At 43.5% G+C, this 230667-nt stretch overlaps 13 protein-coding genes and 1 long non-coding RNA gene across 23 annotated transcripts; 6 read left to right on the top strand and 8 right to left on the bottom strand.

The window, feature by feature from the left end:
* The first annotated feature begins 8182 nt into the window (after positions 1-8182).
* LOC139387180 (cytochrome P450 2J2-like) lies at positions 8183-24842 on the top strand. Of its 5 annotated transcripts, none has more exons than XM_071133240.1 (10): positions 8183-8637; positions 13951-14113; positions 14214-14363; positions 14568-14728; positions 15162-15263; positions 17333-17474; positions 18709-18893; positions 19134-19275; positions 19481-20783; positions 22961-24842. In XM_071133240.1, the coding sequence occupies exons 1-9, from the start codon at positions 8461-8463 to the stop codon at positions 19657-19659; spliced, it is 1401 nt and encodes a 466-aa protein (XP_070989341.1). In that variant the 5' UTR covers positions 8183-8460; the 3' UTR covers positions 19660-20783; positions 22961-24842. The 5 variants fall into 5 exon arrangements, with proteins under 5 accessions (XP_070989341.1, XP_070989340.1, XP_070989339.1 ...); XM_071133239.1 differs by having other exon boundaries at positions 8187-8637; positions 15075-15263; positions 17336-17474; XM_071133238.1 differs by having other exon boundaries at positions 8199-8637; positions 15075-15263.
* A 10600-nt stretch (positions 24843-35442) lies between these two features.
* On the top strand, positions 35443-42661 carry LOC139387181 (fizzy/cell division cycle 20 related 1b). Its single transcript, XM_071133244.1, has 13 exons — positions 35443-35719; positions 36089-36263; positions 36502-36603; positions 36773-36964; positions 37077-37159; positions 37817-38000; positions 38268-38333; positions 39635-39737; positions 40372-40553; positions 40849-41082; positions 41371-41475; positions 41800-41892; positions 42005-42661. Exons 2-13 carry the CDS (start codon positions 36189-36191, stop codon positions 42044-42046), a joined length of 1461 nt encoding a protein of 486 aa, XP_070989345.1. The 5' UTR covers positions 35443-35719; positions 36089-36188; the 3' UTR covers positions 42047-42661.
* Positions 42660-60641, bottom strand: LOC139387179 (importin-13-like). Of its 2 annotated transcripts, XM_071133236.1 has the most exons (22): positions 60328-60641; positions 59556-59681; positions 58719-59392; positions 58430-58570; positions 58092-58233; positions 57712-57878; positions 57343-57463; positions 50071-50218; positions 49727-49908; positions 49552-49578; positions 49276-49410; positions 48907-49038; positions 48660-48740; positions 48287-48424; positions 47977-48073; positions 46215-46267; positions 45826-45892; positions 45673-45731; positions 44362-44466; positions 44128-44217; positions 43595-43776; positions 42660-43385 (listed from the first exon to the last, which is right to left on the bottom strand). In XM_071133236.1, exons 1-22 carry the CDS (start codon positions 60400-60402, stop codon positions 43286-43288), a joined length of 3042 nt encoding a protein of 1013 aa, XP_070989337.1. In that variant the 5' UTR covers positions 60403-60641; the 3' UTR covers positions 42660-43285. The 2 variants fall into 2 exon arrangements, with proteins under 2 accessions (XP_070989337.1, XP_070989338.1); XM_071133237.1 differs by lacking the exon at positions 44362-44466.
* Positions 60642-61148: 507 nt separating this feature from the next.
* On the top strand, positions 61149-66962 carry LOC139387606 (mucin-1-like). The gene is made up of 5 exons (XM_071133972.1): positions 61149-61363; positions 62735-63061; positions 63776-64159; positions 64273-64430; positions 64574-66962. The coding sequence occupies exons 1-5, from the start codon at positions 61297-61299 to the stop codon at positions 64622-64624; spliced, it is 987 nt and encodes a 328-aa protein (XP_070990073.1). The 5' UTR covers positions 61149-61296; the 3' UTR covers positions 64625-66962.
* Positions 66963-68321: 1359 nt separating this feature from the next.
* LOC139387607 (glutathione S-transferase 3, mitochondrial-like) lies at positions 68322-70830 on the bottom strand. 3 transcript variants are annotated; one of them, XM_071133973.1, is made up of 6 exons: positions 70704-70830; positions 69720-69854; positions 69532-69605; positions 69363-69420; positions 69121-69193; positions 68322-69025 (listed from the first exon to the last, which is right to left on the bottom strand). In XM_071133973.1, exons 2-6 carry the CDS (start codon positions 69834-69836, stop codon positions 68895-68897), a joined length of 453 nt encoding a protein of 150 aa, XP_070990074.1. In that variant the 5' UTR covers positions 69837-69854; positions 70704-70830; the 3' UTR covers positions 68322-68894. The 3 variants fall into 3 exon arrangements, with proteins under 3 accessions (XP_070990074.1, XP_070990076.1, XP_070990077.1); XM_071133975.1 differs by having other exon boundaries at positions 69720-69876; positions 70704-70815; XM_071133976.1 differs by lacking the exon at positions 70704-70830 and adding an exon at positions 70366-70505.
* Positions 70560-89345, top strand: LOC139387605 (leucine-rich repeat-containing protein 52-like). The gene is made up of 3 exons (XM_071133971.1): positions 70560-72816; positions 72980-73610; positions 85721-89345. Exons 1-3 carry the CDS (start codon positions 72763-72765, stop codon positions 86065-86067), a joined length of 1032 nt encoding a protein of 343 aa, XP_070990072.1. The 5' UTR covers positions 70560-72762; the 3' UTR covers positions 86068-89345.
* A 3707-nt stretch (positions 89346-93052) lies between these two features.
* Positions 93053-130137, bottom strand: LOC139387171 (zyg-11 family member, cell cycle regulator, like). Of its 2 annotated transcripts, XM_071133225.1 has the most exons (15): positions 129842-130132; positions 129115-129283; positions 128063-128874; positions 127711-127854; positions 127374-127550; positions 117317-117381; positions 117083-117182; positions 116794-116844; positions 115687-115848; positions 115555-115602; positions 114777-114977; positions 114516-114568; positions 108015-108112; positions 107575-107797; positions 93053-93760 (listed from the first exon to the last, which is right to left on the bottom strand). In XM_071133225.1, exons 1-14 carry the CDS (start codon positions 129842-129844, stop codon positions 107607-107609), a joined length of 2274 nt encoding a protein of 757 aa, XP_070989326.1. In that variant the 5' UTR covers positions 129845-130132; the 3' UTR covers positions 93053-93760; positions 107575-107606. The 2 variants fall into 2 exon arrangements, with proteins under 2 accessions (XP_070989326.1, XP_070989325.1); XM_071133224.1 differs by lacking the exon at positions 93053-93760 and having other exon boundaries at positions 107223-107797; positions 129842-130137.
* On the top strand, positions 129142-165400 carry LOC139387173 (transcriptional adaptor 1). Of its 2 annotated transcripts, none has more exons than XM_071133228.1 (8): positions 129142-129346; positions 155714-155805; positions 156122-156187; positions 156475-156572; positions 157590-157802; positions 160996-161147; positions 162533-162689; positions 164505-165400. In XM_071133228.1, exons 1-8 carry the CDS (start codon positions 129336-129338, stop codon positions 164655-164657), a joined length of 942 nt encoding a protein of 313 aa, XP_070989329.1. In that variant the 5' UTR covers positions 129142-129335; the 3' UTR covers positions 164658-165400. The 2 variants fall into 2 exon arrangements, with proteins under 2 accessions (XP_070989329.1, XP_070989328.1); XM_071133227.1 differs by lacking the exon at positions 129142-129346 and adding an exon at positions 155169-155513.
* On the bottom strand, positions 139214-149131 carry LOC139387172 (angiopoietin-related protein 1-like). The gene is made up of 5 exons (XM_071133226.1): positions 148838-149131; positions 145607-146476; positions 144321-144514; positions 140533-140803; positions 139214-140404 (listed from the first exon to the last, which is right to left on the bottom strand). Exons 2-5 carry the CDS (start codon positions 146406-146408, stop codon positions 140217-140219), a joined length of 1455 nt encoding a protein of 484 aa, XP_070989327.1. The 5' UTR covers positions 146409-146476; positions 148838-149131; the 3' UTR covers positions 139214-140216.
* A 1126-nt stretch (positions 165401-166526) lies between the features above and the next one.
* Positions 166527-168408, bottom strand: LOC139387174 (transcription factor Jun-like). Its single transcript, XM_071133229.1, has one exon. It carries the CDS (start codon positions 167987-167989, stop codon positions 167036-167038), a length of 954 nt encoding a protein of 317 aa, XP_070989330.1. The 5' UTR covers positions 167990-168408; the 3' UTR covers positions 166527-167035.
* A 1791-nt stretch (positions 168409-170199) lies between these two features.
* Positions 170200-180003, top strand: LOC139387169 (FGGY carbohydrate kinase domain containing). The gene is made up of 16 exons (XM_071133222.1): positions 170200-170471; positions 172810-173016; positions 173231-173342; positions 173453-173604; positions 173729-173817; positions 173927-174042; positions 174208-174336; positions 175284-175387; positions 175776-175883; positions 176261-176322; positions 176798-176951; positions 177761-177835; positions 178090-178210; positions 178471-178565; positions 179203-179264; positions 179493-180003. Exons 2-16 carry the CDS (start codon positions 172819-172821, stop codon positions 179569-179571), a joined length of 1656 nt encoding a protein of 551 aa, XP_070989323.1. The 5' UTR covers positions 170200-170471; positions 172810-172818; the 3' UTR covers positions 179572-180003.
* A 3703-nt stretch (positions 180004-183706) lies between these two features.
* LOC139387170 (peroxiredoxin-6-like) lies at positions 183707-196250 on the bottom strand. Its single transcript, XM_071133223.1, has 5 exons — positions 196038-196250; positions 185876-186032; positions 185581-185727; positions 184411-184557; positions 183707-184165 (listed from the first exon to the last, which is right to left on the bottom strand). The coding sequence occupies exons 1-5, from the start codon at positions 196127-196129 to the stop codon at positions 184037-184039; spliced, it is 672 nt and encodes a 223-aa protein (XP_070989324.1). The 5' UTR covers positions 196130-196250; the 3' UTR covers positions 183707-184036.
* A 1107-nt stretch (positions 196251-197357) lies between these two features.
* Positions 197358-199491, bottom strand: LOC139387118 (uncharacterized). The gene is made up of 2 exons (XR_011629128.1): positions 199257-199491; positions 197358-198453 (listed from the first exon to the last, which is right to left on the bottom strand). It is a non-coding gene; the product is annotated as an uncharacterized lncRNA (long non-coding RNA).
* Positions 199492-205806: 6315 nt separating this feature from the next.
* Positions 205807-209742, bottom strand: LOC139386628 (myocilin-like). The gene is made up of 3 exons (XM_071132366.1): positions 208989-209742; positions 208241-208324; positions 205807-207037 (listed from the first exon to the last, which is right to left on the bottom strand). Exons 1-3 carry the CDS (start codon positions 209470-209472, stop codon positions 206235-206237), a joined length of 1371 nt encoding a protein of 456 aa, XP_070988467.1. The 5' UTR covers positions 209473-209742; the 3' UTR covers positions 205807-206234.
* Positions 209743-230667: the final 20925 nt, after the last annotated feature.

Raw genomic sequence — 230667 nt, 5'->3', positions numbered from 1 at the left:
CTTTATACTGTATCTGCAGACACTGATGGTGAGGGATAGAGCCAAAGGGGTGGGGGAGGGAGCGAATTGGGACTGGGTACTATAGTACAGTGGACCTCCTTCTCCCGCATTCTCTAGGATTCTTAACAAATGGTGGTCCCATGATACTGTTGGTAGTAGTATGTTTGACAACAGCCAACCAGATGGTTTTCCAAGCCCTGTGTATTTGGAGAGATCCTATGGAATAACTCTGCAAAGATGGATTGACATTTTGCTGACAAAATAGGGCATGTGCACACACGCACACGCATACACACACACACAAATATATTAATTACATCCTATACCTTAGGATAGGATTTCCCAATCAGCTGTGTAGCGCTAGGGCAAAAAACAAAACATGCACTCAGGGGGGGCCCCAGGACCGAGTTCGGGAAACCCTGCCTTAGGAAGTTGTTTAAACATGTCTTAGGGAGTTAGGGGGCTGATGCTGCAGCCTTAACAACAAGAGGATAGACAGTACAGGAGATTACATGGGTCTCCAGTACAAACAATCCAGACGCAACACTAGTAATGACTAGTCTAAGTAAATCAGTAATGACTTAACTCACTTAAGAGTAATGACTTAACTCACTTTCTGCGTCATTTACTGGGATTGACCTGTAGGAAGGCCGTTGGGTGGAAAATGCGTCATGGAAGACTCCATGATGTCGTTAGCGTTCAATTGATGTTGACTTTTGTGTGACCCTTTGGACTGGTGATGTCATGACAGTACATACATATGACCATGTGGAATATGCATACTGTACAATATTCAAACTGTGCAAGAAGAGGAGTGTAATTCAGGATACTACTCAAACCTTTCAAGTTTGACCCTATGAAATATGACTGTGTCCGGCAGTGTGAGGAGGCAGGTAGCCTAACGGTTAAGCGCGTTGGCCCAGTAACCGAAAGGTCGCTTGTTCAAATCCCGGGGACGAGTAGGTGAAAAATTTGTTGATGTGCTCTTGAGCAAGGCACTTAATCATAAATGCTCTGGATAAGAGTGTCTGCTAAATGACTACACTTTATTAAAGTGTAGGGCTAATCTGATGTAGGGTTTTCTTCCAATAGCCTAAATAAATATTTTAGGCCATTTCAGAAAAATTGAACACTAAAACAAAGTGTTACAGAACATTCTGTTAACAGAACAGAATATACTTGATTAAAGTCAACTGACATAACCACCAGTCACTACATAGAGTTAGAGTGAAGGTGGTATGACCATGAGTTATGTGATTTATGGAACATAAGCTGCTTGATTCCCAGACAGATCTAAAGTCAATGACATTATGGATGCAGCTGGTACAACACAGCATGTTCCATTAATAGTTATTACATTTGCTTATAAAACCCCACAGGAGAAGTACACTTCCTGTTCTTCGTTTCTCACCTGCACCAAGTTACCTCAACTTGAGAGTGTCACTGCGACCTGGAAGAGCCTATTCTATTCTATACTATAGGTCACATAGTAAGTGGCTCCTCTGCTGTAATGTTCCTGCCTCTTAGTCACATGCGCCGAATACAACAGTGAAATGCTTACTTATGCAAATTGGGGTGGGTCTAGGGTTTCTGGGATAATGGTGTTGATGTGATCCATGACCAGCCTTTCAAAGTATTTCATGGCTACAGACGTGAGTGCTACGGGTCGGTAGTCATTTAGTCAGGTTACCTTAGTGTTCTTGGGCACAGGGATTATGGTGGTCTGCTAAAACATGTTGGTATTACAGACTCGGCCGGGGAGAGGTTGAAAATGTCAGTGAAGACACTTGCCAGTTGGTCAGTGTTTGCTCGGAGTACACATACTGGTAATCCATCTGGGCCAGCGGCCTTGTGAATGTTGACCTGTTTAAAGGTCTTACTCACATCGGCTGCGGAGAGCGTGATCACACAGTCGCCCGGAACAGCTGATGCTCTCATGCATGTTTCAGTGTTACTTGCCTCAAAGCGATTATAGAAGTTATTTAGCTCGTCTGGTAGGCTCGTGTCTCTGGGCAGCTCTCGGCTGTGCTTCCCTTTGTAGTGTGTAATAGTTTGCAACACCTGCCACATCTGACGATCGGATCCGGTGTAGTACGATTTGATCTTAGTCCTGTATTGACACTTTGCCTGTTTAATGGTTCGTCGGAGGGCATAGCAAGATTTCTTATAAGCTTCCGGGTTAGAGTCCAGCTTCCTTGAATGTGGCAGCTCTACCCTTTAGCTCAGTGCGAATGTTGCCTGTAATCCTTGGCTTCTGGTTGGTATGTACGTACAGTCACTATGGGGACGACTTCCTCGATGCACTTATTAATAAAGCCAGTGACTGATGCGGTGTACTCCTCAATGCCATCGGAAGAATCCCGGAACATATTCCAGTCTGTGCTCGCAAAACAGTCCTGTAGTTTAGCATCTGCTTCATCTGACCACTTTTTTTTATAGACCAAGTCACTGGTGCTTCCTGCTTTAATTTTTGCTTGTAAGCAGGAAACAGGAGGATAGAGTTATGGTCAGATTTGCCAAATGGAGGGCGAGGAAGAGCTTTGTCCCGTCTGTGTGTCGAGTAAAGGTGGTCTAGAATTGTTTTCCCTTTGGTTGCACATTTAACATGTTGATAGAAATTGGGTAAACCTGATTTAATTTTCTCTGCATTAAAGTCCCCGGCCACTAGGAACGCCGCCTCTGGATGAGCGTTTTCCTGTTTGCTCATGGCGGAATACAGCTCCTTGAGTGCAGTTTTTTGTGCCAGCCTTGGGTCTGTGGTGGTATGTAGACAGCTACGAAAAATACAGATGACAACTCTCTAGGTAGATAGTGTGGTCTATAGCTTATCATGAGATACTCTACCTCAGGCGAGAAAAACCTTGAGACTCCCTTAGATTTCGTGCACCAGCTATTGTTTACAAATATGCATAGGTCCCCGCCCCGTGTCTTACCAGAGGCTGCTGTTCTGTCCTGCCGATAGAATGTATAACCCGCCAGCTGTATGTTCTTAATGTCGTCATTCAGCCACGACGTGGTGAAACATAAGATATTACAGTTTTTCATGTCCCGTTGGTAGGATATACGTGCTTTCAGTTCGTCCCATTTATTATCCAGCGATTGAACGTTAGCTTGCAGAATGGAAGGAAAGGGCAGATTAGCCACTCATCTCCTGATCCTCACAAGGCATCCTGATCTCTTTCCGCAAAACCTGTTTCCTTTTCCAGCAAATCATAGGGATCTGGGCCTGGTCGGGTGTCTGTAGTATATCCCTCGCGTCCGACTCAGTGAAGAAGAACTCCTCGTCCAATTTGAGGTGAGTAATCCCAGTTCTGATGTCCAGAAGCTATTTTCGGTCATAAGAGACAGTAGCAGCAACATTATGTACAAAACGTGTTACGAATAACTAAAAAAAACAGACAAAATAGCATGGTTGGTTAAGAACCAATAAGACGGCAGCCCTCCCTTCCGGCACCATCTTGTTCATTAACAGTTTCGGCCGCCAATGTTCTGAGCTCCCTCATGTGACAGTGTGAGTGTCTCATTTATTCTTTCCCTCACATTACCCTACTTCTCCTCATCTTGTTTTCCCTCTCTCGCTCTCTCCCTCCGCATCCATGACTACTGTATGTGACCCCTGGCGTAAAGATGTTAAGTGAATTGATTCAAACCCGGCTGAATCAGCCAATGTCAATGGAGTTCTTCAGGTGCGTGGCTGTGAGATCAGAGGCTTGTTAACGTCGGCGATACATTACTATATTAATGTGATGTGAGGGATAGCCTATGCCTCTGCTGCCTACACTGGACAATGTGGACATGTCAAAAGGCAAAATGGTAATGGACATCCAGAGTCACAGCTCAGGCGTGAGGATGTACTGAGAGAGAGCGAGAGACACACTCAAACATAAAGACAGACAGACACAAAGAAAGACAGCATTAACAACAGTTTATTTGACATGCCCAATCTCCTCCAGTGTCATTACACCCATCATCATACTTACATTCATGTTACCCAGAAGCAAATGCTTGACTGGGCTATTTTGGTCAAGTCTGTTGCTCGGGCTTGTTAGGGACTTGATCCAGCTCTCCTGCAACTCTCTCTCACTAGCGCCACATCTCCACACTCCCTTTCCAAACTCTTCCTCTCTCTCTGTAAGTAAATGAACGACATGATCCGGAAATAGGATTCCAGCAGGAGACGGTGGGAAAGAAAATCCCTCCATTACACAAAGTGGAGGGTGGGAATGAATGTCGCAACCCGCAGTTCTCCTCATGTGTCTGGTCAAATACAACCATATATCAGCTAGAAGCTCAGACATTCATCTAAACCTCAATTTTAAATCAAACCACACATTACCTAATTATTATAAGTCAAAGTCATGTTTATAAGAATTATGTTTTTGTTGTATGTAGGACATGTATGTGTCTTATGTCTGTAACTCAATCACACTGCTTACACAGCTCCTTGTGGGATAAAGTATTTTCTCTCTCTCGCTCTCTATATACACTACATGACCAAAAGAATGTGGACACTCGTCAAACATGGGCATTAATATGGAGTTGGTCCCCCCCTTTGCTGCTATACCTGCCTACCCTCTTCTGGGAAGACTTTCCACTAGATGTTTGAACATTGCTGCATGGACTTGCTTCCATTCAGCCACAAGAGCATTAGTGAGGTCAGGCACTGATGTTGGGTGATTAGGCCTGGCTCGCAGTCTGCGTTCCAATTCATCCCAATGGTGTTCGATGGGGTTGAGGTCAGGGCTCTGTGCAGGCCAGTCTAGTTCTTCCACACTGATCTTGACAAATCATTTCTGCATGGACCTCCCTTTGTGCACGGGGGCATTGTCATGAAACAGGAAAGGGCCTTCCACAAAATTGGAAGCACATAATCATCTAGAATGTTGCAACCGAGGGCAGATGATTTTTTCTCGCTACGCAGTTCAGCACTCGGCAGTAGTGTTCTGTGAGCTTGTGTGGCCTACCACATCGCGGCTGAGTCGTTGTTGCTCCTAGACGTTTCCAATTCACAATAACAGCACTTACAGTTGACCGGGGCAGCTTTAGCAGGGCAGAAATTTGACGAACTGACTTGTTGGAAAGGTGGCATCCTATGAATGTGCCACGTTGAAAGTCACTGAGCTCTTCAGTAAGGCCATTCTAATGCCAATGTTTGTCTATGGAGATTGCTCGATTCTATACACCTGCCAGCAATGGGTGTGGCTGAAATAGCCGAATCCACTAATTTGAAAGGGTGTCCACATACTTTTGTATATATAGTATATGTAATTTGGATATTAGTGATGGCCGGTGGGTCACTCACCACCACACCCTCATTTTTATCACGTAGCCTATATGTATTACATATATGCCACAATGCTGCGCTGACAAGGAGTGAATGTCTGTTTAATGACATTTCACTGAGGTTATCTATAGCCTCTGAGGGGTCAAGGGTCATCTCCACAGGGTGCACAACTGTCTACTAATAGGTGGGCTAGGGGGAGAGGCGGTTTCCTCAGGGCGCTGAGTAAATGTGTTTGGATTGGGTGTTCGGTCTGACGGAGAGAGGGGGTGGGGTGACGACAGGACTTGGGCTAAAAGGTTAAATCTGGGGTCAACTTTATAACCAGGGTGTTATCTGGCTGTCCTGTCAGCTGTCAATCATTCTCGCGCCGTGCCATGACAGGAGCATTGACCTATAGCTTTATATTTGGATAAAGTGAGTGGAGAGGGTAAAGGGGCGAGAGTAGAGATAGCATATAAATGTACAGTGTATCTCTACATGGTGTGATTCTATACTGCTGATGTCCTCTCCAATATCTCAAGAACTTGAGCTCATCATCAGGTTCTGTTTTGGAATGGCCCCAGCAACCATTCATTTCACTAGATGTTTATTCAATGGCCAACAAATAGCCTGTTAAATTTAACAGGGGTTGAAAAGACTGTGTGAGTACATCTGACATATTAACAATCAATCAATCAATCAATCAATCAAATGTATTTATAAAGCCCTTTTTACATCAACAGATGTCACAAAGTGCTATACAGAAACCCAGCCTACAACCCCAAACAGCAGGCAATGCAGATGTAGAACCATGCTGGCTAGGTAAAGGCAGGAACATAAGAAGAAAGGAACGAAAGTCCTCTTCTGGCTGTGCCGGGTGGATATTATAAGAGTACATGGCCATTTAAGCCCAGATTGTTCTTCAAGATGTTCAAACGTTCATAGATTACTAGCAAGGTCAAATAATCATCCGTGGTTGTAGAGGGTGCAACAGGAGTAAATGCCAGTTGGCTTTTCATAGCCAAGCATTCAGAGGTCGAAACAGCAGGTGCGGTAGAGAGAGAGAGAGTCAAAAACATCAGGTCCGGGACAAGTTAACACGTCCTGTGAACAGGTCAGGGTTCCCTAGCCACCGGCAGAACAGTTGAAACTGGAGCAGCAGCACGACTCGGACTGTGGACAGCCAAGAGTCATCGGGTCAGGTAGTCCTGAGGCAAGATACTAGGGCTCAGGTCCTCCGGGAGGGAGAGAGGGAGAACGAGAGAATTAGAGGGAGTATACTTAAATGCACAGAGGACACCAGATAAGACAGGAGAATTACACCAGATATAACAGACTGACCCCCAGGGACATAGACTATTGCAGCATAGATACTAGAGGGGGGACACTGTGGCCCTGTCTGACGATACCTCCGGACAGGGCCAACCAGGCAGGATATAACCCCAGCCACTTTGCCAAAGCACAGCTTTTGATGATCCTTGGTTGGGGTCGAAGCAGATTATTTGTTGTGATTGCAAAAGTAATAAGATGGTGGTCCGTTAGTCTAGGATTATAAGGAAAAACATTTACATCCACAATATTTATTCCATGGGACAAAACTAGATCCAGGGTATGACTGTGGCAGTGAATAGGTCTGGAGACATGTTGGACAAAACCCACTGACTCGATGATGGCTCCAAAAGCCTTTTGGAGTAGGTCTGAGGACTTTTCCATGTGACTATTAAAGTCACCAAAAATGTGAATATTATCTGCCATGACTACAAGGTCCGATAGGAATTCCAGGAACTCAATGAGGAAAGCTGTATACGGACCAGGAGGCATGTAAACAGTAGCTATAAAAAGTGATTGAGTAGGCTGCATAGATTTCATGACTAGAAGCTCAAAAGACAAAAACACAGTGATTTTTAAAAGTCTTATTTCAATTTGCTGTCAGAAATGTTAAGCGAAAACAAAACAGAGAGACTTAAGAGGGGGAACTACACAACCACTAAATCTGGCGAAAGGGAACCCAAAGTCACTGTAATTTGGGAGAGTGTGGTTAACCGCTTTAAATAATGGATGGTTTTTCTGTTTAGCCTTAGGCCGTATGCAAACCTTAGGTCATATGCAAACAAGGCAAGCCTAGGTCACAGTTTTTATATGCTGAAATATAACTAAGGCACAGATTCCTTCCTTCCTTCCTCTCTCTCTATATCTCTCTCTCTCTCTCTCTCTCTCTCTCTCTCTCTCTCATACACATTCACCTAGTGCACACACTCGTTTGTACACATGCCACCTAAAATATTTTCTTAACTCTTCTTGAACTGCACTGTTGAGTTAAGGGCTTGTAAGTAAGCATTTCACTCTAAAGTCCACACTTGTTGTATTCGGCATGTGACAAATAAAGTTTGATTTGACCTCCTTGTTCAGAGCTCTAAATTCAACAGAGGTAGTCGCCATCATTCTAGAGATAGAGTGCCACCAAGTGGTAGGATTTGAATATGCATAGGTAGGTGCCTCTTCAACAGAACTTTGTGAAATTGCCCATAAAACTCCATGGGCCCAAAACTTGAAAATCTTCCAACGTATAGAGGAACCAGACAAGTACAGAATGTATACTATTGTATGTTTTTCTGTAGTGCACCCATTGAAAGAAATCAAAAATAATCTTTGCTAATTGAACTTTCCCCCCTTCCTCTTTTCCTCCTTACTTTCCCTCCTTTTTCTGCCATTCCTGTTTCAATGTTGCTGGCTGTTCCCGTTTCAGTGTTGCTGGCTGTTCCCGTTTCAGTGTTGCTGGCTGTTTGTTCTGCAGCTCTTACATAAGGGTTTGAACTCCTGAATAGTTGGCAACAAACTACTGAGGGAAAGGACAGAGACAGAATAAATAAAATAGAGGGATAACTAGAGAAAAAATAAGGAGGGGGAGGGGAGTAGCACAAGCAAATATTTAATTACGGAGAGAGAGAGAGAGAGAGGGAGAGAGAGAGAGAGAGAGAGAGAGAGAGAGAGAAAGAGAGAGAGAGAGAGAGAGAGAGAGAGAGAGAAACATCAAATATCATAAATCTGTAACTTAATTTCGGATTTGATATGAATAACAAAAAAAAAACTCTGGCTTGAGAGAATTTAAACGGGAGGTGAACTTTGGAAGGAGCATGCTGCCAGTGTCCAGCAGCCTCCTAGTGTCTGTCACAGTCCTGCTGTAACTGCCTCCTACCATGCTACTATCTCTGGATTGTCTGGACCTGAAGATCTGCCTGCTTGTGATCTTTCTGTTCCTACTGCTGGTGGACTTCCTGAAGCACAGAAACCCACCTGAGTTCCCTCCTGGACCATGGCCTCTACCTTTCCTGGGAAATATCTTCATTGGGTTTGGCTACCAGGACATGGACAAGGTAACACTTAGCTACTATATTACAAAGACTTATACCTTAGGCTATACAGTAATGACATATATAGTACCAGTCAAAAGTTTGGACACATCTACTCATTCCAGGGTGTTTCTTTCTTTTTACTATTTTCTACATTGTAGAATAGTCCAGTCCTCTTCTGGCTGTGCCAGGTGGAGATTATAACAGAACATGGCCAAGATGTTCAAATGTTCATAGGTGACCAGCAGGGTCAAATAATAATAGTCACAGTGGTTGTAGAGGGTGCAACAGGTCAGCACCTCAGGAGTAAATGTCAGTTAGCTTTTCATAGCCGATCATTCAGAGTATCTCTACCGCTCCTGCTGTCTCTAGAGAGTTGAAAACAACAGGTCTGGGACAGGTAGCACATCCGGTGAACAGGTCAGGGTTCCATAGCCGCAGGCAGAACAGTTGAAACTGGAGCAGCAGCACGGCCAAGTGGACTGGGGACAGCAAGGAGTCATCAGGCCAGGTAGTCCTGAGGCATGGTCCTAGAGCTCAGGTCCTCCGAGAGAGAGAAAGAAAGAGAGAAAAAAAGAGAGAGAGAATTAGAGAGCATACTTAAATTCCCACAGGGCACCGGATAAGACAGGATAAATACTCCAGATATAACAGACTGACCCTAGCCCCCCGACACAAACTACTGCAGCATAAATACTGGAGGCTGAGACAGGAGGGGTCAGGAGACTCTGTGGCCCGTCCGACTATACCCCCAGACAGGGCCAAACAGGCAGGATATAACCCCAGCCACTTTGCCAAAGCACAGCCCCCACATCACTAGAGGGATATCTTCAACTATCAATTTACCATCCTGAGACAAGGCCAAATATAGCCCACGAAGATCTCCCCCACGGCACAACCCAAGGGGGGCGCCAACTCGGACAAGAAGATCACGTCAGTGACTCAACCCACTCAAGTGACACACCCCTCCTAGGGACGGCATGGAAGAGCACCAGTAAGCCAGTGACTCAGCCCCTGTAATAGGGTTAGAGGCAGAGAATCCCAGTGGAGAGAGGGGAACAGGCCATGCAGGGACAGCAAGGGCAGTTCGTTGCTCCAGCGCCTTTCCATTCACCTTCACACTCCTGGGCCAGACTACACTCAATCATAGGACCTAATAGTGAAGACATCAACACTATGAAATAACACATGTAATCATGTAGTAACCAAAAAAGTGTTAAACAAGTCAAAATATATTTTATACAGTTGAAGTCAGAAGTTTACAAACACCTTAGCCAAATAAACTCAGCAAAAAAAGAAATGTCCTCTCACTGTCAACTGTGTTTATTTTCAGCTAACTTAACATGTGTAAATATTTGTATAAACATAACAAGATTCAACAACTGAGACATAAACTGAACAAGTTCCACAGACATGTGCCAAACAGAAATGGAATAATGTGTCCCTGAACAAAGGGGGGATCAAAATCAAAAGTAACAGTCAGCATCTGGTGTGGCCACCAGCTGCATTAAGTACTGCAGTGAATCTCCTCCTTATGGACTGCACCAGATTTTCCAGTGTTTGCTGTGAGATGTTACCCCACTCTTCCACCTAGGCACCTGCAAGTTTCAGAACATTTCTGGAGGGAATGGCCCTAGCCCTCATCCTCCGATCCAACAGGTCCCAGACGTGCTCAATGGGATTGAGATCCGGGCTCTTCGCCGGCTATGGCAGAACACTGACATTCCTGTCTTGCAGGAAATCACGCACAGAACGAGCAGTATGGCAGGTGGCATTGTCATGCTGGAGGGTCATGTCAGGATGAGCCTGCAGGAAGGGTACCACATGAGGGAGGGGGATGTCTTCCCTGTAACGCACAGCGTTGAGATTGCCTGAAATGACAACATTTCAGTTCGATGATGCTGTGACACACCGCCCCAGACCATGACGGACCCTCCACCTCCAAATCGATCCCGCTACAGAGTACAGACCTCGGTGTAACGGTCATTCCTTCAACTATAAACGTGAATCCGACCATCACCCGGATGTATGAATGTACCGATCCTCTGCAGGTGTTGTTACAAGTGGTCTGCCACTGTGAGGACGACCAGCTGTCTCCCTGTAGCGCTGTCTTAGTACGGACATTGCAATTTATTGCCCTGGCCACATCTGCAGTCCTCATTGCCTCGTTGCAGCATGCCTAAGGCACGTTCACGCAGATGAGTAGGAACCCTGGGCATCTTTCTTTTGGTGTTTTTCTGAGTCAGTAGAAAGGCCTCTTTAGTGTCCAAAGTGTTCATAACTGTGACCTTAATTGCCTACCATCTGTAAGCGGTTAGTGTCTTAACGATCGTTCCACAGGTGCATGTTCATTAATTGTTTATGGTTCATTGAACAAGCATGGGAAACAGTGTTTAAACCCGTTACAATGAAGATCTGTGAAGTTATTTGGATTTTTAAGAATTATCTTTGAAAGACAGGGTCCTGAAAAAGGGATGTTTCTTTTTTTGCTGAGTTTACATTTAAACATGATTTTTTTTAAACATTTAAACAGTTTACATTTTTCACAATTCCTGACATTTAATCCTAGTAAATATTAATTCCCTGTCTTAGGTCAGTTAGGATCACCACTTTATTTTAAGAATGTGAAATGTCAGAATAATAGTAGAGAGAATTATTTATTTCAGCTTTTATTTCTTTCATCACATTCCTAGTGGGTCAGAAGTTTACATACACTCAATTAGTATTTAGTAACATTGCCTTTAAATTGTTTAACATTTCAGGTAGCCTTCCACAAGCTTCCCACAATAAGTTGGGTGAATTTTGGCCCATTCCTCCAGACAGAGCTGGTGTAACTGAGCCAGGTTTGTAGGCCTCCTTGCTCTCACAAGCTTTTTCAGTTCTGCCCACAACTTTTCTATAGGATTGAAGTCAGGGCTTTGTGATGGCCACTCCAATACCGTGACTTTGTTGTCCTTAAGTCATTTTGCCACAACTTTGGAAGTATGCTTGGGGTAACTGTCCGTTTGGAAGACCCATTTGCAACCAAGCTTTAACTTCCTGACTGATGTCTTGAGATGTTGTTTCAATATATCCACATAATTTTCCACCTCATGATGCCATCTATTTTGTGAAGTGCACCAGTCCCTCCTGCAGCAAAGCACCCCACAACATGTTGCTGCCACCCCTGTGCTTCACGGTTAGGATGGTGTTCTTCGGCTTGCAAGCCTCCCCCTTTTTCCTCTAAACATAACGATGGTCATTATGGCCAAACAGTTCTAGTTTTGTTTCATCAGACCAGAGGACATTTCTCCAAAAAGTATGATCTTTGTCCACATGTGCAGTTGCAAACAGTAGTCTGGATTTTTATGGAGCAGTGGCTTCTTCCTTGCTGAGCGGCCTTTCAGGTAATGTCTATATAGTTTTACTGTGGATATAGATACTTTTGTATTGGTTTCCTCCAGCATCTTCACAAGGTCCTTTGCTGTTGTTCTTGGATTGATTTGCGCTTTTGGCACCAAAGTACATTTATCTCTAGGAAACAGAACGCATCTCCTTCCTGAGCAGTATGACGGCTTCGTGGTCCCATGGTGTTTATACTTGCGTACTATTGTTTGTACAGATGAACATGGTGCCTTCAGGCATTTGGAAATTGCTCCCAAAGATGAACCAGACTTGTGGAGGTCTACAATTGCCTTTCTGATGTCTTGGCTGATTTCTTTTGATTTTCCCATGATGTCAAGCAAAGAGGCATTGTGTTTGAAGGTAGGCCTTGAAATACATCCACAGGTACGCCTCCAATTGACACAAATGATGTCAATTAGCCTATCAGAAGCTTCTAAAGCCATGACATCATTTTCTGGAATTTCCCAAGCTGTTTAAAGGCACAGTCAACTTAGTGTATGTAAACTTCTGACCCACTGGAATTGTGATATAGTGAATTATAAGTATAATAATCTGTCTGTAAACAATTGTTGGAAAAATGACTTGTGTCATGCACAAAGTAGATGTCCTAACCAACTTGCCAAAACTATAGTTTGTTAACAAGAAATTTGTGTAGTGGTTGAAAAACAAGTTTTAATGACTCCAACCTAAGTGTATGTAAATGTCACGACTTCCGCCGAGGTCGGTCCCTCTCCTTGTACGGGCGTCGTTCGGTGGTCGACGTCACCGGTCACCTAGCCATCGCTGATCCAGCTTTCATTTTCCATTTGTTTTGTCTTTATTTTCTACACACCTTGTTTTCATTATCCCATTACATGTTCATGTATTCAACCCTCTGTCTCCCCCATGTTTGTTGTGCGTGATTATTTCTATGTTCAGTTTGGTTATGATGGCTGGTTTTTTGACAGGTGCTGTGTTCACCCGTGCGTAATATTTACCGTTGGTTATTGGTCAAGTGTATTTCTTTACCTTGTGCCTTTATTTTTAAGTAAAGTACGTTGCTCACTCATTTTGCTCTCTTGCACCTGACTTCATGCACCAGCTACACACACCTTCTGACAGTAAACTTCCCACTTCAACTGTATTTGAGATTCTTCAAAGTAGCCATCCTTTGCCTTGATGACAGCTTTGCACACTCTTGGCATTCTCTCAACCAGCTTCATGAGGTAGTCACCTGGAAAGCATTTAAATTAACAGGTGTGCCTTGTTAAAAGTTAATTTGTGGAATTTATTTTGTTCTTAATGCGTTTGAGCCAATCAGTTGTGTTGTGACAAGGTAGGGGTGGTGTACAGAAAAAAGCCCTATTGGGTAAAAGAACAGGTCCATATTATGGCAAGAACAGCTCAAATAAGCAAAGAGAAACGACAGTCCATCATTACTTTAAGACATGAAGGTCAGTCAGTCAGTCATTTCCAGAACTTTGGAAGTTTCTTTAAGTGCAGTCGCAAAAACCATCAAGCGATATGATGAAACTGGCTCTCATGAGGACTGCCACGAGAAAGGAAGACCCAGAGTTACCTCTGCTGCAGAAGATAAGTTCATTAGAGTTACCAGCCTCAGAAATTGCAGCCCAAATAAATGCTTCACAGAGTTTAAGTATAGACACATCTCAACATCAACTGTTCAGAGGAGACTGCAGGAATCAGGCCTTCATGGTTGAATTGCTGCAAAGAAACCACTATTAAAGGACCCCAATAAAAACAAGAGACTTGCTTGGGCCAAGAAACACGAGCAATGGACATTAGACCGGTGGAAATCTGTCCTTTGGTCTAATTTGATATTTTTGTGTCCAAATTTTTGACGGGTACTCTACATACAGCATCAAATAATTCAAGGCCGATCAATTTATGCAAATAATGTTTTGTTGCTTGTTACAAAGATCTTTCTTTAAGTTTTTCTACGATTGTTTTTAGGTTGCTGAACAGTTCGGCAATATTTTCAGCCTTCGGTGGGGTGCGGAGAAGGTGGTGTTTGTATCTGGTTACAAGATGGTGAAGGATGTTTTGATGACTCAGGGAGATAACTTTTTAGACCGACCTGCATCTCCTCTCTTTAGTGATGTTTTCAAAGACTGTGGTAAAATCTGCTATTTACATTTTCGTATATAATTTCACTCACCATTGTTACTGTTTAATTACAATTATTTTCAAGTAACCATGAAACTCTATTTCAAAAGGAATCTCTGTAAGTAATGGATACAGATGGAGGAGGCAACGGCAGTTCTCGGTGGCCCACCTAAAACACGTTGGTGAGGGGAAGAGAACCCTGGAGCTTCATGTGCAGCAGGAGTGTAACTTCCTGTGTCAGGCCTTCCAACAGGAAATGGGTGAGCTGCTGTAAATAAACCAATCACAATTTACAGTGAAAAACATTAAAATAAGATTTCTGGTTTTGACTTTAGAATACAAATTAAGAGTCTTCAGTGCATTTTCCTTATTCTAGTAACTGTACATTGTGCATTTCAAGTTCTATGTAATACAAAGGTAACATTGTGTCTACTTAAGAACAGTACTTAAATGTAACCCAACAGGAGGGCCCTTCAACCCCCAACTCATAATTAACAGTGCTGCTGCAAACTGCATTGGATTTTTGGTGTTAGGAAAGCGATTTGACTACAACGCTACAGACTTCCAGAACCGTCTGCGACTGAGCCAGGAGTCCATGCTATTGATAGGCAACCCTCTGGTTCAGGTGGGTTCCCCTGTGCTGATGAGATGACGCAACAAGGCTATAGGAGGAGGATGGGCTCATTGTAATGCCTGGAATGGAATAAATGGAATGGTACCAAACACATCAAACACATGGAAACAACTTGTTTGACTCCGTTCCATTGATTCCATTCCAACCATTACAATGAGCCAGTCCTCCTATTGTTTCTCCCACCAGCCTCCTCTGCTATGTGCAGCACAGTAAAGTGATACACGTATTAGTTGTGTTCACCATACACCATACCTTCTCATTAGCCCCTAGTATACATCTCACATTTTCTTTGAAGCACAACTTCAGGATATATAATTATGTCCCCTTTTTCTCTTAGCTGTATGATTTATTTCCATGGCTGTTCAAGCGTTTGCCTGGGCTGCGTTCTGGTCCCCATGTGACAATTCTTTCCAACTATGCAAAGATTGTGTCATTCCTGAGAAAAGAAATAGAGAAACATAAGAAGGACTGGGATCCCTTTGATCACCGGGACTACATTGACTCCTACATCGGAGAAATAGACAAGGTGATGCTTGTATATCAGTTTGTTTGTCTGTGTATGTACAGTATATTGTACAGTGCCTTGCGAAAGTATTCGGCCCCCTTGAACTTTGCAACCTTTTGCCACATTTCAGGCTTCAAACATAAATATATAAAATTGTATTTTTTGTGAAGAATCAACAACAAGTGGGACACAATCATGAAGTGGAACGACATTTATTGGATATTTCAAACTTTTTTAACAAATCAAAAACTGAAAAATTGGGCGTGCAAAATTCAGCCCCCTTAAGTTAATACTTTGTAGCGCCACCTTTTGCTGCGATTACAGCTGTAAGTCGCTTGGGGTATGTCTCTATCAGTTTTGCACATTGAGAGACTGAAATTTTTTCCCATTCCTCCTTGCAAAACAGCTCGAGCTCAGTGAGGTTGGATGGAGAGCATTTGTGAACAGCAGTTTTCAGTTCTTTCCACAGATTCTCGATTGGATTCAGGTCTGGACTTTGACTTGGCCATTCTAACACCTGGATATGTTTATTTTTGAACCATTCCATTGTAGATTTTGCTTTATGTTTTGGATCATTGTCTTGTTGGAAGACAAATCTCCGTCCCAGTCTCAGGTCTTTTGCAGACTCCATCAGGTTTTCTTCCAGAATGGTCCTGTATTTGGCTCCATCCATCTTCCCATCAATTTTAACCATTTTCCCTGTCCCTGCTGAAGAAAAGCAGGCCCAAACCATGATGCTGCCACCACCATGTTTGACAGTGGGGATGGTGTGTTCAGCTGTGTTGCTTTTACGCCAAACATAACGTTTTGCATTGTTGCCAAAAAGTTCAATTTTGGTTTCATCTGACCAGAGCACCTTCTTCCACATGTTTGGTGTGTCTCCCAGGTGGCTTGTGGCAAACTTTAAACGACACTTTTTATGGATATCTTTAAGAAATGGCTTTCTTCTTGCCACTCTTCCATAAAGGCCAGATTTGTGCAAAATAGATTGTTGTCCTATGGACAGAGTCTCCCACCTCAGCTGTAGATCTCTGCAGTTCATCCAGAGTGATCATGGGCCTCTTGGCTGCATCTCTGATCAGTCTTCTCCTTGTATGAGCTGAAAGTTTAGAGGGACGGCCAGGTCTTGGTAGATTTGCAGTGGTCTGATACTCCTTCCATTTCAATATTATCGCTTGCACAGTGCTCCTTGGGATGTTTAAAGCTTGGGAAATCTTTTTGTATCCAAATCCGGCTTTAAACTTCTTCACAACAGTATCTCGGACCTGCCTGGTGTGTTCCTTGTTCTTCATGATGCTCTCTGCGCTTTTAACGGACCTCTGAGACTATCACAGTGCAGGTGCATTTATACGGAGACTTGATTACACACAGGTGGATTGTATTTATCATCATTAGTAATTTAGGTCAACATTGGATCATTCAGAGATCCTCACTGAACTTCTGGAGAGAGTTTGCTGCACTGAAAGTAAAGGGGCTGAATAATTTTGCACGCCCAATTTTTCAGTTTTTGATTTGTTAATAAAGTTTGAAATATCCAATAAATGTCGTTCCACTTCATGATTGTGTCCCACTTGTTGTTGATTCTTCACAAAAAATACAGTTTTATATCTTTATGTTTGAAGCCTGAAATGTGGCAAAAGGTCGCAAAGTTCAAGGGGGCCGAATACTTTCGCAAGGCACTGTATATCAGTTTGTTTGTCTGTGTATGTACAGTATATTGTATATCAGTTTGTTTGTCTGTGTATGTACAGTATATTGTATATCAGTTTGTTTGTCTGTGTATGTACAGTATATTGTATATCAGTTTGTTTGTCTGTGTATGTACAGTATATTGTATATCAGTTTGTTTGTCTGTGTATGTACAGTATATTGTATATCAGTTTGTTTGTCTGTGTATGTACAGTATATTATCACTTTTATTGCCTGTGCAACATGTTCAGTCATGAAATTAATTTAAATATTGACTTGCCATCTTTAATGGTCTCAACAGTCATAAAAGCTTTTGACTACTGCCAGGGGCCTTTTAGGTACAACATCTGAGACAAGTGCTAGTGATGTTTCATCCTGTCCTTGTATAATACCTCCTTCAGAAGAAGAGGGACATCGAGGCTGGGTTCCACTCAGAGAACTTGGTGTACTGCAGTCTGGACTTGTTTGAGGCTGGAACAGAGACCATGACCAACACTTTACGTTGGGCTCTGCTCTACATGGTGAAGTACCCTGATGTTCAAGGTAGGTATAGTGCTCTATAGACTAGAGTCATACAGTGTGCTCCAAAAGTTGAGATAATGACAATTTTTTGTTGTTGTTTTGGCTCTGAACTCCAGCACTTTGTATTTGAAACGATACAATGCTATGAGGTTAAAGTGCAGACTGTCAGCTTTCATTTTATGGTATTTTCATCCATATCGGGTTAACGGTTTAGAAAAGACAACACTCTTCATACATAGTCCCCCCATTTTAGAGGACCAAAAGTATTGGGAGAAATTCACTTATGTGTATTAAAATAGTAAAAAGAAAAGTATTTGGTCCCATATTCATAGCACGCAATAACTACATCAAGCTTGTGACTCTACAAATGTGTTTGATGCATTTGCTGTTTGTTTTGGTTGTGTTCCAGATTATTTTTTGCCCAATAGAAATGATTGGTCAATTAATTTATATTTCTAATAATGATGAGAAAGTTAGACTCACAAATATCATACCCCCAAGACATGCTAACCTCTCACCATTGCAATAACAGGGGAGGCTAGCATGTGTGTGTGTGTGGGGGGGATATGATATTTGTGGGTCTGTAACTTTCTCACTCATCATTTTTCACGATTCATTGAGGATTATCTGTAATCATGGTAACATCCACATTAATTTAGAAGTGTTTAGAAACATTCTATTCTTATTTACAATAAAAGTGACTCCAAAATGACATGTTATTTACCATTTATTTCTATTGGGCACAAAATAATCTGAAACACATCCAAAATAAACAGCAAATGCATCCAATCTTGATCACAAACTTGATGTAGTCATTGCGTGCTATGAATATGAGACTAAATACTTTACTTCTTACTACTTTAATACACACGTGAATTTATTCTAATACTTTTGGTCCCCTAAACTGGGGGGACTATGTGCAAAAAGTGTTGTAATTTTCAAACTGTTCACCCGATATGGATAAAAATAACCTCAAATTAAAGCTGACAGTCTGAACTATAACCTCATTGTATCAAATCCAATACAGAGCCAAAAAAAAGATCTCTGTCCCAATACTTTTAGAGTTCACTGTATACAGTATATCCAATTCTTAAATCTATGCTATACACCAACCAACCTACAAACAGCCTCTGAATAACTAAGCAGCTACAGCCAACCAACAAACAACCAGTTTCTGACCAAACAGCACATCAACAAAACTAGGTTGAGTCATAACTGAGTTCTAAGCCATTTGAATCCCTCTTCATCTTCCCAGAGAATGTCCAGGAGGAGATCAAAAGTGTGATTGGCCAGTCTCGCCAGCCCTGCCTTGCTGATAGGGTGAGCATGCCCTACACAGACGCTGTGATTCACGAGACACAGAGAATGGCCAACATACTGCCTCTCAATATCAGGATGTCAAGCAAAGATGCTACCTTGGGGGGATATTTCATACCCAAGGTGAGACAGACTGTACAGTTTCACCTCAATTCATTTCTCTGGGGGGAAGTTAGAAGATATGCTCATTTGTCCTGAACTTCCACACTTTCTTTAGTGCTGTCTTAATGCGAGAGCTCTGGTGAATGTTCAGTTATATTATGGAAAATACCATCCCATGGAATTGATGTTTACATTTTTGTTTGAAGTTCTATGGTTTTAAAAGCTTATTTCAAGCATGCTTTCTCATCATCCCCTCCATAGGGCACTAAAGTGATAGTCAACCTCTCCTCAGTGTTACGTGACCAGACAGAATGGGAGACAGCAGACCACTTCAACCCACAACATTTCCTAGATGTGCATGGTCACTTCCGGAAAAGGGAGGCTTTTTTCCCATTTTCTGCAGGTCGGTCCCTAGATTCAATTTCATCCGCTCTTGCCCTAAATTCCACCCACATACAATGTAGCTCAACTAACTCTATTCTAGCTTTCACAAAATGGAAAAAAACAGCCTGCCTACAAAGCCTGTGTTATGTGACACAGGAACAGTAATAATAACTCTGTCCCTGTACCCTGCGTATACCCATTTCTCTCCCTCACTCTGCGCCTAGGAAAGAGGGCTTGTCTGGGGCAGTCGCTGGCCCGCATGGAGCTCTTCCTCTTTTTCACCTCCCTCCTCCAGAGGTTCACCATCTCTACATCCCCTGGAGAGGAACCACCAAGCCTGGAGCCCCAGGGAGTGGCCATCCAGTCCCCTAAACCCTTCACTATCTGTGCCTCCACATGGTGATGGTTCACCACCATTATAGTTCCGTTTTGGAGAAGAGGAATACATTTTATTGTCCAATTTCCTACAGTCCATATGGAAATCTGTATTTTTGCTTTTAACCCTACCCCCTCCCAAGTCAAACACACCCTCGAAGGGTTGGAAGCACAGGGTCAGCCATGGTGCAGCGCCACTGGAGAAGATTCAGGTCAAGGGCACAACGGCAGATTGTATGATATACTGAATTACTGAGCACTGTCTGCATGCTTAACATTATGCATACACAGTATGATATTTACAGTGTCCCTCCTTTCGTAAAGGTCGAATGCAGCCATTTTTATCTCAATATCAAATAATTTCTGGGTAACAATTAAGTACCTTACTGTGATTGTTTTCAATTAAAATGGTCAAAAATAAACAAAAATAACTCCTTAGCAAATAGCAATTTCTCAAGCAAGAATTTAGCTGTTATTGTCTATTAACTAATTTACTGAATGGTGATGTCACCATGGAAAGCCAAAACTCTCTCCCACCAAAACAGGCTGAAATTTCAGGCTGTCTTTTCAAACAGCTCTCACACTAAAAGGGCATTATCATAATTTTCACAATATCAACCCAACCTATATATACACTGCTCAAAAAAATAAAGGGAACACTTAAACAACACAATGTAACTCCAAGTCAATCACACTTCTGTGAAATCAAACTGTCCACTTAGGAAGCAACACTGATTGACAATCAATTTCACTGTTAGGGTTTTCTTCCGTCGAAGGAGAGGCGGACCAAAATGCAGCGTGGTTTCTATTCATGTTTAATAAAGATGAAACATGAACATTACAAAACCAATAAACGTAACGAGAAAACCTAACAGCCTATACTGGTGCACAAACATAGCGACAGGAACAATCACCTACCCCACTCAAAGAATATGGCTGCCTAAATATGGTTCCCAATCAGAGACAACGATAAACACCTGCCTCTGATTGAGAACCACTTCAGGCAACCATAGACTTTTCTAAACAACCCCACTATACCACAATCCCAATACCTACCAAAACCCCAAGACAAAACACACCACATAAATAACCCATGTCACACCCTGGCCTGACCAAATAAATAAAGAAAACCCAAAATACTAAGACCAGGGCGTGACAGAACCCCCCCCCCCCCCCCTAAGGTGCGGACTCCCGGCCGCACAACTAAACCCATAGGGGAGGGTCCGGGTGGGCGTCTGTCCACGGTGGCGGCTCCGGCGCGGGACGTGGACCCCACTCTAACAAAGTCTTAGTCCATTTGCCTTGCGTCCTTAGATAGGCGACCCTCGCCGCCGACCTTGGCCTAGAAGCCCTCACCAAGGGCCCCACTGGACTGAGGGGCAACTCGGGACTGAGGGACAGCTCGGGACTGAGGTAGCTCGGGACTGAGGGGTAGCTCGGGACTAAGGGGTAGCTCGGGACTGAGGGGTAGCTCAGCACTGAGGTGTAACTCAGCACTGAGGGGTAGCTCAGCACTGAGAGGTAGCTCAGCACTGAGGGGTAGCTCAGCACTGAGAGGAAGCTCAGCACTGAGAGGAAGCTCAGGCAGGTAGTTGGCTCTGGCAGATCCTGGCTGGCTGGCGGTTCCGGCAGATCCTGGCTGACTGGCCGATCTGGAAGAGTCTGGCTGACTAGCGGATCTGGAAGATCCTGGCTGACTGGCGGATCCTGGTTGACTGGCGGCCCTGGCGGATCCTGGCTGACTGGTGGCTCTGGAGGATCCTGACTGACTGGCGGATCCTGGCAGACTGGCGGCTCTGGCTGCCCCATGCTGACTGGCGGCTCTGGCTGCTCCATGCTGACTGGCGGCTCTGGCTGCTCCATGCAGACTGGCGGCTCTGGCTGCTCCATGCAGACTGGCGGCTCTGGCTGCTCCATGCAGACTGGCGGCTCTGGCTGCTCCATGCAGACTGGCGGCTCTGGCTGCTCCATGCAGACTGGCGGCTCTGGCTGCTCCATGCAGACTGCCGGCTCTGGCGGCTTCTTGCAGACTGGCAGCTCTGGCGGCTCCTTGCAGACTGGCAGCTCTGGCAGCTCCTTGCAGACTGGCAGCTCTGGCTGCTCCTTGTAGACTGGCAGCGCTGAACAGGCGGGAGACTCCGGCAGCGCTGTAGAGGCGGAAGGCTCTGGCAGCGCTAAACAGGCGGGAGACTCCGGCAGCGCTGGAGAGGAGGAAGGCTCTGACTGCGCTGAACAGGCGGGAGACTCCGGCAGCGCTGTAGAGGAGGAAGGCTCTGGCAGAGCTGGACAGGCGAGGCGCACTGTAGGCCTGATGCGTGGTGCTGGCACTGGTGGTACTGGGCCGAGAACACGCACAGGAAGCCTGGTGCGGGGAGCTGCCACCGGAGGGCTGATGCGTGGAGGTGGTACTGGATAGACCGGACCGTGCAGGCGCACTGGAGCTCTTGAGCACCGAGCCTGCCCAACCTTACCTGGCTCGATGCCCACTCTAGCCCGGCCGATACGAGGAGCTGGTATGTACCGCACCGGGCTATGCACCCGCACTGGAGACACCGTGCGCACCACAGCATAACACGGTGCCTGCCCGGTCTCTCTAGCCCCCCGGTAAGCACAGGAAGTTGGCGTAGGTCTCCTACCTGGCATCGCCATACTCCCTGTGAGCCCCCCCAATAAATATTTGGGGCTGACTCCCGGGCTTCCTTGCCAACCGTGTTCCCTCGTATCGCCGGCTCCTCTCTCCGGCTGCCTCTGCTCTCCTAAGTGCCTCCACCTGTTCCCATGGGAGACGATCTCTTCCAGCCAGTATTTCCTCCCAAGTGTAACAACCCTTGCCGTCCAAAACATCTTCCCATGTCCATTCCTCCTTTCGCTGCTCCTGCTGCCGCTGCCTGTCACCACGCCGCTTGGTCCTGTTGTGTTGGGTGATTCTGTTAGGGTTTTCTTCCGTCGAAGGAGAGGTGGACCAAAATGCAGCGTGGTTTCTATTCATGTTTAATAAAGATGAAACACGAACAGTACAAAAACAATAAACGTAACGAGAAAACCTAACAGCCTATACTAGTGCACAAACAAACACAGCGACAGGAACAATCACCCACCCCACTCAAAGAATATGGCTGCCTAAATATGGTTCCCAATCAGAGACAACGATAAACACCTGCCTCTGATTGAGAACCCCTTCAGGCAACCATAGACTTTTCTAAACAACCCCACTATACCACAATCCCAATACCTACCAAAGCCCCAAGACAAAACACACCACATAAATAACCCATGTCACACCCTGGCCTGACCAAATAAATAAAGAAAACACAAAATACTAAGACCAGGGCGTGACATTCACATGCTGTTGTGCAAATGGGATAGACAACAGGTGGAAATTATAGGCAATTAGCAAGACATCCCCCAATAAAGGAGTGGTTCTGCAGGTGAAAACCACAGACCACTTCTCAGTTCCTATGCTTCCTGGCTGATGTTTTGGTCACTTTTGAATGCTGGCGGTGCTTTCACTCTAGTGGTAGCATGAGACGGAGTCTACAACCCACACAAGTGGCTCAGTGCAGCTCATCCAGGATGGCACATCAATGCGAGCTGTGGCAAGAAGGTTTGCGGTGTCTGTCAGCGTAGTGTCCAGAGCATGGAGGCGCTACCAGGAGACAGGCCAGTACATCAGGAGACGTGGAGACCGTAGGAGGGGAAACAACCCAGCAGCAGGACTGCTACCTCCGCATTTGTGCAAGGAGGAGCAGGAGGAGCACTGCCAGAGCCCTGCAAAATGACCTCCAGCAGACCACAAATGTGCATGTGTCTGCTCAAACGGTCAGAAACAGACTCCATGAGGGTGGTATGAGGGCCAGACGTCCACAGGTGGGGGTTGTGCTTACAGCCCAACACCGTGCAGGACGTTTGGCATTTGCCAGAGAACACCAAGATTGGCAAATTCACCACTGGCGCCCTGTGCTCTTCACAGATGAAAGCAGGTTCACACTGAGCACGTGACAGACGTGACAGTCTGGAGACGCCGTGGAGAACATTCTACTGCCTGCAACATCCTCCAGCATGACCGGTTTGGCGGTGGGTCAGTCATGGTGTGGGGTGGCATTTCTTTGGGGGGCCGCACAGCCCTCCATGTGCTCGCCAGAGGTAGCCTGACTGCCATTAGGTACCGATAATAGATCCTCAGACCCCTTGTGAGACCATATGCTGGTGCGGTTGGCCCTGGGTTCCTCCTAATGAAAGACAATGCTAGACCTCATGTGGCTGGAGTGTGTCAGCAGTTCCTGCAAGAGGAAGGCATTGATGCTATGGACTGGCCCGCCCATTCCCCAGACCTGAATCCAATTGAGCACATCTGGGACATCGTGTCTCGCTCCATCCACCAACATCCACCACATTGCACCACAGACTGTCCAAGAGTTGGCGGATGCTTTAGTCCAGGTCTGGGAGGAGATCCCTCAGGAGACCATCCGCCACCTCATCAGGAGCATGCCCAGGCATTGTAGGGAGGTCATTCAGGCACATGGAGGCCACACACACTACTGAGCCTCATTTTGACTTGTTTTAAGGACATTACATCAAAGTTGGATCAGCCTGTAGTGTGGTTTTCCACTTTAATTTTGAGTGTGAATCCAAATCCAGACCTCCATGGGTTGATAAATTTGATTTCCATTGATAATTTTTGTGTGATTTTGTTGTCAGCACATTCAACTATGTAAAGAAAAAAGTATTTAATAAGAATATTTCATTCATTCAGATCTAGGATGTGTTATTTTAGTGTTCCCTTTATTTTTTTGAGCAGTGTATATAAACACATGGAAATCACATTATTGACTGCACTGGGCCTTTAATAGTTTAATTCAGGAGCGCACATTTCACTGGGAACAGCTTCAATGTGCCCATATTCTGAAATTACATTTTTGTCCCCCCAGTTTTATCATTGGACTATGATACAAAACGAGGCATCGGTGTGTTTTAGGACCATGCGGATGCCTCCGAGCGGTCGGGTAGACTTTTTGGAATGTTTATCTGACTGGATAGAAAATAATAATAATAATAATTTAAAAAAAGTTATGTCCCCCCCACTTCTAAAACCAAAGTTGCGCCCCTGGTTTAAGTAATTTGTACTTTGAACGTAACCCTTCTAGCATTTTGAAAAGATCTAATCTTACAGCATTGTTTGATTAAAGTCACAATTCTGTACAACAGAACAAATGTATGTTTTATTTACATTTCTTGCTAGTTCATCTCATGTGATCACTTCAGCTATTCAGACAGCACCAGAATAGGGCTCCACAAATACAGGTGCTCTGGACTTTGGCCATCACTGATCAATCCCATGTGATTCTTTTGTATGGCTCTTTATCGGTTTCTCTCCCTCCAATCAGTTTGATAGTGGAGTTTTGAATCCACCGACCCCAGCAGTCATTGAGGAATCTGTAAGTGGGAAAGAGGCTCACTCGACGGACGGTTTATTCTTTTTAAAAAGCATAACCTCGCGGTTTACATTTTTTCCCCAAGGATTTTACTTTAACCTTGATCTTCCTTCTGTTTTTAAGCCACCCTCACCATGTTACTCCAGTCTGTGTTGGAGGGACTGGGCATTAAGGGTATACTGGTGTTCCTCTGCATCTTCTTTCTGGTCACTGACTACCTAAAGAACAGGAAGCCCACCAACTTTCCTCCAGGACCATGAGCTATGCCTCTTGTGGGCAATTTATTTGATATGAATGCTAAACTCCCTCACATGTATCTACACAAGGTGAGAAGGTGTTTACCCTTTCAAGAGCTTTTTATTAGTTGAAAAAATAAAATGAGAGATACTGTGAACACAATGACTAGGTGAGGAAAGTGTATTTCAATCGAGGACAGGCTAACTGAATGAACAACAGAGACAAAAGGCAAGTATAAAAAAAAATTAAAATAGTTTGGGGAAGGGCCTCATCTCTGGGGGATTATCCTGAGAGCCAGATGCTTTGATGGCAGGTCGCCCTATGCGGGGAAGCTGGCATCGAAACTCAGAATACCTTACTGATAGAACCAACATAAAGTGTCTTAATTGGAGGGATGCGACACTATTCTTCCACGAGAAATTCCATCATTTGTTGTTGTTGAGGGTGGTGGAAAACGCTGTCTCAGGCACCGCTCCAGAATCTCCCTTAAGTGTTCAATGGGGTTGAGATCTGGTGACTGAGACACACACACACACACACACACACACACACACACACACACACACACACACACACACACACTTTAAACCCACTATGCTCCTTTGAGACCCCTCTTTCAAAGTCACTGAGATCTCTTCTTCTAGTCATGAGGGCCAAAATAATGGTTAACTGGGCTTTTTTTTATACTTAAAAAAAATAATTATACAGGTTTTTCTCATTGAGATACAATCTCTTTTCCAAGATAGACCTGGTCCAATAGCAGCAGGGGGAACAATGTTTCAGACAAAACAACTTACATACACTAACACAACATTAAACAAAACTATAAACACACATACAGTACAACAAAACATTTAACATTAAAAACATGAAAAGTCTTGACTAAAAACAGCTGGCCTAAAAACAATTGCACTCTTCTATGATATATACATTGCCTTGCGAAAGTATTCGGCCCCCTTGAACTTTGCGACCTTTTGCCTCATTTCAGGCTTCAAACATGAAGATATAAAACTGTATTTTTCTGTGAAGAATCAACAACAAGTGGGACACAATCATGAAGTGGAACGACATTTATTGGATATTTCAGACTTTTTTAACAAATCAAAAACTGAAAAATTGGGCGTGCAAAATTATTCAGCCCCCTTAAGTTAATACTTTGTAGCGCCACCTTTTGCTGCGATTACAGCTGTAAGTCGCTTGGGGTATGTCTATCAGTTTTGCACATCGAGAGACTGACATTTTTTCCCATTCCTCCTTGCAAAACAGCTCGAGCTCAGTGAGGTTGGATGGAGAGCATTTGTGAACAGCAGTTTTCAGTTCTTTCCACAGATTCTCGATTGGATTCAGGTCTGGACTTTGACTTGGCCATTCTAACACCTGGATATGTTTATTTTTGAACCATTCCATTGTAGATTTTGCTTTATGTTTTGGATCATTGTCTTGTTGGAAGACAAATCTCCGTCCCAGTCTCAGGTCTTTTGCAGACTCCATCAGGTTTTCTTCCAGAATGGTCCTGTATTTGGCTCCATCCATCTTCCCATCAATTTTAACCATCTTCCCTGTCCCTGCTGAAGAAAAGCAGGCCCAAACCATGATACTGCCACCACCATGTTTGACAGTGGGGATGCTGTGTTCAGCTGTGTTGCTTTTACGCCAAACATAACGTTTTGCATTGTTGCCAAAAAGTTCCATTTTGGTTTCATCTGACCAGAGCACCTTCTTCCACATGTTTGGTGTGTCTCCCAGGTGGCTTGTGGCAAACTTTAAACAACACTTTTTATGGATATCTTTAAGAAATGGCTTTCTTCTTGCCACTCTTCCATAAAGGCCAGATTTGTGCAATATACGACTGATTGTTGTCCTATGGACAGAGTCTCCCACCTCAGCTGTAGATCTCTGCAGTTCATCCAGAGTGATCATGGGCCTCTTGGCTGCATCTCTGATCAGTCTTCTCCTTGTATGAGCTGAAAGTTTAGAGGGACGGCCAGGTCTTGGTAGATTTGCAGTGGTCTGATACTCCTTCCATTTCAATATTATCGCTTGCACAGTGCTCCTTGGGATGTTTAAAGCTTGGGAAATCTTTTTGTATCCAAATCCGGCTTTAAACTTCTTCACAACAGTATCTCGGACCTGCCTGGTGTGTTCCTTGTTCTTCATGATGCTCTCTGCGCTTTTAACGGACCTCTGAGACTATCACAGTGCAGGTGCATTTATACGGAGACTTGATTACACACAGGTGGATTGTATTTATCATCATTAGTCATTTAGGTCAACATTGGATCATTCAGAGATCCTCACTGAACTTCTGGAGAGAGTTTGCTGCACTGAAAGTAAAGGGGCTGAATAATTTTGCACGCCCAATTTTTCAGTTTTTGATTTGTTAAAAAAGTTTGAAATATCCAATAAATGTCGTTCCACTTCATGATTGTGTCCCACTTGTTGTTGATTCTTCACAAAAAATACAGTTTTATATCTTTATGTTTGAAGCCTGAAATGTGGCAAAAGGTCGCAAAGTTCAAGGGGGCCGAATACTTTCGCAAGGCACTGTACATCGATCAAGTGTTTAAACTCCACCAACGAAACTAGATCATCAAATTGGAAAATGTTCAGGAGAGAATTCCAGGACCACGGAGCTAAGTTACTAAAACTATTTCTACCATGACCTGTTCTAAGTTTTGGTACTGTTAGAAGCAAATAAGAGTGGGACCGTAATTGATATTTATTTACCACCTGAAAAAGAACAGAGATAAAATGGCATTTTTACCCATTATGGCCTTAAAAATCAGTGTATACCAGTGTTTAAGCCTACGCAAGGTCAATGACGACCAGCCAACAGCGCTGTAGAGATCACAATGATGCGTTAGACACTTTTGATTTGTAATGAACCTGGGGCTGCATGATACACTGAATCAAGTGCTCTCAGGGTAGTGGTTGAGGCCTGCATATATATAACATCACTAAAATCTAAAACCGCCAGTAATGTCCAGCGTACCAGCTCCTTCCTGGCCTCAAAAGAAAAACAAGCCTTATGCCGGTAATAAAAACCTATTTTCAGCTTGAGCTTCCTTATCAAGTTCTCTACATGCACAGTGAAGCTCAGCATATCATCAACCCACACACCCAAATATTTGTACACTTTAACTCGCTCTATAGTATGTCCAGCCAATGTAGCAATGACATGATTAGTAACATGCCCGGCATTTGAAAATGTTTTACCTGAATTTAGAACCAGCTTTAAAATCATACAGATTCTGTTGTATGATGTTAAATGCTCTTTGGGCATTTTCTAAAGCTAAAGATAAAAACTACTACCACTTGAATAACGAACAGTATCATCTGCATAAAAATGAACATCCGCTGTTTCAATAAGATACCCAATGTTGTTGATATACAAAATGAACAACAGTGGGCCCAAAATGTAACCTTGCGGAACACCTGAGCACACCTCTATGGACTCAGATTTACAACCATCCGCTATTACACATTGTGTACAATTTGATAGGTCATTTATAAACCAATTTAGAGCATGACCAGTAATTCCACAACATTTTAACCTTTGCACTAACACAGCATGGTTGACGGTGTCAAAAGCCTTCGACAAATCAATAAAGATAGACACACAATGTAACTTCTTATCAAGAGCACAGTGGATGTCATTTAAAACCTTCAATGTTCCTGAAACAGTGCTGTGGCCAGACCTAAAACCTGATTGCATTCCATTTAAGATGTTGTTTTCTTGGAAGTAGGCCTTTAGCTGCCTACTAACTAAGAACTCTAGTACCTTTGACAGTACAGACAATTTTGATATGGGTCGATAGTTGTCAAGTAGCGAAGGATCTCCACCTTTCAGGAGAGGCAGTACAAAAGCAGATTTCCATAACTTGTGGATTTCCTTAACATCAAGCGTGAGGTTAAAAATACATGTTAAGGGGGTCTAATTCATCAGGGCCAGGGGATTTCTTTCCATAAATTTATTTTAGGGCTTTACACACTTCTGAAACAGAGGAAGATGAAAAGGAGAACCTGGGGAAGGAGTGCACAGGGGTGTCAGGTAAATTCATAGGGGGCTCAATTATACCTTTGACCTTTTCAAATAAACTGCCTGTATCTAAAAAAATACTGATTCAAGGCTTTCAGAATGGAGGTTCTCTCAGTTACAATCTGTGTGTCTACCAACAATTGTTTAGGAAGCTGTGTATCTTTTGTGCACTTCAAACCCTTCACTACTTGCCAAAATTGGATGGATTAGTTTAATTATGTGAAGTAGATTTCAGGTAGTGGTCTGCTTTCAATTTACGGATCATAGCCACACCCATATTTCAAAGACGTTTAAAAGCCATCCAATTATCTGCCAAATCAGTCCCTCTTGCTTTAGCCCACATAGTATTTCGTTCCCTTATGAATTTTGTAAGTTCCTTAGTAAACCAAGGGTTCTCTCTGCCCTTAATCCTGCATTTTTTAAAAGGGGCATGCCTATTGCATACATCCTGGAATGCATTGTGGAAGTAAGAAAAGGCTAGTTCAACATCAGGGATTAATTCCATTCTATTCCATTCCATTCAATGCTAGATACATAATGTAATTTAAAAAAAAAAATCAAACCGCTTCCAGTTTCTTTTCGTAATAACATGTGGAGATTTCTTAGGAATTTTACCATCTCTCACACAGGCAATAGCACAGTGATCACTTGTCATTTGCAAAAATACCAGAAGCATTAAAATGATGAGGAGTATTGGTGAAGATCAAACCAAAGAGTATATTTTATATTCAACCTAGTTACACTTGACAATCTGAGTGAGATTTTTGAGTTGATCAGAGCTAGATGTTAACCAGTCCTGATTCCGATCACCCATCAGGACAAACTCAGAATTTACATTCTGTGAAAACAATTTGAAAATACAATCCAGAGAGCTAACAGGAGCAGATGAAGGTCTATAACAACAAGATACAACAATATTTAAAGATGAGCCGAGGTTTAGGTTCAAAGACAGATATTCAAATTGCTGAGGTTTATTAACAGAAGTCAGAATGACCCCCGAGAACTTGTCTCAGCAACACCACCACCCTTAGATTTACAATCTGTACCAAAAACATTGTAACCATTTATGCCAATATTTTTGTCTGTAATAGATTTTTTAAGCCAGGTTTCAGAAAGCATAAATACATCAGGGTCGGCTGTTTTTATCCATATATTCACAAAATCAAGCTTCGGCAGAAGACTGCTTACATTCATATGAAAAAACTTCAGACCACTCTGAATACTTAATTCGGCAGGGGTAAGAATGTCAGGACCTGGGTTAGACTGCACATTTCCAGACAACAGAAGCAGCAAGATAATGGAAAGTCTCGATCGAGGGTTACAACATTTGGATTGACAGACAGCACTTGAACAAGAATCCATAGTCACCAGAATCTTTAACGCCACATATTTCAGGAGATGTATGAAGTCCAGAGACAAGGTTAAGTACCAAGAGAACAGCCCTGACATGTAAGAGCAAGAGTCCGATTTCTTCCATATTGTTTGGGAGAAATGTGCATAGTTCTCACCTGCATTTCCGGAGTAAGCGTGGGGTTTCTCTCAATACTCGAAGGAGAAACAATCATATATTTCCTCATTCACAGTGCAACGGTCTCTAAAAGTATCACCAACATTGTAAAAGCCAAGGGTAGCATTTTTGTTTATTGCCCTAAAAGTCATAAATCAAACAGTCCAACTGCTGATCAATAAAAAGTCAGCGATATATGCGAGCAAAGCGCCGGGTGGGGAAAGAGAGACAGAGAGAGAGAGACTAGGGCACCTGTACAAGAATGGGAGAGACAGACCAGGGTAGACGGGGAGCAGGCAGGCAGAGAGATCAGTTCTCTGGCCAACAGCGCACATGGATCACACTGTATCGATGTGAACTGGAACCGGTCCAGCATTTAGCAGTACAGTGATTCTGCCTCAGTATGGGACGCACAGAAACAGCACGCTCGTTCCACGTCTCAACTTCTGAGTGATCTATCCACTGGTTTGTCAACCGGGCTGGCAAACAAACTCAACACAACTTGATAAACCGACTTGTGCTCATGCTGGCCAATTGATCAAACAGTGAGTTTTCTCATTAATGGAAGGAAAACAAATGTCTCTGTAATGATTTTCTTTGTGCATCATGTTGTTCAAATCAAAATCAAATCAAATGTATTTATATAGCCCTTCGTACATCAGCTGATATCTCAAAGTGATGTACAGAAACCCAACCTAAAACCCCAAACAGCAAGCAATGCAGGTGTAGAAGCACGGTGGCTAGGAAAAACTCCCTCGAAAGGCCAAAACCTAGGAAGAAACCTAGAGAGAAACCAGGCTTTCTGGCTGTGCCGGGTGGAGATTATAACAGAACATGGCCAAGATGTTCAAATGTTCATAAATGACCAGCATGGTCCAATAATAATAAGGCAGAACAGTTGAAACTGGAGCAGCAGCACGGCCAGGTGGACTGGGGACAGCAAGGAGTCATCATGTCATGTAGTCCTGAGGCATGGTCCTAGGGCTCAGGTCCTCCGAGAGAGAGAAAGAAAGAGAGAATTAGAGAGAGCATACTTAAATTCACACAGGACACCGAATAGGACATGAGAAGTACTCCAGATATAACAAACTGACCCTAGCCCCCGACACATAAACTACTGCAGCATAAATACTGGAGGCGGGGTCAGGAGACACTGTGGCCCCATCCGAGGACACCCCCGGTGTTGTTGTTGGCCCTAAGCATGATGGGATGTTAAAAGCTTAATTAACTCAGGAACCACACCTGTGTGAAAGCACCTGCTTTCAATATACAGTACTTTGTATCCTTCGTCTAATCAAGTGTTTATTTTATTTTGGCAGTTACTTGTACTTTATCAACTACATTATAAATAATCTATAAATCCACACTGAAGGTACCACATTTCACCTGGTCGTGATACAGTAAACAGCAATTAGACATGAAGGAACTATTTTTTCTGTGTGTCATAGATCCATGGAAATGTCTACCATATCAGCTTTGGATCAGATAAGATGGTGTGTGTTTCTGGCCTCAACACAGAGAAAGCGGATCTAGTGGGAGACTCTGGGCGCCGTGCTCGACAGGCTATACGGAACCAATGGAAAGTCTATTTTCACTACCGTAACTTTGATAGGTCATACAGTTTGAGCAAACCATTCCAACCTACAATCATGAGCTGTGTTCGAATACCCATACTAACATACTGCATACCGCATAGTTAATGAGTATATACTATAAAATATTAGTTCATTTTAGTATACTGTAATCGAACTGTATCCTTTCAGTTGAGCGTACTAGGGCTTAGCCTGTCTACCGGAAGTTGATGCTGTTGCTATGTAACCTCTTGCTAGCTTGTTAGCATAAAACATTGCTAGCTAGACATCTTACGACTTCAGGTGTGTTCGTAAATTCAATCTGGAGTGCCAGAGTGTGCTCTGGGTGTTCGTAAATTCAGAGGTTGTAAGATTGTCCATTAGTAATTTCAGAGCACACACTGGACGCTTTGACCGAGGAGTAGGGTTGATCCAAGCGTTTTGACAACTGCAGTAAAGCATCCAAGCTAACTGGCTAAAGTTTGCTAGCTTGCTAGCTACTTCCAGACACAAATGAGAGAACACCTCACTCGCTGCTAATATAGCTGGTTAGAGTGTTTTCATGTTATCCAGAGCTTTGGTGACTAACTGTGCTGCTGGCAACAATTTAATAGCGCTTTTTGCCGACGTTTACTGATACCGGCCATATTCAAAGGGTGTTGAGTGTTCGTAAATTCAACAGTTATTCTGCACTCTGGCACACTCAGACGAGAGTACTCTGAAATCAGAGTAGATAGCCAGAGCGAATTTACGAACGCACTCGAATTAACAATGTCCATTGAGAACGCACAACAATTATACATGAGTGTTGATTAAGGCAGCCCCGCCCCCGTACCTCTCTGATTCAGAAGGTTTAAATGCTGACGACACATTTCAGTTGAAGGCATTCAGTTGTACAACTGACTCGGTATCCCTTCCCTTTTTTCACATTTTGTTACTTTACTGCCTTATTCTAAAATTGATACAATTATTTTTTTCCTCATCCATCTACACACAATACCGCATAATGGCAAAGTGAAAACAGGTTTTTAGACATTTTTGTAAATGTATTAAAAATAAAAAACAAATACCTTATTTACTTAAGTATTCAGACCCTTTGCTATGAGACTCGCAATTGAGCTCAGGTACATCCTGTTTCCATTGATCATCCTTGATCAATGGAAACATCCTTCAAGTTGTTTCTACAACTTGATTGAAGTCCAGCTGTGGTAAATTCAACTGATTGGACACAATTTGGAAAGGCATAGACCTATCTATGTAAGATCCCAGAGTTGACAGTGCATGTCAGAGCAAACACAGTGGCCTCCATCATTCTTAAATGGAGTAAGTTTGGAACCACCAAGCCTCTTCCTAGAGTTGGCTGCCTGGCCAAAAAGAGCAATCGGGGGAGAAGGGTCTTGGTCAGGGAGGTGACCAAGAACCCAATGGTCACTCTGATAAAGGACCCCTAAAGGACTGTCAGACCATGAGAAACAACATTGTCTGGTCTGATGGAATCAAGATTGAACTCTTTGGCCTGAATGCCAAGCATCCCGTCTGGAGGAAACCTGGCACCATCCCTACGGGGAAGCATGGTGGTGGCAGCATCATGCTGTGGGGATGTTTTTCAGCGGCAGGGACTGGGAGACTACTTAGGATTGAGGGAAAGGTGAATGGAGCAAAGTACAGAGAGATCCTTGATGAAAACCTGCTCCAGAGTGCTCAGAACCTCAGACTGGGGTGAAGGTTCACCTTCCAACAGGACAACGACCCTAAGCACACAGCCAAGACAACGCATGAGTGGCTTCAGGACAAGTCTCTGAATGTTCTTGAGTGGCTAAGCTAGAGCCAGGACTTGAACCTGATCGAACATCTCTGGAGAGACCTGAAAATAGCTGTGCAGCGACGCTACCCATCCATCCTGACAGACCATGAGTAGATCTGCAGAGAAGAATGGGAGAAACTTCCCATATACTAATGATCATGATGAGGATGATTATGATACGGTCCTGCTGTATTTGGTGTGAAGGGTACTGTGGTGGTGTTCCTCCTCTGTATTGGCTGATCAGAATGAATGGAAGATGCCAGACAGCTTCGAACCTGAAAACGTCCTGGTGGCTGATGGTAAGTTTGTGCGGAAGGAGGCTTTCATGCCCTTTGCTGCAGGTACTTATACATTAACCCTTCTTCTGGACTAAAAACCACACTCAATGGAGAGTCTCTATTGAAAGTGTGTTTTAGTTCAGCAATATGTCTTAATAATATGCGTCCAGGAAAGAGTCAGGCACTGAAAGATACATGCATGTTGCTGATACAATTGCACACATAGACCTGGGCCTCATAGACACAATCCATTGGATACAGCAGCACGTTTTGTATGCAGATTGGAGTTTTCCTTATTCCATCTCATTCCAACCAATCATATTAATTCCAACCAATCACCCTAAGCAGAGCTGCCCTCAGAACAAGATGGAATAAGAAAAACTGAACTTGTTTTTGTGTGTTACTCTAGGGAAGAGGGTGTGTCGAGGGAACAACTGGCCCGGATGGAGCTCTTCCTCTTCTTCACCACCCTGCTCCAGAAGTTCAACATCTCCTCCCCAGAGGGAGTGGAGTCCAGTCTGAACACAGAGGGTGGGGGCACTAATGCACCGCTTCCTTTCTAAATCTGTGCATGCACTTGTTGAGCCTCCTCTTGCTTATGCAATAAAGCTGCCTAAAACCCTGAGGGAATGTGCCCCCAACCTATGGGAATTTGAAAAACTACAAATACATTTACACCAAACTGAAATCCTTGACTATGATGAAGGTTAAATAAAATAAATCAGGAGAAAGAAGGGGGTGTCAGGATGAGGATATGTTGGTTTAGTGAAATCATTATGATGGTTTACTTTTTGCAATAGACTACCACACTTTAAATATTTTGTGTGCATTCCCATGTTTTTCTTTTCATGAACAATTTTTCATAACCTACCTCAATGCTCATAACATACGCCACGTGTCGCTGTTGAGCTCTGCGTCTATTGCAGTCCAGCTGATCGTCGCCATCTTGATTCAGACATAAACAACACCCAAGAGTTGCGATCTTTATAGCTCAGTCACAGATAGACCAATGCAAGGTTTAGTTATAAAAATCGATGACTCAGTGGTTGCGATGGCGATTTAATGGTGTTGGTATCTTCAGGACAAAAATCAGCAATTTTCCTTGTCATTGGGAAAACGTCAACAAACTCGTGGGCGATTGAGGCATTTTAAAGGCTATGGGTGGTCTGTCCAGAAATAAACATGGCGATACGTCTGCTTTTTACTTGCGCTAACCAGTAGTAAGAAAGACCTTTCTTTTATTGTGTCGTCAGCTGATTATTGCTGCTAGCAGCCAGAGTTTGTTTGTAGGGGGGTGATACCATGACAACGGTGTGATTGACATCAGCACACATTTTTTGCAGAGTTCTTGCACAGCGACGATATTTATTTTACCCTGAAACGTCACCATAGTTATTCTCTAATTTACCAGTCGAAATGTGGCTAGTAATCTGGCTTTCTTGCAGGAGCTAACTAGTCAATCAGTGCAGCTTCCTGGTGTGCAGTCAGGGCAGCTTTCCTTGCTACTTTTCATTTGTGTCAGTAGTGTGGTTGACCACTAACCAGGATAACTGTCTTACACCTCTACTCTGACATTTTATTTCCTTCAGGGATGGGAGGCCAGTGACGTGTAGGGGGGAGGGGGAGGGGAGGGGAGGGGGGGGGGGGGGGACTGGACAGAGTTGCTGGTAGTGGTGGTGCTCTTGTAAAATGGACCAGGAATATGAGAGAAGGCTGCTGAAGCAAATCAACCATCAGAACCTACCAGAGGGCCAGCTGGCTAAGGTGAGTAAGGCGATCAGCTGTATCTCTGGTATTAAAAACAGAACTGCCGGCAAGAGGATTGGGGAGAGAACAGAAACAGATGTGTTTGAATAGATACTAACAAGTAATCCATTTTGAACCAATCTGGACGGTTGTCATGTCATGTATGGAGAGTGAAAAGCTTTGTGTAGTAGTGCATTCAACCAAATGTTTTGCCTATTGCACATGTTGACACGGTTTGTTTGTCTAACCATTTCAGTCTGGAGGTGCGACCTGCAGTCCTCTCAGTGTCAAATCTGGGGACCGATTCATTCCTACCCGTGTTGGAAGCAACTGGTGTATCAACTTCCACTATGCCAACGTAAGCAACACACCTTTCCTCCAATCGTGTACCACAAATGATATACTGTCTCAGCCACCGTCTCTCTCACGTACTCATTGATATGTCTGTTTTGCACACATGTGCATTGGTTTTCACAACTTTGGCAATATCATTTTCAACCCCTTATTTACTTGCTCATTCTCCATAGGAGAACTGTCAATCTCCCAACCAGAACCACAGGTCGAAGGATGCTGGGTCAGACACGGGGAAAGACACTGTGGCATATGCTGCCCTGCTGAGGAACGAGTTGCTGGGGGCGGGGATAGAGAGCGTTCCAGACCTCCACACTGAGGACCGCCGCCACACCGTCTTCTCCCAGGACACACACAGCCTCTTCAGGGTGAGAGACGGACAGAGAGAGAAACCCCCGAGCCCCAGCACAAAACCGCCGATATACAGCGAGGCAAACTATCCTCACAATTAACATTCTGATTTGAATTATTCCTCCATAGTACACAGTCCACACTAAGAGAGTGCCTTTTGACAGTGGCAATGAAGTCTCGCCATACTCGCTCTCCCCACTCAGCAACAAGAGGTACTGATGAGTCCACTCTATGGACTAGTGACAACCACTGGCCTTAAAGGGACAGTGGTTGTCACTAGTCCATAGAGTGGACTCAGCATTTTCACATATGGTGGTGCTGAAGATGATGAATATGAAGTTGATATTTTTTTAAATGTCCCTTTAAAGCAAGAATCTGCATTTGGTGAAACAGCACAACTGTTGGCCCCAGACCCTTTGTTATTGTTTTGTTGATGAAACCGAGGAGAGGAGTGTCCGGCAGCGTGGACGTTGTAAAAAATAACTCTGTATATATTTTCTGCTGTTCTATCCCACGTGCAACAATCTACGAGTTGGGGGGTAACTTCTTTGTTCTTTGTTGTTGCAATATCCCAAACGGACATGGAAGTTTCACCAAATACAGATTCTAGCCTTAACTGGCTTTAAGTGTGATGTTGGGTTTTCTATCCATTCACTATACAGGCACAGTTACTGTATGTTACATCCATCCACTATACAGTTACTGTATGTTACATCCATCCACTACACAGTTACTGTATGTTACATCCATCCACTATACATGTCTGCTAAAGCAAAAATACAATACACACCAATATTTTTATAAACTTCCATAGCATATGGACCTCTATCGCTGGAACTTACCCCTCCCTCACTCCCATGTTTGTGTAGTCACAAGCTCCTTCGTTCCCCTCGGAAGCCAGCCCGTAAGATCTCCAAGATCCCCTTCAAAGTGCTCGACGCCCCTGAGCTGCAGGATGACTTCTACCTCAACCTGGTAGACTGGTCCGCTGGCAACCTGCTGTCTGTGGGCCTGGGGGCCTGTGTGTACCTGTGGAGTGCCTGCACCAGCCAGGTGAGAGTGGGGGAGGGGCCAGGTGAGAGTGAGGGAGGGGCCAGGTGAGAGTGAGGGAGGGGCCAGGTGAGAGTGAGGGAGGGGCCACGGGAGAGTGAGGAAGGGGCCAGGGGAGAGTGCGGGAGGGGCCAGGGGAGAGTGAGGAAGGGGCCAGGGGAGAGTGAGGAAGGGGCCAGGGGAGAGTGCGGGAGGGGCCAGGGGAGACTGGAGAAGAGGACACAAACCTCTATTATTGCTTATTTTCTATCCATGTATTTAACCCTGAAGGTGACAAGACTGTGTGACCTGTCAATGGATGGGGACTCTGTGACATCAGTGTGTTGGAATGAAAGGGTGAGTTTACAGCCCTGCTCAATATCTGTGATCATTCTGTTGATAAATACTTTTATGAGGAAAACAACTGGGACATTTAGTGTTCATAAAGGAAGACTGACACCCTTAACAAGACATGTTAGGAGGTGAGGGCCCTCGGAGTGTGGTGTCAGGAAAATAACCTCACACTCAACGTCAACAAAACTAAGGAGATGATTGTGGACTTCAGGAAACAGCAGAGGGAACACCCCCCTATCCACATCGATGGAACAGTAGTGGAGAGGGTAGCAAGTTTTAAGTTCCTCGGCATACACATCACAGACAAACTGAATTGGTCCACTCACACAGACAGCATTGTGAAGAAGGCGCAGCAGCGCCTCTTCAACCTCAGGAGGCTGAAGAAATTCGGCTTGTCACCAAAAGCACTCACAAACTTCTACAGATGCACAATCGAGAGCATCCTGGCGGGCTGTATCACCGCCTGGTACGGCAACTGCTCCGCCCTCAACCGTAAGGCTCTCCAGAGGGTAGTGAGGTCTGCACAACGCATCACCGGGGGCAAACTACCTGCCCTCCAGGACACCTACACCACCCGATGTCACAGGAAGGCCATAAAGATCATCAATGACATCAACCACCCGAGCCACTGCCTGTTCACCCCGCTATCATCCAGAAGGCGAGGTCAGTACAGGTGCATCAAAGCTGGGACCGAGAGACTGAAAAACAGCTTCTATCTCAAGGCTATCAGACTGTTAAACAGCCACCACTAACATTGAGTGGCTGCTGCCAACACACTGACACTGACTCAACTCCAGCCACTTTAATAATGGGAATTGATGGGAAATGATGTAAATATATCACTAGCCACTTTAAACAATGCTACCTTATATAATGTTACTTACCCTACATTATTCATCTCATATGCATACGTATATACTGTACTCTATATCATCGACTGTATCCTTATGTAATACATGTATCACTAGCCACTTTAACTATGCCACTTTGTTTACATACTCATCTCATATGTACATACTGTACTCGATACAATCTACTGTATCTGCCTATGCTGCTCTGTACCATCACTCATTCATATATCCTTATGTACATATTCTTTATCCCCTCACACTGTGTACAAGACAGTAGTTTTGGAATTGTTAGTTAGATTACTTGTTGGTTATTACTGCATTGTCGGAACTAGAAGCACAAGCATTTCGCTACACTCGCATTAACATCTGCTAACCATGTGTATGTGACAAATAAAATTTGATTTGATTTATCATCTAGTCACTCACTGCCCTGGGTTGTGTCCATCCTCTCAGGGGAGCCTCGTTGCTGTGGGAACCCATAAGGGCTATGTTCAGATCTGGGACGCAGCTGGAGGGAGAAAGCTGACCAGTCTGGAAGGCCACTCGGCTCGTGTCGGTCAGTGATGCATGTCGTTTTAGGTGTCGGTTTGATATGTTTTTGTATCCGTGTGTATATGTGTGTGACAAGATCTATTCTTTGAGAGGACTTCGTTTTTACAGTCTGATATCCGTACTTGCGTAAATAGAAGGATGATTAGGTATGTTTTATAGAATGTTTTATAGTACTACAAAAATGAAGTACGCTTTAAATGCCAGGATGTCATACTCCTTTAGATTTTCATTGAGTACCGTATGAATTTGTTGCATGTTATGGAGGAAGAGAATAGTATTTTCAATACCCATGTGTGTTTGACAACAGTTGATTAACAGCTGATAGTCATATAGGGGACACTGTACCAAAATTAACGAATGACGCAGAATTGCACGTTAGATGACATTCTCTGTATTGGTAAGCCTGGTATGTTAATTGTTTTTCTTACTGCATACATTCTTACTAAACCGTACGTTCTAATTAGTATGTAGTACAATTAGTACACAGTATGTAGTTTTAGTAAGTAGTAGGCAAGACAGATTCTGGACACGGCCTGTCTATTGGATAAAAAATAAATAAAACATATAATTGCTTAGGGAATACCAGATGGAATGGGTCTGTAACATGGAGAATGTACTCTCTCTGTCCCACTCTCCAGGAGCACTGGCGTGGAATGGAGAACAGCTGTCTTCAGGCAGCAGGGACCGTGTGATCCTCCAGAGGGATGTCCGCACCCCTCCGTCCGCTGAGAGGAGGCTCCAGGGCCACAGGCAGGAGGTGTGTGGCCTCAAGTGGTCCCCCGACCACCAGCACCTGGCCTCTGGGGGCAACGACAACAAGGTGAGCAGGACCACTTCAGGGTCATATTCACATCACTGGCTCCTGTTCAGTAGGGAGAAACTTAGTGAGACAGCGGGGAGGTACTACATGATTTTCTCCAATAATACAACACAGATGTTGGTTTTCAAACAGTTTCAGACAATCTCTCAACACTGTGAATCTACCCCCCCCACTCCCCTTTGCGTTCAGTTCATCTAGACTTGTCGCAACATTTACAATACTGAACGGGATCCGTAACTCTACTTCAAAACATTTTAACATTTGTGATTCTGAACACACCCTCCCTTATCCTCAGCTGCTGGTGTGGAACAGCTCCAGCCTGCTCCCGATGCAGCAGTACAGTGACCACCTGGCTGCAGTGAAGGCCATCGCCTGGTCACCCCACCAGCATGGGCTGCTGGTGTCTGGAGGAGGAACGGCCGACCGCTGTCTACGCTTCTGGAACACCTTGACAGGCCAGCCCCTGCAGAGCACTGACACAGGCTCCCAGGTCTGCAACCTGGCCTGGTCGAAGCACGCCAATGAGCTGGTGAGGCACTACTTACTTAATACCTGCTCCCGAAGCATCAGCTTTACTGCGTATCCGGTCCTAAGTTATTTTCTTTCATCACAGAGTAGAATTATGTAGTCATATGTCGCACATCACTTTTCATGGAACACTAGGCTGAAATAAATATTTTAATAGTGAAGTAAGGATTGCACACTCAATTGCTCCAACAAATACTTGTATTAGTGACAGTGTTTTGATCGTAAAGGATATTAGTCAGGTCGGTGTTCATAAGTAGAGAATGGGTGTACACTCTATCATGTGTTTCAGGTGAGCACCCATGGCTACTCTCAGAACCAGATCCTGGTGTGGAAGTACCCGTCTCTGAACCAGGTGGCCAAGCTGACGGGACACTCCTACAGAGTTCTCTACCTGGTGAGACTGGTGGAGGGGAGTAGTTGGGTGTCTGTAATGTTGAATAACACAGCAAATCATCACCACCACCACCAATTTGCCGCCTTCCTCAGTATGACATATGTAGAAAGTAGGGTTGCAAAATTCCTGGGACTTTCATTAAATTCCCTGGTTTTCCTGAAATCCTGGTTGGATGATTCTCAGAATAAGCAGGAAATCTGGAACCCTCCAACCAGGATATCTGTAAAACCAGGGAATTTTTGACAGTTCCTAGAATTTTGCAACCCTAGTAGAAAGTACAACCTCAAACTCGATATTCAACTATTTCTGTTCCCTCTCCTCAAGGCTGTGTCACCAGACGGAGAGGCCATTGTGACGGGGGCGGGAGACGAGACTCTGCGTTTCTGGAATGTTTTCAGTAAGACACGCTGCACCAAGGTTAGTGAACAAAACCCATCTTGTCATTGTTCTTTTTCATTTGGCCAGTCACAGGTTTGCTGCTTGATTATGTCAAATAAAGAACTTCCTTGTTGTTGTGTTCTTCCTTCAGGAGTCCAAGTCAGTGTTGAATCTCTTTACCAGGATACGATAGTGAAATGGGAGGAGGACTAAAGTAGAGGGGATCGGGGAGACATCACCTTGAACCCCTCATAAACCCCCCTTTACCACTCCACTGTAACTCAGTGCACCACAGCACCAAGCATCACTACGAACAAACTCCTCACTTATCAATTCCACCTTTTTTACAGAGGACAGCTCCAACCACCACCAGCCTGCGAGCAGCTGTCCCACTAAAGTGATGTCATTGATTAAAAACGAACACAGCCTTCGAGTGAGGGGCTGGTTGTCTCTGTACAATGTCTGTCTTATATTTCTGTCGTGGATGTCCTGAGATGTTTTAGAATTATCATTAGGGCCAGCAGTTATTATTTTTTTATCTGACCATGTGACCTGACCAGGGCCTGGAGTTTCTACTGGTCAGGTCACATGTTCAGGAAAAAAGTCATGTCTTTAGACATATACCTCCACTAATATAATATCTAAAATAGTTGAATATATCAAGTCCTCTCATCACGGTGTATCGTTTCTCAGCCTTTCCTACATAACAGAGAGAGAGGCCTGGGGGACTTTCTATATTTTAATAATATGTATCTGAACTACCATTGAATCCAACAGAATGTCATGATAATAAATGAGTACACCAATAGAGTCAGCCTGCCCGAGCAGCTGCAGACTCAGATCTGTTTATTATTCTTTCTAAACATCCCTACAACTTTCTTAAAACATCCTTATAACACAATCTTAACATGATCATGACATGCTTATAACATGATCATAACTCAGATCCCACTAAATACCTGGGTGAAAATTGGCTTTAAAAAATATATATTGGATAGTATCACCCTTCAAAACAGTTGTTGGTTTGTATCACGCACATCACCCACCATGACCCAATGTTGTCACTGCTCTCTTTGGGCCGGATTAGAGTTTTCTTCCCTCTGTTCTGCCTACGCCATAGAGTCCAGAGCAGGATATAACTTGATCAGACAAACAACTGTTAATAACTTTTCTGAAGAAACCATGATGCCTTTCTTCACATGGCCATAACAACAGTAACATCCCATGACATTAACACAGGGACAGTTTTACCTTGGAACTTCAACCCCCCACAGAATACACACTACTGCAGCCATGTGAGTGCACCGCCTGCATAAAGTTGATACAATTCACACAAAGTCCTTGTCGGGGGACTCCAATCCTCTGGGTTTCCCTGAACAGGTCTTGGGTCTCAGGAGGTCTTGGTTCAGACAAGGCGAGTACTGCAGCCACACTAGTAATCTGCTGAGTAGCCAGTAGTGCCCTGCATACCTCGACACAACAGCGAGAACTCCTTCACGATCTCCTTAACACGCCGCTTGTTTGTCTGTTCCCTGGGAAAAATAGGGTGAATGAGATAGATTTGTCTGAATAGATCAGAAAAGGGTTCAAACAGGTACATAGCTGTTTGCGCATCTTGAAGGACTGCTACATAATGATATTGTTCCAGAGATAAATTCATCTGTCACGGTGAGATCGGAAGGTGTGTGACTATAAAGAACCTGAAACGCCAAATGAGTGTATGAATGGATGTGTAGGCTACCTGAGGAGTTGCTGGCTGAAGGTGTCCTTCTGCTCCATGGAGACCTGGGCAGAGGGGAACCCTGGGACATGTAGTCCTTCCTTCAACCACTGGGCCAGCAGCACAGGGCAATGTCTGTTCAGACAGAAAAGCACCTCAGAGAAGTGCTCTGTCAGACAGCAGAGAGACTGACTTCCAACAATCTGGTGATGACACAGAGGGAGAGAAAGTTGTAACAAGAAGCCCAAGGGTGAGCACTGACTGAAACATAATTATACCCATTCATTGGCCACTATTGTGCTTAGAGCAGTGGTTCCCAACCTATTTCAGTTACTGTACTACCAACTGAATTTGACTGCCCGGTGTACCACCCTCATTTTACCGTTAAGCCTATGGTCTCATGAGTCTTCTCAAGTACCCCTTGTGGATAGTCCAAGTACAGGAATCCCTGGTTGGGAACCACTGGTCTGGAGGACTGAGTCACTGACTGCAGTCTTGTCCTACTCGTGAGGGTATTTCTTTCCCACACACTAACAGAGATACCAGTTGGTTACCTCCAGGACGGTGTGGACGAGAAGCTTCCCATCCCTCTGTAGCACAAGACCAATAGGAGGGATGTCTCCACAATGACAGACCAACTCCATCTGATGGGGAGGTACGGAGGAAGGATGTATGGAACAGCCACATTATGACAGGAGGGGTGCAGAATAAACAGGAGTTATGCAGGGATGCAAAATAGTCACCTTTTGGGGATATTCGCCTTTTTTAATAAAAAATAGGTGACCTACGTGCTTTGTATAAATCTGAGAACAGTTTGGGAGGGGGCTTTGGATCACTACTGGTTGTAGGACGAGGCTCAACCAATCGTTCACATAACAGAATGCAGCACGCGACTGAAGAGAGAAAAGACAACCAATGTGCTAGTTACATCATCAGCCTGCGCTCTGGAAAGACAGCGGGCGAGTGGAAATTATGGAGGTACATTTACCTCCATATGAATGGCAGTTTGCTCGTCCCCTGAATGATAACGAAGAGGTAGGTGAGAAGCCTGATCACGGAAACGGGGTGAGAAGGTGATGAAGCTATTTCATGAGCTATAACCGAAAAACTACTGGCATTTGGAAAGTGTGGTGGAACAAGTATTGTTAGCATTAAGTATCTTGCTAGCTGGATGGAATTCTCCGTTAGCTAGCCAGATACATTTTGAGCAACATTAGCCAACTTAACTGATAAAAGAATTGAGTTTATGGTGTGAAATTAGCTGGCTAATAGTCAGACAGCTAACGTTACAACATCAGATGAGCTAACATTAATAACCTAACCAATTCGCTGTAGTATTAAATGGTATACGACTCCTTGGTGTTCTTCAAGTTATAACGCGTTAGTTGCTTACTGGACCCAGGCAATCTGTGTGAAATGTTAACTAGCTAATGAACTATCTGTGAACTGATGTTTTCCCTCTAAAGTATGTGGTTCATTTTTCAAATGAGATAATTAGGTGAATAATTTAAAAATATATATTTAACATTTGTTTAACTAGGCAAGTCAGTTAAGAACAAATTCTTATTTACAATGATGTAGCCTTGTGCACTTGATCGATGTTTATAGTGGCCACTATAATAGAGCAAAAATAGAATGCCTGTTTGTCTCATTCTATTTCTACTATGAGGTGTTTTTTTCCCAAGTGCAATATTTATGTGTGTGGTCACAAGCATTCTATTATAAAGGCTTTCATGGCTAACTGCAATATTAGTGTATTGTTTTTTTTCTCAAGACTTGAGTGTCATTTGCAGTAAAGTCTAGGCAACAAATAACATTGGATTTCTTTCTTTACATTTTTTAGAGTTAGGTTCACATTAACCACTTTTTATTTTACACACAGAGACTGGTCATGTAGATCATATTATTTGTTGTTTAATTAGTTAAAACCTGCATTTCTCCCTAGCAGGGATTTTTTTCATGTTTCAGTGAAAAAAAAAGTGTAACCTTTTTGGGCCCTCAGCAGTGTGCACCCCTGGTTATGACTTCCAGTCATGAGTTAGTACAAGAGGTAAAGTTACTTGTGAAGTGATTGGTAATGTGTCATCATCTTAACTTACAAAGAACATACAGGCTGACTTCGCTGTAGGCGTCTCCGGGAACTTGAGTGACAGGACCCCTGAAAAAGAGTTGGTGCAGAACCAGTTGTATACACCTGCCACATTACAGTGCACTTGGAAATACAGTGTGGGTTACATGGCAAAGTCTCTCACCGCAGTAGAATAGAGCCTTTACATCTTGATGGTCAGACAGGTAGAGGTCAGGCTTCCTTTTGAGGGCCTATGGAGTCAACAACACACACATAAGCCCCCTTTTTACCTGGTTGTAACATGCGTCCTTTGTCCTGATCTTGTCCACATTCTGATTGTGTCCACATTATTTGACAGGTGTAGATGATTGAAATATGCATTGTGATCTGATTGTGATCATATACACCTGTCAAAAACGTGGGTTCAATCGGAATGTGGACTAGATCAGGACAAAGGACACATGTTAGAGCCAGGTATAAATGATGCTAAAGATACACACACATAGATACACAAATATTTATCCAGAATGTAATCTCTGAGACAGAGAAGCGGACTATAAAAATAAGACAGACCTGGGCATGGAGTTGCATGAATGACTCAACAATATCAGGATGTTCCCTTGGGCCTGAAAAATTGATGGAATAGAGAACACACAAAAAGATGTCAAATAGGAAATACATTTGAAGTCAGAATATTACATACACCTTAGCAAAATACATACATTTTTAATATATTTTTTTACAATTACTGACATTTAAACTTAGTAAGAATTCCCTGTCTTAGGTCAATTAGGATCACCACTTTATTTTAAGAATGTGAAATGTCAGAATAATAGTAGAGATAATTATTTAATTCAGCTTTTATTTCTTTCATCACATTCCCATTCGGTCAGAAGTTTACATACACTCAATTAGTATTTGGTAGCATTGCCTTTAAATTGCTTAACTTTGGTCAAACGTTTCGAGTAGCCTTCCACAGGTTTCCCACAATAAGTTGAGTGAATTTTGACCCATTCCTCCTGACAGAGCTGGTGTAACTGAGTTAGATTTGTAGGCCTCCTTGCTCGCACACGCTGGGATTGAGGTCAGGGTTTTGTGATGGCCACTCCAATGCCTTGACTTTGTTGTCCTTAAGCCATTTTGCCACAACTTTGGAAGTATGCTTGGGGTCATTGTCCATTTGGAAGACCCATTTGCAACCAAGCTTTAACTTCCTGACTGATGTCTTGAGATGTTGCTTCAATATATCCACATAATTTTCCACCTCATGATGCCATCTATTTTGTGAAGTGCACCAGTCCATCCTACAGCAAAGCACCCCCACAACATGATGCTGCCACGGCCGTGCTTCACGGTTGGGATGGTTTTCTTCGGCTTGCAAGCCTCCCCCTTTTTCCTCCAAACATAACGAGGGTCTTTATGGCCAAACAGTTATATTTTTGTTTCATCAGACCAGAGGACATTTCTCCAAAAAGTACAATCTTTGTCCCCATGTGCAGTTGAAAACCGTAGTCTGGCTTTTTTATGGCGGTTTTGGAGCAGTTGCTTCTTCTTTGCTGAGTGGCCTTTCAGGTTATGTTGATATAGGACTCGTTTTACTGTGGATATAGATATTTTTGTACCGGTTTCCTCCAGCATCTTCACAAGGTCCTTTGCTGTTGTTCTGGGATTGATTTGCACTTTTCACACCAAAGTACATTCATCTCTAGGAGACAGAATGCGTCTCCTTCCTAAGCGGTATGTTGGCTGCGTGGTCCCACGGTGTTTATACGTGCGTACTATTGTTTGTACAGATGAACGTGGTACCTTCAGGCGTTTGGAAATTGCTCCCAAGGATGAACCAGACTTGTGGAGGTCTACAATTTTTTTTCTGAGGTCTTGGCTGATTTCTTTTGATTTTCCCATGATGTCAAGCAAAGAGGCACTGAGTTTGAAGGTCGGCCTTGAAATACATCCACAGGTACACCTCTAATTGACTCAAATTATGTCAGTTAACCTATCAGAAGCTTCTAAAGCCATGACATAATTTTCTGCAATTTTCCAAGCTTTTTAAAGGCAACTTAGTGTATGTAAACTTCTGACCCACTGGAATTGTGATACAGTGAATTATAAGTAAAATAATCTGTCTGTAAACAATTGTTGGAAAAATGACTTGTGTCATGCACAAAGTAGATGTCCTAACCAACTTGCCAAAACTATAGTTTGTTAACAAGAAATTTGTGGAGTGGTTGAAAAACTAGTTTTAATGAATCCAACCTAAGTGTATGTAAACTTTCGACTTCAACTGTACTTGGAAGATGATGTGAGAATCAAATCTCAATTTACTTTCTCTTACCTTGCTGGAAGATAGAGAGGGTGGTGGATGTGACCAGCTCAATAAGGGCCTGGATGGGGCTGAAATGATCTTTCTCACCTGCAAATATGTGGACCATCTAGAATGAAAGAGATCCAGTAATTCATAGAAATCATTGTGGGCACATTTAAAAAGTGTAAGGCAAGCTATCAGTGACTATATCCATTCAGCTATTGTTTTATATGGGGTCTTTTCAATGAAATGTAGTAAATTATTCTGAGTTGAAATGGGATTCACCCCGACCCTGTGGAGCATTGAATCTGATTTGGATGGTTGGTCTGTTTCGGCCCACCTGGCGTGTGAGGTCGAGAGCAGAGGCTTGTGGGAAGGCGCTGTAGATCTGTCCCAGCATCTCACTGAGCTGTTGTACCATGGGAGCAAAGTCATTGAGGAGGGTCTTTACGGACCTCTCAAACACCCCACACACTGCCTACGGAAGAAGACATGCTGTGAGAGACTGGGAATCTAGCCTGTAATCCAATCTGAATATCACTTCGTTTCACTAGTGCTTCAGAAGTTAAACAATCGTGAAATGGAGCAATATTCACTTCGGATTCCAGGCTAATGAAGAACAGTATGACTATGTACAGTACATATTCAGATAGACATACAGACCCATTTAAATGTTTCAACATTCTCATGTACATATAGAATATATTACTTACCTCCACCACTTCTGAGTCACTGAGCCACTTGCTGAGGATGGTCTGGATCAATGTGAAGACCTGCTGTAAGACCACCACCACCTAACAGACAAAGTAAACAGGATGACAGTAGTTATGGGTGGTGAGAGAGGTTCTGAGACAGAGAGGGCGAAAGAGAGAGGCAGGGAATGAGAGAAGGTGGGAGAGTGTAGAAAGATAGAGAGAAGGCAAAATAAATTGAGGAAGACAGAGTTGGGAGGAGACTCACTGGGTTGGGCCTGGCCTGAGCTGGGGTGGTGCCCTCTGACCCCTCGTCCTGCCTGCTGATGTCCAGCGTAGTGAACAGACTGGACAGCATACCCAGGATGTGGATGATAGACAGCTTGGCAGTGGGGCTGGGCTACACAAAGGGAGAGGGATATGGTTAGATCCAGAAAAACTGAATACAGAGATACATTGGGAGCAAAGGTTATAGTAAGAGTGGGTGGGAGGATAAAACAGGCAGGAAAGAGACACACAGTATGGAACCTATTTACATGGTATTTTACTGTATTGTAAGTCTGTGCTCAACACATCTATCTTTTAGGTGGTTGCATAGACCAAGTGCACTGTATAAGCATCATTTCCTTGTTCTTACCTCCTGGTGTGCCAGGGTGTCTAGCCTCTGGATGTGGGGGGTGAGGAGGGTGGTCAGGCTGCCCAGGATCTCCTCCATTGGCAAGGCAGAGAGTAGGAAGCCCAGGCCCTGCATCAGCCACATGCACTGGCTGCTCTGCGCACACACATGGATTCACAAATATAGTTTTAAATTCCATCCCTATATTTACAGAAAATAAACAGCAACAGCAACAATATCTGCAGCAACAGTCTAAAACGTGATCATTTTTTTCAAAGACCAAGAATTTATACTGACCTTGTGGATATCTTTGACCAGTACGTCCTGTGAAAGGAAGAGAATGCTTTACGTGAGTGTAAAAAAAGAACCAAAGCAACATTGAATGACAGCACAGTTACCACGCACCATATTTTGAGCTACAGTACACTGCATCTATCACCACATGCTTTGTGAATCTTATTGTCACAGAGACCTGTGACACGGTCATGATGTCATGGATGTAAGGGGTGAGGTCGTGACGACACTCTCTGCAAATTCTCTTCAGAGTGGACACGCTGGACACGGACAGCTCAGCCTTCACCAAGCCCTGGAGCACCATTGGTAATACATTGCCTAACATCATCGGATGGTCCGCCAGCCACTCCGCTAGAGAACCTAGACAGCGAGAGAAAGGGGGTGGGATATAAAGGAAAGAGACAGATAGAGAAAGGGAGAAAGACAGGAAAGAAGATTGTAGGGAAAAGAGGGAGGGCCAGAACAAACAGAAAGGTAGCAAAGAAAACTATAATACAATTGGATTAAGATGTTGGCTAGCACCTATAGTGTACATGACGGTGTCAGCTAGCTGAATGTTGCTTATACTGATCCGTGGGATCAGACCGATGAGGCCTGGGATGACATCAGAGTAGTTGACGTCTATGGTCTCTGCTATAGCCTGGAAGCCAAAGAGAAGGGCCTCAGTGTCCTGGAAAAATACAAAAGAAAAATAGAAAACATGTCCCAGAAAGAGGAAGCTAGAGAGTGAGATTTGTATTTATTATGGATCCTCATTAGCTGCTGCCAAAGCAGAAGCTACTCTTCCTGGGGTCCAGCAAAATTAAGGCAATACATACATTACAATACATTCACAACACACTGTGTGCCCTCAGGCCCCTACTACACCACTACCACATATCTACAGTACTAAATCCATGGGTATGTATAGTGCACGTATGTTATTGTGTGTGTGTATGCATGTGTCTGTGCCAATATTTGTATTGCTTCACAGTCCCAGATGTTCCATAAGGTGTTTTTTTATCTGTATTTTAAATCTAATTTTACTTTTACTGCTTGCGTCAGTTACTTGATGTGGAATAGAGTTCCATGTAGTCATGGCTCTATGTAAACTCAGCAAAAATAGAAACGTCTCTGTCTTTCAAAGATAATTCGTAAAAATCCAAATAACTTCACAGATCTTCATTGTAAAGGCTTTAAACACTGTTTCCCATGCTTGTTCAATGGACCATAACCAATTAATGAACATGCACCTGTGGAACGGTCGTTAACTTCTTGGTGATTGGGGGCAGTATTGAGTAGCTTGGATGAATAAGGTGCCCAGAGTAAACTGCCTGCTACTCAGCCATAAAAAGCTAGAATATGGGGCCTCCCGGGTGGCGCAGTGGTTAAGGGCGCTGTACTGCAGCGCCAGCTGTGCCACCAGAGACCCTGGGTTCGAGCCCAGGCTCTGTCGTAACCGGCCACGACTGGGAGGTCCGTGGGGCGACGCACAATTGGCCTAGCGTTGTCCGGGTTAGGGAGGGCTTGGCCGGTAGGGATATGCTTGTCTCATCGCACACCATCGACTCCTGTGGTGGGCCGGGTGCAGTGCGCGCTAACCAAGGTTGCCAGGTGCTCCGACACATTGGTGCTGCTAGTTGACGGGTTGGATGCACGCTGTGTTAAGAAGCAGTGCGGCTTGGTTGGGTTGTTTATCGGAGGATGCATGACTTTCAACCTTCGTCTCTCCCGAGTTTGAGGCTTCTACTGTGAAGTGGGGCTGAATGAGTCAGGTGTCTGGCAGAGAGGCACGAGCTCGTGACGTGCGGTCATGTGACGTGCGCTCACGTTGCTTTTCTACAGAAAGAAATTCTCCGGTTGGAACATTATTGAAACTTGTTAAAAACAAGTTGCGGTTTTGTCTCACCAGGGTTGATGGCGTTTATCGTTGAAGGAATGAGCGTTACACCGAGGCCTGTACTCTGGAGCAGGATTGATTTGGAGGTGGAGGGCTCATCATGGTCTGGGGCAGTCAAATCAAAATCAAAAATCAAATCAAATTTATTTATATAGCCTATAGCTGATATCTCAAAGTGCTGTACAGAAACCCAGCCTAAAACCCCAAACAGCAAGCAATGCAGGTGTAGAAGCACGGTGGCTAGGAAAAACTCCCTAGAAAGGCCAAAACCTAGGAAGAAACCTAGAGAGGCTATGTGGGGTGGCCAGTCCTCTTCTGGCTGTGCCGGGTGGAGATTATAACAGAACATGGCCAAGATGTTCAAATGTTCATAAATGACCAGCATGGTCGAATAATAATAAGGCAGAACAGTTGAAACTGGAGCAGCAGCACGGTCAGGTGGACTGGGGACAGCAAGGAGGCAGTGTGTCACAGCATCATCGAACTGAGCTTGTTGTCATTGCCGGCAATCTCAACGCTGTGCATTACAGGGAAGACATCCCCCTCCCTCATGTGGTACCCTTCCTGCAGGCTCATCCTTACATGAACCTCCAGCATGACAATGCCACCAGCCATACTGCTCGTTCTGTACATGATTTCCTGCAAGACAGGAATGTCAGTGTTCTGCCATGGCCAGCGAAGAGCCCGGATCTCAATCCCATTGAGCACGTCTGGGACCTGTTGGATCGGTGAGGGCTAGGGCCATTCCCCCCAGAAATGTCAGGGAACTTGCAGGTGCCTTGGTGGAAGAGTGGGGTAACATCTCACATCAAGAACTGGCAAATCTGGTGCAGTCCATGAGGAGGAGATGCACTGCAGTACTTAATGCAGCTGGTGGCCACACCGGATACTGACTGTTATTTTTTATTTTGACCCCCTTTTGTTCAGGGACACATTATTCCATGTATGTTAGTCACATGTCTGTGGAACTTGTTCAGTTTATGTCTCAGTTGTTGAGTCTTGTTATGGTCATACAAATATTTACGTTAAACCTGTTGAGTGTAGAGGGCAGTATTTTGATGTTTGGATGAAATACGTACCCAAATTAAACTGCCTATTTCTCAGGCCCAGAATCTAGAATATGCATATAATTGTTAGATTAGGATAGAAAACACTCTAAAGTTTCCAAAACTGTCAGAATATTGTCTGTGAGTATAACAGAACTGATATTGCAGGCGAAAACCTGAGGAAAATCCAACCCGGAAGTGCTGTTTTTCCTGAAAGCTCTCTGTTCCATTGCCTGCCTTCGCTCCATTTAAAGGGTTATCAACCAGATTAATTTTCCTATGGCTACCCCATGGTGTGAACAGTCTTTAGACATAGTTTCAGGCTTTTATTTGGAAAAATGAGCGAGAAAAATCACATTGTGTCAGTTGATGGCTGGGTGCCAGCAGCGTTTTGCATGTGCAACAGCTTGGAGCAGACATTTCTCTCTCTCTCCTATTGAAGAAGCTACAGTCCCGGTTGATATATAATCGATTATATATTGTAAAAACAACCTGAGGATTGATTATAGAAAACGTTTTACGTGTTTTACGAACTTTACGGATACTATTTGGAATTTTCGTCTGCGATGTCGTACCCGCTCGAGCCTGTGGATTTCTGAACATAACGCGCCAACCAAATGGAGGTCTTTTTTAAATTTTTTTATTTTTTAAATCTTTTTAAACATTTTTACCCCTTTTTCTCCCCAATTTCGTGGTATCCAATTGTTGTAGTAGCTACTATCTTGCCTCATCGCTACAACTCCCGTACGGGCTCGGGAGAGATGAAGGTTGAAAGTCATGCGTCCTCCGATACACAACCCAACCAAGCCGCACTGCTTCTTAACACAGCACGCATCCAACCCGGAAGCCAGCCGCACCAATGCGCCGGAGGAAACACCGTGCACCTGGCCACCTTGGTTAGCGCACACTGCGCCCAGCCCGCCACAGGAGTCGCTGGTGCGCGATGAGACAAGGACACCCCTACCGACCAAGCCCTCCCTAACCCGGGCGACGCTAAGCCAATTGTGCGTCGCCCCACGGACCTCCCGGTCGCGGCCGGTTACGACAGAGCCTGGGCGCGAACCCAGGGACTCTGATGGCACAGCTGGCGCTGCAAATGGAGGTATTTTGGATATAAAATCATCTTTATGGAACAAAAGGAACATTTATTGTGTAACTGGGAGTCTCCTGAGTGCAAACATCTGAAGATCATTAAAGGTAAGCGATTTAATTTATTGTTTTTCTGACTTTCGTGACCAATCTACTTGGCTGCTAGCTGTTTGTAATATTTTGTCTACTGAGAGAGATGGCCTTACATAAACGCCTGGTATGCTTTCGCCAAAAAGCTTTATTGACATCTGACATGCCAGGTGGATTAACAACAAGCTAAGCTGTGTTTTGCTATATTGCACTTGTGATTTCATGAACATTTAATATTTTTAGTAATTTAATTTGAATTTGGCGCTCTGCAATTCAGCGGATGTTGACGAAAATGATCCCGCTAACGGGATGGGTGCATCAAGAAGTTAAGTTTGCTGTTTGCTCTAAATAAACGCAGTTGACAGTGAGAGGACGTTTCTATTTTTGCTGGGTTTATTACTATGTGCCTCCCATTGTCTGTTCTGGACTTGGGGACTGTGAAGAGACCTCTTGTGGAATGTTTTGTGGGGTATGTATGGGTGTCGAGCTGTGTGCCAGTAGTTTAGACAGACAGCTCGGTGTATTGAACATGCATCTCATAAATAAAAGTAGTGATAAAGTAAATCTCTCCTCCACTTTCAGACAGAAGAGATTGACATGCTTATTATTAATAGTAGCTCTCATCCAGCTCTCATCCATAGTGTACATCCACGGGGCAGCACTGAGCCAATTGCAATTTTCCGAAGTACTTTTTTGTGGCACCTGACCACACGACTGAACAGTAGTCAAGGTGCGACAAAACTAGGGCATGTAGGACCTGCCTTGTTGTTAGTGTTGTTAAGAAGGCAGAGCAACACTTTATTATAGACAGACTTCTCCTCATCTTAGCTTGTACTGTATGAATATGGTTTGACCATTTACAATCTAGGGTTACTCCAAGCAGTTTAGTCATCTCAACTTGCTCAATTTCCACATTATCTATTACAAGATTTAGTTGAGGTTTAGGGTTTTGTGAGTGTTTTGTTCCAAATACAATGCTTTTAGTTTAAAAAATATTTAGGGCGAACTTATTCCTTGCCACCCATTCTGAAACTAACTGCAGCTCTTTGTTGAGTGTTGCAGTAATTTTAGTCGCTGTAGTAGCTGACGTGCATAGTGTTGAGTCATCCGCATACATAGACACTCTGGCTTTACTCAAAGTCAGTGGCATGTTGTTAGTAAAAATTGAAAAAGCAAGAGGCCTAAACCGCTACCCTGGGGAATTCCTGATTCTAACTGGATTATATTCGAGAGGCTTCCATTAAAGAACACCTTCTGTGTTATGTTAGACAAGTAACTCTTTATCCACATTATAGCAGAGGGTGTAAAGCCATAACACATACATTTTTCCAGCAGCAGACCATGATCGATAATGTCAAAAGCTGCACTGAAGTCTAACAAGACAGCCCCCACAATAATTTTATCATCAATTTCTCTCAGCCAATCAGCCGTCATTTGTGTAAGTGCTGTGCTCGTTGAGTGTCATTCCCTATATGCATGCTGAAATTCTGTTATCCATTTGTTTACTGTGAAATAGCATTTTATCTGGTCAAACACAATTCTTTCCAGAAGTATACTAAGGGTTGGTAACAGGCTGATTGGTCGGCTATTTGAGCCAGTAAAGGGGGCTTTACTATTCTTGGGTAGCGGAATGACTTTAGCTTCCCTCCAGGCCTGAGGGTACACGCTCTCTAGTAGTCTTAAATTGAAGATGTGTCAAATAGGAGTGGCAATATCTTCTGCTATTATCCTCAGTCATTTTCCATCCAGCTTTGTGATGAATGAGCCATCTGATTCAATGAGTGAAGGAGCCGAGTTGGAATTAGGAGCCGAGTTGGCCCCAAAGCTATTTACTATCATTCTTTATATAATTTATATTTGTTTCATAGTGTAGTTTCTTTTTATTTAGTTTAGTCACATGATTTCTTAATTTGCAGTACGTTTGCCAATCAGTTGGGCATTGCCATCAATTCCTCCAAGGGGATTTTTTACAGTCTTTTACAGTAATTTTCTTAGTGGGTGCGTGCTTATTAGTAACTGGAATAAGTCGTTTCATAAATGTGTCAAGTGCAGCGTCTGGTTGCTCCTCATTACACACCACAGACCAGCAAATATTCTTTACATCATCAACATATGAATCACTACAAAACTTTGTGTATGACCTCTTATATATTAGGCCCAGCCTTTGGAACTTTGGTTTTCCTAGATATGGCTGCTATATTGTGATCACTGCATACTATGGATCTGGATACTGCTTTAAAGCAAATATCTGTAGCATTAGTAAATATGTGATCAATACATGATGATTTGATGATTTAATTCCTGTGCTGTTTGTAACTACCCTGCTAGGTTGACTGACAACCTGATCCAGGTTGCAGGCACTGGTTACAGTTTGAAGTTTTTTCCTGAGAGGGTAGCTTGATGAGATAGAGTCACACAGGAAGAAACATGACAAAATAGCTTTGGGATGTATACATACACTATCGTTCAAATGTTTGGGGTCACTTAGAAATGTCCTTGTTTTTGTCCATTAAAATAACATCAAATTGATCAGAAATACAGTGTAGACATTGTTAATGTTCTAAATGACTATTGTAGCTGGAAACTGCAGATTTTTTATGGAATATCTACATAGGTGTACAGAGGCCCATTATCAGCAAACATCACTCCTGTGTTCCAATGGCACGTTGTGTTAGCTAATCCAAGTTTATCATTTTAAAAGACTAATTGATCATTAGAAAACCCTCAGTCTCAACGTCAACAGTGAAGAGGCGACTCCGGGATGCTGGCCTTCTAGGTAGAGTTCCTGTCCAGTGTCCAGTGTTCTTTCGCCCATCTTAATCTTTTCTTTTATTGGCCAATCTGAGATATGGCGTTTTCTTTGCAACTCTGCCTAGAAGGCCAGCATTCCGCAGTCACCTCTTCACTGTTGACGTTGAGACTGGTGTTTTGCGGGTACTATTTAATGAAGCTGCCAGTTGAGGACTTGTGAGGCATCTGTTTCTCAAACTAGACACTCTAATGTACTTGTCCTCTTGCTCAGTTGTGCACCGGGGCCTCCCACTCCTCTTTCTATTCTGGTTAGAGACAGTTTGCTCTGATCTGTGAAGGGAGTAGTGCACAGCGTTGTACGAGATCTTCAGTTTCTTGGCAATTCCTCGCATGGAATAGCCTTCATTTTTCAGAACAAGAATAGACTGACGAGTTACAGAAGAAAGTTATTTGTTTCTGGCCATTTTGAGCCTGTAATCAAACCCACAAATGCTCCAGATACACAACTAGTCTAAAGAAGGCCAGTTTGATTGCTTCTTTAATCAGAACAACAGTTTTCAGCTGTCCTAACATAATTGCAAAAGGGTTTTCTAATAATCAATTAGCCTTTTAAAATGATAAACTTGGATTAGCTAACACAACATGCCATTGGAACACAGGAGTGATAGTTGCTGATAATGGGCCTCTGTACGTCTATGTATATATTCCATTCAAAATCAGCTGTTTCCAGCTACAATAGTCATTTACAACATTACCAATGTCTACACTGTATTTCTGATCAATTTGATGTTATTTTAATGGATATTTTTGTTGTTGCTTTTCTTTCAAAAACAAGGACATTTCTAAGTGACCCCAAACCTTTGAACGGTAGTGTATGTCTTTGTATGTGTGACCCGTTGTGTGATCACTGTATTTATGTAAATTGGTGGTTGAACTGACCTGCCATGCTGTCGGTCTCTCCGTGTCCATCAGCAGTCGGCCCAGTCTATCATAGAGGTTACTGAGAAGCTCCGCCCCCAGGATCTCGTACACATACATCAGAGTGTCTGATATGTCGACTCTACCACACAAAACACACATGCAGTATAATCACAATGTTCCCTGGGCACTCTGCTCTATTCAAAATGAAATACTTTGGTAAAAACATTCAACAGATCTGTCGACTAGAAACTAGTGTTAGATAAAGCATAACATACATCGTACAACAAAATCTTGGGTCAAATAATGTAAAATCTCAAGTAAAAATCAAAGAGCTTCTCCAAGGACTACAACTCCCATCCCTTCTGTAGAAGTAGACTTCCTGTTTACCTGTAGATCCTGAACTGCTCCTTGTCATCTGAGGACCAGGAAGTATAGTCCTGCTCTGAGGGGAAGTGGGCCTTGTGGAGCAGAACGTCCACCAGCTGGAAGTAGACTGGTCTGTAGACCTGCAGGTAAACTACCTGCTTGTCCTCCTCAAATGACAGGATGTCATCCTGGAACCACAGGAAGTATACATCAGAAAGTGACCATGCTACAATGTACAGATGAGGTACTTCCTCTCCAGCACTGTAGGTTTTACCACTAACCCTAACCCAAACCATTCACCAATACCTGCAGAGTGTACCAAAAGGTGAAGGAGCTGGTGGTCTTGTTTACTGGATAGTGTCCAGGATTAGGGTGTAGGGGTTAGGGTGTAGGGTACATACCTGCAGAGTGTACCAGAAGGTGAGTGTGAGGGAGCTGGTGGTCTCGTTGACTGGGTAGTGCCCGGGGATGCCAGTACAGAACAGGATCATGTTGACTAGGGCCAGGTATCCCTGCCAGTGTTCCACCTGTTCCAGAAGAGTCCTGTTCCACAAAGTCACACCCAAGGAGATGAGATGAAACAGGTCCATAATGAGCCAAGAAAACTGGTTATCACTTAATACTAACACCACAGATGGTTCATAGATGTTCAACTAAGTATCAGCAAACTTTAGTTAGATAGTTAGCAAACTAACTATCTAGTAACATAGCCCAAGCCCTAACCTAAAGGTATGTGTACCTGGAGTGTGTTTCCCCCAGAGCGACAGCGATGCGACAGATGCCATGGGAGGTCTCCATGTCTCCGTCCCTCGCTGCGGCTTTCAGCTGGTCATGGAGACCCAGCACCAGGGGCATCAAGTTCACCAGAGCATCAGTGTATCTGAACACACGCACACACACACACAGACACACACAAATGTATGCTGAGTCAATACAATGCGTCTCAACACAACTCATTATCAAAGTGCTCTATGTGTGTGTGTGTGTGTTTGTCTGCCTGTCTGTCAATGTGTGTGTGTCTATCTCACCTCTGGCAGTCAGGTTGGGATATAGAGCTGACAATGGTCTCCACGGCAGTGTCAAACAGCTCTGGGTCTGACAGAGCAGCAAAACAGTCCTGCAGCAGCCCCTCGCTCTCCCCATGCAGAGGAACATCCAGTCCCACCCAGCTAGACAAGCACCGTAGGGCCCGCTCCTTCACCTGGCTGTTGCCCTCCTGTCTCTGGAGCAGCTGGCGCAGCAGGGGACATACCGCCGTCCACTCCCCAGCCAGGACCTCTCTCAGCTGGGCACGACGAACCTGGGGCAGCCGGCAACTCTGGAATTCTTCTGGCAGCACGGTGAGGAGCTCCAGCAGGGCCAGGCAGTGTGCGTGGGCGTTCACTTCCTCCTCTGCCCCACCTCCTCCACCAACCCCAGCCCCACCCTGACTTCCGCCCTGATCCCCAGCCTTCTCTGGCTGGTAGACCCTGACCATGTCAGCCACAGCCTGGGGCCAACCCTGGGGCATGGTGTGGAGGGCCAGGGAGGCCAGGGCCACACACAGCCTGGTCAGCACCATCTTTGGCCCAGAGGAGAAGTGGGAGATGTGGGAAAGGAGCTGCATCCTCAGTGTCTGGTGTTGGTCTGTGGGGAGGTCAGCCCAGTGACAGGAGATCTTGGTGTGAAGGGTGCTGGCGCCAAAGAACTGGATCTCAGGAAGCTGTTTTGACAATGGTGTAATAGTAAAACAAGAATACAGCGTTCTACAGGGTTATTATGAGTGTCGTCATGGAGTGAAATACAAGCAGGAAAGGAATGATTACTACACAACAGAGTCTGTAGAAAGTACAGGGGAGTTTGTAGGATGGGGCTGTGGAGCGGACCTTGTCTGGGCTGAGCAGAGGCCAGCAGAACTGCCAGGCCTGACGGGAGGTCTGGGCCTGAGTCAGCCACTTCTGGGCCACATTCTTATGCTCCATGTCCGGGTCATAGTACAGTTGCTGGAGGGCCTAGAGGAGGGAGGAGAGGACATTTCCAATTCAATTCATTTAATTTACAATAGGGAGAGAAATTAAAAAGTGACCGGAGTCCTTATCATACAATGTGTCCTTGAAGGCATGACTGCCACTGATAAGAAATGTAAGAGGGGAGCCTCCAAAGCACACAGGATGGCCAACTCTGCATGAGTGAGTGCTGTTGCTAATGGCAACTAATCCCAAGCACATGGTGGTGGTTATAATTAGCACAGTATGTTTGTAATTGATATCATATTACAACAGCCCCCTTCCCTCTATGTCCCATTGAACTAGTTTACTCCATATGAACTGCCCATTGTGAAATATTAATTCAAAAGCTATTCTGTAGCCTATTTGTTAAAGGTCAAAATTCCATTGTAATTAGTCTGCATTTTTTCAACTGTCAACCAATAGGCCTACATCTGTGTAGCCTATTTGGGCTATTTAGTAAATAATATGGAGGCCTAATAAATATCATTGTCACAACGCATAAAACCACAATGCTGATGAGATATTTAGAAAGACTTGACTGAGATGAACAAATTGCTTTCAGACTTAATGAGAGTTGTCATTGTTGGTAGCCTACTGCATAAAAAGAAACCACTTCTCTGTCGCGCACTGTATGAGTTTGACAACTTACTTTTTCGACGTTTTCCACCGTTAATTCTAAGGACACGAATTCGGGGCTCTGCACGGAGCTGTCAGGGGGCTCCATCCCGTAGATGACAAGCTTTATAATGGGAACACTTCTTTTAATGTCCGCTCTTAGATTTTTGCGCTTGCTGCCTGCGATCCTGGGCTTTAATAAGTCTCCCACTATCAGACAGTGCTGTTGATGAACAGAGGCGGCCCCTGGCAGAAGGCCAGCCTGCTACTTGTTAAAAGTTAGTTGTCGTTAACGGATTCAGCATTCATTGTCCTTTTGTGACTGACACCTGTGCTGACCGTAGTGCTGACCACAAACCAGAGGTCTAGCAACGTATGACAGGAGCCTATTGAAACACTGACCTCTGTTGGCAGATTAGGCTAATTCGGGAAATGTTTAAGAGGGAAATGTTGGTCTTTATAGTTTTCTCATAAGCATAAGAACATAGCGAATCTTTAAAACAGATCCATAACTCTACCTGTGTAGGGCCTATCAGTATTTCTGATAAAGGAATGCCTAGAAATGCTTGTTTTAATCAGGGAGCAATGAGGAGCGCACGAAGCATGCAGTGACAGCTGGTTGAGGTGCAGCGTACCCCCCTTTAATGGGAAGGGCGGTCGCGGGCTAGCAATGGAAGTGAGCCCGTGACAGTGACACATTCATAACACTCTGTGGGCCTTTAACATCGACTGACATCGTCCTGACGGAGCTGGGAAGAGACTCACTTTGTGTGTTGCGCTGTGCGTTAGTCCAACATTGCGCACCGCGCGTCATACAGGCATTTCAACCACACCCCTTCTTTCATATCCTCTAATGCCAGACCCTTCTGTATTTTTAGCAATGCTGTTCTCTGTCAGATAACCAACCGAAAGAGCAGCAAATAATGCGCTCTAGCAAATAAGAGAACGGACGTTAAAAGCCGTTGAACGTTTTATCATCGTATCCACGAAAGCGGCACATGAAATGAACATTGAAATGCATCTAGTGGTTTGTGCTTTGGTGATCCTTACCAGATCATCGCAGACAAAGGGTAGGTGTCGGTGTGTGTGCTGTGTTTAGAATAGACAGCCTGCTGAGAATATATATTTTGTGCTTGTCATTCAGTTTACTTTATCATCACAAAATATTCTGAAGATAGTTATTCTGATATTCTGATGACAATTTGTATAATGTAGACTAAACGTAAATGTAATGTTACCAATTTAATTTGGCAGTGTTTATCGACTGGTCATACACTAGGGCTACCTGTCAGTGCGGGTTATTATGAGGTTATTATAGGTAAGGATATTTTTATTGACATAAGAGGCCAATAGGAACATTCTTTGAATTTCTCAACATATTTTGCCTGATCTTTTGCTTGATATCAGGGTTGGGGTTCAATTCTATTCTAATTTTATTACTTCTCCCTGTAAATTTAATTAAATTCAAATTCCAGGCCAGTCTTTGAATTCAGAGATAATTAAATTCCAATATTAGGTCAATTCCATTAATTCCATTCCTAATTCAATATTATGAACAAAACAATTCCACAAATTTGAATTCAATTCCCTCAGGGTTTGAGGCTGATCATTTCACTGTTCAGACAGCCTCGCTATAATGGAAATATAGAAATACAAGTTAAAATTATTTAAAACAAATCCTGTAGTCAAATTTTTTATAATAAGTGGATTAATTCCATTAACTGGGAAATGTACAAATATTGAATTCCAATTCAATTCCAAAGATTAAATGTGTTTACAATTAAAATTCAATTTAAATTCATTAGTGAATTCAATAATATAATTGGAATTTCAAATTAAATTGGAATTTAACCTAACCCTGCTTGATATACTTAATCAGTTATTCTTGTGAGTATTGCATTCTTATTTAAATACATACTCGTTCAGTACTATAGTCTCATATTCCAGTAAGCCTATGAAAACATGTTTTTGTATAGCCTATTGCATTTGGATTGTTGCCAACTGCTCTTATTATGAATATTTCATAACATAAGTATATCATATGACATGATCAACAGCAGATCAATTAGTATTGCTGATAAGAATGGAAGGAGAAATGATGTACTCCCTCTCAGCAATAGCCACGGATGCCTAATTATATAACACCACAGTGCTACAGGCCACTGACACATTAACTATTCAACACTCAATACTCTTAAACAATGAACAATTCAATGGCATTTGAACATACACTAGACATATATGAAAATGCCAACAATCATGACCAGAGCCCTGGGTTCTTCCTGCTCAGGTTAAGTGGAAAGGAAAAATAATCAATAAATATGTATTTCCCAGTCATGCTTTTGTAATGTCTACCAGTATCAGTAATTAATCTATTCACAACAACATGGAGAACCAGGACATTATATTTATACAGTGACATCATCATTATTTTCTTGTAGGCCAGAGTACTGCTTTGCCCCCTGTCTTCATCCCAGTTAGCCTCCAGCGTGAGGACGTGTCTACTGCATCCCAAGCCCTCCTAATTATCAATGAAGATGGGGATCCGGGGCCAGAGCCAGGTCCTGCCAATCAGACCTCACCAGACCAAGCGGATAGAGCCCTAACCAAACCAGCTGTTACCAACAGCGACAAGCTGCACCAATCAGATTCTGTTACAGACGCTGGTGACAGCGATGACATGGCTGTGACCAATCAGATGACCAAGTCTCCAGCTGCACACACAGTCAACACTGTTACCACCACCCAAGACAATGCCACTCTCGCAGGTACTGTAACCCAAAGGATATTTCACTTCTATCAGCGTCATTAAGCCTGTCTATATTCCCCATGGTTACCCTGAGGTAGTCCTGTCTATGTAATACTATAGTAATTATATTACTCTGTGACTTTCTCTCAGCCACCACTCAGCTGGTAGCTTGTTTATATAGTGTTCAGTCTGAAAATAGACAGCCGCATTCTGCAAAAGCTGCTTGTTTGCAAACACAGAAGCTTGCCTCAGGCTCCACCCACCATCAAACAGCTTACCAGGGGAATAGAAAGGCTCCATCTTTCCCTTCTATCATGGTATGCCCTGGGCCTGGCTACCTGTGTGCCTTGGCAACAGGGAGTAGAGGCGTGTTGAGCGGTATAGAGGGGGATGTGGCAACCTGATGTAGGAGGTATCGTTTTAACAAATATAACTATCTCTGTCAATGCTGAGCGAGTCTGCTGTGTCTGATGCCTCTTCTGCCTGACAAACACACAATATGACATAATACCATCCAGATTTCAATACATCTGTCTCTCTAATTCTCCTCCTTTTGCTTTCAAATAACAATGAGTATAACCTCATTTAGGAGAAGCAGTAATGATGGTAAATGAAAAAAGACTCATTGCAGAACCCTTATCTGTTACTTCCATTGAGATACTGTATGTACAGTGTGTAATACTGTCTGTATGTAATACTGTTGCAATTATATTTCTATGTGATTATCACTCAGCCGTTCCAGATGGCTCCTCCTCCTCATCCCCTGTGAAGAGCACCTCCCCTGCAGGACTGCCCTCCATCCTAGGGGACACTACTAGCCACCCCTCCAACCTAGGGGACACTACTAGCCACCCCTCCACCCTAGGGGGCACTACCCACCCTGGTTTCGCTGGAGGCCACCTCACCACCTCTACTCCTCCTGCCTTAGATACCAACCTACTTCCATCCCATGTTTTAATACCGATCCAGTCCTCTGTCCAACCCAGCACCCTTGCCCTGATCCCTTCCCCAACCCAACCCCTCACCATGGAGCACCCCCAGACCTCTGCCCCAGTCCACATCCCTGTCAGCCCACCTCAACAGGAGGTTCCATCGGAGCTCAATGTTGGAGATGAGGGTAAGGCGATAATATACCAATTAATCAATCAAATTGTTCACTCATTACCCAGTTAACAAATTACACAACTAATTAGACAATCAATCAATAAATCAGTTAACGTGTTGTTCCAGACAAAGGGCCACATCTCCACTCTCCTCTGGACCCTGTGCTGGCTGGCCTGGTCTCTGTCTTCATTGTCACCACAGCCGTAGTCTCTGTCATCCTCTTCCTCAAGTTCCGCCAACGAACCGACCACCCGGACTTCCACCGGCTGCAAGATCTACCTATGGTGACCATACTATACTTGACATGTTAGATTCAAGTCTTCTGTGGCATGACATTTTGTTCATGTGAGATATATGATTTCAATTAATTTGAAGTGATATAGTGTTTGGCAACATTATGACTCTCTTGTTTTGTCTTCCTGTCCAGGATGACTTGATGGAAGACACGCCACTTTCCAGATACACTTACACTTACTGATGATGGAAACTTTTCATCAACAACAGTCAACTTTTCTTCTAGCACAGCTACAAAGCAGACACCCAATGGGCTGCCATTTTGGATCCTGGCAAAGCTTTTGACTGGACTCGAGGCCCTCTGCCAGTGCCCATGTTGACTCCCTATGATTCCCCCTTCTGAGCAGTTTCCAATTAGATTGTGTTCTGTTAACAATGAGAGGCTTTCAATACCCAATGAGGAGTTTCAAGACTAGGCCAACATCAGAGGTTTCAACATTAAGCCAACATCAGAGGTTCCGTTTAAACATTAGACCAACACCCTCAATATTCCCTTTGAAACTCTCGGACGTCTCATCTGCACAGGGGTCTGTTTTGTTCTTCAGAGACGAGTTCCCTTTGTAATGCACCCCCTCCTCCTGATACAGGTCATGCACAGCACAGGCTGCACTTTAATGTGTTGTATAAACAGTCACAGTGCTCCCACAGTCTCCAAAGCCCCTAAATGAGTTGGTACTGTATGAAGAAGACACAATGTCACGTTGGATGTTGTTGCCTGAGTCCAGGATCGAGGGAAAATGGAAAGGGAGTGAAAGATGGTTACTGTAGAGGTACTTGATTTCAATGTTTATCAGTCTCCCATAAACCATGTTATAGAACTATTCTAATCCTTGAACTGACCAAATATGAGTGAAGTGCTCTTTCAAACCAGAATGTCTAGTGGGTTGAAAAACATCCATCCTTGGTCTTACTTGATAGCCAGTAAACATTCTGTAAATGTAACCCAAAACAGTCAGAGAAACAGTCAGCTTCTCTGCATTCGTTGGTTAATTAGATTGGGGGTGTAGAAAGGCAGGGGCGGCTGATCCATTTTTAGCCCAGTGGGCCTGTCTAACTTGTTTGGGGTTTTTTTGCGCAAAATGATGATGATCTGGCTAATAATGGGGGCCTCAAGGTAAAAAAAATGGACTGGTGTGTTAGAAATACCAGTGGCCATTTCTGGTCCCAGTCCGCTCCTGCAGAAAGGGGGTCACCTCCAATAAGCGTGACATGATTCAAAGCCATATAGATACAGATCCATTTCATAGACTACTTTGAGGAGAAAGGTTAAGGGATAAAAGTTCACCAATGGTGATGAGACGGCAGTGCTTCATGTGGAAGTGATCAGCTAATAAACATTGTTAAACACAAATGATGCAAAGTATAGTATTATCAAAATGTAAATGCAAAATGTACGCTTAGTATTTCTTTACAAGCCATAGGAAATTATGTAATTAGATATTTATTAACTATTTACTTGATATTTAAGAGTGTCTCAGAAAATGATCCTTTAAGTTAATTGGAAATAATAAAATGCAGAAACAGCAGAGTATATATTAGAACTATGAGATTTTAAGTTACATTTAGATTGAAAATGACCTGAAGAAAATTACTTTTTGTCGTGCACTGCAACAAATCATATTTACAGTGTTTAAGGGTTTTACCTGTAAGTGCCAAAAGTGATGTAAGAGGTTGACATACAGATTCAGGGTTAACTGTAAAAAATGAACATTTAAGGACTTTTTTAATAAATAAACCTAAACCCTTTTTGCTGTGTGCCTATGACTCTACAGCATAATCAGGAAGTGATTCACAAGTTCAGAGAGCTATTGTATTGTTAATTATACTGGACAAAATATAAATGCAACAATGGGAGAACAGATGCTGCTGGAAGTGGTTTTGGAGGGCCAGTAGGAGGCACTCTTTCCTCTGGTCTAAAAAAATATCCCAATGCCCCAGGGCAGTGATTGGGGACACTGCCCTGTGTAGGGCGCCGTCTTTCAGATGGGACGTTAAACGGGTGTCCTGACTCTCTGAGGTCATTAAAGATCCCATGGCACTTATCGTAAGAGTAGGGGTGTTAACCCCGGTGTCCTGGCTAAATTCCCAATCTGGCCCTCAAACCATCACGGTCACCTAATAATCCCCAGTTTACAATTGGCTCATTCATCCCCCTCCTCTCCCCTGTAACTATTCCCCAGGTCGTTGCTGCAAATGAGAAAGTGTTCTCAGTCAACTTACCTGGTAAAATAACGGATAAATAAATAAAAGATTTGACTGATTTACAGTTCATAAGGAAATCAGTCAATTAAAATAAATAAATTAGGCCCTAATCTATGGATTTCACATGACTGGTAATACAGATTGGCATCTGTTAGTCACAGTAAAAAACAGGGATCATCAGCTAGATTCAGCCGAGGGCTGATTTTTTTTCTTGAGTGGATGGTCGGGGGGCCTAATTACAAATCATTTGTAGACTGCTAATTGACCACAAGAAACCTAAACACATATGTTTGACTAAAATATACTCATTTGAAACCTTCCTTACATTTGAATAAGATCACATATGTCTCTCTATTATGTGTGAGAATACTTGGGAACAAATGTCCCACCCCTCTTCAATGGCTGTGCGAAGTTGCTGGATATTGGCGAGAACTGGAACATGCTGTCTTACACGTCGATCCAGAGCATTCCAAATATACTCAATGGTTGACATATCTGGTGAGTATGCAGGCTGTGGAAGAACTGGGACATTTTCAGTTTCCAGGAATTGTATATAGATCCTTGCGACATGAGCCTGTGCATTATCATGCTGAAACATGAGGTGATGGCGGCGGCTAAATGGCACGCGAATGAGCCTCAGGATCTCATCACGGTATCCCTGTGCATTCAAATGGATATCACTAAAATGCAATAGTGTTCATTGTCTGTAGCTTGTGCCTGCCCATACCATAACCCCACCGCCACCATGGGGCACTCTGTTTAAAACGTTGACATCAGTAAACCGCTCGCCAACACGACACCATACACGTGGTCTGTGGTTATGAAGTTGGTTGGACATACTGCCAAATTCTCTAAAACGACATTGGAGGCAGCTTATGGACATTCAATTCTTTAGCAACAACTCTGGTGGACATTCCTGCAGTAAGCATACCAATTGCACACTCCCTCAAAACTTGAGACATCTGTGGCATTGTGTTGTGTGACAAAACTGCACATTTTAGAGTGGCTTTTTATTGTCCCCAGCACAAGGTGCACCTGTGAAATTATTATGCTGTTTAATCAGCTTCTTGATATGCCACACCTGTCAGGTGATGGATTATCTTGGCAAAGGAGAAAATTCTCACTAACAGAGAAATTAGCTTTTTGTGTGTATGGAACATTTCTGGGATCTATTATTTCAGATCAAGAAACATGGGACCAACACTTTACGTGTTGTGTTTATATTTTTGTTGTGTAGTACAGTCCCCAGCCCTAACCCAACCATGAACAGAACATTACCTAATGGTTAAGATAATAGTAAGGCATTTATTGTTCCTGCATGTAGGCTTAGAGGTGATGGGGCAGCAGGTAGCTTAGCGGTAACAAAAGTTGGGCCAATAACCAAAAGGTTGCTGGTTTGAATCCCCGAGCCAACTTGTTGAAAAATCTGTCAATATGCCCTTGAGCAAGGCACTTAACCCGAATTTCTCCTGTAAGTCGTTCTGGATAAGAGCGTCTGCTAAATGACTAAAAGGTGTAAATTTAGGACAACTATGCAGATCAATGAGGACAACCACACACATTAACCTCTTGGTTCACTCTGGTTCTTCTGAGGCAATAACATCTCCTTATTCTCCATACACACACACACACACACCTCACGCCCATGGATACAAACATTAAAACACAAGTCCATGATAGAACCTAGAAATGTTATTGAAGCCCATTTTCCATGGTCATTTTCTACATTAGAATTGCATTTAGAATACAGCACAGGAGGATGCTAAGGGTAGGACGGATCCTAATTATGGCAGGTATGGAGATAATGGAATGGCATAAAACACCTGGAAACTGTGTTTGATGCCATTCCAAATAATTCTGCTCCAGCCATTAACACGAGCCTGTCCTCTCCAATGAAGGTGCCACCAACCTTCTGTGGAATACAGTTTTGGCAACATTATGCATAAAAAAGTCCACACTCTAACAAAGAGTAGCTGGTGAAGCACCATGAACAGCTTATCTGGGCCTATCAGTGTTGAGGAGGGGGTCTGGGAGGAGTTGGCGTGGTGTGGTAGTTATGGAATGATAAACTAACAGTCGTGGTCATCTCTTTCCAAATGTTTACTGAACTCTGTCTGTACATATCACACACAAGTACGGATGCCCACAAAGGACATCCTACAACTACTAATAGACTGGGGTCAGGTGGGGTTGCAGTGCTTCTCACTGAGGAATGGTAGCAGGAATGGCAGCTGGAAAGGGAGCTGAGAACCTCATCCTGGTCTCATCCCAGGCCTCACCCAGTCACCACAGCCTAACAGGGTTCTGCCAAAGTTGGCTACGGTCAGAATCATGCCCAGCAGAGCAATGTTCCCGGATAACCCCGGCATCCTTTTTTTAGGATCTGAAAGGAATACATAGAACAAAACCCTTGAGTAAAGGATGCCATAATGTTTTAATAAATGATTGTATTATAAGCATATTTATCAATTGTCTTACCTCCAGTGGAGTATCCGTATGCATAGATCTCCCTGCTTATAACCCATGTCATTCCAAGTCCACTGACTAGGCGCTGTAACACAAATGGCTCCCTGTTAAACAAAAGACTCTTAAAGAGTCTTAATAAAGGGGAATCCAGATGAGTGTCTTTATGGAGTACTCTGACTAACTAACTGTAAAGTCTGGGATGCATGGTACGCAAATCTAACATATATAGTAAATTAATAAATGGTGGAACTCACAGGACTATGCAGACCACCAATGGCCAGACTGAAGAGGAAAACAGGGTAGCTCTCCAGGCTATAAAAAAAATATGTTTAACCTAATATTACAAGAAATGTTTGGTTTTTATAACAAACATCTGGTTGTTTCCTCTGCTGCTTCTGTGAAGTACATACTAAATGTTCATACGTGTTCTGATGGGCTCGCTGGATGCAGTTGAAGATATTTCCAGAGTCTGGATCATTGCTGTACATCTGAGGGTACTGTCCAACAGAGAAGAGAAAATCAGGGGAACCATCTTGAGTTTTTATAGCCTAGTTTAAGCTTTAGATGATTCATTGGCTGACAGACAGTGGGCCAGGTCCCGGGCAACTCACATTGATCTTGTACTTCTTGCGAGCTTTGCCAACTTTCACAGCAAGGTGGGCAACCATGACCATGCTGGCAACACCAGTGAGAACCACATACCCATATTCTTTAGACAGCACAACCATTCTGGCACTGATCTCCTGCTGCAATAGAAAAGCACATAGCCTACAGGTGAGTTGGTCAATCCCATTTTCACATTCACTGTAGATAAGATACTGGTTGAAAGTCCAATAAGTAAAACGGATTAGTTAGTAGGCCCTAAATTAATAAATTACATTAGATCAATGCCAAGTCGTTGAAACCAGAATATACTCCATGTTCTTGGAAAATAGGCTTCTATGCTAATATGGAATGTGCGTATTATGTCTATTGTAGCCTATTGTTAGGATACTAAACTGCAAAAACCCTTCCCCTCAGCAAAGTTCTCAAAATGTGACACAAAATAACCATCTATGCATGTAGTACAGTGCACATAAAAGTTACAAATAAACAATAGCAATAGGTGCATATCTTCGCATTTTCAAGCGAGTAATTCAGTTGAACTTGATGCGCTAAAACACATGCCTAACTCCACCAAGTGTCTGCGGGCTTTCACTCGTCCCTTGTAACTGATTTACGAATTAAGGTAACTGAATTGTAAGGAACTCTCCTCACCTGGTTATCTAGGTCTTAATCGAAAAGAAGAAAAAAAACGGCAGACAAGAATAGGTCCTCCATGGAATGAGTTTGACACCCCTACACTAAAAGCTCCCAAAACAAAAGCCGTGTTTGAGAGCATCAAAACGATTGCAGGCGACTGCCGACTGACTGATCTACAAATCACCTTGCATCATGAATAACTACTCATTAGAATTTGTAGATCAGTCAATCAATACAGTGCGAGTATGATCCTCTCGAACACGGCCAACGTGAGAACTAGAAGTGCAACATTATAAGCTATCCAGCAACAATACGTAACGTTGAAAACCGTTTGTAAAATAAGTGTTATTTACCTGTTAATGACGATCTGAATAATGTTCGCAATTGAAAGTGGTCCGTCGGTTGTCAGTCAGTAATCCTGTATCCTGTGTCGTCAACTCGTAAGGGAGTCAGTCCTATTTAAACACACAGAAGAGGCGTGGTGCCTCCCCCTAGTGGGGTAGAGTTCATTTGGGTTGTATCAGATCGTAGGACTACTACCAATAATTCTGAATTTTAGTATGACATTGAGTAATATAATAAAATAGTGAAATTAATAGAATAACTTTATTTACAGTTAGTGTTTCACAAGCCTATTTAAAGTATGTTTATTTGAGTGCAACCTCTTCATTTTCCTATGTGAGTTCAAACGGGGCCATATCTGACTCACAAACCCCTTGAGCTCTGGTTCTCTGTTCAGCCTAGTCATTGTGACAATGTCATGCGTGAGGGAAGTTCCCTTATGTTCACTACAGTTTGTTGATAGAAAGTAATCAATCAGTTTTACTTCCCTTGTATAGAGTGATTATGCTGACTCTTATCTACCGAAGGTAATTTCACCAAAGTGTGGCCTTGGATTAGACAGACGGGTTTAGTCATAGGACCTTTTCAGTATTAACTTCTGTTAGTTAATTTGTGTTAAGATAAGTGTTAATTTCACTGGTGTGATTTTTTTCCAGTTACATTTGTTTTCATCCGTTTGGTTTTTGTTTCAGTCTGGCACATTATGTCATACTAATTCTTCTCAATATCAAATGTAAACAATTGATAGGCCCAACATTCAATTTACATTCCAAGTGTCGGTCATAGGGAAGAGAATCCTGTTTTGCAATATTTTAACAATACTACATCACTAGATGGCACTATATCTTTAGTAAACAGCCGCCGTAAGTACACTTTCTGAATGGCAGAAGCTTTGAGACTTTGGTCTCAGAGAAAGGATCATGACAATATCCCATTATGAAAAGTGTGAATAAATGCTCTCAGATTGGTTATGCTTCTTTGTTCTTTTTTGAAGCAGGGACATAATTGTGGATGAAGGCTTGATTTCATGCACTGTCCCTGACTTTATTATCTCTTGCTGACTGGCACTCTCCCTTTCGGTTGTTGACAGGCATTTCTCTGTCAAATGCTTTGAGATTATTTTTGTAATGAAAAGCGCTATAGATGTTGAATGAATTATTAATTATTATTATAATCCCTCTCCAGCATCACATCTGTCCTCCCACCATGCTGCTGAATCTGAATCAGCACTTCAACACCTACACATCTCTCTGAGAGATGCAATGGGAAATCCATGTGTATGTGGCTTGTGGGAGAAAAGTTGTGTGAACTGGCTCTTGCCATGTCAATGTTGTAGGTTATATAACAATAATATTGAAATAGTGGCATGTGGCTCCATGCCCAAGCAGCCTGGCACTCTAAGTTTATGACCCTGCATCTGGCTGGAATATGACACTAGACACACACACAACCACACACACACACACACTAAAATAACACACATATGACAGTTCATGACAGTGTAATAACCATCTTACCATTTTTAAATAGGCACTATGTAATTTAATTTAATTTATACATAAATACATTGAGATAGAGTGTTCTGTTGGGCCATTATAGTGTCACAATTGGCTATACCCTGGGCATTCTATTTTCAGAACGATTTGGGTGCATTTGTAGAATTAGGTAACCTCTCCTAGCTTGTGTGACTGCTTGACTCCAGTTGTTTAGGCTTTCTTTAGCTCCGTCCTCTCTCTCCTCACACACTCGATCCAACGCGTGAGCAGTGAGAGATCACCGCCCACATTCTCATTCGCGGCTCAGTTTCAGAGAGGGCAGTCAGACCACCACACTTGCAGGAGACCAAATACTATATTATAACACTAGGCTACGACGCGCGAACGAACTCTCCTGCATATTAAGTTCAAATGGCGGCAGTTACACAAAAATTATTGATACTAGAAGAAACACTCTAATCGACCAAATCCAATTACAGAGAATTGGAACTGAGAGGGCGCTTGGGCGTCTGGAGTCCATCAGTTCCACTATAATGGATACGCACGGGAACCAAAACGTGAGGTGACTCTCGGAATGAACTACACAAACTTGCAAGGGCAAGTGGCAAACGTCAAACCTCATTATCAGGTAACTATAATTTAATAATTTGAAATAGTTAATAGCATTTAGTTTGGCTAACTGACAGGCCCTAACTGGCAGAGGACATAGGCTATTAATGAATAATGTGGCGTGGTTTGTCCAAACGTAATTCATGAAGTCCTCACCAAGTGTCATGCGTCTTGCTCCGCAGCCCAGCGCGCAATCCTTGCGGCTCATCATTCTGCTGATCCTAGTCATGGGGGTGGCCCCATCCCCAGCTCTAACAGCGGGATGCCCGTCACGATGCATATGCGATGACCAGCTCGTGGTCCAGTGCGCCGGGCAGCACCTCACCGCCTTCCCCACTGACCTACCGCTGGCCACTCGGCAGCTCATCATCTCCAACAATCGCATCGTGGAGCTGCCGCCGTTGCAGCTCAACTACCTGTCGGACTTGGTGTACTTGGACTGTAGCAACAATTCCCTGACGGAGATTTCTATGTCCACATTCGGGAACCTGGGGAAGCTTGCTTACCTGGACTTGTCCTTCAACACCTTAACGCGGATAGAGGACAGGACGTTCGGGCCGCTCTCCAGCCTCGTGATGCTGAGAATGACGGACAACCCCGGCCTGTCGGATATTCACCCGGACGCTTTCGCAAAGAACTCGGCGCTGCAGGTGCTGGACGTGAGCCGGAACAACCTGACGGTGCTCAACATCAGTTCTCTCATCGCGCTGCCCACCCTGCGCTCGGTCGGCCTCAGCGGGAATTCCTGGAGCTGCGACTGCGATAACGAGGACCTCTGTCTCTGGGTTCACATCGAGGCATTCAAGTTTCAAGGTAAAACTAGCTGCACCTTCAGATATAAATATAAATCCAGATAATTCCCTCTTTCTATATGGTTTGTGTAAGTTTGGTTGTTTTGTCTTACCTCCTTTCTCATTTGTGTGAGGGTTGTGTTAGATGTGCTGGCCCATAAGACATAGCTACTACTGTACTGTGATTATATTATGTGAAATGCTGTACTAATCATACCAACATCATACACATTGATATACAATATAGATTTACAAAGTCAGTATGGGGGGGGGGGGGGCTGGACCAATAGCAGTAGAGGACCGCCATTCTCCCCAGCTCTGCACTTCCCAGGCCTCTATCAATGAATGTTTCCATGTTCACACGCTCCTGAAATGAACACTGAAAGCATTTCACTTTCCCAACCACATGCACTTCATATAACATAGGTCAACTACATGTTTCATTTATGAGTTCATGAATGAGATCTACTACACTAACACAATTAAGACGTTTAGGAATGTCATTTCAAATAGAATATGTGGAAAGACTGATATGAATATTGTTTATGCAATAGTGGTGCGTGGGTAAAATCACAGGGGAAGTCAATCCAGGAAAAAAAGCCATATTACAACCTGTGTTGTGATAATTGCGTTGTTTGCTCTATAAACTATTAGTTCATATGTCTTGACACCGTGATATATATGCTTAAAGCTGAGACGATAAGAAGACACAGTGGCAGAATAAATTCAACCACACCTTTACATTTGTTTCATTACAAAACCAGAGAACAAGTCCACAAAACATATTGCATGCAACAAACAGTATATGACCTACAGCACGGTCAAGCAAAGTAATGTTTCCGACATTTTCAGACTATTAAACAACTATTGATTTAGAACCATGGTGAGGTACCGCAAGTCGCAAAGAAAACAGGGGCTGCTTCGACTATTCCAGCACCATCCCAACTTCAACATCATCTAATCACCTCTGCTTAGTCTAATACAGTGACAACTAAAAGATACCAAAAACGATTTAGTTCAATCAACGTTAGCTAAATATGATGTGGCTGTCCATAGTACTGATGTGTGTGTGTGTGCGTGCAAGTAGAACACACATGTTGACTCACCCTACTTGTAAAGAAACGCCAATGCCATTCCTCTTTCATGTTGCCTAAATGGTCTATGACTGTCATACATTACATGCTTTTAGTTTTTGTTGTCATATTCCTAGGCTACCTGGCTGAAATACTTACTTGCTAGCCTAACTTCCTTTCATGGGCAACGATAAGCCAGGCCAGATAGTTAACATTAGCATACTACATCTAGCAAAATGTTGATCTTCTATGCTCTCAGGCCAGGGACACAATGTATTATTTTATGGTTGGATCAGAATCGTCTTTATAATCATTGGCCAGTACGGAGAATTAAGTAAAACCACAAGTCCAAATCCCCATCTACATCCATGATTAATTTAGGAAAGGGACTATTTTATATATCTATCTAGCTAGCTAGCTAGCTAGCCCCCTGAGGACCACCGAACTAGATGCAACAATGAACGTTTTTCAATAATGACATTTGGCCTGTGATGTGATTGGTCTGAAGTCAAATCCAAACGGGCTTCCCTTGACACTTTTTTTGGTGCGCCAGAGCTCACTCAGTTTAGCTCAACACTGATTGGCTATTATTTTATTCATTTTTTATCAAGGGAAGCCAAATCCTCGCTGGCTTCCATTGCATTCAATGCTACGTGCGGAAACAATGTCATACTCTTTCTGACCAGACAGCATCAGATAGATACGCTACACATACTGAGACAGAGCGGCGCTGTCTCCTTCGCTCTGATGCTTTTTCCAGTGTGATACATCCAGCCTCTTGCGAAATGAAGGAAATTTGTGACACACAGAGAGAGGAATGATAAATTATTTGGTATTTTTGTAGTTTTTTTCTTGGCATCCAGGAATACATGCCACCATGTTTATGACAGCAGCAGTAGAACAAACTTAATGAAAACTTAAACGTGTTAATGTATATATTCCTACATTTCATGTGCAGTTGCCTGCATCACAGGGCCTAGGGTGTCTTAAAATCAAAATAAAATAAAATGTTTATTTGTCACATGCACCGAATACACCTTACAGTCAAATGCTTATTTACAAGCCCTTAACCAACAATGCAGTTAAAAAAAGAAAGAGAAAACCTACAAAAAAATAATAAAAAATACAAGTAACAAATAATTAAAGAGCAGCAGTAAAATAACAATAGTGAGGCTATATGCAGGGGTACCGGTACAGAGTCAATGTGCAGGGGCACTGGTTCGTCGAGCTAATTGAGTTAACAGGTGGCAGTGGAGGCTAATAACCATAACAGCAATTGAATATGATCTGTTAACTCAGGACTGAAATGAGACACATACTGAGGAGCCTTTCACTTATTCCTTTACTCACTCATGCAATTAAGGCTTAATCCAAAAAACCCCAGTGTCTAGATGTCAAATCACCAGTGAATCGCATCTCCACCAACCGCTTCCACTTTAATCAACAAACTATGTGCCTATGTAATGAAGGTGGCTCGGGGAACCACACTCAGGTGATCAGTAACCTTGCCTGAGACCTAAACATTTTGGTTAGCTTCCTAGGCCTTTAGATAGGCTTTATCTCAGTGGACTAACAGTCTTGTGGTGTGCAATAAACCTTGGTTCAAATCCAGCCGGTTACATAATGCAACACAATTCTGTTTGGAATAAGGGTTGATTTTTTGTTACATTCTCATATCTTGACAGACCCCTCAACATTTTCCACATTTTGTTACATTACAGCCTTATTCTAAAATAGCATATTTTTATTCTCATCAATCTACACACAATACCCATAATGACAAAGCAAAAACAGGTTTGTAGACATTTTTGCCCCAAAAAATGTAAAAAACGGAAATATCACATTTACATAAGTATTCAGACCCTTTACTCAGGACTTAGTTGAAGCACCTGTGGCAGCGATTACAGCCTCGAGTCTTCTTGGGTATGACGCTACAAGCTTGGCACACCTGTATTTGGGGAGTTTCTCCAATTCTTCTCTCAAGCTCTGTTAGGTTGGATGGGGAGCGTCGCTGCACAGCTACTTTCAGGTCTCTCCAGAGATGTTTGATCTGGTTCAAGTCCAGGCTCTGGCTGGGCCACGCAAGGACATTCAGAGACTTGTCCCGATTCCACTCCTGCGTTGTCTTGGCTGTGTGCTTAGGGTCATTGTCCTGTTGGAAGGTGAACCTTCACCCCAGTCTGTCCTGGGCGCTCTGGAGCAGGTTTTCATCAAGGATCCCTCTGTACGTTTCTCTGTTCATCTTTCCATTAATCCTGACTAGTCTCCCTGTCCCTGCCACTGAAAACATCCCCACAGCATGATGCTGCCACCACCATGCTTCACCGTAGGGATGGTGCCAGATTTCCTCCAGACATGACGCTTGGCATTATGGCTAAAGATTTCAATCTTGGTTTCATCAGACCAGAGAATCTTATTTCTCATTGTCTGAGTCCTTTAAGTGCCTTTTGGCAAATGCCAAGCGGGATGTCATGCCTTTTACTGAGGAGTAGTTTCTGTCTGGCCACTCTGCCATAAATCCTGATGGGTGGAGTGCTGCAGAGATGGTTGTCCTTCTGGAAGCTTCTCCCATCTCCACAGAGGAACTCTGGAGCTCTGTCAGAGTGACCATCGGGTTCTTGGTCACCTCCCTGACCAAGGCCCTTCTCCCCTTATTGCTCAGTTTGGCCAAGGAGCTAGCTCTAGGAAGAGTCTTGGTGGTTACAAACTTCTTCCATTTAAGAATGATGGAGGCCACTGTGTTCTTGGGGAACTTCAATGCTTCAGAACAGGTGGACTCCAATAAAATTGTAGAAACAATGGAAACAGGATGGAAACAGGATGCACCTGAGCTTAATTTCAAGTCTCATAGCAAAGGGTCTGAATACTTACGTAAATAACGTATTTTTGTTTTTTATTTTTTTATAAACGTTCAGAAATGTAAAAGACAACGAATATTTGATTTTGGATTTGTTCAGTTTGGAGTCTTCTGCTGCATTTTTGGGATGTGTCTATAGACAAAAGAGCAGCTATTTATAGTGCACCTCACTGAGCAAGAGCCAGTCTTACTAAAACCATGATACACCTACTAATGGGCATCCCCCGCACACACATGCACACACATACACACGCACACCAGCTCATCATCCTCTCCCCTGCAGCTCAGGCAGAATCCTAAACTAGTCCTGTAAGAGCTGTCCTATTTCCATGCTGCTCATTGCCTTTGTCTGCTTTAATTTGGAGTGTCCCTTCAAGCGAAAGCTTGCAGCAAGGGAGAACACACACACACACATTCCAGACCGCAGTGTTTTACGCAAAGAGCTCCTCTGGAGCTTACCTGTTCTGAGAGGCACTGTCTGTCTGTCGTCTCAGCGGTTTAGAAATAATGCATTGATAGAAGGAAGGGAAGAAAAACCCACAGAAAGAACTAACAGATTCTCCACTGCTGTCTCACCTCCTAAAGACTAGCATACTGCCTGTAGTTAGCAGTTACATAAGGAAAGGGTATTTTAGGGTGGCCGGTAACCTAGAGCGTTGGGCCAGTAACCAAAAGGTTGCTGGTTCAAATCCCTGAGCTGATTAGGTGAAATACATCTGCCCATGTGCCCTTGAGCAATGCACTTAACCCTAATTTCTCCTGAAATTCGCTCTGGATAAGAGTGTCTGCAAAAAAAATCCTAGAAACAGTGTGGTGTGGGGATTGGACGGGGAGAAGAGCCCTGAGGGGGAGGCGCCGGCGGCTTCCATGCCTTGGGGAGAGGCATCAGAGAACTATTGAAGTGTATTGTGGTGTCTATCTCCTTCATGAAAACTCCCCACATCTGTGCTGCTAAATTAGTTTCCAAACTCTCAGGGCATCTGAAGACAGATGTCTTTGGAGACAACAGAAGATCTAGGCCCATCTCTGTCATTATCCTATATCCATCATTCCTAAAAGTCCATTTGTGCTTGATCTGAAAATGTGGTCGGAGGCACCGTATGACGCAATGGCGGATCCTCCGGAGGCATGCAGAGGACAAATTGAGCTCAGTACTGCATTGCTGTGCGCCTCCCAAATTTTGTAACAATGAGGAGGGCTCCGTAAATCTCCGCATTGACATAATTGGTTGACGGTAGGTGGGGGCGAGAGGTCCTATATAAACCCAAACTCACTTCCTTGACAACTTCCTTCATAATAGCTCTGCGCTGCTCCGTGGAGAGCAAGAGTATTAATGCCCTGACTTCTGCAGAGGCTGTATCACCGTAAATGCTGCCGATGCAGACGTAGGATTGACCATGTAGCACCTTTACTCTATCGTTAGTGATGCTTATTTACTGGGTTCAGTTCTGCCTCTCCCCTGCTCCCCTGATTTACGGAGCCCTCCGCATTGTTACAAAATTTGGGAGGCGCAGAGCAATGCAGTACGGAGCTCAATTTGGCCTCTGCATGCCTCCGGAGGTTCCGAAATTGCGCCACACCCTCCGACCACATTTTCAGATCAAGCACAAATGGACTTTTATTCACATCACCAGACAGAGATCACAGGGTCAGTTGTGTCTGTGATGTAGGCTAAGACAAATCAAGAGAATACTGTGTGTGAATTTCTACAATGGAACACTAATTAAGAATTCATTTGATGTTAATCAAAAATATCTCTTCCTACTATTAAACATTGCCTTACTGTTATTTGATCTGTATCTTCCAGTACACCATATAATCCTCTGCAGCTCCAGTCAGATTTGTACTCAAATCTCAATAGATTAGACTAGTACAACATACTTTTAGTGTATGTGGACACCTGTTCGTCAAACACCTCATTCCAAAATCATGGGCCTTAATATGTAGTTGGTCCCCCAGTTTGCTGCTATAAAAGCCTCCACTCTTCTGGGAAGGCTTTCCACTAGATGTTGGAAAATTGCTGCGGGGACTTGCTTCCATTCAGCAACAAGAGCATTAGTGAGGTCGGCCACTGATGTTGGGCGATTAGGCCTGGCTCGCAGTCGGCATTCCAATTCATCTCAAAGGTCAGGGCTCTGTGCAGGCCAGTCAAGCTCTTCCACACCAATCTCAAGAACAAACATTTCTGTATGTACCTCACTTTGTGCACAGGGGGCATTGCCATACTGAAACAGGAAAGGGACTTCCCCAAACTGTTGCCACAAAGTTGGAAGCATAGAATCATCTAGAATATCATTGTATACCTTAATGTTAAGATTTCCCTTCATTGGAACTAAGGGGCATAGCCCGAACCATAAAAAACAGCCCCAGACCACTATTCCTCCTTCACCAAACTTTACAGTTGGCACTCTGCATTGGGGCAGGTAGCGTTCTCCTGGCATCCGCCAAACCCAGATTCATCCGTCAGACTGTCAGATGGTGAAGCGTGATTCATCACTCCAGAGAACGCGATTCCACTACTCTAGAGTCCAATGGCGGTGAGCTTTACACAACTCCAGCCAATGCTTGTCATTGCGCATGGTGATCTTAGGCTTGTGTGCGGCTGCTCGGCCATGGTAAACCATTTCAATAAGCTTCCGCCGAACAGTTCTTGTGCGGATGTTGCTTCCAGAGGCAGTTTGGAACTCAGTAGGGAGTGATGCATCCGAGGACAGACGATTTTTACGCACTGCACACTTCAGTACTCGGCGGACCCGTTCGGTAAGCTTGTGTGGCCTACCACTTCGCAGCTGAGACGTTGTTGCTCCTAGATGTTTCCACTTCACAATACCAGAGCTTACAGTTGACCGGGGCAGCTCTAACAGGGCCGAAATTTAACAAACTGACTTGTTGGAAAGGTGGCATCCTATAATGATGCCACGTTGAAAGTCACTGAGCTCTTCAGTAAGGCCATACTATTGCCAATGTTTGTCTATGGTGATTGTGTGGCTGTGTGCTCGATTTTATACACATTTCAGCAACAGGTGTGGCAGAAATAGCCAAATCCACTCATATCAAGGGGTGTTCACATACACAATATATAGTTAAAGTCGGAAGTTTACATACACTTAGGTTGTGTAACGGCTTTCTTCCTGGGAGGGAGAGGACCAAAGCGCAGTGTGGTAAGTGTCCATGGTTATTTAATGGCAGAAACTCAACATGAACACAATACAAAACAATAAACGTGGCAAAAACCCAAACCAGTCCTATCTGGTGCAGAGAACACAAAGACAGGAAACAATCACCCACAAATCCCAACACAAAACAGGCTACCTAAATATGGTTCCCAATCAGAGACAATGACCAACACCTGCCTCTGATTGAGAACCATATCAGGCCAAACATAGAAATAGACAAACTAGACACACAACATAGAATGCCCACCCAGCTCACGCCCTGACCAACACTAAAACAAGGAAAACACACAAGAACTATGGTCAGAACGTGACAGGTTGGAGTCATTGAAACTCGTTTTTCAACCACTCCACAAATTTCTTGTTAACAAACTATAGTTTTGTCAAGTCGGTTAGGACATCTACTTTGTGCATGACACAAGTCATTTTTCCAACAATTGTTTACAGACAGATTATTTCACTTATAATTCACCTTATCACAATTCCAGTGGGTCAGAAGTTTACACTAAGTTGACCATAACTTTAAGCAGCTTGGAAAATTCCAGAAAATTATGTCATGGCTTTAGAAGCTTCTGATAGGCTAATTGACATAATTTGAGTCAATTTGTTGAGTAGCTGTGGATGTATTTTAAGGCCGACCCTCAAACTCAGTGCCTTTTTGCTTGACATCATGGGAAAATCATAAGAAATCTGCGAAGACCTCAGAAAATAAATTGTAGACCTCCACAAGTCTGGTTCATCCTTGGGAGCAATTGCCAAATGCCTGAAGGTACCACGTTCATCTGTACAAACAATAGTACGCATGTATAAACACCATGGGACCACGAAGCCGTCATACCGCTCAGGAAGGAGACGCGTTCTGTCTCTTAGAGATGAACCTACTTTGGTGCGAAAAGCGCAAATAAATCTCAGAACAACAACAAAGGACCTTGTGAAGATGCTGGAGGAAACAGGTACAAAAGTATCTATATCCACAGTAAAACGAGTCCTATATTGACATTACCTGAAAGGCCGCTCAGCAAGGAAGAAGCCACTGCTCCAAAACCGCCATAAAAAAGCCAGACTATGGTTTGCAACTGCTCATGGTGACAAAGATTCTACTTTTTGGAGAAATGTCCTCTGGTCTGAAGAAACAAAAATAGAACTGTTTGGCCATAATGACCATCGTTATGTTTGGAGGTAAAAGGGGGAGGCTTGCAAGCGGAAGAACACCATCCCAACCGTGAGGCAAGGGGGTGGCAGCAACATGTTGTGGGGGTGCTTTGCTGCAGGAGGGACTGGTGCACTTCACAAAATAGTTGGCATTATGAGGATGGAAAAGTATGTGGATTTATTGAAACAACATCTCAAGAAATTAGTCAGGAAGTTAAAGCTTGGCCGCAAATGGTTCTTCCAAATGGACAATGACCCCAAGCATACTTCCAACATTGTGGCAAATGGCTTAAGGACAACAAAATCAAGGTATTGGAGTGGCCATCACAAAGCCCTGACTTCAATCCTGTAGGAAATTAGTGGGCAGAACTGAAAAGGCGTGTACGAGCAAGGGTGCCTACAAACCTGACTCAGTTACACCAGCTCTGTCAGGAGGAATGGGCCAAAATTCACCCAACTTATTGTGGGAAGCTTGTGGAAGGCTACCCGGAACGTTTGACCCAAGTTAAACAATAGTTATGCAATTTAAAGGCAATGCTACCAAATAGTAATTGAGTGTATGTGAACTTCTGACCCACTGGCAATGTGATGAAAGAAATAAAAGCTGAAATAAATAATTCTCTCTACTATTATTCTGACATTTCACATTCTTAAAATAAAGTGGTGATCCTAACTGACCTAAAACAGGGAATTGTTACTAGGATTAAATGTCAGGAATTGTGAAAAACTGAGTTTAAATGTATTTGGCTAAGGTGTATGTAAACTTCTGACTTCAAATGTATACTAAAGTATGTCCTCAATAAGTCCATCCATGCACAATATATGAACAAAACCAGCCAATTCTGTGGTGAAAAATATGCCAGTGTAAATAGTGCGTGAACAAAGTCTGCTGGCATGAAACACAGAATACAGAGCAGAGCACAGCCAGTCAGCCAGGCAGCCAGGCAGCCAGGCAGAAACAGTAAAAGCCTTTTGAGCTGATCCCCAAACACAAAAAGCTGCGAAAACAAAAACAAATTAATATCCGTTGACATTCTCCAACACTCTGGTTATTGCAATCACATTTAAGGCATTTTTCTTCTTCAAAATATGACCCCTAACAAACCAAGGCTTCTGGATGATATCCAGGCAGCCATACACACAGTATGATCATCTTTGAGTCTTTAGTATCTTTGATTAGACCATAATACTGTATAATACTGTCTCCCCAAAATCCATTTATAGTAGTCTATTCCTCTTCTGCAGCAGAGTAGGAGTAAGCTGTCTGGTCTTTGATGCTACAGCACAGGAGTTCCTGGTTCTGACAATCAAAACAAAAATCCCCTTGTCTATTGACATTCATGATTTCTGAGTGAGTGAGGGTCTTAGTCATGATGCAGGAGCCTGCTGGAGGTATGCAGCCTAGCAGAAGAAAATCCCTTCTATCTGATTACTGTACGAGTCAGGCACAAAAGGCAGAATTACCCAGTGAAATCCAGTAGGGTTTGAAATGTGCTTGAATTATTCAAAAGCTTTGGATTTGGTGTAATGTAATATCAACAACACACCAGTAACAGACAGCAGCTCCTATTCTGTTACTTTCTGAAAAGGGAAACAGAAGTATTTAGCATGTGTTGTTTTCTTACATGGTATTTTATTTTGATTTTTTGCTCGAAATTGAAAGATATTTCAGGAGGTAGTGTGTGTTATCTAGCTCTCATGGAGGTTATGTAAAACGATATCATGTAATGTGTTTGAATTATTCAACAGGCCACAACTCCCTATTTGATGAAATATAATATTGATATCACCTTCCCTGGGTTGCTTACCTACGCACTTCAACACTTCAAATAACATTTCCATCATTATTATGTGTATGTAGATTACCGACTAACGCAAATGCATCCGATTAAGAATATAAGAAAAAGTAATGCTCAATAGTAATGTTGAAGTTTTTGGTTGGGGAATTGATAATAATAGTAGCAGTAAGTTGTTCTTATGTTGGTAATACAGTATGGGCTCAGTACTAATTGTAATGTCTACTAGGATGGTAACACTTTTTTAATTGTCCCAAGTAGATGTTCAATAACTGTGAGCAACATTTAAACTATCTACCAACCACAGGAGGCTGCTGAGGGGAGGACGGCTCATAATAATGGCTGGAACAGAGCAAATGGAATGGCATCACACATATGAAAACCATGTGTTTGATGTATTCGATACTATTGAACTAATTCCGCTCCAGCCATTACCACGAGCCCGTGCTCCTGTGCCCTAAACTTAACCCTAACCGTAGCAAGCAGTTGTTTATTGATAGTATGACCATCTGTTGATAAGCTATCTATATATCATCAATATTGGACTATCCAAATAAAGTGTGACCAAAACGGTCTTCACTAATATAACTAGGACATCGAGTTTTTACTTGTCAGGTGACATGGTCAAGAAAAACTCTGGAGCTCTAATCATTACAACTAGTGATAGGCTCCTACTGTATCACCAACTAGTGATAGGCTCCTAATGTATCACCAACTAGTGATAGGCTCCTACTGTATCCCCAACTAGTGATAGTCTCCTACTGTATCACCAACTAGTGATAGGCTCCTACTGTATCACCAACTAGTGATAGGCTCCTAATGTATCACCAACTAGTGATAGGCTCCTAATGTATCACCAACTAGTGATAGGCTCCTACTGTATCACCAACTAGTGATAGGCTCCTACTGTATCACCAACTAGTGATAGTCTCCTACTGTATCACCAACTAGTGATAGGCTCCTAATGTATCACCAACTAGTGATAGGCTCCTACTGTATCACCAACTAGTGATAGTCTCCTATTGTATCACCAACTAGTGATAGTCTCCTACTGTATCCCCAACTAGTGATAGGCTCCTACTGTATCCCCAACTAGTGATAGGCTCCTACTGTATCACCAACTAGTGATAGTCTCCTACTGTATCACCAACTAGTGATAGGATCCTACTGTATCACCAACTAGTGATAGGCTCCTACTGTATCACCAACTAGTGATAGGCTCCTACTGTATCACCAACTAGTGATAGGATCCTACTGTATCACCAACTAGTGATAGGATCCTACTGTATCACCAACTAGTGATAGTCTCCTACTGTATCCCCAACTAGTGATAGGCTCCTACTGTATCACCAACTAGTGATAGGCTCCTACTGTATCACCAACTAGTGATAGGATCCTACTGTATCACCAACTAGTGATAGGCTCCTACTGTATCACCAACTAGTGATAGGCTCCTACTGTATCACCAACTAGTGATAGGATCCTACTGTATCACCAACTAGTGATAGGATCCTACTGTATCACCAACTAGTGATAGTCTCCTACTGTATCCCCAACTAGTGATAGGCTCCTACTGTATCACCAACTAGTGATAGGCTCCTACTGTATCACCAACTAGTGATAGGCTCCTACTGTATCACCAACTAGTGATAGGCTCCTACTGTATCACCAACTAGTGATAGGCTCCTACTGTATCACCAACTAGTGATAGGCTCCTACTGTATCACCAACTAGTGATAGTCTCCTACTGTATCCCCAACTAGTGATAGTCTCCTACTGTATCACCAACTAGTGATAGGCTCCTACTGTATCCCCAATACAAATACTAGTGTGACATTTTATTTATTTTTATTTAACCTTTATTTTATCAGGGAGTCATACTGAGACCAAGTTCTCTTCTACAGATGAGCCCTGAATTACAGAAATGACAGAAAATAGACACATCGAAATATAAATACAAAATGCAAGCAGAAAGAAAAACATGGAAAGAAAAAAACCAAACACACTCATTAGTAATACGGTCAGGACTTATGAGAGTACTGTAGCCCTGTAACCCCCACTTGTGTTGTGTTCTCTTCCAGATGAGGGCCAGACGGTGTGCCGTGGTCCTCCTGACCTGCAGGGGCAGCGTCTGGGTGAGCTGGGGCTGCAGCTGCGGTCGCGGTGCCACCAGGGCCTGGGTTCCTGGGACTACCTGTTCTTCCTCGCCATCGGCTTCGTTATCTTTGCGGCAGGAACGGTGTCGGCGTGGGCAATCGGCGTGGTCATGGTACTGTACGAACGCTATGTCAAGAAGAAGAGCGAGCAGATGGACCCCGATGACGAGATTGAGCAGGACGCAGGACCTGGCACGGGGGGCGGAGGGGGTCACCATGCCAACCCACGAGGTAATGGGGATTTGAAAAACACTGGTCACATGGTGGTATGACTCCACCCTGTCCCACAGCCTCCCTACCGACTGTGCCTCGGAACCTACAGAACTACAAAACCTTTGATGTCATAAAATGGCAGAGGTTAAGAAGAAACTACAAAGCAGAGAACACTGGGATTAATAAAATACAGAAGAGAGACAACGCAGAAATGTGCCTGATTTTCATGGTGATTGAGAGTTAAATGGTTATAGTTCCTTAAAGTCCCAGTGCACAGTTTTGTATCATATTGTACAACAGCTGATGAACCTAACTTTGTAAAAGTGTGACAAAATGTGATCAGTGTTATTTACTGATGGTTGAAAATACAATCGAAACAGGACCTTCAAAATCAGAAGGTTTTGCATGGATGGAGTTTTGGCTTGCTTGGTGACATCACCAGGTGGTTAAGTTATAGACCAATAACAAAGTGACTTCCAAACCTCTCTGACAATAGCAGCTAGTTCAGGTTACATGTCTCTCCCATTAGGTTCCGCCAATTAGGCCCCTCAATCAGACCACTCCCAGACAGTTATGGCAAAATTCTTGCTTGAGAAATAGTATTTTGACCATTTTAATGGAATACTATTACAGTAAGGTACTTAACTGTTACCCAGAAATGATTTAATATTGAGATAAAAACAGCTGCATTGGGCCTTTAATATACTATAATAATAGGATTCAATTCTCTGGTCCTGTGTGTGTGTGCTCACTTTGGTAGCCTGTGTGTGTGTGTGTATTGGGCGTTTGACTCCCCTCTACTATTAGCCAAGAGATCCTCTCTAAGTAGAGCCCTGTCTGCTGAGGGACTTGGCTTCTACCCAGCTGGCTGTTGGAGCTATTCTGGCCGGCCTCTCAGTGGGGCCAGGTAAACACAGGACATGATAATTGATTTCCAGCCTTCCTGCTGTCCGTGTGTAGTAGGATGCAGAGTCCCGTCCACCCCACCTGTCTCTTCATGCACTGACTGCACCAAAAACCTTACAGTACCTACTGAATTATAGAACAATTCTACAGCAATAACACAAAACACTTCTACTGTGAAGCGTAATGATTATTATGAAGCACAGTACTAGTCCTACTCTGGGACAGTTGCTTTCATCTGACCCAACCCCTTTAGAATACTACTGACCATCCATCATTCTATATCCCACGACGTTAGCACTGGCTTCTTTTAAAGCTAAATGCTACTCAGATCAGGTGGATCAACACTCACTGTCCTGTTGGTCCTCCGGCTGCACTATGACGTTAATCCTGACTCGAATGTTATAAACTTAGTAGAGGTGAGTCTCTCCATTCATCCCAACAACAGCAGCTGCTCTAAGGAGAGGCTTGTGGTGGGATTACAGTGGCTCTGAGGGGCTGTAAGAGTACATATCCATTACACACAATGGATTGATCAGCTGGAGAGATTGTGTGAGAAGGAAGGAGGGAAGGAAAAAGAGAGTAAACACACACACACACACACACTAGGATGTGGCGCACACGTGTGTTAGAGAGATAAGCTGGGGTCCAAGGTGCCCCCCAAGATGAATGTACTTCATTGATGTATAGACAGAATTCAGAACTTCTGTTCTGATACATCTAAGCGACAGGGAGCATGTTCTCTAGGAATACTAGAGGTAGTGTTGGCTGTTGGGCTGGTTTCCTGATCAAAGCAGAGATGTTACTACAGTTATCTGACCTTTATAGTGACACTGTTTCTTTCTAGTCAACACCAGGTGATTCTGAACAAGGAGATATGTTGGTGGTATGAACATAGTACTGTAACCCTCAAATAGGAGACTCAGGAATGTGTGTTTATTTTGAGGGGGAGGGGGGTGGGGGGGTGACGGCGACGGCCTACCGGGGAATTGCCTTGCTCATGGGCAGATTTTTTTAACTTGTCAGCTCGGGGATTGGATCCAGTAACCAACGCTCTAACCACTAGGCTACCTGCTGCCCCAACATGTAGGCTTGCTTGGATGCCTCAATGCACATTTTCAAACACAGGTTTCTGGTTGCTGTCATACTTGCATGTCATAAAACAGCCATAGTATGTGTCTACAGTACCATACCTGCATGATCCCTACAGTACACTATATGATCATGCATTCACTATGCATGTTCAGTCCAAGGTTTGTTTATTCACTTTTTAACCACATATCAGGCGGTATAACCCATGATATGCTGCAGTATGAGGACATCACGTTCTGGTAAACTCTCTGATTAGGCAATAGTAGGGGCAGGCACGAGGTGCACTGGAGAGGAGAAGGGTAAGGCCGGGGTGTTGCAAGAATACCTGCTATAACCCTAATTTACATCGCCGCGACAACCCTGCAGGAATTTCAAGGAATGACCACGTCGGTCCCTGTCTTAATAAACCACAAAATGACCCGGTCCCTTTTCAACCAGTTTCCCTTCAACACACACACACACGCACACACCCACAAACGCACACACTCTATGACCCCAATCCAGCTACACACCATCTTCGTCATTCACTGGACAGGGTACTGTGACTCTTCCAAGATAGCTTAGAGGTCCATTTATGTTGATCACTGAATATTGCGCTCACATAAAACACAGGTCTTGTTTGTGGCTTCATTGATTGGGTGGGTGAGAGGTTGAGCAGCATGTGATCCAGGAAGGAGCAGGTTTTTAGAGTTAGACACAGTCACAGCTGTCTCTCTGAGCTAGCTAGTCACGTGGGTTACGGCGGTATGGCAGGCGGAATGACATCATGCACCCATGTGTTTGTGTTCTTATATGGAGCCAGCAAGGGCCAAGAGTTAGATTCACTGCCTTGCCTATACATATGTCCCCCCCCCCCCCCCATCACCGCCAATACACACGCACACAAACACACCCACACCAACTAAGAACTGGGTGCCGACTTTTTCATTATTTCTTCATAACAAGTCCTTGGATAGAATCAAAAGTAACACTATAGATTTACTGTGAGCTGGGGTCGGGACAGAAGACAACTACTGTAACTTATATTAAGTGAACATCTCTTACGCTTACAATTGTAAACATATACAACGGTATATAATGAGTGTTCTGTACCTGTTTTGTACCTTTCTGATGTGGTTGTGTCTGTCACGAACTTGCCCATTTATTCTGACAGCACAAAACCATGAGAATTTGAAAAAGCACAGGTTGATTAATCAAATTAACGGCTGATGTACAGTATGATTGATTGATGTAGTAGGGCAGGCCAGATGCAGTTGGTCCCTCTGTGGTATAACTGCTCAACAGGCTCAGGGGGCCTGCCAACTCTGTACCCTTCCACAGCAATAAAAGTAATTGGATCGGACATGTGGTGTTCTTTTAAGCATCACAGAACAGCCTGTGGAGGCTTCCTGCTTTGTCTTGTGAACAACTGCCCACTCTCATTGAAGCAACGGAAGTTCAAGGCCGACCACGGTACTGCAGGCATTGTTAGCAGAAAACAGGATCCCCATGATAATGAATGGAAAAATGGCAATCTATGTGTAAATAAATACAAATTTGAAGACAATAGTACTAATAATTGCTTCTAATACACCAGATGTATGTCCTTGAACCGATTATTATAAAATCATACACAGAAGGAGTCAAGAGGATAATTACTTGCTAATGGCAGCATGCGGTACCCCGTTTGGCCTTCAACTTGAGTTACTCAATGAGAGCGGGCAGCACTGAGCTAGCCTGCAACATCATCCTGGAGTAGCTTAAACTGTGCATGTTATGTCTCCATGAGACGCCATCTTAGCCGACTTCATGGCTTCAATATGTTATTGAATCTTCACAGAAATGAATGGTGTCCTGTGATCAATGGCTTTGTCCATCCATATATACAGTCATTGTAACTCCCACAGTATCCATGTCTGACTGTCCTCTGTCCTCTGTTTAACTCCCACTGTATCTGTCTCTCTGACTGTACTCTTTATCTCCCACTGGATTGGTCTCTCTGACAGACAGTCCTCTGTAGAGGGACACTGGCTGTTTCATTAACTCTAAAATAAGTCACACGTGTTGTTGACCTAATGGTGTAAACACACACATACACACACATACAAACATACAGATACAGTGCCTTGCGAAAGTATTCGGCCCCCTTGAACTTTGCGACCTTTTGCCGCATTTCAGGCTTCAAACATAAAGATATAAAACTGTATTTTTTTGTGAAGAATCAACAACAAGTGGGACACAATCATGAAGTGGAACGACATTTATTGGATATTTCAAACTTTTTTAACAAATCAAAAACTGAAAAATTGGGCGTGCAAAATTATTCAGCCCGTTTACTTTCAGTGCAGCAAACTCTCTCCAGAAGTTCAGTGAGGATCTCTGAATGATCCAATGTTGACCTAAATGACTAATGATGATAAACACAATCCACCTGTGTGTAATCAAGTCTCCGTATAAATGCACCTGCACTGTGATAGTCTCAGAGGTCCGTCAAAAGCGCAGAGAGCATCATGAAGAACAAGGAACACACCAGGCAGGTCCGAGATACTGTTGTGAAGAAGTTTAAAGCCGGATTTGGATACAAAAATATTTCCCAAGCTTTAATCATCCCAAGGAGCACTGTGCAAGCGATAATATTGAAATGGAAGGAGTATCAGACCACTGCAAATCTACCAAGACCTGGCCGTCCCTCTAAACTTTCAGCTCATACAAGGAGAAGACTGATCAGAGATGCAGCCAAGAGGCCCATGATCACTCTGGATGAACTGCAGAGATCTACAGCTGAGGTGGGAGACTCTGTCCATAGGACAACAATCAGTCGTATATTGCACAAATCTGGCCTTTATGGAAGAGTGGCAAGAAGAAAGCCATTTCTTAAAGATATCCATAAAAAGTGTTGTTTAAAGTTTGCCACAAGCCACCTGGGAGACACACCAAACATGTGGAAGAAGGTGCTCTGGTCAGATGAAACCAAAATTGAACTTTTTGGCAACAATGCAAAACGTTATGTTTGGCGTAAAAGCAACACAGCTGAACACACCATCCCCACTGTCAAACATGGTGGTGGCAGCATCATGGTTTGGGCCTGCTTTTCTTCAGCAGGGACAGGGAAGATGGTTAAAATTGATGGGAAGATGGATGGAGCCAAATACAGGACCATTCTGGAAGAAAACCTGATGGAGTCTGCAAAAGACCTGAGACTGGGACGAAGATTTGTCTTCCAACAAGACAATGATCCAAAACATAAAGCAAAATCTACAATGGAATGGTTCAAAAATAAACATATCCAGGTGTTAGAATGGCCAAGTCAAAGTCCAGACCTGAATCCAATCGAGAATCTGTGGAAAGAACTGAAAACTGCTGTTCATAAATGCTCTCCATCCAACCTCACTGAGCTCGAGCTGTTTTGCAAGGAGGAATGGGAAAAAATGTCAGTCTCTCGATGTGCAAAACTGATAGAGACATACCCCAAGCGACTTACAGCTGTAATCGCAGCAAAAGGTGGCGCTACAAAGTATTAACTTAAGGGGGCTGAATAATTTTGAACGCCCAATTTATCAGTTTTTGATTTGTTTAAAAAGTTTGAAATATCCAATAAATGTCGTTCCACTTCATGATTGTGTCCCACTTGTTGTTGATTCTTCACAAAAAAATACAGTTTTATATCTTTATGTTTGAAGCCTGAAATGTGGCAAAAGGTCGCAAAGTTCAAGGGGGCCGAATACTTTCGCAAGGCACTGTATATCCCTCTCTGCCTTCATAGAGTACTATGAAATATTGGATAGAGTATTCTGGGTGTCCAGACTGGTCCAAAATGATGTTAATCCAATGGAGTTGGCTGGGAGAGTGAGATAACGAGATGCTTACTCACGCTAAGCTCCCACAGAGGAATGAGAAGTACAATTATATTTCAGTCTGGATCAGACAGATAGGCAATCTGCAATTTCCTCTGTGGTATTTGTGTGTGCGGGCGAGGGCCTAAAACATATTTGCGGAGTCTATCATTTATTTTTCCTCACTTTGTCTGTTCCACTTCCTTATCTCCAATCAGTCCCTCTCCTTTATCACTCTCACTCTCTTTACCCCTCGTTTTTTGTGACATTTCTGACTGGTGGCCATGGACCCTGCTTTTTCAACTGTTGTTTTCCCTCTGGCTTTCTTTTTATGTCTCTCTCTCCATCTGTCTCAGTCTCAGGTATCACTTTAATATTGATCACAACAGGCTATCAGCTATCAGTAGGCATAATGTACAGGCTATCAGCTATCAGTGGGAATAATGTACAGGCTATCAGCTATCAGTGGGAATAATGTACAGGCTATCAGCTATCAGTGGGCATAATGTACAGGCTATCAGTGGGCATAATGTACAGGCTATCAGTGGGCATAATGTACAGGCTATCAGTGGAAATAATGTACAGGCTATCAGCTATCAGTGGGCATAATGTACAGGCTATCAGTGGGCATAATGTACAGGCTATCAGCTATCAGTAGGCATAATGTACAGGCTATCAGCTATCAGTGGGCATAATGTACAGGCTATCAGTGGGCATAATGTACAGGCTATCAGTGGGCATACTGTACAGGCTATCAGTGGGCATACTGTACAGGCTATCAGTGGGCATACTGTACAGGCTATCAGTGGGCATACTGTACAGGCTATCAGTGGGCATACTGTACAGGCTATCAGTGGGCATACTGTACAGGCTATCAGTGGGCATACTGTACAGGCTATCAGTGGGCATACTGTACAGGCTATCAGTGGGCATAATGTACAGGCTATCAGTGGGCATACTGTACAGGCTATCAGTGGGCATAATGTACAGGCTATCAGTGGGCATACTGTACAGGCTATCAGTGGGCATAATGTACAGGCTATCAGTGGGCATAATGTACAGGCTATCAGTGGGCATACTGTACAGGCTATCAGTGGGCATACTGTACAGGCTATCAGTGGGCATACTGTACAGGCTATCAGTGGGCATACTGTACTAGTTACATATCTAAACTTCTCATGCATCTGTACAACAAATAACAGTCCAACAGGACTTTCTCACTCAGAACAATTAATAATATACTCAAATAAAATGTTATTTGTTACATACACATGGTTAACTAATGTTAATGTGAGTGTAGCGAAATGCTTGTGCTTCTAGTTCCGACCATGCAGTAAAATCTAACAAGTAATCTAACAATTTCACAACAACTACCTAATACACACAAGTGTAAAGGAATGAATAACAATATGTACATAAAAATATATAAGGATGAGCGATGGCCGAACGGCATAGGCAAGATGCAGTAGATGGTATAGAGTACGGTAAGAACATATGAGATGAGTAGTGTAGGGTATGTAAACCATTATTTAAAGTGGCATTGTTTAAAGTGACTAGTGATACATTTATTACATCCAATTTTTAATTATTAAAGTGGCTAGAGATGAGTCAGTATGTTGGCAACAGCCACTCAATGTTAGTGATGGCCTCGAGATAGAAGCTGTTTTTCAGTCTCTCGGTCCCAGCTTTGATGCACCTGTACTGACCTCCCCTTCTGGATGATAGCGGGGTGAACAGGCAGTGGCTCGGGTGGTTGTTGTCCTTGATGATCTTTTTGGCCTTCCTGTGACATCGGGTGGTGTAGGTGTCCTGGAGAGCAGGTAGTTTGCCCCCGGTGATGCGTTGTGCAGACCTCACTACCCTCTGGACAGCCTTACGGTTGTGGGCGAAGCAGTTGCTGTACCAGGCGTTGATACAGCAGGACAGGATGCTCTCGATTGTGCATCTGTAAAAGTTTGAGAGTGTTTTTGGTGACAAGCCAAATTTCTTCAGCCTCTTGAGGTTGAAGAGGCGCTGTTGCGCCTTCTTCACCACGCTGTCTGTGTGGGTGGACCATTTCAGTTTGTCCGTGATGTGTATGCCGAGGAACTTAAAACTTTCCACCTTCTCCACTGTTACGTTCCCCAGTTTCTGTGTTGTAGTTTGTGTATTTGAGTGTGTGTTTCAGGTAATGGCTTCCTGAAATCCCCCAAGCAGCTGATTGGTCGACTCCATGGCTAATTGTAGCTGACCCCGCCCACTCGTCAGGATACAGCTGTATCCCATTAGACTCATTCTCCAGCTATAAAAGCCAGTGTTCTGTTGTTCAGAAAGAAAAAAAAAGATCATTGCTGAGAGGTCATTGCTGAGAGGTCATTGCTGAGAGGTCATTGCTGAGAGGTCATTGCTGAGAGGTCATTGCTGAGAGGTCATTGCTGAGAGAGGAGGTTGATGGCTGAGGGTTATATCATGTTGGTTGTTGCTAAGAGATTTGGTATGTACTGTGTTGTTGCTGGGAGCAGCTTTGGATGTTCTGTGTTAGTTTGTTGCTCAGTCAGAGAGCTTATTTGATGTCCTGTGTTTGTTTGTGAAATTGTTTAATTTTCTGTTTCCTTCGTTCCCAGGGGGGAAGGGGAAGGCACCTAGGGAGTGCTTAGGCAAGAGGACCGTGGGCATACATATACCTGTAGTATATTCACTGTCTAGGCACACTAGGTAAGACCTGGGTGGACCACCCCCTTGTATTTTGGTTAGGGCACCAGGTGGTGTTAAATTAGGTAAGTAGTGGGTGGGTAGGTTAGATAGGAGAGGTGGCTTTGACATTTACTTTATTTGCTTTGGTTCCTTTCCCCCATATTACCGTGTGACGGAATAAATTCCTTGCAAACGGTACCACTCTCTCTGCCTTTGTCATCCTTACTCACACCTACAGTCCCATACCTCTTTCACTTCACGGGGAGTGGAATTGTAGCAGGGTGTTGCGTTCCCTCTTCGCAGAGGCGTGCGTAACATCCACTACTGTCCAGTCCAGTCGATGTGGATAGGGGGGTGCTCCCTCCGCTGTTTCCTGAAGTCCACGATCATCTCCTTTGTTTTGCTGACGTTGAGTGTGAGGTTATTTTCCTGACACCACACTCTGAGGGCCCTCACCTCCTCCCTGTAGGCCGTCTCGTCGTTGTTGGTAATCAAGCCTACCACTGTAGTGTTGTCTGCAAACTTGATGATTGAGTTGGAGGCGTGCATGGCCACGCAGTCATGGGTGAACAGGGAGCGCAGGAGAGGGCTGAGAACGCACCCTTGTTGAGGATCAGTGGGGTGAAGATGTTGTTTCCTACCCTCACCACCTGGGGGGCGGCCTGTCAGGAAGTCCAGGACCCAGTTGCCTAGGGCGGGGTCGAGACCCAGGGTCTTGAGCTTAATGACGAGTTTGGAGGGTTCTTACATAGGTATTCCTCTTGTCTGGGCCGGCAGCCCTGCGAGGGTTAACACGTTTAAATGCTTTACTCACGTTGGCTGCGGTGAAGGAGAGCCCGTAGGTTTTGGTAGCGGGCCGTGTCGTTGGCACTGTATTGTCCTCAAAGCGAGCAAAGAAGTTGAGTTTGTCTGGGAGCAAGACATCGTGGTCTGAGACGGGGCTGGTTTTCTTCCTGTAGTCCGTGATCGACTGTAGACCCTGCCACATACCTCATGTCTGAGCCGTTGAATTGGGACTCTACTTTGTCTCTATACTGACTCTTAGCTTGTTGATTCCCTGGGAGGGAATAGCTACACTGTTTGTATTCGGTCATGTTTACGGTTGCCTTGCCCTGATTAAAAGCAGTGGTTCGCACTTTCAGTTTTTGCACGAATGCTGCCATCAATCCACGGTTTCTGGTTGGGGAAGGTTAATAGTTGCTGTGGGTACAACATCACCGATGCACTTGCTAATAAACTCGCTCACCGAATCAGCGTATTCATCAATATTATTGTCCAATGCTGATCGAAGCAATCCTGAAGCTTGGAATCAGATTGGTCGGACCAGCGTTGAACAGACCTGAGCACAGGCGTTTCCTGTTTTAGTTTCTGTCTATAGGCTGGGAGCAACAAAATGGAGTCAGTCAGATTTTCCGAAAGGAGGGCGGGGCAGGGCTTTGTATGCGTCACGGAAGTTAGAGTAACAATGGTCCAGGATTTTTTCCGCCCGGGTAGTGCATTCGATATGCTGATAAAATTTAGGGAGTGTTTTCAGTTTAGCCTTGTGGCAAGATAGTATTATTAGGGGAAAAGGGATCAAATCGCAAACAAATAAACAAGTTCTGTGTTACTCTAAGTCTGTATTAACTTTTTTTTCACAACCTTCTCGCGACTTGAACTTCTCCAATGTCACACTCCAGGGGGACGTGACCTTTGACCCCCCCAAGACTGTCCCCAGAGTTCCAATGACCTCTGGAAAGTTGACTATAGTACACCACTCCAGAGGGTCATATTTCAAGTTACACTATTTATACAAATGTTTGTGGACACGCCTTCAAATTTGTGGATTTCGCTATTTCAGCCACACATTGCTGACAGGTGTATAACATCGAGCACACAGCCACACAATCTCCCTAGACAAACAATGGCAGTAGAATGGCCTTACTGAAGAGCTCAGTGACTTTAAACATGGCATCGTCATAGGGTGCCATCTTTCCAACAAGTCAGTTTGTCAAATGTCTGACCTGCTAGAGCTGCCCCGGTCAACTGTAAGTGCTGTTATTGTGAAGTGGAAATGTCTAGGAGCAGCAGCGGCTCAGCTGCTAAGTAGTAGGCCACACAAGCTCACAGAACGGGACTGCGGAGTGCTGAAGTGAGTAAAAATGGGTCTGTCCTAGGTTGTAACACTCACTACCGAGTTCCAAACTGCCTCTGGAATTAACGTCAGCACAAAAACTGTTCGCCGGGAGCTTCTTGAAATGGGATTCCATGGCTGAGCAGCCACACACAAGCCTAAGCCCCCCATGAGCAGTGGAAACGTGTTCTCTGGAGTGATGATTCAAGCTTCTGGCAGTCCGAAGGACGAATCTGGGTTTGGCGGATGCCAGGAGAACGCTACCTATCCCAATGCATACTGCCAACTGTAAAGTTTGGTGGAGGAGGAATAACGGCCCGGGGCTGTTTTTCATGGTTCGGACTAGGCCCCTTAGTTTCAGTGAAGGGAAATATTAAGGCTACAGCATACAATTACATTCTAGACGATTCTTTGCTCCCAACTTTGTTTGGGGAAGGCCCTTTCCTGTTTCAGCATGACAAGGTCCTTACAGAAATGGCTTGTCGAGATCGGTGTAGAAGAACTTGATTGGCCTGCACAGATCCCTGACAACCCTATTGAACACCTTTGGGATGAATTGGAACACCGACTGTGAATAGGGGGCAGAGGCAGTAACATCTGACAGGAGTGGAGACCGGTATAGACCAATGATATATATATATATATATATATATATACACACACACACATACTAGATGACTGATAGGGGCACTGTGTTAACTTCTTGATGCACCCATCCCGTTACCGGGATCATTTTCGTCAACATCCGCTGAATTGCAGAGCGCCAAATTAAATTACTAAAAATATTTAATTTTCATGAAATCACAAGTGCAATATAGCAAAACACAGCTTAGCGTGTTGTGAATCCACCTGGCGTGTAAGATTTCAAAAAAGCTTTCCGGCGAAAGCATATCAAGTGTTTATGTAAGGACATCTCTCTCAGTAGACAAAACATTACAAACAGCTAGCAGCCAAGCAGCTAGCAGCCATCTTCGGATGTTTGCACTCACGAGACTCCCAGTTACACAATAAATGTTCCTTTTGTTCCAAAAATATTATTTTTATTTCCAAAATAGCTCCATTTGGTTGGCGGGTTATGTTCAGAAATCAACAGACTCGAGCAGTCAAAACCGGGCAGACAAATTCCAAATAGTAACCGAAAAGTTTGTAGAAACATGTCAAACGTTTTTATAATCAATCCTCAGGTTGTTTTTACAATATATAATCGATATGTCCACCGGGACTGTAGCTTCTTCAATAGAAGAGCGAGAGAAAATGTCTGCTCTAAGCTGTTGCGCATGCAAAACGCTGCTGGCACCCAGCCATACAATGACGCGATGTGATCTTTCTCGCTCATTTTTCCAAATAAAAGCCTGAAACTATGTCCAAAGACTGTTCACACAATGGGGAAGCCATAGGAAAAGGAATCTGATTGATATCCCTTTAAATGGAGCGAAGGCAGGCTATGGAATAGAGAGCTTTCAGGAAAAACAGCACTTGGATTTTCCTCAGGTTTTCGCCTGCAATATCAGTTCTGTTACACTCACAGACAATATTTTCACAGTTTTGGAAACTTTAGAGTTTTCTATCCTAATCTGACAATGATATGCATATTCTGGGCCTGAGAAATAGGCAGTTTCATTTGGGTACGATTGATTCTAAACAACGTTTGCCATGTTTCTGTCGATATTATGGAGCTAATTTGGAAAAAAGTTTGGCGTTGTAAGTGACTGCATTTTTGTTTTTTTTTCTTAGCCAAACGTGATGAACAAAACGGAGCTATTTCTTACACAAATAATCTTTTTGGAAAAAAAATGAACATTTGCTATCTAACTGAGAGTCTCGTCATTGAAAACATCCGAAGTTCTTCAAAAGGTAAATTATTTTATTTGAATGCTTTTCTTGTTTTTGAGAAAATGTTGTCTGCTGAATGCTAGGCTTAATGCTATGCTAGGCTATCAATACTCTTACACAAATGCTTGTGTAGCTTTGGTTAAAGCATATTTTGACAGTGTTGTTAACAAAAGGCTAAGCTTGTGTTTTGTTACGGATACAGGTATCCTGTGTCTGTGTGTATCCTGTGCGTGTTTCTTTTCTCTCCTGCTCCCCTCACAGGTGAAAATCATCACTCCCCAATCAGTCAACAATCAACCCATCAATCAGAAGACACACCTCCTCCTGTTTCCTACCCTATCACAGTTCCTTCCCCATGGTTTAAAAACCCCATCATTTGTTTGTTCAAGAGCTCAATCTTTGTAATGCCAAGTTGGTAGAACTCTGCTCTTGATAGATTTCAGAAGCTCAATCTTTGTAATGCTATGTTGGTAGATCGCTGTTCTTGTAGATTTCAGGAGAGCTCAATCTCTTTGTAATGCCATGTTTGTAGATCTCTGTTCTTCGCTCGCTCTTTGTGTATTAATTAACCTCCTCTTTTGTTTGAGCACCTCCATAGCACTTTGTCATCACCTGTGAGTATTGTTTTGGTTATGGTGTTTGTTTGTTGCTGGTGGGAAAAAGGGGAAACCAAGACAAGTCGCCCATGGGCATACACTACCCGTAGGTAAACTTTGTTAACACACACTAGTTAGAACTGGGCGGACCACCCACTGTATTTTGGTTAGTTAGCTGTTGTTGAAATAGGCTAGTCTAGCTTAGGGGTGTTTTGAATACTTATTGTTTCTTTCCTTGGGTCCAGCTCAGCCCCTTTTCCTGCTCCCCCCCCATTACCGTGTGTTTATAATAAACCCTGAGTTTGACGGTATTATTTCGGTTGTCGTGGTTATTTCGTTCACTTTTACTTTGTCACTATTATAATTTACATGAGTTATGTTACGGGTCTCACTACCATCCCCCCCTAGACTGTCGGGCCAAAAGGGATTCGTAACATAAGTGGGGGCTCATCCGGGATCTGTCTTTACTGACACCCATGCCGCTCATGTAGATTGTTGAAGTGGTATAGTTCAGTGTTGAGCGTCATAGCTGAAGTAGCATTAGTGTTTGCTATTTTCGTTGGCTCTTGTGAAGTAGTGTAAGATGGCTACTTTTGATTTGAAGTCCTTTTTGGATAACCCTTCGTGGGAGGTTTTTGATAAATGTCGTAGAGTTGATTTGATGACCTTGGCTGACCATTACTCAATATCGATTCCGCAGAGTGTAGTTAAGGCGGAGGTTAAACAGCTAGTATTAAATGTATTGTTGGAAGAGCAGGTGCTTGTGTTACCGCTGCCTGAGCATACTACCACTGTAGGGGATGTTGCTGCTCCTGTAAGCCCATTGGTATCTGATAATGAGGGCGAGGCTAAAACACCAGCCACATTGTCCCATTTTGTTCCACTCTCCCCACTGTCAAACGGTGATGCCAGAAGGGATGTCCGTTTAGCACAGTTCCAACTAGAGGTGGAAGAGAGAGCCCAAATTAGGCGAGAGACTCTCCAGTTGGAGATGTGTAAAATTGAGGCAGAAAAAGAACGAGAACAACGGCAGATGATGTGTAAAATTGAGGCAGAAAGAGAACAGCGGCAGATGACGTTTAAAATGCGCCAGATGGAACTGGAGGCAGAGACAGCGAGGCTAGCCTTCGTTCCTACTGTGCCTGTTTGTGAGCCGTCCTCACCTGCTGTGTCCTCAAACACGTTTGACATTAGTAGGCAGATAGCCTTAGTACCTTTGTTCAGAGAGTCGGAGGTTGACTCCTATTTTTGTGTATTTGAGCGTATAGCCGTAGCATTGAAGTGGCCTGAAGAGGTATGGTGCCTATTACTTCAGTGTAAATTAACTGGTAAAGCCCAAGAGGTTTTGTCAGCGCTACCTCTGGAGGACAGTTTGAATTATGAAGTGGTCAAAGCTACTGTTCTTTGTGCCTATGAGCTTGTGCCTGAGGCATACCGACAGAGATTTAGGTCTCATAGAAAGTCTTCTAGTAAGACTTATGTGGAATTTGCTAGAGACAAGGGAAATCTGTGATAAATGGCATGCTGCTAGTAAGGTAACTGATTTCAACTCTCTCCGGGAGTTAATCTTGTTGGAAGAGTTTAAAAATTGCTTACCCGAACGCATTGTAGTTTACCTAAACGAACAGAAAGTATCCTCCCTGGCAGAAGCGTCTGTGTTGGCAGACGAGTTTGTGTTGACGCACAAGAGTGTGTTTTCGGCTCAAACTGAGAGTAGAACCACTGGGTTTCCTACCTTTAGCCCTAGTCGGCCAGCAGTAGTATATAAAGCACGCCAGAAGAATGAGCGTTCCTGTTTCTATTGTCATAAAGTGGGACATATGATTAATGATTGCTTCCTGCTTAAACGCAAACGAGGGATGCCTCTTCGTGCCAAGCCACCAACAGGTGTTGCTCTAATTCGTACGGTTGTGAAGTCTGCAACAAAACAGCTGCCTAAGGGTAACTGCAGTTTGAAAGACCCAGTCCCCGACCGTAGTTATGAACCATTCATTTCCGAGGGGTTTGTGTCCCTAACGAATGACGAAGCGTCTCAGCGTCCGGTTAAAATCCTTAGAGATACTGGTGCGGCGCAGTCGTTTATATTGTCTGATGTGTTGCCCTTATCTGACGATACATACTGTGGTTCCAGTGTGTTAGTGCAGGGTATTGAAATGGGTTTTGTCCCAGTGCCGTTGCACTTTGTGAAAGTACACTCTGAGTTAATCAGTGGAATATTCAGAGTGGGGGTACGTCCTAAGTTGCCAGTGAAAGGTGTGACCTTTATAATGGGTAACGATATTGCCGGAGGAAAGGTAGTACCCGTATTGGAAGTATTGGATAAAAGTGACCACTCTCTCTCGAATGAGCTGGCACAGAGTTATCCACATGTGTTCCCCGCTTGTGCTGTCACTCGTGCTCAGACACTACAAGAGGGTGACGTGATAGATTTGTCGAACACTGTTCTGTTCAAAGAGGATGATCAAGAGGATGGATTGTGTGATACCTCTGAGAAGCTGATCACCTCTGACAAACAGCCCAGGAAAGAATCAAAGAACGTTGAACTTATTGCTGATGCAATACAGTTACCAGTCACTCGTGAGCAGCTGATTGCTAACCAAAAGGTTGACAACAAGCTTACTAAATGTTTTTCTAGTGTTGTCTCGTTAGAAGAGGTGAAGAAGAAGAATGTGGCTTACTTCATTGATGGTAATCTCCTCATGCGTAAATGGAAATCCCATGTTGATGCAGGTGGAGATTGGAATGCTGTTTACCAAATAGTGATTCCTACAGCCTTTCGACAGAATGTGTTATCCCTTGCTCATGATCACCAGTGGTCTGGTCATTTAGGAATTACAAAGACGTATGATCGGATCCTTCGTCATTTTTTTTTGGCCGGGTTTAAAACAAGATGTGGCTCAGTTCTGTCGGACATGCCACACATGTCAGATAACAGGAAAACCAAATCAGGTTATTCCTCCCGCTCCTCTTTGTCCCATACCTGTAATAGGTGAACCATTTGAGCATGTGGTGGTTGATTGTGTCGGACCGTTACCGAAGACAAAATCGGGTAACCAGTTTTTGTTAACGATAATGTGTATGGCTACAAGATACCCCGAGGCTATTCCTCTGAGAAGGATTACAGCTCCGATAGTGAGTAAAGCCTAAATAAAATTCTTCACGACATTCGGGTTACCGAAGGTGGTACAAAGCGATCAAGGTACCAATTTCCTATCCAAGCTCTTCAAGCAGGTGTTGAAATCCTTATCAATTACGCACCGTGTATCAAGCGCCTATCACCCAGAGTCTCAGGGTGCGCTTGAAAGATGGCATCAGACACTGAAGTTTATGCTACGTAAATATTGTTTGGAATCTGAGAAAGATTGGGATGAGGGAGTTCCTCTAGTTTTGTTTGCTGCTCGTGAAACTGTGCAGGAGTCCCTAGGTTTCAGCCCGGCTGAACTAGTGTTTGGTCACACAGTAAGAGGACCAATGAAAGTCCTTAAAGAACAGTTCTTGTCCCAAGAGTTGTGTACCAGAGATGAGAATGTGTTGGACTATGTTAGTCGCTTTCGTGAGCGCCTACACCAAGCTTGTGCTCTTGCAAAGGAAGCTCTGTCTTCCTCACAGAGGAGCATGAAAAGACACTATGATAAAGAGGCTGTTTCTCGTCCACTACAGCCAGGTGACCAAGTACTGGTGTTATTACCTGTTCCAGGATCTTCACTGTCAGCTCGTTTCTCTGGTCCTTATTTAATTGAAAAGAAAATAAGTGAAACTGACTATGTGCTTCAAACTCCTGATAGAAAACGCCAATCTCGTGTGTGTCACATTAACATGTTGAAAGCATACCACACCCGACCCATCACACAGTTAGATTGTTTTTGAACTGAGGAAGGTACTGCTGTCTCCTCTGCTACTACTGCGATGATAGTGGACTGTCATATTGATGATGTTGATGGCTTGGAGTGGCGCAATACTCAGCAGCAGTGTGTTAGATTGCCCAACTCAGAAATGCTGCTGTCTATCCAGTCAGGTCTGGTTCATTTAACGGATGGACAGGCTAATGATATTGTGAGGCTACTACACAGTTTTCCATGTCTCTTTAATGACGTTCCTACTCGCACAAATGTGTTGGAACATGACATTAATGTTGGAAATGCTACACCTATCAAGCAACACCCATATCGTATCAACGCTTCCAAGAGGAAGATAATGAGGGATGAGGTGAGATATTTGTTGGAGAATGACCTGGCTAAGCCAAGTTCAAGCCCTTGGAGTTCTCCTTGCATTCTGGTTCCTAAACCTGATGGTACGTCCAGGTTATGTACGGATTATCGAAAGGTAAATTCTGTCACAATGCCAGATTCGTTCCCGTTACCCAGACTGGACGACTGTATCGACACTATTGGTGCTGCTAAGTATGTGACCAAGTTGGACCTCTTAAAAGGTTACTGGCAGGTTCCGTTAACTTCACGTGCTTCTGAGATTTCTGCCTTTGTGACCCCAGACAACTTCCTTCAGTACTCAGTCATGGCTTTTGGGATGCGAAATGCACCAGCCACTTTCCAACGACTGGTTAACTCCGTATTAGCTGGCGTTCCTAATTGTAGTGCATACCTTGATGACCTAGTGATTTATTCGTCTACGTGGTCAGATCATGTTGACTTGCTAAGGGTAGTATGTGAACGGTTGGCAGCTGCTTCTCTAACCCTGAACTTGGCAAAGTGCGAGTTTGGGAAGGCTACTGTTACCTATCTCGGTAAAGAGGTTGGCCATGGACAGGTGCGCCCTGTTGATGCCAAGGTCTTGGCTATAACTGCATTCCCTGCACCTACCACTAGACGAGAGCTACGCCGCTTTTTAGGGATGGTTGGCTATTACCGTAGCTTCTGTAAAAATTTCTCTGCGGTAGTTGCTCCATTGACTGATTTGCTCAGTCCGGCAAGACCATTTGTGTTGTCCCCTGATTGTAAGAGAGCTTTTGAATCAGCGAAAGCACTCTTATGTAGTACCCCTGTACTTGCTGCTCCGGATTTTGAACAACCGTTCAAGCTTGAGGTAGATGCTAGTGCCAGAGGTGCTGGTGCTGTTCTACTGCAGCAGGACAAGAGTGGAGTAGATCATCCTGTTTGTTATTTTTCCCGTAAATTTAATAAATGTCAAACAAACTATGCGACAATAGAACAAGAAGCTCTTGCTTTGTTGTTGGCTCTGCAATACTTTGAAGTATACATTGGTTCCAGTGCACTACCAGTGATTGTGTATACTGACCATAACCCCTTAGTTTTTCTCCACCGAATGTACAACCAGAACCAGCGCCTTATGCGTTGGGCGCTGATTGTACAAAATTATAATTTGGAGATCCGCCACAAAAAGGGTTCAGATAATGTGTTGGCAGATGCTTTGTCTCGTGTGTAAAAATGATTTTTGTATGTTTTGGCAAGGTTGACGTTGTTGTAAGTATTAATTTTGTTGTGAGTATTAATTGTAATACTGTGGTCGCAATCCCTAGGGTTGCTCTTTTAAGGGTGGGACGGATACAGGTATCCTGTGTCTGTGTGTATCCTGTGCGTGTTTCTTTTCTCTCCTGCTCCCCTCACAGGTGAAAATCATCACTCCCCAATCAGTCAACAATCAACCCATCAATCAGAAGACACACCTCCTCCTGTTTCCTACCCTATCACAGTTCCTTCCCCATGGTTTAAAAACCCCATCATTTGTTTGTTCAAGAGCTCAATCTTTGTAATGCCAAGTTGGTAGAACTCTGCTCTTGATAGATTTCAGAAGCTCAATCTTTGTAATGCTATGTTGGTAGATCGCTGTTCTTGTAGATTTCAGGAGAGCTCAATCTCTTTGTAATGCCATGTTTGTAGATCTCTGTTCTTCGCTCGCTCTTTGTGTATTAATTAACCTCCTCTTTTGTTTGAGCACCTCCATAGCACTTTGTCATCACCTGTGAGTATTGTTTTGGTTATGGTGTTTGTTTGTTGCTGGTGGGAAAAAGGGGAAACCAAGACAAGTCGCCCATGGGCATACACTACCCGTAGGTAAACTTTGTTAACACACACTAGTTAGAACTGGGCGGACCACCCACTGTATTTTGGTTAGTTAGTTAGCTGTTGTTGAAATAGGCTAGTCTAGCTTAGGGGTGTTTTGAATACTTATTGTTTCTTTCCTTGGGTCCAGCTCAGCCCCTTTTCCTGCTCCCCCCCCCATTACCGTGTGTTTATAATAAACCCTGAGTTTGACGGTATTATTTCGGTTGTCGTGGTTATTTCGTTCACTTTTACTTTGTCACTATTATAATTTACATGAGTTATGTTACGGGTCTCACTACCATCCCCCCCCTAGACTGTCGGGCCAAAAGGGATTCGTAACAGTTTCAATATATTTATTTCATTTCATTTGCGATTTTCATGAATAGGAAACGTTGCGTTATGGTAATGAGCTTGAGGCTATGATTACGCTCCCGAATACGGGATTGCTCGACGCTAGAGGTTAAAGCCACCATGCTTCCATTTTGGCACTCTCCACAACAAAAATATTTTCGATGCTATAGAAATCATTTAATGTCTACATTTACTTTTTGCCACATTTACTACAGACACCTTAATGCATACTAGTAAATTATATTATGTGAGAAATATATATATATATATATATATATATATATACATTTTCCTAAAAGTAAAAATTTGAGATTACTAATGTTGTCTTCACTACAACCAAAAAAATACTTAAACATTTTATTTTGTCCCTGAAACATTCCTATGGAGGACCTATCCTACTGGGGAGTGCCAATATGGCCGACCGGTGGCGCCAAAGCCTCAGTGGCCAATACATACAGCGCCTTCAGAAAGTATTCACGCCCCTTGACTTCTTCCACATTTTGTTGTGTTACAAAGTGGGATACAAATAGATGTAATAGTAATGTGTCAACGATCTACACAAAATACTCTTTCAAAGAGGAAGAAACATTATGTAGAAATTTTCAAATTTATGAAAAATAAAACAAATATTTCTTGATTCAATAAGTATTCAACCATTGGCGGCAATTACAGCTGTGATGCTTTTTTTCTAACAGCTTTGCACACCTGGACACCATATTTGCACATTATTCATTTTTACATTCTTCAAGCTCTCTCAAGTTGGTTGTTCATTGCTAGAGAGACATTTTCAAGTCTTGCCATAGATTTTAAGTCAAAACTGTAACTAGGCCACACAAGAACATTCAATGTTGTCTTGGTAAGAAACTCCTTTGTATTTCGCCTTGTTTTCGGTTATTTTGTCATGCTGAAAGGTGAATTTGTCTGTTGGAGAGCAAACTGAACCAGGTTTTCCTCTCGGATTTTGAATGTGCTTAGCTCTATTCCATTTATTTTCATCCTTGCCAATGACAATCATACCCATAACATGATGCAGCCACCACCATGCTTGAATATATGAATAATGATACTCAGTGTTGTATTGGATTTGCCCCGAACATAATGCTTTTAATTCAGGACATAAAGTTAATTTCCATGCAACATTTTTTTCAGTTTTACTTTACTGCCTTATTGCAAATAGGATGCATGTTTTGGAATATATTTATTCTGTACAAGCTTCCTTCTTTTCACTCTGTCATTTAGGTTGATATTGTGGAGTAACTACAATGTTGTTGTTCCATCCTCAGTTTCCTCCTATCACAGCCATTAAACTCTAACTGTTTTAAAGTCACCATTGGCCTCATGGTGAAATCCCTGAGCGGTTTCCTTCCTCTCCAGTAACTGAGTTAGGAAGGACGCCTGTATCTTTGTGGTGACTGGGTGTATTGTTACATCATCCAAAGTGTAATTAATAACTTCACCATGCTCAAAGGTAGATTCAATGTCTGCTTTTTTTTTTTTTACCAATAGGTGCCCTTCTTTGAGAGGCATTGGAAAACCTCCCTGGTCTTTGTGGTTGAATCTGTGTGAAATTCACTCCTTGACTGAGGGGCCGTACAGATATTTGTATGTGTGGGGCACAGAGATGATGTAGTCATTCAAAAATAATGTTAAACACTATTATTGCACACAGAATGAGTCCATGCACCTCATTATGTGACTTGTTACGCAAATGTTGTATCAGCAATCCAGGGTTTATATACATCATCGGTATATACGCAGCACCTCAGAGCCCTCTGGTGACAGAGATTGGATTTTAAACTCCAAACACACACAGTACACCAGTTTGTTGATACATTCCTGTTTAATTAGGAGAGCTGATTATTCTAGTCTCTTTGAAAGTTGTTTTAATTATCGACTAAAAATAGCTCTGCTATTCTTTTTAAAAGCAGCAACTATGCAGTTATCCAGGTCACTTACTTCTAGAACAACTCCAATGATATTTTAGAATGTTGTTGTTGAAAAAATATTTCTACAGCTAGGTATTGAGGAGTGATGTCAAAAAGTGTCTTTCTGAGCATTTAACAAATATATTCATATTTATTTTCCTAATTCCCACCAATGCAACTACTAAAAAAGACATAGTAGACTGTACACAGAAAGAGATGTCAGATATCCCATTCATATTTTAACACACCTGTGACTAAGGGGTCAAGGGTCACAGATCCATCATGACCTCCCATGATGTCCCTTTTCTGTCTGTGTTCTCAGGGGATTGCTGGTGGTCTGCTGGCGCTCCACCATACCCAGGATGCTCTCTGCCATCCCTCTGACATTGCTGTGGGTGTCAAGGTCAGAGGACAATGTCTTTAGGAGTTCCACTGCCCCCTCCACCTGGAGCATTTGGCAGTACTGCACACCTGGAATAAAATAGAATCACACATTATATACAATGCATTTAAAGCACCTCAGTAATATAGACAAACTAGTGAGGGAACACCTCAGGCCACACACATTCTATGTGATCAAAGGACTATGCATGTGCCTATAGCCCAGTATCTTACAGCTATCTTCAGGTTATTGAAATAGTTCCCCAAATGATACCATGTACTGTAAATGACACACACACACACTCACCGTTCTGAGTGCAGACGAGATGCATAGCCCAGACAGCCCATAGCTGCACTCCAGCAGGCTGAGAGGTCTGAAGCAAGGAGAAGAACGGCCGAAACGACCTGAGGGAGGAAGGGAAATAAGTAAGGAGAAAGAGAGATGAACAGTGAGAGGAAGAGAGAGAGAGAGAAGTCATGCAGAAGAACGGCTCCTGACTTGTTATAACTTTTTGGTTGTTAAGAGCGAGATTGACATGATTAAATGAGCAAAAAATGTATAGGTAATCAAATTGTACAACTGAAGATCAACACAGGAGGAAAAGATTGACAGAGAGTGAGTTAAAAGACCAATCTTAATCGTGGTAGCTAGCCAAATTCAAATCTGTCAACTGGTAAACTAGCTCTAACTGTTTACTGCTGGTAACCATAGCAACATGGCCACGGAGGCAGTGCCAGCAGCACCAGAGACTGAGAGACTTTCCCCCCCTTTTTTGAATATCCAGCAGAAATCAAATCAGAGAAGGGAAGATTCCATTTTAAACACAGAATTGTGAGGGAGAACCCAGAAACTTTGTTTGCCGACTGCTCACAAAACAGGACTGTTACAAACCTGTTACTCTACACAGACAACGCTACTGCCTGGCATACAGCTGTAACCAGGGATTTCAGCTACACCACAAAAAAGGCATCTGCAAGGGAAGGCAAATCCACATTTTTGAGGACAGCGATAAGGACCAGGAAAACAGGTTTCTGACGGTAAACATGTACCAGAACGGCACTGTCATGGTCCAGGGCAGTGAGGCTGCACTCAGCTCTGTTGTGCAGGACTTCCCCACCCTAACGAAGATAGCGGAAAGCAAAAAAGACAAGGGCAGCACCCCGACCTCTCCCCTCACCTCAGGCACCCCAACAGCAGGACCATCCTCCCCCTGCCTGCCTACAACCACCAGAGCCAAGACCACACTAACATCAGCATGTTGAGAGACAGGCTGGCTCTGTTAGAGGTATGGGTTACTGAGCTGAAGGAGCAGCCCCCCAGCTACACTACCATCAGCCTACTGAGAGACAGGCTGGCTCTGTTAGAGGTATGGGTTACTGAGCTGAAGGAGCAGCACCCCAGCTACACTACCATCAGCCTGCTGAGAGAGACCCTGGCTCTGTTAGAGGTATGGGTTACTGAGCTGAAGGAGCAGCCCCCCAGCTACACTACCATCAGCCTGCTGAGAGACAGGCTGGCTCTGTTAGAGGTATGGGTTACTGAGCTGAAGGAGCAGCCCCCCAGCTACACTACCATCAGCCTGCTGAGAGACAGGCTGGCTCTGTTAGAGGTATGGGTTACTGAGCTGAAGGAGCAGCCCCCCAGCTACACCAGCATCAGCCTGCTGAGAGACAGGCTGGCTCTGTTAGAGGTATTAATCGGAATGGCCGATTAATTAGGGACGATTTCAAGTTTTCATAACAATCGGAAATCGGTATTTTTGGCCGATTAAATTATTATTATTTTTTTTTAAACATTTTGTCATATTTTTTGATACCTTTATTTAACTAGGCAATTCAGTTAAGAACACATTCTTATTTTCAAGGACGGCCTAGGAACGGTGGGTTAACTGCCTCGTTCAGGGGCAGAATGACAGATTTTCACCTTGTCAGCTCGGGGGATCCAATCTTGCAACCGTACAGTTAACTTGTCCAACGCTATAACGACCTGCCTCTCTCTTGTTGCACTCCACAAGGAGACTGCCTGTTACGCGAATGCAGTAAGCCAAGGTAAGTTGCTAGCTAGCATTAAACTTATCTTATAAAAAACAATCAATCATAATCACTAGTTAACTACACATGGTTGATGATATTACTAGATATTATCTAGCGTGTCCTGCGTTGCATATAATCTGACTGAGCATACAAGCATACAAGTATCTAAGTATCTGACTGAGCGATGGTAGGCAGAAGTAGGCGCGTAAACATTAATTCAAACAGCACTTTTGTGCGTTTTGCCAGCAGCTCTTCGTTGTGCGTCAAGCATTGCGCTGTTTATGACTTCAAGCCTATCAACTCCTGAGATGAGGCTGGTGTAGCCGAAGTGAAATGGCTAGCTAGTTAGCGCGCGCTAATAGCGTTTCAAATGTCACTCGCTCTGAGCCTTGGGGTGGTTGTTTCCCTTGCTCTACATGGGTAATGCTGCTTCGATGGTGGCTGTTGTCGTTGTGTTGCTGGTTCGAGCCCAGGGAGGAGCAAGGAGAGGGACGGAAGCTATACTGTTACACTGGCAATACTAAAGTGCCTATAAGAACATCCAATAGTCAAAGGTTAATGAAATACAAATGGTATAGAGGGAAATAGTCCTATAATTCCTATAATAACTACAACCTAAAACTTCTTACCTGGGAATATTGAAGACTCATGTTAAAAGGAACCACCAGCTTTCATATGTTCTCATGTTCTGAGCAAGGAACTTAAACGTTAGCTTTCTTACATGGCACATATTGCACTTTTACTTTCTTCTCCAACACTTTGTTTTTGCATTATTTAAACCAAATTGAACATGTTTCATTATTTACTTGAGGCTAAATTGATTTTCTTGATGTTTTATATTAAGTTAAAATAAGTGTTCATTCAGTATTGTTGTAATTGTCATTATTACAAATAAAAATAAAAATATTGTCCGATTAATCGGTATCGGCTTTTTTGGTCCTCCAATAATCGGTATCAGTATCGGCGTTAAAATCATATTCGGTCGACCTCTACCCACAACCCACCCCCAAACCGACAACATTTTACCCACATCCCCAGTCAACAAGGAGACTCACATGTGGACACCTACTACAGAGAGAAGCTCTCTGGCCCCCCCGACACACCCCTCCATGTACACAGGCCCTGTGTACTCCAGCCCCAGACCGTAAACGCACTAATCTGGTAAAACCCACTGAGGTGGCCATCCTCATTGACTCAAATGGGAAAATCATCCAAGAAGATAAACTCCCCCAACACAAGGTGTGCAAAATGTGGTGCCCAAAAACACAGAATGCACTCCACATCCTGTCCCAGCCTGACTTTGGCACACCAGGCCACATTATTATTCACACCGGCACCAACAACCTGCGAGAGGAGCAGGAGAGAGTATGCAGCCTGGTCAACAGAGTAGCAGAGAGGGCCTCTGAGCGGTTCCCCAACTCCCACATCACCATCTCCACTCTGCTTCCCCGCAAATACTTTCATCCCCGTACCATTCAGAATGTCAATGCTGACATCACCAGAGGGTGTGGCCTACTCCCGAACTTACACGTTGCTCACCACCCAACAATCACCCCAGAGCATCTGCACGACCACTCCCACCTGAGGAAGCAGACAGTAGGGATGTTTGCCAAGTCTCTAAAGGACGTGGCACTTGGTAGACAAACACTCCATGATGTACTGGGCAGAGGACCACCCAGAGACCCCTACCAGACCCAGCGCACCCCAAAGGCCCCAACCACCACCAGACCATCCCCACTTCCATCGGCTTAGTCAGACCGGACCGGGCCCAGCCTACTACCCACCCCTACCAGACCAGAGAGGAAGCCCCACGGCCCAGAACTGGCCCTCCTCCACTCCACTGGGCCCAACAGCAGGACCAACACAGCTGTGCAGAGGTCGTCAGAGAACAGGAGAACCCTCTAGGATTAAGTGAGACTAAACAGCTCCTCCAATACATCTACACACACACACACACAGTACTAGAATTTACTTGTTCCATGAATAGGAATATTTATCGTTGTCTCTGATTGGGGATCCTATTTAGGTTGCCATTTTCCATTTTGGTTTTGTGGGTTATTATTCTGTTTAGTTGCCTGTTCGCACTAGTCATATTGCTTCACGGTTTGTTTTGTTATTTTGTATAGTTTTGTTCAGTGTTGCATTTGTTTAATAAAATAGAATGTACGCTTATCCCACTGTGCCAAGCATTTGATTCTATTTGGCATACAGGACTGTTCTACAAAGTTATTGAAAGTGGTGTAGGGGGTAAAACATGACATAATTAAATCAATGTATACTGGCAATACGTGCAGCATTAAAATTGTCAAGAAAAGAACATAATTCTTTAACCAGGGGCAGGACCTTCGTCAGGGTTGTAATCTGAGCCCTGCACTCTTCAATATTTACATCAACAAATTGGCCACTATTCTAGAAAAATCCTCAGTCCCTGGTGTTAGTCTCCACAATTCAGAGGTTAAATGCCTACTCTTCGCAGATGACCTATGCCTGCTGTCACCCACAGCACATGGCCTACAGCAGAGCCTGGACCTGCTAGAGCAGTACTGCCAGACCTGGGCCCTGGCAGTAAACCCCAAAAAGACTAAAATAATGATTTTCCAGAGAAGATCCAGATCTCAGGGAATTAGACCAAAGTTCTCAATTGGTACACAATATATAGAGTACTGCACACACTACAATTACTAAGGTTTAAAAATAAGCTCAACTGGACACCTTAATGAGGCAGTGAATGAACTGAGAGAGAAAGCATGTAGAGGATTCTACGCCATTTAAAAACAAATTCAAATTGAAATACCTATTCAAATTTGGCTAAAACTAATTGATTGTGTCATTGAAACAATTGCACTTTATGGCAGCGAGGTGTGGGGTCCACTTGCAAAACAAGATTTCACCAAATGGGACAAACACCCAATTGAAACCCTGCATGCAGAGTTCTGTAAGATTATCCTACATGTCCAGAGGAAAACTACAAACAATGCATGCAACTCAAAAAACAGCAAATAGGTTTTTGGAAACATCTAAAATACAGTGACCCCCTCTCATATCACTACCAAGCCCTGCAATGCCAAGAGCTGAGCAAAGAAAAGAGTCCCCTCATCCAGCTGGTCCTGGGGCTGAGTTCACAAACCTGTTCTACTAACACACTGAAGCCTCAGGACCAGAACATCCAATCAATCAGGATAAACCAAATTACAACACACTCAAAACAATACTACATTGCTTATTGGGAAAGACAAGCACAGACCAAAATGCAGTGCTATCTGGCCCTATATCGACAGTACACCGTGGCTAACTCTTTGACCATGGTTACTGATCAAAAACCTTGACAAAGTACAGGCTCAGTGAGCACAGCCTTGCCATTGAGAAGGGTAGACACAGGAAAACCTGGCTCTCTGTAGAGGAAAGGCTGTACAACCACTGCACAACAGCAGAACCTGAGACAGAGCTGCATTTCGTGACAAAATGTCAAAAATATAAAACAATTAGAGAGTGTCATTTCCACACATTTGAAACCCTTATTCAAGGGTTCAAAGACCTCTCTGATGAGAATAGGCTACCTGTCCTGTTGGGGGAGGACAGAGAGCTGTGGGTTGGCAACGCACTACATTGCTGCCTGCAATAAGATGAGGGACAGTGTCTGACAGACCAACCAACCTGCACATGTCCTCTACTGTATGCTTATTGTTATTGTTCAATGTATGGTTATTTTGACCCTTGGTTATTGTTGTTACTGTTGTCCCATTGACAATTTTGATTCTTATTATCTTAATATTGTAAATATCCAAGGTAAGCTTTGGCAATATGTACATTGTTACGTCATGCCAATAAAGCAAATTGAATTGAATTGAGAGAGAGAGAGAGAAACAGAGAGAGAGAGAGAGAGAGACACAGAGAGAGAGAGAGAGAGAGACAGAGAGAGAGAGAGAGAAACAGAGAGAGAGAGAGAGAGAGAGAAACAGAGAGAGAGAGAGAGAGAGAAACAGAGAGAGAGAGAGAGAGAGAGAAACAGAGAGAAACAGAGAGAGAGAGAGAGAGAAACAGAGAGAGAGAGAAACAGAGAGAGGAACAGAGAGAGAGAGACACACACACACACAGAGAGAGAGAGAGACACAGAGAGAGAGAGAGAGAGAGAGGAACACACACAGCGAGAGAGAGAGAGAGCGAGAGAGAGAGAGAGAGAGAGAGAGAGAGAGAGAGAGAGGAACACACACTGTGAGAGAGAGAGAGAGAGAGAGAGAGAGAGAGAGAGGGGAACATGAGAGAGAGAGAGAGAGAGAGGAACAGAGAGAAAGAGAGCTAGAGAGAGAGGAACATAGAGAGAGAGAGAGAGAGAGAGAGAGAGAGAGATAGGAACAGAGAGAAAGGAGAGAGAGGTTGTGGACAGGTGTCTTTTATACTGATAACACGTTCAAACAGGTGCCATTAATACAGGTAACGAGTGGAGGACAGAGGAGCCTCTTAAAGAAGAAGTTACAGGTCTGTGAGAGCCAGAAATCTTGCTTGTTTTTAGGTGACCAAATACTTATTTTCCACCATAATTTGCTAATAAATTCATTAAAAATCCTACAATGTGATTTTCTGGATTTTTTTTCTCATTTTGGCTATCATAGTTGAAGTGTATCTATGATGAAAATTACAGGCCTCTCTCGCCTTCTTAAGTGGGAGAACTTGCACAATTGGTGACTGACTAAATACTTTTTTGCCCCACTGTATATGATATATATGGCTTCTCTGAGTAGCTCAGACAGATAGACAGACAGGCAGTCAGTCTTACCTGTAGGACACCATCTCACGCTCAGGGAGGGCCCAGGCCAGTATGGCAGCATGCTGTAGAAAGTAAAGACAGGTAATTGGAGTAAAGAAAACACTTAAGAAAACACTGATACACACACACACACACACACACACACACACACACACACACACACACACACACACACACACACACACACACACACACACACACACACACACACACACACACACACACACACACACACACACACACACACACACACACACACACACACACTACCAGCTGTTCCAGTATGGTTTGTCGGAGCCCCTGGTCTAGGGTCCATGCATCCTGTCTGGAGGTGAGGTGGGCCAGGATGCCCCCAGCAAAGTAGCTGACCCCCACCTCCACCTGGGGCCCCTGGAGCAGGGTCACTACATGCTCCAACAGGTCCTCCTGCATCATGTCTGCCTGCAGCTCTTCCACCTCTGCTATGTTGTTCTGGACCACAGAGAGACCAGGAACCATATTCATCAATCGACTCAGAGTAGTAGATCTGAACTAGGAGCAGGTCCCCCTGTCCATATAATCGTATTCATATTGATCTAAAACACAAAACTGATCCTACATCAGCACTTTCACTCTGAAATGGTTTATAAATACTGGCCCTGAGTAGTGTTCAGTAGGAATGAAACAGACAAAAACGCTCCCAAACAGAGTAAAATAGGGATGTACTATCTGATCCTATTACACATGCTTTCAAATGTTTGGCTGTGGTGTGCCCTAATGAACCCAGGCGCAGGGTGGAGGGAGACAGAACACCATGGACCATCAACAGATAAATGCTTCCAGTTTTTATGATGTGATTGTGTCTGTCCCTTGTTTATCTTTACTGGCTCAAACAAAATAGAAGTGGTTTTGATTACAGAAACATGCATTTTCTCTGTGCAATTATGACTTGAGCATACAACCCAAAGTGTAACACATGTAAATAATATGCACAATGATAATGTAGAAAAATCAGAGCACTGACATACTCAAACAAACAACTGCAACATGTTGAAACAGAAAGACCTACCAGAAGACCTAGAACTTTCTGCTGTATAGAAGATTCAGAAGAGTAGGTCTGCAAGGCAAGAGGAAGAGAACAATTCATTGAATGGTTCCACCATTTCAACTATGAATGTGTGTGTGTGTGTGCTTCTCCTACCTCCAGCACCTCCTCGTACAGCTCCAGGCCCTGACACTGGATGAAGTGTCGCGAGGCAGTGGGTGTCTCATCAGTCAGGTTCCACAGAGCACTCAGGGCAAACTTCAGAGTGGAGTCCACTACTCCTGCCATGGCTTTCTGTTGCACTATACCCAGCAGCTGCTGTTAGAGGGGAGAGAGAGAGACAAAGAGAGAGAGGAGGGTGAGAGAGAGGAGGGTGAGAGAGAGGAGGAGAGATTGAGGTGAGGGGGAAGAGAGGAATAGAGAGAGAGGAGTCCGGGGGAGAGAGAGAGGTGAGAAGGAGAGAGGAGGAGAGATAGAGGTGAGGGGGAAGAGAGAGAGGAGTCAGGGGGAGAGAGAGAGAGAGAGGTGAGAAGAAGAGAGGAGGAGAGATAGAGGTGAGGGAGAGAGGAAGAGGGGTCAGGTGAAGGGGAGTGAGAGAGGAGATAGAGGTGAGGGGGGAGGCAGAGAAAGGGTGAGATGAGGTTAGGGGGGAAGAGGGTGAGGTGATGTGGGGGGAAAGGGTGAGATCAGGTGAGGGTGAGATGAGGAAGAGGGTAAGATGAGGTGGGGGGAAGAGGGTGAAATTAGGTGGGGGGGAAGAGGGTGAGATGAGGGGGGGGTGAGGTGAGGAGGGAAGAGGGTGAGATCAGGTGAGGGGGAGTGTGAGATGAGGAAGAGGGTAAGATGAGGTGGGGGGAGGGTGATATGAGGTGAGGGAGGGGAATGAGATGAGGTGAGGTGGGGTGGGGGGGTGAGATGAGGTGAGGGGGGTGGGTGAGATGAGGTGAGGGAGGGGGTGAGAGGAGGTGAGGGGGATGGTGAGGTGAGATGAGGTGAGGTGAGGGGGGAGGGTGAGGTGAGGGGGAGGTGAGGTGAGGTGGAGATGAGGTGAGGGAGGGTGAGGTGAGGGGGGAAGGAAAAGAGAAGGTAAGGGGGAGCGAGATAAAGGTGAGAGGGAGAGGGAGAGAGATAGGGAGAGAGATAAAGGACAGGTGAGGGGGAGAGATAAAGGAGAGGTGAGGGGGAGAGAGATAAAGGAGAGGTGAGGGGGAGTTAGATAAAGATGAAGCGAGGGGGAGAGAAATAGAGGGACAGATTTCTTACCTTCATAATAAATATATCAGCCCCCAGCTGTGTGGTCTGCTCTGTAGACAGCTGCAGAGAGACAAACTGTTTCAACAAATGATCTTAGCAACATAAGCCACGGCCAACCCCCCATGGAGTCCAGTACATCAACCCTATTCCCAGTCAAAAATTCAGGTCCATGGGGGGTATGGGATCCCTCATGGGGGGTATGGGGTCCATGGGGGGTATGGGGTGAACTACTTTGCCAACTTGTATGGAGATGATAAGGTTGAGGAAATAATGCATTTAAAGAAGGGTGAGGACCTACTTTGGCCACTAGTATGGAGATGACGGCCACAGCCATCCTCTGCAGGGTCCGGTCCACGTGACCGCTGAGCCAGTTCATCACCAGCTTGGCTGCTTCGAACCTGACAGGGACACAGCAGTGAGATCCTATAAAACCTAGGACTTAACCCTAACTTAAGATCTGTACACATAACTCAAGGTTTTGATTTAATTGATTTAGATTGATTTCAATTCACCAGGCTATGGACAGACTGACCTGTCAAAAGGGACGTCCTGAAGGATGGTGTCACTGCAGAGCACCAGCAGGCAGTTCTTCTGTAACTGGAAAAGGGGAAGCACAGGCTTTGGTTATAATAATAATTTGTTGTGTCCCTTTCAGGAAACTCATCAGCAAAACATCACCACATAATGCATAAATAAATAAATATACGGAAACAAAATATAAACGCAACATGAATCAGAGTTACAGTTCATATAAGAAAATCAGTCAATTGAAATAAATAAATTAGGCCCTAATCTATGGATGTCACATGACTGGGCAGGGGTGCACCCACTTGGCAGCCAGGTCCACCCACTGGGGAGCCAGGCCCAGCCAATCAGAATGAGTTTTTCCTCACAAAAGGGTTTTATTACAGACAGAATACTAAAACTCACAAGTTGAGAAATGGGTAAAAATCTGGGGCTCCACGCAAGATCTCACCCCGTGGGGTCAAAATGATCACAAGAACGGTGGACAAAAATCCCAGAACCACACAGGGGGACCTAGTGAATGACCTGCAGAGAGCTGGGACCAAAGTAACAAAGCCTACCATCAGTAACACACTACGCCGCCAGGGACTCAAATCCTGCAGTGCCAGACGTGTCCCCCTGCTTAAGCCAGTACATGTCTAGGCCCGTCTGAAGTTTGCTAGAGAGCATTTGGATGATCCAGAAGAAGATTGGGAGAATGTCATATGGTCAGATGAAGCCAAAATATAACTTTTTGGTAAAAACTCAACTCGTCGTGTTTGGAGGACAAAGAATGCTGAGTTGCATCCAAAGAACACCATACCTACTGTGAAGCATGGGGGTGGAAACATCATGCTTTGGGAATGTTTTTCTGCAAAGGGACCAGGACGACTGATCCGTGTAAAGGAAAGAATGAATGGGGCCATGTATCGTGAGATTTTGAGTGAAAACCTCCTTCCATCAGCAAGGGCATTGAAGATGAAACGTGACTGGGTCTTTCAGCATGACAATGATCCCAAACACACTGCCCGGGCAACGAAGGAGTGGCTTCGTAAGAAGCATTTCAAGGTCCTGGAGTGGCCTAGCCAGTCTCCAGATCTCAACCCCATAGAAATTTTTGGAGGGAGTTGAAAGTCCGTGTTGCCCAGCAACAGCCCCAAGACATCACTGCTCTAGAGGAGATCTGCATGGAGGATTGGGCCAAAATACCAGCAACAGTGTGTGAAAACCTTGCGAAGACTTACAGAAAACGTTTGACCTCTGTCATTGCCAACAAAGGGTATATAACAAAGTTTTGTTATTGACCAAATACTTATTTTCCACCATAATTTGCAAATAAATTCATTAAAAATCCTACAATGTGATTTTCTGGATTTTTTTCTCATTTTGTCTGTCATAGTTGAAGTGTACCTATGATGAAAATTACAGGACTCTCTCATCTTTTTAAGTTGGAGAACTTGCACAATTGGTGGCTGACTAAATACTTTTTTGCCCCACTGTATATCTCTCATCCCCTTTGAATTAGCGCAACCAAACAAAGCTAATCTCCAAAATATCAAAATGTGCAGTCAAAATAAATTGTGAGCCAGGGCTACACACTGGCTAAATGCAAAACACAAAACTTGTCGACAGCCCACCCTTGAAAGACAATCAGCAACCAAGTTGTCCTTACCACGTACATATCCGATCTCAAGTGGAAACTCCTGCAATATCCGTAGTAATTTTCCTCTCGTGATTTTCCTGAGTGGAATAGCCTCAGGGAAACGAGTGACAGGGCACATAATGGTTAACAGAAACTCTTTGTTTTGGGCAAAGGACCAACACAATCCATCAGAACCCTGCTGAAAGGTTTGTCAAAAGCAGGAATAGGCTGCAAAGTGGTAACTGGTACAGCTTGGTTTGGTTCACCCATGTAATGGCAAACATAACAAGATTTATAGTAAGACACAACATCTTGTTATACAGAACTGGCTAGAAGAAGTTACGCAAGATACAGTCAAAGCGTAATTGGAACTACAATTTCAGATACACTGGGCCAATCGTCTTGCCCAGAAAGGGTGCGAGAATGCCATGTCCTCATTAGAACACCATCTCTGTCAAAGTAACCCACACAAACTTCATAAAACTCCACCTCTGGACGTATCTCAGCAAAAAGAGGGGAGAGTTAAACAGCTTTAATCTGTTCCGCAATCAACTGCTTCCTAAACATTCTATCAACTGTAGGGACCCTCTCTTCCTTCAGTGGTCCTACAAACTCGCTCACCTTTGGGGTTTTCAAAGGAGAGGTTTACCGAAATCAGGATCACTTATAAACGTCTCAGATAGATTGACCATGGTGGGATCGCTGACATCCTCCTCAATACTAGACTTGCTCCTGGTGACTTTCTTAGACATAGTATGTGTAACCGCACACGCTGGGAACACTCTAGGGTACTTCTCTGATAACATCAGGTTCCTCTACTCTGGGTTCTTTACAATTGACAGGACTTGGCACGACCTTCCCTCCATAAAAATAGTTTCCCAAATGAATGACACCTCCATCACCGGTAGGCTAGTCCTCACCCCAATGACGACGGAACCAGAAATTAGACCAGACTCAACTTCCACATTATACAACAGATCCTCCATACAATCCATCTCCGCGTGGCACCAACAAAGGCAAAACACCCTCCAAAATGAAGGACTGGGCTGCCCCAGTGTCTCACAGTATCTTCACCGGCTGCATAACAGCATCGCCACTCTGCAGAGACACGAACTCATCTGAAACAAAGGGTTCATACACATCTGATCTAAAATCTTGTTTAGGAGATACACCAGTCCCAAGCAGAGACTTAATGGGCTGGAATGCTCCCACAAGAAGAAATGGCTTTTTCTCCCGCTTATTTTTCTATTTCAACTTAGGACACAGAGACGATGTCTCCTTTCTCACGGCAATGTGTCCTTTCTCAATGACAAACTGGCGGATACGAAAAAAACAGTTGTCTGCCAATCTTTATCTTTGGGCACTGTAGAAAAAGACTGGAATCTTGCAGTAAGAGGTGACTTCTTTGAATTGCTTTTTGCGCATGGATAACTACTGGGTGCTTTGTTAGTGAAGGTATTTTTATGTGTCAATACAAACTCATCTGCAAGAACTGCAGCTTTTGCAAGAGTGAGATCCATGTGCTCATAAATGTAGGTAGCAATCCTTTCATGAAGGTCATTCTTGAACGGCTCAAGAAGTACAGTGGTTGCTCCTTTCAAAGTTGCGTCATACTGCAGCACACCTTGCGGGCTGCTGCAGCATTCTGTGGCTCGTTATCTAATTATCATCCATTTTTTCTGTTAACTTCTTAAGGTATAGGGGGCAGCATTTTCACTTTTGGATAAATAGCGTGCCCAATTTCAACTTCCTGCTACTCATGTCAGGAATATAAGATATGCATATTATTAGTAGATTTGGATAGAAATCACTCTGAAGTTTCTAAAACTGTTTGAATCATGTCTGTGAGTATAACAGAACTTGTGTAGCAGGCAAAACACGAGGACTAACCGTTCAGATTTTTGGGGGGTCTGTTCACTGAGTTCTCATTGGCAAATGAAACCTGTTTTCAGTTCCTACCGCTTCCACTGGATGTCACCAGTCTTTGGAATTTGGTTGAGGTTATTCATTTGTGCAATGAAGAAGTAGGCCATCTAGGAACTGGGTAACACTGTTGAGAGTGCGCAAGACGTGAAAAGTAGCGTTGGTTTTGTTGTCTTCCTGTATTGAACAGATAGACCCGTCTACAATTTGATCGATTATTAACGTTTAAAAATACCTAAAGTTGTATTACAAAAGTAGTTTGAAATATTTTGGCAAAGTTTATAGGCAACTTTTGAAATATTTTGTAGTGACGTTGCGTATTTTGGAAGCTGTTTTTTTCTGGATCAAACGCGTCAAATAAATGGACATTTGGATATACAGTAGGTAGCCTTTTTCCCCACCTGTATTTGTGGGTAGCTGTCAATGTATTTGCCTGTGAGCACGACGTTGGCATCACGTTTTAGTTTGGATGTTTATTGTTTTGTTGGCGACATCTTATAATAAAGAAGTATGTACGCTCACCATGCTGCGCTTTGGTCCGCTGTTTCCACCTTAGACGATCGTGACATAATTAACTATATTTTAGCAATTACATTTACTTTTGATACTTAAGTAGATTTAAAACCTAATACTTAAACTTTTACTCAAGTAGTATTTCACTGGGTGACTTTTACTTGAGTAAATTGGGTACTTTTTCCACCACTGTCGATAGACTATGACTTTTCAGATGGCCAAGAAGTGCTATCTGCAGGGTTAGCTCCAGGTAAATATTGCAATTCTTCAGCCATTCCTGGACCTGTGACCAAAAACAAGCTACATATGGACAGTACCAAAACAAATTATGTAATGATTCAGCCTCTTTGCTGCAAAATCTGCAGAGTTGGGAAGGTTGTATCCCCCATATAAATAACATTCTGTTGGTTGCAAGAATTCTGTATAATGATTCAAATAAAAAATTCAAAGTTTTGAATCCGGCGTCGTTTTAGGTAGTTCATAAACCATGTGGCATGGAATGGTTACGTTAAAAATCTCTTCCCAACTATTTTGCACGGCTGTCAATTCTTTGGTCCTTAAATGAAACTGGTATACTTTTTTGTTTATCACAATTTTATTGAACCAATTATGGTCTTTAATGCATGGGCGACAGACAGGTTCCTTACTTTTTCCCCCTTTCACTTTCCTCTTCCATTTTTGCGATAATGCTGCAATTAGTTGGTTGTAATTTTAGGTAGAGCAGACATTTCCATATGTTTTAGTTAGCTGCATGTATGACAACTCCACCAGTGGTATTTATGATATCATTTACGAAGATTATACTTGGTTTTTTTTATTATTAAAAAATAAATGTTTTTTTTTTATCAATTAGTATATTTGAGTTTAACCACAATATTTGTTGTATTACTTGTTCTGTCTTTTCTGGTGGATTAAATTGAAATTGCAAACAACTTTCTATGGCTTGTTTTAAAAATAGCGATATTTGGGAGATTATTTCCTTTTCAAATAACTGAAAGTGAAAGGTTGCAATCTGACTAAAGGGAAAAAGGCCTTTCTTGAACATAGGGTGAGACATTTTTATTCATCTACTAGAGAACCAGTTTGGATTTAAGTATAACTTTTGTATAACTGAAACCTATAGTGAGAGGTCTAATGCTTTAATATTTAATAATTTCTGCCCTCCAAATTCATATTCATTATATAAATAGGCCCGTAAAATTTTGTCTCGCTTGCAATTCAAAATAAAATGTTATATTTTTTCTCATATAATAAAAAAAAATGTTCGCTAGGTGTAAGCAGGACCTTAAGCAAATAGGTAAACTGGGATATGACTAAAGAGTTCATCAGGGTTATTTTTACACATATAGAAAGGTATTTACCTTTCCATGGTAGCAAGATCTATTTTTGCTAACTTTCTATAAAAATGTATTGGAGTGAGATCATTTCTTTCTTTCAGGATATGTATACCGAGTATATCCACATACGCAATATAGTACACATAATTTGGTTGTAATCCAGAGAGGTTAGAAAAATCATCTGGCTGTGGAGGGATCCAAGTTGTGGTTTTAAAAGAAAACATGAATCATCAGTGTACAATGACACCTTAGTTTTTACGCCCTGTACTTCTAATCCCTTGATATTATTGTTGGATCTGATTTTAATAGCTAACATATCAATTGCCATAATAAATAGATATGCCGATAGTGGATAACCTTGCTTTACTCCTCTTGATAGTTTAAAACTTTCTGAGAAGTAGCCATTAATTACAATTTTACACCTAGGGTTACTATACATTATTTTAACCCATTTTATAAGAGACTCTCCAAAATTGAAATGTTCCAGGCATTTATACATAAACTCCCGTTGTACTTTATCAGAAGCCTTTTCAAAGTCCGCTATGAATAGCAGGCCTGCTTTCCCAGATTTTTCATAGTGTTATATTGTTTCCAGTACTTGCCTTATATTATCTCCAATGTATCGTCCATGTAAAAAACCTGTCCGATTAGAATGAATAATGTCAGACAATACCTTTTTATTTCTATGCGCTATACATTTTGCTAGAATTTTTGCATCACACCATTGAAGTTTAAGGGGCCTCCAATTATTTATATTTCCCACTTGTAATAATGGAATCAGACCTTCTTGTTGAGTGTCTGATAATCTACCATTTACATAGGAGTGGTTAAAACATGCTAATAACGGTCCTCTGAGTATATAAAAAAATTGGTATGCCATCCAGTGCTGGAGTTTTCCTGGACTTAAAGGCTTTAATTACATCAAGAAGTTCCTCCTCTGTATTTTCACCTTCACATGTGTCTTTCTGTATGGCTGTTAATTTTACATTATTTATAGAAACAAATCTATACAATTAGCTTCGGTTAGAGGAGATGGAGGAGACTGAAACGAAAACATATGCTTAAAGTATTTTGCTTCCTCTTTCAAAATATAATTTGGTTAATCATAGGTGACTGTCATTGTTAACAAGTTTCAGTAAACTCTTTTTGGTAGCAATTCTATGTTGAAGATTTTACTCGCTGTTTATTATCTATGCATAGTCACTTTACCCCTACCTATATGTACAAATTACCTCGAGTAACCTGTACCCCCTCACATTGACTCATTACCGATACCCCCTGTATTTAGCCTAATTATTGTTATTTTATTGTGTAACTTTCTATATTTTTTACTTTAGTTTGTTTAGTAAATATTTCCTTAACTCTATTTCTTAAAACTGCATTGTTGGTTAAGGGCTTGTAAGTAAGCATTTCACGGCAAGGTCTACACCTGCTGTATTCGGGGCATGTGACAAATACAATTTGATGTGATAATCAAAAAGACATGCTTCTTCCCTTGCAAACTCAACATGGCTTTATGATTCTGTCTTTAGTCATTTACAGAACTGTAGTCTGTATGCCTCTGTTACCAACTCGTAAGCCCAAAGGAAAGCAGCTTTAACAGTGTCATAATCTGAACTCTGGTCAAGAAATAAAGCGGCATACACTTGCGGAGCTTTTCCCAAAATAACACATTGGAGGAGCAGTGACCAAATATTTTACAGCCATTTTAGGGATGTGGCAATCCGCTCAAACAGAGTAAAATACACATCCACCTCCTTCTCGTTGAAAGGCGGTACAAGTCGGCTGTTTCAACCAAGATCAAACTCTGTTGAGGGGGCAGGATGGTCTGACTGGATTTGGAGTGCTTCCAGATCCATCTCCCTTTGTCGCACTGCCAGCATGCGCATGTTGTTCTTGTTCTAGTCTGGTTGTACATTCTCGTTGTTTGGCTGCACGCTCATTTTGTCTTTCCCTGTGCCCCAACTCTAATTTCTGTTGTTCAAGCTCAAATTTTTTGCCATTAGTTCTAACTGCCTTAGTTGCACCTCTATGCGATGTACTCTACTACCCGTAGCACCCTTTTCATCAGCCTCTCTCTCAGAGAGGATTTCCTCCACCAAAGTAGTACCAATAAACTCTGACTACTGCTTTTGGACTGTCAGATTCGGCTTTGTACATTTATCTAGCATCTCCCATGTAGGGTTTTCCACAAATGCTTCCAGATTCAAGTCCATGGCTTTATGTTTATTTTACAAGCCTGTGTGATTATGCAACTATCAAAATGATTCCACCAATCTTATAACTCCTCTGGCTAGAAACTCTACCACAAAAGTGTATTTTGAACACTCAAATATCTGGGCACAGCACATACTCATGGGAAACAAGGTCCTGGATGAGCCCCCATTTTGTTATGTTCCCCAGCTAGAAAACCAAATAATGTTGCTCAAACTGAAGGGGGAACTAACAAAGAGTCACTGACAAACAACCAAAACAAAACAGGTGGGGTTTTTAGGAGGGGTTCTAAAAGACACTCATGGGGGTGTCCAATGAAAGTTGACTACTGTAGCAACAACAACTGGAACCTAAAAGACCCCCCCCCCCCCCCCCCGTGATAGCATCTGGGCCAAATAGCATCTGGACCAGCACAGGTGAAACACCTTCCCACTATTGAGTTGGAAACCAGCCCAGGAATAACACATACTGACTAATGAAGTGATACCAATTGTTGCGCCCTACGTGCTAACGAGCTATACGTGCTAAAAGTCCAACCTCAAAACATAAATGGAAAAACCCAAACCTGTAACAACACAACAATGTAAATCACAAGCAATACAACAAGAAACAATTAGTGGGGACGAGTGCATTCAGAAAGTATTTAGACCCCTTGACTTTTCCCACATTTTGTGACGTTATAGCCTTATTCTAAAATGGATTTAATTAAATTGTTTCCTCAATCGACACACAATACACCATAAATGTGATATTTAAGTTTTTCATTTTGAATAAATTCGCTAAAATCTCTAAAAACCTGTTTTTGCTTTGTCATTGTGGGGTATGGTGTGTAGATTGATGAGGGAAAAAAACAATTTAAACAATTTTAGAATAAGGCTGTAACGTAACAACATTTGGAAAATATCAAGGGCTCTGTATACTTTTTGAATGTACTATACAGTCCATTGGATAAGGAAAATTTCACAGTTCAGATAAATGAGAGTGGGGAGGTGGGGTCATTGAGCAGAGTTATTTGTTTAGCTGTCTGATACTGGTGGGGACAAATTATTTCTGGGCTTTTGCAGGTTTTCTGTACATAAAATCTGTATCGTGGCCTGATGGCCAGCAGCAGATCACCCTGCATCCCACTGCTGGCTTGCTTCTGAAGCTAAGCAGGGTTGGTCCTGGATGGGAGACCAGATGCTGCTGGAAGTGGTGTTGGAGGGCCAGTAGGCCGCACCCTTTCATCTGGTCTAAAAAATATTGCCCTGTGTAGGGTGCTGTCTTTTGGATGGGACGTTAAACGGGTGTCCTGACTCTTTGTGGTCACTAAAAGATCCCATGGCACTTATTGTAAGAGTAGGGGTGTTAACCTCCGTGTCCTGGCTAAATTCCCAATCTGGCTCTCATACCATCACAGACACCTAATCATCCCAAATGTACAATTGGCTCATTCATCTCCCCTCCTATAACTGTAACTGTGTCATTGCTGTAAATGAGAATGTGTTCTCAAGTCAATTTACCTGGTAAAAAAAAGTCAGAGCTGGTAGGGTACTCCTGGTTGAGTGGGTGTGTGAGCTCGGTGGCAATCCTTACTGCCGTCCGGTACACAGTAGAGTATTACTTTATATTGTATTTGGCTTAGATTTTTTTTATGGGTACAGGAGAGAGAGTAGCCAACTCTGTGTGATAATTTGTGTTTTATGCTTTAAAATTAGCCCAGTATTTGTTATTTATTAGTTATTCTTTTTGAAAGTAATTTTCTAACGGTTGGAGATTTCAGCGTCATGAGTAAGCCTAAAGGATTTCAGTGGTGGTTTAGAATATTTTTAAATGTCCCTTAAAGAGACCTGTCCCTTACATTACTTTTGTATACTTTTTAGCCAGTAGTTCTGAAAGTAGCATTCACGAGCCAAAAGTGGTCCCTGAAAATGGTGTACTACATCACATATGTGCAGATATGTGCACCACGTCATTGCTCTCTCCCTCTGCTGTGTGTGCATCATGCTAGCTGTTTCTCAAATGGAGAGAGGCTGAAGCTCATTGACTGGAACTCAAATTGCTAGGGGGCTGGCCTTGAGGTAATACAGTTCTTCTGCTCATAGAACATGACAAAACTCCATGCACAAAGAAAAGTCCATATATAAATGACTGGCCTGCATATAGCCCTGACATCAACCCCATCTAACACCTTTGGAATGAATTAGAACACTGACTGCTAGCCAGGCCTAATCGTCCAACATCAGTACCCAACCTCACTAATGCCCTTTTGGCTGAATGGAAGCAAGTCCCCACAGCAATGTTCCAACATCTAGTAGAAAGTCTTCCCAGAAGAGTGAAGGCTGTTAAAGCAGCAAAGGGGGGACCAACTCCATATTAATGCCCATGATTTTGGAATGAGACGTTCGATGAGCAGGTCTCCACATACTTTTGGTCATGTAGTGCATGTTAAAGTGTGTGTGTGTATGGGCCCGAACCTGTTGGTGGCTGGGGAAGCTTCTCATGGCTTCCAGCACCTGATGCACAACTGCGCTGAGCAGGGGGTGGGGCATGCCCACAGCCATGTCTTGATTGGTCAGGTTGAAGACGCAGGCTGAGGCCACCAGCTGGACATGGAGAGACTCTGAGTAGTTCTGCATCCCTCCCAACACCAGCTACAGGGAGGAGAGAAGGGTACCTACATTAGGACTTCCTAACACATTCATGACCCATACATAGCACATGTATAAGCAGTACATAAGCTTTTTGTATAAATGCTTATGTCAACAACCACAATTTCAGCCATTTCATATGCAGACATATTCCGACCGTTACCTTCAGGATGTCTGGTCTGGTCTGGTCGTACATGTCGTTAGTCAGCTGGTAGAGATGGACCAGGGCCTCGCGTGTGAAACACTCTCTCTCTCTGTACCTCCTCAGAGATTCACAGATCTGCTTCTCATTGGCCTCGCCGGTCACCTGGAAGACAAACATAAGAAGATTATTCGTCAGTCACTTATTCCTCATTCTTCTGCACATATCTGATAGGCCTGGATAGGTCATAGCTGAAACTACTGCTTACACCTTCACAGCTGTCTCAGATCCACCAAAGCAAGTAAATGACAGCAGGAAGTAGGAGGCATTTTTTGTAATGAACAATAAAATCCCCCCCAGGTGGTCACCTCACCTTTAAGTTATTCTTCCCAGACAGAACGTCACAGGAGCCAGCCCCAGTAGCCAGAAGCCCCAGGAACAAAAGCCCTCTCCTCCCCTCAACGAAGGCAGTGACCGCCCCTTCAGTCACCTTCTTCCTTCCAGACACATCCAGAGACACAAGTGCTGGGAGAATCCCAGAACCCCCCTCCAGAAGCAGCCTCACCGCTTCATCCCCCTCCCCCCCTTCGTCATTCTCTGCGGATGGTGGTGCAGAGACGAAGCGGTCGTCAGAGAGGTCCAGGTGCCTGAGGGCGTGGAGCTGGCTAAGGATGGAGATCACTCTGGCGGGTGACATGTCCAGCTGCCTCAGCCCGTGGGCAGTCAGGGATCTCAGGGTAAGCCGGCAACCCAGCAGGGCGCTCAGCTCCGTGACGGGGGTGCTGGAGATGTCCAGGACCTCTAGCTGTGGGAGAGTACAGATGTCCTCCAGGAAGGGGTCTGTGAGGTCTGTGTTGGCCAGGTTAAGTGTCCTCAGGCCCTGCAGAGAGCTGAAGCCTACCTGCTCTTCCTTCACCTCCAGGGACGTCCAGCCCAACTGGAGCCTGCTCAGTGTGAGCCTCTGCAGGCTGGCTCTGCACTCCGGGTTGGAGGCCAGGCCTGAGAGGATGTGGGCACCAGTGAGGCCCCCAGGGACACCAGAAGCATCCAGCTCCTGCAGCCGGTGAGGGCAGAGGGCCAGACGGAAGGCCTCTGCAGAGAGGGGGGAGGAGCGGACACAAGCTCTGCGCAGACGGAGTTGTTCACAGCTGCGGAAGATACCGACTGTTCTGTCGTTTAGCGTGCCTAGGGGATGAAAAAATAAGAAGTGAAAACTTGAGGTAAGGCTAAAATGTGGACGAGAACAGTGATGACCGGGAGGTTGACACAACAATATCTTGTTTTAAAAAATTACGTAAAATCAACACATTGAATAGAAATTCCCTTTTTTAAACCCATAGCAGGTTTGTTAACCATTACATTTATTTAATTCCATTTGTGTGTTTTGTTGTTGAACATTCTCTGGCGCCCTCCCTCCCTACTCACCCTGGGCAGCCATCTTGTGCAGTAGCTGATCCGCCATTTCCTGTGGGAGCAGTGGGGCCCAGCTGAGCCTCAGGGAGCCATCTGGTTGCGTACTGCAGAGGGAGTCCAGGCTAAGACACACCTGGGCCAGACACAGCTCAGACAGGGCCACGGGACAGGACTCCTCAGCCTGCAGTCAAACACAGCTGGCTTAGGTTCTGATGCAACCACATTTGACATGAATGGATACTTGGTATGTTTCATTTCCATTCAGCAATGATAAATGATTAGGCTTTTAGGTACCTTAATCTGTCACTCTATTTTAAGTGTTTTGTAAGCTAAATAGTTTTCAGGATAAACATTTTACTCAATCAATATTTGATAACTCAAAACTTGTAAAATGTGTATATATATATATATATATATATATATATATATATATATATTTTTTTTTTCAACAAGTACTTAGTTATGGCTTTTCTCATGTCGAACAACGAGAGTACGTTCAGAGCCACTGACACTGTGAGTGACAGTGGTATATGCGATTGCGACATGGCTTGTTTCTAAATTTAACCAGAATAGAGTAGTGGCGCATTAGTTAGTCCCTTTAAATCACCCTCTAATCCTACAGATCTCTTGACCAACCAAGTTGAACAAAAGCAAGGCTCTTTCTATTTTACTATTTGACAGAGACAGCAAGGCAATACGAAAAGGAACTGGGAAGGGGGAAGCCTAATAACTCACTCACCATTTTTCTTTTTAAATAGAAATATTTCCCATCACTTTGCAATATCAAATGACTTTGAGAACAAGCATTGTGGTTCAAATTGCAAGACTATCTTCTGTCGTGGATATGTACATGCATATTCCGTTCTTTTGACATTGGTAAAAACCAAGCTATAAAGTACAGTGTCTACTGCTAGTCAAATTACTGTTGAATGTTGATACAGCGACAGCAGTTGATCGATAGTTAACGGTGTGTAACTCCAGAGCTCCACGACGTAGAACCCATAGAAATAGTTGATCCACGAGCCGTCGTACTGTAATACCACGTTGTAATTGGTCGGCAGAAGTCAAACGTCATCCAATGGCAACTTCTCTTTCAAGCAGGTGCTATTCCCCTCTAATGTTCTGTGATACATCATGATCGATTAAATGAAATTTAATTTGCATTCGATAATGAATGCACAATAATTTAGTCTTTAACATTTTACTACATTTAACTTAGTTTGTATCAATCTTTGACATTTATGAAGAAGGGATTAGTAACTAGTTTTGCCACAAGGAGGGGCCACTGGCCTCGGGGAAAATACTACCGGTAAACTACTGTTGATTCCCCTTCATGACTTTGCTGAAAGATGCTCCGTTGCTCCCAATACATAACTTCAAGAACTGTCTCTTTGTTGAAGATTTTAAATGAACAGTATTACATCTAGAAATACTCTCCCGCGTCCTTTAAATGTTTTGGGTTTAGAATATTATATCAAATAATTTAGATTTAAGTGTTCCAAGGTGGTTGGATGAATATATACACTGGGTGGAGATGTCAGTTTACTATAATATCACTTCTCATAAAATAATGATGTAATTATATTTTTCTATGGCTCCCCTTAAACCCTTTGGTACTGTTCCCTTTACTTTCAGCTCCAGCAGCAGCAGGAGCCTAACCCCTAATTCAGCACATTAGCTCATGAGTTTTCCTCTCCAGGCCAGGGCTGGCCCATAAGGCCCACACTGTTGTTTTCCAGACTTAACTAGGCCATCAAATCAGCTGAGCTCTGAGCAGGAGGGCAGTATTAGGTCTATTACCAGGGGCCAAACAGACATATTGCCCCAAATTTGAGTCCTTCCTATTATGTCACACATTAAGTAGTCAAATTTGGAGCAGGCAGACACATAAGCCAAGTGACAAAGCTGGCTCCATAAAAGTAATGGTTTGGTGGGTGGGGGGGATTGGCAAAAAGAGAGAAAAATTATTTATCTATCTAGAATCTAGAATCATCTACAAATGCATGCCACACTTTGGTTGATGAGGGAGCAAACACAATACCTATGTTTAAGGACATGGGGACTGTGGAAAGCTCTTGCTGACAACTGATATCCTCTGAAGGACAGCTAATAGACGTCTAATAGACTAAATACCTGCTAAACTGCAGACGAAACTGGTTTGAAGATTTAATACAGCTCTTTTCATGGCTCAAGTCTCGCTTTTATTTGTTATCCCTGGATTCGTTTTCTGTGCTCAGATTTGCTCTTGTGTGCTATTAAAATACATTTCATTAAGCCTTGGCAAAGGCTTCTGTGTTTCACGTCTCACTGAAATATCATACCACGTTTTAGAGTTATCTGAATGAGGGAGGCAAATTCCTCCAGCTGCCTTTGATCCAGTGAGACTTTACAGCTCTCACTGGTTGACTATCAATCTAAAAACGTTATGTCTTAGTGGAGGAGTTACTTATCTCAACTGGCTCAGTTCAGACTCCAGACAGACATGAGCTCTATTAGCTAAATGGTTCTATTTTTATTCAGGGTTATTTATTTTCTTCCCATCTGTATGGGTTTGCATCCCTGGTTAATATCATTAGCTGGTTGTGGGTGTGTTGTGACACGTTTGAGGACTGCGTTGGTAGGGATAGATAAATGGACCTCTATGGAGATTCCCAAGAGTGTATGTCTCTCTGAGCAATTGTCGTCACCAGGAACCTGGTGGTTGAAGGTTCCACACATTTTTTCCGAAAGTCTTCCGAGTTTAGCACCGTCATGGTGGTCAAAGACTCCTTTCACCCCTGATGATCCCACAGAGGACCACCAGCAGTCCCCAGAGCCAGGCTGTGGCCAGTGCCTGAGTGTGGTCTCCTCACTGGGGCCAAAGATCTCACCTTCTCCCTTCCAGCTCCTGCATTGGTGGCTCTCTTGTCGGAGGGCGGCAGGTGTGTGGCTAACTGACTATGTAAAGTTTGAGGGTTTATAGTGCAGACAGAGTGACGGGAAGTCTCAGGGTGGATCCACTGCGTGTGTTTTACATAAATGGCGGACGTGAGCATACACACATGCACGCACGCACGCACGCACACACACACACACACACACACACACACACAAACACAAATGTAACACAGTGATTTTAATAGTAGTGTAGGCAGGGGAATCTGAGCATTTTAACAGCTGCAGAAAGAGCTCTATGTGGTCGGTCCATCTCTCTCCACCACCCTCCTTCATACATAGTTACACACCTTTAAGAGAGGCCCCAGCGCCATCCAATGCAAATATTAGAGAATCTGTAAAGAATGTACCTCAGGCCTCCGGTGGAAAACTCTTTCTCTCTTCCCCACTGTACCATAATATAGCACACGGCCCACAAAAAGACTCAAGCCATGCAAATCAGTTGAGGGACAGCAAGTCTCATACTAATGAATGTACACTAGATCATATTAATTCTCAATCGGCTTATACATATAGACCTCTGACATCTTTCCTTTTCTCACATAAAGAGAATGACCTTGGATGACCTCTCTTAGCCGTCCTCTCCCTAGTTATCAGCCTAGTTAAGCTGCTGAATTGTTACATTTTGCCCATTACAAGCAAATTGTACAAAGTCAACTGTTCCAATAGGCTTTTAAGGTCTCAGTAATTGTTGTAATAGTTAGTGTGTGTGAACATGTTTAATTGGCTCAGTTTTAAAAACAACCCTGTAAAACAGTAAAAAGAGTTATGTTTGGTTTATTCCAACTGGTTTCTTTATGTCACTTTTATATTAAACCCTGATGATTGGGCGTGTGCTGTTTAGTCTCTGGCTGTGGTGTATAGTAGTTATACAGTGCCTTGCGAAAGTATTCGGCCCCCTTGAACTTTGCGAGCTTTTGCCACATTTCAGGCTTCAAACATAAAGATATAAAACTGTATTTTTTTTGTGAAGAATCAACAACAAGTGGGACACAATCATGAAGTGGAACGACATTTATTGGATATTTCAAACTTTTTTAACAAATCAAAAACTGAAAAATTGGGCGTGCAAAATTATTCAGCCCCTTTACTTTCAGTGCAGCAAACTCTCTCCAGAAATTCAGTGAGGATCTCTGAATGATCCAATGTTGACCTAAATGACTAATGATGATAAATACAATCCACCTGTGTGTAATCAAGTCTCCGTATAAATGCACCTGCACTGTGATAGTCTCAGAGGTCCGTTAAAAGCGCAGAGAGCATCATGAAGAACAAGGAACACACCAGGCAGGTCCGAGATACTGTTGTGAAGAAGTTTAAAGCCGGATTTGGATACAAAAAGATTTCCCAAGCTTTAAACATCCCAAGGAGCACTGTGCAAGCGATAATATTGAAATGGAAGGAGTATCAGACCACTGCAAATCTACCAAGACCTGGCCGTCCCTCTAAACTTTCAGCTCATACAAGGAGAAGACTGATCAGAGATGCAGCCAAGAGGCCCATGATCACTCTGGATGAACTGCAGAGATCTACAGCTGAGGTGGGAGACTCTGTCCATAGGACAACAAGTCGTATATTGCACAAATCTGGCCTTTATGGAAGAGTGGCAAGAAGAAAGCCATTTCTTAAAGATATCCATATAAAGTGTTGTTTAAAGTTTGCCACAAGCCACCTGGGAGACACACCAAACATGTGGAAGAAGGTGCTCTGGTCAGATGAAACCAAAATTGAACTTTTTGGCAACAATGCAAAACGTTATGTTTGGCGTAAAAGCAACACAGCTGAACACACCATCCCCACTGTCAAACATGGTGGTGGCAGCATCATGGTTTGGGCCTGCTTTTCTTCAGCAGGGACAGGGAAGATGGTTAAAATTGATGGGAAGATGGATGGAGCCAAATACAGGACCATTCTGGAAGAAAACCTGATGGAGTCTGCAAAAGACCTGAGACTGGGACGGAGATTTGTCTTCCAACAAGACAATGATCCAAAACATAAAGCAAAATCTACAATGGAATGGTTCAAAAATAAACATATCCAGGTGTTAGAATGGCCAAGTCAAAGTCCAGACCTGAATCCAATCGAGAATCTGTGGAAAGAACTGAAAACTGCTGTTCACAAATGCTCTCCATCCAACCTCACTGAGCTCGAGCTGTTTTGCAAGGAGGAATGGGAAAAAATGTCAGTCTCTCGATGTGCAAAACTGATAGAGACATACCCCAAGCGACTTACAGCTGTAATCACAGCAAAAGGTGGCGCTACAAAGTATTAACTTAAGGGGGCTGAATAATTTTGCACGCCCAATTTTTCAGTTTTTGATTTGTTAAAAAAGTTTGAAATATCCAATAAATGTCGTTCCACTTCATGATTGTGTCCCACTTGTTGTTGATTCTTCACAAAAAAATACAGTTTTATATCTTTATGTTTGAAGCCTGAAATGTGGCAAAAGGTCGCAAAGTTCAAGGGGGCCGAATACTTTCGCAAGGCACTGTATGTACTATGTATCAATGATTCTTGAGACCAACGTGATATCATAGGAAAATGTCATCCTGGCATGTTTTAGCAAAAAGGTCAAATGTCACAGTAGCTGATGTTTTTCTTAATACAATGCAATCAATGGGAAAATATGTGTGTCACAGGGTTGACGTTTTTCTCAATACATTGCAGTTATTGGGAAAAGATGAGTGTCACAGGGTTGATCTCTTGTCTGTCTCTCTCTCACTCTCTTCTTTATCCCCCTCATTCTCTTCGTTTCACCCCCTTTCCCCCTCTTTCACCCTCGCTGTCTGTCTCTCTCTCTCTCTCTCCATCGCTCTCTCCCCCTCCTTTACCTTCCTACACCTCCTCTCATCTCCCTCTCCCTCCTCTCTCCTTCCTCTCTCTCCTAGTCCCTCCTTCACCCTCTCCCCCTCTCTCTCCCCTTCCTCACTCTCCCCCTTTTCTCTCTCTCCTACCCCCTCCATTCACTCTCCCCCTTCTTTCTCTGCCTCCCCCTGCTCTCATCTCTCTCTCTCTCCCTCACTCCCACAAACAGACAGACACACTCCAACAAACAACCACAGATATGCAGACAGACTTGCAGGCATATACAGACCGTTTCAAGTGAATAAGAATTAATTCAAGAATTTATAGCAAGGCTCTTAGTTTCTAGAACTGCAAGACCATTGTGTTCAATGAAGGTCAAAAATGCTTTTGGGTCTATTAACTTCAAAGTTCATAGGCCGGGTTCCGCGGTCACAAATTATCTACAATTTTGGAAGCTTAAACCTTTTTAAACCTTTGAAACCGCACATATGACCCCAATTAGGTCACTTTCTGTAAAATCTGAAATTTAATGTATGGCCCCTATGGACCTTCTTTAACAATGCAAATCTTTACATTAAGAATATAATGTTCTAGAGGATGGAAGACAGTGTTTTTGTGTAACTGCAGGAAGAGAATAAAGGACCATGTTGAGGATTAATTAAGACACTTCCTGTTGCCACAGGAAGCTGAACCTAAACACAGGGCATCTGTATAAGGTCACGATTGGTTGTGTGCAAAGACGGTTAGGTAGCTCAATCGTGGGGGCGTCATGGTTATGTGAGGGCTATAGGTACTGCTTTTCTATAGAAGAACAGCCTTGTTCTCTGTGAGACCAAGTTTTCACTGTGAAGAGTTAATTTCAACTGGTCAGATGTAGGCTTGCATTCATTGGGAGTGTCTGTTGAACGATCCCATGAGTAAATTTTGTTTGTAGCTTCGAAAGCACATTAACTCAAGGTCAGGCTTCAAGTGGGGCCTACTTTTCTGTCATATAGTGAGGGGATGTATTAATTGTTCATTGGATGAAGGCTAGGGTTATGTCAAGGGTGGAGGCCCTAACCGTAACCCTTGCTTCATCTCTGACTATCTTATACTAAACCTAACCCTAACCGTAACCCTCGCTTCATCTCTAACTATCTTATACTAAACCTAACCCTAACCGTAACCCTCGCTTCATCTCTAACTCTAGCTGATACTAAACGTAGCCCTAACACTAACCTTCGCTTCATCTCTACCTCCAGCGTATACTAAACCTAGCCTCAACCCTAACCGTTGCTTCATCTCTAACTCTAGCGTATACTAAACCTAGCCCTTAAACCTAACCCCCGCTTTATCTCTAACTCTAGTTTATACTAAACCTAGCCCTGAACCTAACCCTCGCCTCATCTCTAACTCTAACTTATACTAAACCTAGCCCTAATCTTAACCCTTGCTTCATCTCTAACTCTAGCTATTACTAAACCTAGCCTCAACCCTAACCCTCGCTTCATCTCTAACTCTAGCTGATACTAAACCTAGCCCTAACCCATGCTTCATCTCTACCTCTAGCGTATACTAAACCTAGCCTCAACCCTAACCGTCGCTTCATCTCTAACTGTAGTTTATACTAAACCTAGCCCTAATCCTAAACCTAGCTTCATCTTTAACTCTAGCTTATAATAAACCTAGCCCTAACCCTCTCCCTAATCCTCGCTTCATTTCTAACTCCAGCTAATACTAAAACTAGCCCTAACCCATGCTTCATCTCTACCTCTAGCGTATACTAAACCTAGCCTCAACCCTAACCGTCGCTTCATCTCTAACTGTAGTTTATACTAAACCTAGCCCTAATCCTAACCCTAGCTTCATCTCTAACTCTAGCTTATAATAAACCTAGCCCTAACCCTATCCCTAATCCTCGCTTCATTTCTAACTCCAGCTAATACTAAACCTAGCCCTAACCCTCTCTTCATCTCTAACTCTAGCTTATACTGAACCTAGCCCTAACCCTCGCTTCATCTCTAACTCTAGTTTATACTAAACGTAGCCCTAATCTTAACCCTCCTTTCATCTCTATCTCTAGCTATTAGTAAACCTAGCCTCAACCCTAACCCTCGCTTCATCTCTAACTCTAGCTTATACTAAACCTAGCCCTAACCCTCGATTCATCTCTAACTCTAGCTGATACTAAACCTAGCCCTAACCCGTGCTTCATCGCTACCTCTACCGCATACTAAACCTAGTCTCAACCCTAACCCTCACTTCATCTCTAAATCTAGCTTATACTAAACCTAGCCCTAAACCTAACCCTCGCTTTATCTCTAACTCTAGCTTATTCTAAACCTAGCCCTAAACCTAACGCTCGCTTCATCTCTAACTCTAGCGTATACTAAACCTAGTCTCAACCCTAACCGTTGCTTCATCTCTAACTCTAGTTTATACTAAACCTAGCCCTAACCCTAACCCTTGCTTCATCTCTAACTCTAGCTTATAATAAACCTAGCCATAACCCTATCCCTAATCCTTGCTTAATTTCTAACTCCAGCTAATCCTAACCTAGCATTAAACCTAACCCTCGCTTCATCTCTAACTCTAGCTTATACTAAACCTAGCCCTAACACTAACCCTTGCTTCATCTCTAACTCTAGCTTCTAATAAACCTAGCCCTAACCTTATCCCTAATCCTTGCTTAATTTCTAACTCCAGCTAATCCTAACCTAGCCCTAACCCTAACCCTTGCTTCATCTCTAACTCTAGCTTATACTAAACCTAGCCCTAATCCTAACCCTCGCATCATCTCTAACTATAGCTGATACTAAACCTAGCCTCAACCCTCGCTTCATCTCTAATTCTATTTCATACTAAACCTAGCCCTAACCCTCGCTTCATCTCTAACTATCTAATACTAAACCTACCCTAACCCTCGCTTCATCTCTAACTCCAGTTTATACTAAACCTAGCCCTAACCCTATCCCTAATCCTCGCTTAATTTCTAACTCCAGCAAATTCTAAACCTAGCCCTAAACCTAACCCTCGCTTCATCTCCAACTCTAGCTTATACTAAACCATCCTAACCCTCGCATCATCTCTAACTCTAGCTGATACTAAACCTAGCCTCAACCCTCACTTCATCTCTAACTCTAGTTTAAACTTAATCTAGCCCTAACCCTCGCTTAATCTCTAACTATCTTATACAAAACCTAGCCCTAACCCTAACCCTCGCTTCATCTCTAACTCTAGTTTATACTAAACCTAGCCCTAGCCCTAACCCCAACCCTCGCTTCATCTCTACCTCTAGCGTATACTAAACCTAGCCTCAACCTTAACCCTCACTTCATCTCTGAATCTAGCTGATACGAAACCTAGCCCTAAACCTTCGCTTTTTCTCTACCTCTAGTGTATACTAAACCTAGCCCTGACCCCAACCCTCGCTTCATCTCTAACTCTAGCTTATACTAAACCTAGCCCTAAACCTTCGCTTCATCTCTAACTCTAGCTTATACTAAACCTAGCCCTAAACCTAACCCTCGCTTCATCTCTAACTCTAGCTTATACTAAACCTAGCCTTAACCCTAACCCTCGCTTCATCTCTAACTCTAGCTTATACTAAATCTAGCCTCAACCCTAACCCTCGCTTCATCTCTAACTCTATCTTATACTAAACCTACCCTCAACCCTAACCCTAACACTCGTTTCTTTTCCACATCTAGGCTCAAACCTAACCCTCGCCATAACCCTATCCCTAATTTTTTTCCCACATCTCCGAGCCAAAATGTGGAGGGCTAGAGTTATGGCTAGATTTGGGTTGAGCCGGGATGTGGACATGAAGCTATGGTTAGGTTTACGGTTGAGTTTAGAGCAGGCAGGCAGGCAGGCAGGCAGGCAGGCAGGCAGGCAGGCAGGCCTGCCTGCCTGCCTGCCTGCCTGCCTGCCTGCCTGCAATGTATTGACATCAGATTGAATTGGTTGACACTTATCTTTCAACATTGACTCAAATATATTGACATAAACGACAACCCTGTGACACTCATCTTTTTCATTGAATGCAATGCATTGACATAATTGTCAACCCTGTGGCACTCATGTTTTCCCAATGACTGCAATGTATTGAGAAAAACATCAACCCAGTGGCATTTGGATGACGTTTTCAGGCTGATAATGGACTGTTCAGGCAGCATCAAAACTCATGATAATACATTTTTTTCAGTCATGAATCAGTCCCTTTTATTAATTCCCATTGACTTTCAAGTTTTGTGATATGGATGTGTATGTAGTGTGCCGTGTGTTGCAGACCAATCAGTCAGAGGAACCCGCTGGTCTCCTCTTCTGGGATCGGTTTCCCTCCAGATACAGCCTGTTCTACCGGTGATTACAGACCACAGGGAGTCGTGACTTTTTCAATGAAATATATTCAAAAACATATAGCCCAAGCACTTTTGTATGGAAAGAATGTACATTTCTCTGTAAAGGAAAAAAGATCACTTGGAAATTTGGACAGATTCCATTCCAGTTCCCCCCTCCAACCTCTCACCCACTTTTCTTTCTCTTTCCCTCTCCCCCAACCTTTCCTCCCCCTCTCCTTCTCTTCTTCCCTTCTCTCTGTCCTGTATGGCTTTCAGCAATGCGTTTCTCGCTGGCTGTTCCAATGCCTCTCACTAACTCTCTGCTTCGTCTGCATTTTTTAAGTCTCCAAAACCACACAAAACAAACCATAATTCCTTTTTTTTTTTTCCATTAATACTTGTTTTGACTCTGGCTCGTATTGAAATTTGATCAACAGCAAAATTAGAAAAACATCCACACAGCCTGGAGTACATAAGTCAGCTGTGAAAGCGCAATACATGATGCATGATGCACAAATATAGTGAATAGAAAACCCAATGTTTTCTGTTGGATGAGTTACAGCTTCACCTTGGCACCTGGTTTATTTCAAACATCTAAAAAATAAATCATAAAAGCATCAGAAGATGGAGAAGTTGGAACAAAGTAGATTGAATGCTTTCTTAAGAAGTTATTACAGCTAAAGATATTTACACACCTCTAAAATAGGCAACATTTTACCTCTAGTGTCTAGAATGGATATACAATATCAATGCCATACCATAGGTCAGTTGTTTTGATTTCTTCTCCATTGTAACTGATATGTCTGGTACTCCTTGCTCTAATTCTAGTGCTGCCAGTGATGCCTGGATATTAGTAGTTTCTAAAGGAAGTACTGAGGGTTTCTAGGCCTGCAGGAAAAACCTGTCGTCTGCCTGCAAATTAGCTTCACATGTGAAATACTATGCCACCTCACACAATGTTTGTAGTCAATGTCTGTGAGTGGGTTTGAGATGGGCAGTACTGTACATGTGTTGGTTGAGGGTTAAGATGGTCATGGTTCTCCCCCTCTAGTCTCAGTCTATGGGTCTGACCATCATGCGGACTCCCTTCATAGAGTAGAATCCTCCACCGTAGTCCGCCCAGAAGATTCCGTCCTGAAACTTGCTGCGATAGACCCCACCGGAGTACCAAACACCGTTCAGATTGGCCTGGCCACAGGAGTTGTACCACCAGCCTCCCTTATGGAAGTGTGCACAGTTACCTGCATCGAGAGAATATAAATAGTCCATTAAAAAATACCCATTCAGTTTGGCTCATATGCGTTCTTAAGGACCTACTGGATGTCTTAGGTGTTTAGTCAACAGTGTATCATTTGATTGATTGACCCACCTGAGAAGGCGTCCTTGTCTTGGTCCAGTGTGGTGAACTGCTTGCCGTTGTGGCTGCTGAGTGAGTCACCAGCATTTCCCTGATAGGTGCCCAGCCTCAGGCGGTAGCCCTCGCTCTCAGGCTCCAGGTGAAAGCTGCTGTACTCAGCATACACCTTCTTCCCCACCCAGTCCTCCAGCTCCACTAGAAGTCTGTAGTCAGACTGCTTCCCTAAGTTGTAGATCCCAAGCAACCCCAGCCAGTACTCACCGTCTATGTTGCCAAATCCATTCTGAGAAAGGAGGGGACAGAGATAAAAAAAATTGTCATTGGTTTTGTAGTCAGAGTGGTTTAAAAAGAGGAATGTTAAAATAAGGAATACTGTAAATCAACTTTTGTCAAAAAGTACTTTTGGAAGACAAGACAAGTAATCTTGGCCAATCATTTAATTTACTTTTTGATTCTCCTGTAAGTTAGTATTAATCTTCCTTGGACATACAGTTTTTTCGATTGCTAAACGACAGTGGGCACAACTGAAGTCACATGTGCAAAACTCTAACTACAGTCTGCACTACCAACAGTCACCTGAGCTAAACTCAGCTAATCACCTGCAAAACTCATTCCAAGCAACACAACTCTTAACACATGGCTCAAAACACGCTCAGTGCAGCCAAACACTATGCACAACCCTCACTGAGATAACACACACTGTCACTCAGAACACACTGAGAGTAAAAACACTAGCATCAAACACCAATACAGAAAATACAAACTTTTCATCTTTACAGTTTGAACAATTTCAGTGACTTCATACAAAGTAATATTTTCTTAAAAGAAAAGAGTGACATTCTTTCACATGATTTATTAAAATTTTTAGAACATAACAATTCTTTAAGGTAAATGAAAATTAGAAGTTTGCTTCAATAGTCTGTAGTAATTTACGGAATTACAGTAATGAGAAAAAAAAGGTAGAAACTAAAAGTACATACTGTAATTCGAACAAATAATTGAGGGGCTAAACCTGCCTCTCTCTAGCATCAGGCCACAGGTTTTCTTCAACATCACATCTAGTTTTCTCTTGCCATGCACCTGGGGAAGAACCTTCTGGAGTGCCTTATCCATCCCTGGCAGTCCTCTGGACTCGTGTCCTCACATCCGGCACGCATGGCTTCCAAAAGAGACATTTGGTCATGTGGGTGGTGACCAAACACTTTCCACCTCCAGGCAGAGAAAAACTCCTCTATTGGGTTGAGGAAGGGTGTATATGCAGGCAGGTACAAAACCATAAATCTGTGATGTGCTGCAAACCAATCTGTGACAGCTGCAGAGTGGTGAAAAGCAACGTTATCGCAAACTATGACAAAAACTTGGGGGTTTCTTACTGGCTCCCCCTGTTCTGCTGGCACTAGCTGAGCATAGAGCTGTTCTAGGAAAGCTATAAGCCTTTCTGTGTTGTATGGGCCAATGAGTGGTGTGTTGAGAAGCAAACCATCATTGGCCATTGCAGCACACATGGTGATATTTCCCCCCCTTTGGCCTGGAACCGCCACAGTGGCCCTTTGACCTATAACATTCCTTCCTCTGCGCCGTGTTTTGGCAAGGTTAAATCCAGCTTCATCGATAAATACAAATGAATGTGGTCTTTCCAGTGCTTCCACCTCCATTACTCTCTGAAAAACAGTAAGTGCACAGTTTTACTGTAGAAATGCTAGTGTTTTTTTTTACTGTAAATATTTTGTATAGCTGTGTACGTAACCTCAGACGTCTTACCTGGACATATTGGTATCTTTGCTCTTTTACCCGTTCACTGTTTCTCTCGAACGGTACAGTGTATAACTGTTTCATTGTCACTTGGTGTTTCTTTAGGACTCGAGCAATAGCTGTTGTGCTGACAGAATTAACATTTTCAAATATATCATTATCAGCCAGCACTCTATCTTGAATCTCCCACAGTTTTATTGCATTGTTGACAACAACCATGTCAACAATAGCATTTTCCTGCGCATCTGAAAATATTTTTCCTCTTCCCCCTGTTGGGGGCAGCCTTTGGGTCCTGTTGTAAAAATGTATTTTACAGTCAAACTGACTGTAATATATATCTGTGTAAATATTCTATAATTGCAATACAAAATAGATTCCTGTAATGTTTTCATTTACTGTAAGGATGTAACTCTCACCTGTTTGCATGATGGAAAATTTGCATTACAGATGCCACTGTGGATCTTTGCAGATTGGGTTGCACCCTCAACCCTGCCTCTCTCAATGAGAGACCATGGTTCACGACATGGTCTATAAGTGCATCCCTTATTTCATCTGAAATAACAGCTCTTTGTCTTCTTTGTCTTCCTCCACGCATCCGCCCTCTCCCTGCCACCCTTCTCCCTCCACGAACCCATCTTCCTTGTTCCATTTCCAAAATGAGTCTTTCTGAGCTCTACCTATATATACTGTAATATGTGTGTGTGTTCACTAACAAGTCTAAAACAAGACACTTGCTTAGCCTTTCAGCTGAAATTGCAATCAGCAGTGTTTGAAAGGCACAAGGCTGAAATCTATTCCGTTTTGAATGTGTGGTTCACAGTTTTGACAGCAGTGTGTTAGCATTTGAACAAAGTGCTGTAAATCCACAGTGTTGTGCAGGTTGTGGTTAAAGTCATGGGATAAGTGTGTAGAGTTTTGAAAACTGTGTTCAAGCAATGAAAAACGAACTAGAGTTTGTTCCACATGAACTACTGCTGTGCAGACTGTAGTTAGAGTTTTGCACATGTGACTCCAGTTGTGTCCACTGTCGTTTAGCAATCGAAAAAAACTGTAATAATATATAAGACAAACAATCATTTGATATTCGCATTGAATTACTGTACTGTAATTAAAATTGGCTATACAGATGAAACTAAAGACATTGTGGAATCCATACTGGAAAATAATAAGCATCAATCTTAGAAATGGGGGCTTTCATTGTTCATATTTCAACCCCAAACAACTGTTGGAATCCCTGCTAATGGTGATGACACTGGCCCCCCTGTGTGTGCTGAAAAACCATGACCAATCTGTACCTGGCTGTTCTCCTCAGAGCACTTCAACACTAAATGGCTGTGGTCTGATTTGGTTTCTGATTGCGAATTAAGTAGTCCAGCCGGGAATTATGATTGTCCAGGGCCTCCACTACAGCTGTGTGTGTGTGTGTGTGTGTGTGTGTGTGTGTGTGTGTGTGTGTGTGTGTGTGTATGTGTGTCTGTCTGTCTGTGTGTGTGTGCCTGTGTGTGTGTGTGTGTTCGCGTGTGTATGCATGCGTACGTGTTTATACAGTATGTGGTGGATTGGTGGTGGGAGATTGATACACAACCACTTATCTATGTCGAGGAGAGTTATTAAGTTCCAGTTAAACATACGCTAGCTAGCCTGGCAGAGCTATATGGAACACTGAATCAAATCTTCAAGCAAGAAGCAAGGCCAACGCAGATACAGTTCATCCTTAAGAAGTACTAGATGGATGTAGCTAGCAGAGCTGTGGTGGTTTGGAACGTAAATGTTGGAGATTGAGCGGTGGAACATACCTTCCTGCTGGGTCTTCCTATGTTTCATAGTGGCAATCTCAAACTTAATCTCTTCAGCATGAATACGCTGAAACACACATTATATTATATTATAAGTGAAAACACGAGGGGACCAGGCCCTGGAAAGGATCCCGAGACACCAGACCAGATGAGTTCCTTTGGATAGGTCATATAATGGCACCATTGTTGTCTCTGGCTTAAAGGTTTTGTAAGAAGAGATTGGACAAGCAGAGGTGTCTTTGTCATTGTCACCTTGTAGGCGTCCCAGTTCCTGAAGAAGTTGACGGAGCCATCCCTCCTGCTCTGGATGACAGTCCAGCCTCCGTTGTCCAGGCCCTGCTCACACCACACCTGCATGGGCCTCTCTGCCTCGTCAGGTTTCAGCAGGTACATACCGCTGGTGCTATGGCCAGCCTCCTGCGCCTGAAGACAGTCCCTGAAAGGACCTGGGGCAGGATGGATGGAGGGATGAAGGGAGAGATGGAGGAATGGGGAAGAGATGAAGGAACAGAGGGAGTGATGGAGGGATGTATCTGTTACAGACCTTTAATCACCAACCAGATGTAGGCAGCTAAACCAGTGAGTGTGTTTATTATTCTAGTTTACCTCTTACTACAGTTCATTTGTTATACATTTGTCTTAGAGAAGATGTGGACAGTTAAAAACAGTGACTCACTGGGCGCAGATGTCATTTTAACATCTAGGTCTGATTTACATTTGGTTGAGTTGTCAATTAACGTGAGTTCAACGTGAAATCAGTCAAAATATTTAATCAGGATTTAGGTTCAACTTTGGGTGGAAAAGTTAATTTATGTTGATGACTTTTTGAAAATCCAATCAGTTTTCCACGTTGATTCAACATCACCTTGAATTTTTTTGTTGAAATGACGTGGAAACGATGTTGATTGAACCAGTTTTTGCCCAGTGGGTAAATTGTTTAATGTGAGATGAATATTTTCCTAGTTTATAGAGGAGTGTAGCTACTGTATTAGTCTGTATTAGCCTGAGCAAGCAGTGGTGAAGTAAACCAGAAGTGCTGCTACTTTGTGGTTAGGGGAAGGAAACCATGTCATTCCATCCTGGCTTCTGTCCATGCTTAGCATGAGAGGGAGCAGTCCTGGAGAGGGTTTGCTTTCATACAGAGCTGCCTTCAAATCACACATGCTTTATTATTCTAAATGTGTCAGGAATTTTGGTTGATGAGTAGAATCGCACAGGCTTTTCCTTTCTCTTTTCTTTCTTCTGATTTTAGACAAGACCACATTTTTATTTCCATCGAGGTCTTTCTTTCTGGTGAGCAGCACCAAACCTAGTTCCAGCTGAACCTAGTTCCAGCTGATATGCAAATGTTTCATAATAAATACTCAGTCTAAGAAGAAAATGAACCTGCTGTTCCATTCATACACCCATTGGTCTGAGGTTGTGAGGTTCATTTAGAAATACCTGTTTTACCCTTGGCACCAACCACCCACCCACCCACCCACACATCCCACCAACCACCCAACCTATTAAATGACTCAATCAATCAGTTCCCTCACCCTCTGCGCTGAAGTTGCCCTGCGGAGCCGTCCGGAGCTCCAGGGTGCCTCCTGTGGGTGCCGGCCCCACTCGGGAGCCCCTGTCTCTGGGGAACGCTCGGCTATGGTCCCTCTGGATCTCGTTGGTGAACCTTGGGATGCTAACCGGTATGTTCTCCGGCACTACCTGTACCAGCGGTGGGCCCTGAGGAGGCTGCTCCTGCCGCCGGCTGTACACCTGTAGACAGCGCTCCTCCAGGGCACCAATCAGAACCGACTGGTTGTTGACCATGGCAGAGAGCGTGGCGTAGCGGACCTCCAGGTCGCGGTAGCGGGCAGCCAGACGTAGGGACTCTGCTGTGGCGTTGAGAATGCGTCCCTCCAGCTGAGCCAGCTCCAGAGAGTTGTCTCTCTTCCTGATGATCTCATGAAGCAGCTGCATGTAAAGCTGGGTCACCCTGGAGTTCATGTTCCTGCTCTCCTTCCTCAGCAGCTTCATCTCGTTTACCATGTTCCCGTCCACATCCACCACCAGCTTCAGGTTGTCCATCTCCCGTCTCTGTTTGGAGAGCAGGTCCCTCACTGCCGCCACGTCCAGGCGGGTCACGCGGTCCTTGTCCGTGTGTAGGCCCCGGCTGGCGCAGATGGGCCCTGTGATCTTCTGCTCAGGGACCAGGAAGGTGTACGAGCACTTTTTGGGTGGTTCTCCTGTGTCCTCTGGGGCCCTCCGTCTCCGGGTCAGAATGGGGGATCTGAGGCCCTCACTGCTGCCCCAGACAGACAGACCAAGCAGGACAAACAGACATAAAGCTCTGGGCCCCATGGTCAGTCTCTTGGTTACTCTTCTCTTCTTCCGTTCCTCTACAGCTGACGGCTGTGTCACTGTTGCACCTAAAACACAGACGGGAAAGCGGGGCAATATGTGGTTGAATTCTTAGCAGTGGTGTGTGCAAGCATGCAGAAATATGTTATCACAGCTCCAATTCTGGCTTCAGTTCATTTACTCTTGGGTGTTCCTTCATGCTACTGAGCAAGTTTGGTTAGCTCCTGTTATCATCTCCCCTGCTTAATCAAGCTTCTCCAAAAGCTTCCAGGTTGTATCTTTAGATTTGAGAAAAGGGCTAAAGAAAACATTTGTATTATTATGTGGAGGGATACTGTTAGAAAAGGTCTGTACTCTTCCATAAAAAAGTCTGAAAACCAAGTAGAGAATTTTTGTTTGGCATTAAAGGAAGGCAAACATGTAGCCCCAATTCTAAATAAAATATAAAGGTCTCGGAGAGACCTGTGCACCTCTTTGGCACCAGTTGGAGGACAATGATTGTTTCAGACTGACCCATTTTACTCTCATCCTATTTCATCTGGCTGGCCTAAATATTGAGACATTTGGTATCGGCTGAATTTGGTACAGAATTAAAGAGCTGGATGTGTGAGACTGTGAACATGAATCTCCTGGTTTATGAGTAATGTTTTCTGGGAATCTATTTTAAGAGGAGAGGCTCACATTTTTAACTTATTGGTCTTGACAAAGAATGGAGAGCAGGGAGGGGTGCTGTTAAAAAATGCATGTTAAGTGAAAGACCCCTCCTTTTCATTAGATAGCAATCTGAATGCCCAGAGGCAAGCCAAGCTAACAGCGGGCCAAACGTTAGACTGATGTTGCACTTCAGCCAAACCACAACTAGAATGGCGTATGCAGAGGATGTGGGCCAAAAAGGTTAAATAACCCTCAACCATCCAACACTTTTGACAGGCGCACATTATGACCTACTTCACATCAATAGGCTACCCATCAAAACAAATCCCCTGGATTCAAACATACTGAGGAAGCAAGGACTCACTGTCTCTTGAATGGAAAAAGCAGTGGGGGCACTCAATCATTTCTGCCTGCGGTCTTTCATGAAATATTCTAAGCTGCATTGAAGGTTCCAACAATACTTAATGGGAGGATGGTGGCAGTATTACCTAAACCAAAATGGCTGTGGTGACAAAATTGTTCCCTTTATCACTGTCAAGAGAGAGAAACATTGTTTTACTGCCTGGCTTTGGCAGTAGACAACATACATTTTCTTCATGTATTTACTATTGATTTAGTTATTTGTTATTACCAGTACAGCACTGGAAATCCATTCATTTCCTTTGTGTCAGGCTTTCAGACAAATCAAATCAAAAACACCCAAATACAGACTAACAGATTAAAAATAGTTTTAAGGAAAGTTGGAGGAGAGATTTTGAAAGTGATATTAGAATTTGAGACTTAGTTCTTGAGCATAAGCCATCAGCTGTCTTTCTCCTTCTTTTAGTAAAAACACTCATTCATAATCACTCTCAATAATTTGGCTTCAGTGATTGACCCTTCTTAAAAGTTAGTCCCAAACCCCAATTACAGACTCAGATAAGTGACAATGTTTACACAAAAGGCTCAGTATGAGAATCACAGGACTATTAATCTAATAGTGGGTTATTACTGCTATATGTGTCTGTCGCTAACAGCCTAGGCCTGCTGGTCTTCATCAAGTCAGCCACAGTCAGAGCATTACATTTTTAATTGACTTATATAAAAAAGGATCCAAAGTACATTTTCCTACTCAGGCAGAGCCAGACCAATAGCTCATCAATATTAATGGGGCGGTTTGCATCCAGACAGGTCAAACTTGCGGTGACTGTCCTACAGTACAGTAGGCTAGCAGAGGACAGTGCCAGTCTTTGGGGTAAATGCCCTCCAGTGCCAGCGGGTCACTGGCTGTTCTGTTGTGACTCAAGTGTGTCTGTCCATTCACTGGCAGGCCCAGGGGGGATGTTTGCTCAGCCTTTTTTCCCCTACCTTGTGTCTGTCTAATAGCTGACGCTTGTAAGTTAATAAACCATTGATAACAGTTAATACACCTTTAACAGCAGCTACTAAAGAGGTAATAAACAGAAAATAAATTAGCACACGAGTGTATTACAATAAATAAATGAACAATACATTGTGGTGAATGGTGCCAGTTCTGGGAGGCTTCTATTAAAGTACAAGCCCTTTGTAATGACATTTCTACAAAATAAACTACTTAAATATAATAGACCGCAATTTGGTAATCACAGAAAATAAACAACCACGTACCCATGGCGATGACAAATAAGATCTACAAACTATCTCTGGTCTGAACAATACCGGAACTGGAATTTGCCATTGAGGCATCTGTTGAACAAAGTTTAAGAAAAGACACACAGGACAGTATAGGCCACAGGAAAATAAAAGTGTGTACACACCTGTAGCTATGTGTGAAGACAGCCTGTGCGTCTCAACGTTGTTTGCTTCTTCTGCTGGTGCTTATTAGAGGCTTGTGGGGGCCGATGTCTCAGTCTCAGTTGTGGCTCCTGTATAGCGGCATGCTCTTCACTCTCCTGCCTTCTCCTTAGTACTGGTCTCTCTCTCTCTCTGGCCTCACAAACTGGTTAGTGAATGTCTGTGCAGACACACACACACACACTCACAGTAGGATGGAGGCTGGTCCAGAAAGTTTGAGCTAGCCTGGGGGGATGGTGAGTTTTTCCCTCTGGAGTGGTAGGTTGTACTGCCTACTCCCTCTGTCATAGTGCTCCTAAAGAATAACATAACTCCTCCTATTATAAGGTTCCAATTGCTAATGAAATAAAAAAGGAAAAGAGCAAAATCCACTAAGCCTGGGTGCCTGGAATTGGTGTGTGGTGATGACACCCACTCAGGATCACACACACATACTCACTCTTGCCATTGCAGCTTAGAGCATGGAATATGTCTCACTCACACAAACTCTCTCTCAGTCAGGCATAAACATTCAATCTGTGGTTAAACTAGGAAACGTTCCCATATACGCCATACACACACTTGTTATTAACAACTCTCAATCAATTTTATTTTAGCAAAGCTCTTTGAACATTTCTCTCTCATACATACTCCATCTCTGTCAAAAACACTGGTCCTAGAAGTCCTCTTAGAAGAACCGATCTTAGGGATATTGGCAGCTGTGTTTATTTGGCTACGGACACAACATGTGGAGGTCTTAGCAGACAAAGACGTCTTTAGACAAAATGTTTGGGACGTAAATCCCAAGGGAGGAAATCATTTTGAGTGTGGGAGAAGGGTATCACTTGGAAGATACTGGGATGGGGGACTATTAAACTTTCTTGACTGCGTGTGTGTATTTGTTTTAGTTTCTATCAAAGGTGGTCGTTTGAATATAAAAAGAGGTCTCTAAATAAATTATATCAGAATGAAGAAGCACTTAAATCTGGAGAAAAGGTCCCTTATGAATGTGAAGGACACACACGAAGCATGTAGCATTTATTTATTATATATATATTTTTATTTGACTAGGCAAGTCAGTTAAGAACAAATTATTATTTACAATGACGGCCTAGCCCGGCCAAACCCAGACGACGCTGGGCCAATTGTGCGCTGCCCAATGGAACTCCCAATCAAGGCAGGTTGTGATACAGCCTAGCAATTGATTTCATGCTTTCTCCACCCCTCAAAACTCTTTAAGGAACCTGTTACAAATCACATGCACAGATTATATTTTATTATTGTGCCATAGTCCTCAATAAAAAAGTAAAGTCAGGAATTATAGTCAATGAAATAGATTGTTCTGTCGGATTTAGACACTGTACTTTTTTAGAAATGGTGTTTTATATTTTTATTTAACCTTTAATTAACTAGACAAGTCAGTTAATAAGAACAAATTATTATTTACAATGACGGCCTTGTGCACCGCCCTATGGGACTCCCAATCACGGCAGGATGTGATACAGCCTAGATGTGATACTGTAGGCTAGTGATTTTTTACATTTTTATTTTATTTCACCTTTATTTAACCAGGTAGGCTAGTTGAGAACAAGTTCTAATTTACAACTGCGACCTGGCCAATATAAAGCATAGCAGTGTGAACAGACAACACAGAGTGGAGTATGGAGTAATGGAGTAAACAATTAACAAGTCAATAACACAGTAGAAAAAAAAAGAGAAAAAAAAAGAGAGTCTATATACATTGTGTGCAAAAGGCATGAGGAGGTAGGCGAATAATTACAATTTAGCAGATTAACACTGGAGTGATAAATTATCAGATGGTCATGTACAGGTAGAGATACTGGTGTGAGCAGAAAAGTAAATAAATATAAACAGTATGGGGATGAGGTAGGTAAATTGGGTGGGCTATTTACCGATAGACTATGTACAGCTGCAGCGATCGGTTAGCTTCTCAGATAGCAGATGTTTGAAGTTGGTGAGGGAGATAAAAGTCTCCAACTTCAGCGATTTTTGCAATTCGTTCCAGTCACAGGCAGCAGAGAACTGGAATGAAAGGCGGCCAAATGAGGTGTTGGCTTTAGGGATGATCAGTGAGATACACCTGCTGGAGCGCGTGCTACGGGTGGGTGTTGCCATCGTGACCAGTTAACTGAGATAAGGCGGAGCTTTACCTAGCATGGACTTGTAGATGACCTGGAGCCAGTTGGTCTGGCGACGAATATGTAGCGAGGGCCAGACGACTAGAGCATACAGGTCGCAGTGGTGGGTGGTATAAGGTGCTTTAGTAACAAAACGGATGGCACTGTGATAAACTGCATCCAGTTTGCTGAGTAGAGTATTGGAAGCTATTTTGTAGATGACATCGCCGAAGTCGAGGATCGGTAGGATAGTCAGTTTTACTAGGGTAAGTTTGGCGGCGTGAGTGAAGGAGGCTTTGTTGCGGAATAGAAAGCCGACTCTAGATTTGATTTAAGATTGGAGATGTTTGATATGAGTCTGGAAGGAGAGTTTACAGTCTAGCAAGACACCTAGGTACTAATAGATGTCCACATATTCTAGGTCGGAACCATCCGATAATGCTAGTCGGGCGTGCGGGTGCAGGCAGCGAACGGTTGAAAAGCATGCATTTGGTTTTACTAGCGTTTAAGAGCAGTTGGAGGCCACGGAAGGAGTGTTGTATGGCGTAGAAGCTAATTTGGAGGTTAGATAGCACTGTGTCCAAGGAAGGGTCGGAAGTATACAGAATGGTGTCGTCTGCGTAGAGGTGGATCAGGGAATCTGTGGCACCCCCATAGAGACTGCCAGAGGACCGGACAACATGCCCTCCGATTTGACACACTGAACTCTGTCTGCAAAGTAGTTGGTGAACCAGGCAATGCAGTCGTTAGAAAAACCGAGGCTACTGAGTCTGCCGATAAGAATATGGTGATTGACAGAGTCGAAAGCCTTGGCCAGGTCGATGAAGACGGCTGCACAGTACTGTCTTTTATCGATGGCGGTTATGATATCGTTTAGTACCTTGAGCGTGGCTGAGGTGCACCAGTGACCGGCTCGGAAACCAGATTGCACAGCGGAGAAGGTACGGTGGGATTCGAGATGGTCAGTGACCTGTTTGTTGACTTGGCTTTCGAAGACCTTAGCTAGGCAGGGCAGGATGGATATAGGTCTGTAACAGTTTGGGTCCAGGGTGTCTCCCCCTTTGAAGAGGGGGATGACTGCGGCAGCTTTCCAATCCTTGGGGATCTCAGACGATATGAAAGAGAGGTTGAACAGGCTGGTAATAGGGGTTGCGACAATGGCGGCGGATAGTTTCAGAAATAGAGGGTCCAGATTGTCAAGCCCAGCTGATTTGTACAGGTCCGGGTTTTGCAGCTCTTTCAGAACATCTGCTATCTGGATTTGGTTAAAGGAGAACCTGGAGAGGCGTTGGCGGAGCTGTAGGCCGAGGTTGGAGTAGCCAGGAGGAAGGCATGGCCAGCCGTTGAGAAATGCTTGTTGAAGTTTTTGATAATCACGGATTTATCGGTGGTGACCGTGTTACCTAGCCTCAGTGCAGTGGGCAGCTGGGAGGAGGTGCTCTTGTTCTCCATGGACTTTACAGTGTCCCAGAACTTTTTAGAGTTAGAGCTACAGGATGCAAATTTCTGCCTGAAGAAGCTGGCCTTGGCTTTCCTGACTGACTGCGTGTATTGGTTCCTGACTTCCCTGAACAGTTGCATATCGCGGGGACTATTCGATGCTATTGCAGTCCGCCACAGGATGTTTTTGTGCTGGTCGAGGGCAGTCAGGTCTGGAGTGAACCAAGGGCTATATCTGTTCTTAGTTCTGCATTTTTTGAACAGAGCATGCTTATCTAAAATGGTGAGGAAGTTACTTTTAAAGAATGACCAGCCATCCTCAACTGACGGGATGAGGTCAATATCCTTCCAGGATACCCGGGCCAGGTCGATTAGAAAGGCCTGCTCGCAGAAGTGTTTTAGGGAGCGTTTGACAGTGATGAGGGTTGGTCGTTTGACTGCGGATCTGTAGCAGATACAGGCAATGAGGCAGTGATCGCTGAGATCCTGGTTGAAGACAGCGGTGGTGTATTTGGAGGGCCAGTTGGTCAGGATGACATCTATGAGGGTGCCCTTGTTTACAGATTTAGGGTTGTACCTGGTGGGTTCCTTGATGATTTGTGTGAGATTGAGGGCATCTAGCTTAGATTGTAGGACTGCCGGGGTGTTAAGCATATCCCAGTTTAGGTCACCTAACAGAACAAACTCTGAAGCTAGATGGGGGGCGGTCAATTCACAAATGGTGTCCAGGGCACAGCTGGGAGCTGAGGGGGGTCGGTAGCAGGCGGCAACAGTGAGAGACTTATTTCTGGAGAGAGAAATGTTTAAAATTAGTAGTTCGAACTGTTTGGGTATGGACCTGGAAAGTATGACATTACTTTGCAGGCTATCTCTGCAGCAGACTGCAACTCCTCCCCCTTTGGCAGTTCTATCTTGACGGAAAATGTTATAGTTGGGTATGGAAATCTCAGAATTTTTGGTGGCCTTCCTAAGCCAGGATTCAGACAAGGCAAGGACATCAGGGTTAGCAGAGTGTGCTAAAGCAGTGAGTAAAATAAACTTAGGGAGGAGGCTTCTGATGTTGACATGCATGAAACCAAGGCTTTTTCGATCACAGATGTCAACGAATGAGGGTGCCTGGAGACATGCAGGGCCTGGGTTTACCTCCACATCACCCGCGGAACAGAGGAGGAGTAGGATGAGGGTGCGGCTAAAGGCTATCAAAACTGGTCGCCTAGAGCGTTGGGGACAAAGAATAAAAGGACCAGATTTCTGGGCATGGTAGAATATATTCAGGGCATAATGCGCAGACAGGGGTATGGTGGGGTGCGGGTACAGCAAAGGTAAGCCCAGGCACTGGGTGATGATAAGAGAGGTTGTATCTCTGGACATGCTGGTTGTAATGGGTGAGGTCACTGCATGTGTGGGAGGTGGGACAAAGGAGGTATCAGAGGTATGAAGAGTGGAACTAGGGGCTCCATTGTAAACTAAAACAATGATAACTAACCTGAACAACAGTATACAAGGCATATTGACATTTGAGAGAGACATACAGCGAGGCATACAGTAATCGCAGGTGTTGATTGGGAGAGCTAGCTAAAACAGCAGGTGAGACTAGGCAGAGAGGGTCGGATTAACTACACACAGAGCCTGAGTGCGGCTGGGGCCGACAGATAAAAACATAAACAAACAGAATGGAGTACCGTGATTAATGGACAGTCCAGCAGGCATCAGCTATGTAGCCAAGTTTACAGCAAGGATCCGGTGGAGTATTGGGCTCTAGCCGTGTATGAGTGTGGTTCGGGTGAACCGCTGAGTAGGCCGGGAAGTGGGCCTCAGGGATAGCTTCGGTACTGCGTGCAAGCTAGCTGTGAAGATCAGAAGTAGTGGTCCAGGGATTACGGCAGGAATCCGGCGTTGTTGTGGAGAGACAGTTATCCAGGCTAAAAAAAAAATGGCTGGCTGTGCAGAAGGTAAAAGCCGCTAGCAGTGGCTAACAATGACTAAATAGCTTGTAGCTAGTTAGCTTCTGGAGGTTCTTGAATGTGTTCTAAAAATTTAAAAAATAGCGATTCTGTATTATTGGATCACATTGGGTGATCCAGAGGTACATCTGAATTTTATTTTGCTTCTTTATAGAACCTTTTCCTCCAGTCTATACAAGTATGGATCAACCACAAGGAAAGGTTTTAAATAATTATAAATGCTTTTAATGTCCAAGAAACAGCAAGTGAAAGCCAAACTGAGTGATCTTCTATGAGTGCAAGAATGGGTATTAATCATGTCTCCTTGTCTTGAGATTTTCAATTTTTTTTGTGGTGAAAAGATGGTCTTTCCCAAGAGGCAACTTTTGTACATAATACACTGGATTGAAAAGCTGTATATTTGTCTAACAGGCATATATTGAATCAAAAAGTGCAATATTTAACCCAATAACAATCAATCGAGAATGAGGACATTGTCCCACACTAAAATAAAGTATGTTTTGCTGATTCTTGATCTGTGCCTAATGGCAACGTGCACATGGGTCCACCTAAATTGCACCTATAGCTATGTTGGACTGTAAAACCTCAATCATATCTGCTCATACACAGCCACTGAGGGATATAATTAATACACAGCACTGTCTCCTGAGGCATGTGTGCTCTCTGCTGGAAAAAAAGGCTAATTGCAGGTGTGTTTGCTTATATTCCAAGTTCATAGGTGGTACTGTGACACTTTTAGCTAATGCACACACTTCCGAGGATAGAAGAAGAAGATGCAGCGCATGAGCGGAAATAAGTACGTCACAGGGTTAGTAATGCCGCGTTCAAAACATCTGGGAATTGGAAAAATACGTGGTCAAATCATGACTTCTGTGATCTTCAGGTCGGAACACTAGAAAGAGGCCAGAGTTCCGGAGTTGGAATTCCGAATTGGATGACTGTTTACATTTATTTTCCACAGTCGGAGATCGTTTTTCCAGATTTCCGAGTTCCTTTGAACGCGGCATTATACCAATCTGAGTGTGTCACACAATTATAGTCGTTATGGCAGCCCATGCTAGTGAGCTTGAAATTGCTAAGAAAAATTTAACAGAAGCAATTGGTGATAATGTCAAACAGTAAGTATGCTACCGTTGGTTGACGTTATCCTTACACGGTATGTTTATTTTACTTTCCTATTTCGATAGTTGGTTTAAACGTCTACAAATAGATAGCAAAGCTAGCTAACGTTAGCTGTCTGCAAACGGCTATGCAGTGACCAGTGTAACCTTAGCTATCTTACTGAATGTTTATTTCCTCAATTGCATATCTTTTAAAGTTACTGGGCGAACTTGAAGCTGTGGTTCAAACAGAAGATAAGCAAGGAAGAGTTTGACATCGAGGCTCGTCGCCTTTTGGCACAAGACAACGGTTAGTGCAGATATTATTCGACATTCTCTGTTTCTGTGTGTTGGACCTAGCTGGTCCGTGGAGCCCTGCATCTTTCCATTAACCTCGTTTTTAGTGACTGGCTTCATTATACGTTTGTTACTCACCAAAGTCAAGATGTTACTAGAGTGCCGATGAACTTTTCTCTGAATTAGCGAGCTGTCGTTTCGTTAGTCCAAAACACTTTATTTACCGGCACTATCCATGCGTCTGATCGGCACAACGACCAGAGCTACAGTTCAATGCAAAAAAAAGAAACAATTTCAAAGCTAACTCTCCCAATTTTCCACCCTCTCAGTTCATGTCCACAATGACTTTCTCCTGGCCATTCTCACTCGCTGTCAGATCATCATCTCCACACCAGGTAGGTTTTCCAATGTAGAATGTATCGATATCTTAATTGAAACAGTTTCCTCACATCTGTATTTTTTTTATTTTACCTTTATTTAACTAGGCAAGTCAGTTAAGAACAAATTCTTGTTTTAATTGACGGCCTAGGAACAGTGGGTTAACTGCCTTGTTCAGGGGCAGAAACAACAGATTTGTACCTTGTTAGCTCAGGGATTTGATCTTGCAACCTTTCGGTTACTAGTCCAACACTCTAACCACTAGGCTTGACCACAAACCTGACTGCAACCTCCTCTTTTCCAGAGGGTGCTGGATCTTTGCAATGGGCAGGTGGCTCAGCCTCCAAGCCTGGCAAGCCCGCCAAAGGAAAGAAGAAGTTCTCCTCCAGACAGAAATTTGATGTGAGTTGTTAATAATAATGTATTAATTTTGCTTTTCATTATCAAGAATAATCTCAGTGCATAAAATAGAATAGGGGGGAAAATATATGGATATATCTCTAATGAAAGTAACAATCAGTCCAGGAAGAACGGTAGGCCAGCCGATAGAGATTAGTCTTAAGGCTTGCTTTAAAAGCAGTCTGAACGGGTGGGTATAATTTGTGGAACGTTCCAACAGGAATCTGTTCCAAAAACTTTGAAGTACAAGGTTGCCAACAAATGCATACAAAGTAACATGATCAATTCACCTAACGTTAGCTAAATAGCTGCCGAATAGGCATCAACTCATCACGTATCTTATTCTTAATGTTTGTCAATAGGCTACCAGAGTGAGGACAGACATTTTTCAGAATAAACATGGTGAGTGAAAAAAGATAATTAATTAGCCCACTCCCTACCCGGTATCATTCTGCCGCTATACAACTTTATATGCATTGTTTGTTGGCAACCTTGTTATTTACGAAGTTTTTAGAACAGATTCCTGTTGGAACGTTCCACAAATTATACCCATCCCCCTGAACAGCCCTAAGATTATCTGGAAGTTCCATAGGCGTGGTGCGTGGGAGGAAAGGCCACAGTCGCCCATTGTGTGGAGCCTGGTCCTAGGGGCATGGTCCTAGGAGTAGTTTGGTGCGTGGAGGTTCATAGGGGGAGAGTTGGTCAGACAGGTAGGTTGGTCTGATGTCATTTAGGGCTTTGTAGACCAGGAGGATAATTTTTTATTAAATTCTTTGAGGAACAGGTAGCCAGTGGAGATCTGCAGGAATGGGATTGATATGGGTAAACTTTTTTTGTTGGTCAGAATCCTTAACACACGTGTAACAAATGTGATCATACTTCCTAATTTTCTTAGTGTTTATAAAGAATATTGTTGCCCTTGCATAATGGGAGGTGGCAATAATATATGGTTTAGATCATCTTTCTGTTGAAGTATAATGCTGTGTGTGTGTGTGTGTGTGTGACCCATGGCATCTTCAGCATCGTTTCCAGCCCCAGAACCCTCTGAGTGCGGCCCAGCCCTTTAGCCCACGGGAGGCTGGGGGTGAGGAGGACGAACTGAAACTTAGTGCCCATACCTTGCTGCTGCCCACCCGTGGCCAGCTGGAGGCCCGCATGATGGTCACCGCCTTCGAGCTAGGCCTAGACAACGTCATGGAGGACGCTGTCAGCACCATGATCCACGCTGTGGAGGTATGTGGGCGCTATACTGGTACAAGATATGAGAAGGTTTGTAGAGTTCCTGTTTTCAGTCTAGGGCTTAATCCCAATCCCCCCCCCCTTAATCCTCCCCATCGTTTGAGTGTCCCTCAAATGGAGCAACTAGTGGTAGGGAGAGATATCATAACCCTAGGAAATGGGACATCTCTACATCATTGGCGCACAGCAGAAACCGGCAAAGGATTGTTTACCACGCAATTCATTGACGTCAAGCCTTGTTTATCAATGCATGTACTGGCGGCAGGTAGCCTAGTGATTAGAGCATTGGGCCAGTAACCAAAAGGTTGCTGGATCGAATCCCCGAGCTGACAAGGTAAAAATCTGTTGTTTTGCCCCTGAGCAAGATAGTTGTTCAGGGGCAGTTAACTGACTTGCCTGGTTAAATAAGGGAAAATTAATATGTTCTTACCATATGAGCAACAAATGAAAGAACTGCAAAACAACAATGTGCCCTAATCTACATATCTTCTGGCTTTGGTTCAATGTGGAGTAGTACTGAAGTAGGACTTTAATTCCATAATAACAGTTTGACAAGTAACAGTTGCATTTTCTTCACTGTCATTTTCTGCAATTTCTTGGGGATTAATGGTTAACCAGTGGAAGTAATTAAAACTGTTCTGAATTAATATTTATACCAAACATTTGTGTCCATATAGAGTTTGGCTACAAAGCTTCCCATCCATAGAATATAGTTTTTTAAATGTTTTTATCCTGCACTACACAAGTAAGAAAATAGTTAGCTACGTTACTTCAGCTACATTGCATGACAAATATTGTCAATCTCTAACGTTACTATGAGGAAGATCAATGATTTGAATTTGAAACATTTTTTTTAAATGACCAAGGCAAGCTTACAAAAATTGTTTATTCAATTTGGGGTAAATGCTTTAGCTAGATTCTTTACATCCACCGGATTTCACAAGGTGACAACCTGGTTTGCTCAGGAGTCCCTAACGCATTAAACACCATGAGTTACATTCATACACATGTCAAACACCATATAGCTAGCTATAGTTTCTCCCATTCTTCCCTGCAGATCCCCTCAAGCTCTGTCAGGTTGGATGGGGGGGGGGGGGGGGGGGGGTGTCGCTGCACAGCTATTTTCAGGTCTCTCCAAAGATGTTCAGTCGGGTTCAAGTCCGGGCTTTGGCTGGGCCACTCAAGGACATTCAGAGACTTGTCCCGAAGCCACTCCTTGTCTTGGCGGTGTGCTTAGGGTCATTCTCCTGTTGGAAGGTGCCAGTCTGAGGTCCTAACCTGCTCCATAGCGCTTTTCATCAAGGAGTTCTCTGTACTTTGCTCTGTTCATCTTTCCCTCGATCCTGACTAGTCCCACAGTCCCTGCCGCTGAAAAACACCGTAGGGATGGTGTGAGATTTCTGCCAGATGTGACACTTGGCATTCAGGCCAAAGAGTTCAATTTTGGTTTCATCAGCCCAGAGAATCTTGCTTCTCATGGTCAGTCTTTTAGGTGACTTTTGGCAAACTCCAAGCGGGCTGTCATTATTATTTTTTTTTAAATTGAACCTTTATTTAACTAGGCAAATCCGTTAAGAACATATTCTTATTTGCAATGACGGCCTAGGAACAGTGGGTTAACTGTCTTGCTCAGGGGCACAACGACAGATTTTTTTCCTTGTCAGCTTGGAGATTCGATCTAGCAACCTTTCTTGAAGTCTTGTTATTTTGTGACATTAACGTTTAAATCCTGTAGTAATTTGACTTAAGCTAACACATCGACATTAAAGTTTTTAATTCAGAAAGCTAACGAAAGAGACTATCGTCGTAGCCAACAGTTTTCTACGTAGCTCTGCTTTTTAAACCTGTCCTTGCGCAAACATTATGCTTTTTAAACCTGTCCTTGCGCAAACATTACTGGTCCAACGCTCTAACCACTAGGCTACCTGCCGCCCCGTCATGTGCCTTTTACTGAGGAGTGCCTTCCGACTGGCCACTCAACTATAAAGGCCTGATTGGTGGAGTGCTGCAGAGATGGTTGTCCTTCCGGAAGGTTCTCACATCTCCACAGAGGAACTCTAGAGCTCTGTCAGAGTGACCATTGGGTTCTTGGTCACCTCCCTGACCAAGGCCCGTCTCCCACCGATTGCTCAGTTTGGCAGTGCGGCCAGATCTAGGAAGAGTCTTGGTGGTTCCAAACTTCTTCCATTTAAGAATGATGGAGGCCTATGTGTCTTGGGGATTTTCAATGCTGCAGATATGTTTCGGTACCCTTCCTCAGATCTTTGCCTTGACACAATCCTGTCTCAAAGCTCATGGAATGGTTTTTGCTCTGACATGCACTGTCAACTGTGGGACCTTGTATAGACAGGTATGTGCCTTTGCAAATCATGTAATTGAATTTGCCATAGGTGGACTCCAAGTTGTAGAAACATCTCAAGGATGATCAGTTGAAACAGGATGCACCTGAGCTCAATTTCGAGTCTCATAGCAAAGGGTCTGAATACTTATGTAAATAAGGTATTTCAGTTTTTTTTTAAATTAAATTAGCAAATAATTCTTAACCTGTTTTTGCTTTGTCATTATGTGGTATTGTGTGTAGATTTAGAAATGTTTGATTAAATCCATTTTAGAATAAGGCTGTAATGTAACAATTTAGAAAAAGGGAAGGGGTCTGAATACATTCCGAATGCACTGTAGCTTGATATATAGAAATGTTCACAAGTTAACGTTGACAAAAATATGCATAATCGTTTGTTTCTACATTAACTAATATATTCCTCTTAACTACATTTTTTTGCATGATTTGTTATGAAGTTGTAATTACTTACATTTGCTTCCATCCTAGTGTTTTTGTTTTTTTGAAAGCAACTCTCCAGCCTTAAGAGTTTTGGGAACCTCTCAGTCTGTGACTCGATAGGAAGTCTGCATCTCTCTTCACTTTGTTTGGAAGGCCAACTGGAGGGCTGAAAAGGCACTACGCCTCGCCCAAAGTTGAATTTGGATCTCAATCTGACTCGATGGGGCTCACGGGATCGTGCAAAACTGAGGGGGGGGGGTGTGTATTGGGATTGAGCCTAGGACAGATTATTTTACGCTTTGATATATGCTTTGTCTTCCCCCTTTGTACCCCCTCCAACATCAGCAGTCCACTCAGGATTCTCTAGGTTACTACTGTATTTAACCTGTTGTCCCTCCACTACCACAGAACCACCTGAAGGATGTGCTGACTGCCGTGGTGTCCAGGAGGAAGGCCTACCGGCTGCGTGACGGACACTTCCCCTACGCCTTCGGCAGTCATGTCACCCCACAGCCCTACTTGAAGAACAGCCTGGCTGCCTACCAAATCGTCACTGAATGGTAAGGAAGTCAGAGGTCAACTGTCTGCAGCTCTCCACTGTCATCTACCTCACATCAACTAGAAGAATGTTCAATTAAATATCTAACTATTTGTGTCAATGAATCGCAAAGAAACTGAAACGTAATTACAATGCTATTAGAAAATTACATCCTGGGAAGCAGCTGACTAGAATAAAGTGTAACCAATTGTTCTGTTCCAAGTAAACTTCCAGGGTCAACTTTAAGGGCCATTTATAAACATCAGTAGTAGCTAGCTAAATGGTTGTTCAAACAGCATATTGTGCTGTATGTGCATGAAGCAGAAGTAGTAACAGTTAGGTGAGGCAGGATAGCTGCCAGTACAGCACCCTGCAAAAAGGATCACTGGATATAGGTCCGTCAAATACCTATATTTTAAATTTACAAATGGCAAGGTGCAAAAAGGGCAACGTAGAGCATCATTTTTGCACCATTCTGTAAGGTTTTCTTGTTATTCCAAGAGAGAACTACTTTGCGGTGTTGGGGGCCAGGCAGCATTTTATTTTATATCAAATGTATTTATATAGCCCTTCGTACATCAGCTGATATCTCAAAGTGCTGTACAGAAACCCAGCCTAAAACCCCAAACAGCAAGCAATGCAGGTGTTGAAGCACGTTGGCTAGGAAAAACTCCCTAGAAAGGCCAAAACCTAGGGAGAAACCTAGAGAGGAACCAGGCTATGAGGGGTGGCAAGTCCTCTTCTGGCTGTGCCGGGTGGGGATTATAACAGAACATGGCCAAGATGTTCAAATGTTCATAAATGACCAGCATGGTCAAATAATAGGTCTGGGACAGGTAGCACGTCCGGTGAACAGGTCAGGATTCCATAGCCGCAGGAAGAACAGTTGAAACTGGAGCAGCAGCACAGCCAGGTGGACTGGGGACAGCAAGGAGTCATCATGCCAGGTAGGCATGGTCCTAGGGCTCAGGTCCTCAGAGAGAGAGAAAGGAAGAGAATTAGAGAGAGCATACTTAAATTCACACAGGACACCGGATAAGACAGGAGAAGTACTCCAGATATAACAGACTGACCCTAGCCCCCTGACACAAACTACTGCAGCATAAATACTGGAGGCTGAGACAGGAGGGGTCAGGAGACACTGTGGCCCTATCCGATGATACCCCTGGACAGGGCCAAACAGGAAGGATATAACCCCACCCACTTTGCCAAAGCACAGCCCCCACACCACTAGAGGGATATCTTCAACCACCAACTTACCATCCTGAGACAAGGCCGAGTATAGCCCACAAAGATCTCCGCCACGGCACAACCCAAGGGGGGATGCCAACCCATGACTAATAGATTACCTTTATGCTCTTGAATCAATGTCCGTACTGACCCGCTGTCTTTCTCCTCGTCCCCCAGCCCACCTCCCAGTGCGTCTCTCCCTGCGGGCCCACCCCCTCAGGTGTCACCAGACAATACTGAGCAGCAGGCTGCTCTCCTGTTGGCCTGTTCTGGTGACAGTCTCCCTGCGCCCCTCCCTCCTATCAGCATGTTTGATCTCTTGGAAGCGTTACAGGTGAGGAGATTGCAGCTTCAATTGGCTGTACCATCCCATGATATACAGTGGGGGGGAAAAGTATTTAGTCAGCCACAATTGTGCAAGTTCTCCCACTTAAAAAGATGAGAGAGGCCTGTAATTTTCATCGTAGGTACACTTCAACTATGACAGACAAAATTAGAAAAAAAATCCAGAAAATCACAATGTAGGATTTTTAATGAATTTATTTGCAAATTATGGTGGAGAATAAGTATTTGGTCACCTACAAACAAGCAAGATTTCTGGCTCTCACAGACCTGTAACTTCTTCTTTAAGAGGCTCCTCTGTCCCCCACTCGTTACCTTTATTAATGGCACCTGTTTGAACTTGTTATCAGTATAAAAGACACCTGTCCACAACCTCAAACAGTCACACTCCAAACTCCGCTATGGCCAAGACCAAAGAGCTGTCAAAGGCCACCAGAAACAAAATTGTAGACCTGCACCAGGCTGGGAAGACTGAATCTGCAATAGGTAAGCAGCTTGGTTTGAAGAAATCAAATGTGGAAGCAATTATTAGAAAATGGAAGACATACAAGACCACTGATAATCTCCCTCGATCTGGGGCTCCACGCAAGATCTCACCCCGTGGGGTCAAAATGGTCACAAGAACGGTGAGCAAAAATCCCAGAACCACACGGGGGGACCTAGTGAATGACCTGCAGAGAGCTGGGACCAAAGTAACAAAGCCTACCATCAGTAACACACTACGCCGCCAGGGACTCAAATCCTGCAGTGCCAGACGTGTCCCCCTGCTTAAGCCAGTACATGTCCAGGCCCGTCTGAAGTTTGCTAGAGAGCATTTGGATGATACAGAAGAAGATTGGGAGAATGTCAGATGAAACCAAAATATAACTTTTTGGTAAAAACTCAACTTGTTGTGTTTGGAGGACAAAGAATGCTGAGTTGCACCTAAAGAACACCATATCTACTGTGAAGCATTGGGGTGGAAACATCATGCTTTGGGGCTGTTTTTCTGCAAAAGGACCAGGACGACTGATCCGTGTAAAGGAAAGAATGAATGGGGCCATGTATCGTGAGATTTTGAGTGAAACCCTCCTTCCATCAGCAAGGGCATTGAAGATGAAACGTGGCTGGGTCTTTCAGCATGACAATGATCCCAAACACACCGCCCGGGCAACGAAGGAGTGGCTTCGTAAGAAGCATTTCAAGGTCCTGGAGTGGCCTAGCCAGTCTCCAGATCTCAACCCCATAGGAAATCTTTGGAGGGAGTTGAAAGTCTGTGTTGCCCAGCAACAGCCCCAAAACATCACTGCTCTAGAGGAGATCTGCATGGAGGAATGGGCCAAAATACCAGCAACAGTGTGTGAAAACCTTGTGAAGACTTACAGAAAACGTTTGACCTCCGTCATTGCCAACAAAGGCTATATAACAAAGTATTGAGATAAACTTTTGTTATTGACCAAATACTTATTTTCCACCATTTTCAAATAAATTCATTAAAAATCCTACAATGTGATTTTCTGGAACTTTTTTTCTAATTTTGTCTGTCATAGTTGAAGTGTACCTATGATGAAAATTACAGGCCCCTCATCTTTTTAAGTGGGAGAACTTGCACAATTGGTGCTGACTAAATACTTTTTTGCCCCACTGTACTTATAGCCAAAAACATTGATATTTTAATTGATTTCCTTTTCACTTGCATTCAAACAAACTCATTATTCTGTCTAATCAAAAGGCAAAGCTGAGCAGAAGGTATTTATGTAAATGTGTGTGAAATCAAAAAATAAACAAACTACTTTATTGCTAATGTATATGTTTTTCCTTGATGTAGGTCCACCGGGGTGTGATGCCCTCTCACACCATGTATGCCCTGAACATGGAGCGTATCCTGTCCCGACTGTGGCACCCAAGTCACGAGGAGCTGGAGCAGGACCATGTGCACCGCCAACGCCACGCAGGGAAGGACGGCCTGCTTGTCAGCTGAGACACACAGACGGTCAGGTGGACACGCAGACAGGTCGTGGTTGGGTAGGGCAGAGACAAATGGAGAGATGAACACAGTGTTGAAGCACCTATGTGGGCCCTATACCCTGCCTTGAAGCAGAGCGAGAGGGAGAGGATGATCTCTAAGACTGGATTAACACTCCACTAGGGAGTGCAACCAATTCACCACGCAACACAACTTTACACTAGTGTCAATAACGTTTTAGAACGCTTGGTGGAGTGTAAACCCAGCCTTAGATGCATATCGGTGTGGAAGACTCACAGACCTGTAATGTAGAGAAAGAAAGGAAGTCCCAGTGTTGTGGTATGGTCACAGACATGGCTTGTTAAGGCACTAACATGTCTACACACATGCACACACAGCTATATCTCTCCCATAACCTCTGACTGTTTTTTAAATGCACTGTTAACAAGTTTGGGTGCATTTCTGACCTTCGGGTGAGTTTATTTTGTTAGTTAATTTGTCAGTGTTACTTTTGTATTTCCCACACCTCTGTGAACAAATATTGTGGCCCCTTTTATTTTGATATTGACATGCTCTTGCAGAATTATGCCTGAACTACACTTGGGTCCTTGTTTACTGTATTTTGTCACAGCGATGCATGCATCACAGTATGTATGCAAATGTGTATAAATGGTTTTGTATTTTTTTCACCAATTGTTTTTAATATCAGTCAAAAATTGCTAAATGAAATAAAAAATATTACACTTCTGTTAACACAAGTTTTATTGAATACATTTTTTCCTATTACATGTTCATAATGTGCCCATTTTTAATCTTCAATTAAAATAGATTACTAAGTAATCTTCCATTGTAACTTCTATTAATGAAATAGTGTATCTATTTCTATGGTGGAATAAAAATGTGTCATCTTTGGGAATAGGTGTGTAGAATGTTCCCACCAGTGGTATGTCCAGAGACTGAAGAGGAAGTGCGACACCCCACTCTTGTTTTCTTCGGTTCAATTAACTAAGTAGGCCAGACACAGCTGCTATAGAGCTTGTAGACCTAAAAAACAAATTATTTACCTCTGGTTGTTCAGCCTTGGGCAAAATTAATGGAGAAAGAATAGTTAGTCGGTTAACATGACCTTTATGAACTATGAAGCCTTTTATGTGAGTTTGGTCTTACATAAAAGCTTCAGTGTAAAAAAAAAAGCCACGTTAGCTGATGAAGATCTCATAGAACAAAATGTATAAGCTCCCCTAAACCTGTGTTTACCCCACCTTTTTTTAAGCGTTTATCCAAAAAAACTCACTTTTCCCGTAGGCTTTGTTCAACGAACCATAGCGGAGTTTCTGCCTACAAAAAAAATATAATGCTCCCATTTTTTTTTCCAATGGTAAACGGCCTGCGTGAACTATCTTAATTTTTCCACCATCTTTGGTACGACTACTAGGTCTACTACCGACCAGCATTTTCAACAGAACGCCGTATTTTAGGCACACTTTCGCGAATCCTACCTCTTTTCCTAACCTTAACCTGCTACGTTAATTCTCCTAACCTGCAACGAAAAAGTAACTTTGGTATCAAAGTGCCGTGAAAAGAGTGTCTCCAACACCCACCCGTCATAGACAAGGTAGCTGCTCACAAAGCTCTCTTGCCATATTTGGCTTGCTTGCTGCTCATTTCCGACACGATGTCGTCCAATCGTTTGTCGAGGAGTACGGTCCACTACCAAGCGATTACACTACACAGAAGTGACTCAATGGTCTGTCTGTCCATATTTCACTGTCAACAAACATTGAATTAATTCACTGTTCAGCCTAGGCTGAACTATTGACCTATTTCCCTGTCAATAAAACGACATTGAAACCCCCATTCTGAATAATTATAACCGCGACAATATCCTTAATGAGAAGTTTTATTCCACGTTATATTTTGTCGTTTATACATACATTTCGCATAATAGGCATAAAAACAGTTATGATAAAGTATTCATTCAGATCTAACATTTGTTATACCCCTTTCACAAAATGGTATTAATGTGTAAATGTTAAGAAAGTAAGGAAGTTGTATCAGTCCTAGTAGCCTAGCCTACACACACCTGTGAGTCAGTCCTTTCACAAGGTGTGTCAATAACGCAATGTCTCATATAGTGTTACATTGTACAACTTGTTGCTGGTGAGAAAACTCAGTGCTAGACTTGGACTATTTACATACTAGACAATTCATAGGACAACAGGCACTGGCACTGTTTGTTGGCCTTGGCCACCACTAGCCTAATTATTCCACGAATAAGTGTATATTGTCCCCACTCTGTCAGGCGCAAAGACGAAGTAATGTATCACGCCTCTAGGAGCTGCGTTTGGTCCCACAATGAAATGTCTCTCGCTCAAAGCGCAGTATTTGGCCGTTCAGAACGCCTGGAGCTGCTGCGTCAATATGAGTTGGCACCCGCTGTTAACGTGGTCCATGACCTTCTGTTTGAGCAGTGCCAGTTCGTCCCGGAGCACGTTGGCAGAGGAGACCAACTCTGTGTGTTGGGTCTTCAAGTTTTTGACCCTGTCCTCCAGCCTCGAGATCCTCTCCAGCTTCCTTTTCCGGCATTTGGACGCGGCCACCCTGTTTCTCAAGCGCTTTCTCTCGGCTTTTATCCGCTCCTGGCTCTCCATGTCGATAGGAGACAGCGGAGGGGTATCGCCGCTCATCTCGGGCACCGTCTGGGGCTCCTCTTTGAATGACTGTAGCCGAGCATGCTGTAGCCGTGGATGCTGGGGTGGCCGCTGGGGCTCGATGTGGGTTTGGGACGGGACGGCCGTGTAACTAGCGGAGGAGTGTCTGTCGCCGTTAAGTGCCGACGCAGAGCTGAAAGTGCCCAAGTTTGTGTATTCAGGTGGGTCGGGGCGCACGGTGCAGCTGTAGGGTATAGGACTGTCCGACACAGTAGATGAGGGTGCCATGTTGTTGGCAGCATTGGCTTGAGCGTCAGAGCTGCCATTGGGCATATGCTGTTGATAATGAAGCTCCGCGAGCGCCTTTACGAATCCCTCGGCAAAACCCTCTTGCTCGTCGGTGATGTTCTTGGGACAGAGGAACTGAGTTGGGGTCGGAGTCGTCAGCCCATTGCAGGACTGGATGATAAGCCTTTCCAATTCAGGGGAAGCCAGTTTTAATAATCCCACATCAGGGGATGTCAGGATGTCGATAGCTTTCGCCCGCAGATGAGGTTTAAACATTTTAGGGTCGTTGAGGTTCAGTGTCATGCTCTGCTTCAGGGTTTTCGGGTTAAACCCATGATATCCGCCCACTGCGCCTTGCTGACCATTTATAGATTCGTCATATAATGTAGCTTCCATCTTGGTGGGCATCAATTGACGGGCCTTTATCGCGAATATAATAGCTGGAATAAAAATCCAAACATTAAAGGTCGAAATTACAATAAATAATATGGAGTGATAAATTGCAATCTGATGTCCCCAATCTTTTTTACAGTCCTCGGACAAGTAGTTTTCGAATTTCAACTCGGAGGACAACTCCTGATGTCCGATGTGGAAACTTTTCTTGAGACTTTTTAAAACAATAGTATCAAACAAACAAAAATAACTTTACTTCCTCAATCGATAGGCGTCTTTGTTTCAATTAGGATTGAAAAAATATTCGATTCACCTATTGAAATAAGGTTTTTCTTCTTTAAGCAGATACTGTGTCTGACTCGACACAATGTAGTTTCTACCACTTCCAACGTGGAGACGAACTTTATCCACTTCTAAGCTGCTGCTATACTGAAAATAACAATGATGTCATGTATGAGGCTTCCTATTGGTTTGAGATGATGTGATGGGCGTTACTTTTTAATGACATGCATGTTGCGTTGACAACCAGCCATATTCCCGCCTCCCGCAAAGGCTGATGGGATTAGGTAATGCAGTAAAAGGAACGTTGTCCTCTGGGATTACGTTTTGTTTTTGAATATTTTCTTACCCGCTTTATTTTGTGACCCAATCTCAGTCAAATTGACCATATTACCTTTTAAAATCAGCTTTCACAATATTTGCTTTCTTTCTTTTGCTCTTTGACTTTGTGGGTGAAAGCATGGACATGTGATATACTTCTGGTGCGTGTGACAGAGTGATGGTGGGCAGGGGGGTTGTTTTGTTTTTCAGGTGATACGTTATGAAGGGGAATGATCATGTTCAAGTAAATATCAAATAGAACATTGTGCCTCACATTTAAGGGGTGTTTGGTGTACAGAGTATAGGTATAACAAATAAGCAACTGTATCAACAATGTGTTCCTTCCTACACTGTAATTACACAGTTACTACCATGCAACTACATAGCCGAGGTATTACCATTACCGAATGTAAAGTGGAGCCAACTCTGTAACTTTATTTTTCATGAAACATTTCCCCAAATAGGTGTAGTCTATGGTTTATTATAAAATAATGATTTTCATGTGCAGTATGTGGAGAAACTCCTTCCAGTTCCAGTAGAACTCACTGGGCTTCAAAGAGGTGCTCCTCAGTCTCAAGCAAACTGTCTGACTGATAGTGTTGGTATTGTGTCTCTGCTCGGGCCTTGCCGTGAGCTTTAACTCTGTCTGCTCACGCCTTGCAATATTCAACACATTCTATTTAACCCTGACTATAAATAAGTGGACAGACTTCAGCCACAGGCCACAAACTGAGGTTAACCCTGAAGTGACATGCTTGCCCTCAGGTTGCCTTGACGGCACAACAACCACCACCATTTGGAGGTATTTGACACCTTCACTTGGAATTCCAGATTGGGATATTTAGGAAAGTCTGTTCCTCCTATCACAATAATGATACTAACAACAAATGGGTTCAATGACAACGTTCCAAACCCACAAACATGTACACAGTCACAGAGACACACCAGATGAACACAGGCCAAAAAACAAAAACATGTGCGCATGCTCTCTCTCTTTCTCTCTCTCTTGCCCTCCCTCCCTCACACAATCATGCATTCTCTGTATGAAGCTAGTAGTACTTGAGACTAGTTTCACAGCAGTCCCTCAGCAGCAGCTCCCTATAGAAGATAAAAGAGGTTTACACATTTCCCCCAGCACGCACCTGTGTTTATAACTGTAGCGGGGAATTTTCCTATCAACCTACCGCTGACCCGGCCATACTTCCTGTTTCTCTGTCCCTGTTTCCTGTCCAGTGGCCTGATGGGTAACCTCTAGATAACACCACCTTCCTCCCCTGGCTCAGCCAGCTGCTTCCACTGCATGGAGGTTTCTAATCAAGAGTTTAGTTTAGAACCCGGCCCAGCTGCTACAAGCCGTCCTTTGTTGTAGCGATGGACCCTCAGTACATGAAAACACTCTTCCTGTCTGTGCTCTTAGCTCAGACCAAAATGTGGAGAGTTCACTTAGCATGTGTTGATCATAAATAGAGGAAAGTTAGATTACTCACTCACCAGTGTGTGTTTTAAACATGTCTACAGTGTTTGTTAAGGACCATCTGGTTCTTCCTGTCCTGCTGCTCTGTTTCTCTGTCCTCTCCTTCCTCTATTCTCCCTCTCTAATAAAATAGGGGTTTCTTGATATCCTCACTTTAGAAATTAAACTAAAATTGTAAATCTGATTTAGTGGGCTAGTGTAAATTCAGATTTGTGTGTGTACAATGACGAGCTGCCAGTGTTACAAACTCTCAGTTGAACAAACCAAAGAGATCCCCCGCTGCCTGGCCTGCTCTGCGAGACCATAACGACTTACCATTTTTGGTCACTAACGCGTTCCGTTGGAAATCAAAGTACATTTCGCTAATCATCAAAGAGTAATTCCGTGGAAGTTATCGACATAAATTGTGATCTTCGAGGTCAGGTAATGTATCGAGCAAGTTGTTAAAGTTTCGTGTCGGGTTGACCCTGTTTAAATCAAATGTTTAGGGAGTCGCTTTTTACACCATGAATTGTCAAATGTACCAGACTGAACCGAGACCGGAATGAAATATAACAAATTGATTCAAAAAATGTAAAAGCAACATTGTATCACTTTAACGATCACTCACGCATAGTGCAACACTTTTAGTACTTTCACACTCTATCAACAGGAAAGCGACATGATCCCGTTGCTAGTGAATATCTATCTATACTGTTTTATGCGTAGTACACTATTTCCAGGGTTGGGGAGTAACGAATTACATGTAATCCGTTATATGTAAAGGATTACAAAAACGGTAACTGTAATTCGTTACATTACCAGCAAACATATTGTAATCAGGTTACAGACACTTTTGAAAAACGAGGATTACTTCGAGGATTACATTTCAATTCAGTAAGGATGTTTGCGGGAAAAAAATCGGACACTTCTCTGTTTTCCCAATGACATTCAAATCAGCATTGAAAAAAGGCGCAAATTTAAATTTGTTCCAGTTGAGCGAGTCTGACCACAAGTCAGAGAACACTTTGATGACACACCAAATGGGTTTGATGGATCGCGGGAAAAGAGCAGGAAAAGGTTTTTGTAGAATACAGTCCAAACTATGTCTTCCAATGGTGCGACTGCTGTCGGCATCCAAAGATTATCCAATTTGAATAAACGCTTTGAGGGAAGGTTGACAGCAGTGGTTTGGCCTCGGCGATACGGATGCCACTTATTATTGATATCTACATAGTGCATTGATGTGAATCCTGCTCGCTCATTTAGTCATGCAATAAAATGCAAATGAATTACTTAAAAATCATACAATGCGATTTTCTGGATTTTTGTTTTAAATTCCGTCTCTCACAGTTTAAGTGAACCTATGATAAAAAATTACAGACCTCTACATGCTTTGTAAGTAGGAAACACTGCCGATTTTGCAGGTTATCAAATACTTGTTCTCCCCACTATACAGTACCAGTCAAAAGACTGGACACACCTACTCATTGAAGAGTTTTTCTTTATTTTTACTATTTTCTACATTGTAGAATAATAGTGAAGCCATCAACTATGGAATAACACATATGGAATCATGTAGTAACCAAAAAAGTGTTAGCAAATCAACATTTATTTTAGATTCTTCAAAGTAGCCACCTTTTGCCTTGATAACAGCTTTGAACACGCTTGGCATTCTCTCAACCAGCTTCACCTGGAATGGTTTTCCAACAGTCTTGAAGGAGTTCCCACACATGCTGAGCACTTGTTGGCTGCATTTCCTTCACTCTGTGGTCCAACTCATCGCAAACCATCGCAATTGTGTTGAGGTCAGGTGATTGTGGAGGCCAGGTCATCTGATGCAGCACTCCATCACTCTCCTTCTTGGTCAAATTGCCCTTACACAGCCTGGAGTTGTGTTGGGTCGTTGTCCTGTTGAAAAACAACTGATAGTCCCACTAAGAGCAAACCAGATGGAATGGTGTATCGCTGCAGAATGCTGTGGTAGCCATGCTGGTAAAGTGTGCAAGTCCTATTCTTGAAGATCAAGGGATATAACATTTATTGGGATGACTGGAATTCTGATAGACTTTGTTTTTTTAATGTAAAGATATCATTTAATCGTATTATTATATGTAGTAGAAAGCGATGGGTTAGAAGAAGCCTACATAACCAACCCATAAAGTTAAATTGAACATCCATATATGGCCAGCTGTGTAAACTTTAACATTGATTTATCCTGCAATAGATTTCATTCAGTTGGTAACATTCATTTTTGTCTCCTTTTTTAATTTAATTTTTACCTTTATTTAACTAGGCAAGTCAGTTAAAAACAAATTCTTATTTTCAATGACGGCCTAGGGCCCTGCCCTGCCTGTTCAGGAGCAGAACGACCTTGTCAGCTCGGGGATTTGAACTTGCAACCTTCCGTTTACTAGTCCAAGGCTCTAACCACTAGGCTATCCTGCCGCATTCTTCTAATGCCTCTTAAGGGGGGAAGTAATCCAAAAGTAACGGAATGTAATTAGATTACGTTACTGATTTTGGGTAATCCAAAAGTGACATGACTGTTTACAATTTTGGACATGTAACTGTAACGGATTACATTTAGAAAGTAACCTACCCAACCCGGACTATTTCTTATATCTTTTTTTTTAAAGAAACACAATAGGTTTGCATGTTTTAATTTAATCTTTTAGACCATAACCTATATGCATGTCTAAAAACAGATCCCTAGACATGCCATAAAAACCTTCTTCACCAGTAATCTATTTTTAATGATTCCGCTCTCTCTGTCCTGCAGGTGTTTTACATGGCTGGGTCGGACCCAGTAGAGTGGTACTATGTGGGGGTGGACGTGGGGACAGCCAGTGTGAGGGCTGCTCTAGTCACCAGGGAGGGCCAAGTAAAGACCACTGCAGAGGAGATGGTCACCATCTGGAAACCTCACTCAGACCATTATGTCCAGTCATCCACTGACATTTGGGCTAAGTGCTGTAGCACAGTCCGGGTAGGTGTTAGAGACTGTGTTCAGGTGTGACTAAAGTGCTCTGCAAAGTGATGTACTCTCTTGGAATTTCTTTAATTATTGGCGTAGATTAGTATGATGTCTAACTCCAAGACCTTTTTGAATACTTTTTGATGTTTTGCAACGTTTTCGCACATTTAGCAGCAATACAAAACATAAACATCAACATCCAACCAACACCATATTCCTATGACAGAAAGTGACCCAGGGAGTGCAGAGGAATCAGGTCAGAGGGGTGGGTTTTGATGCTACCTGTTCCCTAGTGGTCCTGGACCAGAACTTTCAGCCTGTAGCTGTCAACCAGGATGGTGAGTGAGGGAATGATTCAAAATAGATTTATTACAGTTTTATTGAGTCCAACGTTTCAACTACGTATTTGTCAAAATGTCTCCTCCCCTCCCTGTTGCCCTGTGTGTAGGTGAGGCTGAGAGGAACGTGGTGATGTGGATGGACCATCGCGCTGCAGAGCAGGCTGCACGCATCACCAGCACTGGCCACAGGGTCCTGAGCAGGGTGGGAGGGGTAATGTCACCAGAGATGCAGCCCCCCAAGCTGCTCTGGCTGAAAGAGGTTAGAGGTCACCCACTATAAGTCAACAGACAGTTTTATTGTTGGACACCGCTGATTGGCTAGTGCTGAGGTTTATTGCCCTGGTTTTATGTAATTTTCCCCTTACCCATAATTCTTTGGTCAGAACCTGAGAGCGACATGCTGGAGGGACGCTGCCCACTTTCTGGACCTCCCTGACTTCCTGTCCTGGAAAGCCACAGCTTCTCTGGCCAGGTGAGCTTTAGAACAGAAGGAGAGGGGGTTTGTGTGTGTGTGTGTGCGTGTTTGTGTATCTTGACCAGTCCCAGTGTGTGTATCAGACAGATTCTCCCTTATCCTTCAGGTCCTTATGTACTGTGGTCTGTAAGTGGACCTATTGCCCCACAGAAAAATGGGACACTAGCTTCTGGACAGCCATTGGTTTGGAGGACTTACTGGAAAATGACCATTCCAAAATAGGTGAGCAGAGGGAACCGGTTTTCAACATCCAGGGAGTTTTCCTGGATAAATTAAAGATAAATAAGAAATATCAAACTTAGCACTAGCTGGTTTTGATTTCTCAATGGGAGTACCTACCTGTGGTTGTTCTCTGCAGCCAATGTGTGTTTCTCCACACCCACCTAGGCAGTGTGACCTGCTGTCCAGGGAGCCCAGTGGGAGAAGGCCTTACCCAAGAAGCTGCAGCCGAACTGGGGCTGGACACGGGCACTGCAGTGGGAGCCTCCCTCATCGATGCCCACGCTGGAGGCCTAGGTAGACACTCATTCCAAGGGCCTCCTGTTTTTTTGTTTTTAGTCACAAAATAGTTTTTGCGAATACCACTGGTGCTTCATATTGCCGCTAACAATTTATAGATGAGAATATAATAAAAATATAGATTACAACTGAATATGTTTTTGTGAGCAGCTCAGTTTGTTTGAGTTTATTATCATCACCTGGATGAGTCACCTAACCAGACCTTGGTCATCTGGTTTCGTTTAGGCAGTTAAACTGCTCATGAACTTCGACTTTTGACCCCTGCTGGGACCTCTGCTGATTACAATTGCATGGGGTCAAACGTGAAAGTTTAAAGCACTCCGTGCTGTTCTAAACCTTTGTACATGTCAGACATGTACATGCACTCTGCTCCTTCACCTCTGTGTGCCTCCTCTTCCCCACCTCCTCCCACATTTAAAACTAGAACCAGCTTGGCAAACATTATCCCAGCAGTAAATGTCAACCCTATATTCCACCGTGGAGGTTACAGACCCACTTCAAAGAGGGAAGATACTGATTTAACAATCCTCCATTTTGTGGCCCAGTCTCCCCATTGGCTATTATAAAACCCATGTTTTGGAATCATAAAGGATGTTTTATTCTGCTTGTCAAACAAATGTGTTCTTAGTGATAAAAAGAGAATAAGTAGAAGCCTTGTGCACAAGAAGCCTTGCACAGCTTCCAAGGGGTAGGTTATGGCAGGAACAACTTAGAATAATTTTTTATTTTGTTTTAATACATGTGTTTTGGGAATTCTCAGTGAACTTTGCAAAAGGTCAAAACGTAGTGGAAATGTCAAGTAGGCAGGGGAATGAGAAATATAAAGAAATCCACAACATACTGTACTTGATAGAAATGTAAATGTACAAATGTTCTTGGTACATGACCTATCCACATTTTGAACCATGTAAATAATGAGAATATGGTGTGTTTTGTGGTTTCAGGTGTGATTGGTGCAGACGTGAGGGGGTTCTCCCTGCCCTGTGAGGACCAGCCAATCACGTCGCGCATGGCCATGATCTGTGGAACATCTTCCTGTCACATGGCGGTGAGTTGGTTAGACTTAAACAGCTCCTGTTGTCATATAATATAATATGTGCCACTTAGCAAATTTGATCTAAAGTGACTTATAGAACATTGACAGTGACAGACATATTCAGTATGTGGGGCCCATGCAGGAATCCAACCCACAACCCAGGTTGCATCTTAGCCAAGTATGTTTATCTAGCATGGCGAATAGTATTGCAATGCCATTGGTCAGCAGTCCTTGCTGGTGACCAATCATGAGGGGTAGACCCTGACCTGCTGCAGCCTCTTGAATCCTTCAGCTGGAGTCTAGTGTCATGAGTTTTAACATCTAGCTCTAGTAGGGGGAGGTGAGGGGGCCTGATGCTATGTTGAAGCATCTATGTGTTATTCTGTCCCCATGTGTTCAGATCAGCCAGGGGCCCCTGTTTGTACCGGGTGTGTGGGGACCGTACCTGTCCGGCATGGTGCCTGAGTTGTGGCTCAACGAGGGAGGACAGAGTGCTACTGGAAGACTGGTCAGTTCAGCTCTGCTCCCCTGGGTCCTACTCTACTAGACCAGGCCTATTCAACTACTGGTCTATGGCCCTGCAGAACTGCTGCTCTTTCTTCTCTACCCAGTAGTTAATTGATCAATTCATGTCACCTATTGGCCCAAGAACCCATACACCTGGTGTCTCAGTCTCCTGCTCAGAAGGAGAAAAAGAAAACCAGCATTGCCTCAACCCTGTAATTGTGACTTTGTCCATGTGTGAACTGTGACCTGAAGTAATCTGCTACATATGCATTATACACTGAGAACTGTCTGACACAGTAAGCCTCGATGACTAGCGTTGATCAAACCACATCCACAAAACCATAATGTCTCTTTTTTTTTCTTTTTCTCCGACCTCAGATTGACCATGTGGTGAAAGGTCATGTAGCCTACCCCCAGCTACAGGAGCAGGCGGTGAAAGGGTCAGCTATTTACAGCAAAATCATATCCGTTGAAACAACAACATACATTTCACATGGAATAGTACAGAATACACACTTAACATGAACCGCATACTCTATCCAGATATGTAGGCTCAGAATGCTTAGAATCCATATGAACCCACTAACCTACTAAGAGCATGGTGTAACTGTCTGTTATCACCTGTCCTGGCATGTCAATTGACAAACTTCTTGGGCAATGGAAAAACCAGTTTTTCTCGCTCGTAAACATTTTTTACATTTTTGTGCCATCTTCTGTTGCGAGAAAATGATTGATTTACTATTGCTCGAAGACATTACATTGTTCCAATAGCAGCTGAGAAGTCAATTACTTGATACACTTCACAAAATAAATTCCCAATGAGAAACCACCTTTCTACACAAAGAATTATCAATCAGCAACATAATACAAAGTAGGTTTCAAAAAGTGTAACATATCACCTTTATTTCCCTGCAGTGGGGAGCATATCTACAGTTACCTAAACAGACACCTGTCCTCCATGGCTAAAGACCTGGGGGCTCCCCTGGAGCTGCTGGCCTCCAGCCTCCACGTCTGGCCAGACTTTCATGGCAACCGCTCCCCCCTGGCAGACCCCACTCTGAGGGGCGCGGTGAGGAGAGACAACCTCTGGCTCAGGGATCTGATAGACTGCTCCCAGATCTGTTTATGCTATCTTGCCTAGTCTTATCATCATTGGGCAAGGACAATGACAATAGGAGTTGTCAATACACACTTTCTCACACATCATATGCTGCCACTACTCTAGTCTTTATTTAGACTATTAGTATCATCTACTCTGATGCCTAGTCACCCTGCCTGTTATGTACATATTTACCTCAAATACCTGGAACCCCTACACATTGATCTGGTACTGGTAGTACCTGGAACCCCTACACATTGATCTGGTACTGGTAGTACCTGGAACCCCTACACATTGATCTGGTACTGGTAGTACCTGGAACCCCTACACATTGATCTGGTACTGGTAATACCAGGAACCCCTACACATTGATCTGGTACTGGTAATACCTGTATATAGATAGCTTCATTCTTGTGAATTTTTTTTTTTTAAAACTGCGTCGTTGGGAAGGGCTTGTAAGCAAGTATTTCACGGTAAAGACTACACCCGTTGAAAAATACTTTTTATTTTTTATTAGTATTTGATTTGAAAACAGCACAAACCGATCTGGGACCAGGCTAGGGCTCTGACCCTCTGGGCTCAGAAATCATTCAGAAACAAATGTCATCACACTATATAAAAGCCAATGAAGGGTTTTATGCCAAAGTGTAAAAATGCCAGACCTGTATGACTTTGCTTATAAATGATTTGTGAAGCATCTATTTAGTTCTTATGAATCCTTTATGAATGCCCAACAAAGCTTTTCTAAGTGGTACTGAAGGTGCTCTGTGTGTGTACAGGTGGTTGGGCTGCCATTGTCCCAGACCCTGGATGACCTGGCCCTGCTTTACCTTGCTACTGTACAGGCACTGGCTGTGAGTTTCACTACTAATAATCCATAGTGCTTTTCTGAAACCCCAAAAAGCTTGAATACTACATTTTAATATAAACATGTCACACATTACTTGAAATATGTACCTAGATTATCCTATCCTAAATGATTGTGTGTGGCTATGATAGCCAGAGAAGTATGTCCTCCCTGTAAATTGTAAAAAGGGCTTTATAAACTAATTAGATAGATTGATTGGTTATATATCGTAACAATCCCCTCCTGCCTCTCTCCTTTCAGCTGGGCACCCAGCATATCTTAGAGGCCATGACACAGGCAGGCCATGACATCACAACCCTCTTCCTGTGTGGGGGGTTGAGTAAGAATCCTCTTTATGTGCAGATACACGCCAATGCCACAGGTGGGTGATGGAGGGTGATCTAGTTTGTGTCCAGCAGCTGTAAAACATGTGAAACGGGAAGTACTACCTAACCTGAACTTGAGAAACACCCCCACTGAAAACTAACCTAGATTATTTCAGTTGAGGTTCTGAATTCTTATTTAGAAATGTATATTTCTCATTATGAAGAGAGTGAGTAAACACTCCTATTAATTCCTTATTTGTAAAATAACTTAAGTGCTTATGAAGGGATGTAACAATACTGCGTGTTGTCTCCTCAGGGTTACCCTTGGTGCTTCCTGCCCAGACAGAGGCTGTGTTAGTGGGAGCAGCAGTCCTAGGTGCCTGTGCTTCCCATGATTATAGCTCCATACTGGTGAGTGCAGAACACACACATACACAATAAACACAGCAGTAGAATATTTAGTTGGACATCATAGCAGCTAATTCCTGACTCCATACTACCATCTACTGGAGAGGAACTAAGGTAAAGGAGAAATTCACAGATTCCCTTGCCGTGTCTCAAGGAGGAGACTTGTGCAAAGTCTGGTAAGATGACATGGTGGCTAGATAGTTATCTAAAGAGAGGGCTCTGGGGGTGTCGCTCTGTGGCATTCAGCAGCATACCACTGAACACCGGGTAGTGGCTCACCCCATAAGCCAGACGTGCTAAAAATAAGAATGTGTATTATTGTTTGCACAGGGTCACACCTGTCCCCTAATTTGGAGTCATAACTGCTCATGCAGTTGGTGCTGTCTGAGGATTTGAGCTAGGGATGACGGACTAGGGATGACAGGGCAGTGTGAACTATAGAGCTTATACAGAAGGATAACTATAAGGCCAGGAAAGGAGAATTGTACTGCCTACATACTGTATGTCACAAACTTCATAGACAGTTGAGCCTTCCCTTTTCAAGCCAGGTGATGGGCTGTTCTCGACCTCACCTCTCCAGATCAAAACTCAATGTGTATGATTTATTGATCACTGCTTGGTTTATGAATGCATGTTTTAGGAGGCGATGGAGAAAATGGCCAAAGTGGGAAAAGTTGTTCAGCCTGACCACGAGCTCTGGAGGTGAGATGAGAGACTGTCCTGCATCAGTGTTGGGTTTCATTGGTCAAACATCTGTGGGTTGTGCTGGAGGCATGTGCTGGGTACAATGATGAATTAACATTAATGTTGGAAACATCACTACTGATATATGAAAGTATATTTGTTATACATTTTTCTCTAATGATGTCATTCTAATAATGTTTTTATAATGTTCTAGTATCTGACTAGAGGAACTGTTCTCTCTCTTAGCTTTTACAGGAAGAAGTACTCTGTGTTCCTGCGCCTCCATGTCCACCAGAGGGAGTACATGGCCCTTATGAATGACTGACTGAGAACCGCGAGGTGCCACTGTCCAGCCTGTTGAAATAGCAGACAGTAATCCCAACACTGAGGTTGGATTAGACTGAATGTAATATCAAGTAGAGACTGTGGATGCGACTATGATATCAGACACCCCAAATTAGTTGATTCCAAAAATCAGCTGGACCCAGATATCAAATACACCTATTAGGTGAAAAGAGTCTGAACTCGAACGTGATTTATCAAATGCAAAATGATGGTGACACTATCCATCTTGAGTTGACGCATGCGGGAAGATGTAGGAAATTAATGCAATTTCCCAGTATTTAAGATGTGAAGTCCTGGCCTGAAAATCTAATATGGCCTACAGTACTATCCACAGGACACTGATAAGAGTTAAAAATGCACTGACAGAAAGTCAACCTGTGAAAAGCAATAAAACAGTCATCTTGAAATATTATGCAAGTTTATAAGAATTTGAAATTGTGCCCATTGTCACTTTTTCACACCTAGGCCTATTTGCTATCATGAATCCCTCTCTCATGTCCTCTCTTTGATCTCTCTATCACACACATTATTTCTCTGATCTCCTCTTATCACATCTCTAACCTCTGATCTCATCTCTAACCTCTCTGTCCAAGCAGGCCGTAGAGGAATGTGTGTTCCTATTCCCTGTGCTGTACAGGATCAAAGACCATAGTGTCCTCTGATGTTGCCCTGGTGACACAGAGGAATGCTCAAATCCCACACAGCTGAGTTATTAGGACTGGTTCATGTCCAGAACCAATGGCAGATCATCCTACACCAACCAGACCTGTATTTGATTTCTGTCCAGCTATGTTACATACAGTGCCTTGCGAAAGTATTCGGCCCCCTTGAACTTTGCGAGCTTTTGCCACATTTCAGGCTTCAAACATAAAGATATAAAACGGTATTTTTTTTGTGAAGAATCAACAACAAGTGGGACACAATCATGAAGTGGAACGACATTTATTGGATATTTCAAACTTTTTTAACAAATCAAAAACTGAAAAATTGGGCGTGCAAAATTATTCAGCCCCTTTACTTTCAGTGCAGCAAACTCTCTCCAGAAGTTCAGTGAGGATCTCTGAATGATCCAATGCTGACCTAAATGACTAATGATGATAAATACAATCCACCTGTGTGTAATCAAGTCTCCGTATAAATGCACCTGCACTGTGATAGTCTCAGAGGTCTGTTAAAAGCGCAGAGAGCATCATGAAGAACAAGGAACACACCAGGCAGGTCCGAGATACTGTTGTGAAGAAGTTTAAAGCCGGATTTGGATACAAAAAGATTCCCCAAGCTTTAAACATCCCAAGGAGCACTGTGCAAGCGATAATATTGAAATGGAAGGAGTATCAGACCACTGCAAATCTACCAAGACCTGGCCGTCCCTCTAAACTTTCAGCTCATACAAGGAGAAGACTGATCAGAGATTCAGCCAAGAGGCCCATGATCACTCTGGATGAACTGCAGAGCTCTACAGCTGAGGTGGGAGACTCTGTCCATAGGACAACAATCAGTCGTATATTGCACAAATCTGGCCTTTATGGAAGAGTGGCAAGAAGAAAGCCATTTCTTAAAGATATCCATAAAAAGTGTCGGTTAAAGTTTGCCACAAGCCAACTGGAAGACACACCAAACATGTGGAAGAAGGTGCTCTGGTCAGATGAAACCAAAATTGAACTTTTTGGCAACAATGCAAAACGTTATGTTTGGCGTAAAAGCAACACAGCTCATCACCCTGAACACACCATCCCCACTGTCAAACATGGTGGTGGCAGCATCATGGTTTGGGCCTGCTTTTCTTCAGCAGGGACAGGGAAGATGGTTAAAATTGATGGGAAGATGGATGGAGCCAAATACAGGACCATTCTGGAAGAAAACCTGATGGAGTCTGCAAAAGACCTGAGACTGGGACGGAGATTTGTCTTCCAACAAGACAATGATCCAAAACATAAAGCAAAATCTACAATGGAATGGTTCAAAAATTAACATATCCAGGTGTTAGAATGGCAAAGTCAAAGTCCAGACCTGAATCCAATCGAGAATCTGTGGAAAGAACTGAAAACTGCTGTTCACACTGCTGTTCACAAATGCTCTCCATCCAACCTCACTGAGCTCGAGCTGTTTTGCAAGGAGGAATGGGAAAAAATGTCAGTCTCTCGATGTGCAAAACTGATAGAGACATACCCCAAGCGACTTACAGCTGTAATCGCAGCAAAAGGTGGCGCTACAAAGTATTAACTTAAGGGGGCTGAATAATTTTGCACGCCCAATTTTTCAGTTTTTGATTTGTTAAAAAAGTTTGAAATATCCAATAAATGTCGTTCCACTTCATGATTGTGTCCCACTTGTTGTTGATTCTTCACAAAAAAATACAGTTTTATATCTTTATGTTTGAAGCCTGAAACGTGGCAAAAGGTCGCAAAGTTCAAGGGGGCCGAATACTTTCGCAAGGCACTGTATACAGTGGGGCAAAAAAGTATTTAGTCAGCCACCAATTGTGCAAGTTCTCCCACTTAAGAAGATAAGAGAGGCCTGTAATTTTCATCATAGGTACACTTCAACTATGACAGACAAAATGAGAAAAAAAATCCAGAAAATCAACATTGTATGATTTTTAATGAATTTATTTGCAAATCATGGTGGAAAATAAGTATTTGGTCAATAACAAAAGTTTATCTCAATACTTTGTTATATACCTTTTGTTGGCAATGACAGAGGTCAAACGTTTTCTGTAAGTCTTCACAAGGTTTTCACACACTTGCTGGTATTTTGGCCCATTCCTCCATGCAGTTCTCCTCTAGAGCAGTGATGTTTTGGGGCTGTTGCTGGGCAACACGGACTTTCAACTCCCTCCAAAGATTTTCTATGGGGTTGAGATCTGGAGACTGGCTAGGCCACTCCAGGACCTTGAAATGCTTCTTACGAAGCCATTCCTTCATTGCCCGGGCGGTGTGTTTGGGATCATTGTCATGCTGAAACACCCAGCCACGTTTCAAAAACAGCCCCAAAGCATGATGTTTCCACCCCCATGCTTCACAGTAGGTATGGTGTTCTTTGGATGCAACTCAGCATTCTTTGTCCTCCAAACACGACGAGTTGAGTTTTTACCAAAAAGGTCTATTTAGGTTTCATCTGACCATATGACATTCTCCCAATCTTCTTCTGGATCATCCAAATGCTCTCTAGCAAGCTTCAGACGGGCCTGGACATGTACTGGCTTAAGCAGGGGGACACGTCTGGCACTGCAGGATTTGAGTCCCTGGCGGCGTAGTGTGTTACTGATGGTAGGCTTTTTTACTTTGGTCCCAGCTCTCTGCAGGTTATTCACTAGGTCCCCCTGTGTGGTTCTGGGATTTTTGCTCACCGTTCTTGTGATCATTTTGACCCCACGGGGTGAGATCTTGCCCCAGATCGAGGGAGATTATCAGTGGTCTTGTATGTCTTCCATTTCCTAATAATTGCTCCCACAGTTGATTTCTTCAAACCAAGCTGCTTACCTATTGCAGATTCAGTCTTCCCAGCCTGGTGCAGGTCTACAATTTTGTTTCTGGTGTCCTTTGACAGCTCTTTGGTCTTGGCCATAGTGGAGTTTGGAGGGTGACTGTTTGAGGTTGTGTATTTTATACTGATAACAAGTTCAAACAGGTGCCATTAATACAGGTAACGAGTGGAGGACAGAGGAGCCTGTTAAAGAAGAAGTTACAGGTCTGTGAGAGCCAGAAATCTTGCTTGTTTGTAGGTGACCAAATTCTTATTTTCCACCATAATTTGCAAATAAATTCATAAAAAATCCTACAATGTGATTTTCTGGATTTTTTAAATCATTTTGTCTGTCATAGTTGAAGTGTACCTATGATGAAAATGACAGGCCTCTCTCATCTTTTTAAGTGGGAGAACTTGCACAATTGGTGGCTGACTAAATACTTTTTTTGCCCCACTGTAGTCTCTTGTGGCGGCAGGCTGAGACTGTTATTTTAGCAAATTCAGGGTTAGCCCCAACCGGGACTCGAACCCAACACCTTAGCCGTTACACCATGAGCTCCGATCCTCCGAAAAAGATTGGTAGGTGTCGGGTTACGGTTGCTTTATTGACTGCAATAAGTAACACTGAAGTGAAACTAAAGGCTGTGTTGCTGTTGAAGGCGTTTTATTAATCGTCTCACTATGAGAAGTAAGGCAGCACACCTGTCCAAAGTATTTAATGCATCTTAAACCTGACAACTGCACATTCAACTCAATAAATTGAGTTGTCTGCTATGTGTCTTTGAACATGCGAGTACTACAACAAATGCAACACATCCTGACACCATATTATCAGCAAAATGCTACCAGTCAATCTGTGATATGACCAGCATTCCATCATCCTAAAGAGAATGGCAATCTCTTTCATTGTCCTCATCATCTCCCTCTGTGGTTGTGTGGGAGGCTGTGTGACTATAGGTGTGATCCTCTGCTGCCCCTCATGGCTGAGGTGTGTAGCGCAGGTACTTCCTTTCTGAGGGTAGCTCTTTGGTGTAGACCCCTGCAGGGAACATGGCTGCTGCCTCCTCCTCAGGGATATTTGGAGGAACCATCACGCGCTCGCCAGGCTGGACAGAGAGGGAATGAGAAGGGGAGTTAGCAGAGAAAATAGAAATGGGCATAAGTGGCATGCCAATTGACATTGGACTGACAATGGATTCTAAGTGTTTGGAGATGTGATGAATGATGATGTTAACTGACTGTCTATTGGGTCTCTCAAGCTTCCATTTATATTTGACTGATAATACTTCCTGAAGGATGCTGCAAATTCCACTGTCAGGCTATAGAGCTTGATATGGATTGGCAGACTGACCTGCCAATCAGCAGGGGTGGCCACTCGGTTCTTTGCTGTGAGCTGCAGGGAGTCGACAACTCTCAGGATCTCATCAAAGTTACGCCCCGTTGTGGCAGGGTAGAGCAAGGACAGCTTCAGCTTCTTGTCTTGGCCAATCACAAAAACCTGAGACATAAAAACATGTCACACTTTGGTGGGATGGCATTAGGCAGGTAGGGGCTGAGCATTGGTGGAAAAAATACCCAACTGTCATACTTGAGTAAAAGTATAAATACCTTAATAGAAAGTTACTCAAGTAAAAGTCACCCAGTAAAATACTACTTGAGTAAAAGTCTAAAAGTATTTGGTTCTAAATATACTTAAGTATCAAAAGTAAAAGTATAAATAATTTAAAATTCCTTATTAAGCAAAGTAGATGGCACCATTTTCTTGTTTTTAAAATGTATAATTTACAAACGATGCATTTATATTTAGTGAGTCTGCAGATCAGACCGTAGGGATGACCACTTGCGTGAATTGGACCATTTTCCTGTCCTGCTAAGCATTCATCATATAACAAGTACTTTTGGGTGTCGGGGAAAATGTATGGAGTAAAACATTTATTATTTTCTTTAGGAATGTAGTGAAGTAAAAGTAAAAGTAGTCAAAAAATATAAATAGTAAAGTACAGATACCCCCAAAAACTACTTAAGTTGTACTTTCAAGTATTTTTTACCTAAGTACTTTACACCACTGGGGATGCATTTACTCACATGCCAAATGGTTAGCGGGCGAGAGAAAGTGTGACAGAGTGAGAGAGTGTAGCAGATAAGGGCTGTGTTCACGAACAGGCAGCCATCATGCGGTGATATCACCCTCACTGATTCATATAAAAAGATGACATCATGCAGCAAGGGGCTGAGGTAATGAGTGTTTTTGCCAGACGGGGTGGTGGGGCTTGGGGGGAGGGGTAGTTAACTCATACCAGCCAGTGAAGGTAGGCTGCTTGCAGCAGCATGAATAAGTAATGTTTATGGAAAATAGAACACCAGAAAGAGAAGGTCGATCTCATGGTGGGCAATGACTTACCGGAAACAGAAACAGTAGAGAGATACTGACAGGAAGAAAGCGAGAGAAAGTGTGGCTCGGAGTGTGTGTTTTTTGTTTGTCTGTACCTGTGTACATGTGCATGCATGTTTTGACACTCACACAGCGGGCAGTGAGGGGCATGCCGTCCTTGTCCTTCTCATCTGGGTCCAGCATGCCCAGGGCCACTGCCAGCTCCCTCTGATTGTCTGCTATGATTGGGAAGGGGAACGCACAGCCAGACTCCTCATTGTTGTAGGCCAAGATGTCCTACAGGACCACAGCACATCCGTCCATTACTATACACTGATCATTGGTTTACACTCACAACTGGGTGTCCCAAATGGCACCCTATTCCCCTTTGACCTGGTCAAAAGTAGTGCATTATAAAGGGGTGCAATTTGGGAACAGCCTATACCTTGGTCCAGCCACGGTGGTCCTCCAGACTGTCAATGGACAGGGCTATCATCTTCACGTTGCGCCTGCTGAACTCGTGGCTGAGTTTGGCTGCTCGGCCCAGCTCTGTGGTGCAGACAGGGGTATAGTCACGGGGGTGGGAGAACAGGATACCCCAGCTACAGAGAGAAGGGGGGGAGTGATGGACAGAGGGAGAGAGGAAGATACAGAGAGAGGGGGGGGAGTGATGGATAGAGGAAGATAGAGAGAGAGGGGGAGTGATGGATAGAGGGAGAGAGAGGAAGATACAGAGAGAGGGCGGGAGTAATGGACAGAGGGAGAGAGGAAGATACAGAGAGAGGGGGGGGGAGTGATGGAGAGAGGAAGATACAGAGAGAGAGGGGGGAGTGATGGACAGAGGGAGAGAGGAAGATACAGAGAGAGGGGGGGAGTGATGGATAGAGGGAGAGGAAGATACAGAGAGAGGGGGGGAGTTATGGACAGAGGGAGAGAAAGGAAGATACAGAGAGAGAGGGGGGAGTGATGGACAGAGGAAGATAGAGAGAGAGGGGGGAGTGATGGACAGAGGGAGAGAGGAAGATACAGAGAGAGGGGGGGAGTGATGGATAGAGGGAGAGGAAGATACAGAGAGAGGGGGGGGGGTGATGGAGAGAGGAAGATACAGAGAGAGAGGGGGGAGTGATGGACAGAGGGAGAGAGGAAGATACAGAGAGAGGGGGGGAGTGATGGATAGAGGGAGAGGAAGATACAGAGAGAGGGGGGGAGTTATGGACAGAGGGAGAGAGGAAGATACAGAGAGAGGGGGGGAGTGATGGAGAGAGGGAGAGGAAGATACAGAGAGAGGGGGGGAGTGATGGATAGAGGGAGAGGAAGATACAGAGAGAGGGGGGGAGTGATGGACAGAGGGAGAGAGGAAGATACAGAGAGAGAGGGGGGGTGATGGACAGAGGGAGAGAGGAAGATACAGAGAGAGAGGGAGAGAGAGGAAGATACAGAGAGAGGGGGGGGAGTGATGGACAGAGGTAGAGAGGAAGATACAGAGAGAGAGGGGGGAGTGATGGACAGAGGGAGAGAGGAAGATACAGAGAGAGGGGGGAGTGAAGGACAGAGGAAAATACAGAGGGAGAGGGGGGGAGTGATGGACAGAAGGAGAGAGGAAGATACAGAGAGAGAGGGAGAGAGAGGAAGATACAGAGAGAGAGGGGGGAGTGATGGACAGAGGGAGAGAGAGGAAGATACAGAGAGAGAGGGGGGGAGTGATGGACAGAGGGAGAGAGAGGAAGATACAGAGAGAGAGGGGGGGAGTAATGGACAGAGGGAGAGATGAAGATACAGAGAGAGGGGGGGGGAGTGATGGACAGAGGGAGAGAGGAAGATACAGAGAGAGGGGGGGGAGTGATGGACAGAAGGAGAGAGGAAGATACAGAGAGAGAGGGAGAGAGGAAGATACAGAGAGAGGGGGGGTGATGGACAGAGGGAGAGAGAGGAAGATACAGAGAGAGAGGGGGGAGTGATGGACAGAGGGAGAGAGGAAGATAGAGAGAGGGGGAGAGAGGAAGATACAGAGAGAGAGGGGGGAGTGATGGACAGAGGGAGAGAGGAAGATACAGAGAGAGGGGGGGGGAGTGATGGACAGAGGGAGAGAGGAAGATACAGAGAGAGAGGGAGAGAGGAAGATACAGAGAGAGAGGGAGAGAGGAAGATACAGAGAGAGAGGGGGGGAGTGATGGACAGAGGTAGAGAGGAAGATACAGAGAGAGAGGGGGGAGTGATGGACAGAGGGAGAGAGGAAGATACAGAGAGAGAGGGAGAGAGAGGAAGATACAGAGAGAGAGGGGGGGAGTGATGGACAGAGGGAGAGAGGAAGATACAGAGAGAGGGGGGGTGATGGACAGAGGGAGAGAGAGGAAGATACAGAGAGAGAGGGGGGGAGTGATGGACAGAGGGAGAGAGAGGAAGATACAGAGAGAGGGGGGAGTGATGGACAGAGGGAGAGAGAGGAAGATAGAGAGAGAGGGGGGGAGTGATGGACAGAGGGAGCGAGAGGAAGAGAGAGAGGGGGGAGTGATGGACAGAGGGAGAGAGAGGAAGATACAGAGAGAGGCGGGGGGAGTGATGGACAGAGGGAGAGAGAGGAAGATACAGAGAGAGGGGGGGGAGTGATGGACAGAGGGAGAGAGAGGAAGATACAGAGAGAGAGGGGGGAGTGATGGACAGAGGAAGATACAGAGAGAGAGGGGGGGAGTAATGGACAGAGGGAGAGAGAGGAAGATACAGAGAGAGAGGGGGGGAGTAATGGACAGAGGGAGAGAGAGGAAGATACAGAGGGAGAGGGGGGAGTGATGGACAGAGGGAGAGAGGAAGATACAGAGAGAGAGGGAGAGAGAGGAAGATACAAAGAGAGAGGGGGGGAGTGATGGACAGAGGGAGAGAGAGGAAGATACAGAGAGAGAGAGGGGGGAGTGATGGACAGAGGAAGATACAGAGAGAGAGGGGGGGAGTAATGGACAGAGGGAGAGAGAGGAAGATAGAGGGAGAGGGGGGGAGTGATGGACAGAGGAAAAAAGAGGGAGAGAGAGATTAGTAGGGGCCTATTATAGGAATGTCAGCCTTTTTGTTTCCCTGCTCCTGTGTTTCTGTTTAAGCTGTAGACTCAAATCGTTCACTTTGTGATAAATACACCACATTTGGGTACCTTGAAAAGATTTAGATATGGAGTCACCACATATTTGCCTTCTGGCGGGCGTGGCAGTCCTTTTTCAAAATGGCCTTCGACTGTAACACTATGTTACAATTCAGAAGGACTGCTTTGACAAAAAGGCAACAAATTAGTCATGGTGCTAGATTTATTGACGCTGAAAAGATTAAGATAAAGAGCCACCACAGATTTGGCCCCTGGGGGCCAAGGCAAGTATCTTACAAAATGGCCACTGTTGGTAACACAATATTGCAGTTACAAAGTCATGTTTTGTTGTTGTTGATAAACACCAAATTGGGCAAAGAGTTCAATTTATATATCCCAAAAATATTTAGATAGGGAGCCATGACTTTTAGAGGTCCCTTGGGGAGCAGTAAGTACACATCTACCCGATACTGCCTCAATCACCACCAAAAGTCCATGGCATACCGAACTGTGGCACATAGCCTTTACTTTGTTGAAATAGCAGTAGAAAAACTAGTAGAAAAACTAGTGGGTCATACTTTTGATCATGAAATTGGTTGAAATAAATATATTACAGCTTGAAAGATTTGTTGTCCACAGCAATTGTGAACTATTCCAACCCAATGGGGTGTTTTCCCAGGTACAGCTGAAGTTACTGTATTTGCTCCTTGCATTGCAAAGTAGCTTTAGTAGCCATTTTCTCTGGAACCCAACGTCTTAATGTCATGGTGAATATGAAGGCGAAGTCAGGTGCAGGAGAGCAGTGTATGATTGAATAAAGCTCACTTTATTGTAGTTCCAAACCGGGAGCACAACAAAACAAACGCACTAAAAAAAACGGAACAATAAACAGTAAAGCGCTAAACGAACATCACTAGACATGAAAACAATTACACACAAAACATGACAGGAATCAGAGGTTAAATACAAGTAGATTGATTGGGGAAATGAAAACCAGGTGTGTATGAAAACAAGACAAAACAAATGGATACATGAAAAATGGAGTGGCGATGGCTAGAAAGCCGGTGACGTCGATCGCCGAACGAACAAGGAGAGGAGTCGACTTCGGCGGAAGTCGTGACACTCAACCAGTAGACCAAAATAATATTCTGTTCTGGGCCGAAGCTGGTTGTAAGTCGCAGGCAGGGCTAACTCATCTATAGAGCGTTCTAACTCACCTCAGATACACAGTCTCAGAAATATTATTTTTCCTACAAAAGATAACTGCTGTATTTCCCTATGTACTCATTGTATTGTACTCTGTTAAACATTTTAAACAGATTCAGGCCAATAAGTATAGGCCATGACTTTATATACAGTGCATTTGAAAAGTATTCAGACAACTTCTCTTTTTCCACATGTTGTTATGTTACAGCCTTTTTCTAAAAATGACTAAATAATCCCCCCCCCCTCATCAATCTACACACAATACCTCATAATGACAAAGCGAAAACATTTTCACATTTATTAAAAATACAAAACAAAAATACCTACTGTTCAAAAGTTTGGGGTCACTTAGAAATGTCCTTGTTTTTGAAAGAAAAGCACATTTTTTGTCCATTAAAATAACATCAAATTGATCAGAAATACAGTGTAGACATTGTTAATGTTGTAAATGACTATTGTAACTGGAAATATCTACATAGGCGAACAGAGGCCCATTATCAGCAACCATCACTCCTGTGTTCCAATGGCACGTTGCGTTAGCTAATCCAAGTTTATCATTTTCAAAGACTAATAGAAAACCCTTTTGCAATTATGTTAGCACAGCTGAAAACTGTTGTCCTGATTTAAGAAGCAATAAAACTGGCCTTCTTTAGACTAGTTGAGTATCTGGAGCATCAGCATTTGTGGGTTCAATTACAGGCTCAAAATGTCCAGAAACAAAGACCTTTCTTCTGAAACTTGTCAGTCTATTCTTGTTCTGAGAAATGAAGGCTATTCCATGTGAGAAATTGCCAAGAAACTGAAGATCTCATACAACGCTGTGTACTACTCCCTTCACAGAACAGTGCAAACTGTCTCTAACCAGAACAGAAAGAGGAGTGGGAGGCCCCGGTGCACAACTGAGCAAGAGGACAAGTACATTAGAGTGTCTAGTTTGAGAAACAGATGCCTCACAAGTCCTCAACTGGCAGGTTCCTTTAATAGTACCCGCACAACACCAGTCTCAACGTCAACAGTGAAGAGGCGACTCTGGGATGATGGCTTTTGGAACCACCTAGAGCTGGCCACCCGGCCAAACTGAGCAATCGGGGGAGAAGGGGCTGGGTCAGAGAGGTGACCAAGAACCTGATGGTCTGTATGACAGCGCTCAAGAGTTCCTCTGTGGAGATGGGAGAATCTTCCAGAAGGACAACCATCTCTGCAGCACGCCACCAATCGGGCCTTTATGGTAGAGTGGCCAGATGGAAGCCACTCCTCATTAAAAGAAACATGACAGCCCGCTTAGAGTTGCCAAAAGGCACATAAAGGACTATCAGACCATGAGAAACAAGATTCTCTGGTCTGATGAAACCAAGATTGAACTTTTTGGCCTGAATGCAAAGCATCTGGAGGAAACCTGGCACCATCCCTACGGTGAAGCATGGTGGTGGCAGCATCATGTCATGGGGATGTTTTGCAGCTGCAGGGACTGGGAGACTAGTCAGGTTTGAGGGAAAGATATATGGAGCAAAGTATAGAGAGATCCTTGATGAAAACCTGCCACAGGGGGCTCAGGACCTCAGACTGGGGTGAAGGTTCACCTTCCAACAGGTCAACAACCCTAAGCACACAGCCAAGACAACGCAGGAGTCTCTGAATGTCCTAGAGTGGCCCAAACTTCAACCCGATTGAACATCTCTGGAGAGACCTGAATATAAACTCAGCAAAAAAATAAACGGCCCTTTTTCAGTACCCTGTCTTTCAAAGATAATTTGTAAAAATTAAAATAACTTCACAGATCTTCATTGTAAAGGGTTTAAACACAGTTTCCCATTATTGTTCAATGAACCAAAGACAATTAACTTCTCTAGGGTAGGGGGCAGCATTAAGAATTTTGGATGAAAAGCGTGCCCAAATTAAACCGCCTTCTACTCAGGCCCAGAAGATAGGATCTGCATATAGCGCCACAGCATCATCGGACTGAGCTTGTTGTCATTGCAGGCAATCTCAACGCTGTGCGTTACAGGGAAGACATCCTTCTCCCTCATGTGGTACCCTTCCTGCAGGCTCATCCTGACATGACCCTCCAGCATGACAATGCCAGCAGTCATACTGCTCATTCTGTGAATGATTTCCTGCAAGACAGGAATGTCAGTGATCTGCCATGGCCAGCGAAGAACCTGGATCTCAATCCCATTGAGCACGTCTGGGACCTGTTAGATCGGAGGGTGAGGGCTAGGGCCATTCCCCCCAGAAATGTCCGGGAACTTGCAGGTGCCTTGGTGGAAGAGTGGGGTAACATCTCACAGCAAGAACTGGCAAATCTGGTGCAGTCCATGAGGAGATGCACTGCAGTACTTAATGAAGCTGGTGGCCACACCAGATACTGACTGTTAGTTTTTTTTTACACATTATTTAATTTCTGTTTGTCACATGTCTGTGGAACTTGTTCAGTGTATGTCTCAGTTGTTGAATCTTGCTACACCGGGACAAAAAAGTATTTAGTCAGCCACCAATTGTGCAAGTTCTCCCACTTAAAAAGATGAGAGAGGCCTGTAATCATCATCATAGGTACACTTCAACTATGACAGACAAAATGAGAAGACAAAAATCCAGAAAATCACATTGTATGATTTTTAATGAATTTATTTGCAAATTATGGTGGAAAATAAGTATTCGGTCACCTACAAACAAGCAAGATTTCTGGCTCTCACAGACCTGTAACTTCTTCTTTAACAGGCTCCTCTTGTCCTCCAATCGTTACCCGTATTAATGGCACCTGTTTGAACTTGTTATCAGTATAAAAGACACCTGTCCACAACCTCACAGTCACCCTCCAAACTCCACTATGGCCAAGACCAAAGAGCCGTCAAAGGACACCAGAAACAAAATTGTAGACCTGCACCAAGCTGGGAAGACGGAATCTGCAATAGGTAAGCAGCTTGGTTTGAAGAAATCAACTGTGGGAGCAATTATTAGGAAATGGAAGACATACAAGACCACTGTTAATCTCCCTCGATCTGGGGCTCCACGCAAGATCTCACCCCGTGGTGTTAAAATGATCACAAGAACGGTGAGCAAAAATCCCAGAACCACACGGGGGGACCTAGTGAATGACCTGCAGAGAGCTGGGACCAAAGTAACAAAGCCTACCATCAGTAACACACTACGCCGCCAGGGACTCAAATCCTGCAGTGCCAGACGTGTCCCCCTGCTTAAACCAGTACATGTCCAGGCCCGTCTGAAGTTTGCTAGAGAGCATTTGGATGATCCAGAAGAAGATTGGGAGAATGTCATATGGTCAGATGAAACCAAAATATAACTTTTTGGTAAAAACTCAACTCGTCGTGTTTGGAGGACAAAGAATGCTGAGTTGCATCCAAAGAACACCACACCTACTGTGAAGCATGGGGGTGGAAACATCATGCTTTGGGGCTGTTTTTCTGCAAAGGGACCAGGATGACTGATCCGTGTAAAGGAAAGAATGAATGGGGCCATGTATCGTGAGATTTTGAGTGAAAACCTCCTTCCATCAGCAAGGGCATTGACGATGAAACTTGGCTGGGTCTTTCAGCATGACAATGATCCCAAACACACCACCAGGGCAACGAAGGAGTGGCTTCGTAAGAAGTATTTCAAGGTCCTGGAGTGGCCTAGCCAGTCTCCAGATCTCAACCCCATAGAAAATCTTTGGAGGGAGTTGAAAATCTGTGTTGCCCAGCAACAGCCCCAAAACATCACTGCTCTAGAGGAGATCTGTATGGAGGAATGGGCCAAAATACCAGCAAGTGTGTGAAAACCTTGTGAAGACTTACAGAAAACGTTTGACCTCTGTCATTGCCAACAAAGGGTATATAACAAAGTATTGAGATAAACTTTTTATACTTATTTTCCACCATAATTTGCAAATAAATTCATAAAATTTGTCATACAATTTGTCTGTCATAGTTGAAGTGTACCTATGATGAAAATTACAGGCCTCTCTTATCTTTTTAAGTGGGAGAACTTGCACAATTGGTGGCTGACTAAATAATTCCCCCCCCCCCCACACACTGTATATTCATACAAATATTTACACATGTTAAGTTTGCTGAAAATAAACACAGTTGACAGTGAGAGGACGTTTCTTTTTTTGCTGAGTTTAGTTGTGCAGCGAAGCTCTCCATTCAACCTGACAAGGGCTTGAGAGGATCTGCAGAGAAGAATGGAAGAAACTCCCCAAATACAGGTGTGCCAAGCTTGTAGCGTCATATCTAAGAATAATCTAGACTGTAATCGCTGCCAAAGGTGCTACAATAAAGTACTGAGTAAAGGATCTGAATACTTCAGTAAATGTGATATTTCAGTTGTTTTTTTAATACATTTGCAAAAATGTCTAATAACCTGCTTTTGCTTTGTCATTATGGGGCATTGTGTGTAGATTGATGAGGGGGGGGGGGAACTATTTAATCCATTTTAGAATAAGGTTGTAATGTAACAAAATGTAGAAAAAGTCAAGTGGTCTGAATACTTTCTGAATGCACTGTAGATTAAAGGTTTGTGAAATAGTGGGTCAGTCTGTAGTCATTTAGTAAGATGGCTACCACAGCTCCCTGGGGTCAAATCTGTAGTGACACAATATCGAAATCTTTTCAAGGTCCATAAATCTAGCTCTGTGGCAAATTTGGTGCCTTTACCTCAAAGCAGTCCTTCTGAATTGTAAACTCATGTTACAGTCGTGGGGTATTTTGTAAGAAAGCCACCACAGCCCCAAGGGCCAAATCTGGGGCGGCTCCATATCTAAATCTTTTCAAGGTACCTAAATCTACCTCTGTACCAAATATGGTACTTTTATCACAAAGTGAACAATTGAGTCAAATTTTACAACTTAGCCGCTCCACTAAAACAGAAACACAGGAGCAGGGAGACAGAAAGGCTGACATTCCTATGCTAGGCCCCTACTAATCTCTCCATCTCTCTGTATCTTCCTCTCTCTTCCTCTGTCCATCACATTTTCAGGGTACATAAATATGCATTTCTGCCAAATGTGGTGCTTTTATCAAAAAGTGAACGATTTGGCCTCCCGGGTGGCGCAGTGATTAAGGGCGCTGTACTACAGCGCCAGCTGTGCCATCAGAGACTCTGGGTTCGCGCCCAGGCTCTATCGTAACCAGCCGCGACCGGGAGGTCCAAGGGGCGACGCACAATTGGCCTAGCGTCGTCCGGGTTAGGGAGGGCTTGGTCGGTAGGGATGTCTCATCGAGCACCAGCGACTCCTGTGGCGGGCCGGGCGCAGTGCGCGCTAACCAAGGTTGCCAGGTGCACGGTGTTTCCCTTGCACCTGGTGCGGCTGGCTTCCGGGTTGGATGCGCGCTGTGTTAAGAAGCAGTGCGGCTTGGTTGGGTTGTGTATCGGAGGACGCATGACTTTCAACCTTCGTCTCTCCCGAGCCCGTACGGGAGTTGTAGCGATGAGACAAGATAGTAGCTACTAAAAAAAAGTGAACGATCTGTACTCAAAACACTTCAATTCTACACATCAGTACACTCGATTTTTAATACTGTATACAAATAATAATAATTCATTACATACATTACTTGAGCACTATTGTTTTTTAGGGTAAGAAATAATGAAATGTTTAATAGTAAGAAATAATTTAATGTTTAATATAATTTAATAAAACATGTTGATATTAAACCTGATTATGCCAAGCAGCCTAAAGATTTATTTGATCATTGTAAGGAACCCAGAAGAAAAATATAGGCGGCCTCAAGTGTGCCCACAGAGAACTTGTCTTGTTGCAGCAACTGACATTTCAGTGTTGTCAGCGTTTTCATTGAGTGGGCTTAGAGAACAAATGATTTGAGCTGCAAGCAAGCAGTTTTTTTTTCTGACGTCTCAACCTAGTTAGACTGACACAACCAACTGGCCTAGATCAAATAAAACCACAGACCATGAGTAAAGCTACATGTCTAAATATTATTCAGATAGGGGAAGAATAGCTGTTTATTATTATATCTACGAAAAAAATAGAGATGCCAAAGCATCCTCGCTATACCCAATAACGTTAGGTATCAGATTAAAATTCACACCAACACAGTTTGAGAGTACAGTAGGATATGACAGCTATCAGCATAATCAACTTTACGACTTTTGCCAAACTATACTAAACCTTTATTTTTACAAGTGAATGATTTAGGTCTCATTTCTTTAGAAACAGGTGCCTTGTTGAATGCAAATGATATAGTGAAATCGAAAAGAAAACATCAATTATATAACGGAAAACTGGAATCTCAGGTAGTATATTCCAAAATGCTAACACGTGATTTCAATCGATGGCATATTTAATGTCATATCAGCCTTTAAAATTACTTACGAGTCACCCAAAAAATCGTGGAATTTAATTTTGCCGTTAGTGGTTTCGGCCTCAAAATTAGGAAACACATCTCCTAGAAGTAGTCCGGGCATGGTCGCAATGAAGACCCGCGCGTTCCAGTAGCAGCATACTGATGACAGCAGGTTCAAATCGTCTAACCCGGAACAGGTTTTAACACTTAGTATGATAATTTTTCAAGTGTCAAATGGCATATTTTTGTAGACATGATTTTTTTTCTCACTTATCCAGTTTGCTTTTAAGGTGATAAAAATACTAAAACTATTTATAAAAAGCGTTTACAGGTGACTTGGACGTGTTATAATTTTTTTGCTTTTTTCAAGTGTCAACAGTACGTTTTACACGTGTTCTTTACACCTGTCCAGTGTGCTTTTACAGGTGATTAGAACGCTCTAACCCAGAGTCTTACTCCAGAGACTGGGTGGGCCGAGCCCCGGAGACATACTGGTTGTTATTAGCTAGCAACCTGTGGCTCTCCAAGTAGCTAGAGGTGTGCGTCTTTGAGGACTCCTCCTGTGGCAGCATTCTGCACCTGGTGAGGTTGGTGGAGATCACTGGCCACTCCGTGCCCTTGTTCATCGGCACCTTGTACTGTTTACTTCACAGTGAAACCATCCCTTTAAAGCTGCATTAGGTTAATGGTCTGGACAATATCACACACAGAGCTGCATAATTGGCAAACAGTTCATCAATTCACGAAAGTGTCTGATATTTCCTTTAGATCTGTCAATTAATTTTGCGTTCAGGGCAGTATCCATTTTAATCGTGGCTCCATCATCGAGCCTATCTGTAGTAGCTGGCATGGCGGTGGGCCTGCGCCAAATACCAGGGTCCATGGGAAAGTTCCCTGCCGACAGTGTCACCTCTGCAGAGTCAAAAAAAACCAGAAGCGGCTGTTCACGATTACAACGGTATCGATGTGTTTACATAACACTGCATTTGGGTTGTTGATTCGAGTTCTTAAGGTTGTGTCATACTTTCCTAGTGGAAGAGTTCCCAGGATGGGCAATTGATGGCCTATCAATTGCTTTTTAAGACTCTTTAGAACCTTGCATGGGCCAATATTTTATCATGACATTTGTGTTATGGTGACTTGAAACATCCTGTTGACTGAACAACTCTTCCTTGCTCACTCTGTTTCTCTCTTCTCCTCCCCTTGTCATCATCAGCTCTACTCCTGGACCTGGTCCGGATTGTGAAGACTTTGTTCCACTGTCAGAGGCCTCCCGCCCAGAACCGCTCCAACATGTTCTCTACCTTATTCGTGGAGTATTTCATCAAAGGAGACTTAATTTCAACCAGTAGAGAATGTGAAATGCTTTATTGAAAGAAGTTAATTATCCAAATGTTATAATGACATAATATATGCATTATAAATAATTGTAATATTATAAATACAAGTTCAATCTGTACTTCAATGCACATCTGTTGTGCATTATAAAAACAGGAGGAAAGAGGTGGCAAGAGAGCTGTAAAAGACAAAGGGAAAGAACAGAGGAGCAGGGAAGACAGTATATGATTAATGAATTACAGTGCTACCCTAATACTCTCTCAGAGACTGTTAGAGAAAATAAGGTAGTTAAAGAGACAAGTGTTCAACAGGAATCTGTGTGTGTGGCCACACCTGGTGTCCACACTAAGTGGCTGCAGAGTAATGTATGCTGGAAAAACGTGCAGACTTACGAGGACAAAAAAATATAGCGCAGTTATAGAAATAATTAAGTGTCTTACTATTCTCTATGGTTGGCCCTCTTGCCTATTCTTTGAATGTGGAAGGAGCCACAGTTATACACCTGAGTCTGCTTACTGCACAACCCATGAATCAGATTGATACATAAGTGTGGGTTATAGGGTGTCTAATTGTTCTACATCTTTTCAATATGGGAGACTTAAAATAGCCTGTTTTGTTTTTGTACAGACATCACACCCTTACCTAAACAGCACCCTCACCTGAGAAGTAGAAATTAAAAGGGAGAGAAACTGGGAATTGAACAACTGCAGTTGACATAGCTAAGCAAATGGAAGAATACTATTATTGCAATGTGGATGGCTCTTAAAAGAGCCTTTGGTTGTTCATAGTGTAGTCTATGGTGTTGCCAGGGAACAGCACACCTTTCGAAGAAGTAGGAGGTGAAGATCTCTCGCCCCTTGCTGCATTGTTGGCCCCAATCCTTGAAACATCTTGAAGAGCAGCAGACTTCTCCTATGGCACATTGTGGCGAGTTGCAGATCCCCTCCTGGTCCTCGTGTCCATTATATTATGCAGGACACGGGTAGCCTTCACACACCTGAATTCCCCCAGGAGGCAGTCCCAGATGGCTCTGGTCACCCAACCCTGCAGTGCCCTACACGGTAACTGTAGGCAATCGTTTTGAAATAATGTCCTGTTACAAGGTATCTGTAGGAATATGGAAGATAATGTCATTAGACTTTCACATCACCAGGTCATTGTGGATTACTAAAATATAATATTCCTCATAACAAATCATGATAACATTGGATAGATAGATGCATGTGTAGCATGTGACAATAGCAGGATCATATCAAGGATTGCATCACAAATGAATACATAAATACTACTTGAAGCTTGATGAGTTGATCATTTGAATCAGCTGTGTCGTGCTAAGGTTGAAACAGAAACGTGCATCCCTTTGAGTTCCCAGGACCAGGACTGAGAACCACTGCTCTTCATTGGGATCATCAACATTAAGGGACATGGGCTTCTGTATCGGAGGACAGAAAACCTCACAAGAAACAGACTTCATTATACTAAAATTAGACTGCACTGAATATTATGTTACTATTATCACTGTCCTCACTTAATTAGAATGGAACTACAAAAGTCCATACCCTATCCAGAATAGCCTACTTTCTCACTTTGACAGTTGGAGCTGCTATCCTTTCACCCTTCTCCATGGCTGTTAGCTAGCTACCTGCCTACCTGCCTACCTACCTACAAATGCATTTGGAGTGTTAATTTTTTTACAGTGATAAATACATCAAGATAGCTAGCTAATACGAAGTTAAGTAGCGGGTGATATTTAATTCACTTAGCTATCTATACGTATGTAAAGTTGGCTAGATAGCTAACGTTAGCTAGCTACATTAGTAGCTCATTTGAGTTAGCCTGCACTGTAGCTAGTTAGCTAATAATACATGTTTTGATTTTACATTCGAAATAACGTTATTTACTTAACTTACTTGAATAGGTTATCCCAGCCAAGTGGACGATTGGAAACAGGGAATAAACGTTTGTCACCAGAGCGTTTTAGAGCATCTTTAAAATGTACCTGTGAATAAATTCATAAAATGTAATAACCAGACTTTAATACAAACTTGCTATGATGAATTCTTGACGCAACATCGAACGTGCTTCGAATATGCTTCCAGCACACCCAAAAGCGAGCTACTCTGGGGGGCCTAAACCGCACGTATCCATTACCGTGTGGTACTGTAGACAAACCGTTAACCATCTGGCCACGCTGGCTGCCATGTGTGCCCACTTCCTGCTGGCCCAGCTGGTGGTGACGCCCCCCCCACCACAATTTTCTCTTTAAATATTTATTGTTGTGGAATGCAATGCATTTACAGTTTTTCGATCTGTTCTACGAATTGCCAAGTGGCATTCAGTTACAGTTGATGAAAATGTAAAGACTAATAGTGCATTTTGTCACTGGCTCTATGGAGCGGTATATATATATATTTTTATGTATATTTACTTTACATAGCCCCCATAGCTATTGTCGTTTGAAAATATATATATTTTTTCATGGGTGTGCAAGAATTAACGATATATTGTTTTAATTGTGTGTTACAGGTTCTACTGGTAAGTGACAGACAGTGTTAGATAATGACACAATCAAGACTTTGTCAACCTATGACTTTCACACTGAAATAGGATAAAACGACGGAAAGTATCGAACAAAAAAGTTTATTTCAGAGAGGAAGTGAAATTCTGTTGGTAAAACAGTGAGAATGAGAGACATAAAAATCATGCATGGTTCCTGGTTAAGAGACCCATTGTCACGTTCGGACCTTTATTTCCTTTGTTTTGTATTTATTTAGTATGGTCAGGGCGTGAGTTGGGGTTGGCAGTCTATGTTTGTTTTTCTATGATTTGGGGATTTGTATGTTTCGGCCTAGTATGGTTCTCAATCAGAGGCAGGTGTCATTAGTTGTCTCTGATTGAGAATCATACTTAGGTAGCCTGGGTTTCACTGTTTGTTTGTGGGTGATTGTCTATGTTGATTGCTTGTGTCAGCACAGTTCTCATTTAGCGTCACAGTCGTTATTTGTTTATTGTTTTGTATAGCGTGTTCAGTGTTTTCTTTATTAAATTTCATCATGATCACATACCACGCCGCATTTTGATCCTCCGATCCTTCTCGCCTCTCCTCTTCAGATGAGGAGGACGCCCGTGACACCCATTCCATATACAGTAGGGTGCTGTGGTATGGCCCTATTGTCGTGTATGTTTCTGTCCGTGTGGGGGGTGAAATGGTACCATACCTACCCCAAGCAAAGTTTCCATTAGTGTGCACAGCAGCTGCTGCCGAGTGTCATCTCCTGGCTGTCATTATTAGTCTCCTTACAGTGTTGCCACACACACACACACACACACACGATGGTAACATCCGAGCAATACCTACCCTCCCCAGTGTTGTTGAATGCCCACCCATGCCAACATTCTGTAGACCCCCACCCCAACAGACATGTCTCTAGGTGTTAACAGTATAACACTTGGTTCAAGCCATTATGGAGGTCAGAATTGGAGACTAGCTATGTTGATGAAGTGGCAATGTGTTGATGAAGCACATGGATTCCAGGCTAGGTTGATGAAGTAATCAGCACCTAAACTATAGACCTACGGACTATTCTATAGGCACATAGCTGTTAGCCTGGAATCCACACTGAATATGGCTAAATGCAGATTCCAGGCTACATAGCTAATTTCGTAGAACTCATTGAAATGATACTAGACATGTCAATTACTGGCCAGCAGATGGCACCACATGACCGGTTAAAAACAAACCTGCATTGTCTCTTCCGAAATGCTTTGCTCTTTGTGTACTGTGGCTTATTCTGTAGTTTGCTGTGCATGTCAAGGCTTTGGGTGGCTTTTTCCAACATGCAGTTATACCCTCAAGTTTTAGTATTGGATATGTGGTCATGAAAATCCTCAGTGCAAATTGTTCAAATGTATTTTAAAAAAAAAGTATTTATTTTGTATTTCATCTTTATTTAACTAAGCAAACCAGTTAAGGACAAATTCTTATTTACATTGACGGCCTAACAAGGCAAAAGACCTCCTGCGGGGATGGGGGCCGGGGATTAAAAAATAAATACAATATAAATATAGGACAAAACACACATCACAACAACAGAGACAACACTACATAAAGAGAGACCTAAGACAACATAGCAAGGCAGCAACACATGACAACACAGCATGGTAGCAAAACAACATAACAACAACCTGGTATAAACACATGGTAGCAGCACAAAACATGGAACAAACATTGAGCACAGACAACAGCACACAGGGCAAGAAGGTAGAGACAACAATACATCCCACAAAGCAGCCACAACTGTCAGTAAGAGTGTCCATGATTGAGTCTTTGAATGAAGAGATTGAGATAAAACTGTCCAGTTTGAGTGTTTGTTGCAGCTCATTCCAGTCGCTAGCTGCAGCGAACTGAAAAGAGGAGCGACCCAGGGATGTGTGTGCTTTGGGGACCTTTATCAGAATGTGACTGGCAGAACGGGTGTTGTATGTGGAGGATGAGGGATGCAGTAGATATCTCAGATAGGGGGGTGCTTCTACACCTGCATTGCTTGCTGTTTGGGGTTTTAGGCTGGGTTTCTGTACAGCACTTAGAGATATCAGCTGATGTACGAAGGGCTATATAAATACATTTGATTTGATTTGATTTGGGGGAGTGAGGCCTAAGAGGGTTTTATAAATAAGCATCAACCAGTGGGTCTTGCGACGGGTATACAGAGATGAGGAGTATAGAGTGCAGTGATATGTCCTATAAGGATCATTGGTGGCAAATCTGATGGCCGAATGGTAAAGAACATCTAGCCGCTCGAGAGCACCCTTACCTGCCGATCTATGAATTATGTCTCCGTAATCTAGGATGGGTAGGATGGTCATCTGAATCAGGGTTAGTTTGGCAGCTGGGGTGAAAGAAGAGCGATTACGATAGAGGAAACCAAGTCTAGATTTAACTTTAGCCTGCAGCTTTGATATGTGTTGAGAGAAGGACAGTGCACCGTCTAGCCATACTCCCAAGTACTTGTATGAGGTGACTACCTCAAGCTCTAAACCCTCAGGAGGTAGTAATGTGGGGAGAGAGGCAGTCCTCTTACCAAACCACATTACCTTTGTTTTGGAGGTGTTCAGAACAAGGTTAAGGGCAGAGAAAGCTTGTTGGACACTAAGAAAGCTTTGTTGTAGAGCATTTAACACAAAATCCGGGGAGGGGCCAGTATAAGACTAGCATCTGCATATAAATGGATGAGAGAGCTTCCTACTGCCTGCGTTGTGATGTTGATGTAGATTGAGAAATGTGTGGGTACTCCCTTGGTGACAGGCAGTGGCTGAGACAGCAGATGTTCTGACTTTATATACTGCACTCTTTGAGAGAAGTAGTTAGCAAACCAACCCAAAGACCCCTCAGATACACCAATAATCCTTAGCCGGCCCACAAGAATGGAATGGTCTACCGTATCAAAAGCTTTGGCCAAGTCAATAAAAATAGCAACACAATATTGCTTAGAACGAAGGGCAATGGTGACATCATTGAGGACCTTTAAGGTTGCAGTGACACATCCATAACCTGAGCGGAAACCAGATTGCATACCCAAAAGAATACTATAGACATCAAGAAAGCCACTTTTGATAAACAAGGCAAAATAGAAATAGGCCTATAACAATTAGGATCAGCTTGATGATCTCCCCCTTTAAATAAAGGGTAAACCGTGGCTGCCTTCCAAGCAATGGGAACCTCCCCAGAGAGAAGAGACAGGTGAAAAGGTTGGAGATAGGCTTGGCGATGATAGAGGCAGCAACCTTAAAGAAGAAAGAGTCTAAACCATCTGACCCAGATGGGTTTTTGGGGTCAAGTCACTGAGTCTCCTCTGACTCAGTGACCGCCTGCAGGGAGAAACTTTGTAGCGGGGCAGGGGAAAAAGAGGGAGAAGCATCGGGGATAGTCACATTAGAAGGGGTGGGAGATTAGGAAATGTTGGATGGGCAAGGAGGCATGGCTGAGTCAAATAGGAATCCTGACTAAATGAAGTGGGGATTAAAAACCTCAGCCATGTGCTTCTTGTCAATAATAACCACATCATCAACATTAAGGGACATGGGCAGCTGTGAGGAGGAGGGTTTTTTCTCCAGGTCTTTAACAATTTTCCAGAACTTCTTGGGCTTAGACCCCCAGAGAGAGAACTGCTCCTTAAAGTAACAAACTTTGGCCTTCCGGATTGCCTGAGTGCACTTATTTCTCATTTGCCTAAACGATAGCCAGTCAGCCTGAGTATGCATGTGCCAAGCCTTTCGCCAAATGGAATTCTTGAAGTGGAGTAACTCTGCAAGATCACGGTCAAACCAGGGGCTGAACTTGTTTTTAATTCTCATTTTATTTATGGGGGCCTGTTTTGTTAACAATACCACTTAAAATATCAAAAATAAGGTCCAATCGTCTTCGACAGAGGGGATCAAGCTGATTCTATACCAGTTTACAGAGACCAGTTCATGAAGGAAGGCTTGCTCATTAAAGTTTTTTAGCAAGCGTTTATGACAAATCAGGACAGCTCGTTTCACTGAGCAGCCATTATGAACACAGGCTGTACAACAGTGATCACTAAGGTCATTATGGAAAACACCAGACTTATTATTTGTGAGGGTAACATCGAGGAGAGTAGCCTTTTCTGGGTGTTTGGAGTCATACCTTGTGGGATTGGTAATAATCTGAGAAAGAGTTAGGGAGTCCCATTGCTTTAAGACTTGGTAAGGTGGTTTAAGCATGTCCCAGTTTAGGTCACCAAGCAGGACAAATTCAGATTTAGTGTAAGTTGCCAGGAGAGAGCTTAGGGCAGGTAGGGTACAGGCTGGTGCTGATGGAGGACAATAGCACCCAGCAACAGTCAACAAAGAGCTATTTGAAAGTTTAATGCTTAAAACCAGCAAATAAAATTGTTTGGGGACAGACTTGGTGGAGACAACCGAGCACTAAAGGTGATCCTTGGTAAAGATTGCCACTCCACCACCTTTAGAAGATCTGTCTTGCCGAAAAAGGTTATAACCAGAAAGGTTAACATCAGTATTCAAAACACTCTTCCTTAACCACGTCTCAGTAATGACCAACACATCTGGTTTCGAGCTGTGAACCCACACCTTCAATTGATCCATTTTAGGTAATAAGCTTCTCGTGTTAATGTACAGAAAACCCATGCTTTTGCGAGAGCAGAAATCAGTGAAGCAGTCAGAATTGGGGCTAGCAACAGTAGATGGGCCAGGGTATACATGCACATTTCCAGATATCATCAACAGTAATACAATCAAGGCACGGCAGAGGACAGGGAGAGCTCTGCAATGCTGAATTATGACATCTGAATGTGCATCAGATGACAACAAGATCATATTGTACAGCAATTTCATCAGGTAGCATGAATACAAAGCCGGCGATAGGTGGTTAGAATAGGATGGGAGGCCAAGAGTCTGTGTAACCAATAGAGAGTCAGTCCCGAGTGTGGGAACAAACATAGTCTTTCCCACGGTTGGTTAAAGAAAGTCTGTAGTCAACAAAGTATGCAGGAGTCATGAGGAAAATAGCAAAATAGCAAAATGCACAATAAAAAAATAATATATATAACGACTTGGGGCTAGCCAATGTAAGTTCAGAGTCACTCGTCACAACAGTGTGTGTGTGCTGGAGGCGAGCAAAATCTTGGGAGAGATGGGGGAGTGTGGTGGGGGTACCTGTACTAGACAGGGGGAGACAGGCCAGGGCAGACGATAAACAGATCGCAAGGTGGAATCCAAACAGCAGTGCAGCAGACAACAGGAGTTGGTGTCACACCCACTTGGGAGAAGCTTCTATTTCTGGAGTCAGATTTCTTGTAGAAAATGCCAGTGGATGGTCTTTGAACAGCAGGAGGGGGCTTCAGAGGAGGCTTCAAAGACTCATGCCACTTGTTTGGCCCAAAGGCCTCGACACCTTTTACTTCACACCTGGGTGCTAATTGAATTTGTATCTGGTCTGTCCTTGCAAGCCTGACAGCCTTAACTCAGCATTCCGTCCCCATAAAGTAAAATATATCATTGTAATGTACTTTATGTTTCATTTTTTTCATTTTTTTATTTTATTCTTGGCTTTCAAAATAGCATCAGATCAAACACTACTCACTCAGTTCCAGGTTGGATGGTGTCCTCAGGTCTCTGATGTTTGTCTGCTAGAGCACCCTCCGTATAGCTTGGTAAAATTAAGACCTTGGAAGCAGTAATCTCTAGGGTTAATTTTGGTCAAAATTAGGTTGTCGGTTTGGAGTTTTTATCTGGAGCGAAGTCCATGCTGTGGAGGGTAGCATCCTGCATATGTACCTTCCGAAAAAATCCAAGTTGATCTAATTCCAAATCTAAAAACATGTTGAAAAATGTGAGAGCTCACATGCAGCTGTGTCTCTCTCTCTCTCTCTGAGGGGGGCGTGCCACTGGACTGAACAAATGCAGACTGATCAACTCTTTAGGGATCTCTATCATTTTAATATTTATTGAGAGATAAAATTACATACAAATGGTAATTGGAGCCCATATAATACACAATAGTGAAGATACAACTTGAATATAGACTCAACATGGACAGTACAGTACATTTTTAAATTAAAATAAGTAAAATACATCGTATATAATACAGGAAGAGCAATATCTCAGACTGTTTACATGGAGTTCCACCTTAGTGAATCTCCTGCCATTAATTTTATTGTAAGATTCATTCATTCATTCACTTATTTACATTAGTAGAAAAAAAATGCATTGTAGTAGAGAGAGTAGCAACAGGCCTCGCTGTGATCTGATTATAAAGCTGTTAGTAATGTTGTTGGTTGATAATTTTCTAGTAACAGCGTATGAGTTCACGACACACCAGTCCATCATCTCTGCCCAGCCTCCTCTTATTGGCTGCTTCTGCTGGGTCTCCCCAAGCTGACGTCGTAGGTGATCATGTGGAAGTTGTCCCAGGCATAGAGCTTCCTCTGGGCATGGTTGTAGTCCACCATGCTGTTGTAGCGGTAGTGGTTCTTAAAGGGCACCGCCATGACTCTGCCCTGGCCGGTGGCCGTGTCGAACACGTGGTTGACGGTGGTGTCTGGGGCCGTGTAGCTGGCCACCGTGTAGAGCCGACCGCAAATCATGAAGGAGTTAGCCACTGTGTTCTTCCTGATGTTGGTCTCCCAGCTCCTCTTCACCTCCAGGCTCTCAGGGTCCAGCTGGGACACCACGATGGCTCCCTTGGCCTTGCTGGTGCTGTAGATGGCCCACAGGCCCTGCTCGTCCACCGCCAGGTCGATGTCTGTGTAGCCGCCCCAGGAGTAGGGGTGCTGGCCGTGGAAGCCAGCGTGGGGGAGGTCCAGGCGTGCCGCCAGGCTCTCGTAGGCAAGGTCGTAGCGGAGCAGGGTGCGGCTGCGTCGGCGCTGGTAGTAGAGGGAACCACGGTACAGGGTGGCCCCTGTGCTCTCCATGGGCTCTGGCAGCACCATAACCTTCATGGGGAAGCCCTTGGCAAACTGCTCCATGTCCTCATAGGCGAACAGCTGGCGGACGTCCGTGCCCACTGTGTCGATGCGCCACACCGTCTTGTTTCCGTATGGAGAGGCCATGGGCTCAGGGTCCTGCAGCCACACCCCGTACTTCCCTGTGATGCTGTCAGCCTTTCGGTGCAGGGCGGGCTCTCCCACAGACACCAGCTCACCACAGCCTGGACACAGAGAGAGGGTAGTTACATTAAATTCAATCAATCAAGTAAATTGGAATATGTGCTTTGTGAAATATGATCACTACCTTTATGATCATCTCTCATTTATTTTAGTTTTTAGAGGTGACGTGCATATACATAATACACTGAACAAAAATATAAACACAACATGTGAACTGTTAGTCCCATGTTTAATGAGCTGAAATAAACCATCCCAGAAATGTTCCATACGCACAAAAAAGCTTATTTCTCTCAAATTTTGTGCACATATTTGTTTACATCCCTGTTAGTGAGCATTTATCATTTGCTAAAATAATCCATCCACCTGACAGGTGTGGCATATCAAGAAGCTGGTTAAACAGCATGATCATTACACAGGTGCACATTTTGCTGGGGACAATAAAAGGCCACTCCAAAATGTGCAGTTTTGTCACACAATACAATGCCACAGATGTCTCAAGTTTTGAGGGAGTGTGCAGTTTTTTGAGAATTTAGCAGTATGTTCGATGGTGTTGTGTGGGCGAGCGGTTTGCTGATGTCAACGTTGTGAACAGTTTTCCATGGTGGCAGTGGGGTTATGGTATGGGCAGGCATAAGCTATGGGCAATGAACACAATTGCATTTTATCGATGGCTATTTGAATGCACAGAAATACCGTGATGAGATCCTGAGAACCATTGTGAGGCCCATTTTGTTTAACATACTGTACCTGTGTCCAACAGATGCACATCTGTATTCCCAGTCATGTGAAATCCATAGATTAGGGCCTAATACATTTATTTAAATTGACTGATTTCCTCATATGAACTGTAACAGTCAAATCTTTGACAGTGTTGCATGTTGCATTATATTTTTGTTCAGTATAGTTGGTGTGTAGTGACTTTAAGAAGCCACTAGGGAGAGATAGATACAAGTTAAATCAGTGGTTTTCAACCTTTTTCTACAAGACCCCATTGTTTTGCCAGAATTTCTGTTGACCCCACCCCAAATCTAACCTTAAAATCTGTACATTTGGATTTTTACATCAACAAATAACATTCAATTCATTAAATTTTCCATATCTCTTTTCACAATGAAAAGAAACCAATAAATATATTTACTCAATAAAAAATGTCTTTCTCAACATTTTGTTGTATATGGTCCCATACAATAATCTGTACTCTAAATGTTTGGTTCCCAAAAACAAAAACAATCCCAAAAAACAACCTGTGTGGTTCTGCCCAGCGTCTTGAATGAGACGTGATGCTGGGACCTCAGTCACCTCTGCCTTCATCTCCTGATAGAGAGAGTCTGAGAGGAAGAGAGAGAGAGAGAATTAACATTTTTTTCAATGGTTTATTTGGTGGCTGAAGTCATAAATAACTCAAAATATCCAGCATCAATAATCCTGAACACATTCAAAGATGACACACTGACAACATGAAGGCATCTTGATATGTTCTCCAGTCATTTGACATGCAGCGCATCCCCCTATTTAGCAGAGTTATTGCATTCCCCAAAGGATCACAGACACTTAAACTAACATGCAACGCGCAAGTGACAGAGTAGTAGAAGCAGAATCCGTGTAAATACCATTCCGCTAACCCAACCAAGCAGTGCATACTGAAACCTGACCTGTACTCCACTCTGTTTACATTAGAACACTTTGATTTCTGACCAGATCAGATAAACAAACACTCACAATCCACAGTTCCTAACTCACATACACTCCAAGAAACAAAGGTGCCATCTAGAAACTTAAAGGGTTCCCATATGATAACCTTTTGAAGAACACTTTTTGGTTCCATGTAGAATGCTTTCTACAGATGGTTCTATCAGGAACCAAAAAGGGATCCTATGGGGACAGCTGAGGAACCCTTTAGGAACTCTTTTCTCTAAAAGTATATATAATAATGCATTTTCACACAGTTCAGGGGTGGGTTATAAGTGATGATGTGAGACAGTAGAGACTTACCGCTGGCTGGTCTCTGGTTGAGCTCGTGAAGTGGGAGTCCTGCTCCAGCGGCTTGGTGCTGGTGGCAGGGTCTCTGTCGCAGTGTCTCAGCCGCCGCACTCAGTTCGTCCACCCTCCTCTGGAGCTCCTGCACCTGCCTGTTCAGCTGCTCCTTGTCCCCCTGTAGCTGGCTCTTATCTCTCATGGCCTGGGAGTACGCTTCCTGGATGGTCTTGTCTCCCCCACCCCCTGGACCCTCTCCCCCTGCTCCCTTGCCCCCCAGCAGCCTGCTGACCAGGGCCTCTAGCAGGGTGAGACGAGATTTCACCACCTCCATATCTGGTCCTCCGCTGGTCCCGGAGCAGCTCGCCTCGGCAGGGTTGTCCACGGTGAAGGTGTACTGACAGCGCCCCGTGTGGTCATTGGAGCGTCTCAGGGAGGCTCTGTCCTGGCTCTGGGAGCTCAGAACCAGGTAGGACAGACCCAAGGCTACCTGGAGCCACATTCTGGAGGACAGGTGGATGGATCACCTGGGTCTCAGACTGGATCACTCTCTTGGTCCTTCAGGAGTTGTTCTCTTTCTTTCTGATGGATCAGAGGACCTGTGATGGAACCTTTCAGCTGAGATCAGGTTTATATCCTGTTGAATTCTTTGCGTGGTCTCTTTTATTTCTGACTTTGTCCCTGGTCTTTTGTCACTGTCTGTTGTTCTCTGAGTTAGAACACGCTGCAAGTGGGATATTTATACAGTCAACTAGCATACTGTGGGAGGGGACAAGGATCATGGCTGCACATCTGAGATGGGGCATGGGGGGGGGGGGGGGGGGGGGGGGGTAGCTAGGGGGTGTGACACCATGTGTTCTGAGATAGAGAGTGGATTTAACACAGTTCGGTTTTTTTTGTCTATGTTTTATTGTGTCTGTCTGTAATAGTTGTTTGTCTGCAGTATACTGTATGTCTGCAGTTATTTATCAAAACATAGGTTGTATTTGTCTATACTGAGTGTCTTTGTGTCTGTCTGTCTGATCCCCTTTTTATCAAAGTAACGATGGCTACTCAGTGTTTACTTCCTTTATAGCCGATAGTTATATAATGAAATCACCATATGATTAAACTCTCCCCAGGCACAATGTCCAATATCTCTTTGATTTATCACCAGTTAGGTAGCGTCCTATGCACCTGCATTTTAGGTGTGAAGTACAGGTAAGCTCTGGGCTAAGGTTCAGTAATGCACCATTACATCCGGTCTGCTTGCCTTAGTCTTAACAGGTCTGGGATGTCCAGCTGCCGTCCACCCCTTGCCCCCCACAACAGGCCAACCCAGCTTAGCCTGGTCCCAAATCTAAGGGAAAATCAGTTCACCTGTACACCTGAGGGCAATCTGGCACTCTGCTCTGCCAGGGCAGGATGTCTGGAGGGTGGTTAGGATTAGGAATGTGGTGAGCACAGATGGTCCATCCTTCCTCCCTAACCTATAGTTTTCTTTATCTGGCTGCTTAACTCTGGCATCATAAATCTAGCTAAAGGATGGGGATGATTAGGGAATATTTGACGGACATCATCCCACTCTTGTGTAACAGAAAGCTTTCATTACAACGTGATTCATATCAGAACGTTGGGACAGGGTTTTAGTCACCTCCCCTTTCTTTCCCGTCACATGCAGGAATCCCCACCCCCCACTTCTCTTCTCTCTCTGCCTCCCTCTCCTTCCACTGCTCTCCTGCTGGCTATCCACCTTCTTCTCCCCCTCCTTCTGGCTAGCCACCCTCTCTTTTCTCCCTCCCTCCTGTCCTCCCAACTTTCTCCCCCGGCCCCCTGGCAAGCCACCTTCTTCTCCCCCTCCTGTTGATTATGGCAGCCCCCCGCACCTCTCTGATTCAGAGGGGTTGGGATAAATGGGGAAGACACATTTCAGTTGAAGGCATTCCGTTGTAAAACTGACTAGGTATCCCCCTTTCCCTTTCCTTCTGGCTAGCCAACATCTCTTTTCTCCCTCTCCCCCTCTCCTCCCACCTCTCTCCCTCTGGCTAATCACCCTCTCTTTTCCCGCTCAACTTCTGCCTAGACACCCTCTCTACTCTTCCCTCTCCCTGGCCTGCTACCAGCTTGGGATCTGGGCCCTGGGGAGCAGCCCTAAAGGGGGTCATGTCCTTTGGTTTGATCTGGTGATCTGGAGGATGTGTACCAGGTGGACATTCCACGTGTCTTGCCTCTGTCAGTTGGTTTTGGGGGCCAGTTTTGTGAAGTGCCAACACACACACACACACACACAAACACACACACACACACACACACACACACACACACACACACACACACACACACACACACACACACACAAACACACACACACACACACACACACACACACACACACACACACACACACACACACACACACACACACACACACACACACACACACGTTTATGACTGAGGGAGGGGACAGGGGAGCAGGTTGGAACCACATGGCTCAGACACGATAGTGGATTAAAGAAAAAAACAAACGATAGGGAGAACGGAGGATCTGCAGAAGAGGAGAGGTAGCAGGGAGAATCACTAAGATAATAACAGATGCTCCATCTCCTCTCCCCCTCCCCTCGGGGGAACGGAGTAATGGTTTTTGCATATTTACTCTTGGCACAGCTATGGTCGACTCAAATTCAAAACATTGCTTGAGTGATGATTTATTTTCTATTCCCTCCCCCTTCCCAGTCATTCCACCCCTATGCTTCCAACTTAAATTCACCACATACTCACTAAAAAGTGTTTGTTCCACAATATCAAACTCAAACTCCCCTGGTTGGCTCAACTGGATATACTTCATGTTTCACTGTGGAATCTCCAGCAGTGTTTCCACCGTACGTTCGTTCACCTCTCCAATGTTTTTTTCTGATGTAAAGTTACGGTGCTTCAGGCATCCTGTTTTTCTCCAGCCCTGTCCATGGCCCCTGGCCCCCTGCCTCATAGTGGCCACAGAGAAAATACAGGCAGTCTACAGGCGGTCAGCTGCAGTCTCTCAGTGAGGGGCACGGACATACCTGTAGCATTTGCCATCCAAGAGTACTTAGCACCTCTGAACAGAGTGCCGCCTGTAATTTGTAACTGGGTGCAAACCAATTCTACATGTAGAATCGAGAATCGAGTGGTTCCCTAAAACACACCTCGCCGAATGAATGGCAGATGAATGGCAGATCAACAGTCTGTGTGGTGTTTGTGGTCCCTTAGTCCAATGAGACACCAGACTGCTGCTTAAAATGGACTCCTGATGCCTCTGCCATGCACTTAATTAGGATGGCTTATTTAGTATTTTTGAAATAAAAAAGACAGACCACAAAAGCAGATAATGTTATTTCTTTCCATTTATCAGCAGCCCAAGTGGTTTGACTACTGCTGTGCGACAGCACCCAGAGTAGAGTGTACAGTGCCTTTAGAAAGAAGTCATACCTCTTGACTTACTCCACATTTTGTTGTGTTACTGCCTGAATTCAAAATGGATAAAATGTTTGTTTTTCTCAACCACCTACACACAATAACCCACAATGACAAAAATAAAACATGTTTTTAGACATTTTTGCAAATGTATTGAAAATTAAGTACAGAAATATCTCATATTTACACCCCTGAGTCAATACATGTTAGAATCACCTTTGGCAGCGATTACAGCTCGGAGTGTTTCTGGGTACATTTCTAAGAGCTTTACACACCTGGATGGTACAATATTTGCACATTATTCTTTAAAACATTCTTCAAAGTCTGTCAAGTTGATTGTTGATCAGTGCTAGACAGCCATTTTCAAGTCTTGCCATAGATTTTCAAGCCGATTTGTCAAAACTGTAACTAGGCCACTTTGGAACATTCAGTGTCATCTTGGTAAGCAACTCCAGTGTATTTTTGGCCTTGTGTTTTAGGTTATTGTCCTGCTGAAAGGTACATTAGTTTCCCAGTGTCTGTTGGAAAGCACACTGAATCAGGTTATCCTCCAGGATTTTTCCTGTGCTTATCTCTATTCTGTTTATTTTTGTCCTAAAGAAAACTCCCTAGTCCTTGCTGATAACAAGCATACATACCCATAACATGATGCAGACACCAACATGCTTTAAAATATGAAGAGTGGTACTCAGTTGGATTTGCCCCAAACATAACGCTTTGTATTCAAAACATAAAGATAATTTCTTTGCCACATTTTTTGTAGTTTTACTTTAGTGCCTTACTGCAAACAGGATGCATGTTTTGTAGTTTTACTTTAGTGCCTTACTGCAAACAGGATGCATGTTTTGGAATATTTGCTTCCTTCTTTTCACTCTGTCATTTCAGTTAGTGTTGTGGAATAACTACAATGTTGTTGATCCATCCTCAGTTTTCTCCTATCACAGCCATTAAACTCTGAAACTGTTTTAAAGTCACCTTCGGTCTCATGATGAAATCCCTGAGCGGTTTCCTTCCTCTCCGGCAACTGAGTTAGGAAGGACCCCTGTATCTTCATAGTGACTGGGTGTATCGATACACCATCGAAAATGTAATTAATAATGTCACCATGCTCAAAGGGATATTCAATGTCTGCATTTTTTTGTTACCCATCTACCAATAGGTTCCCTTCTTTGCGAGGCATTGGAAAACCTCCTTGGTCTTTGTGGTTGGATCTGTTTTGATATTCACTATTTGACTGAGGGACCTTACAGATAATTTATATGTGTGGGGTACAGAAATTAGGTAGTCGGTCACGCCCTGATCTGTTTCACCTGTCCTTGTGATTGTCTCCACCCCCTCCAGGTGTCGCTTATTTTCCCCAGTGTATTTATCCCTGTGTTTCCTGTCTCTGTGCCAGTTTGTCTTGTCTGTTTCAAGTCAACCAGGGTGTTTTTCCCGTGCTCCTGCTTTTGCTATTCTCTCTTTTGCTAGTCCTCACGGTTTTGACCCTTGCCTGTTTTCTGGACTCCGTACCCGCCTGCCCTGACCTCAAGCCTGCCTGCCATTCTGTACCTTCTGGACTCTGATCTGGTTTTGACCTTTTGCCTGCCCACGACCATTCTCTTGCCTACCCTTTTGGAACTAATAAATATAAAATACTCAAACCATCTACCTCCTGTGTCTGCATCTGGGTCTGGCCCTGAGCCCTTATATAGTCATTAAAAAAATAATGTTCAACACTATTATTGCACACAGAGTGAGTCCTTGCAACTTATGTGACTTGTTAAAGCACATTTGTACTCCGGAACTTATTTAGGCTTGCCACAACAAATGGGTTTAATACTTATTGACTCAAGACATTTCAGCTTTTCATATTTTATTAATTTGTAAAAATGTGCAAAAACATAATTCCACTTTGACATTATGGGGTATTGTGTGTATGCTAGTGACACAAAATCTCTAATTCATTTTAAATTCAGGCTGTAACACAACACAATTAGGAAAAGGTGTGTGAATACTTTCTGAAGGAAGTATATCTTCGTAAGAGTTGTGCATGTCATATTTTCTAGGAGAATAAATGGACAGATACTGTACATCAGATGGAGTAAAGAGTGAAGAAAATAATAGCAAGGAGGATGACCATCCTGGCAGAGACTCAGAAAAGAAACTGAGACTGAAATCTCCTCTTGGACCAGTTTAGACCAGTTTCTTTTTTTTAAGATTCCAAGAAACCCTGAATGTACAATACTAGCAGCATCCTTGGCAACAACTTCAGATTTCCACTCCTGAATACCAAAGGGAAGGCTTATGTTACTGATACATTGAGTTAAATAAGAATGACATACTTCCCCCCTCAGAAAGGAAAATAAAATTACATAAAAAAATCCAGAAGATGGATCCAGAAGCTTGAGACATTTTGAGAAGTATTAGTGAAGTGGGACATGGAAGTTGACGATGCATCTGATCCCGCATGACAAACATAAGGGATAAAGAGAGAAACAGTTGAAGTGGTGATCCAGGACAGTAAAAGGACTGTGGAAATAACTTCTGGTACCTGGAATAAGTTGCCAGCCTGTCAACAGACAAACAGACAACATTAGTTACTCAAACTAATCAACTTCAAATCGCTAATTTCAACAGCCTTACCAACAGCCTTGAGGGTTGGGAAACAACAGATCTGCCTCTGGTGAGAGGCAAAACATTTAGTTTCAGAACAAATTATGAATTTTGCTCATTTTGTGGAGGCCAACACACTCATTAGCTCACACATTGTGGGGTAAAGGGTCATTTACATTGTGGTGATTGGTATTTTGGTATTTTATTAGGATCCCCATTAGTTGTTGCAAAAGCATCAGCTACTCTTCCTGGGGTCCACACAAAACATGAAACATAATACAGAATGACATAATACAGAACATCAATAGACAAGAGCAGCTCAAGGACAGAACTACATACATTTAAAAAAAAAGGCACACATAGCCTACATACCAATGCATACACACAAACTATCTATGTCAAATAGGGGAGAGGCGTTGTGCCGTGAGGTGTTGCTTTATCTTTTTTTTAAAACCAGGTTTGCTGTTTATTTGAGCATTATGAGATGGAAGGAAGTTCCATGCAATAAGGGCTCTACACAATACCCCTGCTGGCATGTCTGGTGGGAAAGGAAGTGTGTTAGAGCTGTGTGTAAGTTGACTTTCTGAAGGAAGTATATCTTCGTAAGAGTTGTGCATGTCATATTTTCGGGGCGGCAGGGTAGCCTAGTGGGCGGGGCGGCAGGGTAGCCTAGTGGTTAGAGCGTTGGACTAGTAACCGGAAGGTTGCGAGTTCAAACCCCCGAGCTGGCAAGGTACAAATCTGTCGTTCTGCCCCTGAACAGGCAGTTAACCCACTGTTCCCAGGCCGTCATTGAAAATAAGAATTTGTTCTTAACTGACTTGCCTGGTTAAATAAAGGTAAAATAAAAAAAAAATAAAAAACTATGCAAACAATTTGGGATTTTCAACACATTAATGTTTCTCATAAAAAGAAGAAGTGATGCAGTCAGTCTCTCCTCAACTCTAAGCCAAGAGAGACTGTCATGCATAGCATTTATATCAGCCCTCTGACTACAATTAAGAGCAAAACGAGCAAAGCTTAACTAGGTCTTTCCTTGCAGCATTGGACCACACGACTGAACAATAATCAAGATTAGACAAAACATGAGCCTGCAGAACTTACTTTTTGGAGTGTGGTGTCAAAAAAGCAGAGCATCTCTTTATTACGGCTAGACCTCTTCCCATCTTTGCAACCACTGAATGTTTTGAACATGACAGTTTACAATCTACGGTAACGCCAAGTGATTTAGTCTCCTCAACTTCAACAGCCACACCATTCATTACAAGTTTCAGCTGAGGTATAGCACTTAAGGAATGATTTGTACCAAATACAATGGTCCTAGTTTTAGAGATGTTCAGGACCAGTTTATTACTGGCCACCCATTCCAAAACAGACTGCAACTCTTTGTTAAGGATTTCAGTGACTTCATTAGCTGTGGTTGCTGATGCAAATATGGTTGAATCATCAGTATACATGGACACACATGCTTTGTTTAATGCCAGTGGCAGGTCATTGGTAAAAATAGTAAAGAGTAGAGGGCCTAGAGAGCTGCCCTGCGGTACACCACACTTTACATGTTTGATATTAGAGACGCTTCCATTATAGAAAACCCTTTGAGTTCTATTAGACAGATAGCTATGAATCCACGATATGGTAGAGGTTGAAAAGCCATAGCAGTTAAGTTTTTTCAACAACAGGTGATTGGTTGGTGGTATGATTGGTCTGTTGTATTTGGCATGGGTCCTCAGATCCTCAACAGGTTCTACAGCTGCACCATCGAGAGCATCCTGACTTGTTGCATCACTGCCTGGTATGGCAACTGCTCGGCCTCCAACCGCAAGGCACTACAAAGTGTAGTGCGAACGGCCCAGTACATCACTGGGGCCAAGCTTCCTGCAATCCAGGACCTCTATAGCAGGCGGTGTCAGAGGAAGACCCTAAAAAATGTCAAATACTCCACCCATCCTAGTCATAGACTGTTCTCTTTGATACTACACGGCAAGCAGTACTGGAGTGCCAAGTCTAGGTCCAAGAGGCTTCTTAACAGCTTCCACCCCCAAGCCATAAGATTCCCGAACATCTAGTCAAATGGCTACCCAGACTATTTGCATTGCCCCCCCCCCCCCCCCCCCCTCCACACCACTGCCACTCTCTGTTGTCATCTATGCATAGTCACTTTAATTAACTCTACCTACATGTACATACTACCTAAACTAATCGGTGCCCCCGCATGTTGACTCTGTACCGGCACCCCCTATATATATATTCTTATTTTTTACTCCCTCTCTTTAATACTTGTTACTTTTATCTCTTATTCTTATCCATATTTTTTGAAACTGCACTGTTGGTTGGGGGCTTGTCAGTAAGTATTTTACTGTAAGGTCTACTACACATGTTGTATTTGACGCATGTGACTAATAACATTTGATTTGATTTTGGTATGCAGGGTGAGGTAGATGTGACACACACACACAAACACACACACACACACACACACACACGCACACGCACACGCACACACACACACACATACACACAGTATGACCTCTTAACCCCAGAAGCAGCAGGTGGTTTCTTTCCCAGGCATTCTTCGTTACCTCAGTGTTTACTTTGCTCCATGTAGCGTTACATGTATGTGACTATACCATAATGTAAGGCTGGTGAAAACATAAATGACTCAATACTTTTGATTCATGTTGCTGGAAAAGGTGGCCTTCAAGGTTGGTACACTACAGTAGTCCTGGTGTTGGGTACTGAGGTGGATACCGGGGGTGTTTTGTTGTGTCCTATAACTTAGCCCTCAGGCAATATGATGCGATGGTGGGATGGGATGTTTTTGTCTGTAAGGATTAAAGATTGTCTGCTGTCTGTCTGCTATGACTGTCTGCCAGGTGTAATCATGGTGGATCACACACTATGTCCCCCCCCCCCCCCCTCCTCTTACTGTAAGTGTTGTTTAGTCACTCAGTGCTCACTGCCAGCCCAAGGCAGCCAGCCAGGTGTTTCTGTCCATAAGCCTTCATTAGTGATGCAGACAGACTAACATGGCACCAGACCATTATACAAACGCTCCACTGTAGACTGGCTACATGGTCACCTCAGTCAGTGACACACACACACACACACACACACACACACACACACACACACACACACACACACACACACACACACACACACACACACACACACACACACACACACACACACACACACACACACACACACACACACACAGACCCTTTCTGTAAAGGGTATGCATGCAGTACCAAAGGCTTTTTTCTCTCTCCCTTTCTCTCCCTTTCTCTCTCTGACACAATGAAAACAACATTTGCTACCATGCCGTAACACTGTATCATATGCAAATGTATCTCCATCTGTAATCTCTCTCCCTCACTGTCACTCTGTCCACCTGTCTGTCCGTCTGTCTGTCTGTCTGTCTGTCTGTCTGTCTGTCTGTCTGTCTGTCTGTCTGTCTGTCTGTCTGTCCGTCCGTCCGTCCGTCCGTCCGTCCGTCCGTCCGTCCGTCCGTCCGTCCGTCTGTCTGTCTGTCCATTTGTCTGTCTCTCTCTCTCCGATTACAGTGAGGGATAAAAGTATTTGATCCCCTGCTGATTTTGTACGTTTGACCACTGACAAATAAATTATCAGTCTATACTTTTAATGGTAGGTTTATTTGAACAGTGAGAGACAGAATAAGAACAACAAAAAATCCAGAAAAACACGTCAAAAATGTTATAAATTGATTTGCATTTTAATGAGGTAAATAAGTATTTGACCCCCTCTCAATCAGAAAGATTTCTGGCTCCCAGGTGTCTGTTATACAGGTAACGAGCTGAGATTAGGAGCACACTCTTAAAGGGAGTGCTCCTAATCTCAGCTTGTTACCTGTATAAAAGACACCTGTCCACAGAAGCAATCAATCAATCAGATTCCAAACTCTCCACCATGGCCAAGACCAAAGAGCTCTCCAAGGATGTCAGGGACAAGATTGTAGACCTACACAAGGCTGGAATGGACTACAAGACCATCGCCAAGCAGCTTGGTGAGAAGGTGACAACAGTTGGTGCGATTATTTGCAAATGGAAGAAACACAAAAGAACTGTCAATCTCCCTCGGCCTGGGGCTCCATGCAAGATCTCACCTCGTGGAGTTGCAATGATCATGGGAACGGTGAGGAATCAGCCCAGAACTACACGGGAGGATCTTGTCAATGATCTCAAGGCAGCTGGGACCCTAGTCACCAAGAAAACAATTGGTAACACACTACGCCGTGAAGGGCTGAAATCCTGCAGCGCCCGCAAGGTCCCCCTGCTCAAGAAAGCACATATACATGCCCGTCTGAAGTTTGCCAATGAACATCTGAATGATTCAGAGGACAACTGGGTGAAAGTGTTGTGGTCAGATGAGACCAAAATGGAGTTCTTTGGCATCAACTCAACTCGGCGTGTTTGGAGGAGAAGGAATGCTGCCTATGACCCCAAGGACACCATCCCCACCGTCAAACATGGAGGTGGAAACATTATGCTTTGGGGTTTTTCTGCTAAGGGGACAGGACAACTTCACCGCATCAAAGGGATGATGGACGGGGCCATGTACCGTCAAATCTTGGGTGAGAACCTCCTTCCCTCAGCCAGGGCATTGAAAATGGGTCGTGGATGGGTATTCCAGCATGACAATGACCCAAAACACACGGCCAAGGCAACAAAGGAGTGGCTCAAGAAGAAGCACATTAAGGTCCTGGAGTGGCCTAGTCTGTCTCCAGACCTTAATCCCATAGAAAATCTGTGGAGGGAGCTGAAGGTTCGAGTTGCCAAACGTCAGCCTCGAAACCTTAATGACTTGGAGAAGATCTGCAAAGAGGAGTGGGACAAAATCCCTCCTGAGATGTGTGCAAACCTGGTGGCCAACTACAAGAAACGTCTGACCTCTGTTTGCCAACAAGGGTTTTGACACCAAGTACTAAGTTATCTTTTGCAGAGGGGTCAAATACTTATTTCCCTCATTAAATGCAAATCAATTTATAACATTTTTGACATGCGTTTTTCTGAATTATTTTGTTGTTATTCTGTCTCTCACTGTTCAAATAAACCTACCATTAAAATTATAGACTGATCATTTCTTTGTCAGTGGGCAACGTACAAAATCAGCAGGGGATCAAATACTTTTTTTCCTCACTGTATGTCATCTAAATATACCGTGTAAAATCATGGAATTCCAGATCCTCATAATTCCAGTAATACCCTCTTCACAAAGCAGCCTTCAGGCACGTTGTTCCATAAGTATAGGTCCTCGGAATACCAATGGTCGTAATACTGTACATTTAAAAGCCCCAATAAATTCCTCTTTTCCTACTTTTGCTATGTAATGCAGCCAAGCACACGCCACTAGCCAATCAACCACTGTCCGTGTGTGTGTTGATTTGGTGTGTATGTAGTGCGTGTGTGTGTGTGCAGTATGTGCATGTGAAAGGTGTAATGTGTATGTTACGGGAAGAACAACTGTTTTCCTCATCGATGACAGTTTAACAGGGCCCTCTGCCTCTGGCGCAACTAACCCAAGTATTAGAGTTTGCCATCAACATATTGATGGAGGAGAGGATGAAGAGAATCATAACTCTCCTTCCTCCAAGTAGTCAGAAGAGACCTGACCAGATGGAAGGAGTCAAAAATAAGACCAAGGCAATCCATAACAGTACATAAAGATCTCTGCTAAGATGACAAGTCCACGCAGATCTAGTAAACTTCAGACAAAAGCAACATTTTCATCTCATTTGGAGAAAGAAAGTTGCAGCAGGCACAGGAGGTTGGTGGCACCTTAACTTGGGAGGACGGGCTAGTGGTAACAGCTGGAGCGGAATTACTTAAATGGTATCAAATACATCAAACGTGATCATATGTTTGATGCCATTCCATATGCTCTGTTCCAGCCATTATTATGAGCCGTCCTCCCCTCAGCAGCCTCCACTGAGAGAAGGGTCGGGGTAAATTCCATTTCAATTCAGGGGATCAATTCAAATTCTTGTGGACATGTAAAGCGATTTTGGATGCACTTCCACCCAAATTGAATTGGAATTGACCAACAACACTGAGCATCAGCAGTAATAGCACCGATACCATTTAGAGTCTGACATTCTTAGGCTATATATAGGCTAATAGCACCCTATTCCCTATGTAGTGCACTATATATAAAAAGTAGTGAACTACATAGGGAATAGAGCACCATTTGAGCCAGACACCTAGTAAAAGCTATTACTCCTCTTGTCTTTGGCTCTGGACCTGTTGAAGGCAGTTGGAGGGAGATATGTGGTGTTGGGGTTTTGATGAGCCCAGCAGACGTCCCTGGCCATCAGGGAGATACCACTGTCCAAACACAGCGCCCCACTGGAGTGTGGGTAATGAACGATTCTGAGGGCCTGTGGAGCGAGACGGGGGGACGACACACGTGCGCACACACACACACACACACACACACACACACACACACACACACACACACACACACACACACACACACACACACACACACACACACACACACATGATGCAAAGTTTAACACAATCAAATATAATGGTAAAAACACTGATGCTAGAGCAAACGTGGTGCATGCGTTATCAACTCATACAGATATGTGTGTATGTCATCTTAGAAAGTTCCAAAACGGAGACAGTGAAACAGTGAGGGCAGATGAGACTGACTGATTGATGAGGGTCAGATCTGAAAAGACTAAAGTTAGACATCATAAATCAAACTTATTGGTCACTTGCACCGAATACAACAGGTGTAGACTTTACAGTGAAATGCATGCTTACGAGCCCTTTCCCAATGATGCAACGTTTTTAAAAAGTAGACAAATATTTGCTAAATAAAAAGGAAATAGTAACACAACAAAAACAATAACGAGGCTATAAATAAGGAGTACCAGTACTGAGTCAATGTGCAGGGGTACAAGGTAGTTGAAGTATTTGAGGTAATAGAGTATGTACATGTGGGTAGGGGTAAAAGTGACTTAGCATATCACACAGGAGGTTGGTTGCACCTTCATTTGGGAGGACAGGCTCCTAGTAATGGCTGGAGTGGAAAATGTGGAATGGTATCAAATACATCAAACACATGGGTTCCATGTAATTGATGCCATTCCATTGGCTCCTCTCCAAACATTATTATGAGCCGTCCTCCCCTCAGCAGCCTCCACTGCTCAGCATATACAATAAACAGTGTAGCAGCAGCATATGGGAAGAGTGTGAAAGGGTGTCTATGTGTGAGTGTGTGTGGCGTCAATATGCATTTTGTGGGTGCGAGCATATGTAGTGAGTGTGTGTGTATGTGTGTGTGTGAGTTGGAGTGTCAGTGTAGTATCAGTGAGTGTGTGGGTAGAGTCTAATGAGTGTGCATAGAGCCAGTGCCAGGGAGAAATAAATAAATAATTAACAGGGTCAATGTAAACAGTCAGGGAAGCCATTTGATGAACTATTCAGCAGTCTTATGCCTTGGGGGTATTCAGGTGCCTTATGGTCACAGAACTGGCGCTCTGGTACCGTTGGCTGTGCGGTAGCAGAGAGAACAGTCTATGACTTGGGTGGCTGTAGTCTTTGAGAATGTTTAGGGTCTTCCTGACACCGCCTGGTAAAAAAAGGTTCTGGATGGCAACTAGTTTGATTCCAGTGATGTACTGGGCCGTACGCACTACCCTCTGTTGCCATACCAAACGGTGATGCAGCCAGTGATGCAGCCAGTGTCAATGGTGCAGCTGTAGAACTTTTTGAAAATCTGAGGGCCCATGACAAATCTTTTCAGCCTCCCGAGGGGCAGGTGATTTCGTGCCCTCTTCACAACTGTGTTGGTGTGTTTGGACCATGATAGGTCCTTAGTGATGTGGACACCGAGGAACTTGAAGCTCTCGACCCGCTCCACTATAGCACCAACGATGTGAATGGGGGCATGTTTGGCTATCTGTTTCTTGTAGTCCACGATAAGCTCCTTTGTCTTGCCCACATTGAATGTGAAATACATTGAGGTTTTTGTCCTGGAACCACTCTGCCAGGTCTCTGACCTCCTCCCTATAGGCTGTCTCATCGTCGTCGGTGATCAGGCCTACCACCGTTGTGTTGTCAGCAAACTTTTAAAAATGTATTTAATTTTTATTTAACTAGGCAAGTCAGTTATGAACAAATTCTTATTTACAATGACGGCCAACACCGGCCAAACCCGTACAACTCTGGGCCAATTGTGCACCACCCTATGGGACTCCCAATCATGGCTGGTTGTAATACAGCCTGGATTCGAACCAGGGTTAAGGTAGTGACGCCTCTAGCACTGAGATACAATGCCTTAGACCGCTGCGCCACTCGGGAGCCCCGAGTGATGGTGTTGGAGTCATGTGTAGCCACCAAGTCATAGGTGAACAGGGAGTACAGGAGCGGACTGAGCACGCACCCCTGGGGGGCCCCCATGTTGAGGGTCAGTGTGGCGGATGTGTTGTTGCCTACCCTCATCATCTGGGACCGGCCTGTCAGGAAGTCCAGGATCGAGTTGCAGAGGAAGATGTTCAGTCCCAGGATCCTTAGCTTAGTGATGAGCTTGGAGGGCACAATTGTGTTGAATGCTGAGCTGTAGTAAATGAACAGCATTCTCACATAGGTGTTCCTTTTGTCCAGGTGGGACATGGCAGTGTGGAGTGCAATAGAGATTGCGCCATCTGTGGATTTATTGGGTCGGTATATGAATTGGAGTGGGTCCAGGGTTTCTGGGATGATGGTGTTAGCATTTCATGGCTACAGATGTGAGTGCTACGGCGCGGTAGTCATTTAGACAGTTTACCTTGGCATTCTTAGGCACAGGGACTATGGTGGTTTGCTTAAAACATGTATGTGTTACAGACTGGGTCAGTGAAATGTTGAAAATGTCAGCGAAGACACTTCCAAGCTAGTCAGCGCATGTTTTGAGTATGTGTCCTGGTAATCCGTCTGGCCCTGCGGCCTTGTGAATGTTAATCTGTTTAATGTTCTTACTCACATTGGCTACGGAGAGCGTGATGAGACAGTCGTCCGGAACAGCTGGTGCTCTCACGCATAGTTCAGGGTTGCTTGCGAGCATAGAAGGCATTTAGCTTGTCTTGTAGGCTTGCATCACTGGGCAGCTCGCAGTTGGATTTCTCTTTGTAATCCGTGATAGTTTTCAAGCCCTACCACATCTGACGAGCGTCAGAGCCGGTGTAGTAGGATTTGATCTTAGTCCTATATTGACACTTTTCCTGTTTGATGGTTCGTCGAAGGGCGTAGCGGGATTTCTTATAAGCTTCCGGATTAGTGTCCTGCTCCTTGAAAGTGGCAGCGCTAGCCTTTAGCTCAGTGCGGATGTTGCCTGTAATCCATTGCTTCTGGTTGGGATATGTACGTACGGTACGGTCACTGTGGAGACAACATTGTCAAAGCACTTATTAATGAAGCCCCTGACTGATGTGGTAAACTCCTCAATGCCATTGGATGAATCCCAGAACATATCAAACAAAAAATATAATTTAATTTGTCACATGCGCCCAATACAACAGGTGTAGGTAGACCTTACAGTGAAATGCTTACTTACAAGCCCTTAACCAACAATGCAATTTTAAGAAAAAGAAGTGTTAAGAAAGTATTTACTAAAATAAACTGAAGTAAAAAATAAATAAATACAAAGAAGAAAAAACAAAAGAACACATAATTAAAGAGCAACAATAAAATAACAGTAGCGAGGCTATATATAGGGGGTACCGGTACAGAGTCAATGTACGGGGGCACGGGTTAGTCGAGGTAATTGAGGTAATATGTACATGTAGGTAGAGGTAAAGTGACTATACATAGACAATAAACAGAGAGTAACAGCAGCATAAAAAATGGGGGAGACAATGCAAATAGTCCAGGTAGCCATTTGATTTGTTGTTCAGGAGTCTTATGGACCTAGACTTGGGGCTCTGGTACTGCTTGCTGTGCGCTAGCAGAGAGAACAGTCTTTGACTAGGGTGGCTGGAGTCTTAGGGCCTTCCTCTGACACCGTCTGGTATAGAAGTCCTGTATGGCAGGAAGTTTGGCCCCAGTGATGCACTGGGCCATACGCACTACCCTCTGTAGTGCCTTGCGGTCGGAGGCCGAGCAGGTGCCATACCAGGCAGTGATGCAACCAGTGCTCTCGATGGTGCAGCTGAATAACTTTTTGAGGATATGAGGACCCGTGCCACATCTTTTCAGTCTCCTGAGGGGGCATTGGCATTATCGTTCCCTCTTCACGACTGTGTTGTAGCCTACGGGCGGTATGGATATCACTTATTATTGATATCTAGGCTACATAGTGCATTGAAATCTAGGCACATTGCTTCGCTCTCATTTAGCTCTATTTGCGCCTTACGAATTGTGGTTGTTGTAACGGCTTTCTTCTGTGGACGAAGGAGAGGACCAAAGCGCAGTGTGGTTAGTGTTCATCATGTTTAATAAAGACGGTAAATGTGAACACTACAAAATACAAAACAACAAATGTGAAAAACCGAAACAGTTCTGTCTGGTGCAGACACACGAAGACAGAAGACAACCACCCACAAAAACCCAACACAAAACAGGCTACCTAAATATGGTTCCCAATCAGAGACAATGACTAACACCTGCCTCTGATTGAGAACCATATCAGGCCAAACATAGAAACGGAAAACTAGACACACAACACATAATGCCCACTCAGCTCACGTCCTGACCAACACTAAAACAAAGAAAACACAAACTAACTATGGTCAGAATGTGACAGTACCCCCCCCCCCCCCCCCCCCCCCCCCAAGGTGCGGACTCCGGCCGCAAAACCTGAACCTATAGGGGAGGGTCTGGGTGAGCATCTGTCCGCGGTGGCGGCTCTGGAACAGGACGTGGACTCCAATCCACCATAGTCTTTGTCCGCTTTAGTGTCCTCCTAGGAATGGCGACCCTTGCCGCCGACCCTGACCTGGGAACCCTAATAAATAGGCCCACAGGACTGAGGGACACCTCTGGACTTAACAAATTCCTCCGGACTGAGGGGCAGCTTCGGACTGAGGGGTAGCTCCGGACTGAGGGGTAGCTCCGGACTGAGGGGTAGCTCAGGACTGAGGGGTAGCTCAGGCTGGTTGACGGCTCTGGCAGCTCCTGGCTGGTTGACGGCTCTGGCAGCTCCTGGCTGGTTGAAAGCTCTGGCAGTTCCTTGCTGGTTGACGGCTCTGGCGGCTCCTGGCTGACTGACGGCTCTGGCGGCTCCTGGCTGGCTGACGGCTCTGGCGGCTCCTGGCCGGCTGACGACTCTGGCGGCTCCTGGCTGGCTGACGGCTCTGGCGGCTCCTGGCTGGCTGATGGCTCTGGTGGCTCCTGGCTGGCTGACGGCTCTGGCGGCTCTGGCGGCTACAGCAATAAGCTGTAGCCTATATTTGGCACACATGCTGCCCAAACTGTGGCCTTCCCGACTGTAGGCATACCGGTAACTGCCAAAATAAAGGAAACACTTGAGTAAACAATGTCAGCGAGCTTTACTCCAGTTGACAATTGGCATTACGCATGGTGATCTTAGGCTTGTGTGCAGCTACTCGGCCATGGAAACCCATTTCACAAAGCTCCCAACGTGCTTCTTGTATTGAAGTTGCTTCCAGAGGCAGTTTGGAACTTGGTAGTGAGTGTTGCAACTGAGGACAGACAATTTTTACGCGCTTCAGCACTCGCCAGTCCCGTTCTGTGAGCTTGTGTGGCCTACCACTCGTGCCTGAGCCGTTGTTGCTCATAGACGTTTCCACTTCATAATAACAGCACATAAAGTTGACTGGGGAAGCTCTAGTGAACTGACGAACTGACGAACTGACTTATTGGAAAGGTGGCATCCTATGACAGTACCATGCTGAAAGTCACTGAGCTCTTAAGTACGGGCCTTTATAGTGCCAATGTTTGTCAATGGAGATTGTATGGGTGTGTTCTTGATTTTATACACCTGTCAGCAACAAATGTGGCTGAAATCCACTCATTGTAAGATGAGCCATGTAGTGTACATACATAACCATACATAACATTATCCTGAAATATATGTTCTTCAATTGGTATTGATTTTTTGATCATTTTTTGTCTTCTTCTAATGCGCCTTAAGCAGGTTGATGTTTATTGCGATGAGTCTTGTCCTTAAGGCAGAAATTAGCGATTTCCGCTATATTGTAAAACTTTCTGAAAACTAAAATATGTTTTTTGGTCTTAATTTAAGGTTAGGCATTAGGGTAAGCAGTGTGGTTAGGGTTAGGTTTAAAATCAGATTTTGTGACTGTGCCAGCTAGTGACCACTCTGCAGAGCTGCTTCAACAAGATTCATGATGAAAAGCGTAACCTGTGCCTAGTAAGGAAAGTAATCAGATTAGGTCTACATTACTGACTTTGGGTGATCCAAAAGTTACGTTACATTTTTGGACAGGTAACTAGTAATTAAAATGGTTTACATTTAGAAAGTAACCTACCAAACCCTGACTACAACAACAAAGAAGTTACTGCAAACAACGAACACAATGTTTTCATCTTGGACATAATTGCACACACAATAGAAGAGCACAATATGTACTTTTAAAAGTTTTTACCGTGCTGCTCAAAGCTCTTCATTTCGGCAAACAAAAGCAATAACAATGGTGGTAGGGCAGCAAGTGGTGCTGTTTCCCCTACTGCGGATTCCTTCTTTAAAAGTATACTTTGGGATTGTATCTACTTCCCCAGAGTCAGATGAACTTGTTGATACCATTTTTATGTGTCTGTGTCCAGTATGAAGGAAGTTAAAAGTTGTTTTGTGAGCCAATGTTGACTAGTGTTAGCGCAATGACCTGAAGTCCATGTTAGTTAGCAACTTCCTTCAAACTGCACGCAGAGACAAAAATGGTCTCCACAAGTTCATCTGTCTCTGGGGAGCTAGATTAAGGGCCTCATTGCCAAAATCCTGAAGTATCCATTTAATAAGTGTTGATGGTGTATCGGAAGCTGCCTACTCACACAGAACCTACTCCAGTCTTCCTCCACAGGCATTCACAAAAGATGACAATCAACAAGATATCTTAATATTGTGTGATGTAGGCCTATGTGGATTGATTCCACAATAACTAAGAATCAAGTGACTGGTAAATGAGGCCAAGTGTTGATTCTTGATTAACGCTGCTCTCTGGTGGTTGAAACTTGAAACACAGCAACACGTGTACCATCATTCACCATCATTGCTGTGTGGTATAGCCAGTAGGGAAATGAAAGGCTAAATGATAGGCTATAGTGATACAACCATGCAAGAGGAATGTATGCTCCAGTTTTTTTTCAAGGTCTCCGAACTATGGGGGGAGGAGCCTTCTGTTCCCTTGCCCCTCGCCTATGGAATGCTCTCCCTGACCATCTGAGAGATGCGCCATCATGTGGAACTTTTAAAACAGGCCTTAAAACCCACTTCTACAGACTATTTTTCATAGGGCTAGTCCTAATCTAAAATGTATTTAGCACCTAGCCCACTATTACTATTTTACCTGGCTCTATTCTAAATGTACAGTTGAAGTCGGAAGTTTACATACACTTAGGTTGGAGTCATTAAAACTCGTTTTTCAACCACTCCACAAATTTCTTGTTAACAAACTATAGTTTTGGCAAGTTGGTTAGGACATCTAATTTGTGCATGACACAAGTCATTTTTCCAATAATTGTTTACAGACAGATTATTTCATTTATAATTCACTGTATCACAATTCCAGTGGGTCAGAAGTTGATATACACTAAGTTGACTGTGCCTTTAAACAGCTTGGAAAAGTCCAGATAAGGATGTCATGGCTTTTTATTTGTATTTTATTTCTCCTTTATTTAACCAGGTAGGCTAGTTGAGAAAAAGTTATCATTGACAACTGCAACCTGGCCAAGATAAAGCAAAGCAGTGCGTCACAAACAACAACACAGAGTTACACATGGAATAAACAAACATACAGTCAATAATACAATAGAAAAAGTATATATACAGTGTGTGCAAACGAGGTAGGATAAAGGAGGTAAGGCAAGAAATAGGCCATAGTGGCGAAATAATTACAATATAGCAATTAAACACTGGAGTGATAGATGTGCAGAAGATGAATGTGCAAGTAGAGATACTGTGGTGCAAAGGAGCTAAATAAAATAAAAAATAACAGTATGTGGATGAGGTAGTTGGATGGGCTATTTACAGATGGGCTATGTACAGGTGCAGTGATCTGTGGGCTGCTCTGACAGCTGGTGCTTAAAGTTAGTGAGGGAAATATAAGTCTCCAGCTTCAGTGATTTTTGCAGTTTGTTCCAGTCATTGGCAGCAGAGAATTGGAAGGAAAGGTGGCCAAATGAGGAATTGGCTTTGGGGGTGACCAGTGAAATATACCTGATGGAGCGTGTGCTACGGATGGGTGCTGCTATGGTGACCAGTGAGCTGAGATAAGGCGGGGCTTAACCTAGCAAAGACTTATAGATGACCTGGAGCCAGTGGGTTTGGCGACGAATATGAAGCGAGGGCCAGCCAACGACAGCATACAATCCTATGGAACATTTGTGGGCAGAGCCAAAAAAGCGTGTGCGAGCAAGGAGTCCTACAAACCTGACTCAGTTACTCAGGAATGGGCCAAAATTCACCCAACTTATTGTGGTAAGCTTGTGGAAGGCTACCTGAAATGTTTGATCTAAGTTAAACAATTTAAAGACAATGCTACCAAATACTAATTGAGTGTATGTAAACTTCTGACCCAATGGGAATGTGATGAAAGAAATAGAAGCTAAAATAAATCATTCTCTCTACTATGATTCTGACATTTCACATTCTTAAAATAAAGTGGTGATCCTAACTGACCTAAGACAGGGAATTTTTACTCTGATTAAATGTCAGGAATTGTGAAAAGCTGAGTATAAATGTATGTCCAAGGCATATGTAAACTTCTGACTTCAACTGTATGTTGTTTTTATTGTATATACAGTACCGGTCAAAAGTTTGGACACACCTACTCATTCAAGGGTTTTTCTTTATTTTTTACTATTTTCTACATTGCAGAATAATAGTGAAGACAGCAAAACTATGAAATAACACATAAGGAATAAAGTAGTAACCAAAAAAGTGTTAAACAAATCAAAATATATTTTAAGTGCAAAGCTGTCATCAAGGTAAGGGTGGCTACTTTGTAGAATCTCAAATATATTTTCATTTGTTTAACACTTTTTAGTTACTACATGATTCCATGTGTTATTTCATAGTTTTGATGTCTTCACTATTATTCTACATTGTAGAAAATAGTACAAATAAAGAAAAACCCTTGAATGAGTAGGTGTGTCCAAACTTTTGACTGATACTGTATATATATATATATATATATATATATATTTTTTTTTTTCCTAAGTAGAGCTTTGAGTTTAATCAAAATCAAATGTTATTTGTCACATGCTCCGAATACAACGGGTGTAGACCTTACAGTGAAATGCTGAATACAAGCCCTTAACCAACAATCCTTTAAGAAGTTTCAAGAAAAAATAAGTGTTAAGTAAAAAATAGAAAATAAAAGTAACAAATAATTAAACAGCAGCAGTAAAATAACAATAGCGAGGCTTTATACAGGGGGGTACAAGTACAGAGTCAATGTGCAGGGGGCACTAGTTAGTTGAGGTAATTGAGGTAATATGTACATGTAAGTAGAGTTAAAGTG

The sequence above is a fragment of the Oncorhynchus clarkii genome, chromosome 28, assembly GCF_045791955.1.
Source record: "Oncorhynchus clarkii lewisi isolate Uvic-CL-2024 chromosome 28, UVic_Ocla_1.0, whole genome shotgun sequence".
Taxonomy (NCBI): Eukaryota; Metazoa; Chordata; class Actinopteri; order Salmoniformes; family Salmonidae; genus Oncorhynchus; species Oncorhynchus clarkii.
The sequence above is the reverse complement of the archived record's forward strand: the minus strand, read 5'-3'. Positions and strand labels throughout refer to the sequence as shown.

Bases quoted from the DNA above. Each gene is read 5' to 3' on its own strand.
- LOC139387170 (XM_071133223.1), bottom strand. From the start codon at position 196,129: ATGCCCGGACTACTTCTAGGAGATGTGTTTCCTAATTTTGAGGCCGAA. The intron at 186,033-196,037 runs GTAAGTAATTTT...TTCTCTCTGTAG, and splicing joins CACGATTTTTTGGGTGACTC to CTGGGGTATCCTGTTCTCCC. The intron at 184,558-185,580 runs GTGAGTGTCAAA...TTTATGTCTCAG, and splicing joins TGCCCCTCACTGCCCGCTGT to GTTTTTGTGATTGGCCAAGA.
- LOC139387607 (XM_071133973.1), bottom strand. From the start codon at position 69,836: ATGGTTGTGCTGTCTAAAGAATATGGGTATGTGGTTCTCACTGGTGTT. The intron at 69,421-69,531 runs GTATGAACATTT...TTTTTTTTATAG, and splicing joins CAGCGAGCCCATCAGAACAC to CCTGGAGAGCTACCCTGTTT. The intron at 69,194-69,362 runs GTGAGTTCCACC...TTTGTGTTACAG, and splicing joins TTGGTGGTCTGCATAGTCCT to CGCCTAGTCAGTGGACTTGG.
- LOC139386628 (XM_071132366.1), bottom strand. From the start codon at position 209,472: ATGTGGCTCCAGGTAGCCTTGGGTCTGTCCTACCTGGTTCTGAGCTCC. The intron at 208,325-208,988 runs GTAAGTCTCTAC...TCTTCCTCTCAG, and splicing joins CAACCAGAGACCAGCCAGCG to ACTCTCTCTATCAGGAGATG. The intron at 207,038-208,240 runs GTTGTTTTTTGG...CTCTGTGTCCAG, and splicing joins CGCTGGGCAGAACCACACAG to GCTGTGGTGAGCTGGTGTCT.
- LOC139387173 (XM_071133227.1), top strand. From the start codon at position 155,440: ATGGCAGCCCATGCTAGTGAGCTTGAAATTGCTAAGAAAAATTTAACA. The intron at 156,188-156,474 runs GTAGGTTTTCCA...CCTCTTTTCCAG, and splicing joins GATCATCATCTCCACACCAG to AGGGTGCTGGATCTTTGCAA. The intron at 156,573-157,589 runs GTGAGTTGTTAA...TGGCATCTTCAG, and splicing joins CCTCCAGACAGAAATTTGAT to CATCGTTTCCAGCCCCAGAA.
- LOC139387172 (XM_071133226.1), bottom strand. From the start codon at position 146,408: ATGGGGCCCAGAGCTTTATGTCTGTTTGTCCTGCTTGGTCTGTCTGTC. The intron at 140,804-144,320 runs GTGACAATGACA...CTCCTTTCTCAG, and splicing joins GGAACTGGGACGCCTACAAG to AATGGATTTGGCAACATAGA. The intron at 140,405-140,532 runs GTGGGTCAATCA...CTCTCGATGCAG, and splicing joins AGACAAGGACGCCTTCTCAG to GTAACTGTGCACACTTCCAT.
- LOC139387181 (XM_071133244.1), top strand. From the start codon at position 36,189: ATGGACCAGGAATATGAGAGAAGGCTGCTGAAGCAAATCAACCATCAG. The intron at 38,001-38,267 runs GTGAGAGTGGGG...TTAACCCTGAAG, and splicing joins GGAGTGCCTGCACCAGCCAG to GTGACAAGACTGTGTGACCT. The intron at 38,334-39,634 runs GTGAGTTTACAG...CCATCCTCTCAG, and splicing joins CAGTGTGTTGGAATGAAAGG to GGGAGCCTCGTTGCTGTGGG.
- LOC139387605 (XM_071133971.1), top strand. From the start codon at position 72,763: ATGAACTACACAAACTTGCAAGGGCAAGTGGCAAACGTCAAACCTCAT. The intron at 72,817-72,979 runs GTAACTATAATT...CTTGCTCCGCAG, and splicing joins ACGTCAAACCTCATTATCAG to CCCAGCGCGCAATCCTTGCG. The intron at 73,611-85,720 runs GTAAAACTAGCT...GTTCTCTTCCAG, and splicing joins CGAGGCATTCAAGTTTCAAG to ATGAGGGCCAGACGGTGTGC.
- LOC139387169 (XM_071133222.1), top strand. From the start codon at position 172,819: ATGGCTGGGTCGGACCCAGTAGAGTGGTACTATGTGGGGGTGGACGTG. The intron at 175,388-175,775 runs GTGAGTTGGTTA...CCATGTGTTCAG, and splicing joins CATCTTCCTGTCACATGGCG to ATCAGCCAGGGGCCCCTGTT. The intron at 179,265-179,492 runs GTGAGATGAGAG...TCTCTCTCTTAG, and splicing joins CCTGACCACGAGCTCTGGAG to CTTTTACAGGAAGAAGTACT.
- LOC139387179 (XM_071133236.1), bottom strand. From the start codon at position 60,402: ATGGAGCCCCCTGACAGCTCCGTGCAGAGCCCCGAATTCGTGTCCTTA. The intron at 48,425-48,659 runs GTAAGTAATATA...CTTCTTCCGTAG, and splicing joins GTGACTCAGAAGTGGTGGAG to GCAGTGTGTGGGGTGTTTGA. The intron at 48,074-48,286 runs GTGGGCCGAAAC...CTTTCATTCTAG, and splicing joins CTCTCGACCTCACACGCCAG to ATGGTCCACATATTTGCAGG.
- LOC139387171 (XM_071133224.1), bottom strand. The intron at 128,875-129,114 runs GTGAGTAGGGAG...TTCATCCCCTAG, and splicing joins GCACAAGATGGCTGCCCAGG to GCACGCTAAACGACAGAACA. The intron at 127,551-127,710 runs GTAACGGTCGGA...TCCTCCCTGTAG, and splicing joins CCAGACCAGACATCCTGAAG to CTGGTGTTGGGAGGGATGCA.
- LOC139387174 (XM_071133229.1), bottom strand. From the start codon at position 167,989: ATGCCCACCAAGATGGAAGCTACATTATATGACGAATCTATAAATGGT.
- LOC139387606 (XM_071133972.1), top strand. From the start codon at position 61,297: ATGAACATTGAAATGCATCTAGTGGTTTGTGCTTTGGTGATCCTTACC. The intron at 63,062-63,775 runs GTACTGTAACCC...ATTATCACTCAG, and splicing joins AGACAATGCCACTCTCGCAG to CCGTTCCAGATGGCTCCTCC. The intron at 64,431-64,573 runs GTGACCATACTA...CTTCCTGTCCAG, and splicing joins GGCTGCAAGATCTACCTATG to GATGACTTGATGGAAGACAC.
- LOC139387180 (XM_071133238.1), top strand. From the start codon at position 8,461: ATGCTACTATCTCTGGATTGTCTGGACCTGAAGATCTGCCTGCTTGTG. The intron at 15,264-17,332 runs GTGATGCTTGTA...TACCTCCTTCAG, and splicing joins ACATCGGAGAAATAGACAAG to AAGAAGAGGGACATCGAGGC. The intron at 18,894-19,133 runs GTGAGACAGACT...TCCCCTCCATAG, and splicing joins GGGGATATTTCATACCCAAG to GGCACTAAAGTGATAGTCAA.